The following is a 245,290-nucleotide window of genomic DNA, read 5'->3' on the forward strand; positions in this document are numbered from 1 at the left end:
ACTAATACGTCATCCCCTTTTTAAGTCTCTCATACTTACGTCTCCCATAAATCCCATTTCCAGTCTCACTGCCTTATCCTCTGGTCCAAGACCTTCTGCCCCTGAAGACCTGAACATGTGTCACTCCCTCTGCCTAGACAGGTTTTCACTACCCCTTTTCATTCTGCCAAACTCCGATCTCGCTCCAGGCCCATCTCAAATTTGAAGTTTTCTGTAGGCTCGGGGCGGCAGGGGGTGGGTGGGAGAGGTGTGTGTCTAACCGTCTTCTCTCTGCCTGTCACAGCACTCTGTCAATTCTCCAGTATAGCTCATAGGTCTTGAGAGGGAGCCTGTATAACTGAGGGGTCTTGAGCCTGAGCTTCATTAGGGCCACAGTAAATCTGTTTCTGATTAAGAGGAAAAGGGAAACAAAAATTGTATTTAATATGTTAAAAGCAAAATGTTAAGCAAAAAAAGAGGAGCTCTGGGGAATTTATTTAAGAGGCATATACCCTGTAAATTTTCCTCTGACGAGTGGGAATAATCATGGCATCTTCCTCCTTGGATTACTGTGATAATTACAAATCAAGATAATCCATATAGAGTGGTTGGCACCGCACCCCAAACTTAATAAGTGCTCAATAATATTAGTATTAACTACTCTCTTTATTAGCATTCAGCTAAAAGCTGTTGACATTTATTGAGCCTTTATATACCCCAGGTACTGTTTCGTGCTTTGTGTATAGTCACTTATTTAATCCTCATCTATCCTCTCAAGTAGATACTATTATTATCATCCCAACAGATGAGGCAACTGAGGCAGAGAGCAGTTAAGTGGCTTGCCCAAGGACAAACATTAAAAAACAGAGCTGAGATTCGAACCCCAGCAGCCTGACTTGTACATGAAACCACTGTGCTACATATTTTATTGATTCTAAGATGTGCATTTTGTTTCCACAGGATGGTCTTACAATCAATGATTGTCATAGTTTAACTGGCCACATTCTTTTTTGTAAGTGAGGGACATAAAATATGTCTTAAAATTGATGTCTTCTTGGATTCTATGAAATAGAGTGTATTGCTTCATTACAGAGTCAACGTGGAGAAGCTCTGGTTTCTACTGAAAGTCTCAAACAAAAGGCCCCTTCACGATCCAGAAGAGTAAGACCAATGATAGAGACCAGAGTATGGGAATTTGCAAGGCCTGAAAACTTTCTTTCGTTGTCAGGAGGAGGTCCGGGGTAGGAGACTCACCCTCCTGTTCAGCTGGGTAGCAGAGGAGAGCCTTGAGGGGTGGGGCTAGGTCAAGGTAGCCCCCCGAGGGCAGGGTGCCTTCCTCCTCACCTAGAAGGTGTGGGTTTGTGAGATTCCTGGAATGCATTCTCACCGATAAAGTTGAAAGACTGGCCAAAGTTCACAATAACAAAAGCCCAGAAGCAAATTAAGAGTAAGAGTCTGGTACGTCCCTCAGATGAAAACTCTCCTTAATTAGAGAACATCTCCTGGAAAAAGGACCAGGGCTTATCAAGGCTTCCTTATAACAATACTAATGTCTCTAATCAAGCTTGCACTTAAGCTAATAGATGGTTACGTTTAGTAAGAGATGTATAAGCAGAACTGTTGTTATTTGATGATAAGGAAATTATATGCAGCCTAAATTCATGATTTTTCCTTTTCTAGGAGTCCTGAAGACTGAGAGTAAAGTTTGGAACAGGCAACAGCCTAAGACTATAATTCAAGTCTAATATTCATAAACCTCACAGCCTCTCACAGACTTTTCTCCAGGTATTTGTGGACTGACTGTAAGAATGAATCAATGGAAGAATGAATCAATGAGATGAGACTAACAGCAATATTCTCAGAAATCCAGGGTGGGAGATGGTTTAGAGGAAACTGTTCAGAGTCAGGTGTTCTGAGATCATTGCTGGGCCCAGGAGCAGGGACATCTGGTTGACCTGAGGGTCTAGGAGCAGGGTCATGTTCACAACTGCAGCAGATTATATACTGGACCCAAGTGGTAAGTTCAAGATCTCCAGAATGTTCTCAGGCCCTAAAAACTCCAGGAAACCCCGAATATTTGGTCTATACACTTGGAATAGACTGAAAGATGGGGGAAAAAAAAAAAATTCTCGCTGGTTTGGGGCTAAGCTGTTCTGCAGGACTGGGAAGTAGTGCCAGGCATTTCTGGAAAGAATGCCCTTTGTAAAAGCTCGGAGTCAAACGCAGAGGTTGACTTTTCAGCTTACTTGGATGACTTGAAGAAGGAGCAGAGTCTTGATGCAGTGGTTGGGGCCGGCAGAGAGGAAGATAAGGGGGAAGAAAGCCTAAGAATGATAAAGACACTTTGATTTCCAGTTAAAAGGAAATGAGGGGCAACTGTCATGCTTCTAAGAAGGTAAATGGAAGGAAGGAAGGAAGGGAGAGAGGGAGCAAGGGAGGAACGAAGAAAAGAAGAAGGGAGGGAGGGAGGGAGAGAGGGAGGGATGGGAGGGGAGAGTTCCCCATAGAATGAAGAAGATTGTTCTAGAAGCCCAAGGTAGCAACTTACTAGGACTTTTGCTACCCAGGAACAAGCACCCTTCACCCCTTCACCCCTTCCCCAATCTCAACAGCCCAAGTTGCATATGTCTCATAGGAGAAAACGCTTCAAAAATAAAAAAGCCATTAGGTTTCAAACCTCAATCATCCAAAAGACTCCTTTAAATATTATCAAAATAGGCGTACACCGAGTCACTGAACAATAACTTGAGTTGTTTCTCTGGGGTTTTTCCCTAGGAAGCATTCTAGGTGCCACCGGGGAGGTGATATACTGATGCCTTATGAACAACTCCTTCTCAGTATGACTTGCTTGGGGGTGGGCTGGCGAGGAGGAGAGGATTCATCGTCTTACAGGCCGGATACAGTGGGCAGCCGGATCCCCACCAGAGCCAGGTTTGATGTGGTAATTGAGGGTGACTCCCAAGAGAAAGTCTGTAACGGTGAACTTGAGGGAAAAGGGCAAAATCCAGGAATAAGAAGAAAATGGTTAACAGCAAGCTGAAGGGCAAAGAGAAACTCAACGTTCAGAATCAGCTGAGGGCGAGCTAAGGCGCCGTGTAGAGGGGCTCAAGGTCTCCGTGCCTCTGAGCGCAAAACCGGAGTCTGCAAGAGACAGGGAAATGGGAGACTGCTAGACAGAAAAGTGTGTAGATTTATGAAAGCAGCCTTGAAAAACCGCACACTTTATCAGAAACTAATGAAACAGAAGAATCCTCCCCCTCTTCTGCCCTATTACCAACGCTAATCAAAAGAACTGACGAATAAAATGAAAGATCGTGAAATTCTGAAGGAGGGAAAAAAAAAAAGAAAGAAAAGACAGACAGGGAGGATTTGGTAAGGGGAGGAAGAGCATTCCACATTTGAAGACAGAATCCTACAGGTAAGACTGGGGGCGAGAGTTTCCAATAACAGGGAAGGGTGAAAATGGCAGAGAAGATATGAAATATCGTATTTGTGCTTGTTCTGTACTGCAAATGAGGATCTTCCTACCTCAAGGACAATTTTCACAGAAAGCGAGACGGACTGTGAGGGAGGACGGGGGCTCTTTCCGCGTGCACCCTGCAGCCCCCATTAGGCTGATCCGCTCCAGTCCACAGCGCCCACCAGGGGCCGCACCGCGCACTGCAGCCACGAAGAAGCCCGGCTCTGACCACCGTGGGTCCTTCACAGACTAAAACATTCACCCGGGACCCAACCACAGCTTGAACACACACACCCACGAAGGCGTCTCCTCTTTTGTCAGCAGCTAATATAGTCCTCTGATTTTTTTTCCCCCTGTTCACTCCAGTCCGTGCTACATTCTGATAAATCTGGAAAATTCAATCTTCTCTGCCCTTCCTATCACCCCAAGGAGGCCTCAGACTGCATCGCAGGCTGACTCTGAACTATTACACGTGATGTTAAACGACCCACCTTGGCAGCGCCCCCTCCCCCCCAAATTCTCTCAAACCCATGGCTCAGCTGCTCGGATCACATAGTCTGTGTCTCCTCTGCTCTGCCAGCTTGCTTCTCTCTACTTGTCCAAATACCTCATGTCTTTTAAGAGTCACCTCTTTTTTTTTTTTCCCCACAGCTTTATTGAGATATAGTTCACATACCATATAGTTCACTAGTTTAAAGTGTACAGGCATTTAGTACATTCGCAATGTTGGGCAACCACCACCAATATCTAATTCCAGAATATTTTTATCACCCCCAAAAGGAAACTCAAATCCATTAGTAGTTATTCTCTTCTCAGGACCACCCACACCATCCCCTGGCAGCCATAAATCTACTTTGATCTCTATGGATGATTCACCTATTCTGGACGTTTCACATAAATGGAATCATATGATATGTGATTTTTTGTGCCTGGCTTCTTTCACTTAGATTTCAAGGTTCACCCATGTTTTAGCGTGTATCAGTACTTCATTCTTTTCTATTACTGAATAATATTTCACTGTGTGGCTACACGACATTATGTTCATCCATTCATCAGCTGATGGACATTTGGGTTGTCTCCACTTTGGGGCTATTAAGAATAATGATACCCTGAATGTTTGTGTACAAGTTTGTGTGTATATATGTTTTCACTTCTCTTGGAGTGGAATAGCTAGGTCATATGGTAACTCTATGTTTAATATTTTGAAAACCTGCCAGACTGTTTTCCAGAGTGGCTGCACTATTTTACATTCCCACAAGCAATGCACGAGGGCTCCAATTTCTCCACATCCTTGACAACTCTTGTGATTTTTTAAGATTCACCTTTAACAAGAAACACACTTATATAGCCAATTTGTTGATCTCACTATGTGCCAGAGTCTGTGCTTAGTGACCTATATATGTTATCTTGTTTAATCTTTAAAACACCCTGAGAAACAAATATTTTCTTCTTTTCACAAATGAGGTGATCAAGGATTAGAATTTAGTGAGCAGACAAAAACTACTGGTAGTGGTTCCAGGACTCATTCCTATCTGCTGCCTCCAAAGCCCACTTTCAAATACTACCTTAGGGAGCCCCCCAAGATGCCTTTCCAAGCCAAACCCAGCCCCTAGGACCATTTCTTCTGAAACGAGAGCTAGTTGGTAACGGCTTGCATACCGCCTTGTATTGTTCTCTGGTTGTTTACTGTATAAAACATTATTTTCCCAACTAGACAGTAAACACTGTTGGCTGGAACTTCTTTCCCTCCATTTTGTACTGGGGAAATAAAATTTTTAATTAACACTTAATGAGTTGACAAAAACTTTTGAGAATTTTTTGTTTGCTTTCTTTATTCTGAAAGGTGAGGGATACGTTGAAGGCATACGATTTCCCTTTCAGCTTGTTTCCATGATGTTTGAGTGAAGCAAGAAGGAATAGACCGTGACGACGCTCATACTCAAACTCACATACCCCTAGAAACTGTGGAAATCTGTGTTTCAGAGAGTGTCACCTGTTTTTTAAAAAAAAAACAAAAAACAAAAAATCACAAGACTTTATAATGGAAAGCCTTGGCTTTTTCCCTTTGGAACCCAACACACACACACACACACACCCCACCCCATATATACACACACACTCCAGGCATACACATGTATATATATGTACATACACATGAGCATTTTTTGCACGTGTATTACTTACCAGGGACTTTATATATGTTATCTCTTATCCATCTAACACAACTGCAAGGTAGGTATTAATGACTCCCATTTTATACATAAGCAAACTGCTGTACACAAGTTCATTTGACCAAGGCTACACAGCTAGTCAGTGACAGAACCGACTTTGGCCACTAAGCTGATGTTCTTTTCACTACACCATATGCCTCTCTCAGATGTCCAAGAAGGAGGCATGTAGCTTGGTCTTGGAGCTTCACTAATTCGTCTCCTTATCTTCTTTCAGCACTTACCCCATGGCCGCCACAACCCGCCCCGCAAAGTCCAGCTCGGTGTAATCTAGTTCTGCGTTCCCATCACTGCACCCTCCACAATCAAACATCCTGATCAAACCCTGGAGATTTACATAAAAACATTCTGGGAAAAAAGTAGGTGCAGTTTGGATTTATGGGCCTGGGGCTTCCGGTTTTGAAATGATGCACTAGGACTAGACGTTGTTCAAGTAAACTCTTTTTATTTATTTATTTATTTATTTATTTTGCCACGCCGGGTGGCTTGCGGGATCTTCGTTCCCCGACCAGGGATCGAACCTGGGGCCCCGGCAGTGAGAGCACCGAGTCCTAACCACTGGAACACCTGGGAATTCCCCAAGTAAACTCTTAAAAACATGCGCAGCCTCAATGGATTCCAAAATGTTACCCAATAAACACTGTGGGAAGGGAAAATAATAAATTCCACAAGTTAAAATGGGGTCAACTTGACCACGTTCTCATTAGTTACGTCTCGTAGACAAATGGGAATGAGGACCATCGAAAGAACTTTCAACTAAATCTAGATAGCTTGGTTTTAATCCAGTGTGACATTAGTCACTAATTTCCCTGGGCTTCTGTTTCTTCTACTATTTAAAAAAAAAAAAAAAAGTTTGATTGAATTACATGATCCCGGAAGTCCCCTTTAAATATGAAATTATATGATTCTTTAATAATGAGCAAGGGCCTCTCTGGGGGGAAGAGGATCAAGAACAAGATAATTTACCTGGAGTCTACAGATGTGCTTCAAGGGGACAAGAACCCCCGCAGAGGAAATGCAGAAAATTTTGTGAGTTCTTATTGGAAGAGAGAGGATTCCTGGTTTCCTTGGATTCTCAACAGAATCAGTAACCTGCCAAATCTGCCAACTACTGGCTGCAGACTGGACTCAAAAGTGGTTGTGGAAAACTCTTTCCCCCAGAGGACTGAATTCATGTGGAGGGCAACTTCAAAGTCCTCTCCTTAACCGCTTACAAATACATAGTTCAAGACAAAATATTTAGACAATTCCCTGGTGGTCCAGTGGTTAGGACTCGGTGCTTTCACTGCTGTAGCCCAGGTTCAATCCCTGGTTGGGGAACTAAGATCCCGCAAGCCAAAGAACACGGACTTAGCTGAGCTCTCTAAATGTTCCTCCTCTAAGGCGGTGAGTTAGACCAGCAATGCTTGTGTGTGATGAAGAGTACATAAGTCACAGGGTAGGGACTTCCCTGGTGGTCCTGTGGTTAAGACTTCGCCTTCCAATGCAGGGGATGTGGGTTTGATCTCTGGTCCGGGAGCCAAGATCCCACATGCCTCACGGCCAGAAAACCAAAACATAAAACAGAAGCAATTTTGTAACAAAGTCAATAAAGACTTTAAAAAATAGTCCACGTCAAAAAAATCTTAAAAATAAAAAAATAAGTCACAGGGTATAATTAGGAAATATAGTCAACAATATTGGAACAACTTTGTATGGTGATCAGTCTTATTGCCGTGATCATTTCATAATGCATAAAAATATTGAATAACTATGTTGTACACCTGAAACAAATATAATATTGTCTGTTAATTATAACTAATATTTTAATGTCCTTACATGACAGTTTTGGACGCAGATTTTCACCATCACATGACAAATTTGCTGGGTGAGCCTTTTCAGGGCTGGGATCCTAGAAATCTACAGGGGATTTTTATCCATGTTGGAGAGGATCATTCTTCATTCGTTACAATGTTAGAGATTCATATACTAGCTATACTCCTTTGTGCATAATCCTAAGGAAAGTCTAGATTTGGTTTTAAACTCTGTCTTTTGGATTTTAGTTTATCTCTATAGATAAATAATAGATTGGATCTGAGAGGCAATTAAACTTACAAATTCAGAAGACGGAACGCTGAATCGGGTAAGAGTGAGACTTGACGTCAGCGGCTGGATGCAGAAATGGGCCAGTGTGTGAGAGAGAACAAATGCCTGAAGCAACAACATCAAGGGAGTTGTTGACAAGAAAATCCTAATAAAAGGAAGTGATAACATGAAGAAGAATAAATCCATTTTCTATTATTTCAGCCATGTGGCTGACAGGGTCTTGGTGCTCTGGCCAGGTGTCAGGCCAGAGCCTCTGAGGTGGGAGAGCTGAGTTCAGACATTGGATCACCAGAGACCTCCTGGCCCTACGTAATATCAATCGGCGAGAGCTCTCCCTAAGATCTCCGTTTCAACGCTAAGACCTCCAATCAACGACCAGCAAGCTCCAGTGCTGGACACCCTATGCCAAACAACTAGTAAAACAGGAACACAGCCCCACCCATTAGCAGAGAGGCTGCCTAAAATCATACTAAGTTCACAAACACCCCAAAACACACCACAAGATGCGGTCCTGCCCACCAGAAAGACAAGATCTGGCCTCATCCACCAGAACATAGGCACCAGTCCCCTCCACCAGAAAGCCTACACAACCCACTGAACCAACATTACCCACTGGGGCCAGACACCAAAAACAACAGGAACTACAAGCTTGCAGCCTGTGTAAAGGAGACCCCAACACAGTAAGTTAAGCAAAATGAGAAGACAGAAAAATATGCAGCAGATGAAGGAGCAAAGTAAAAACCCACCAGACCAAACAAATGAAGAGGAAATAGGCAGTCTACTTGAAAAAGAATTCAGAGTAATAATAGTAAAGATGATCCAGAATCTTGGAAATAGAATGAAGAGAATACAAGAAACGTTTAACATGGACCTAGAAGAACTAAAGAGCAAACAAACAATAATGAAAAACACAATAAATGAAATTAAAAACTCTCTAGAAGGAATCAATATCAGAATAACTGAGGCAGAAGAATGGATAAGTGACCTGGAAGATAAAATAGTGGCAATAACTACCACAGACCAGGATAAAGAAAAAAGAATGAAAAGAATTGAGGACAGTCTCAGAGAGCTCTGGGACAACATTAAACGCACCAACATTCGAATTAAAGGGTCCCAGAAGAAGAAGAGAAAAAGAAAGAGAATGAGAAAATATTTGAAGAGATTATAGTTAAAAACTTCCCTAATATGTGAAAGGAAATAGTCAATCAAGTCCAGGAAGCGCAGAGAGTCCCATACAGGATAAATCCAAGGAGAAATACACCAAGACACATATTAATCAAATGATCAAAAATTAAATACAAAGAAAAAATATTAAAAGCAGCAAGGGAAAAGCAACAAATAAAATTCAAGGGAATCCCCAAAAGGTTAACAGCTGATCTTTCAGCAGAAACTCTGAAAGCCAGAAAGGAGTGGCAGGACATATTTAAAGTGATGAAAGGGAAAAACCTACAACCAAGATTACTCTACCCAGCAAGGATCTCATTCAGATTCAACAGAGAAACTAAAACCTTTACAGACAAGCAAGAGCTAAGAGAATTCAGCACCACAAAACCAGCTTTACAACAAATGCTAAAGGAACTTCTCTAAGCAGGAAACACAAGAGAAGGAAAAGACCTACAAAAACAAACCCATAACAATTAAGAAAATGGTAATAGGAACATACATATCAATAATTACCTTAAAAGTAAATGGATTAAATGCTCCAACCAAAAGACATAGACTGGCTGAATGGATACAAAAAGAAGACCCGTATATATTGCTGTCTACAAGAGACCCACTTCAGACCTAGGGACACATACAGACTGAAAGTGAGGGGATGAAAAAAGATATTCCATGCAAATGGAAATCAAAAGAAAGCTGAAGTCGCAATTCTCACATCAGACAAAATAGACTTTAAAATAAAGACTATTACAAGAGACAAAAAGATGCAAAATCTGAAAGTGAAATTAAGGAAACATTCCCATTTACCACTGCAACAAAAAGAATAAAATACCTAGTAATAAACCTACCTAAGGAGACAAAAAACCTGTATGCAGAAAACTATAAGACACTGATGAAAGAAATTAAAGATGCTACAAAAAGATGGAGAGATATACCATGTTCTTGGATTGGAAGAATCAATATTATGAAAATGACCATACTACCCAAAGCAATCTACAGATTCAATGCAATCCCTATCAATCTACCACTGGCATTTTTCACAGAACTAGAACAAAAAATTTCACAATATGTATGGAAACACAAAAGACCCTGAATAGCCAAAGCAATCTTGAGAAAGAAAAATGGAACTGGAGGAATTAGGCTCCCTGACTTCAGACTATACTACAAAGCTACAGTAATCAAGACAGTATGGTACTGTCACAAAAACAGAAATATAGATCAACGGAACAGGATAGAAAGCCCAGAGATAAACCCACGCACATATGGTCACCTTATCTTTGATAAAGGAGGCAAGACTATACAATGGAGAAAAGACAGTCTCTTCAATAAGTGGTGCTGGGAAAACTGGACAGCTACATGTAAAAGAATGAATTTAGAACACTTCCTAACACCATACACAAAAATAAACTCAGAATGGATTAAAGACCTAAATGTAAGGCTAGACACTATAAAACTCTTAGAGGAAAACACAGGCAGAACACTCTATGACATAAATCACAGCAAGATCCTTTTTGACCCACCTCCTAGAGAAACGGAAATAAAAACAAAAATAAAGAAATGGGACCTAATGAAACTTAAAAGCTTTTGCACAGCAAAGGAAACCATAAACAAGACGAAAAGACAACCCTCAGAATGAGAGAAAATATTTGCAAAATATTTGACTACCAACCCACCAATGTATCAGAGCAGGTAAATTCCTCCCAGGAAGCAGCCTCTGTCCATAGAGAGATCACCACAGAATCTCAGGAGACCTTACAAGGGGGACGACAGCAGAGAAAGTACAAGAGTCAACGTCTTCATAGAAAAGAGACAGAGGAAGGAGGAGGGAGAGGAGGAAGAAGTCACTTTCCTGTTTCATCATTCAAACCAGGAGCTTAGCCTATGGATAAAGAAATTGGTTGACTTTTTTCTCTTGTTTTACTTGCTGAATATTGTGGCATAGAACGAATTATTTGAGAACCTCATTCACTATTTCAGTTTATATTTGTTTCCTACAAGAGCCTGTTTTGGGTCTAAGAAGCCAAAGATGAGTACAGAATAGACCAGATTGAGAGCAAAATGCCTGGTTATGAGTAAGACAAATGCGAGTTCTCATCTGGTGGAGAGAGCACTGGTCTTGGAGTCAGAAGACGGCTCTTCCTCTTGCTACATGACTGTCTCTTTCTTCATCTTCAATACAACTGGATAACACTCCCAGTTGAGAGGACCAAAGGAAGTAATGGAGGTGACAGTGTTTGGTTAATTGTACAAATATAACTTCTTTTTTTTTTTTTCAAATATAACTTCTTATTGTCTCAGTCTGAATGAGGAAAGTTAGAAAGAAAGGAAAGTCTTAAAGAGAAACCAACAGGCTTAGGGTGGAATAATGGCAGAGTTAGTTAAGGCTAAATTTATTGTAGATTGAAATATAGACTCAAATCTGAGAAGTAGGTTTATTCATGCTCCATCACCCAACCCCAATCCTGCTCCCATAAACCTGCAGAGATGTGGGCTGCTTGAGTTGGGTCCATCCCTTAATTTATTCATTATCAATTTAAAATTTTTTCTTACGTCTCTTCCATAAGGCTTAATTCTTTCTGGCCCAAACACGAGGAAGAACCTTCTATTCTGTTCAAGATTCTCCCTTTTGCTTCTGGGAAACTCATGATACAATTCTGGGAGGAAGAGTTGAATGTCTCAAAAAGACACTTCTCTAAATGTGATTGTGATAGGCCCTTCTCCCATCAGCACCAACATTCCTTACAGAGGAAACACAGGAAAGAGTAAAAGATGAAGATGAAGACAAGTTTTTAGGCTGAATAGTTTAAAAACTAGTGAGTGACACCGCTATATAAAGAAGGAAATGAAGAAAACAGGAAAAAGCTGTGTTCTTACTCTTTAAAATCTAAAGGTTTCTCTTGCAATTGTTTCCAGAAACAAAAAATTCATTTCTGGGAAATAGAAGGGCACCAATAAAACTATAACAAATTACTACGAGGCTAAAGGTAGTGGGTGTTTAAGCTGAATGGACAGATCCAAGCATCTTTGGATGCCACAAGGAAAGAAGCAAGAAAACTAAGGCTGTGGCATATGTGGTTTACCCAACCCCAAGAGAAATTAAAAAATAAAAACATGGATTTTTAGTTTCATGAATTCTAAAAACAAAACAAGGCATCCAGTTCTGATTCCCTCAAGTTCCGTTTCATCCATAACGCAAGGCAAAGGATTCCGTTTACTTAATTATTTCATTAATCTGCAAACTGTTTTAGATGTTGCATTTTCAAGGTGCAAGGTACAAGGCCATGTCTACAGAATGACAAACATATAGGGCACATCTAAAATACTGTCAAACAGCAGGCTGTTTTGCCTACATAATTCCAAGGATTCAGACACAGATGCTTTCTCTCTGATATTTCTCTTTACTACATAAAGATAAATTTTAAATTATGTATTTCTTGCAGGCCAAAGATTGAGGCTTTCCCATCTCCCCAAAAAATTTCTTTAAGTAGGATTTACCAAAGGGAAAAAACCTGGGAAAATGCAGCAATTTCCAGGGATTTGACCTGACTCAGAATATCCAAGTTTTCATAGCACAGTGAAGGAATCTTCAATGAATGTGGGCATTTTCACTGAGCTGGGTACAGAATGGTCAGGTGGTCTGAGCTCACACTTGAGTTGGTAAAGAGATATTTGTATAGTTTTTCTTTTTTGTTGAGGTAGTGGTGGTAAAATATAGATAAGTTACCATTTTAATCACTTTTAAGTATACAGTTCAGTAGCATTAAGTACATTTACGTTGTTGTGTAGCTCTCACTACTATCCATCTCCAGACCTTTTTCATTTTCCCAGACTGAAACTCTGTACCCATTAAACAATAACCACATTCCGTCCTGTTCCCCAGCTCCCGGTATCTACTGATCTACTTTCTGTCTCTATGAATTTAACCACTCTAGGTACCCCATGTAAGTGAAATCAGACAATATTTGTCCTTTGATCCCCATGGTATTTTGACATGACAGAGCATCAAAAAAATTAAAAATAGTAAACCCTAGGTGTAAGAAATAAAAAGAAAATGACAGATCTACTAATACTGACCATGTTCCAGGTTCTGAGTTAGATGCCTCTTCTTTCTTGTTATTTCTCATTCCCACATAAAGATAAGTTTTAAATCAGGTATTTGTTGCAGACCAAAGATTTCACCCCTCCCACTCCACCCCTAAAATTTCTCTCAGTAGGATTTTTACTGTAGGAGGAACACCTGGGGAAATTCTTGCCGCCCCCCCCAAACTTTGGGAAATGAGGAGTTACAAGATGATTAGAATGCTTTACTGATCAAAAATCTTCAGAAACAAGCAAATAACAGAAAAGACTGATGAGTTACTATCATTATCTTCTAAGCCCTTTCACAGAGCCTTTGTTTTGTTAGGGGCAACAATTGGGAAAAAAAGAGACACACAGGCTTTGTTTTCTCAGCAGGAGCTGCTGTACATTTGGTACAATGGATATGCGGTGTTTTTTTTTTTTTCCTTTTTAAAAAATTAAGATATCCATTATCTACAAAGCAACCTTAGAGGGACAGATTGAGGATTTTAGAATTTCATGTCTCTCATAGCCAGATGGTCTTTACACAATTGAAGTTCCCTCCCATCATTCATAATTGCTTCTTATCACTACTATCATTAATGTTATTATTAAGAATAATGTTGAAATCATTTAAACCCCCATGTTGATAGTCCTGTGGCTTTGCTCCCCACCTCTCCCAGTGCCCACTTTAACGGATCAGGCTTATCCTCAGTAGGACTCTAGAAACTGCTTTCTCTTTTGATAACTTTAAAGAAAGTACACAAATTCTTGCTTCCCGTGGCAATTTATTTATAGTGGCTCTTACCACATCTTGAAGAGTAATGTTTGTTTCTTGTTTAATTATTATTTTTTGACCAGATACTTTTTGATACTATTTTTTGACCACATACTTTTTATTGTTGTTCTTGGGTTTGCTTGTTTTCAACTAAAGCATATTCACGATTCTTTTTCTTTTAAATAAATGTTGTTTTTAATCATAGGATGATTCCATTGGATAAGTTTTATAGGGTCATTTTCAGGGGTGGAGCAGGGAAAGGTTTCTTAAAAATTGAAATATGACATCCATATCATTAGAGTTTTAAAGTTAGTAATGTGCTTAAGGCAGATTTTTTATGGTTAGCAAAGCTGAGATGTTCTGACACCCAAAGGATGCACAAAAAGATAACTTTACATAAATGTATACGGTGCCCCCGAGGGGCCTCAGTTGTATTATGGGTTTTCTCATGAACAGTCTTGGTTCAGACAGAAAAACAGTGAAGCAAAGCTAAGTGGCTCTGTACGGGATGGGCTGTGCATGAGACGTATCACACTGCAAATGGAGGAAACTTTCAATTCCAGCTAGTTTACTATGAGGCGCTGAAATATGACATGGAACAAAATATCTAATGAAATGTTTATCTTCTTTAAAATGTTTCCTTGAAAGAACCATTGCATAGCTTTAAAATGGATAGACTATGGAACAGTCTGAAAATGATTTGGTCTAAAGCTTGGGAAAGAAGAATATACCTAAATATACCTAAACTGGAGAATGTAGAATATTGGATAATACGATGTGATTGACTGATTGGGCCATTTCTTAAAGATGTGAATCAGCCCTGAAGTTCACCTCTTCTGATTTTCCAAACTGTATTTTCTTTTTTTTTTTTAATTTTGTTTATAAAGCACTTGCTTGTACTGATTCTGTAATTCCTGAAAGGCAAAAAGCAAATAATTATGAAGAAAGAGCTTCATGGCAGAATTCTAGTTGAGTCCCGTTTCCTACACAAGCAATTATACAAAATGCTTAATTAACTGTTGTCTATGCGTGAGACAGTCTTGTCAAAATCAAGGATCCTCAAAGGAACAAAAAGAGTCTTCCCTCGTGAGCGGCACCATTGATATAGGATCTTTCCTAGCTTATTTCCCTTGGAGAAAATCTCATTTCCCCCATTATTTTACACGAAAAAGTGAGGTGCCTGTGTGGTTTCTAGATGAAATAATAAAATGAAATTTATTAATCTTTAGGAAAGATCAGCCACAGCAATTTCAATAAATTAGATGTTTCCCATTGCGAAAATATCCTTCTTCCGTGCTACTAACGTAAACAGTAATACTTTGCTATGGAGTATGTCACTTATTCAACAACTTCTATAAACCACAATGGTCATAATTGCTATCATTTACTGAGAACTCACTGTACGCTGGGCACAATTCTAAATACTTTCCACATACTATCCCATTTAACCTCAAAATAAGGCTTCACGTGTGGAATGTTCATTCCTATTTTATGCCTACAGAAACAAAGGATCAGGCCACACTGAAAGTTGCAGAGCTACGATTGTAACTCTATTAGAGTCATAGCACCTACTTGCAATTATTTATTTGAAATATAGAATGTGACTGTCCAGCAAAGAATTTTGAAGGCCAATGATGGATATAGGTGCTTCCCAACTCTCTTCTTTACACATCGGCTTCCTTGCCAACGAATGCATTTCTCTATCAAATAAGACGAAGTGGCGGTCAGGGTATTCCACGACGCTTAAGTTTTATTTTTGCATTCACCTTCTGTGTTGCTTCATAATGTGAGATTCTAACCAGTGAATTTTGGTAAAAGACCAGACTGATTTAAGGGCCTCAGTACGAGGATTTGGTATCTGTTTCTATTCAGAATCATGGGTGAGATGAAATTGATGCCCGTCAGCAGATCCGCCACTGTTAGAAGATCTATCTTTTCGGAAACTGAGATATACAGACTCTTAATGAGGACAGTGATACAGAAAGCTAATCTGTTTCCAGAGGCTAATTATAAACAGGTGGTGGTTGGAGCCAAACCTCCAGGAATCACAAAGGCATTCTGTTTGAGCTTGTTAATGCTTCTATTCAACTCCAGGAAAATGTGCGGATTCCAGTGTTATGGGGAGTTTCAGGTTGGCTGATAAAAAACAGGTGATTTCCTCCAAAAAACTGACTCAAAGATAAAATAAAAGAACATAATTTGCTTCCTGTGTTAAAGGGCCTGTCGGTGTAGTTATAGGTGGATCCCTCTGGAGCAGTGATGGAAATATCATCGTTTAGTGACATAAAGGGAGAAAACTATGGTGATATCCATGCCTGCCCAGGCTGAACCCAAGCGCTGAGGCTCCTTTCTTCTTCCTAATGGAAAGTGCAATGGAATTTTTAACTTTGATCTGGGTGTTTGGCTGCTTCAGTGGAGGGCTCTTCAATTTCACATTTCATCTCAGAAACTAATGTCCACATCTTGTCAAATGGCCACCAAGACTGTCCCGCAGGGCTACCCCTGGACAAAGCCATGATTTCTGTGCAAACTTGTGATATGAGGGTTTGGTGAATACGAGCTGTCCCCACGTTAATATTCGAAGGGGCCGTCGCTCCCCTTAAAGAACATCTCGTTTTCTCTTCCTCAGAGGTCCTAGTACTAAACTTTTTTCCACCAAGCTCCTGGTTTCAATTCAAACTATCCTATCATTGTTTTTATGCCTTTAAAAACTGGTGGAACTCATTCTGAGAGCGAGACCCGGGAAGATGGAAACAGAGGCCTGTGTTTTCTTTTTGATTGTTTCCTTGCTGACAATTTCATTGCCACTGTCTTTCATGTGGCTGATGGTTTTTAGGCTGCTGGTCTCGCTTCAACTATTTATTGAAAAAGAAGGTTGGAAGGATTTTTAATATACTCTTTTTCCCAGTTTCTTAATGACTGGCCAAAAAAACAAAACACTGTAGAAATCACAGAATGCAGAAGTTCACTTGCACAGGTTTTATTAATTAGATAAAAAGTACTTTGGGTAATGTTATGATTGCAGGATTGATTGAGATAACATCAGTAAGTTCATATCCTATACTTGGCAAGATATGGACCCTGCTGTTCACATGCCATTTCATTAAAAATCTATTTTAAAATTTAAAATAAATTCTCATCATCCTTGATTTCAAGGTCGTGACGTTGGTTCACCTGTTTATATTGCACAGGACAAAATAACTTTTCACTCTGAATCCCTATAGTCTCAACTTTGAGTCTCCCTCAAAATACAAGAACATAAAGGTCCTCACCACAATAAAATAAGACCTTACTCTGCAGGCTATTTGCCTCTGGATTACCACAAATTCAGGCATCAACTGAATAGGGTGGATCACTTTAAAATGTCACTGACCTAATGCCCAAAAAGTGCATCTTTTGGTAAGTGATGTCATTCTGAAGCAAGAAAACATCTTAAAAACAAACATTTCAGACCTCAATTTGCTCAAATAAATATTATTCCTTTCCAAGTAGCTATCCTGGAAAACAAAGCCCCAGTAATTCTACTGCTTAAAACATTTTGAGAACTGTCTTTAATCCATTTAAGTGCTAATAAAAAAACTGGCCTCATTGTTTTTAGTCATATTTTCTTTTTTGACTCTAAATAGCATAAACTGTCTTCATCATTCATTTATTATTCCCCAGACCTGGTACTAATTTTTTTTTTTTTTTTTTTTTTTTTTGGTTGGGCAGGGGTGGGGGGAGAGGCATTGTTTCCCAAAGTTAAACATCAAAGGGCAAAGATTTGTTGACATCAGAGATATTAAAAAGAACAAGCTAATAGGCTTTTAGGACAATTCCAGGAAGGGAATTTCGAAAATATGGCTTAAGCCATGTCAGCAGAATTTGGAATGCTGTAAGGTTTCTCAAGGTGAGTGCCTTGGTCGGGGAAGGGAGAACACCATTCACCTTTCTTTTGTCCTGCCTCTTGTGGCCTCGTCTTGGCCCTGTCAGTGGCTGGCTTATGACCTTGGGCAAGCTGCTTTCCTCTCCTCATCTGTAAAATGATGCAAAGGACCAGATGCCCTCCCACAAAGGGTCTTCCCAGCTCTCACATTCCAGGATAATGATACACAGTTCTCCAGACTTGGGTTAAAAGTCACTTTAGGCTACACCTTTAATGTATTAAGTCATATCAATGAATTGAGAATGTTTCTTCCATGGTGTCTTTTCTTCTCATGTTCTCCTATATTAACATTTAGAGCCATTTGGGGGCAAGAACAAAGTTTTTACTCAATTGAATTTGGGGTTTTGTAGACATTAAAAAATTTTTATTGCAGATCAGAGACTATATCTACCTTGTGTGTGTCTGTGTGTGTGTGTGTGTGTGTGTTAGGGGGAGATGGGGAGATTGAAAGAGAATGTGCAAAGAACAGCATAATTTTGTTTTGGGTTGTTTTGTAAGCCACCCTTTTTTTCTTTTTATAGGGTATTGATATTCTCAAACCAGACTCCTATGTCATAGGAACTTGCTATGTTTTTTTTTTTTTTCAGTCTACCAATATCCCTGATTCTCCTGATGACATTAATCTCATGTCATGATAGAACTGATCTCATCAACTATATTTTTTAAAAGCTTGGCCCTTCCCTTTCCTGCTGGTATCGCAGGAGTTACTACCTTCAAGATAAAATGATGGCTAAAAAATACTTCCTGTGAAATCCTGCCAATTGCAGGTATTTGCAGAACATGTCTGGTTCTATTTAGGGTCCCCCCTCCATTTCTTTCTTTTTTTAGTATCCTTGGCCTTACAGCCTGGTCTTTTTCATAAGAAATGTCAGCAAAGTCTTTGAATTAATGAACTGTGAAGTGCTCAAAAAAAAATACCATTTCAAAAAGTATCCTGCGTGGATATAACACTAATGGGAGGTGATCCTTGAGTTAAAACCAAATATCCCACTCTAACTAAAAAGAATTAAGATAACGACTGGCTCGGGCACAATCTCTTTGAACAAAGACCCAGAGAGGAAGGAGAAGTGATGGGGAGTGGGGGAGGTCAGAACCAGGGTAGCAATCTGGGGAAATGTGTTTATGTTAGAGTCTCTTTAGCTCTGTTGAACAAATAATGGAATTATACAACCCCCCCCCCCCAATAAAAGATACCAGGTGGAAGGAAGCAAAGACAAGGGAGCAGGGGATGTATGTTTACAAGGTTGATCAAATAAACCTAAATGTAAGGTCCTTGGCTACACCTAATGTAGGTTTTGTTTTCTTTTAATTTTGCTATTTAAAAAAATGCAGTGTAACTCCTTCAATCTTTTTGCAATTCTGCATGGTTGAACATTTGAAATGAGTTTGTGTATCACCCCCAGGCGCTGATTCAGACTTGATTGGGGCAAAGCAGACTGCATGTGCTTATTTTTATCCACGTCATTTGGGACGTTATGTCGCCAGAGGAACCAAAAATGTGCTGCTCTATTGCCAAATTATCACCTATCCTTTGATCAGACAGGGCGGTGATCCTCATCAACAAGTTGCGCGACCTTAGTGTAACAGCAATGTCAGGTCAACTTGAGAAAGTGAAGAGAGAGCCCTAAACACAAACAAAAAGAAACAACCAACAATCCTTATAATTATCATCATCTGCTGCTTTTCCCTCTTTTGGCAAAGAAACACTCCATCCATTTGCAGAAATCGCCTGCGGAAACGTTACATCAAAACTAATCACAACGATTAAAATCAGCTTTTCTGTGCAAGAGGAGGGTAAAAAGGAAGTTGGAGGCTGGAATAAGACTGTTTTTCCACCAAAAAAAAAAAAAATCTGGAAAAAAATTTCCTATATGTATATTTATCTATACGTCTATGTAGAGCTTTATTTTTGAAGGAGATCAATTGTCTGCCCTGTGATCAGTTAATTTGATTTAAGTTTTATTTTGGAGATTGATTTAGACTGGAGGTAGAGGCATGAGCTAATTGTATCCTGATCCTTGCCTTGAGGGGTTTCAAAGCCCTGGAGCAACTCTTCTCTGTATTTTGTTCTGTCTACCTTAGCCAAGCTATTGCATTTCTCTCTGGTGTGGCGAGCCGAGCAGATCGCTGGGAGAGAAATCGGAAAAGGGGGGAGAGGAAAAGGAAAAGGGGACTTGGAGAGAGACTTTGTGCTTCAATGTTTCAGGTAAGATCTGACGGTTTGGGTTTGTTATTATTTGCTAAGGAGGGTATGGCTGGGACTTTGGGCGCAACTCGCTTTTACGCATGTGCCAGGCATGGGGCGAGAGCGCGGCACACTCGCGCACACACAGCACGCCGCGGCGGCTCGGGAGCCGCTCGGGCCGGCGGCGGGGCAGCGGCAGCCGCCTCCTCCGGGGCTGCTGCCGCTGCTCCTCGGCGTTCCTCCCCGAGAGGGAGCGGGCGCGAGCGGGGCGGAGCAGGCGGCAGGAGCGGCGCGGCCGCCGGAGCCGGGGCCGCGGCGGCCCGCGCGCCGGGGCCGAGCTTCCGGATTTTGGGGCCCGGTTCCGGCTCTCGGAGCGGAGTGGTCGCGGCTCTCGGAGCCTGTGCCAGCGCCGCCCGCCCGCCCGCCGCTCGCGCGCCAGCCTCCCCGGCGGCTGCTTTGCAGCCGCGCTCCCCCCCCCAGCCCTCCCTCCCCCGCCCTCCTCGCCCGAACCGCGCGCGTCCCTTTCTTCCCCGGCGCCGAGCTCCGCTCCCGCAAACCGGCCCCGCCGAGAGCCTCCCAGCGCCGCGGGCCCCCACCCGCCGCCGCCGGCCGGAGCGCCCCCAGCCGAGCGCTGGGCCCTTCGGGGCACGCGGGGGCGGCGGCGCCCGCGGCTCCGCTCCTGCCAGGGGACACCGCCGGCGCCTCCCCGCATCAGCCTCGGCGGCGCCCCCGGACGCCCCGTGAAAGACGCCATTGTGGCTGCCGAGTGGATTGGGTCCCGGGGCGGTTTTTTCTTCCCCTGGTGCCCGGGCCGGACCGCGCCGCTCCCCTTTGTGAGCGGCGCCGGGTGCCCAGCGCTGTCCGCCGTCCGTCTCCGGCCAGGCTGATCCGGATTCGCCGCCTCCGCCCACCCGGGTGCCTTTAAAGCCCCCTCCCATCACCCCCTCCCTTTTCCAGCCCCCCCCCCCCCCCCGCTTTGGGTGCAAACGTTTCATTTATTTTTTAAAAAGCTCTCATTCCTCTTCCTCCCCACCTCCTCCCCTGATAAAGGGCATGGCACGTGCTCCGGATTAGAAGTCTCCTTGGGAGGCGGGGACCGGGGAGGGGGCGCCGGGGTGGGGGAAGAATGTGAGCTCTGCAGGTAATGGCTGTGGCTTTGCTGCACTCGCCTCTGCTCCGCGGTGCCTGCAGCACAGAGTCCGGAGCACGCATCCTTCCCTCCCCTTCTGGCGGCCGAGGTTCCCTTAAGGGGACAGAGTTTCCTGGCCGCCTCCCCTCTCCGCCGTCTGAACCGGCGCTTGGGGCACGGAGGTGGGCGGGAGGGATGCAGTTTGGCTCCTTTCTGACCTCTTCCTACCCCCCGCCAGCCCCCCACCCCCACCCCGCCGCCCTTCTTTACTGAAATGTGAAGTGTGCTTCCTCTCCCACCCCCCAGAGGGACTTAACTGGAAAATAGAGTCCGCGCCTCCTGGAAAGTGAACGGGGTGGGGGGCGCGTTCTGGTGAATTCGCGTGAAAGTGAGGTCGAGCCCCCAAAACATCCAGGAAGAGGAGACGGGAGCCGTGGTGCAGGAATCCCTTACCTGGACGCGTGTTCCGCGCCGCCGCCCCGAGTACCGCAACTTCCTAGCTAGCGCGGGTCGACGGTGTCTGCCTTTGTGCTTTCGAACACTTGCACTGCCGTGGAAATGATTTTCTGGTATCAAAATGTTTTCACCGTTACTGTGCTTCGGGGGCCGGCTGGGCGGGAGCCAACTAAGTGAGCAAAGTTGGATGTCGGCTTTGTGCGTGGAGAAAAGCACGCAGGAACTGTCCAGTATCCCTATGCCATTGGCTTCCTCGCTCAGAGGTGCACCGCAGTGGGCAGAAGTAATTTGGTACAAACGCTGCATTACCTCTAAGATCATCGAATGGGCTGCTTTCAAGCAAATCCTTGACGGGTGTGTGTGTGTGTGTGTGTGTGTGTCCGTGGTGGAACTGGGAGAGACATAACAGTTTAACGTACTCATTCTTTAAGAAACGTTTGCCTTCTGTTTTCAATCAACTAAGCTGGCAGCTAGAGATACAAGTTTATTTGAGAATACCCTCTGGGTCCAAGCATGCTTGGATTGTTTAGCAAATTAAAAATGAGCAAAATGCTTTTACCTTCTCAGCAGTCGACTCCTTAAGAGACCTCTTGTTTTGTGTGTATGTGTGTGTTTTTTAGAGAAACATTTTCTATGTGTATCTCAAATGCGTTTTTAATGGGGAAAAGGAGAAAATAAAAGTTTTAAAGGCTGAGGCTGATGCCATCGAATGATTCATTAAATCTGATTTTACATCAAGGCATTTACCTGCATATATGGGAATCTGTGGAAACTAATCCCTAATCTACTTGGTGAATTTGAAATAGTGGTGGATCCATTAGTCTCCCGGATAATGGGCAATGTGCCGATCTATTCCTTGTGTTTATGTTTGTGTGGCAGTTGTCATACCATGAGGGGCTGGTGTTCAGAAGACTGCACACTGACTACAAGAATTTGGCTCAGGAGTCCTGCTGCTGCTTGAATGGAAAGAATTGTTAGCAATTGTTCTGATGACAGTAGGTTTCGTGTTTAGTAATTAGGTTGCAAAGGTGATCGTTGAATTTTAAAACTTTGCATCCCAGAGAAAACTTCATTGGTTTATGTTTATAAAAAGAAAATCACTCATTAGGCAAAAATATCATACATTTGCTGGGAAGAAATTTTGAAATGAATCGAGCGTGAATGATAGTTGGCAAAAAATCTCCCACCACAGTATTCAAAATGACTGCAGTGATTTTGCTGTGTTAATTATGCCTGAAGCCCAATATAAAGTTCTCTAACACACACTAGAGGTCTCTCTTCTAGCTGTAAGATTTTCATGTTTGTAATTCTTTGCCAGGGCATGCATCGTAGGGTGGGAAATGATAGCTTGCTTCAGACTTATTTATGTAATAGTGATTTACTGGTCATTTACATTACTCTGATGTGAGGTATTTATTTTGGAGAATATTCAGTAATTATTGTACAAATTATACCACCTAAGTACTAGGAAAGTTACTGTAATGAGAATTCTACTACATGATGACGAAAACAGCTTATTCAATTTGTTGAATAGCATTATGGACCTTTTGGCATACAATTATTTATCCAGAGCAATTTGGTTTTAAACGTAAAAGTAATTAGCAAAAGATGTATTATATTGGAGAACTTTCTGAAAATTAAACTTTCATTTACCTCTAGGTTTAGGAGTATGTTGCTTGCACAAATGCTTTTTTGTCTTGACATTTCTAAAATCAGAATGATTGTTTTCTAATCCTGAAATGTGTTGTTTTCTGCTAAGATATTTTCATTTACATTGCTTTGAGTCATTCAAAGGATGTTTGTTTGTGAACCATCAGTTCACCAAGGCTTTTATTTTTTTGTTTGTTTGTTTTGTTTTTTTGCTTTTTTTTTTTTTTTTTGGCCACACTATGTGACTCGTGGGATCTTAGTTCCCCAACCAGGGATCGAACCCTGGCCCTCGGCAATGAAAGCACGGAGCCCTAACCACTGGACCGCCAGGGAATTACCCTCACCAAGGCTTTTATTTAGTTGGATCTTAAACTGCATTTCTGAACCTTCTTTGGGACTGCAATTTATAATTTCCCAAGCAAGTGAAGCTTTTATTTTCTTTATCTTTAGGATGAACCATCTTGGGGGAAAAAATGAAATGTTTGGATGCAAGCATGTATGCTTATTTTAATAGCTCATGCAGAAGTGAGGAAAAGTTTTTAAAAATTAATGCAGAAGTGTGAAACAATTCAGTTTTCTTTGGCACTGTAATAGTGTTCTGGTTTTTCATTCATAAAAACGTACTAGATGTAAATCACAGTTACGCTTGTTGATGACTTTGGTTTGAGATAATCGTGCAGCGAATGAAACAGAGAGATTATCCTTTAAGAATAACAAGCCAGTATTCATCAAGTTCATTCATTCAACAAATATTTATTTGTGCCTTCTGTATGCAAGGCACTGTGCTAGATGCCAGAGAGACACGATGGTGAGAAAAAGTATGCAGAGTCCCCAGTCTCCTGGAATTTGTGATTCAGATAGAGAGACAGACGTTAATCAAACAGTTGAACAACAGACAGGGAATAGTGCTTCGAAGGAAAAGAAACTGACCAAAGAGGGGCAAAATTGCCAAGACGGGTCAGGATTCTGAAGGAAGTGTTACAGACTGAGATCTAAGTAAGTGATGAAGAAGCAGGACAGGAGAAGCAGAGAGAGAACAGGAAGTAAGTTCCAGGCAGAGGGAAGAGGGAACAGCATTTACCAAGCAGGGAGAGGCATGGCAAATGGAGAGGAACTCAAGGATTAACTAGCTTGAGCTGAGAGAGGGAAGAGGAAGTGATGAGAGAGCAAGTTGCAGGGAGAGACCTCTAGTCTTAACTCTAAGAGCAGAGTGAAGGGGCTTGGCCAGTATTGGCAGGAGGGCAACAGTGACATAATCAGACTTGTGTTTTGCAAGGATAATTCTGATGTCATTGTGGGCAGTGAATAGAGGAGCCCAGAGTGGATGAAGTATAGCCCTTGGAACAGTTGTCCAGGCAAGAGAAGATACAGCTGGGGTTAGGGCAGTGGCAGGGGAAACAGAGGGATGGGAGATCTATTTACGAGGTGAAATTGGCAGAATGTAGTAAAAGATTGGTGATGCGTAAACAAGGAGAGAGAAAGAGAGATGTCAATTGGACACCTAGGTTTCTGACACGTTAATAACTGAATGGACACTGGGATTCTGCAGACTGCATAGATTTTGTGTTTTTCACTTTATTTCTGGTAGAATGAGGAGCAATGACAAGCCTCATTCACATCCTGTGTAACTGAATTCACATGGGAATTTGATCACCAGTCGTGTATGGGGCACCTAGTGTGTCAGGCACTGATCTCTCTGCTCTTGTCCTGTTGTCCAAGATGCCTTTTCGTTTATGAACTGCACCGCAAAGTTTCATTTCTCCAATTCCAGCTAAGTTGGAAATTCATCATTTGAATAGCCTGTGTTTAAACTTCTGAAACAAAAATCAAGTCTGTACCTTATAGTGCAAATTAATTGTGCTTAAAAATATTATAAACATAAATTAAATGACTATAAAAATGAACTGCTCAATCATGCTTTCTAAAAGCCCATTTACATACAAATAACTGGCACAATTATTGTGAATCACTCATTGGAAAAAAAAACTTTTAAGGACCGTAACACAGTAAAGTTTGTTTGGTCTGACTTGAGTTTACTCAGCTCTGCTTTCTCCCAGTTAGTTAGATTTTAGTATGTTTGTCCTTCCCATGTCTCTAACTTTTTGTACTGATCCTTGGCTAATCTTGTCTCAATGCAACATTTTCATATTTTTCTTAAGTGGACATTGTTTTTGGTATTTCTCATATCTTGTCCATTCTTTCCATTTGTTCTTATTTTTCTAAAACTTTTCCCCTCGCATCTGGCTTCACAGACATGTATAACAATAGGGAAATAGTGTTTTGGTGATTATTCAACACCAAAAGAACACTAGTTGATGAATAATTGATTAATTTTATTTGTGTGGGGTTTTTTTGTGTTTTTTTTTTGCCTGTGTTGGGTCTGTTGCTGCGCACGGGTTTTCTCTAGTTACAGCAAGCGAGGGCTACTCTTCATTGCGGTGCGTGGGCTTCTCATTGCAGTGCCTTCTCTTGTTGGGGAGCACGGGCTCTAGGGGTGCGGGCTTCAGTAGCTGTGGCACGTGGTTTCTAGAGCACAGGCTCAGTAGTTGTGGCGCACAGGCCCAGCTGCTCCGCGGCATGTGGGATCTTCCTGGACCAGGGCTCGAACCCGTGTCCCCTGCATTGGCAGGCGGATTCTTAACCACTGCGCCACCAGGGAAACCCTGATTAATTTTAGAATAATCTAAAATGAGGCATTCAGTTTTTCTTTCAACATCAAAACTTATTAGAAAGAGGATTTCGGGGAAAAAAATCTTCCACGAATGCTTTATAATTGCTTTTCCCCTTTCTGGTTGTACTGCTTCTAGGAAATTCCAGGTGGGAGCTCCTTCCAAGAAATGTGTGTTTTAGTTATTTCCAGGAAACAATTTGAATATCACTCTCTGTATTGGCATTTGAGATACAATTGCAATTCCACAAGATACTTTTCTTGGTGGTTCTCCTATGGGTGGCCCTGAGGGCAGGCTCTGGTTGGAAAAACATCTTCATTTCAGCCAAGTCACCTGGGGATCCATTTCTTCTGTATATATGGGAATGATTAATATCTCTCCCAACCTGCCTTATAGGATTTTTGAGAGGAAAAATAAGAGTACATATGGCAAACTGATGTGCAAGTAAGTAGCATCAAGCAACCCTAAAGGGCAGTTTTTCTGAAGGACCTCCCCCCCTCCAAATTCTGGCCCCTTGCTACAAGTAACAGAGGCCAGCCTGAACTACCTCACTGAACCCCCAGGACAACCCTGTGCGGCAGCCCCATCTCACAGGTGAAAGAACTGAGGATTCGAAAGATCACGTGACCTGCCTGAGGTCAAAGTCTAGGCTAGTGGCAAAGAGCAGGGATTGTAGCCCAGCAGGCTGACGACAAGCCCCTAACCTGCCATTAGGCACTTTTTTGGCCCTCCACACTCCTGGTTCTTTCTGTCCAGTAGATAGCATCTTAGCACTTTCACAGGCGCTTTCTTCTCTGCCACCAGCTGCTATTCCTCCTCTCCTCTCTTCTTCCCTCCCTCACCCCGACACCCACCCTGGTGTCATCTCCCCACCAGCACCCTCCCTCTTACACCAAGAGTGAGAAAAAATAAAAAGCAGTTTGAGGTTGGTGCTGTCAGACATCTGAATTGCTCCCAAGTTCGTGCTGAGCAAATCCATCACTCTCACATCTCTGTCATGCTGACCAATATACAGATTTGTTTTTCATCCAATGAGAACTGACAAAAATGCAGGTCTTGCTATACTAATGCTGCTATTAAGAAGGAGAGGTATGAACTGAAAAGAATGTTAACTAGATAGATTTCAAATGCTTGCCAGAGGAAGGGATATTCTTCCTGATAAATCTTCCCAAAGCATCTACTCCTATCATCAGTACTGTTTTGTAGCACTTTCACTTTGCTGGAAATCTGCTTATAGAACAGAAAGTGTGTGTGAAACAGAAGATCCATACTCTCTGTGTGGAGGGGGGCGGGAGGCTACATGTTATCAACACTTCTCTCTTCTACGTACTACCTCTACCCCATGTTCAAATGCCACTCCCAACTCTTCCTAATTCTATTGTCTTGAATAAACTAATTAAATCTCTCTAAGCGTCAGTTTTCTGAACTGTAATTGAGATAGTAATAGTCACTATAAATGAGGTAATAATATGAGACAGTTATAAGTGAGATAATAATAGATTCTAGGGTTGTTCTGAGGATTGAATTAGATTTTATGGGAAGTACATGCCTGGCACATAATAAGCACTCAGAAAATATCCCTATAATATTATTAAGAGCAGGAACTATGTTTATTCATCTTTGCTTCCTCAGTTCCTGATACATTTCCTGGCACACAGGTTAAGTGCTCGATAAATAATTGTTGGGTACATGAACACAGAATTTCAGCGAAAGCAAGAATAAAACCAGCTGGTGATTTCACTTCCCTGTAAGTACTTTTTGCCTTTGACAGGAGGGTCCAGGTTCTGCCAGATGCCCTTGCCAAAGAGTTATGGGCTTTTCCTAACCAGTTAGGTCAACCATTTGGGAGCAGACCAAATCTGATCTGGAGAAGTATTAATGCTAACTAGGACATTGCTTCAAAGATGTCGTCAGTTTACCTTTTGATGACTCACATGAAGGTCCTTCTATGCGCAGTTGTCATGAGATTTCCAAAATATGCAGACATCTAGAACTGATGCTATGAAATGATGAAGCCACTAAGTTCTGAACCCACGATGGGAATCAGTGAATTTGTTTATTACGCAGCAAGGAAAACATCGGAAGTGGTCTGATACCCATTCCATCCAGCAGATGGCAGCGCTACACATTCACAAGCCAGTTCTCGGAATAGCCTCTGGTCTTTCTCTTAGTTTCTCACTACTGCCCCACCTTCAGTGGAAAAGGAAGTCCGAACCAACTTTAAAAACCTCCCTTGGCCCCTCCGCAGGAATAACTGGGCAGCTGGAAGAATCCGCACCTCGGAGTTACCCATTTCCCCCTGTGCTGTGAGAAAGCAGGTACCGGGGTATGTTAGAATCCACTCACTCCCACAGATAAGTACAGAGTCTGTTTTGTTTGCTTAAAGCAAATCAATAGAAGGAATGGAAGTGTGCAACTAAAGACCCACATGTAATGTGCAACTAAAGACCCACATGTAATCCTCTATGTAGGGTAGTGAAATGAGCTTTGGTTTTTGAGTCGCTTAGAACTGTGGACTCACTGTTAGCTGTGTGACCCTAAACCTTGGCTTTATTATCTGTACAAATAAGGATACTGACAACCACCTCAGAGGGTTGTTGTGAGAATTACATATGTAACACCCGTACAATGCTTCTACGTGCCAGGCTGTTTTCCAAGGACTTTACAATGTAGTATCTCATCGAATCCTCATCCATCATTCTAGAGGGCAGTATTCTTGGTATCCCTGTTTTTGAAATGAGGAAATCAAGGCAGGGAGAGATTAAGTATCTTGCCCAAGGTCACATAGTGGTGAGTGGGAGAACTAGGATTTGAATGATGCACTCAGGCTTCAGAGTCTGTGCTCTTAGCTCCCAGGCACTACCGTCTCTTATTAATAATGATTGTTACCAATAGCCAATAATTATTAAGTACTTTCCCTGTACTAGGAACTTCACATATGTTAATGCCTCTCAGCCACCCTAGAAGGTGGATGCTATTCTATTACTTTCCCCATCTTATCAAATGAAGAAAAAATGTGCCCCACTCTGTAAGAAACACAGGAAAACAAATTAATGGTGAGACTGTAATATGTTCAAGCACTAAATGGTGAGTCCCACTGTAATTGTCACAGTGATTTAGAGATAAGAGAAATTAACAATGAAAGTATATGGGGTTATGTTCCAACTGTATATGATAAGGCACGTGGAAAAATGTTAAATGTCTAATCCTTTAAATTTTCCATCAGGGCCCTTAGGTATTTATAGCCTCGGAATCCTTTTCAGAAATGGTGAGTGGCCAGCAAAGATTGGGGTTGTTCCCAGTCCTGTTTAGCACTGCTTTCCTCTCCTGGGAGTCACGGCTCATTATTTTATGAGGTAGGAAGATCCAGGTGCTTTGCTAAATGGCCATCGCCTTCCTCTCATACATGAGGGCCAGCTCTTAGCACAGTTCGTTTGCCTGTGAGTTCCAGGAACTCACAATGGTGAAAGAAATTCACCTGCAGCATGAACTCACTCAGCTTCTCCCTGATCAGAAACGCCATTCCAGTCTGGGACGGAAGAGAGGTTTTAGAGTCCAGAATATAATGACTTTGGACTCTACTTTCTGTAAGATGCTCAAATGAAGTTTGGGAGAACAGACAGCTCCTTTAGAATGAGGGCCAAATTTTTAGAATGAAGGCTTCCTCAGTGGCTGACAGTACTGTGTTTCAAAAATCCAAAATATCTGAGAAGTGGACCATTCTAAGGTTGCAAAAGTCAAACTAGCTATATAAGAACTGCAGGTTCTAGACCTACCTCCAGTGGCGATCATTCGTAGAAACAGCCACAGAGTTCACGATCCATGGTGTCACGGGGACCCTGCCAGTCATGTATATTGCTGGGTGGTGAGCCAGGGCTGAGTAAGTGAAAGATAGGATAGGAGTTCTACAAACTTCCACCTTAAGAAATCAGGGACATTTCTTATCACTTTTTTTCTTCCAAATAAGCCTTTGTGCTCATGCAAATCTTTGCATAATGTTATTCTTTCATTTCTGATTTGTCTTTATGTCTAAATGCATTAGAAACTAAGAATATTTCTAGCTAAAGCACTCAAAAGCTCAATCATTCAGCTCTGCATAATTGTTCAAGGGGTCTTCTTTGTTTCTTTTTCTCTCTTAAAGAAAATTGAGTCAAATGCATTTTTAGATGTAGACTTAGATTCAAATTTTTCTTTTGAAAAGATGCACCCAAATTCCTTTTATAGTCATAGTTTTTTTTTCATTGTACAGTTGAAGCATTCATATATCCGAGCTATTTTTTTTTTTTTTTTTTTTTTTTTTGGCTGTGTTGGGTCTTTGTTTCTGTGCGAGGGCTTTCTCTAGTTGTGGCAAGTGGGGGGCCACTCTTCATCGCGGTGCGCGGGCCTCTCACTATGGCGGCCTCTCGTTGTGGAGCACAGGCTCCAGACGCGCAGGCTCAGTAGTTGTGGCTCACGGGCCCAGTTGCTCCGCGGCATGTGGGATCTTCCCAGACCAGGGCTCGAACCCGTGTCCCCTGCATTGGCAGGCAGATTCTCAACTACTGTGCCACCAGGGAAGCCCTAAAATATGAGTTTATATAGCCACATATATAACACAGATACTTAGGCTCACTTTTGGGGTGATTCAATAGCTGATGACCCAGTTTCCATGTGATCTATCTTCTCTTCCTCTTTTCCATTGCTGTCTGTCTTTTGGCCTCGTAATTACTTTTTGGTACCCCTGTCAAAGGATGGAGAAGGGGGAAAAACCAGGAAATAAATTTCAAATTGGTTTCTCTTTCTTTCCCTCTCCCTCACACAACTTGACAAAGTATGTTGGTGAGGAATCAGCTCTTGATTCCTGCTAACGGAGAGACATAACAGAATGAATAATCCAAAGGAATCGGTGATCCAGAGTCATTTTTATTAATATTTTGATGTGACTTGTAACTAGGCTAGGATTAAATTTTGCAGTCTTAACGTGCACATTTTCTTCTCCATTTCAACTTCTGCCGTCTTGCTATATGATTTCAGCATTAGTGTGGGTGACCGAATGCAACCCTTAATGAGTAGTCTTTCCCAATTATGAACATGAATCAGTCTTTTCCAAAGTATTTTCTAGCTCAGTGGTTCTGGACTTCAGTTTGCAGCAGAAGCGCCTAGAGAACTTGTTAAAACACAGATTCCTGGCTCCACCCTGAGTTACTGATTAGACAGGTCGGGTGTGAGACCTGTGTAGTTGCATTTCTAACAGGTTCCCAAAGGCTGCTGATGCTGCCGTTCTAGGGACCGCAGCTTGAGAATCTCTGTTCTTGGAAACAGTAGACCCTAGAGATGCTCCCGGAGGGAAATAAAAAGGCTTCATCAGTTGCATAAATTTAGGAAACAACGTCCCTTCTCTTGAAGTCTTTTTAAGCATTGTAAAGATTTGTAGAAGTCTTGCAGTACGTGAATCAGTTTTTAACTCGTGTTTTCTAAACTTATTTGACCATAGAGCCCTTCCTTCTGTTGGTACCAATCAACTCAGAATGACTATTTCTGGAGCACGGTGGTGCCTCCCTGGTGCCTTGATGGCTACACTTCAGTACCTCCCACCTTCCACTTCCTGTTGGCAGCCACCTGCCGCGGACACAGATAGGACAGTTTCATCACTCGGCACCTCTCCAACTCGGCAGTCTCCCACTCAGCTTTCTCCTTTTGACCAGAGTATCTCATCCTCCTACTCACGCCCACTCAACCTGCTTTTGACGCTCCCACACTTCCTCTTTTCCCACCTCTCTGGTCCTCCCTGTCTTCCTCGTCATCTCTCCCTCCTTATCCAGCCCAGGCTCACTGGCACCCTTAATTTCTCCCTCATCTTGCCCTGTCTGTCATCCCCACCTTGCCAACACTTAGTCCTGGGAAACCTTCCTTTTGCCACGTTTTGGACCCTGGGAGCCCAGGTGACACTGGTAGAATGTCAAATAATTCTTCTCATTGGTGCCATTACAAAATCATTCAGCCAGCCGAGGTTTCTTTGGATTTTACTGTGCCAGGCACTACCCTAAGTTTTAGAAATACAGCCACAAGCAAGGCTGAAAGGTCTAAGGTCTCATGGAGTTTACATCCTATTGAGGATGAGTAAGAACTGAATCAGATATGATTAAGTGCTGTGCAGAAAATTAAAACAGGGTGGTCAAGCGAGACTTCCATAAAGAGGTGACACTGGAGCTATCGTGTTATCTCAGTGTGGCTGGCCCTTTGATATTGCATGGCAGTCCCCAGTCCACTTCTTTTTTTTTTTTAATTAATTAATTTATTTATTATTTTTGGCCGCATTAGGTCTTCGTTGCTGCGCGCGGGCTTTCTCTAGCTGCGGTGAGCAGGGGCTACTCTTCATTGTGGTGCGTGGGCTTCTCATTGCAGTGGCTTCTCTTGTTGTGGAGCACATGCTCTACGCACGCAGGCTCAGTAGTTGTGACGCACAGGCTTAGTTGCTCTGTGGCACGTGGGATCTTCCCGGACCAGGGCTCGAACCCGTGTCCCCTGCATTGGCAGGCGGATTCTTAACCACTGTGCCACCAGGGAAGTCCCCCCAGTTCACTTCTTATCTCATTGCCCCATGGAGGCTCTTCTGGGTCTTTTTACTCTTCTTAAATTACAAACCCATCCCCACTTATCAGGAAAACTGGCCTCATGATTTACTGAGAAGTCGTCCACTCCCTGACACCAAAACTTCCATCCGTGGCTCTATGAGGCATCTCTTCCATTCCCGCTGTCCCTTCCTCGGTGTCTGATTCTTGCTCTCTCCACTGGCCCCTTCCCCTTAGCTTTTAACCACTAAACAATCCATCTGTTTTTGTCCCCCCAAAATTCCCAGTTTCAAGCCCTAACTCCCAATGTGACTGTATTTGGAGGTTGGGCCATTATGGAAGTAATTAAGGGTAAAGGAAGTCGGAAGGTAGGTCCTGATCTGATAAGATTAGTTTCCTTATAAGAAGAGACACCAGAGAGCTCGCTCTTTCCTCTGGAGCACAAAGAAGTCATGTGAGCAACAGCTAGAAGGCAGCTGTCTACCATCCAGGAAGACAGCCCTCATCAGAAGCCAAATCAGTCAGCACCTTGATCTTGGGCTTCCAGCCTCTGGAACTGTGAGAAATAAATTTCTGCTGTTTAAGCTACCCTGTCTATATAGTATTTTGTTATAGCAGCCTGAGCTGACTAAGGCACCATCCTTCATCGTGAAACAGAAAACTCCCTGCTTCATGCTTCTGCTTCCCTTGCCTCCCCTCACCGCCAGCACACAGCCACTTCTGCACACACCCCACCTACCACAATCTGGCTACTCACACCTCCTTCCTTCCTCTCCTCCCTCGCAGGTTGTACTTTTCAAATCACCTTTTATTTTCGTGCATGCTCCTGTGTCTTTTCAAAATGGAACAGCGTTGCAAAGCCTAGGATGTTCTAGAAGGCTTTATTTTTAACTTCTCTTGGGATCAGAATGTCTGTAAGTCTTCCTGTGCTTCATGCCACTTAATTGTCCTTAAACACCAGATTTAATCTCTGCTTGTCCCCCAGACGCAATCATATTTCTCAGTGAAGTTCCCTTTTTTTTATTTCCTCACCTGAATGTTTTTGCAAACAATTTAAGGAAACAGGGAGTAGTTATTGCTCGATTTCGTATTTTTCTACATCAACACTTTGGTTTTCTGCCACTTTGGTTTTCTGCCACTTTCCAACTGAAATGGTAATAGCCCTAAGTAGGCCTGGAAGTTTGAAAGTCAAGATTGGGAAGACGGTTTCTTCTTTTTAAGGAAACTTTCCCTGAACTCTGTCTTCTCTTTTAAATTTAATTAGAATCCCATCACGCATTGCTTATTTAGTGGAATATCGTCACAGTCACATGCCCCACAGGCACTGGATCTCTGGGGGAAAGTCAAATGTCATTACTTCCTCAAGTCGACCTGTGGCTTCCAGACCCCAGTCACTCTCTCTGAGGGAAAGGTGATAAGAGGTAGAGCTGAGGCAGGATCAGGTTATCTCACTTCACTGCTGCCATGGATTTCCTCCAAAGCTTCCGTGCTGCTCGTGGAAAGTTCCTGGGTCTACTCCCATCACATCCGCAAAGGGAAAGCCAAAAATTCGTATCTAACATTGCAGTGATTTAAGAGCAACCCCAAGATTCCACAGGGCGTGAAAGAACAGCAGTCAGGGAAGGGGGGATTAAGTGAAACAATGTCTGTAAAGCACTTTGCATAATGCCTGGCATGTGGTAAGTGCTCAGAAAATAGTAGTTATTATTATCAACACCATTGTCATCCTAAGTATCTCTGTGGCTCATCATACACACATGCACACCTATAGACACATATATACATGATATGAGTGAGGATCCTCTCTGGCTTTACGTGGAACCTATGAGTCTTGAAGGACCTCAAGATGAAGTTGTGAAGCTCTTGGTGGAGATCTGTTACCTGCCACCCATTATAGTTGCCTAGAGGGCTGGTGAAATATCGCTGAGTTCTGTGCCAAAAGAAGGGGCATAGAGCAGACTAGTCCGTTCTTAACCTCACCAGAGTTACCTGGTTACAAAGAGTCAAATGGTTAGGCAAACATGGCACATGGGAAGGAATGCACCGCAGGCTCTAGGATGAGGCGATGACATAAATTGGGAGTGAGGATGATTGAGATGCGACTGTGATACAAAGCAGCAGGGAAGTGGGAAAAGGAAAGTGAACAGAAGTTGTCTCAGCTCCCGGGCTGCCTGTGAGCCTTCAAGTAGCAAAATGCCAAGCCAGCAGGGAAGAATCTGCCATGGGAAGAATCCACGGAGCTGGGACTGAGCTAAAAAGGGCAGAGGAGCTTCTGGTGCAGAGAAAGTGTATTTTCAAAAATCCAAGCTATACAAGTAAAATAATATGCTCTCTGCTGTGGGTTATGAACATCTAACTAATCAGCACCTTGGTGTCAGGCACTGTGGGCCTCCAAGGAAGGCAGAGCCTTGGCCCCAGATGCTTGGAATCTTGGGGGAAACAAGATCTATGATGGGGGGGCGCTTGTAGGGGGAGCATGTGAACAGAGAGCTGGAGGCTCGGTGGAGCCAGCTGGGAAGGCTTGCTGGAGGAGATGACAGTGTAAACAGGCCTTAGAGACGCAGAGGCACAGCACGACAGGCTGGGACAGTAAAGTGAACCAGAGATGAGTATGCAAAAATAATTTCGAAGGCTGCTGAGGGGTCAGCCCGAAACTGGGGTTTGGGGAGGAAAGCAGTGGCTCCAGTGGCCTCTTCCTGTTCTCATCCCATCCTGCTCTGTGCTCTCTGAGTGTTGACCACTCTGGAACCTAACCATCTGTCCTCTCTGCCCGTGTCCCCAAGCTTCCTCTGCAGATGCCTCCTTTTTATTCTGTCCTTTCTTCCCAGGGAACCTCACGTCCCTTGACTTCAGTACGAATGCGCAGTGACTCCCCTCTGCTTTGCCCCCTCTGCCTCTAACTGCCTGCAAACATACCCACCCGGCAGCCAGCACCCTCTCACGGGGTCTCAAGGGGAACTCATCACCTTCCTGGTCTCCCCAACACTTCTCCCTCCCACCCAGCCCAGGTGCTCAGTAAAGAGTCTTCATGATTTTCCTTCACGCCTTCCTTCCCCTCGACTCCCGCCTAGACACACGCAGACACACACGCTCTGAGTCATCAAGGTCTGTTATTTCTACCTCCTAAAGGTCCCCGTGTGCATCCTCTCCCCCGCGCCCACCCTTGCTGCATCACCCCCATTCGTCATCTTTCACGTGACCTTTGCAGCTCTGTCCAGCTGTCTCGCTGCCACCACACTTTCTGAACCACTCCCCACCTACACAGCTCCTTCAGGCTCTCACCAAAACTCTTTTTAAAACCCCAATCCAGAAAATTAGGGTGCCAAACTCTATTTTAAAGGAAACTTCACCTCTCTCTGTGCATGTGTGTGTGTTGACTGGGTAATCGCCGAGCAGCTTAGGGGTTCAGAACTCGGGGGCCGGAGCCCCATAATCTGGTCCAAAGTCCAACTCTGCCACGTACCGACCGCGAGACCCAGAGAAGCTTCTTAACGCTTCCTCACCTGTTAATAACTCTGTCTACAGCAAGGATTACATGAGGAAAGCTCTCCATGCAAGACTCATCACGCCTGGTACAGAGTTAGCCCGCGGTCACAGTAGCCACGATGAGAGAGAGAGAAAGAATAAGAAGTAAATACAATAATGTTATCCATGTTTATCTCTGGGCCATTAAATTTTTATTTTCTAATTTTTACTTTTCTGTATTTTTCCAACGCTCTGTGATAACCATGAAATCCTTTTATGACCATTAATCTGATCTTGTCTTTGGAAATTACACGATGTTACACCCTTGCTTAAGATTGTTCAGTATCCTCCCACCATCCACAGTCTACAACCCAAAGCCCCAGGCTGGCCTTGGGAGTCCTGCGCCGCCCGCCTCAGCTCCACTCCCACCGCCCCCCATCACCCCAGGCTTCAGCCTCTCCAGCCTTCTTTGTGTCCAAATGCTGTGTCCTGCCATCATCTCCTCTTTTTATTGTGTCCTTTCTTCCCAGGGGCTCTCATCTCCTATGACTCAGACACACCCAATAGCCCCCTGTTCACCGGCGGAGACACAGTTCAGACCTCAGCCCCCCTGGGGCCATCCGTTTCTAACTCTGGGCTACCCTGGGACTCTGGGCCAGCATCACACCCCACCCACTGGAGCGAGTGCTCCCCAAGTCTGAGGGCTGGGTCGCAGTCCTGTTGACATCTCCAGATGTCTGCAGGATCCCCAGATGTTTGAAGACAGGTGGAAGGAGGGAATTGTGAGGCTCTTCCAGGCAGAGCTCTCCACACAAGACTCGTCAGGAGGGCATTTTTGAAGATTTTTTGAGTCAAAGGACAACATGCTAAATGTCCCATTTTAGAAAGAGAAGAAATTGGCAAAATAGTATGCAAAGCGGAAAATGTGGGGAGGCCAGAAAGACGAGATGAGGCTTTGCTCTCAGGTGGACTGGCCATGCCGCTCCTGGTCCTGGGCGCCTGCTGAGGGCCCCCCTCTGCCGAGCCCTTCCCCGCTTGGGCCCAGGGACCCCCACCAGCCTCGGGCAGGTACTAATGTCAACCCACCTTACTGACAGGACTTCGTCACACGGCTGACTGCTAAGCAGGAGTGATATGATTCAAACTAGATACATCTGACCCCCAAACGAGGACTGCTATCTAAGCTTTTCACACCCTAAATGGCCCCCAAAACACCTTCAGAACAGAAACACCAGGGGTGTTAAAGAAAACGGGAAGGTGTACTCAGCCCTGGAGTATTCTTGCAGGTGTACTTTGAGAAAGTCTTAAGGTTACCCGAAAAACTGAAGTGAGAGATAAATAAAATGTTTAAAGAGGAAAAAGAAGATTTCAAGTGTCTAGGAAATGATGAAGGTTAGGAAGACAGTGAACTTGGACCCATTCGCCATTGAACTGTGAGAGTGGGAGCTTTTGGGAAGTGAAAGAAGCTTCTATTTTACATAGCAGGCTGCAGAGCTTTTAAACTTTATTACATGCAGGGATGATACAGGCTGGAAGTAGAAACTGGGTGCAAAAGGTTTGGACATATTGATGGATGATTGATTTGAAACTGTTTTTTCAAAACTGACTACACATACGTGGCAGGTATTCCCCCAACTTTTTTTTTTTTTAATTAATTAATTAATTTTTTTGGCTGTGTTGGGTCTTCGTTTCTGTGCGAGGGCTTTCTCCAGTTGCGGCAAGCGGGGGCCACTCCTCATCGCGGTGCGCGGGTCTCCCACTATCGCGGCCTCTCTTGTTGCGGGGCACGGGCTCCAGACGCGCAGGCTCAGTAGTTGTGGCTCACGGGACTAGTTGCTCCGCGGCATGTGGGATCTTCCCAGACCAGGGCTCGAACCCGTGTCCCCTGCATTGGCAGGCAGATTCTCAACCACTGCGCCACCACGGAAGCCCCCCCCCCAACTTTTTGAAGTGACACCAGGGAGAGCCAGCCCGTGATCTCAGACTGTCCTCCAGAAGACCACATAAGATAAAAAGAATAATAATAGTAGCTGCAGTGTCCCTTGTATCAGGCACTGTACAAGCATCATCTTATTCAATCCTCACAACAACTGTTTGAGGAAGGAATTATTATCCCCACTCTTCAGATGAGAAAACTGAGGCACAGAGGGTTTGTGTAACTTTCACAGGGTCGCACAGCTACTATACTGGCAAAGCTGGGATTCCAGCCCAGGTCAGTAGACGCCAAAGACAATGCTGTTTCCATTACAGACACTGCTTCTAAGGTAGACTCAACACTGGACTCACACAGAGGAGCCTTCCTAATAGTTTTGTGTTCTAGATTCTTCCAACAGCAGAAAACAAGCCTCATCCCACTGAAGCGACAGGGCTCCCTCTCTCTCCTGAAAGAACACGGAGCCTCTTAGTCATGGGCCACCTCCCCGCTGTTTCTAGCTCTTGCAACCGGCAGTGGGGAGGGTGACCACCCTAGATGGGTCGACCCCATAATAGAAGACTTAACACACCTCTCTTTCCTGCCCACACGCAGGCACCCCCTCCTCACAGCCAACCTCCGCACCACCCCCAGCCATCTGGAGAGTCCCCGTGCCATTCGAGAGAACATCCTGAGCTGTTCCCAGTCTCTGCTGTTCACAGGAAGCCCAGGTTAACTCTGTAGAGTGTTTCTATAGTCCTGTGACGAGCCTGGACTGGGGCTTAGAAGGCACAGATGGGGGTCCCTAACAGTATCAGTTCAAAGGACATGCAGTCAGGAAGAGAAAGGAGCAAAAGAGCAAAACGTGGAAGATGCAGGGAGATTTCCGAGTACCACGCAGAAAAAAAAAAAAAATTTTAAACCATTTAAGCGATTTGAAAAGCAGAAGCGGTGCTCTATTTGTTTATTTTTGTGTTTATTTTCATTACTCTCAGAGGGGGATCAAAAAAAGATCTTGCTGCGATTTATGTCAGAGAGTTTTCCTCTAAGAGTTTCATAGTATCCGGTCTTACATTTAAGTCTGTAATCCATTTGGAGTTTATTTTTGTGTGTGGTGTTAGAGAATGTTCTAATTTCATTCTTTTACATGTAGCTGTCCCGTTTTCCCAGCACCACTTATTGAAGAGGCTGTCTTTTCTCCACTGTATATTCTTGTCTCCTTTGTCATAGATTAGGTGGCCGTAGGTTCGTGGGAGTGTTCCACACGTCAGCACAGTCGCTGGGGCAGGACTCATCCGAGGCGCCCTGGCAGTTGGCGGGTGGGCGAGGGAGGGTGTGGGTTGGAGCACCCGCCCCAGGAGCAGATACTCCGGAGTCCGCATCCCTGCTGCACCACCACCACCAGCCGGAGAATCGCTGGGGAGTGGCTTAACCTCTGTGAACCTCAGTTTCTTCTTTGTAATAGGGGCGACAACGACTGAGACAGTGAAAAATGGCCCCAGGCAGCTGCTGGCTAGGCTGTGATGGGTGCAGCCCTTAGATGTGTGGAGCCCCAGGCAAATATATTTTGTGGGACCCCATCTATATAAGCAATTTGAGTGGAGTCCAAAAAACAAAGTCAAACTCAGAAACAGAGAGAAGTGGTTGCGGAGATGTGGCGGGCAGGGGATAGGGTGGGGGAAATGGGGAAAGTTTGGAAAAAGGGCACTAACTTTCAGCTATAAGATGAATAGGGTCTGAAGATCTAATGTATAACATGGTGACTATCGTTGAGAACGCTTATTTGTGTAATGAAATTTGCTGAGAGAGGAGAACTTAAATGTTCTCACAAAAAGAGAGAGAAATATGTGAGGTGATACATGTGTTAATTAAGTAGATGGGGGAATGCTTTCACAATGTCTGCATATATCAAATCATCACGATGTACATTTTAAATAGCTTCTAAGTTCATTTGTCAATCACACCTCAATAGAGCTGAAAAATTTTTAATTAAAATATGCATTAAAAATAAATAAAACACTACATGTAAAAAAAAAAAAAAAAAAAGGTTACTCCAAATCAGCAGCATTCTGGCAGCTCATTTTCACACAGTTCTGCAAAAGGAATGCTGTATCAGCCCATGGGAACTACCTGCTCACTAGGCTGCCCTCATGGGACAGGCGTCCACACACAGGCCACGGATGACCACGTGGGCATGAGTCCTCGAGCATCTCAGGGCATCAGGATGATCCCTGAGCAGGGCAGATTCACAGGGTGAATCTCTGAAGGGGAGAAACATGAGTACCAGGCCAGGCTCAGGGCGCCCGGGCGTGATGGCACTGCAGCCCTGGCCGGTCTCGGACACCAGCAGGGACTCAGAAAATCCCAAGGAAGTTACTCCCACGTGAAGGGGGCCCAGCTTGGGCAGGTCTGGACAGCACTGGCTGCAGTGTTCCTAAAGGAACATAAACATCGCTCACAGAATAAAAACAATAATCAGACAAGGTCACTCCATGACTATGTTGGAACAAACCAGCAACATGGTCACTCGTGACACAAAACAGAGATAAGGGCACTCTGCAGACACAAACAGAATTAATACCCCCCTCTTCTGACCAACTACTCCTCTGTAATGGCGGTTCTATCCACGCTAACCCTCTGTCTTCCTGGGTCAAAAAGAAAAAAGAAAAAAAATTACAAGGTGCTCAATCATCAAGTTGCCCTTGTGCCTGGAGGGCACCCAGGCCAGAACTGGCGCCCCAGCCCTTAACCCTCCTGAGATTCCCCCAGTGCAAGACCAAATCCCATAATAAACCCCTCCAACTCCCTCACACGGTCCCTGGGTGTGTGTTCAGCTTGCAGCAAGCTGAGTAAATCTTTGCGCAACTAGAGGTATGTTCGTGGTGGTCTTTGGCTGGTGGGTGTCAGCATAACAGAATCCACCTCACTGGGCTATCGTTAAGGATGAAAATGCTCACAATGATGCTGGTGGAGAGTGCGCTTTCATTATTTTGGTGCATTTTAGTCTTTCTGACCACTCACCACGTGCCCTGACCGACAGCTCCTTACAACACAAAACAAGTAAGATCCATGTACCAGTACCATGGGCATCAGCTGGGAGCTTGTTAGAAATGCAGCCTCTCATGCCCCATCCCAGACTGACCGAGGACCGAGTCCGAATGTGGTTTTGAACAAGTTTGAGAAGCACTGCTCTAACTTAAGAGGTACCTCCTTGTGCCGCGTATTCAGACGGGGGGGCAGCGTGACTGACGATGACACTTACCTCAGGCATAACATTTAAGGGGGCACCAAAAACATTTACAGCACCTGAAACTAACACAACATTGTAAGTCAACTATACCTCAATATAAAATAAAAACTAAATTAAAAATTAAAAAATTAAAAATATCAAATTAAAAATAAATAAATATCAAAACCCTCAATAATCAAGATAAATAATATTCCAATGCAATATTAATGTAATTAATCAAAATCAATGTAAACATATCTATGATGAACAAAGTATCAAATTTTTCAATAAAGACAAGGTCCAGTGGAGCTGGGATTAGGGTGAGGCAAGTGAAGCCAAGCCAGGCAAGTTCAGGGTGGGATCCTGTCTTTATTTAAAATTTTGATGTTTTTGTTCAACGTGGATTATTTTTCACATTTTTTTTCAAATATTATTTCTCCTGCTTTCTGAGTCTCTCAGCACCCCTTTAAATTGTTCCCCAAGATGAATGTCCCACTCACTTCTCCTAAACTCTCAGAAAGCATTTAACAAATACTGAGAGTTGTGCACGTGGCTTGTGGAGTTAGGCTGCCTGGGTTCAAATCCATGGTTTGCCACTTCCCAGCTGTGTTTGTTTGGGCAAGTCAATTAAGCTTTACAGCTTAGTTTCTTCTCTGTAAAATAGAGAGGGCTAAAGTTCAATTCAATGTACTTTACTTTCAAGTGACAATAAAGAAAGACTGATATGATGTAGTCCAAATACATAGCTCTAAAGTTCGAGTTTAATCCAATGATCAAATTTAAAATATGTGCAAGATGGACAGCATTTTCTTTGAGTAGTCCTCTGTAAATATAAATTTTAAATACACAAATGAACAAATGTAACCATATATACTGTTGTTTTTAGCTCATTCTTTTGTCTTTTAGCTTGATGCCCTTTCCTCCCTCTTTTCCTTCCATTCCCCACCCCTTGTAATTCATGTTAACATACCTAATACGTTATCTTCCGTATCTTCCTTTGTATTCCCGTAATGAGATACAGACACTACATCACAGGTATATACATGGATACACATTTAGATAGGGGGTGGAGTCATTGTTTTACGAATATGGGATTATATTGTTAATGCTTTTCTGCCCCTTGCTTATAAACAATACCTTGTAGAAACCCCTCCAAGCCAACTGGTACACATACCTCTATTCTTTTTCATTGTCTGTGTACTAGTCCTTGATGTGGATTACCATGATTCAATCAGTCATTCTGTATTAATGAGGATTCCGTTTCTTCCTAGTTTTTTTTACCACTCTGCATAGTGCTATGATGAAACACCTTGATACATATGTCCTAACACTGTAGATTCGTTTTTCCTGTTTTGGAAATTGGCAGAAATGGAATCATACAGTCTGGACCCTTTTGTGTCTGGATTATTTTGTTAGCATAATGGTTTTAAGATTGAACTATGTTGTTGCATGTAGAGTAGTTCCTTCCTTTTTATTGCTGAGTAGTATTCGACTGTATGCATAAACCACAGTTTGTTTACCTATTCTTTTGAGTATGTATATTTTAAATATTAATAGATAATGCTAGATTTCTTTCCCCAAATGCTGTAAAATTTACATTCCCACCAGTCACGTATTTTGTAGTTGTTTTTAATTTTGACTGGCTGATCATGACGTGATGTCTTATTATTACTTTCATTTGCATTTCTTCAACTATGGTAAATTCAAGCATCTTTTTGTATGTTTGTTGCCTATCAGGATTTGTGCTTCTATAAATTGCCTTTTCGTATTTTTTGATCATTTTTCTACTGGGTTGCCAATTTATAAAATCTTTCCATATTATATAAGCTAAATTAATCCCTATATTAATTTCTATGTAATTAATTTCCACATAATTTTCTATACTATATGAAGTAATATAAGTATTATATAAACCAAATACTTATTACAAGTATTTTTTTCACAAATCTATCATCTGAGTTTTGAATTTGTTTATGTCTTTTACCATACACATTTTTAATGTGGTCAGATACATCTTTTCTTTTACAGTCTCTGGGTTTTCCAATCTTGTTATGGTTTCCTTGTTCCTAGATTGTACACAAAGTCTCCTAGATATTGAGGCAATATTTTGTTCTGTTTTGTTGTTTACTACTAAGATTAATCTCTGGGGAATGTATTTTGGTATATGGTATAAAATAAGAATTTTGTTTTATTTCTGTTGGATAGCAGTTATACTGGTATCCTTTTAAAAATAATTTCTTATTTTCCCACTAAATTGAACTACCACATTTGATGTATAATATATATTAAATTCTCATATACAAGATTATTTCTGGATTCTCTTTTCTTTTCCACTGACCTATTTCTCATTCTCATACAAATACCATGTTTATTTCATAATGGCTTAATAATATACTCTGATGTCTGGTAAGGCAATTCCCCTGTTACTGTTCTTTTTTATACACTTGAACATTTATTCTTTCATATAAAGTTTAAAATCATTTATCCAGTCTCCTCTCTGACTCAAAAAAAAAAAAAAAAAAGAAAACCTGAGCAACTGTAATTATAATGGCATTATATTTATATATTTGGGGGGAGAATTAATAATTTTGTGATATTTCACATTCTCATCTAAGAAGGCAGTATATCTTTCCATTTGTTCAGACTTTGTTTTGTGACCCTTAATAAGATTAGTGCCTTTATTACTAACTGTACTCCTTGACATTTTTGCTCACTATTTTATGAATAAAATATTTTCCCTTTTCCATTTCTACATGTTTATTATTAGAATAAATAAAAGCTAATATTTTATGTGTATTTATCTTATATCCTCTGATTCTTAAATTCTCTTATTAATTCTAGTGCTTTAAGAAAACAGGATCGCTTGGAAATTCATATCATCAGCAAAAATACCTAGTATTCATTTCTTTTCAAGTATTTATTTCAGTTATTCATTTTTAAAAATTGCATTCACTAGATCTCCCCAGATGAAGTCAAATTGTCATAACAGGCTTTCCTGTCTAGATCTTGATTTTAAATGAAATGGTTTTAATGTTACCATTAAGATATTTGGGGGAGGGCTTTTTTGGAAATATTTTTATTATATTTAAGCAGTTTCCTTGTAGTCATATTTTAGTGAGTTTTATTAGGAATATCTGCTATGTTGAATCAAATACCTTTTAAGTCTCTATTGATAAAGTCATATTAAATTTTCCCTTAATTTGTTTAAGGAAAGATATGGTAACCAATTTTGTGATATTAAAATACTTTTTCCGTTCTTGGAGTAAACGCTAACTGGTTTATTGACATGGTGTTTGCTTCTATTCCAATTAGAATTTTTGTGTCTAAATTTATAAATGTAATACAGTTTTCCACAAAGGACATTTTAATAAATTTCCGTGGAAAAATTAGAGATTATATTGTCTGACAGCTACCTGGAATATTATCACCATCAATATTATCAGAAAGTATTTATAAGTATTGGGAAGATATCAAGATCACAGTAGCAGATAGGAAGGAGTCTTCCAAAATTCTAAAATTTTCACATGAAAGCTTGAGTTTTATCATTGGCAACAAGTACACGTGTCGGTTGCTTTCCTTAAAGTGATAGGCATCCTTCATTCAGTTTTAAGCAAATGGCTGCCAGCCCCCCACGTCTTAATAACCATGGTTTGCCTGCTAATTATTTTTTCAAGTGAAAACGGCGTTCCTTGAGAAAGTAGCGAGTGCATCTCACAACTCAGTCGCACAGATGCTTTGTCTTGAGACAACCTTCATACTTCGGGGCTCAGCAGAAGTGCTCTCTACATACTTTCCAGTTCTGAACACAGAATATTAAAAAGATTTGTACTCAAGGGTCAAGATTTAATAAAACTAATGATTTGTATTGCCTCATCAAGGACATTCTTAAGCAAACAGGCACTTTTTTAAACCGAGTGTGTGGCAGTGAAAAACTGAGTGCGGGGACTATTCGGTGTACTTTATTATTGTAAGGCACCAGCAATCTTACCCACCCTTGCTTTTGCACCATTCCTATAAATGTCAACACACACAAAAAAAGCAAATAGCAAATATCTCAGTGTTATTATGAACACAGTTTTGACCTTGCCGACTTCCTGACAGGGTCTCAGGGACCCTGTGGACCGCACTTTGGGAACCACAGCTCTAGACATCTTGGGCTCCTTTTTGGTTTCTTGGAAGGGCCTAGCTCTTTCCCACCTCAGGGACTTTGCCCACAATGTTCCCTCTGATTGGCATCTGATCCCACAGCACTTTGCCTCGTCAACTTTCCTCCTCATCTTTGAGATGCCACTTTATTTTATTTACTTATTTACTTATTTATTTATTTGGTTGCACTGGGTCTTAGTTGCAGCAGGCGGGCTCCTTAGTTGTGGCATGTGAACTCTTAGTTGCGGCATGCATGTGGGATCTAGTTCCCTGACCAGCGATCGAACCCGGGCCCCCTGCACTGGGAGTGCGGAGTCTTAACCACTGCACCACCAGGGACGTCCTGAGATGCCAGTTTAAATGGCTCTTTCGCAGGACAATTTTTCCTGGGCCCACTGCTCAGCTAGACTCAGTCCCCGCATTCTGTGCTCTCAGTAAACCTTGACATTTCTATCGTAGCTCTTATTAGTTCTTAGTTTTAATTAACATATTACCTGTATGTTTATCCATTAACGTCTGCTCCCCCAAGAATGTAAGCTTCTTGATCCTGTGCACCTTTTCTGCCTCAGTATCCCCTTCACCCAGCTCATTGCACTCAATCAAGATTACTGAGTGAATAAGAACCTACTGAATAGCACAGGGACCTCTACTCAATACTCTGTAATGACCTATATGGGAACAGAATCTAAAAAAGAGTGGATATATGTGTATGTATCACTGACTCACTTTGCTGTACAGCAGAAACTAACACAACGTTGTAAATCAACTATAAAAAAATAGTGTATTGAGATTTGTGAGTTGAGCTTAAATTCTTAAGGGAAACTGGGTCTTAAATATGTAATGTTAAGTAGATTTATTAAAAATTTACAACTTAAAAAAAAGATTATTGAATGAATGAATGAATGATTTGTTTTGCCTGTGACTGGTTAGCTCAGTGGGTTAACTTGAAAGGCTGAGGCTAATGTTGTGGGTTGGACCTACCTTATCCTTTTCCCCTTTACTACTCTAGTCATCAGCTTTTATTTCCCAAGCCCACACTGCAGATGAACTGGGATGAAGGATGCAGGTAAATAAGGGCAAATCCATCACCATTAGTAGGAAAAGAACTCAAAATGTCCTCCCTAATAATGTGTCGTGGATTTGTTGTCATCTGCAAAGCCAGAAAGGCAAGTACAGCACTTCCTGATCATCTTCGTGATCTCATCTCATCTGAGACCTACTTAAACTTCCTGAGACTGTGAAATCTTCCTTATTTATTCATTTGCTGCAAGTCCCATGGTCCCCCAGCAAATACACACGCCTCACAGAACCTTGGAATGTCATCGCAAACTCTCCAGCAGTTATGAACCATAGTTTAAAAACCTCTGAACTAACAAAATTGTCATTCCGTCCCAGATTTAAACTGAATTGTGGTGATTATAGCGTATACTCTGCAGTTCTGGTTGAGAGGGCAATTTAATTAGAAGCCTCTATCTTGAGGCTCTTATAACTCCACCCCATTCCCCCCCCAAAAGAAATAGTTCTTTAGAATGAAATTTCTAATGCTCTCTCTCAGCCTAAAGGTATGTTTTCTTGTAGAAATTTGAGTAAGATTCCATTTAGGCTATTTTTAAAACTCAAGAAAAAGGGCAGAAAGGGAGATTTCACCACTTAAGAAATCACTCAGATACTTTTTTACTATTTTTTTTTCCCAAATGCAAACTGCTTCCTTTAGAACTTTCTCGAGTTGTCCTTCTTAGTGCCTTCGGCATGTTTGAAGAAATTTGGTTGAGCTGTAATGAAGTTGTTCACAGAACATGTGTTGCTCATATGAAGATTTATTTCTACTCTTTAAAAGAAATTTGCAAGGAGATGCTACATGGGGAATTATGATCCAAATCAGGTCTATTAATAAAAGTGTGTGTGTGTGTGTGTGTGTGTGTGCACGCGTGCGTGTGTGTATCTACAAGAGGTGCGTTCACACCTTACCAATAAAAAGTTATTGGTCAACCAAATGGTATTTGCTAAAAACAAACTTCAAATCAATGTGTAATAAAGTTGGTCAAAATATATATATAAAGATTTATTTCCACTCTTTAAAAGAATCTTGCATGGAGATGTTACATAGGGAATTACAATCAAAATCAGGTCTCGAATTAAATATGAAAGGATGTAAGAGATAGGAAAGAAGTAAAAACAAAAGATTAACCAGATTTGATGACTGTTTAGATATAGATGATGAATAAGAGGATTAAATGAAAGATGACCTGCCTTGTCCCTGAGAACAAAACTGTCCCTAGTTGGCCCGGAGGGCCCCGTGTGCCTCTTGCACCTACATCTTGTCCCTATCTTGCTCACTCACTGCCCCATGTCATCCAGGCCTTCTTTCGACTCTAGATGCTCCTCGGGCATCCCCTCTCCAGCCCCAGGGCCCCTGCAAACATTTCACCCTCCCGTTTCTGCAGCCCTCATCCTCCTGTTTCAGGTCTCAGATTAAATGTCGCCTTCTCAGAGAAACCTTCTCTGGCCACCCAAATTAGGTCCCTGTCTTTCACAGGCGCACGTGCTCGCATTGTTTTCAATTGAGTCTTTTTTTTTTTTACCTTTATAGAACTTACGACCATTTATAATGGCCTACGTGTTTGCTAACCCCTTATTGTCCTCCCTCACCAGACTTTAGTTCTAGGGTCAGTGGCTGGGAAGGATGCCTGGGTTTAGGTCTAGGTGAGGAGGAGGGAATTTAGTGAGCTGTCACCAGGCGAGGATGCTGGGAAAGACAGACATTTATGGGGAGAAGATGGCGGCTTTGATGTGGGGCAAGCAGAGGCTCTGGCAGACATCTAAGTGAAAATATAAAGTAGGAAGTACTACAACGTCAGAATGTAGAGCTTGAAGAGACCTTAGCCCAGGGTTTTCCCGAAACGAGGCTCATCTTTCTCAGCCCAAGCCCACTCACCGCCTCTACTCTTCCCCCCTAGCTCATCATGACTTGGTTCCTCTTTGCTTTCCTCACCTCTTTCTTTTTCTTACTCCTGTGGTCTTTGGTAGAGAATTTAGATAGCTTGCACTCCATAGTTTTATTGGATTGAGAAATGTTGGCCCTAGTAAGTCCTTTAATTTTGCAAATAAGAAAAATATGTCCCGGGGATGCTAAATAACTTACTCAAATCCACACAGCTAGTTAGAGAGAAAACCTGGACTAGAATCTTTTTTTTTTTTTTTTTTTAATTACAGTTCACTGCCCTTTCATTACCCCATGCTCAGTACAGAAGTGTAGGTCAAGCCTTGGGAATTGACTGCCTGAAAAAAATCCATGGACTTCTTGGTTCCTTTCTGGAACCAATTTAATTCTCCTACAACGAGCCACAGAAAGCAAACGAGGACCCTCAAATGCTTATTTTGTTCCTATTTAACATGGACTAAATGTGCTTTCTGGAATGCACGATGACACTGTAAAAGAAAGATTTGGCTGTTCCAGTGCCTTTTAATAAAAGAAGGTGAATTTGCAACCAACTCTGTATTAACAGATATTATTAAAAAATAACATTACCAAGGATCAAAATATTCAACAAGGGGCTTCCCTGGTGGCACAGTGGTTAAGAGTCCACCTGCCAATGCAGGGGACACGGGTTCGATCCCTGGTCCCGGAAGATCCCACATGCCGCAGAGCAACTAAACCCGCGAGCCACAACTACTGAAGCCCGCGCACCTAGAGCCCATGCTGCGCAACAAGAGAATCCACCGCAATGAGAAGCCCATGTGCTGCGACAAGGAGTAGCCCCCGCTCGTCGCAACTAGAGAAAGCCCACGCGCAGCAACAAAGACCCAACGCAGCCAAAAATAAATAAATAAATAAATTTATTAAAAAAAAAAAAGTCAACAGGTTGGCCTTCACTGCCCATCCGAGCTGCCCCCTTGTGCCTATTTCATATTAGTGCATTTTGTTAGAACAGCTGACAGGGGATGGGGGGTGAAAGTGGGATTCTTCCTTTGCCTTCAGGTCCTCCTCTCCCCACACATCAACCCTCCTTCTCCCGTTTCTCCATCTATAGTCCAAATTACAGAATCAGTTCATGGACAACTTGGATTTTTGTGTGACCCTGAATTCCCCCCTCAGTTTTTAGCCATCATTCAACAAATTGTGGAGGAACTAGAAAGTGCTGAATTCAGGGGTTGAGGGCAAATGTGGTCTCTGACTTCACAGAGCTTGCAGTCAGTCTAACAGGGAAAGCATGTACAGAACAAGTGGTCACTGGCAAGATTGCTGTTCTGAGAAGAAAAGGACAAAGGGTGAGGGGAGCAGTTATTAGAGGGCCCATCCACATTCATCCAAACTAGTAAACCTTATATTTTTAAAAAATGAATTCTTAGACACAGCTTTGTGAAGAATTCTTTTTTCAGTGAGGCATGGGCATAAGGATGAGTGCTACCCAGCACACGAAGTCACACCACGACCTTTCTCTCTTCTTTTAATATTGCTTAATATTCAATTTTCAGTTTTGATCCTTATCATCACACAGTTTCAGGTTAACATGTTGTAGATTCTCCCTAAGATTTACCTTCAGCAAATGCAGGCCCAGTGTGACTTTGGTAAGCACAGCTTTCTATAGAACAGCTGAGGACTCTATATCCATGCTCAATAATTGTCACCTACTGTCGGGTGGCTTTTTGGTCATCAATTTCCTCATTCCACAAAATCTTAGTGCCTGCATTGTGCCAGATATTGTACTAGGGTCTGAGCATGAGGGCAAAAACAAATGAAACAAAACAAAACTCACAAAACAAAAAAACCAACGAAACCCCTAATCTCTGCACTCAAAGAGCTCAAAGTCCTGTGGGAAAGAAGCAAACCAATCATTCCAATTTTGCAGGATCTGCTTTTGAAGACTATTTTATGACAAGGAAAGTACACACAATATACTACTGAGAGAGTGAATGCATGGCGGGTTGGATGACTTTGGCTATAAGTAACAGAAGCACACCTAAAAGTGACTTAAACAAGGCAGCCACTTGTTATCTCACAAAACAGGAAGTCCAGAGATGTCATTCTGGAGCCCGTGAATTGGGTGGCTCATCAAGAAGGGAGGTGCCCTTCCTTCCTCCATTCTGCCATTCGCAGTGCTGACATTGTCTTCCCTGATGACCTGAAGATGCAGAGAGTGCCCCCGTCAGCGAAGAAGGGGCATTCCCTCCCATGCTTCCATTTTACAAGCCTCCACCCATCTGCAGCTGTCTCCTCTGGTCCCATCACCCAGGCCTTAAGGCAATCACTGGCCCAGCAACAGGAGGCTTGAGAGTGGCTCCAGCCAGCCCCCTTCAAGCACATAGCTTTGAAAAACGTGAACACAACCAAGTTCTAAAAGCAATGAAAATGGGGAGAAATGGCTGTCTTTAAAAAACCTGTAGTATCAACCACATCACATCTGTATCACCTCCACAAACAGGCAGACGGCATGCACCAAAGTGTTATCAGTCGTATTGCTGGGAAGTAATAGTATGGAAATTTTTCATTTTCTTCTCTTTACTTTTCTATTTCTAAATTTCCAAAAGTGAGCATGTAGTCTTTTTATAATCAGAAGTAAAATCTATTTTAAAAGTCAAGTAAAGAAATAAGCAATACTTCGGGACAATTGTTAAGGAAACCGTCTAACAGGACGAATGGAGTAGGAACACAAGTAGCATCTGATATATTTCTTATCTAAAAGGAGTTCAGTTCTTTGTAACAGCTAGAAGGTTCTGCACTCCACTCCAATGTGTGGGGCTTGGGGATTTCCCTACACCAACAAGCAACTCTCAGATACCAGCTGGGTGTCCTATAATTCAACTCAACTCTACTGGGAGATAGCATCATATCCCACAGGTGAAGGGCTCGGTCCTACAAGATTGCCCCCAACCTCCCCCCATTTCAGATGCAGTCACAATCCAGCTTGTCAACCTCCTCTTTGGGTTAGATTAATTTGCTAGAATGGCTCACAGAACTCAGAGAAACATTTTACTTACCAGGTCACCAGTTTATTATAAAAGGTTATAACTCAGAAACAAGCCAGATGGAAGAGACGCGTAGGGCAAGGTATGTGGGAAAAGGGCACAGAGCATCCATGTCTCTCCAGATGCACCACTCTGTCAGCATCTCCACATGTTCACCAACTCGGAAGCTCTCCGAATCCCATCCTTTTGGGTTTTTTGGAGGCTTCATTACATAAGCATAATTGAAGAAGTCATTAGCCACTGGTGACATATTCAACCTCCAGCCCCTCTCCCCTCCGAGAAAGTGTCACCCATCTAATCATATGGTTGGTTCTCGTGGCAACCAGCCCCCATCCTTAGGTGAGGCCCCAAAGTCACCTCATTGTCATAATAAAAGACGCCTTTATTGTTCTCATCACGAAATTCCAAGTGTTTTAGGCTAAGTGCCAGAAATGGGGATGAAGACCAAATATATATTTCTTATAAATCACAATATCACAACAGCAAAGGCAGATATTTATAACATATCTAGGCTAAATTTTTTCTAGTACTGAAAATTAGTATCAATTATGCTAATTATGGCAACTAGACAATAATTGTGCAAGAATCCAAAGAGAGCAGAGGATGTATAGAACGTCCATCTATGGCAAGAAGAAATAGGCACTGGCTTTTCATGGAGGATTGTAAAATACTGACCTTCATATTCTTAAAAAAAAATTGAAAAGTCAGCATCCAAACAAAAATGCACTTCTTCTATGTATAACTCCCCAAACGTCAATAGAAATGCAGCTATACTTTAATTCTAAATAATAACAATCCTGATTTGGAAAACAGTTGAAACACTAAATGGATTTGCAGCCCATCAAGTCCTGTATAGGACCTAACAGAATGGGTCCACAGGGTCATTCCTGAAACAATTTCTTAAGGTCCTTTTCCATTCACATTTATCTTTGTCAGAGGATCTGAGTGTCTGAGAAAGATGAAGATAGAGGCATTGTTTATTTGATAATGTGTTTCCTTGAGTCCTTGATTTGTGGTCCTTTAAAGATGGAGTTAGAGGTGGTAGGTGGAATACACTGAGTCCCTGGAGCATGAGGTCCAGTCTGCTGGGCAGGGTTGTCTGAAATCACGTAGACACTGTAATTTATCATAAAGGAGTACTGACCAGACGAAGTAGGCTGCTTCATCTCCCTAATGCATTCAGTTAACTTCCTTGAAGGTATATCTTCTGAACCTGTGAGAATCCCTCACACTTGTATAACACTTGAAAATTTCCAAGGGCACTCACCTAGTCTGCACAATCCCTTGTAAGATAGTTGTCCCACCTATTGTACCAATGAGAAAAAATACGTTTTAGAAAGAAAAAAACAATTTGCTCAAGGTCACATGGCTCTGAGTGGCAGAACCTATTTTTCTTAACTGAGGTTTTCTTGTTCATCCAAGTTCAGGGTTTGTTCCTTCATTAACACAGTCTTGATACACAGACTTAGGGAATCAGTCCACAGAGAAGCACTAGGTACTTGGACTGTGTGGAGGAGGGTTATATTTCAAAAGTTCACATAGGGCTTCCCTGGTAGCGCAATGGTTAAGAATCCACCTGCCAACGCAGGGACACGGGTTCGAGCCCTGGTCTGGGAAGATCCCACATGCCGTGGAGCAACTAAGCCCGTGCGCCACAACTACTGAAACCCGTGTGCCTACAGCGCATGCTCTGCAACAAGAGAGGCCACCGCAATGAGAAGCCTACGCACTGCAATAAAGAGTAGCCCCTGCTCGCCACAACTAGAGAAAGCCCACACGCAGCAACGAAGACCCAACGCAGCCAAAAATAAATAAATTAAAAAAAAATAAAATAAAAGTTCACATAGACTTTCCTTCTTCCTTTCTTACTTTTTTTTTCCTTTCTCTTCTCTTTTTTCTTCTCTCCCTCCCTCCTTGTTTGTCCCTCATTGTTTAACACCAAGCTCAGAGCTTCAGTGTTTGGGATAAAAACAAATACATTAAGCTAAGTTCTCTTTTCCACCCACACCCTATTATTGCCTCATCCAACTTTTGGTTCCATTACAACCAACATATGGGAGACTTGGACACCACATTCTAAAGGCCAAAACCATTCTCTGCCACACAGGAGACTGTGGCATCGTTTGAAAAATTAAATACATTAAAATTATATTGTTGGCTCCTTAAAATAGCTCTCATCATTTATAAAACATTATCCCCTTTGGTTTCTCATATTTTTAGCTTTGTAAGTATCCAGTGGACCAAAAGACACTTACTTATTTATCCTGACTTTCCCATATCACATTTCAAAAGCTAAATTGTTAGTTACCCTATTGCAAGACTTTCCTCCCTGGACAAAGCATGGGAGAGAATTATGTTGAGAAGCTTCAGCTATGATAGGCATCTTTGTACAATGGTTGACAGCATACATTCCTCTTGGCTGATATAACTAGCTCTGTGGGTTATTGCAATGCCTGTTCCTTGACCCTGAATTAACTGTACTCCAGACATAATCTATTTCTTGAGCAGTGTTTTTGAATGGACTCAGCCTGGAGAAATGACCTTGAAAGATTATCTTGGAATGTCCAGTTTGTTTACAACACATGGGTCCACCACTCAAAGGTGTTAAGTGAGCAAAGAAAGACAAACTCAGCAATTCCCACCTTCTTTCCCTTCCTTCCTGCACCAAGTCAAGGTCAGGCAGGGTATACATAACAGTCTAATAATAACAGGACAAGTTTTGCTTGTTCTCCACATTGGTGAAATACAAAGAATTGAATTTCTATAAAACCCTACTGGACTGGATTGAGTTCCCACCAGGCATTCTCTAGGTCATGACTGGGAGAATGGATAAGTAAGGCGTGGTGGAGTTCTAGGTTGCTCTAGAAGTAATGGATTAGACATAGACATAATATAATGGATGGGCCTTGAAGGAATAATACAGAGTGCAAAAAAGAAATAGGCATATAAAACAACAATCCATAATCCACATCTGGCAAGAAGGCGTACAACAAAGAAATACATCTTAAAACCCCTGAGGAAGGTGGTCTGTGGTGGGAGGAGTGATGGGGGGGGTGGATGGAGAGAAAACAGGCTCGACCAATGCACTGATCACCCAATGGAGAGAGGGCCTGGCACAGACCCACGATGGTGAGGCAAGAACTGAAGAGTACGACTAACTTCAACTCAGCACCTGAGGTCCAACTAGGAAAAGAAGAGGACAAAAGAAAGAAAAACAATTTTTTACATTATGGTCTTCCATGACAATTAAAAACATTGATGATTTCAATTTCTACTGCTGTAGGCTAGTGCTGCAATGTTTTCTTTTTTTTTTTTTCTTGCCACGCCGCATGGCTTGTGGGATCTTAGTTCCCCGATGACCAGGGATCGAACCCGGGCCCTCGGCAGTGAGAGCTTGGAGTCCTAACCACTGGACCGCCAGGGAGGTCCTCTGTAATGTTTTCTTTAGAGTCCAGGGCGTATCCCTGGAATTTCCTTTTGTTTCTATCCAACAAAAATACTCCCATTTAAAAATAGGAGGGTGAGTGTTCAGTTCCAGTCACAGTGGAGTAGGATACTCAATCTCAAACTTTTTAAGTGACCAGTACTTTAAGGGGACAGAGTAGTAAGCCTGGAAAAGCCTATCCAAAGCAGACATTTCCTTGACATCTCCTGATCCAGATTTAAAACCCAAGTAGATTTTGCACTCCTAATCAAATAGGTCCTCATCTGAACATTAAAATGCTCAATACTACTAATTTCTTAAATTATTTAACTCCTCTCTCTCCTGCTCCACTAACTGTCCCCTCCCCAAAACTCTGAGTAAAACCGACAGACTAGAAAAGTGATCACATCCATGCTGTGGATTTCAGTAGCTCTGACATAACCCACTTGAGCCACAGTGATGAGGGGAGAAAGAGTTCTGACCTGACTCAAGTTTGGTTCAGCTTCTGAGCAGCTGGGCACCACTGGCCCCACCATTCCACCTGGCTGAAGCTTAGGTTCTCACCTATAAAGTGGTGGGATTGGTTTGATCTGGATGGGGCTGGGAAGGGATGGGAAGTTATTTACAAAGCTCTGATAGTCTATACATTCTCCATCGGCTCATAATCTTTCCCCGCTTAGGTGGGGAGAATACTATGATTTATGTCCCCCTTCACTGTTCAGTCCTTCTTACATCGATTGCATGGACTTCATTGGGCACATGTAACCAGATCCAGAGGCTTCCTTGAGAAAATGCCAGATTCATTTTTATGCCAAAACATAAATGAAGATCCCATGTAAGGTAAGTTTATTATTAAAAAAAAAAAAAGTAAATAAATCAATGAGCAAATTGCCAATGAAAGCCCTTAATTACGCTTACAGTGGTGCCACACTTTCATGGTGTATCCTTGCTGAGAGAAAAGGTGTCAGTACATATGTGTAGGGGATCATGATAAGCATAGTCACCCCGTTAACGAGCTCAGGTTCAGTGATACGCTGATAAACACCCAGGTTTCCTGGATAGGAGATGGACGGACTAGCTGAAGATGGCTTTAAAATCCTACCTCACTTAATGCCTTTAAGATAAAATTCAAAAGCCTTTGCTGGCTTTCCATGATCAGGCCCCCAACCCTCCATTCTTGCCTCATCTCCTGCTACCTCTTCACAAACCGAAGGAAAACAGGCCTGCCACTGCCAGGACCCCAAATGCATAGGACTCACTCTGTGTCTTCAGGATGGACTCCCCAGCCCTGCCCTCTCTGCCCATCAAACTCCTATTGTTGAGGGTCATCTCAAAGCCATTCTGCCTCCTTCCTTTGTGCTTCCAAAATACATTATTTAATCCATCCTTCTGCTTTGTAGCATAGTCCTGGATTTTTGTACTTGTCTTCCTCCTGGAAGATGAAGTTTCCAAAAATAGGGATTGGGGTGATTCATACCATAGTCCCTCCAGGGCTTTTGCACAGAGTAGGAAAGCAGCAAATATTTGTTCATTCACTCAACAAATATTTATTGAATGCATACTGTGGGCCGGACACTGTTCTAGATGCTGAGACTATAGCAGAAAAAGTTTCTATTCTCATGGAGTCTACAGTCTAGCCAGGCAGGGGACAGACAATAAATAAATGCATATGTGTTGGATAAACATATATGTGTACTCATACATACTTTTTTCTGACTGTCAGATGGTGAGTGATAAATGTAAATGAAGAAAATAAAGCAGGGTAAGTGAAAAAAAAAGTCACATGGAGTAGGAGTGAGGGGCTGAAATGCTCTTTTGATAGAGTCATCAGGGAAGGCCTTGCTGAGAAGGTGACCTTTGAACATAGGCTTGAATGAAGTGGAGGAGTGAGCCTTGTAGATAGATAATCTGGGAGAAGAACAATCCAGAGGGAACAGTAAGTGTAAAGGCCCTGAGGGAGAGACCTGCTTGCTGATTCTTGAATAAATGTACAAAATTTTGTTATTAACACATTCTGTCAGCAGTCTGGTCATATAAAAGTGCCTCTTTGCTCTTTGTTGAAAGTGGGACAGAAATTCCTGCCTGCCTTGTAAATGTTATATTAAAGCCATGAATCTAAAGCTATGTAATTCAGTTTATACTTGGAAAATCTTAGACCAGTTTCTCGTGTATCTTTACCTCTCAGTGTACAACTTCCTTTAGCATTACAATAAAAAAAACTGAGTTTTTTAAAAAAATTTATTTAATTTATTTATTTTTGGCTGCGTTGGGTCTTCGTTGCTGTGTGCGGGCTTTCTCTAGTTGATGCGAGCGGGGGCTACTCTTTGTTGCGGTGCGAGGGCTTCTCACTGCGGTGGCCTCTCTTGTTGTAGAGCACAGGCTCTAGGTGCACGGGCTTCAGTAGTTGCAGCACGTGGGCTCAGTAGTTGTGGCTCACGGGCTCTAGAGCGCAGGCTCAGTAGTTGTGGCACATGGGCTTAGTTGCTCCGTGGCATGTGGGATCTTCTGGAACCAGGGCTCGAACCCGTGTCCCCTTCATTGGCAGGTGGATTCTTAACCGCTGCACCACCAAGGGAGCCCCGAAAGAACTGAGTTATTTTTGAATCTCCAGAAAGAAACCGAAAAATCTGATTCCCTGTTATTCCTTTCATGCCCTTGTCCAGGAAAGCCTGGGTACCAAATAGCATTCCATCCTTCTTTGAAAAGAGCTGAGAGAAAAACAGAAATGATAGACTGGAAATCCAGATGAGCAGTGACAGGCTGTTCATTTTACTTCACAGTCTGTGTGGTTTGGGCCCAAGAATTCCTTCCACAGCTCTGTGCTCTAATGTATGTGGCTGTTAGTTTTGAAAGGAAATAGTCGGAGTGTCACTTCTTTGAAAACAAGATGGGAACAAAAATATTTTCATTTTAGGCTATTTTTCACACACTAAAAGTAGCAAGTTGAGTAAGAAATTTCACATCCATTGATTTTCCATCATGAGTCAATCCTCAGTATGCTGAGTTCGAGGAACCAAAAATATGCTGGTCAACTCAGATGTGTGTTGCACTTTTGTTGTGTGTGGGGCACTAGCCCAGGCATTGTGGTCGGTACAAAGAAGTATTAGACGTGGCCTCTCATCTCAAGGGTTGTGATCCTATTGTCAAGGATATGATCACAAGAATATTAAAAAGTGATAGTGGGCACCACGCAATCAAGAATCAAATGAGGGTCTTCCCTGGTGGCGCAGTGGTTAAGGATCCACCGGCCAATGCAGGGGACACGGGTTCGATCTGTGGTCCGGGAAGATCCCACATGCCGCGGAGCAACTAAGCCCGTGTGCCACAGCTACTGAGCCTGCGCCGTAAAGCCCGCGAGACACAACTACTGAGCCCACGTGCCACAACTATTGAAGCCCGCGCACCTTAGAGCCCGTGCTTCGCAACAAGAGAAGCCACCGCAGTGAGAAGCATGCACACCTCAACGAAGAGTAGCCCCCGTTGGACGCAACTAGAGAAAGCCCGCACACAGCAACGAAGACCCAACGCAGCCAAAAATAAAGAAATAAAATAGGACTTCCCTGGTGGCGCAGTGGTTAAGAATCCGCCTGCCAACGCAGGGGACACGGGTTCGAGCCCTGGTCCGGGAAGATCCCACATGCCGTGGAGCAACTAAACCCGTGCGCCACAACTACTGAGGCTGCACGCCACAACTGCTGAAGCCCATGCGCCCGGAGCCTGTGCTCGGCAGCAAGAGACGCCACCGCAACGAGAAGCCCGCGCACCATGACGAAGAGTAGCCCCCGCCCACCGCAACTAGAGAAAGCCCACGCACAGCAACGAAGACCCAACGCAGCCCAAAATAAATAAATAAATTAATTAATTAAAAAAAAAAAAAGAAAGAAAATAAATAAATTAAAAAAAAGAAAAAAGAATCAAATGAATGAGGACTTCTGCTTCCACCTAAGAGGGGACCAGAGTTCCCCTTCCATTTGGAACAGCAACAAAAAATCAAAGACGCTGGTTTTTAAGACACTGGCTATCAGACAACAAAGGACTGTGACCCCTGAGAGATGGGAAACTTACCCTATGCTTGTTGCAGTGTCCTGCCTTGAAAGAGTTTCTAGAGCACAGTGCAAGGAGGAGGTATTACTTTCCTAGCACTGCCTTAGCGAAGTATCACAAACAGGTGGCTTCACTGACAGAAATGTATAGGTCACAGTTCTAAAGGCTAGAAAAGTCTGAAGTCGTGTGGGCAGGGTTGGTTCCTCCTGAGGGTCATGAGGAGCATCCAAGATGACTCCCTCACATGGCGGGAGGCTCAGCTAGGGCTGGCTACTGGGGTGCCTTCAGACGGTCTGGGCTTCTCAACGGCATGGCAGCTGGGTTCTGAGAGGGAGCATCTCAAGAACAAAAAAGTCAAGAAACCCAGGTGGAAACAGTAAGGCTTCTTGATCTAGCATCAGAAGTCCTGCGGTTTCTTCAGCAGCATACTTTTGCTCGAAGCAGGTCAGAGGCCCAGGCCAGATTCAAAGGGAGGGAAAACAGACCCCACCCCTTCCTGGGAGGAGTGCTAAAGAACGCTTCGTCATCTTTGATTACTATACTCCACTTTCCCTGACACCCTCCGATGTGCATTTATATTTACTTATCCATAGGGTTACAAGGTAAATACGGACGGGAACCACGCACATCTTATGTCATGCCTCATTCTCTTGGCTTCTCAGATTTTTAAATAAAGCACTTTTGAATGACTTGTTCAATGTTTAGCAGATAAAATACTCACAAGGTGGGCATAGTGCAAACATCCCCATTTTGCAGCTTACAGACCAAAATCAGCAAGTTGACTCATTATATGTATTTCAGAGGAGAAATTTAGCTCCCTCTTGGCAATACCATTTTAGAAGTTTATGTCATTGGAGCCTCTGGAACTTAAATGAACCATCCCAAATGAAAGGCAATTAGTTTTATGCTTGTAGAAGTCACATTTAGAAGGCTTTTTCTAGAACTTCAACCACTGAGAGAACAGAATATCCTGTTGGTGGTTAGATTGGCAGACATGTTAACAGTTTAAGCGTGGGAGTCGATCCAAACTACCCCATTTAGAGCTCAAAAGCAAGGCTTCCATACCATTCTGAGAAATAATCTTAATGGGAAGAAAATCAGTCCATGATTTAAAAAGTAAATTGTATCCCGAGTTTTAAAGAGCAAAGAACTTTATGTACAGGGAGGCATCCCTATCCTTCAACTGTTAGCGAGATCCCACTTTTAGATAAGGTGGTCCATCACCAGGAAATATGGCCCCATTAACCTCCTGAGGGCTGACCTTGGTACTTGAGCAAGAAGCCTTTTGCTTCAGTGCAGTTGGCTTGATCTGCCCAGCATGGTGGTGTACTGTACCAGGGATGCAGGAGCTGAATTCATTTTAAAATCACAGCCCTTTAGAGAGAATTAGGCCATGATGCGCTAGTGCCAGGCACTTGAGATGTTTCCTCTTTTCATTAAATTTTTTTCTTCTTAAATATTTAATGCTTAGAAATTTTTATTTAAATGTATCAGACAAAAATGCAACGGCTGATGTGGCAGGACTTTTTCATTGCATTATATGAGGTCTTGGTACTATTTAAACATTTATCCTATGAATCCAGAGAGGTCTAGTAGACAGGGCACAAGAGTCATCACCTCAATTTTGACATCATCTTCTCAGCCTTGGGCAAGTCACTCATCTCCTGTCTGTGTTTTAGTACCTATAAAACAAGCATCATAATTTACTGAGCCTCACCAGAATACAATGGAGTATAACTAATTAGTGTTTACAGTCTGGTTTGATGAAAGGCATTAAATGCTATTGTTGTATTTTTACGTAAATGATTGTTAACTTTGACATCAGAAACAATTGGCTTGTGACAGCAAAGCTTTCTGGCGAAATCAGATCTTACAAGAGGCACACAGAACACTTCTTGCCAGTAGAGTTCCTTCTTCAAAATAATTAAATATACTGTGTTCAATATAAAGTCAAAGAGGCATCCCTGCATAATAAGACATAGGATGAGATTAATTATATGTTCAGATGTTTGGGGACTGACACATAAAATACAGTCATGGGTAATGAAGGGGCAGTGGTTTGGGCCGGCAGCACAGAGGAAGAAGAACAGCCCACAAAAGTCCTTCTCGAATGTGGACTGGTATCTACTCCCAGACTCCTTCCAGGAATGCTACGGTGATTAGGATCATTTTCATGCCTTTGTTCAGGTCCATTCTGTCACAACTTTATCATTTTGCACTAAGGACTGACAACCCATGTCCAACTGGCATATAACAAATGAAGGAATGGGGTGAAACCTAAAGGATTGGAAACCACAGGTCACAAAATCCTACCTAGTTACCAATAAACCTGTGGTTAGAACAACTTACTCAACCATCACTACTCTCACTTAGAAAATTAGTGAGGCAAAACAGATGAGAAAGCAAACAGACAGGGTGACTTTTAATCACTTTTAAAGAAGCTCATGGTAGGACATTAAAAGCAAATGTGGGGGCTTCCCTGGTGGCGCAGTGGTTGAGAATCCGCCTGCCAATGCAGGGGACACAGGTTCAATCCCTGGTCCGGGAAGATCCCACATGCCGCGGAGCACCTAAGCCCGTGCACCACAACTACTGAGCCTGCGCTCTAGAGCCTGCGAGCCACAACAACTGAGCCCGCATGATAGAACTACTGAAGCCCGTGCGCCTAGAGCCCGTGCTCCACAACAAGAGAAGCCACTGCAATGAGAAGCCTGCACGCAAAGACTAAATAAATAAATTTATTAAAAAAGCAAATGTGTACATTTTTAGTCTATTTACGAGGGTGTGTGGTGAATGTGGTTGACAATTCAATTGAGCAATTGAGAAACTTTAAGGATTTGAAGTTTTCGGAGAGTATTTGTAAGTAACATGACTGTCCAATATGGGAAATCACCAATTGAGGAAAATATGGCACTGCATAGACTTAAAAGCCACCTGTGGAAAGGAAAAGAGGCATAAACGCATCAGCCGGCATGTGATAAATGACTGAAATTTGGGGGAAGCGTCACAGAAGGAAGGACCTAGGCAAAAAAAGAAAGCATATTTATAGTTTGAAAGAAATAGAAAAGAGAAAGAATTATATATGCTTAGCACTCTAGCATTTGTTTATTCAGCCATGCAACAAATTTTTTTGGTACACGTCATATGATGGGTCATCCTTGCCCTCACCTAGCTCAGCCTAAAGGAAAGATGGATGTGGGAACAAGCAACTATATCTTGCATGCTATAACAGAGGTGTGAAGCTCATTAAGAAAGTGGCTAGATCTGCCCAGATGGGGACAGGAAGCATTCCCACTTAATATTATATTTGATCTGCATCTTGTTAGATGAATTTAGATGATTACTGGACTCAAAAAATAGGCCTTTCAAGGCAAATGAATAGCACGAGCAGAGCACTGTATATTTGAGCTATTGCCACATGAACGTTACGGACAAGCCTTCCCAAAGCTTAGTGGCTTAAAGCAGAACCATCTCATGAGTCTACATGTCAGTGAGGCCATTCTGCTGATCTGAGTGTGGCTTGGCTGATCTTGGCTGGGCTGGCTTACTGGTCGAAGGTCAACTGGCAGGTTGACTGAGGGCTGGATGGCAGAAGCAGCCTTGGCTGGGATGACTCAGCACCACGCCACTTGGGCTCTCATCATCCACCAGGCTAGTCCAGGCTTGTTCTAATGGCAGAGACAGAGCCAAGAGGCAGCAGAAGTGCACAGGCAGCTCTATAGGCCTGGGCTCAGAACTGGCACGCAGTGATTTCAGATATATTCCACTGGCCAAAGCAAGTCACAAGGCCAGCCCAGATTCAAAGAGTGGGGAAATAGCCCCCATCTCTTGATGAGAAGAACTACAAAGTCACGTTGTAAGCAGAAAGGGTTAAAAAGTGTTGTAATCAATCTACCACAGTTACTAAGATGTAAAAGAATGTGGTATACTCAGGAGAAAGCCAGGATTTAGGTATGGCTTGAGCATGAAGTTCAAGTAGAGAATGAGATGAACAGAAGCTGAAGTTGTAAGCTGGAGCTAGATCCTAAAAGGACTTCATTCAGAAGTAAACCACATTTAGAAGATTGGACTTTTTTTATTTTCAAGGCAACTAGAAAGTTATCATGCAATTGACATGATTACATCTGTATTTTAGAAGAAATATAATACACAATTTTCTAGAGGAAAGAAAGACAGGAGTTGGAAAGACCAGTTAAGAAGCTACTGTGGGGGATTTCCCTGGTGGTGCAGTGGTTAAGAATCTGCCTTCCAGTGCAGGGGACACGGGTTCGATCCCTGGTCCGGGAAGATCCCACATGCCGCAGAGCAACGAAGCCCGTGCGCCACAACTACTGAGCCTGCAAACCACAACTACTGAGCCCGCATGCTACAACTACTGAAGCCCATGTGCCTAGAGCCTGTGCTCCGCAACAAGAGAAGCCACCGAAATGAGAAGCCCGTGCACCTCAACGAAGTGTAGCCCCCGCTCACTGCAGCTAGAGAAAGCCCACACGCCGCAATGAAGACCCAACACAACCAAAAATAAATGAATGAATTAATTAATTTTTAAAAAGAAGAAGAAGCTACTGTGGGATCACCCTGTGACATCTGCAAGCCTCACAATTCAGAGGCAGGCAGAGTTTCCAGTTACAGGTGAATGGAGCGCAAATCCCACGCTCCTCACGTTGCCACGGGAGGGAAGAACTTCCCTCCACCCTATGACTGGTGCTTCCCAGTGGCAGAGAAACGTCCTTGAGTCTCCTCACAGACTGTATATTGGTTGCAAAGGGAAAAATAGTAGTCATATGGTGGAGAAATCAGACAACCCCTTGATGGAGTGGGGTGATCACGATCAACACCACCAGGGAGGGGTAGATGAACTGGGTGGCTCCAGGAGGGACACCCTGAGCCAGTTACCATGTCACCTAGGTAACACTGAATTCCCTCCTGACCACGACCAAATGGCAGTGAGCACGAAATGAAGACAGCTTGTCTTCGTTTCTAAAGGTGGGGGAAATCTATTCTGCAAAACTGTCAATGTTACACCAGACAAAGGAAGGCTATGAAAGGTTTTCAGGTTAAGGAAGACAAGAGAGACCCAATAACTAGATGGAAAACGTGGCACTAGCCTGCACCCCACCCTGGAGGAAAGAATCAAGGACATTATTGTTGGGTTAATTGTCGACATTGAAATACAGACAGTACCTTAAATAGAAGTACCTAATCCAAGCTAACTTGACCAAAGTTGATCAATACTCTGGTTCTGTAAGAGAATATTCTCATTCCTAGCAAATATGCACTGGAGTATTCTAGGGTAAAGGGCCACAATGTAGGCATTGTGTTTCAGAAAAAGAATTTTAAACATCTTAATAGCAAGTGAATCTCAGTGAAATGTGCTGTCCTCATTTTTATAACTTTTCTGTAAATTTGGAATTATTTTCAAATAAAAAGTTTAAAAAACAACAACAACAAAAAAGAAGCTACTGTGGTAATTTGGATGAGAATTGACTAGGATTTAATACAAGGGAAGGAGGAATGAAGAAGAAAACGGGGGGACAAATTTGGAAAATTGTTGGGGACAGAATTGACAGATTGAATATGTGGTAGGAACTACTTGTTATCTCTCCTCTTTTCCCACAATAGTAAACCTCCTAATTTTCGTGATCCCATGTCAACTCAGAATAAAGACCACATTTCCCAGCTTCCCTTGCAGCTAAAGGAGACCATGTGAATATATTCTAGTCAGTGAGATGTAAACAGGTGTGTCATGGGAATCCCCTGGCAGTCCAGTGGTTGGGACTCCAAACTTTCACTGTTGAGGGCCCGGGTTCAATCCCTGGTCGGGACACTAAGATCCTGCAAGCTGTGTGACATGGCCAAAAAAAATTAAAAGCAAACAAACAAACAAAACAACACGTGTGTCATATAGCAGTTTCCTGGAACCTTTACTAAAAGACACTTGAGGCTTGCCCTTTACCTACTTTTTTTTCCTTCCCTTATTGCCTGGAATGCAAACATCCATTTTAGATAAGGGGTGAGGGCTGCACCTGGGAATGGCAGAATAGTGGGCTAGAAGGAACCTGAGTATCTAAAGAGTTAATTGAATGAAGCCACCATACTATCCCTGGGCTGCCTGCCCACTTTCTGACTTTTAAATGAAAAACAAATAAACCACTATCACATTTAGGCTTCTATATATTATTTAGCGTCTCTGTTATTCACAGCTGAGCCTAATATGAACTGATACAGATGTGGAAAGGAGAATTTAAAGTTTGAATTGTGAGGTTATTAGGCCAGGAGGAGGGAAGTTCATGAGTTCTATCATGTAGCTGATAAGTTTATAATGCCTAGGGATGAAACGATAAAGGTCTTTATTCTCTGGGAAGAGGAATTGTGTGATGAAAACCTGAAAAGATTTATCTGATACTAAAAACATTTTGGTATCTTTGATATGTATTTTGTAGCATTTGCTTGTTTTACCTAAGCATAAATAAATATCAAGTGTCACAAACACTTCCAAAAAATAAAAGAGAACGCTTCCCAGCTCATTCTATGAAGCCAGTATTACTCTGATACCAAACCTAGATAAAGACACCAGAAGAAAACTACATCAATATTCCTAATAAACATAAATGCAAAACTCCACAACAAAATGGTAGCAAAACAAATCCAGAAACATATAAAACCACAATAAAGTGGGATTTAACCCAAGAACGCAAGCTTGGTGTAACATATAAAAGTCAGTTGTATAATACACCATATTAATGGAATAAAAGACAAAAGTCACATGATCATCTCAACCAACACAGACAAATCATTTGACAAAATTCAACACCATTTCATGATAAAAACACTAAACAACTTCTTCAACTTGATACATAAAATTTTTATGGCTACATCCATAAAAAGCCCACAGTTTAACATCATATTTACTGGTGAAAGACCGGATGTTTTCTGCCTAAAATCAGTAACAAAACAAGAATGTCTGCCCTCACCACTTCTCTTAAACATTATACTGGAGGTTCTAGCAAGGGCAGTTAGACAAGAAAATAAATTTAAAACATCTGGACTGGAAAGGAAGAAGTAAAATGCTCTCTATTCTCAGATGACATGATCTTGTATATAGAAAATACTAAGGAACTCACCAAGAACTATCAAAATAAATGAGTTCTGCAAGGTTGCAAGATACAAGATCAATATACAAAAATCAATTGTATGCACTAACGATGAACAATCTGAAAATGAAATTAGGAAAAATAATCCATTTACAATAGCCTCAAAAAGAATAAAATACCTAGAAATAAATTTAACATATGAAGCATAAGACTTGTACATGGAAACAAGTCTGCACAGCAAAATTGGAAATTTTCTTTCCAGTGGAAAGATCCCATGTTCATGGATTGGAAGACTTAATTTTGTGAAATTGCAATTTTCCCCCAATTGATCTGCAGATTCAATGCAATCTCTGTCAAAATCACAGCTGGTTGTATTGCAGAAACTGACAAGCTCATCCTGAAATTCATGTGAAAATGCAAAGGATCCAGAATAGCCAAAACAGTCTTGGGAAAAAAGAGTAAAGTTGGAAGATTCACACTTCTTGATTTTAAAAGTTAGTACAAGCCTCCAGTAATCAAGATAGTTTGTTACTGGCATAAGGATAAGATATAGATCAATGAAATAAAACTAGGAGTCCACAAATAAGCCTTACATTTATGGTCAATTGAATTTCATTGATTGCCAAGACAATTCAATGGGAAGGGATTGTCTTTTCAACAAATGTTGCTGGGACAACTGGATATCCACATGCAAAAGAATGTTACAAGAAAATTAAACAAAAGGTATCCTTCCTCATACCATACACAAAATTATACACATACCATATGCAGGATACCATATATACAAGTTAACTCTTACACCTAAATGTAAGAAATAAAACAGTAAAAGTTGTAGAAGAAAACATAGAACTAAATTTTTGTGACCTCGGATTTGGCTATGGTTTCTTGATATGACACCAAAAGCATAAGAAACAAAGGAAAAAATAGGTAAATTGGATTGGATCAAAATTAAAAATGTTTTTGCTTCAAAGGAGACTGTCAAGAAAGTGAAAAGACAAACACACGAAATAGGAGAAAATATTTATAAATCATAATCTGATAAGTGACTTGTACCCAGAATATATAAAGAACACTTACAATTCAACAATTAAAAGATTAAGAAAACAATAAAAAGATAAATAAACCAATCAAAAAATGGACAAAGGATTTGAATAGACATTTCTTCAAAGAAGATACACAAATGGCCAATAAGCACATGAAAAGATGTTCAACATTAGTTATTAAGGAAATGCAATTCAAAGCTATAATGAGACATCACTTCACACCTAATAGAATAGCTATAATCAAAAACACAGGCAATCACAAGTGTTGGTGAGGATGTGGAGATTTTGGAAGTCTCAGATACTGCTGGTGGGAACATAAAATGATGCAGCTGCTTTGGAAAACAGTTTGGCAGTTTCTCAAAAAGATATAATATTACCATATGACCTCACAATTTTATATGCCCGAGAGAATTGAAAACACATGTCCACACAAAAACCTGTACACAAATGTTCATACCAGCATTATTCATAATAGAAAACAGTGGACACAATCCAGATGTCTGTCCATCAGCTAATGAATGGATAAACAAAATACGGATTATCCATACAATGGAATATTATTCCACCATGAAAACAGATGAAATTCTGATACATGCTGCGACATGGATGAAACTTGTAAACGTTTTGTTAAGGGAAAGAAGCCACACACAAAAGGCCACATGTTGTTTAATTCCACTTATGTGAAAAGTCCAGAATAGGCAAATTCACAGAGACAGAAAGCAAGTTATTGATTGCCAGGAGCTGGAAGGCTCAGAGAATGGGGAGTGACTATTAATGGGTACAGTGTCTTGTAATCAGCCATTTCTCCAAGGAGTCCTGGTTTCTTGCACTTGAGAATAGTATTTAGAAGCCAAGATCTCAGTGCTAGGTATGCTCATAACTACTGAAATGGTGTTGCTCCCAGACAGGCTCAATAGAAAGAGGGAACTCATGTATGTACACACACACACACATAATTTGCATCTATATTTATTTCTATATCTACCTATGTTGAAAAACTTGAGATTATACAGGTACCTTCAATCCCAATCCCTCATCTCAGGACTTCCCTGGTGGTGCAGTGGTTAAGAATCCGCCTGCCAGTGCAGGGGACACAGGTTCAATCCCTGGCCCGGGAAGATCCCACATGCCGCGGAGCAACTAAGCCTGAGTGCCACAACTACTGAAGCCCGCTCGCCTAGAGTCCATGCTCCACAACAAGAGAAGCCACCGCAATGAGAAGCCCGCGCACCACAACGAAGAGTAGCCCCCGCTCACCGCAACTAGAGAAAGCCCGCGCACAGCAACGAAGACCCAACGCAGCCAAAAAAATTAATTAATTTTTTAAAAAGTGTGTAGCCAATCCCTCATCTCAGGGTAGTTTTCTCCCTTCCCATATTTGTTAACTCCCTTCTCTGATGGTGAGAATCAACTCCCATTATCCTTAATGCATTTACTTATGTGATCAATCCCTTATGTGCAATCAATATCCAATCACCACTACTGCCCAACCCTGCATAGATACGCTCCTCTCAGTTTTCAGCACTTCAAGGCAGTCTACTCTTCCCACACCGATATCCTTGTCACCTTGCTCAGGTTCTGACAACCTACACCAGGCCACTCCTTTGCAGAGCTGCCCTCCTGCCCCAACTCCAGGCTCTAGCTTCCATCTCAGGCTTCCTCTCTCTGGATGTGTCCTCCTCAACCCTGCTTGGGCTCCAACAACGTGCGCCAATCTGCCTCTCCCTCTATCTGACCACCTCATCCAGCTGGGGCTCTACTTCCTGAGAGTGAGGGTGCGAGAGATGGGAGATCGAGGCTTGAAGAGAGAAGAATGTTTAAAACAACCATTATGGAGAATAATAACAGTAGTAAAAACAATAGCAATGGCTACCTGTTATCTATTAAACCATTCCTATGTGCTGGGCACTTCGATTTAATTTAGTCTTCACAACAACCTTGTGAGTTGGATATTAATTATTATCTCCAATTTGCAGAAGAAGAACCTGATGCTTAAAAAGGTAAAGCAACTTGGTCAAGGTCACTCAACTCTCAGAGACAAAATGGAATCCAAATGTAGATCTACCTGAATTCAAAGCATGAGCTGTTTAATCGCTAAACTCTCTTGCTAGAAATCCCTTACCAGGTACAGTAGTTAGGATTAGGTTACACTGCATCTTTAATATTAAAGGTGTCTCTTCTTAAACATAAACCTTGGGGAATTCCCTGGCAGTCCAGTGGTTAGGACTCCATGTTTGCACTGCAGGGGGCACGGGTTTGATCCCTGGTCCGGGAACTAAGATCCCGCAAGTCCCGTGCCACAGCCAAAAAAAACCCCAAAAAAACATAAACCTTGGAACTAAGAGGGTCTAATTAAAAGTAGACGGAAGCCCAAGGTGTCCAGTGGTGTTGAGCTTAAGGTAGGTGATGTTGCCACAGTGCTGGACACCCAGGCTTCTTCTGTGTGATTGCTCCCCTGTGCACGGCTTGATTGTCCCAGTCACCCCATGGAGATTGAGCCATCACATCTGCATTCTGCCAAAAAGAAGGAGGAAGGAAGACAGCGCCCGCAAGCTGCACAGACCACTTCCTCTCACACCCCATTGGCCAGAACATAGTAACAAGGCAACTCAGACCTGCAAGGGACACTCGGAAAAGTAGTCTTTATTCTAGATGGCCGTGTTCACCTAAAAAGTACGGATTCTGTTTCTACTGAAGAATGGAGAAAGGTTATTGGCAGTACACTAGCAGCTTTTGCCACACCAGAGAATGAGGAATCCTAAAGAAACTGAGGGCTGAACTGAAGCCGGAAATGAGAAATGTACAGATGCTCGGAGCCTATCACGGGAATAGGGAAGCGGGGAAGGGGAAGACCCTGTGCCAGGCCTGACATCATCATGAAGAGCCCCAAATTTAGACTTTATGTCTAGTTATACACAGGGTCTGTATTAATCAGGGTTCTCCAGAGAAATAGAGCCAATTTGATGGAGAAAGAGAGAAAGAGAGAGGGAGAAAGAGATTCTAAGAAATTGGCTCATGTGATTGTGAGGGGCTGGTGGGTAGGCTGGAAACTTCAACAGGAGTTGATATTGCAGTCTTGAGTCCAAAGGCTGTCTGGAGGCAGAATTCCTCCGTCTAGTCTTTACATTTAAGGAACTAATTGAATAAGACCCACCCATATTATGGAGGATAATCTGCTTTACTGAAAGTTCACTGATTTAAATGTTAATCACATCTAAAAAATACCTTCCCAGCATCTTGACTAGTGTTTGACCAAACAGCTGAGTACCACAGCCCAGCCAAGTGGACACGACAATGAACTATCCCAGTAACGTGAGGTTACACTGACAGGATTGAAATACTCACCCAACAGCGTTTGTGCTGCAGTCTTCCAGATCTTGCTACCTAGAGAACCTAGAGTACACTGCGATTTTTTTTTTTTAACTTTATTTACTTATTCACTTATTTATTTTGGCTGCGTTGGGTCTTTGTTGCTGTCCGCAGGCTTTCTCTAGTTGCGGTGAGCGGGGGCTATTCTTCATTGCTGTGCGTGGGCTTCTCATTGCAGTGGCTTCCCTTGTTGTAGAGCACGGGCTCTAGGCGCACAGGCTTCAGTAGTTGTGGCACATGGGTTCACTAGTTGTGGCTCACAGGCTCTAGAGCCCAGGCTCAGTAGTTGTGGCACACGGGCTTAGTTGCTCCACGGCACGTGGGATCTTCCCAGACCAGGGATCGAACCTGTGTCCCCTGCGTTAGCAGGCAGATTCTTAACCACTGTGCCACCAGGGAAGTCCTACACTGCGATTTTTGTTTCAGTTTATCTAGAATATGGATAGCACGATCATAATGCAAGATATGTGTATATATTTGGGGGGGTGCCAGTGTTTTTTTCTCTTCCAGTTTTATTGAGATATAATTGACATACAGCATTGTATAAGTGACTTACATACATCATGAAATGATTCCCACAGTAAGTTTAGTGAACATCCACCATCTCATATAGATACAAAAGAAAAAGAAAAAAAATGTTTTCCTTGTGATGAGAACTCAGGATTTACTCTCTTAATGATATGTAACTTATAACGTACAGCAGTGTTCATTATATTAATCACGTTGTACATTACATCCCTAGTACTTGTTTATTGTGTAACTGGAAGGCTGTACATTTTGACCACCTTCATCCAATTCCCCCATCCCCTTTTCTGTGAGTTTGTTTGTTCTGAAGTATAACTGACCTACAACGCTATGTTAGTTCCTAGTGCACAGCATAGTGATTCGATATTTCTGTACATTACAAAATGATCACCACATAATGCGCTATGTCTTTAACATTAAAAATCTAATTTGTGGGACTTCCCTAGTAGCACAGTGGTTAAGAGTCCGCCTGCCAATGCAGGGGACACAAGTTCGAGCCCTGGTCCGGGAAGATCCCACGTGCCGCGGAGCAACTAAGCCCGTGCGCCACAACTACTGAGCCTGCGTTCTAGAGCCCGCGAGCCACAACTACTGAGCCCACGTGCTGCAACTACGGAAGCCCGAGTGCCTAGAGACCATGCTCCGCAACAAGAGAAGCCACTGTAATGAGAAGCACGAGCACCGCAGCGAAGAGTAGCCCCCGCTCACCGCAACTAGAGAAAGCTCCCCACGCAGCAACGAAGACCCAACGCAGCCATAAATAAATAAATAAACAATAAATTTTTTAAAAAATCTAATTTGTTAAATACAAACTTTAGGATTTTTAAGGGAACCTAGAAGTCTTCACCTGACTACTAAGCATCAATTAAGAAACAAGAGTCAGCATTTGGATGCTAAAATTATACCTTTACTGCTGAATACACTTCTGTCGGGGAAAGCAGCATACAGCCACAGGTGAATGAGCTTCCTGATGTCTTTTAGGCAAATTTACCCACGCTGTCACTGGCAGCACTTGACCTAGGCCTTCCCCAGTTGGAGTGGGTGGAAGCAACCCCTTTAAGGTGGTGGTTTGAAGGAGCACAGGGAAATGCCTGGAGGACAGAAAAGGAGGAACTGCTTCCAAACTCTCCTAGTTGATAATTGGCCACTTGTTATGTTAATGGGGTTTCTGGACCAGGGAGGGAGTATTTTCCCAAAACGTAAACATTTAAATAGTCCACAGTCTTTGGACTTTTCTGTCTCCTATTCCTATTCCTCTCTGTACCCTTTCCTCTCCTCCTCCCCTCCCGCCTCGTCCTCCCTCTCCCCCTCCCTTTCTCCCTCTCTCTCCCCCTCCCCCTCTCCGTTAATAAATATATGAGAAGCTTCAAAAAACAGAAATGCCTAGGACCTCCTGGCCTAGCTGAATGCCCTCGGCAGCCAGGGAGCAAGAGTGAGCCATGGAAGTGTGGCATCTTCCCAGGGGTAAGTGCTAACCAGGACCAGGTGGTGAGACATCAGAGGAGGGAGTGAATAAAATGACTGACTTTGAAGCCCACGAAGGGATGGGAGACTGGAAGGGTCCCAGGACCTGCCTTGTCTCTGAGATCTAAGAATAAAGTTGTAGTGTGAGCACTGCAGAGAGTGAAGGGGAGGGGAGAAACCAACTTTACTGAGCATCAACTAAGTGTCTTGCTTGGTGCTTTCAGTCCCAGGATTGTAACCCACATCACAATGCTGCAAAATCGGATTTTTCTCTTTCGCACATAAAGAATGTGAGGCTCAGAAATATAAAGTCATTCGCCTGAGGCTACACAGCTAGCAAGTGGTAGATCCAATATTTAAACCCTCTTCTCTCTGGTTCCCAAACCCGTGTTTTATTTGCCCGTTATATCAGCTGCCTCCAGGGACATGAGAAAACTAGAGAATAGGAAGTTGCAGAGAAAAGAGGATTATAATGTTTAAGCTTTCAGAGCTGGAGCAGTTTCCAGTGAAGACAAACTCAAGGGTATGGCCTTGGGGTGGTTTGCTGAAGTGGAGTGGAGGTCAAGGTCAAGCTCTTTGGAGTAGAGAAGGTCACCAGGATGGCTTATGTTGAATGGACTGTGGTGAATCAGCCTAGGAGGCTTGTCCAAGTAGAGACAGAGTAACATGTCAGGTAGAAACCCCAAACGTATGTTGAGGAGGGAATTAGAGGTTGATAAGCACGGAATGATGGGCACAAAACCCTTACAGCTTGGTGATATGGTAGCCATGGAAATATTGTAAATGAACACTCCCGAGGTAACCATGGAATTCCGAGATTTTATCCTTTTCATGTTTTTCTCTGAAAAGGACATGTTTCAATCTCACAGGACCACAGGCATCTTCATTTACTTCATTGCAGGAGAACTAAACGTGTTCTGCAATGAAGAACTAAACAGTTTTGAAGAATTATTTAAATCATTTTTCCAGCCAAGGCAGCGGGTGCGAGGGGGGACCCTGTTTCTAAGTTTTTGTAATATAAGAGATTTTTTTAAAGGATGGGTTTTAAGAATGAAGATAATTCCACTCTTAATAGAAACTGAGAGCTTAATCCTTTGTTACTGGAGTAACAAAGTAACCAGTAGTCATGGTTACTGTGTAAGTGTGTGATTTTTAGGCTCTAATGTTAAAAATAATTCATTGTCCCAGGATCTTTATTTAATTGCTTTTGATAGATAGGATGTAAGGGTAACTAGAGAATTAGTACAGCTGATTACTGGGTATGGAGATTATGAAGTTTTTTTCTTCTACCCTCTCCTTCTGTGTACCTTTTGAACAGTTTGCTACTTATTATAATTTCTGTAGACAGGAGACCATGGTGAAGGCAAGGGGGTAATTCTAGCATGCTGGATGGAGTTTGGGGTGCATCTGGGCTCTGCAGTCAGGTGAACCTGGAGTTCAGTCCCAGTTCAGGGCCTCTCCTTTACCAGCTGGGAGGCCTTGGGCAATATGCTTTAGTTTTCATCTTCAGGTACATTTGCTGAAAGAAGATAAAATAAGCCTTTAAAGACATGTAAAGGAGGTTGCAAGATAATTTAGTTTTTCAAAATATTTTGATATACTTTAATCAGAACCATTGATCTTTATATTCCCCTTAGTGTGGATATCAACAGTTAGCTTTCCTGGTCTGTCAAATAAACCAGCAATGACTTGGAGTTTACCATCAGGACTGTTGGACGTGGAAAAAAAATTTTTTTAATTAGATTGTTTTCTTTTAAAATTGGTCCCTGTAAAAGGGAAAACATGGGATCTGGCCAAAATCTATTGCACACATGACAAAATGGATATAATAGATCCAGATTTCTGGAGTGAGAACTACCAAAAATGCATAAAGGCAATTTTCACTTGTTAAGGAACATAAATAGTAACTAAATAACTGAATATCTGCAGCTGCATCATGTAACCTTTTAACATTGCTCTGCAAATATCTATTCATTTTTCAGCAGGTACAAGGGTACCAGATAAGCAGAAAAGAAAGCCTGACTGAGTTTATATTTTCTAAGAGAAACCTTGCTAAAACAAAAGGAATGTATATTTTTAAGGTATTGCTTGATCAGCTACCTTTCTAAATACATAGGGCAATACATTATAAGTAATCATGTCATTTAGGATGCTTTGGGCTACAAATAATGGAAGACTCAAAAATGATCTAATACATTTCTAAATAAGAAGAATGTATTGTCACTTAAGAAGGACAGAGGTTGGGTGGTTCCAGGGTTTGCTAATTCAGCAACTCAACAACAAAAGCTTTGCCTCCTTTCAGTTCTGCCTTCTCAGATCAGCTCCCCTCGTGGTCACAAGAAGGCTGCCACAGATCCGGGTATCACATGTAGAATGACTACATGAAGTGGGAAAAGGGGCTGTTTCTTCCCATGTAACTATTTATCAGCAGGAGCGTATAACATTCCCCCAGGAAACATCTCATCATATCTCACTGTCCAGAATTGCCTTGTGTGCCTGTATCTGAACTGTCAAGGGGATGGAATCACCCTGCTGGGCTTAAACCAGTCAAGATTGGTCCTTTAGGGTCAGGGAGGGGCCCAACCTCCCTTGATATCTGATGGCCACCAGATATCAGAATAAAATTGGGGTTCTGTTAGCAAGAAAGAAGGGGAATGGCCAAAGGGTAGCCCATTAATAGTAACTACTAGAATGACCAAGGTATTTTGAAAGCATTGTTGCCATGTCTTTGATAACTTTATTCAAGTTTATTTAAAGTCTGAAAGACTTTACCTGACTTATTTTCCTTGAAGATTTCAGAAACTTGGTGCTAATAATATATGAATATTGATTTTTTTTAAAGAATATAATTTAAAATACCAGGACAACACTTAAATGGCTTTTCTAGGGCTTTCCTTAATCACTTATCACTTCAGAATTTTTTTTAATCACAATCTTTTTTTTTCAGCTTTATTGAGGTATAAATGACAAATAAAATTGTTATATATTTATAGTGTGATTTAATGTGACGATTTGATATTTTGTTACACATATACATTATGAAAGAATCCCCACCATCAAGCTAATTTACACATCTATCACCTCACATATTTACCTTTTGTTTGTTTGTTTTTTTGGTGAGAACATTTTTCTCTCTCAGCAAATTTCAATTATACAATACAGTGTTATCGATAACTATATCATCATGTTCTATATTAGATGCTCAGACCTTATTCATCTTAGAGCTGAAAGTTTGTCCTCTTTTACCAACCTCTCCCTATTTTCCCAGTGCCCTGGCACCTGGCAACCACTTTTCTACTCTTTGTTTCTATGAATTTGACTTTTTTTAAGATTCCACATATAAATGATACCATGCAGTATTTGTCATACAATCATCTTCTGTTGTCTTGGCTATGGCCTAACTACATTTCCAAAGCTGTGTCTCCAGCTCAGACTCTATCCTGCTCTCAGTTTTCTGACTCAGGGCACCTCCAATTAGATGTCCTATAAACACTAAAGATTATATGTTGAAAACTAAGCTCCCTGAGGGCAGGGACCATGCTCACTGCTCTGTCTCCTGTGAGGTACTTAGTGGGCGCTTCACAGATATTTGTTGAATGGATGGTTGGAGGAATGGTAGAAACAGCAGGCTCACCACCATCCTTCCTAAACCAGGACGACTCAGTGCTTAAGAACAAGGGCTCTGGGATCACATTACTGAGTTCAAAGCGTGGCTCCATTGCTCACACCCGTGCGCCTTTGCTCCAGTTATTTAATTCCTTCAAGCTTCAGTTTCTGTAAAATGTAGATGGTAATGAAACCACATAGAGGTTTTGTGAGGGTTAAACAAGATCATCCTTGAAAAGTGCTTAACAGGGTGCCTGGCATATAGTAAAGTTCTCAGTGCTAACTGTTATTAACCCTTCACTCTTCACAATGTCCTCACGCGGCCAATTGGCTGGCGCAGCGTGCAAGACTCAAAAGCTGAGCCCCAGGTCTGAGCCCCATCTCTCTGTTGCCATCCTATCCTCTCCCAGCTCCGGTCCCGCAGCCAGGGGTCTAGTCGGAGCCTTTAATTGTGATGTAGCCTCCCATAGATGTGCCTCCCTTCCAAGCCTTCCTTTCCCTGTCTATCTCCCCCCGACACGGGCTCAGGGGAAGGGAGCCTTGGACCAGACACTCAAGAGTATTTACCGGTTCTGCTGATGGTTTGCAGTTAGATCAGAAGCCTCAATTGTGTTGAGTATATAACCCACCTCCTCACCCCACGCCTTACATGCTTCAGAGGAAGGCAATCCTAGCCCACATTTCAAGTTTAAGTCCTGATTAATTTAAAACAATCAGAGTAGGGTTGTTCCCTTTGTCAGTGATTGGCTTGGGGCTTGACATGTGACTCTCTTCTGGCTAATGAGATGAGAGGGCAGGTGGGCTGGGGTTAGAAGTTGTTTTTGTATTTTTTTAAAAATAAATTTATTTATTTATTTTTGGCTGCGTTGGGTCTTCGTTGCTGTGCACGGGCTTTCTCTAGTTGCAGTGAGTGGGGGCTACTCTTCGTTGCAGGCTTCCCACTGCGGTGGCTTCTCTTGCCGCGGAGCACAGGCTCTAGGCATGCGGGCTTCAGTAGTTGTGGTGTGCGGGCTCAGTAGTTGTGGCGCACAGACTTAGTTGCTCCACGGCATGTGGGATCCCGGACAAGGGCTCGATCCCATGTCCCCTGCTTTGGCAGGCGGATTCTTAATCACTGCGCCACCGGGGAAGTCCTGGGTTGGATGTTCTGAGAAAGCTTTCATTCAAACTCCTAAAGGGGCATTGGAAAAGACAGAATCCCTGGATTTGATGTTTCTTGGATGTGATGCCTGGAATAAGTGCATCATCTTGTGACCCGAAATGACAAGGTGGAGGGACTGAAGAACCAGAGCCCATGATGACATGATTGAGCCACTGGATTCACTAGTCTCGAAGTTACCCTCCCTCCCTCCAGACTTAGCAGGTTGGAAAGCAGGTTCCTATATTGTCCTAAGCATTTTGAGTCAGGGTGGTATTTCCAGATGAAGACATCAAAACTGACCTCATCATGTAGCTGAGAAGTGGCAAACCCAGATTTCATCCCAGGTCTGGCTCTGAAGCCCGTGTTCTTTCCACTTTATTCTACTATTTTTCAGAATGTGAAATTGTTTAAAACAAGGGCTAGAAACTTCTGAGTGCTGTGGGGAACGAAACAATGGCCATTGTTCTAAACCACTCAACTGTCTACTCTAGCACATTCTTCATACATTTGACAATAGATTTAGCCACTGCACAGGTAGATGTGCAGTAAGTACAACATAATGCTTAAGTATATTTTGTATTTTCTTCTGTACTGTCCTTATCTTTCCATATGAATCATAAGTTCTCTGAGGGCAGCACCCATGTCTTGTTTTTCCATAAATCTGTATTTGTCAGTTTTCTTTTCATTGCAAGTGATAGAAACACATAGTGAATTAACTCTAAAGGTGAAAAGTGAAGCTCTGGCTCCTGTAACCAAACCACAAGAATGGTGAAGCTGACCTCATGCATGAATGGGCCCAGGACTGGCTTGTGACTCATATACAGTCAGGCCTCTCTGCAACTCACAAGACTTTCCATTGAACTTTATGCCTTCACTTTTCCCTGCTTGGCTGGGCACATGACTGCTGGCCACTTCCAAGTCACAAATGCACAGCTGCTAACAAGTGAGAAGTGATAAGGGTTTCTTCAGCTTCTACAGAAACCTCCTGGAGAAGCCTCCTGATTGGTTGGACTTGGGTCACATGACCATCCCCGGACCAGTCACTGTGGCGAGTGTACCATGATTGGCCCATCCTGGGCTCTGTGTCTGCTCCTGTGTTCACAGGGTTGAGTATGTTAAAGAAAAGTATTCTGGGCAGATAAGGAAAGGGGATACCCTCCCCTCCCCCAGGGCTTCTTTTCAAACTACTAGCTGAGTGGTGAGTAAATAGTGGTCATTCTGCAAATACCGAGAGAGCTTATGAAGACAAACTAGTCTCTCACTGGTCATTAATGAACACACACACACACACACACACACACACAGTGCACCCTCACTAAGCTCTTTCCCAACTTCAGAACTCCACGCAGACACCATGGGTGCTGGGGCTCTTTTTTTGGCCTTAAGTCCTCATGTGTATTTTATACTTACAGCACATCTCAGTCTATGCTAGCCATATTTCAAAGCTAGTGGCTACTTTATTGGACAACGTAGGTAGATCCACTCCAAGAAATTTCTGTCCTAGGATATTTCCAGGATACTGATGGCCCATTATAGCTCTCCCTCCAATCCCAATATTGCTTCAGAATCCTGGTCTTCCAGACCAGGAATGATCTCAACCTTCTGGGCTGGCACCAGACCCATCTGGCATCTGGAAAATACAGAGAGGCCACTGTATAGGACTTGCCCTTTGACCTTTGGACTCATGTCAACTCGAGGATGTAAAAAACAAGCTAAACTCAAAACTGAGGAAAGCCTGACGTTCATTTGGAGGGAAACTGGGCAGTGTGCTGTCCTGTACAGTGAGAAAGTAGATACCATTATGGAGATTATCATAATCTTCCCCCCAGGATCCTTATGAGCTGATTTTGTATTTTGTTAGACTGAGAAGTCCAACAACTTTTCTTAAACAGAAAGGATATTTCTAAATTTCCTAAAACAACTGTTAAGAAAATGTCATGTAATCAAAATAATAGCTGACGTGACTGACTGGTGACCTCACTGTATCTTTGTTGTGCCAAAAAAGATTGAGACATAACAGGATCAGATGAAAGAAATTTTATCCATTTTAATTCAATTTATCAACGGCCAAGTGCTTGTGAATTCCTATAAGGTAAAGCAGAATGCGTTAGATAGTACCCACTTGCATAGAATAAAGTCACATGGAGCCAAATTACATATTTTAGATGATATGTAAATCATATTCAGAGTATATGAATATACTCTGAATATGATTTACATATTTATGATTTAGTACTTGAATAAATAGAAGCTCATGCTCACTTTTGCTGTCTTATATCTTCATTATGACTTATTTTTTAAATTACTATCCACTGTTACTATCTATCCACTATTAAACATTATAGAAATATATAATTCAAAAGTGAAAGTTCCCTATAATGTTAATTGTATACATTCTTTCAGATTTTCCTATGTATATTTGCTATTTTTTTCAAAATTAAATTCATACAATTCATATTTCAATGTTAATTACATTTATTAAATATGATATAAAAGGATCAAAAGGTATGAAGTAAAAGTGAGGCTTCCTTCCTCCCTGTTCCCCAGCCAAACAGTTCCCCTTTCCAAAGGCAACCACTGTTACCACTTCTGTATTTTTCTAAAGATAGTCTATGCAAGGAACTCCATATAAATCCTTTTATTTTCTTTTTTTTTAAACAACTGGTATCATTCTATACATGTTCTTTATATCTTTCCCCTTAATATAACTTAGAGATCCTTCCATATCTGTACATGAAAAGCTGCCTCATTCTTTTCTAGGGCTGCCTGGTATTTTTTAGCCTGAACATTCATTTATTTCTCCTATTGATGGGTTATTTCCAATATTTGGGGATTGCAAACAATGCTGCAATTTAAAAAAATGTGTAATTGTATCATTTCAAATGTGACTGTTTCTACAGGATGACTTCCTAGAATTAGAGTCAATAGGTCAAAGGGGATATGCACTTTAAATTTTGGTTAGATATGGTCAAATTGAACTCCCTAGAAAGCTTTGCCAGTTTACAATTCCACTACTACAATGTTAATCAGCTGAGAGATAAGATGGAAATTTTTAGTTAAATTTGTTTTTCTCTGATAAGTAGCTTGATCATCGATTTGCTGTTTCCTTTTCTGGGAATTGCCTGTTAATATTCTTCATCAACTTTTCTATTGGGTTGTTGATATTCTTATGGATTTGTAGGAGTTCATTAAGGAATAGACTCGGTGCTTTTTTTGAGGTTTACCAGTAGTCTGTTGACTGCTCATGGTGGTCTCACCACGCAAAAAATATATTTCTTATTTTTTAAGTTTTTATGTAGCCAAAGTTATAAATCTTTTCTTTTGTAGCTCCGTAGATGTTGCATTATATTCATTCATTTATTCATTCAACAAATATTTACTGGGAGTGTTCCATGGATCACAAGGTTCTAGGTACTGAGGATACAACAGTGAACAAAACAGACCAAGGACTACTGGAGAACCCAAATGTATTGCACTCAAATTGTTTCGGTCTGTTTTACTTAACATATCACAGACATCTTCCTGTGGCAATAGATAGAGATTTATCTCATTCCTTTTCATGGTTATAGTGTTCTTTTTTTTAGCATATACCATAAACGTTATAGTCAGTTCCTTGCTGAGCCCATACTCCTAACCAGAGGTCAGCAGACTTTCTTATAGGGCCAAATCACAAAGACTTTAGGCTTGGTGATACAGTCTCATCACAATGTTCAGTTCTACTGTTGTAGCATAAAAGCAGACATGGACAATACCTAAAAAATGAGCATGGCTATGTTCCAATAAAACTTTATTTATGACTGCTGAAATTTGCATTTCACATTATTTTCACATCACAAAATATATTTTTTAAATTTGTCCCAGGCATTTAAAAATGTAAAAAAAAACAAAACAAAAAACTTAGCCCATGGCCATATAAAACAGACATAAAAACAGACAGTGGGCTGGATTTGGCACGTGGGCTATATAGTTAGCTGATCTCTGCTCTAAGCCAGCAGTGGTAAGAACAATCGTTGTAGTAATAACTATAGTAATAAATCACATCCTCAACTGCAGAAAACAAAGGCCTGTTCCCAGCCACTGTTTGTCCTGCAGTGTTGGTTATCATAGTGTGCCTTGTCCTTACTAAAATGTAGATCTGATTAAATGATTAAGGTGCCAGGTTCATTCCGGAATCACTGCTCATTGAGACCTGCGGCCACGGGGCACCCCAGGCTCCTTCCTTTCCAGCAGCAATCCCCTCCCACCCCTAGCGGTTTCCCCTCATCTCTATCCACCAACCTTGCTTTGTTTTTGCTTGTTGCACTGAATACAATTGACACCTGACAGTACATTATATATTCATGTGTTTCTTGTTCATCTCCCCCACCAGAAAGAGGGCAGAACTCTGCCTGCCCTACTCGCTGTTGATTCCCAGAACCTAGAACCAGGCTTGGCATATGGTGGGTGCTCAGTACTAATTGCGAGGAGAGGTGAATGAATCACCTCTCCTCGCAAGTCACCCACTTGGCATTGGCCAGGTGGAGCCGGAACTCTCATAAACATAGAAAGTCTTGCTACAAATGGAACTTATCTGCTTCAGAGAGAATCAGTGAGGACCAAGTTACTGTTGGCCAGCATCTCCAGACAGCCGGAGAGAGGAGGAGAGGGAAAAAAGGGGGCAGCTCACATTTTCTTCATCGTTCTACACTTCCTCCGTGACTCAAAGGATAAATAACGCTCCTCCCCTTGTCCAGAGACCTAAGCACCAATGATGAAATAGTTCAGAAATGGCCAAACTAGAGCCTGAGAACAATAGGTAGGCAACTAAGTGCTTTGTTTTGACTCAAGCTGGAAGGAGAAAACCAAAGCAATTTCTCTGGTTGGGCCCCTGCTTAGCTTTTCTCCTTTCAGCTTAATAGTGAAAAACAAAGCACTTAGGTGCCTACCTATTGTTCTCAGGCCCTGGTTTGGCCATTTCTGGACTATTTCATCATTACTGAATGTTCTCGCATGATAATAAAGAACGGGAATATGAAATTTCTTTTGTCTTGCTCACCTTTTTTTTAAAATGAAGTATAGTTGATTTACAATGTTGTGTTAGTTTCAGGTGTACAGCAAAGTGATTCAGTATATATATATACACACACACACGTTATATTCAGTATATAATATATATATTCATTTTTCAGATTCTTTTCCATTACAGGTTATTACAAGATATTAGAGTTCCCTGTGCTATACAGTAGGTCCTTGTTGTTTATCTGTTTAATATATAGTAGCATGTATATGTTAATCCTAAACTCCTAATTTATCCTTCTCCCCCCTAGTCTCCTTTGGTAACCATAAGTTTGTTTTCTATGTCCATGAGTTTGTTTCTGTTTTGTAAATAAGTTCATTTGTATCATTGGGAATATGAAATTTTGATGATGAGAAATAACTTCTGGTTTTTGCATGTAATTTATGGGAAAATCTCTTTTCCAAAATATTTCTATATAATATTTATATCTTAAGTAGAACACAACTAAATTTGAAGAAGAAAATTAAGCTTCCTAGAGGAAGCAGTACAGAAAACCCTAAGTAAACTTTATGTAAATCAGGTTGGACACTCCAGACAACAGTTATTGAAGACAAATGTACAGTTTGGTTTTCTCTATAGTCATTTGCAAAACAGCTGTCCAATTTAATTAGTTCCTAAGTTCATGCCAAAAAAAATAAAACAATTACCTATCACCAAATAGCTTGTGATTGCCAAGTGTGTAAGACATTTTTGGAGACTAACTGGGAGTAAATATAGGTGAGGTCCAGGACAGATACAAGAGTAATGTTTGATGATGTCTTTGCCTACAGGGTGACTATAGCCAAGTGGAGATTGTAGAGCATAAACCTAGGAAAGGGGCTTTTTGGCCTTGTAGTCACATTGTCACACTGAGCCTTATCCATACCCGCTGTGAAATTTGGTTGGGGGGGCAGTAGATTGTTAATCATTAAAGTAATTTCCAACTCTAGGGACTTCCCTGGTGGCACAGTGGTTAAGAATCTGCCTGCCAATGCAGAGGACACGGGTTCGAGCCCTGGTCCGGGAAGATCCCACATGCCGCGGAGGAACTAAGCCCGTGCCCCGCAGCTACTGAGCCTGCACTCTAGAGCCCGCGATCCACAACTACCAAGCCCGCATGCCTGGAGCCTGTGCTCCGCAACAAAGAGAAGCCACCGCAATGAGAAGCCCGCACATCGCAACAAGGAGTAGCCCCCGCTCGCCGCAACTGGAGAAAGCCTGCGCACAGCAACGAAGACCCAACGCAGCCAAAAAATAAAATAAATTTATATTTTAAAAAAAAGTAATTTCCAACTCTAAAACTTTTTATAAATTTAAATGCCACCCTAGCATATTCAGGCCTTTGGATGCTTTTTTTTTTTTTTTTTTTTTTTTGATGGCAAGAAAAAGCTCACACTGTAAAAAAATTAACTTCCTTTCTACTATATTTCTACTATAGGTATTTAAAATATCCAATAGTACATTTAGAGCACCTACAGCGTGCACAGCTGGGTGCTGGAGGTACAATGGAATAAGACAAATAACGAGTTTGCGGTCTAGTATGTTTCTTATTTCCTATTTCTTTGTCTTCCATATGTATTCAGTATTTGGTGGAGAAAAAAAAAACAAAAAACCAAGTAAGAACAGATCCTGTGGGAGCTATAGGGGACACATAAAATAAGCCTGGCTTTGTTGAAAAGCATTCTTATTTCCTATGCAATTGGCATGTGGTAATTATATTTGCTTTCTAATTCCTAATGAGCACTTCTTGAGTAATTGGCACCCTGTTCATGCTCCCCAGAACTAAGACTTACACTGGATAACCCCCACGGAAGTGGTGTGTGTGTAATTTGAGGAACTGGAAGGGTAAAGCATCCACTGTAATTGAAATCAGTTTCCCTGTTGCATTTAATATTGGCATACCAAGAAGGGGAAGAGAAGTCATGTATAATGATGATTAAAAGGGAATTTGTCAGGCATTTCAAGGGCTCCTTCATACAGTGACCTAAGGAAGAAATGGGTGAAGTCTTGCTATTTGCATGGCATAGAGACCAGAAGTCTGCAGTGGAGAATCTACTGAATCGGTTCAGTTAAGTTCAACAAACCTAGTTGAACACCAAATACATGGCATGCACTTTGCTAGGTTCAAATTAAAAAAAAAAAAAATTGGGAATTCCCTGGCAGTCCAGTGGTTAGGACTTTCACTGCTGGGGCCCAGGTTCGATCCCTGGCCGGGGAACTAAGATCCCACAAGCTGCATGGTGCAGCCCCCTCCCCCAAAATTAATAAGATGCAGCTTCAGAAGTTCTTCATAGGGGTGGGGGAAGGGATAAATTAGGAAGTTGGGATTAACATATACACACTACTATATATAAAATAGATAACCAAAAAGGACCTACTGTATAGCACAGGGAACTATACTCAATATTTTGTAATAACTTATGAGGGAAAAGAATCTGAAAAGAAATACACACACACACACACCCACACACACACACACACATATGTATAACTGAATCACTGTGCTGTACACCTGAAACTAACACAATAGTAAATCAACTATACTTCAATAAAAAAATAAAATAAAATAATAAAAATGAAGCAACAACCAACAAAAAAAGTTCTTTGTGATTCTTCAAAGAGTCTACTATCTACTTGGGAAGACAGGACATAAGAACAAATGGTGACAATAGTTTGTGATACAAACCATTTCAATTCCTTGGTAGAGTTTTTGTTTTGTTTCGTTTTTGTTTGTTTGTTTTGTTTTCTGTTTTTTGGCTGCACTATGCCAGATCTTAGTTCCCCAACCAGGGATCTAATCTGTACCCCACGCAGTGGAAGCCTGGAGTCCTAACCACAGGACCACCAGGGAATTCTCAATAGAGTTTTAATTTTAGTGTAACTATGCTTTCATTAAAGCCAGTTCAGGTCTTTTATAAACAACATGATGCTACCAAAGTTTGTCCAAGTGATTTATGGAAGAGGAAAAATGCATCATTATTTATAGAAGAACTTTGCTGTTATTGCTTATTAGGAAGCAAAGTAGAGATAAATAGGAAAAGCTGTGGTGAGTACAGTGATGGCATGGAAATAATAATCTTGACTGACATCTTTCCAAATCCTTAAATTCTTTCTAACACAATTCAAATCACATACACAATTGTACTTACGGGCAATTAGAGTTAAGAGGTGCTAATGAATTTATCTGAAAGAAACAATTGCATTAAAAGAAGCAAAAGAGCCCAGTTCAAGATGGCCAAGTATTTATCTCTGCTACCTCCCCAAGCCCCATCAAATAATAAAAAAGATATCCTAAAAAGAATTGGTTTTTAACAACTCTAACAACAAGATAGGTGTTATTAACAGACAAAAAATCTCATCTAATTTCTGGATGCCAAAAGCAGAGTACAGGAGAAATGGAAACCATTAAAGCCCAGATATGAACATCATAGACCTTGACAGCAATGGTGTAGATGAGAGAAATTTGAAGGAGTGGAGGGGTAGGAAAGTACAGATGTTCTAACATCTGCCAAGCACCAGCAGAATACCAGTACTTGCTGTCTAAGGTTCAAGCAGCAAGACAGAATTTTAAGGAGTTTATATAAGGTAATCAATATAACCACTAAAATAACTAAACACAAGGACAGAAAGAAAATCAGGAGGTGGAAGGCGGAATGAGATGGAGTGAAAGCACTAAATTCCTCAACTTTCTTATCAAGGAGTTGATAGATACTATCTAATGTTGAGAAATCATGAAGTAATTTGGAGTTGTTGGGATAACCACCAAAAGTAGTAAAACTAAGCACGATTACAAGTGTTTGCCTCTGAGGTATGGAATGGCCAAAAGGATGAAGACAGTTTTACTTTACATTTTATGCCTTCTGGACTGTTTGACTTTTCAAGCAAGTATACTGAACATTTTTATAATGAACAAATAAGAAGATAAATACCTGAACAAAGAAATATTCTGAGTTTAAAAATAAACAAGAATGAGATATTTTATATATTAGGTAGAAAAAAAGCAATACACAGAACAATACCTGAAATATAACCCTGTTGTGTTTCTTAAAATATTTTTGTTGTTATATTAAATATATGTTTATAAATGCAAAGAAAAATCTTTAACAGTGGTTTTCACTGGAGGAATGGAGTGGGATCGATGAGAAGAGATGAAAGGAAAATCATTTTTTCCTCTTAATATACTTTTGAATTATTTGAAATGGTTACCAGGGGCCTCTGTAACTCTTGAAAGCTCAAAAACAATTTATTAAAATGAATACATTAATCAAGAAAATGGCAAAAATACATTAAAATCTTAATATAGGTCTACACACGTATGTATCCATTCGTCCAATCGTATACTGAATTCCTACCGTGGGCTATGCATTGTACTAACCACAGGTGAAAGGGCAATGAACAATACAATCTCTTGCCTTCAAGGAATTCATTGTCAAATGGCTCAAAGGATAACAAACACACAATTACAATATGGCGATAAGTGCTTTGATGTAGGCAGAATGCTCAAGAAGTGTATAAAAGGGATATCTACCTTAAAGATAGATGGGGGGAGAGGGGGGAGGGGCAGTGTTAGTAAGCCTTCCTGAAAGTGAGGATGTCCAAAGGGAGGACAGGTGTATGAGAGTCAAGGCACACATGGAGTGTGCACTTCTGTAGGTATTTTATGCATTAGTATTTGTATGAAGTAAAAGCAAGCAAGCCATGCCAACAGCAGGGTGATTCCATATATTACCATGGCTGACATTAGAGCCTCAACCCTTGGCTCTGTTTTGGGAGCTGCAATGACCCCAAAATAGGTGTGTTCAGTGAGGCTTTGGGGAGGGTCTAAGGGAGAGAAGATAAATTCTCAAATTTCCAAGTGCTCCAAACTCCATGAGAAATTTGGGGCCCACGATGAGGTATGACCAGCACAGCCTAAAAAACGAACAAATATTTTCTTAATGGTTGAGTCTTCCCTTTGAAGATCCTAAAGCACTTTTGCAAATAAAGACTCTCCTCTTACAGATGGTGAGCCTGAGGCTAAAAAAGCCATTTCCCCAAGTCACAACAGACAGGCACTTGGAGAAACAAAACAGACCACACCATTTCTGGCTTCCCTCTGGTGTTGAGATCAGGCCCCTCCCACCGCCACTGAAGACACGGAGAGGAAAGTTACAAGTGGTCCTGCTCAGGGGGGTGGTCACAGAATTTGGTGTTAACAAGTGTTTCTTGAGCCCTGATCGCACGCACACCTAGTTCTTCAGGACACGCCGCGTGTGGTTTCCGAGGAAGGCAGGCCTTGGCAAAGCACTTAGTGTTTCAAGTCTGCACGCGCATCCAAGTTGCCACAATCGGCAAGGCTTTTCCGGCAGGTTAGTTATGCCCTGCAGTACTTTCGGTTGGCTTCTCTGATCTTTAAAGCCACCAAGAAAGTCATTGGGCCTGGAATTCAAAGTTCTGAAATATTTGACTCTGTTGCTGAGATTTCAGTGTTCAAACCTGTTTCTTTTTGCAACAGGAGTCTCAGTGTTTAAGACAAGATAAACATGATAAGACAATGGCAGAGGAAATTGTGGGTTTATGTCTCCAGGTGGGCTAATTTCCAAATTACACTAGGGAAAATTGCTCAGGTTAATTTCACAGGTTTCCTCCATGGCTCGCGGTGGCAGGATTGTTGCACCTGCAAAATTTAATTACAGGTTTATTTATTTTTTTCCACAGCAAAGATATCACTATAATTGGGAGTTGCTTGCCTTAGCCAAACTTGTTTCTTGTAGGGCCCAGGAGAAATAGTTTTATCCTGGGAATGAATAAGTGATGACGTGAGGCTATCTGGCATAATTAATCTGCAGCTTTCAGGTTAGTTCATTTTATCTGCAGTGAAATCACTGGAAGAATACCTGCATGAAGAGTTTTGATCTTCATCACAACTGACTCATGTTTGTCTTCACTGATTGTAAGATGATGATGTATTTGAAAGTGAATCGTACATTAAAGTTCCATCTATCTGGAGGAATTGAAGCTAGGGTGTTTTGATTAATTTAATATTGGTAGTGACTATAAATATCTTACATGGGCAAATTCTAATCATTTTCATAAATATTTATTGAGTGCTTTCTGGGTTCAAGGCTACATGGGAGGCACTGTGAGAAACAAGAAAATGCAGAAGGCCTGACTTCAGGGCATTTGCATTCTTGAGAATTACAATTTTTTTTTTTTTTAAGTGAAGAAACAACAGTAAAAGTTTGTGTTAACTCAGACCCATTTTGAATTTGAGTTAATCTTCCTTAAATGACTGGAGGTACTTCAGGTCACTGCACTTGCCCAAAGGCCAGTGGTGAGGAGTCCCTTGGCAACGTGCACCAAGAATTAATTTTTAGAACCAGTATCTGATATTGGCTTGTTGGTCACCTTTTACAAAAGTAGAAAGGAGAGTGTTTATTTACGATTCTCTATTATTTGGTTTTCAGCTAATTGGGCAATGCTCTTAAAAGCCATTTTATTACTTATGATCGATAAGAGAAAAGAGAATTATGAGCTCCAAGAAGGAGGAAATCATAGTGGAATGAGAAATCTTGAGACAACATCACTGAGAGTGTGACTGGGTCTGGGGCACAAAGGATGGTCAGCATTTGTCAGTGGCTGTCCAGAGGAGGCATGATGAAATTTGGGGGGACTTCTGGTTGTCACAATGACTGTGGGGCACTACTGGTATTTGGTGAACAGGGGCCAGGGATGGGAGATGTCCTGCAGTTCTAGGAACAGTCTCAAACCACAAAGACTTATCCTGCGTCCTTCACAACCCAATATGTAAGTGAAAAATCTGCTCATAATTATCTAAGGATCCAACTCGTTTTACATATAAACACAATGTATCTTTGCATGATTCTAAGTATGCTGAATTTACCCAAAATGCAATTCCCACATACATCGAGAGAAAATTGTGCTTTGTTTTGTGAACTTCCTGAGAGTCCTTCACCACTTGGTAAATGCCATCCTCAGCGTCACTGCTCTGGAAACGCACATATCAGACCGAATCTGTACCACTCACATCATGATGATTCCATGGATAGCCAGCTTCTAACCAACTCCCTATGTTTTCTAACATAGGTGTGGCCAGGCATTAACTTTTTGTTATTTGTATTATTTCAAAATAAATTACTTTCCCTTTATTTCTCTTGTACATTACAAGTAGGTCAACATAATGATTTTTTTTTAATTGTGGTAAACTACATTTACCATCTTAGCTACGTTTAAGTATACAGTTCAGTGATATTAAATACACTCACATTATTGTGTAACCATCACCATCATCCATCCATGAAACTCCTTTCATTTGCAAAACTGAAACTCTATACCCATTAAATAACTCTCCTTTCCCTCCTTCCCCTACCCCTCTGGCAACTACCATTCTACTTTCTGACTCTGTGAATTTGACTACTCTAGTACTCACAGTATAATTTTTCAGAGTCTGTGTGTAGATAGGTTATAGTATCTATGACTTGTGTTGCAGCAGGACAGTAAGGAGGAGTTACAAGATATTTGTTACAAAAAGGAGGCATTGAGTCTGATAGGGTTAGAACTACCAGTATCTATGAATCAGCTAACAGTACATTTGCATGGTCCGTATCTTAGAAAATCAACCTTTAACTTAGTAACATGTTTAAGATAAAATAAAATCATTTCCTCCAAACCTAAGCTGTTTTGAGGAGGGCCTTTGTTTACTTGAGCTTTTCCAGTATTGTTTCAATTCCTACACTAGCTTGATCTGATCTGAAATGACACCCATCTTGAAATTGAATTTAATCAACAAAAATGGGAGCTCCTTGCCTAGACTGTGGTCTACTTTGTTTAGTACCTCGGGGTTCTCCAGCATACTGAGGCATTCCTGAATAAACAATTGCAGTGTGGTTGACTGAAAGACATCTTAAAGAGAAGAAAACTGGAGTGTTTGGCAGCCCTAACCCAAAAGGCTCATCAGTATCAATCCGTACCCCACTTCACAGTTCCTGCCTTCCTTGTGTTGTGACCCCGCACACTGATCAGTTTGTTTTTTTTTTTTTTTTTTGGCCGCGCCTTGCAGCATGCGGTTCCCAGACCAGGGATCGAACCCACGCCCCTTGCAATGGGAGTGCTGAGTCTTAACCACTGGACCTCCAGGGAAGTCCCCTGATCAGTTTTAATAGGAGCACTGTACTGCCACAGTCATCCTGATGTGACATCCCTTAGGCCCTCTGATAACTCTGGCTCTAATAAATTACCACCCAGAACCAATAAAAAGAACTTGGTATAATCTGACTCATGCACTGGTTTGTACCATGCCTGTGACTTCACTCTCTTTGAATTACCTGAGATGATTTTCTCACATAGAGAGAAATCTCATTTGTCATTCTTTAATGGCGCCAGCTAAGAATAAAAAACCTTACCACTAGCATGAGGTTCGATTTTTTAAAATGGTTGCAGAATTAAGTACCATCTACTATTTTGCATTCAGTGTAAACTCACTCAGTGAGTTAATTTGTTCTTCTTGGCTACTACATCAAACATTTCATGCCCTTTTTTTAAAAAAAAAAAAAAAAAAGACAATATGGAACATTATATATGTAGGTACGTTTTAGCAAAGCTTACATTTGCTATCCTGTGATTTTTTCTGGGTTATATTATGACTGCCAGTTAATACGCATGATCACCATAAATGATTCCAGAATACCAATATATATAACGTTAACTTTTTCATTCAGATGTGGGCATTTTTAAAAACTGCAACATGGAGTGTTCTTGATTGTGTCTCCTCTTTTTGTTAAGGCTATGCCGGTTTTCCCAAAGTTTGGAATATCGGATCTCTGTCACTCATTTATTTATTCCTCCCTTCAACAACATTCATTCCTGTTAATGCACAAATGAATGGGACTCAGTCCCTGCCCACCAACCAATGAGAGAAAGAATTTTTTTTTTTCATATTCAGTGGTTACTTGAAAATTTCCTGTTGAGCCCTTACATTCTGTAAAGGAAAGCCAGGGAATTTTAGATGCAACGGATATTCAACAGTAAAAATAGTTTATGATTAGTAGCAATAGAAGCAAAGAATTTGGAAATTTCATATGGCAAAAATATCCTTTGAACTACGGTAGTGCCTGGAGCCCACTCAGAACGTAATGGACTTATACCCAGAGGATGACTGGACATCTTCGCAGGTAATGGAGTTACTCAGAGGATGATTAAGACATCCTGACAGAGTAAGGAGCTACCAATGACTGGGTCATCCCCACAGAGTAATGGAGTGATATGCTCAGAGCCTACAGGGTATCCTCAGAACGTAATAGAGAGTTATAATCTTAGTAAGACTAGAACATTCTTAGACAGAATGGAGTTATACAGTCCCCTTGATGAGAAGCTTGTTTTCGAATTTCCTCATTTCAGTCAAGTGAGGCACCATTTTCCCTGTCTGCAAGGTGTGAATCACCAGAATCATAGAATTCTTTCATGTTAGAGAAAGAAGGCAACTTGTCATTTTCAGATGAACTCCAGAAAGGCTTGATTATTTGCCCGAAGTCAGAGGCCACACCATAAATAGGGAGAAGCACTCATGCTACAGCCCAGCTCCCCTGACGAAGATGTCCTCACTGGATTCCTTCTAATCAATCGTCTGTTCTAGAAGCTGCTCCTTGCAATGTTCCTCAGATTTTGCCCTTCCTCATCTCTGCTTCTCCTAAGCATCTTTCTCCTCCAAATTTCTCTGCACATTCCTACAAAATTAATACTCCTGGAACACAGCTTTCTTTGTGTCACTCCCTAGTATGAGATCTACAATGACCTTAGCAAACACTTCCTGGAAGGGTAACACAAAGCCCTCCCCGCCTCCATGAAGCCCTCCCGGGTTATTCAAAAGTGTATTTAGTTCACCCTATTTGGAACTGAGTTGCTTTACTACCTAGCATGTGAGTACAGACTGATTGGTATTGTGGGTCAGTGATTTTACTAATACGTCTTTTCTCAGTATTGTTGTCAAGGATCTTTGGTTTTGGAGAAGTTAAATTCTCACTGCACAGGGACTTTCCTGGTGGTCCAGTGGTTAAGACTTCACCTTCCAATGCAGGGGGCGCGGGTTCAATCCCTGGTTGGGGAGCTAAGATCCCACATGCCTTGTGGCCAAAAACCAAAACATAAAACAGAAGCAATATTGTAACAAATTCAATAAAGACTTTTAAAAAATGGTCCACATCAAAAAAAATCTTGAAAAAAAATTTCTTGCTGCACATGGATTGTCTGTTCTGACTCATGGGCCCTTGGCTTCTCCCATAATTTTAACTTGCATGTGACTTTGGTTGGCCTTGGTGCCAAATCTCCATGATCTTTTCCTTAACTGACTGCTAATATCAAATGAATTTAGTTTCTCAATGTATTACTCAGTTATTTGTGAGTGGATAACTTTATAAGCTATGTGTCTTTCTGTCCAAAACTAAGTTCCAATCGGTGATTTCAGGTCTGAGCCAGGAGAGGGTTGAGATCCAGTTAGAGGAATTATTTCATAACCAGAGGTGAGTCGGGAATTTTCTGTTCTTTGTGAATAATCTGTGTCCTTACTTCCCCCTCAACAATGAATGCAAGTTTAGTTGCCATTGCCATGGGGATCAAGGCAAAGTGCCCTCTCCTCCCTGATTGGAGTCCCAAATGCTTTGCAAGAAGAATCTGACAGCCTGAATTGAAGAGTGTTGTTGGGGGCGGGAGAAAGGCGAGAGGGGTAGGAAGTGTTCCTTTTCCCTGACATTTGAGCTGTGAATTGTCAAGAAGAGAGAGATCTTGAGTGGGTTTTATCACTGAGTGAAGCTCTGCTCAAAGCACTAAGCTTGTTTCTCAGAGCCCACGCGATGCTGTAATTTTTTTAGGTGGTAGCTGTAGTAGTGCAGGAATACAGGATTTGGGATCGAAGTACTGGGGCCACTGCATCTTAATACCTGGGTTAAATAATTTGGGGGCAAACTATTTAAATGCTCTCTGCCTCCGTTTCCTTCTGTGTCAAGTGGGGAATAACAATAGCACTCCTTGGGATTTCCCTGGCGGTGACTGGAACTCTGTGCTTCCACTGCAGGGGGCACGGGTTTGATCCCTGGTCAGGAAACTAAGATCCCGCATGCCCCGGGGCATGGCCCCCCGAAAACCCAAAAAACCAAAAAACTAAAAAAAAAAAAAAAAGCACTCCATTCTTTGTTGTGAAGTTGAGATGAGAAAAAACATATGAAAATGCTTTGTAAACTCTAACACATCAGACAAAGATCAATGACACATTATTAAAGGTGCCTCAGCTCTCTCTAGTCCGTATGATAAAATGCTGTTTATGCAATGGAGGTGGGATCAATGAACAGGCTAACTGCCTCTTTTAAATGTTAAACAGTAATTCCTCTCCCTTCCCCCCAACCCAAAGCAAATTTTTATGTCTAAAAGAAAAATAACACTGGTATTTTCACAAAGAAGATACATTTGGAATGCAACTTTTGGTTTTTCAACAGTACCAACAAAGGCCCCTTTAGCACAAGAAGGTATCAGGGCCGTTTGCTGGGCTCCCAGGGTTCAGCTTCCATGCTATTGAGCTCAGTCTCAAAAGTATATCAGTAGCAGCAAATTAGTTACAAATTAATAGGGAGCAAACCCAGTGTTGGCCTTGGTTAAACTCTCAATGGATCCTGTTAATTACTCTTTTTTTTACTTGTATTATTCTACGGTGTAATGGTTTTAGATGGAATGATTATACAAATGGACTGCCCTTACACCCTACCTACCTACCTCTTTTTTTTTTTTTTTTTTTACTTTGAAGGAAAAAAATCATTTAAAAACGCATGAGCTGGTTCATTTATATTGTTAACTTCTCTACTCTTTCCCCCTTGATAATTCTACTTATATTACTTCTGCTGTATTTGGGGTTTCATTTAGCACCGCCTTTTGGAATCTGTTAATCATGCCTTATTAAGTAGAGAGGAAACAGGTACGGAATGAATTTTCAAGTGGTCAGAGAAGAAAACAATCTAAAATATTCTAACTTAAAATTCTACAAATGTTTAAGAAAGTAAGGCCTTGGTTATCTTGATTTTGATTTCATAAACAATATTTTTCTGAAAAGATATCACTTCATTGTTGGTTTTCTTCTCATGGGGTCATAACACACACACGCACACACACACACAGACAACTGCTTTTTTACATAGATTAGACGAAATCTTAATCATCATCTTCAAAGTGTGTATTCAATTCCTATTTGCTATGGATTTTTAAAAAAAATTATAATTGACACACAATATTATATTAGTTTCAGGTGTACGATATAGTGATTTGGTATTTTCATACATTACAGAATGATCACAAGAAGTCTAGTTACCATCTGTCACCATACAAAGTTATGACAACATTATTGTCTCTATATTCCTTATGCTGTACATTACATCCCCATGACTTATTTATTTTATAACTGGAAGTTTGCACCCCTTCCCCTATGTTGCCCGATATGATGGGTATTTTAAACGGAGAAGTACTAGATCTGTGTCTCTAAAACAACAGCAGTTCCCTCTCATCACCCCTAAGACAAGTCTTTCTTTGGCATTATAACAATGCCTCTACCCCCTTACTCTCAAGACAAAGTGAGAGAGTGGCATGGACATATATACACTACCAAACGTAAAATAGATAGCTAGTGGGAAGCAGCCCCATAGCACAGGGAGATCAGCTCGGTGCTTTGTGACCACCTAGAGGGGTGGGATAGGGAGCGTGGGAGGGAGGGAGACGCAAGAGGGAAGAGATATGGGAACATATGTATATGTATAACTGATTCACTTTGTTATAAAGCAGAAACTAACACACCATTGTAAAGCAATTATACTCCAATAAAGATGTTAAAAAAAAGAAAGAAAGCAGGTTGGAATTGCAAATAGATTCCAGGGTGGTAGTTATGTAACTAACTTGTATGTAAACAAACTTCCAATTTCCACATTTTAGAATTAGTAACTCATTTCTTGAAACAATGAGAAATGCCTGGACATTTCTTATCCTTACACAGAGATTAGCAGAAACCATCCAATTCTAGAGACACTGATGTTTGGATACATCTTTTGTAAAAATAGTTTGTGGACTACTAGGCAACTAGTGTCAAGGGAAACCTCAACAGAATTTGAACTTCACTGGGAGACAGTAGGTTTGCAGGAGACCCTCTGAGTCATTCCCCTTCTTCCCTGGCTCCCAGAAGGCCTCCTGCAGCAGGGAAAACGTTCCCTTGATCTTTTGCCTCAGGAAGTGGCCCTCTGTGGCACCAACCTCTAAGCTGTTGCCTGACCAGCCCGAGGACACGGGGGCACAGATTCCTGGGCGGAAAGGAACAGATGGCTTCATCACAACCCTACCATCTCCCCTTCAAGATCTGGCTTCCAAAACAGCACTTGGGGATTATTGTCTAAGATTCTGCAAGCCACCACGGGAAATGGCAGCTGTGCGGGCTGTGACTTTGGAAGCAGACCACAGAGCCTGTAGATTCCAGGTGAACCTCCAGGTGCCAGCCTTGTGGATTTCGGCACAGAGGCTGCTCCAGCAGAATGTTCCTGCAGACGCTCCACGAACAAGCTCCCTCCCCCAAATGCAAATTCAGACCTCCCCAGCAGATTCGTCAAGTTGGAAATCTCTACATATACCCACTGTCACCCTCTGTAGGCAGGAGCAATTTCAGAGCTGTCTTTCTCAGTGAATTGTTAACCAACTCAGAGTCCGGCAGTGCGCCCGCAGTGGCAAGCTTTTGTTGGTTTGTTTTAGAACAGCCAGGAGCTCGGTGGAACTGGTCTGGTGCCTCTGTAGTGCAGGTGTGGACCTGGGTGGGCGGGGAGGGGGATTGGAAGTGCAGCCAGGGAGAAAACTCAGGGCAGGAGACTGGGCAGATGCAGCTGTCCTAGTGGAATCCGGCTTCCTACTTCCCTACCCAGGCCACAGATATAGCGCTGGGATCCTTGGACAGACTATGCAAGCTTGAAAATTGGAATTTCAGGAAGAAAAATGGTTTAAAATGCCAAACTTCTGAGTTGACTTAATGGAAGAGGAAACAACATTTAATTACAGCTATTTGATCACATTTCAAAATGGCAAGTCATTCAGATTCAATTCAGTTCAACCAGTGGTTTTAGGTCCCTACTATGTGCTTGGTTTTATGTTAGGCACTGGGTAGGAAATGAAGAAACAGACAGACTATATCCCATAGGGTTCATACACTACTAAGATAAAAAGCTATTTTGGGTACAAAATGCAAAGAATACTTGTGAAAGAAACATATTTTTCCTAAATAGGACTTAAGATGTCAGAAATCCGGAGATAAAATTATTCAGTAATAAAATACTCTTTAAATGGCAAATTCCCACAATAATAACAAAAACAGCAATGACATGTATACTTAGTGCAGATCTAATTTTGCCTTTCATCTAATGATTTCAAAGGGTTTAGCCACCACTGCTGAGTTAATCCTCAGTGCTAAACCTGACTCTTCCATTTTCTTTTGAAAAAAAAAAAAAAATTGGCACTAACACTTAACATCCCACAGGGAAGAAGTTCTGGAAACAAAGAATGCTCACCCCCACAAAAGCATCAAGCAGCGAATTAAAGATAGTCTAATTTATTCAAAAAAGTAAGCTGGGACTCAGAAGAATCAAACCAATGCCCACAAAATGAAAGTCACTGGAAAAAGGAGTGCAAACTGTTCTTGCAGATGGAAATGACCAACTTTAATGTACTTTTAGACATTCTTGTTGGGCTTTCTGTATTTCTCAGGGACCTAAGGTCCTGAGTATATTCTGAGAAGTTTTGTTCCATATTCAGAGAGGGAACTGCTTCCTCCTGTTTTAAAAACAGAATGAAAGATAAAGATTTCATTTCCATAACATAATATATAGAGGCAACCTGATTCAGCTGATCTCCAAGCCCTTTGATGGGTCCCCTTAGAACCATGTTCATATGAAAGGAAAGGTTATGAATGAAAGAGTTCAATTGTCTGCAGAAATAAAGTGAGAGTCTGCCAGAGAGGGAGGTGATCTGGAACAGATCTGATGGCTAATTACATAGTAAACTGATACTTAGCACCCTCACCTGGCAGTCTTCATCTTCAAAGGATCGGACCAATACTAATGAATTCTTCACCTCCTTTCCTCTTATCTACTCCCAAAATAGCTACTCTTTCAAGAAAATTGGTCTAACTTTTAAGCATACCTGACTCTCATTAGCATATCATTCTAGGATACAGTTACAAGTATCTCTTTTTCCTTTTGATGTTCTGTGATGTTGCCTTTTGGCTTGTTTTGAATAGATATTCTATAGTCTATGACCCTGTTAAGACTGTTCTTATAAAATACACACACATATAGGCACACTGGAGCCTCTCTGTGGAGATATTATTCTGACAATAAAATAATATGCAAGTATTAGCATAGGACAGAGATCAGAGATGGCTTCATGAAAGCCTCTAAGACATGAGTTGGATCAGATAAGTACAGATCAGTGGGAACGTGTCAAGTATGAGGGAAAGGCATCCTAGGCAGAGTGGATTTGCACAGACAAAGGCCCAGAGCTAGGCACAATGCACTGAGCTAGAGCCCAGGCTGTGGATGTGGGTAATGTTAATTGGAATGAGACTGGAAAAGTGAGTTGTTCAAGGTTACACAGCTCGGAAGTGACGCAGCCATGACTTAAAGTGGGCTGTCTAGCTCTGAGTCCACGCTCACTCTAACCCATGCCTCACCGCTCCTCCTTATTCAAAGAGTAAAATGGGTGCAGGGAGCTCACAGACTAATGGGTGATGCAGGCGAGTAAATTCATATTAAATTAAATTCATTATAATACATGCAACAGACATCTATTGAATATCTTCTATGTGCCATAACTATGCCAAGCAAAGTGAGTTAAAAATAAAAGAATCAGGGGTTCCCTGGTGGCGCAGTGGTTGGGAGTCTGCCTGCCAGTGCGGGGGACGCGGGTGCGAGCCCTGGTCTGGGAGGATCCCACGTGCCGCGGAGCAACTGGGCCCGTGTGCCACAACTGCTGAGCCTGCACATCTGGAGCCTGTGCTCCGCAACAAGAGAGGCCGCGATAGTGAGAGGCCCGCGCACCGCGATGAAGAGTGGCCCCCGCTTGCCACAACTGGAGAGGGCCCTCTCACGGAAACGAAGACCCAACACAGCCATAAATAAATAAAAATTAATAATAAATTGCCATATCTTTAAAAAAAATAATTAATTAAAAAAAATAAAAGAATCAAGCTCCTTTCTTTTAATGAAGGCAAGGAGTCTGATTAAGGAGAGAACAGCAATTATAATACATGCAACTGCTAAACGACAGGTCTGTCCAAAATACCAGGAAGCGTAGGGAGTCAGAGACGGTGCCTGGGAGGACTTGAGTTGGGAATGGAAGGCTCGCCATTCAGCAGACGGGGCCATAGGTCCTGCGCAGGGTCACCATCAACGCTCACATTTATTAAGCACTTACAGTGTACCAGCCACTGTTCTGAGCACTTTGCCCATATAAACTCAGTTAATTGTCACAACAACCCTCCATTCTGCAAACAAAGACACAGGCATAGAACGGTGAAGAATTTTGCCCAATATCACATAACAGGTAAGCAGCAGAGCCAGAATCTGATCTGAGTTGTTTGGCACCAGAGCCCAAGCACTTCACACCCACACTACACTCTCTTGATACAGAGAAAGAAAACCCAAGCCTGCTGAGTCAGGGCAGGCTTCCAAGAGGGAGCAACATGCGAAATCATTCCCAAAAGATCTCTGGGAGTTCAGCCACTGGGGGAGGGGATGAAAGAGATGTGAGGCCAAGGGAGTAGGAGCTAAGGTACGCGGGAGGAGAGACAAGCGTTTGTTCAAAAAATTCCTTCCTGGTAGGTGGGAGGTGGAGGCAGGTATTGGGGAATGGGGGGCCACTCACATTTGTTGGTTTTCAAGGAAGAGAAGCTTACACAAATAAGCCAAGTTAAAGGATCTAAAGGTATCCCGTGGACATCTCAGGACAAGGCAGTAATCCCAGCCTGGACCCCAGTGGAGGCTGCTCCCTCCTCCGTGGTTGGCACTGCCTCAGTCTTGGCTTCTACTCTGTTCCCTAAATCACAGAACTGTGGAGGAGATGCCTGGATTAGGATGAAAGCATTGGAACTGCAGAGCACGGGCTGAATGAGACGGATAGCACGAGGGAACAGTGAGGGTGACCGCTGGGTTCCTAGCTTGGGTGCACTGCAGAGACAAGAAATATAAGGAAGAGCAGGTGTGGAAGGTATTACGGACTGAATTGTGTGCCCCCAAAGCCATATGTGGAAGCCCTGATTCCCAGTGTGGCTGTATTTGGAGATAGGGGCTTTAAGGAGGTAATTAAGTTAAATGAGGTCATAAGGGTGGAGCCCTAATCCAATAGGACTGATGTCCCTATAAGAACAGGGAGAGAGACACCAGAGATTTCCATCTCTCTCTCTCTCCACACATGCACAGAGAAGCAGCCAGCTGAGGATGCAGCGAGAAGGCGGCAGTCTACAAGCCTGGAGGAGAGGTCTCACCAGAAACCAACCCTGATGGCACCTTGATCTTGGACTTCTAGCCTCCAGGACTGTGAGAAAATAAATTTCTGTTGTTTAATCCACACTCGGTCTGTGGTATTTTGTTATGGCAGCCTGAACTGACTGATATAGAGGGAAAGACAATGAATCCACACTTGGATGAAGATGGATTTAAAGCAAATGGTGACTTAGAATTAGCAGGTCTTGGTGCTTCGCTGGAAGTGGAGGGTGAGAAAGAGCACAAAGGAGGAAGAAGGGGAAGGGATGTGGTCTAGGTTGCAATCTTGGATAGAGGATGAATTGTGGGGACTTTCTGAGTCTGAGGCTTGGGAGCTGGACCTGGGCGGAGGGTGAAGGTGTAGATAGGATTTCGTGGTTGTAAGCACGAGAAATTAAGTCAGGGGTGATGAACCGTAGGGATGTAGTGTGCTTGTCATGGAAATGGAAGTTCATTGAAACCCAAGGTCAGGATTCCAGTAGGGTCACCCCCCTGGAGTCTGGAGACAGAGCAGCTCCGGGGCTCTCAGCAGATGCTCACTCCACGAGCAGGACTGGGCTGCCTCAATGGTCTGTCTTCTCCCTGCTGGCTGACTTACTCTCATCATAATTCCTAGAGAGATAGAGAGATAGTTTGGCTCAGGAGTTTCAATGCTGGCTTCTAGATAGCTTAGGGATTGGTTGTATAGGGACCTCTCCTTGATCCAATCTGCTAAGGCTGTTGGTCACGTGACAGAATGAATACTTGGCTTGACAAATCTGTCCCTTCATCAGTGGCTGGGAGCAAAGCAGCATCTTTTAGAAAGGTCTGGGGTATGCCAAGCAGTGTCACTGAAACATCTAGAATGGGGGGGGGTGTAGTAAGAAGATCATTATTTTGGTTTTAGGCTTGTTAGGTACATTCGTAAAATGTGCATATATCATTTTAGTTCAGTTTTTGCAACAAATGAACTCATACTTTACATTAATGTTCTTTACTCGTTTAATAAAACGTCTTGGAGATCCTTCCACTCAGCACCTACAAATCTATGTTATTCATTATATCTGCAGCTAGTATTCTGTTGAATAGATGAGACATAAATTTTTTTATTCACCATCCACCTCTAGAGTTAGATTGTATCTGATGAGTCTTTATTACAAACAATGCTTCAAGAACATCCTTGTACATTTTTCTTTGTGTGCAGCCTAGATTCCTAGAAATGAATTGCTGGGTTGAAAGGGATGTGCATTTTGCATGCTGATAGCTACTGCCAAATTGTCCTCAAAAGACACTGTATCAGTTTATACTTCTAGCAACAGAGCATGCGTGTGCTTATTTCTCCACATCCATATGAATGTTTCTTCAACTATTTTGAATCATAAACCCCTTTAGATTCTGCTGAAAGCTATGAATCCTTGTTGTAGGAAAATACACAGATGTACATATACAGAACATTTTGCATACAATTTCTATGAGTTCACAGACCACCTGAAGACCACCCAGGAATCCCAAGACTTCATATTAAGGGCCTCCGAATAGACATGTATGAATGGGTCTCCCAGTCTAGGTCAGTGGGTCTCAATCTTAGCTGCACATTTGAATCACTTGGAAAGCTTTGAAAATTCCCCATGCCCAGGCCACTTCCCAGACCAAGTCAATCAGATTCTGTAGAAGAAGATCTAGGTATTAGTAAATTTTTTGCCAGTTTTCTAGATGATTCTAACACACGCTCAATGGCAAGAACCACCTCAGTTTAGGAGAGGCCTAAAGAAGGATAAAAAGAAGTCATTTGAAGACAGAAAACCAGAGTCTACAAGGGGCTCTAGGGACCTCAGACCTGACTGCAGGTGTTTTTATTTTCATGGGTCGGTGTGGGGGTCAGGAGGGACGAGGACCTGGCATTGATACATATGTTTTCACTGAGAAAATGTTCCACATACACAAAAGTAGAGAACCTGAACACCCACATGACCTAAACTGAACACTTATTAGAATTTTGCACATTTGCTCTGTTCTTGGGAGGGCGGCGGTGGGTGAGGGCTGACCCTTCTCCCTCAAATAATTCGGTGGTGTTGTTACTTTTTAAAAGCTGCCCCTGGTGATTCTAAGGTGTAGCCAACGTTGATAATCACTGTGCGTTGTGAAGCCTCCTAAAGAGAAGAAACCCCAAGAAACGAGAGTAGAAGGAAGAAAAGCTAAATGCAGCCCTGAGAACTTGCGACTCAGAACCAACAAGCAGAGCAATACCCCTGTGGGTGGCACAGACAAAAGGGCTCAGCCAGGAGGGTCAAAAGCAGGGACAGTTGGCTTCAAGCTGCAAGGGTGAAAGAAGGCTTCATGGGGAAGGAGGATTTGGAGCTGGCCCTTAAAGAATCCAGACAATTTAGATCAGCAGAGGGGATGAGAAGAGGAGTTTCCCAGTCGGAAAGGAAGCTGGTAATTAGGGCTGGTTCAAGCCTCCTAACTGTTTCTCCCATTATAGGCTCAATCATAGGAGTCATATGAGAGGTTCCCTCCCCCCTGATCCTGCCCAATCAGCTTAGGGATGCTCACCAGGTTCCACGCCTTCAACCTCTAACCCCATCTTTCCTCCCTTCCTGCGCTGATTCTTCTCTTTAGAAATGTTGATCTACCTTCTCCTAGGACGGTGGTTCTCAAAGTGGGGTCCAGGAACCAGCGCATCCGCGCACCTGGGAGCGTGCACATTCCTGGGTCCCAGCCTCGACGTGCTCCCTTAGACACACGGGAAGGATGGGGGGCGGGGTCCGACATCTGTCTTGACGAGCCCTCCGGGGGATTCGGATGCACACTCACCTTTGAGGATCGATGTCGTGGGGACTCCCAGCCACAACTCCAGCACTGTTCTCTCTGGAGTCCTTCCCCACAGAGGGCTGGACTCGCCGTAGGGAGACGCAAGGAAGAACGTTAGGAAATTAGCCTGGGGCAAGACTATGGGGCGTTTGGACTTGAAACTAACGTAAGAAAGGAGCCATGAAGACTTTTGACCAGGGGAGGAAAAGTACTCAGACGGTGCTGGAGACCACGCAACAGCGTTTTCAGAATGCAGGTGGCCCCCAATCCCACCCCAGCCCCCCGAAACGGTAGGCAGAATTCAGTGTGAATGTGCATCTTCTGAGGAAGAGGTTTCATAACTTCCATTCAATTTTCAAATGAATTATGGCCCCCAAATGATTTAGTAATCATTGCTATAGAGAGGAAATTATTTTATTGCTTGCTAAATTATATTAGCTTTTGAGGCCGTGTTTCTCAAAGCATGGTCAGATTAGTTTCAGAATTATCTGAGCTGTGTGTTAAAAATATACCTTCTTGGGCTGTACCCTGGACCTACTAAATCAGAATCTCTGCAGTTGGCACCAAGAATCTGTGTTTTAAGAAATGTTCCCTAGGTGATTCTGGCTGATTCTGATGCATTCTGAGGTTCATGAACTGCTTCAGGCTTTAAATTCAAAAGCCAAATAATTCTAGGAAAGCTAAATTAATAATGAGTTTGGAAAGCATGTGAGCCATTAAAGCATAGTGCTAAGGCACAAAAAGTCTTACGATGCCCGTAATCCCACAGAACTGGGAACAGTAGCCAGAGCAAAGATTTTCCTGCGCTGTTCAGTGATCATTTAAAGCTAGGTTCTATTGGGAGTTTGGGAATGACATATACCCACTACTATATTTAAAATAGATAACCAACAAGGACCTACTGTATAGCACAGGGAACTCTGCTCAATATTCTGTAATAACCTAAATGAGAAAAGAATTTGAAAAAGAATAGTTACATGTATATGTATAACTGAATCACTTTGCTGTACACCTGAAACTAACACAACATGGTTAATCAACTATACCCCAATATAAAATAAAAATTTAAAAATAAATAAATTTGAAATAAAAAATACATTAAAATAAAATAAAATAAAGCTAGGTTCTATGTGTATTACTATATGGATGGCAAAAAAAGATCTGAAGTGAGATTCATCCTCAAATTCTGAGTCCAACTCAACTTCCCACTGTTGGATAAAGAATAAGTTAACGTGTTTTAGGGACTTCCCTGGTGGCACAGTGGTTAAGAATCCGCCTGCCAATGCAGGGGACACGGGTTTGAGCCCTGGTCCGGGAAGATCCCACATGCCGCGGAGCAACTAAGCCCGTGCGCCACAACTACTGAAGCCCGCGTGCCTAGAGCCTGTGCTCCGCAACAAGAGAAGCCACCGCAATGAGAAGCCCACGCACCACAATGAAGAGCAGCCCCCGCTCGCCACAACTAGAGAAAGCCCGCGCGCAGCAACGAAGACCCAACGCAGCCAAAAATGAAAGGAAAGAAAGAAGTTAACGTGTTTCTTCTGTGGCAGATAGAAATAAGGCAGAAGGAAAACTCTTGACCACCTGGACCTACTGAAGGTTCACGCCTCCCTGCAGTCAGGCCAGACATGTTCCTGGAGAGAATCTTCTGCTTATCCTGCCTCGTAGCATATACTTGGCAGTTTGCCAAAAATCCACTGATTACATATTTTGAATTACAGATTTTGAAATATGTAGTACTTAAACAGAAAACCACATAAGATCAAATTCATGGAAATATACTCGAGTAAAAAGAGTGTTTTTTTCTGGGCAATGGAAAACAGAACTGAAGGACCTGGGCTGGTGGATTAAGAAAGTGTGTGTGCTCAAGTCTGACCCTCATTAGCTGTGTGATGTTGGGCAAGTTATTGAAACTCTCTGGGTTTCTCCTCATCTGGAAATTGGGAACAATGCTCACACATATTCATGAGAATGACTTGAGAGTGTTAATATAAAAAACCAGACCTGCAGCGAGCACTCTCTAAACCTTAACAAGAACGAAATAGGGTGCATATACATTTTTCCAGATTTCTAGACTTTCTGAACCTGAAGACCCACTGCTTTTACAATCGGGAAAGAATGATAAACCACAGTTTTGCTGTGCTGTTGTTGTTTACTTGAAAGTAACAACGAGCCGTAAAGAGAGAAAGGATAGTGAAACAAACAGATGCCATCACAGTCAGATGAGTCAGTTTTTATTTGGAGTAGTGACAACATGTAACCCCCAGGGTATCCTAATCTAAGCACAGATTGTAGGAAGAGTAAACACCAAGAATGATGAGTTCTATACTGGTATCTCCCATGCCCTGGCTCTACAAATTTAGATCCCAAAATGGAGGGGTTAGGTCACAATGTTTCCTGCTTCCCCACCCCTCTCCAAGGCAGTCTTCTTCCATCAGGTTCAAAGCCTGGATTTCCAGCATCAAATTAAAGAACTAGAACAAACCCATCCCAGGGCTTCTTTAAATATTCAGATAAACCCATGTGCCCCTATCGGTTAAATTAAGCTTTCCTAAGAAAAAGTAAGTCAATTAGTTCAAAATGTGGGTTAGTGCTTCTGGGTATTTAAAAGGGGATTTTTTTTTTTTTTTTTCTTTTTTAGTTCATTTAGAAACAGCCACGGGGCAGGTACATACCTACTCCTCAGCACGTCCTGTGAATTGCCATGACATACCTAGATACTAATTTCTGATATCTAGAGCTTTAAAATCTGGTCCTTAAACTTTCTCCAAGTCATGAAGATATTGAAATATGAGCTTTAAAATGTATCTTGCTTTGCCCTTTTAGTTCATATACTTTATCTTCACCTTCATTACTGTTATTTGTCAAAGGATGCTTGGCATTGCTATATAGAACATGAGGAGACAGGATTCTACCCTAATTGAACTTCTTCCTTCCTTCATTCAACAAATATTCTGTTGAATATTTGTTGTTCATTCAACAAATATTCTAAATGTCTATAAACAAAGGTCAGTGTCCAAGACACAATGAAATGTAGTTCTAGAGCACACTTTATGACATATACTGCAAAACTCATTTGTCCGAGTGGTCCAGATGCAATAAACCAAACTTTACCAAAACACAGTTACATATTTCTTAAGAAGATGAATTTCCAGAAGCAATTTCTGGGTCACAGAATATGAACGTTTTTGTGGCTTTTGAGAGGTTGCCTACTTGCTTTCTTAAAAGGCTATCTTAATTGATAGTGACAATAAAAATATATAAGAATAACATTTTCATACCAACATTTGGGGATAGAGTGATGTTTGACATTTTTGTTGTTTGTTTTGTTTTGCTTCTACTAATTTAATAGGTTACTTTTTTGACATGTAGCTAATAGTTTCAGGAATATTTTATCTTCTGAGACAACTGTAAATAGCTCTTCCATTATGTAAAATACATGTATTAGTTACATGACATTAACACATATCTTTATCTCCTTTTCCACCTTAATTAGTACTGTAATGGCATTGAAATAAGTGTTATTTAATACTAGGACTAACATCCACTTCAATCCTACATGCTCTTTAAATATATATGACTAGAAGATAAAGAAAGAAATGACTATCATTATTAATTTTATGTTTGACTTATCTTTGACAGGCTTTACGTTTGACTTCTTTATTAGCCAAGAGGAGTTTCATTGTCAGAATATTATAACAAAGAGAAATAACAACACACTTTAAAGCTCTACAAAAACACGATTCTCTTATGGAAAACTACATTCCTCTCATATATTATTCATTTTACAAACAGCGTAGGAGACTGGTAGGTGATTATTAGGTGGAAAGATCAAGAATTATAGTTACCAGGTGGCAATTAGAAACTAAAAATTCTACTCCTGCCAATCTGTGTGGTAAGTTCACTCTGACCTGTTTTCTGACAAAACATCAAAGATAAAAATAGGTAAAGCCCTCCTTACCCCCAGGAGATTTATGCAGGACAGCCCAGGGTGTTTCAACAGAAAACACCTAATTCTAGTCTGATTGAGTTTGTGGGTGTTCCTTTTGCCTCTAAAATCTTCACCATCATTTCTTCTAAGACACAAATGGGTCTCTACTTCCAATAGCCCAGGAAAATAATCCCAGTTTTTTAGGTGCCAAATGACAAAGGTGACAGCTTCTCAGGCTATTTCTGCTGTGCTCACTGTCCGAGGACTTGGCTTGGTACTGTTCTAGCTTTCCAAGCTTCCCAAATCAAATGACACAGAGAAGTATTTTAATGGTAGGAAACTGCTCCCCTGAAGATTTTTATTTTTATTTTTTTCATCCTTTGGTTTCTAGAAACTGAATGTGGCCCGCTAAGCTTGGGCTACAGAGCCAAACTTCCCTGCCCTAAGGAGGCCTGGGAGACCTTGGGCAAGTGGCTTAATTTTTGTGAGCCTTTCTGGCCTTGGTTTTCTTGTTTACAATCAAGCCTGGAAAATACTAGAGTCTTAATAACTAAGAGCTAACAGTTGAATGTTTACGATGTTCCAGACACTGTATTATGTTTATTCCTATTAACCCATTTAATTCTCACAACAACCCTGTGAGTTAGGGGTCATTATTATTATCATCCAAGATAATAAAATAATGAGGGCAGCTGGTAAGGCCAAATTAGGATTCAAACTCAAAGATGCAATTTTTAAGCACGCTGCTCCATGACCTTTTGTGGTGGTTAGCTCTCTCCCCACACATAAATATTTGTATGTTTATTGAGTGTCTACTATGTACCTGCCACTCTGCTAAAATATGTGAAGGAACTGTACTGGAAATGAACCAGAGTTGAAGTGATAAATAAGACACAGTTTCTGCTCTTATGGAGTTTTCTTCCACCTCATAGAGTTAGATTACATGGGTTCTATTTTCATCTGAGTTCAAAAAAACATTACTCAAGACGATCTTCGATTAAATTCAACAGAATTTAGTAGTAATACTCTGAAACAAAGACATGTCAAAACAGCTTCAATTTGAATTCATATTTAACCTCCAAAGTTCTTTATGAATCTTTTGGTAATCAAATCAAGAAAGCATGACTTAAAAGTGACGAACTAAAAACAGTGATGAACTAAAACATGACTTAGACGATGAACTAAATGCTTTTTCTGGCCTCTGCCCTCAAGAGCCCATAAGATTTCTTGAATTTATCCATCTAAATCCTCCCCAACTCACATCTCTTGATACATAGCTACCTCCCTTCCCTGGTCCCTTGCTCCTCCAATAACTTCCTATAATGTGGTCCTCTAGAGAGGGAACTAATGGCAGGAAAATATTAAACCAAAGCAGGCATTACATTCATTTTAACTTGTAAACATTATTGCAAACAGTAATGTTGCCTTATAGTTACTTTTCATCCTACGAAATTTTTTTAATATAGAAGTTCAGATGCATGATATTTCTGATTTTTCCCCCACATGTTTCTTCCTTAAAATAGGGGTTAACTAACCACAGATCCTGTTCATGCATTCATTCATGAAAAACAACTGGAGTGTTCACCGCGTCCCCGGCACCAGCGTAAACTACACAGGTATATCGGTTTAGGAGAGGAAACATCAAAAGCAACTACATCAATTACATAACAGATGAGGTCAGAAGGCTGCAATCAAAGAGGAGGAAGAGGTGAATCTGTTTCTTTATGGTGTAACCTTTCATAAAGTGTGAACTGAATGGGAGTAAGTAGGGGGGTTATAAAATGAGGAAAAAACATTTGCAGTTTTTCCTTCCAAAATAACCATGTCACTACTTTCAAGTAATCTTAGAAATGGAGAAGCACGGATGGTACTTTATAATGATAATGAAAGAGACAAAAAATGTGGAGCATCTTGTTGAAGTTGCAAACCTCTTAGGGTCGCTTACAGTAAAGAGTTCTCTGACAGTTACATCATTGCAATCAGTGTGCCACACAGTACTGGGATCGTTTTTATATAAAGAAGATATGTGTTTTATATGTGCAGAAGCTGTTCTACACAAGAAATAACTGTCCTTGCAAAGGAGTGAGGGACAGCTGTCAGTTTCAAGTGGTGAGCTAAAGGGACTTCATGATAGGGCAAAATCAAAGTGGAGGAATCGAGGCTGGGCTGATAGGCAGAAGATAACCAATATTGCCTGTCTACCAAAATAATTAGAAGAAAGCTCTTTTGATTCTGTCAGTTTGGAATTGTGTGGAACCACAGGATGTTTTTAAGGAACCATTTATTAAAGCTGGAATTGAACTCCTGTATGAACTCAACTGTAATTCTGTGTTATTGGGTTTTAAAAATTAAGCAACATTTGGGTGGGGAGTGTTGGTGTGTGTGTGTGTTTGGGAGGGGGGTGAACAGGTTTATAATTGCTTGGTTTCCCTGGGTGTTCTTCCTGGTAAATATTGTAGGTACTAACTTGAAGAGGTCTTTTCCAATATTTGATGAAGTATCATTACGGGGAAAGAATTCTGGTAGCGTTTCAGGAGCTGGTGCCACGAAGCAGATTCACAGTCGCCTGATAATCAGTCAAGGCGTACTTTCCAAGGTGCGTTTTTTCGTATCTAATATTAGCGGGGGTCCTGCCCGTTGTTTGCAAAATATCCAGGCAGCATCTAAAGCTGCTGTTTTTCCAACTCCGTTAAAAAGTTATTTGTGCTTGGGGTTTTTTGGTTCTGCTTTTCCCCAACCCCGCCCCCTGGCTTTTGCCAGTAGAGACCTGCCCTGAGGGGGAAGGGGGGGAGGTTTGTCCTGGGAGCACAAAACCATTTTCTTTCCTGGAAATAAGTTGACGTCAACTGGGAGCTGTTTTTGGTTGCTTTGTTTCCCGGAGCGTCCAACCCAGCACACTGCCTTCGGCAAATTGCAAGCAATTCAAAGCAGCTCACCCAGCAGGGAGGGGAACCGGGGAGGAGGGAGCGGGGGACCCCCGCCGCCCGCAGAAGTGGGGAGACCTGGGAAGCGGCTCCGCTCCTGGACTGGAATGTGGGTCCGAGTCCCCAGGCCGAGCCGGGAGCGCAGCCCCGAGCCATCGCGGCCCCTAGGTTCACTGCGTTGGCGATGAGGGCCGCCGGGGAGCAGCCCCTGGTAGGGAACTTGCCGGGCGCCCACCTGAATTCTCAGAACCGCTGAAATGCCCCGCCGGACAGTTCCGGCGGCCCCAAAACCTGGGAACATCCCCGCACAAAGAGGCTTCCGGAAGTAGCCGGTGCTACTGGTGTGTGCCAACTCGTGTGCGCGGGCCCGCGTGTGCGACTAACTTAGCTGCCTACTGCCTTGGGCTCCTTTCTACACATTTCCGGGGGACAATGTATTTTGAACAAAGCGGGCCGCACCTCCGGGACGATTCCCGAGGAATGCCACCTCCGGATTCCTCGCGTCCCGAGACGGTTCTCTGCGGAGAGGAGGACGGATGAGAGCCTGTGTGTGTGTGTGTGTGTGTGTGTGTGTGTGTGTGTGTGTGTGTGTGTGTGTGTGTGTGTGTGTGTGTGTGTGTGTGTGTGTGTGTTTCCCCGAAGAGCGGGAGAGGGCCCGCGATGCAGGGACTTGCTCTAACTTGTTCACACCTGGCGCGGTTTCCCCAAAGCTCGGCAGCGTCCAGGGCCGAGGAGGAACACGGAGAGCGAGGACTCATCGCTGGGGAGACAGTCAACTCCCACTTAGACGCCCATGCGGCCCAGAGACCTAGTCTTCTTCCCTTCCTTCCTCCCTTCCTTTCTCCCTCCCTCCCTCCCGCCCTTCCTTCCTTCCTTCCTACAAATGGACAGATGGGTTACTTTTGATGTGCAAAATTATAAACTGCCCTGAAAGCAAGACAGAGGGCCCCGGGGAGAGGGGGTCCTCGGGGGACCGGCAATTGACAAGACTCTCACAGCGGAACTGCTGAGAATTCAGACTCGGAAGGAAATCCGAGGACGCCCTCGAGGAGCTGGCGAGGCAGCCTCACAGGCTGGCCGGCTTGGGCCGCGCGCTGCTGGTACCTGACTCCGTAGGTTCCCCTAGCCCCTGGGACTCGGAGTTGACTAGCGCGCCGGGGGGACACTCAGGCTGCCCGAGGAGGAGAAAGTTAGAATATAGGGCGAAATCCGTAGGTGGCCGTGGCTGTGCGTCCAAAGAAATCAGTCGAGGCCTCCGGAGGCTCTGGGGGCGCTGCCCCCGGGCCTGGAGACCTGGAGGCGGTGACGAAGACGTGCCCGGAGCCTGGGCGCGCCGGGGGCGGGCCTTTGGCTGGAAGTGGGACAGTGTCTCCGATGGGAAAGCGGGACCCGGGCGAACTCTTTGGCCGCCTTTCCAGTTTCGGAGGTGCCCGCCCCCGCGCGCCGAAGGCAGCGCAGCCCTGAGGGCAAACGAACGGCAGTTGGCAAACTTGGAACTAGAGCACGCTCCGGATCCCAATTGCCGGAATTGTGGCGGCGGCGGGGGCGGCCGAGACCCAAGTTCACTTTTTCCGCCCTCCTGCCCGACGGATCTTAGGGACCGGCATTGCTCGCTCCAACTAGGTGGAGCGCCTCGCCGGAGGGAGTTGTGTCAGTTTGCTCCGAGGCAGGAGGGCGGTGGCCTGGGCGGGTGGGGAGGGGTCCCTGGGGTCCCCAGCGCCTCTTGCCGCGTCTCCCCTCCCACCCGCCCCTCCCAGTCTTTCTTCCTCGCTCCTTCCCCAGGCTGGCTGGACCGGCGCGGACTTGCCCCAGACCTACGGGGAGCGCCCCCGGTCTTTAATGACAGCTTAAAAGTGGCTGTTGGAAAAGTCGAAAGGGATGAGGCTGACGTGGGGCGTGTTTTGCTCCTTTGCAAGAGTCGGAAAGGGAGCTGGGAGCCTTGCGGCTGGCCGCAGGCCCCCGCGCCTCGCCCCCAGCAAGTAGGTGGGGGAGTCGCCGCTGCCGGCAGCCCCATCCCGCTCCCAAGCCTCGCCCGCTGCGCCCTGGCCGCGGGCGCAGAGAGGGTGCGGGGCCCCGCCGTGCCTCCTCCACCCTACTCATTAACCTGCCTGCTCCGCTCCGCTCCGGGCGGCGCCAGACACGGGCTTCTCGAAGTAGCATCCGCGGCCCACCGGGTGCTGCCGCCTCCCGGAACCCCCGGCTCCGGGGGGCAATGAGGGGGCGGTGGAAGGGGCACTGCTCCTCGGGCATTACTTAGAGAAGCGAGACCGCCCCTCCCTCCCGCCGGCCCTCCCTCTCTCTCTCGCCCGGGCCCGCGCGCCACTCCGCCAGAGGGTAAGTTGGGAGTGTTTCACCCCCACCGACAGCTCTCCCTCCCCTTCCTTTTTTTCCCTTCAAAGTTTTCTTCGGAGTGGGGAGAGAGGTGGGGGAGGAAGAGGGTCCAGCCAGCCTCGGTCCTTACGCTCTCCCTGTCTAATTTACCCCCGCCTCCCTACCCCTCCATCCCCTGCGCGCCGGTGCCCCTCCGGAGCAGCGCTCCGAACTGACAATTGGAGCGCGGCTCCTTTAAGAGCCCGGCTTTGCCTCCCGGTAGCTGAAGGTCATTAAACACAAAAGCTCTCAGCGCTGCGGTCCAATATAGCGCATGCGCCCTGCCCGAGGACTGGCAGAGAGACGGCAATATGGCGAGAATGCCTGGCAGCGGGGACTGTAACACCAGCGCGGGCGGCAGCGCCAGCGCCGCCGCCGCCGCCGCCGAGAACAATGGGGAGCGGGGCGAGGGCGAGCGCGGTGCGGGGGGCCGAGGCCGCCGCCACGGCCGCCCGCACTACTGCAGCGCGGGCGAGGAGGAGGAGGAAGAGGAGGAGGAGGACGAGATCCAGGAGGTGCAGATAACGGGGGACGAGGAGGAGGACGGAGGTGGGGGGCTGGAGGAGGAGGAGGAGGAAGAGGAGGAGGAAGAGATGGGTCTGGACTGGGACGAGCCCCTGGAGCCCGAGGACTCGGCCGGGGAGGAGCTGGAGCCGGAGCCGGTCCATATGATCAATATGGACCAGAGCGCCGCGCTGGAGCCCGAGGCGCCGCCGCGGCTGCTGGCGCCCCGGGCCCGCGGCGGGCCGCCTGGGGACGGCGCCGAGCTGGACCCCGACGTGCTGCAGCGCCCCGAGCGGGCCCGGCTGAGCGAGAACACCCGGCTGGCCACCCGCTACGCCGTGCGCATCTTCCGGGAGTACCTGAGCGAGAAGGCGCAGAGCCCGGACTTCGAGACCATGGACAAGGGGGCGCTGTGCCGCGTGCTGCGCTCCTTCTACGCCGAGGCCCGCTCCAAGAGCGGCCAGCTCTACAGCAAGTCGTCGCTCATCAGCATCCGCAGCTCCCTCAACCGCTACCTCAACGAGCCCCCGTACTGCCGCACGCTCGACCTCACCAAGGACCCGGAGCTGCGCAGCGCTAACCTGACGCTGGCCGCGGTCATCCGCAAGCTCGAGGAGCAGGGCGCCGGGCCGGTGGTGCAGAAGCAAGCCATCACGCGCGCCGACCTGCGCAAGCTCTACACCTCCAGCGTCTTCAGCACCAACACGCCCTTCGGGCTACTCAACAAGGTCTGGTTCGAGACGTGCATGTACTTCTGCACGCGCGGCCGCGAGAACCAGCGCGAGCTGGAGGAGGACTCCTTCGGGCTGGCCATGGACGAGGACGGCCGCAAGTTCGTCTACTTCAAGTCCCTCGGGCCCTACCACAAGTCGCGCTCGTCGTCGTGGAGCAAGAAGCGCGCCGAGAGCAGCGACGAGGAGAACTTGCCGCGCATGTACGAGACGGGCACCGAGTTCTGCCCCTACGCCAGCTTCGTCAAGTACCTGTCGAAGCGCAACCCCCTCTGCAAGGCGTTCTTCCAGCGGCCCCGGGACCACTGCAGCGAGGGCGATGTGACCTGGTACGAGAACAAAGCCATCGGCAAGAACTTGCTGGGCACCAGGATGCAGATGCTCTCCAAGGCAGCCAAGCTCTCCAAGACCTACACCAACCACTGCATCGGCGCCGTCTCCATCGCCACGCTCAACAGCATCGCGGGCATCGGCACCAAACTGGGCTCGCCCGCCCCGCAGGGCTGCTACGCCGAGGCTCTGAACGGGGCGGCTCGCCACCACTCCCCCCATCCCCCCACCCATCCCTCTCACCACCACCGCCCCCAGCCGCCCTCGCTGGGGAACACCTATATCCTCCCCAGAGACAGCCAGGTCGGGCCCGACGTGAAATCGGAGGCTGCGCCCAAGCGCGCCCTGTACGAGTCCGTGTTCGGGTCGGGGGAAATCTGCGGTCCCTCTTCCCCTAAAAGACTTTGTATCCGCCCCTCTTCGGAGCCTGTGGATGCGGTGGTGGTGGTTTCCGTGAAACACGACCCCCTGCCTCTTCTTCCAGAAGCCAATGGGCACAGAAGCACCAATTCTCCCACAGTAGTTTCACCTGCTATTGTTTCCCCCACCCAGGTAACCAAACCAAACTCTATGCATGAAATGTTTCTCTGGTACCACTTCGAGACTAACTTGTGCTAACGCAGGTCTGGGTTGGGGGGAAGTTTTTCAAAGTAGCAAATATGCTGAGTCGGATTTGATTTCACCCTTAGAAGGATGAAACTCTCTTGATGCTTTTCAGGACAGTTTACACCTAACCTTAAAGGCTGTAAGAGGGCAAGCTACCTAACAATCCCTGCTGCGCAGTAACGCTGAAAACGTCAAAGTTCGCAGAACAAAAGGGTCAGCTCAACCCTCGCAGCCTCTCTCCACCGAATGCCTGCGTTTATAAGGCAAAGAGTGCAGGAATACTGTGCATATAAATGAAGCAGTTACTTAAAATATCTTTGAATAAAGTAACCATTAAAATACTGTATTACATATACGCCCTAACTTATGAAGGTAGAAAAAGTTATAAATTATTAAAAAAGAAAACATGCCAATCCTACTTAATGTAAAGGGGCGGGTTTTGGAGAGACTGGCAGTTGAGTGCCAGTTTATACCGTAAGGTGCAGTTGAATGTAAAGCAACGTTTGGGATGTAGTTTTCATAAACTAAAGTCACTTGTTAAAGTTATGGAAAGGTAGTATCTCCACTGCCAGCCAGGCTCCCAACTGGAGCGTGCCCCATGGTGACCAGCAGAGTGGGCACTGAAACATTGCTGTCTTTCCTAGCACCATGGAGCTCTCTGTCTAGGGGGCAGATAAGTGGCGGGAAGACAGACTGCTGAGATAACAACACAGTAGAGTGGAAAGAACACCAAAGTAAGAGTGCTAGCCCAGAAGCTGAGCCACCTTGGGCAAGTCAGTTCACCTCTCTGGACTTCAATATCCTCAACAAAGATAAGGAAACTGTTTTTACACAAAAATTATTTATTTCTAAGCACTTAGAATTCTGGGTAGAGATTGGGGATTCAATTGGATGCTTGTCGTATTATTTTTCCTGGAGGAATATATTCATATTATTAAAACTAGATTCATCTTTTGGGTACTGTGCTGTAGCAGCCAGAAAGCAGAGGTCCTTGGGGGCTCTGCTGTATTCTCCAGGCAGGAGTAGCCACTGGGGGTTTTACAGCTTTGCCCTCCCTGCCATCAAGCAGAAGTAGGAATTTCAGCTCTAAGTTTGGAGGTGTAGTGCAGGCCTTTCAATGAACAGATGTCAGGTACCTCTGTGCTTTTTCCAAAGTGGAAATTCCAGTTCTGGACACACTGACCCTTTCAAACGTCTACATGCTAATCAGCAAGCCTCAAGGCCAACCGAGAAAGGGGCTGTGAAAGGTACTATAAACACCAAAGTTCTCTAAAATACACGAGACCCGGAGGCTATGTGTCTTTCTGTACTTGTAGTGTGCACAGTAATTTCTGACAGACCAGGAGGTGGTTGTAGGGAGCTGTAAGGATGGAGAGGAGAGTTCTTTCTCCTCTTTGGAGAATTTGGGTTTGCTTTTTCTTTGAAAGCAGAAATAAATGATCACATTCTTCTGTTAAAGTAAAAACCCTTAAAAATGCCCTGGTTTCAAGTAGCAACTGATTAATTAAGAGTTAAAAGCCTAAGAGAGTTTATTAAAGTATCTATCTGCTTGAATTTAACAATGAAGCAGTTTGTCCCCTGGCATTTGTCTACTGGTTTCTTGACACCAGTGTCACATAGAATAATGACTTAAGATCCACGAAAGATTAGGGGGGTTTGTTTAGTTGGTTTGGTTTTGTTCTAAGAATTGCAGTCACTCTGTCACAGTCTTTCATTTTAACTGAGTGAGATCAATCATTTCTGTCAACCTGAACACTGATTCTTTTATTCTTGAGTGATTGTCAGGTAACTCCCAGGTTAAATGGAGATTTGAGGGTCCATATGTTGGTTATGTTATCATTATGCCTCTCAAACAGTATCTTAGCTAAGTCTCTTGCAGTTAAAACACTGCAAAAAGTTGCTCTCTTTGCTTTCACTAATGTTAGAGTGAACAATTTTTTTATCAGCGTTAAGAAGTTTAAGGGAACTCTTTAGTAACTCCTGTAGAACTCACTTTATGAAGTCTGAGTATTCTAAGTATGAAACAGGTGTTTAGTTTAAGTACAAAGCTGATATTAAACTTTTTCCTTCTGTATTTACTAAAATCACTGTTGAGGTTCAGGGCATTTCCTGGGGATTAATGACTGGCTGGGGTTACTGGCCGGGAGGCTTTGCTTTAGGTCGGCAACTCCTTTGGCTGGTCATTAATCCCCAGGAAATGCCCTGTGTACCTCGAACTTTGGTCATTAGCACTTAATTATAAACATAGGCTGTCTAACCTTAATACAGGCTAGACCCTCGTCAAGTGGAGTGGCACAGAATTCCACTAAGGACCACTTGATGCCACAGTCCCACCCTGATGTTTGATTCTTTTCTAACATTGCAAGTTTCTCAAAAAAATGAAGAGCCTATTACTATCAATGCATTTACTGTTTTTACTTCTTGAGGGTGTTCATAAGTGTATCACTTATGGGACTGGTTGAAAAATGAATGCGCTCAAGGATTAATGAAGATTATGGAATTTGTGATTTTTTTACTCATGTGAAGTGCCTGGTGTTAGTTGGTTTTGGAGTGGGTGGAGGGCTTGGTGGTTGTGATGGTGACCTTAACTGGTTCACTCATGAATTCTCTGGAAGGTCTGTATTCAAAGTAAAGGATGGTTTTAGTTCCCTCCCCTCCCCACCCAAGGCTGTTGTGATTTAAGATGATCCAGTTACTAGTACAACATCTAGCTCCCAGGTGGAGACAACGTGGTTCATATGTAAAGGCTTAGCACATCCCACATCCTACCTCTTCATAGCTGTTCTCTTTGCATGAAAATGCAGCATTTTTCCTGCCTCAGTCAACAGTACTTCAGCCTAGATGGGATGATAGAGATCTGTAACTTTAGTCTTTATCATTTACAGAAAAAAGAATCCTAGTAGGAGTTTAGATTCTAAATATCATAGTTTTGTTGCTAAAGTTTTTATGGACTGTACCTTTCTCGGTACCAAACAAAAATGTGAAAATTAGCTCCCTAAAATATACTTGGCAGCATTCGTAAGCTTGTGACAAAGGTGCCTTCAGTTGGAGCTACTTGACCCTAACCCAGATTACTTCCAGAAATACTTTTAAGGAATTCTGTAAGTAGGAAATCTATTAGTGGAGAGATTCTGGGGTTGGTGGTGCACGTCCAGTGTTTCTGTTTCATTGACTTCACTAGGGGCCAGAGTCTGTCCTTAGAGTCTCCAGGCTGGAAATTAGAGCAGCTTCCCTGTGAGGCACACCCAGTGGTTCATGACCTTGCCTTTGAAGAAGCCAGATACTGATAGCACTTGGGAAACCAGTCTTCATTCAGGTGCTGTCATGTGGGAAGGGAGAAGGAATATTCATTCTATCTACTTACTAGAAAAAACATGCATTTTATGTATTATTGAAATTATCACCAAAATCTTATTTTGAATTTGGAGACTAGGCGGGAGGGATACACTTTTTTTTTTTTCTTAAAGATGGAATCAAACTTCTGTAAACGTGACAGGAGAGTGTGTTTAACAGCTATGGCAATTATAGGTTATCTGGAGCAATTAGGATTAACCACCTTGTTTAAAATGGGTATTTTCCTGATTTTTAATAATATTTTGTGGCTGTATTATTTTTTCTGATGCAGGAATGTTTGCTCTCCTTTACAGAAAGTTCAAATTGGTGAAGAAACTAAATGGCATTAACATAAGTGTGGAACTTTTTTCATTCATTCAGGAAACAATTACTGAGCACCTACTATTTTGGCTTTGGTACCAGGAATCTTTATAAACTAATCATTTTCCACTTGGCAAGTGGTCTCATTGGCAAGATTTTGGCCTCATTAAATATTAAAATGAGATTAAAATAAAGAAGGTTAAAAGGTGACGCACTCAGTGCAACAGTCACTTGGGAAAGAAATCTGTAGTTTTACTCTTGCATATTCATATTGCAGTGAGTACTCAGGTGTATTATTTTAAATTGATATGAACCTACATATATGTCAGCTCACTATCTATCATATCTGATCCAGGAAATAGAAAAAGAAGTATTTGCCACCAAAGGAGAAAGTGGATGCCATTCATCTCGAACGTAAACCCTGATTTAAAATCTGGTTCCCCTAACAAATGTCACCTAAAAGGCCATCCTCTCGTCATTGTAGATGGATTTCAAGCAAGAAGAGCCCCTTCTTCAAATAGGACTGTGAGTTGTATGTGAGACCTCTCAGGTTTTCACCTTGATTTAGGCCAAAGCTCCACTTCAGTGATTTAATAAAAAGTTCACTTTCAAGTTATCTTTTGGTATCTCCACTGCCATTTCAAAAGCAGAATCGATATAGGAGTTGCTTTGTGGTTACGTATGTTGAAAATCTTAAGACCAAACATAAACTAGTAATCTAGAACTTTTATTTCTAGAACCTATTTTACTTCTCTTGATTGATCATTCACTGCATTGTACCAATTAGTCAGGATGCCATTTGAAAGACTTCTCTGGAGAATTTAGATAGGGGATAGGTAGTGGGAATTAATTGGTCCAAAAGGGAGATTGATTGACTTTGATAAATGAAAATGAAAGTAAACGGAACTTTAGAATTTGAAACCTTGTGCTGATAAACATTTTTATTTAACACTAGTGATATTCTAAAGAAGCTGAATTCAACTCAACCATTGTTTTTTGTTGTTTTTCTTGGCCACACTGCAGGGCATGCAGGATCTTAGTTCCCTGACCAGGGATCGAACCATGCCCCCTGTAGTGGGAGCAAGGAGTCTTAACCACTGGACTGCCAGGGAAGTCCCTCAGCTCAACCATTGTTACCTGAACCTCTTGCTACCTGCTAAGTACTGCCAAGAGAAGCAGGATTCAGTTTTCGCCCTCGGTCAGGGTTTGCAGAGGAAGGGCTTCCAAGCTGAAGTGATTCTCTGCTTGATGCATGAACATCACAAGGGAAACAGATGAACTTGTGAAGTTTTAGGCCCTTTGGGTTTCCAGATATGTGAAAGTTTCTCTTTGCCTTCTCTTCTCTTTCAAGAGAGGATGGTCTCTGGATGGTGTCGAGTCTATAACAGAGACTGAGCTTCTATATGGTCTAGAAATAAATGGGCATTTAAGCCATTCAAGATATCTCGCTAATATCAGCTATGGGCTGAGATTGAACCTGCATGTGAGGGGATATTACCTAGCGCCCATGGCTGTGAACTAGACACCGGACCCCAGCGCATCCTGTCAGACTACAGGAGGCCCAACCTAATTAGACGTGTTTTAGGTTTTCAGTAATTCCGTTCAGCACTTTTTTTTTTTTACTGTCAGACTTTCTTCCTTTCAGCTTATGCTATAACAATCTGACGGAGCCTTTTTTTCCTTAAAAAAAAGATCCATTTATATCTGACAGCAAACTTTCCTTAGTGACTGATTTTTTTTTTAATTCATATCATATCCTAAATTTGTCCGCGTCTTGGGTCACAGCATTTTCAAAACAAATGGAAGTGGGAACCATCTTCCAGTATTGGAAGGCCAGAGTGTCTGAGCTTTAATTGTAGTTTTCGTCACAGCAGTTTGCTCTTGGGCAGCTTTGCAAACCCCAGTGGGAACTTCCTTTTTCTGGAAACCCACTACTTTCTGAGATTTGTGATTTGTGTTTAGCAACTGGAAACAGTTCAGCTCTTGTGGGCCCTCCAGGTAGTTAGTTCGGTTGTTTTTAATATGGGGCAGCGGGGGGAGGGGAGCGGGTGGGAGGGGGCGGGGGAAGCGGGGGGGGGGGGGGGAGTACAGGGAAGTCCCACAGGCGTGAAGGAGCGGGGATGGGGGGCCGTAAGGGTCTCCTATGTCGAGTCCATTTCTGGAACCCTGGGAAACTGCGGGAACCTGGGGAGGCCTTGGAGGGAAGCCCCGGGCACCATTCAGGGCCACTCAGTTCTTCCCCCATCACCAGCCCCATCTCCACCCGAGTATAGACATTTGAAACTCATCTTTGTAATGCAAGCCTTTCCTGGGAGTGTCTAGACTCCTTCACACCCTGAATTACTGCTTTCCCCTGATCACCTGGCAGTGAACCCTGGCAGATGGGCGGTTTGATCCGGTCTGTAAGGAAGGAGGCAAAAATGTGCTACCTACAAAGCGCTGACAGATTTAAGAGATCGTTAGGCTGTAGGCTTCTGGGAAGAAAGAGGAATTCGGAAAGGAATGCCGGAGAATGACAGAGATAAGTGTTGCTTCCTTTGTGATAATTGGGTTACCGAATGTCAAGACTAGTTTGGAAGCTTGTAATTATCAATTTCTAGTTTTAACTGCATGTCCCCAGTCCAGGGTAACTCACCCGGTTCAGTCCACAGTCTCACCACTCAGTTCCCATCCTTCCTCTCTTAACACAAGACAAAGGGAACTGTTATTTTTAGCACCGGGTCCCATTAGAGCTCTTTCCACCACGTTTCTTAAGCTTGTGGATTAGTTTTGATACCTAAACTTGCTGTGGCTTTTGCCATGTAGTTTTTGGTTTTGGGGTTTTTTTGGCTGTGGCGCGGCAGGCAGGATCTTAGTTCCCCAACCAGGGATCGAACCCGCGCCCCCTGCATTGGAAGCGTGGTCTTAACCACTGGACCGCCAGGGAAGACCCTGCCATGTGGTTTTTAAGGAACTTAACACAGGTGAACCGTTTCACCATCCTGGCTTCTTCGCTGTTCTGGGTCAGGGAATGGACATTTGGACCAGATCCACGCAGGAGTGAAGGGAGGGAGTGTGCGGCCCCGAGGCTGCCATTTCACTGGGCTGCAGTGCAGAGACAAACGTGATTCCCTCCTTGAAGAGTCTGACGTCAACTGTCCCAGCCTCTAACTAACTCTGTAGTTAGGAAGTGGAATGTCATCATGAATAATAGCCAAGACGAACAAAGGGCTTTAAAGTGGTCCCCCGACCGGCAGACTCTGCATCGCTCCGCAGTGGGCTACGTGGTCTCCTTTAATCCTCACACAGTCCTTCAAGGAGTTATGGTTATTATTTCCATTTTACAAAGGAAGAGTCTGTGAATAGATGTTGACTTAATTTACTGAAGGTCCAGCAACTGGTTAGTGACTATGCTGGGACTTGAGTCCAGAACTGTCAGATTTCAGAGTCTGCTTTTAAATCCATGGTCTGTTGATTCCAAAATTCTTAACTGTTCAAATAAAAGAATCCATTAAAGAGAAGATGATATGACATTAGATTCATATCACTGCCTGAGGTGCTTTCCTGGAGCAACTTAAGAAGAGCGAACTTGTTAAAATACAGCAAAAAAAAAAAAAAAAAAATTGGGAACAGAAGAATATTTCCAGTACTTAACATGCTTCCATTTTGCTGTGTGTGGTCCCAGCCTCTGACGAGTCTGGGGACAGTATCAGCCTCTTTTGAGAAGCCCCATCACATACAACATGTTAAGAGTAAACTCCAGGGCCAAAGCTCAGCTCTGCCCAGAACCAACCTGGTCTTCAGTTTCCTCCTGGGTCAGATGGGGTCAGTGGTCATACTCACCTCCTAGGGTCGTCAGCGTTAAATGAATTACTGTTTAAAAAGTGCTTAAAACAGGAGTGCTCGATGAACATTTTCTATCATTTTATTATCTTAGCACAGAATGTTTGACATATGAAAAACGGCTGATCTTGCTGATAAAGTCCCAGTCTCAGTCTTCAGTGTTTCTCTTGTGAATAGGTCGTCCAGGTGCTGCGCAGGGGCCTTTCTGCCGCGTCTCCTCTGGGGTGTCTGTTGCCTTGGGCCAGTAGCACCCCCTCTGGTCTCCTAGGAGACGGGCAATCTCAGGAGGCCTCTGGCACTGTGGCTCACCCAGGCCCCCTCCCTCTCACTGTCACGTCAGACAGCCCATCCAGGTGGATGCTTTATACCAAAGCTGGTTTTTCTCCCCTCTGCTTTTCTTTGAGATTTAACTCCACAGCTTCTTCTAAGTTTGTTCTGCAGACCCTTCCCATTGCTAGAGGGGGGAGGAGGCACTCTCTGAGGGGCATAATTGCCGCCCAAACTCCAGGGGATTCACAAAAGTTGGCTTAGAAGGTGACTGACAGCTTTTCACAAGAGTAAATTTTATTTGGAATGGTTTGGGATTAGGGGAGCAGTCATAATACTGGGGTTCTTAAAACATTATGAAGGTCGTTATGGCAATGACTTTCATAAATTTTTTTGGGGGGTGTAATTCAGATTTTATTGCTTATTATGTCATTCCATACAACTTTAAGTAAACAGACGTTGAGAAAATATACTGGAAGTATTAAACAGATGATGACAATATTGGTGAGAATGTTCAAGTGTTTTACATAAGGTCGTAAGAGGCACCGCTGCCACCATCACCCCCCCCTCCAAAATTTGTACATTTCGTATAAAAAGAGTAAAAATAGTTCACTGGCATTTAACTAGCATTATTCTTCGTAATGACTTTCGTAAATTTTAATTCCAGTATTCTAGAAGTAGGGCCTGTATTTGGCTAGATCTTCTGTTATATTGTTTGCATTTCCCTAATGCATAATTGGATTATAATTTTCTAATTCTTTTTAATTTTCTAATTCTTGACTTCTGTCTTGGAGACTATATAAAATCAATAGAAGTTTTACTTGAAGTTGATGTGTACTAATATATGCTTTGAATAGGCTGCAGAATCAGGGTGATGGGTTGGTATTCTGATGCAGCATTGCTGACCAGTAAATGACCTCTTCTGACTTGTTCTTAGTTTGACAAAGCGAGCACTCTTATAAAGAAACGATTGCTGTGATGATGCAGGGATCTGTCACCTCTAATTTAGTTTGCTTTTCAAATAATCACAGTATTCAGCCACCATATTCCCAGTAGTATAAGTTTGTGGGTTTGAGAATTATATTAATTAAATTAATTAATTATTAATAGCTTTAATTAATAATTCTATTAATTTCATTAAGCCAGCTCATCTGGAATGTTGGTTTCTATTTTGTGACTTTTTTTCTGACAAAATTATATATAAATAGATTTTAGATATTTTCTTTCCATCTTGAACAAATATCTCATTGTTTTTTACTCCAGAAAAAAAAAAGACTGGCAGAATATTTATTTTACAGTGGAAAGCATGTTGCTGCAGAAACACACAGACCTAAATAAAAGTGTAACAAGAATATTAGAAAACGGATTATGCTAGCTTCATTCTCTTTTCTTCTCAATGTGGTGTTCATTCACACGTTGAATTTTTATAATTAACAGTAGGATATTCATAGTGCTGGTGATTTCACTATTTTCAGGATTATTTTACGGGTGGGGTGGTAAAGTTCAAGGTATGTTTCTCAAGTTTATGTTTTTAAACTTATGAAGAGGATCATGGAATCCTAGATCCTATTCATAGCATTTAACTACTATCTCAAGTGATGTATTTTGGAACCACCTCTTGGGATGTGAGTGATGATCTGAGAACAGTCAAGATGAAGGAGACTGCTATACAGAAAAGCTCTGAAAATAGGATTCATTTATTGAGCACTTACTGTGCGCAAGGGCAGGAATTTGGAGGTAAAGAATAACTTAGAAATAGTTAAGATGCTGGAGAAACGACAGTGGGAATACCTGGGGCAAGTCAGAAGGAGGACCCAATGGAGAGGACGAGGGTCTTGTACCATCTAATTACTGTTCACAAGTAAAGCTTGGGTAGTAAACAGTGTGTATTACTTTCTAAGAAATGGGACCGAAGGTGGCCCAACCAAACTGAAAGACTAAATATTTAAGCCTTAAAAGTGTGTGAGGAGAAAATGTAAAAACTCAGAAGAAATAAAATCTTGCCTTGTCAAAATGTAAGCCTTTTCGTTGCTGTGACATTGATCTCTCTTGGGAAGGCCTTAGTATACTACTCTTTCAGATGTCCCAGCACGAAGTAGGCTGCCACATCTCTCTCCATATCAGCCCCTCTAAATGTTCACCCTGTGTTAATCCACGTGTTTTAAGACTGAGTATTTATGCAGTAACCCAAAGAAATTCAGAACTGGTACTGTGTCCTAGTTTACATTTCAGTTCCAGCTCTTTGAATTACGAAAGCCTGGCTCCTTTGGTACCCAGCAGTATTTCTTTCACATCTCCAGTCTGGGACCGTACAACGAGTAATCAATTACTAAGGTACATGAGAATAGTGCTTAACGATTTGCAAACGGCTTTCTTGTCTGTGACTTCATTCTAAGGAAGCTTTGCAGGGCCCTTTGTAGTATCAGATACTGGGTTAGATAGATGGTGCGGACACGGATAAATTCCTTGTCCTTGGAGGACTCAGTCTCGTGGAGGGGGCAGACAAGTAACCTGAAAGAGAAACCCCAATGTGTGATAACTCCTGTGATACTCTGTACACACAGTATAAGCAAGCTGAAGGGGGAGGGGAGGAACTGTGATTATACCCATCCTACAGATGAGAAAAACTGACCCTCAGAGAGGTTAGGCAGTTTCTCAAGTTCACCTCACCACTGAGGAGTGAAGTTCCAAGTCCAGGTCAAGGCCTCTTATACAGTGCTACTTTGGGGGCCGTCATTTATAGCTGAAGTTTTGTTTTGTTGGTTTTTTTGGCTGCACTGTTTGGCTTGTGGGATCCTAGTTCCCCGACCAGGGATTGAACCCGCACCCTCGGCAGTGAGGGCACAGAGCCCTAACCACTGGACCGCCAGGGAATTCCCTAGCTGAAGTTATAAAAGCAGTGCAGTTAGGCATTAAAGAAAGAAAGAACAAAAAAGGACCCTGAAACACAAGCATGTGGATGGATGTGTCTTTTAAAAACTGAAAGAGGCTTAATGTGATTTTCATGCTTTTGGTGTTTCAGGACAATCCAAGGGAACATTCTGGATTAGGGTGAAATAGAATGGCCCAGCACAGGCTCCAGACGTCAGTGGCTGACAGCTCTAGCCAGACTGACTGGGGGATCTTTCCTTACAGTGAAGCCAAGCTCCTGGAACCCTTTCTGCAGTGGTTGAGGGCTGACCCCAACGGGGAGCTGCATAGTTCTGTCTGACCCCTGACTGGTTGGCAGTTGAAGACCAGCTCCCCAAGGCCTTCAGTCTTTCCCACTTCAGCCAGAGCACTTAATTGAAACAAAAAGTGAACACAGCTCTGAGGCAGGTATGGCTAGTAAAAAGAACCAATAAAAATGACAGTGGAGTGCCCACCAAATGGAAGATGTTAATGATACTAAGGCACTTCATGGGGCAAGTCTGTACCTCTTGGCACAGGACGACAGGCTGCCCACGGAGGCTCTTCCTCGCAGCGGCCCTTGGCCACCAGCTCCCGCCCAGACTACATGGGCGAGCTGCCCGGGCTCTGCCGACCTGGGGCCACCCAACTTCTCCCTGCAGGAACATCGCTGGGAAGTGACCACCACCGACATGTAGCCCTTTTCGCTGGTGACAGCAGATAACACAAGGTTTCAAGGATACTTTGGTGACACGGGAGCAAAAAGGAGACAGGGAAAAGGCACAGGAGCAGAAAAGTAAAGGGGAGGGAAGTAGCCAAGGTACCTCCAAGCTTACTGGACATTTGGAGCAAACCCAGCATTCTCCATCAGTTCTAATTGGACTTACCAAAGGGTAGACCAAGTTAAAGCTAAGAGAATAATAACTCTGAATTACCCTTGGGCAAGTTACTTAGTTTCCCATCTGTTAGATGGGAAGAATGGGAATCCAGTTGTTCCTTGGTATCCTCGGAGAATTGGTTCCAGGACCCCTGCAGATGCTCAAGTCCCGTATGTAAAATGGTGTAGTATTTGCATATAACCTGCACACACCCTCCCTTATACATTAAATCATCTCTGGGTTACTTATCATAATACCACGTAAATGCCATGTAAGTAGTTGTAAATACAATGTATTGTTATAGTTATAAACACAAATACTATTATAAATACAATGTAAATGTTACGTAAATAATTGCTGGTGCATGGCAAATTCAAGTTTTGCCTTTTGGAAGTTTCTGGAATGATTTTTCCAATATTTTCGATCTGCGGTTTGTTGAAACTGTGGATGTGGAACCCATGGATATGGAGGGCTGACTGCACTCCAGTTGTGAGTGGTAAAAGCCCATAGTAAGTGCTCAATAACTGATAGCTTTAAAAAATTTCAATTGGTTAGAGATTGCTGACAGGCTAGAGGAAAAGCAGAGGGATTGTATACAATTTCCAGCTGATCCTCAATATTCTCTTTTAAAGCTAAGACAGTGGATCCAAAAAAAAAAAAAACCCCACAAAATATTTATAAACACAGGTGAAAGAATGGAAATATGCAAAGAAACCAGCTGGAGGACCCACATCTATGGTAAGAACAAAATAACGATAACCAAAAGGCAAATAATAAAAGAGAAAAATGCGTATTAAATTCTAGGTATCCCTGTTTGAGCCAGTGTATAACTCACTGAAGTATAAAAATAAAATTAAATCTGCAAGCTTTTATTCTCTCCTTTATACCATGAAGAGAATAATTTAAATATATATAAAATGTTTAACGGATTAATTTTGGACTACCTTTTAAGTAGATCTTAGAAAAAAGTTGAAATGACTTACAAGTATTGACAATATGTCTTCAGTGTTCAATAAAATTATCCATCTCATTAAAAAATACACAATTTGATTTCTTTTAATTATAAGCAATAAATTTATAGAAATTGATCTCTTTTTATTTATAATTTTCATTAGAGTGTCGTGATTCCGGTAAAGTATATTCTAAATTGATTTGAATAAACAAAATATCTTAATTGTATAGAATATGGAACTGAGAGCTTTTAAACTTTTATCATTAAAAACAATACATGTGACCAGATGATAAATTGCAGGTTTTGTTTTTTGGGTTTTTTTAATAATAGTTTTAAAAACATTCTCGTGGCCACTTTACAACCAGAGAAGATCTCATGCAGATACAATAAAGAATATGAAACTTTTTGGCAATGTATTAAATAGAACAGTGGCACTCTTTGTGTCAAAGTGCTAATTTGAGAGAGATTATGTCATGCTTTACTCTCTTTTCCGATGTGGCAATAAAGTACTTGCTCAACTGACATAAATCATCAAATATTTCACATTTTAGTCTTAATTTAGTTTATACCAACATGTTTAGAAATGAAGTCAGTAAATATTATTTGCATCATGAAGTACGAATTATAATTAGATTATTAGCCTTCAATGCATTGCCTTTACCAAAGATATACATCTCATTCCTGAAGAATTCGTCCCCGTGATCCATCCAGTAGCTAACACATAGGTGTGGAACTTGTTACCGTACATACTCAGCATACATGATTCGATCCAATCGCATAACAATCTTGTACCCTAGAAAGATTAAGTAGCCTGCCCCAGGAAGTTCAGTTAGTAAATGGCAAACTCAGGGCGTATCCCAGGGCTCTCACTTGACCATTTATTCAACAAATATTAATTTTTTTTTTTTTTTGACTGTGCCACGCAGCTTGTGGGATCTTAGTTCCCCGACCAGGGATTGAACCTGGGCCCTCAGCAGCGAAAGCGCAGAATCCTAACCACTGGACTGCCAGGGGATTCCCATTAACAAATATTGAGTACCTACTATGTGCCAGTCACAGACAACCCAGTAAAGAACAAGACAGAAGGTCTCATTTCTCATAGACTTGACATTCCAGTGGGAGAGACAGACATTAAAACCAACAAAACTATCATTGAAATAGACTGAAGTGACTGGGGGGCTACTCCCTCTCCATCAGTTGGGTCCCACCCACAGAGGAGTGGGCCACACCCACTGAGCACAGGGGCCCTGCTAACCACAGAGGAGACTCCGCATGAGCCCAGGGCAGATGGACCCGTGACTGGTCTTTTCCACTCCTCCAGGTATAGGTGGGCACTTTTAAATCAGACTTATAGTTTCCCTAACTAAAATATTGGGTTGGCCAAAACGTGCGTTCGGGTTTTTCCCGAACGCACGTTTTGGCCAACCCGATGTTAGGGGAAGGACGGTAACCTGTACAGAACAGCTCTTAGTATCGTTTCTTAAGAGCTCAGGGTGGACAGCACATCTGAGCATCTCAGCTCGTTAGGCAGGGAGAGGATACGGAAGTCCAGAGAGATCGGTAGTAGAATCCGATCCAGAGTCAGGAAGTGCTCCTTATTCATAGGCTCAGAATCTCCTTCCTGGTCAACCAAGCCCCCTCTTCTCACTTGCTAGGTTTTGTGTAACCCTTACGATGTGATAGTTTCAGACTTTATTCAGTTGATTCCCATCCCGGGCAAGGTCCTCCCATGCCTTCAAAGGACTGGGGTCTTTCTCTCCGGGACACACTTCCCCACACTGCCTCACTGAGGGTATCTGTGAGAAAATCTGTGCTTTTCTCCCCACTCCTATACTAGAAAGCAGCCAACGTATTATTGATGGAATCAAAAGAAAATATCAACATGGGTGGGCACTTGTTAGTCCATATTTGTGATGCTGAAGGATCGTGGGATTAGCATTTGAGAGTGAGATCACCTGGCATGGCTGCTGGTTACTGCCCTCACCTCACTGGGTGTTAGTCTGACTTACCTAAACCAATTTATGAGAAGTCCTTCTTGATGAGACAGGCATTACCGGAATACCTGGTCAGGTGATCTTGAGAATCCCTTCTGCCCTAAGAACCTATGATTCCATCCTGGCAAAAATGTCTGCAAATCAAAATTTTACAAATCAAATGTTTGTAAATTAGATCGCAGCTGAAAGACACTGAGTGAATTCTCTTTTGGAGCCCTCATTTGTCCTCGATGTGAATTCCGTTATTGGTCAGGCTGTTTAAAGTTAACCATACCTTGGTATACTTTCTAGTGTCTGTTGCCATTCCTGGTTGGGATTTATGTTTCAAGGATGTATGTCTTTTTCTACAATATTCAACTTAATGTGATGTATAAAGTAGTGTATCTGATTTAATGTATCTCAACCTGCGGTTGAAATTTTCTTACTGGTTTAGGGTTGTTTTCTCTTTTATTTGCTGTATGCAGAGTAGCCTCTTAAAAACTAATGGTTGACTATTTTTAAAAGTGAGAGTTAATATTTTCATGATTTTTATTCATTGGACCCTTTGCATAAGGACCATTCCTGGGACGTTGCTTCCTTTTCTCACTGCTCTATTCTCAGTGCCTGGCACAGTGGTTGGCACATTTTAGGTGCTCAAAAGTATTTGTAGAAATGAATAAAAATATTTTGTAATAACAATAAAGGTGAATTTATAATCTTTGCCCTCCTAGCCTTGAGCAGAACAGGTCTAAATATTTTACTCTCATTTGAAAAAATGAAAACTAGTTCTTCAGCTGTGAAGGTTAGAAATAAAAAGCTCCTCCAATGGCACATAAGGAAAAAAAGTTTCCTTAAATATGTGTGGCACACCTACTGTGAGCCTGGCACTGTGCTCTGCTCTGAAGGTCAGATGATTAAGACAGTGCCCTGAAGATTAAATTGAGTTCTGTCCTGCATATGTTGCAGAAGCAGTTTGTTCTCTTCTGTTGATTTCTTAGCACACGACAGGGATCACATACAGCCAAATAAATCAGCAGCTAAGTTAAATGCGGTGGTGGTAGCGGTGCTGTCCTAGTAGAGGTGCAGGTCTGGTTGGTGAGTTGTGCCCTCTGGGGATGACGGTGGGGCGAGACGAAGATGGACTTGCCCCAAGGTCACCACGCCTGGACTTCAGCCCATTCTGTGCTTTAGGTCTGGACTAGTGTTCACCTCTCCACCTCAGGCCTACTCAGGTTTTCTTTTCTTTCTTTTTTTTTTCCCCCAGAGCCCTCATTTCTCCTCTGCCTTTCCCTGGCTCAACCTCCAACCCCATAACAACTAAGAGAAACCCTTTTACAAAGGAATCCGTTTGATTTCGTAGAATCATCCAATATGTAGTATTTGCTCAAATTATAGAGTTGACAGTGCACAACTGCGAAATTCTTAGGGAGGGGACTCCAACTTTAGGGGGTCAGTGTTATAATTTGGATTTAGGGAAAAGAGTTCCTTTTGCTTGTCTGTCTGTCCAGTTGTCTACATTGGGCTTTTGTGGTTATTCTGCCTCTTCTTGCTCTCCTATGTTAATTCTATCAATATTAGGATGTATCATATACTGTATTAGGAAATATCAATGACTATTGTCACTAATACCATTTTTCTTTTTTTTTTTAATTTTATTTATTTTTGGCTGCGTTGGGTCTTCATTGCCGTGTGCGGGCTTCTCATTGCAGTGGCTTCTCTTGTTGCAGAGCACGGGATCTAGAGTGCACAGGCTTCAGTAGTTGCAGCGCGTGTGCTCAGTAGTTGCAGCACATGGGCCCTAGAGCGCAGGGGCTTCAGTAGTTGCGGCACGTGGGCTCAGTAGTTGTGGTGTGTCGGCTCAGTAGTTATGGCACATGGGCCCTAGAGCACAGGGATTTCAGTAGTTGCGGCGCGTGGGCTCAGTAATTGCGGCACGCGGGCCCTAGGGCATGCGGGCTTCAGTAGTTGTGGTGCATGGGCTCAATAGTTGTGGCTCGAGGGCTCTAGAGCGCAGGCTCAGTAGTTGAGGCACACGGGCTTAGTTGCTCCGTGGCGTGTGGGATCTTCCTGGACCAGGGATCGAACCTGTGTCCCCTGGATTGGCAGGCAGGTTCTTAACCACTATGCCACCAGGGAAGTCCCATTTTATCTTTTATGAGATTTGATCATGGACTCCAGACGCCTTTTGATTGATCACAGATACAGAAAATAAAAGCAGTGCCCTCACAGTTATTTAATTCCGTTTGAGAACTTATATCTGTTCTGGCTTAGGCACAATCTCCTTGGGTTACGTTTTCTTTTAAACTTAAAGAATACTGTCTGAGAGGGCAAAGTACAGTTAATAAAGGGATATAAACCAAACTGTCTGTTTTTCCTTCTTGGTGATTTTTTTCAACTTACCTATTTCTCTTGGTTCTTATTCTCCGTTGGGCTTTACTCTTAGTTTTCACTTCAAGGGGATGTAGAGAGAACAGAGAAGGGAAGAAGGAGTTTGATCTGAGCGACGTGGTAGACACAGGGAGGTGTGTGAGCAAACACCCGTGATGGGAAAGAGCATGGTTCATTCCAGAATATTCCAGAACAGAAAGGAAGTCTGTGGGCTTTGTGCACAGAGTGATGGGGAAGGGGTGAAAGAGAAAGCTGAAGGGTTCGGCTCCAGCGCTGTGGCATCTAGACCGTGTTAAAGCTTTCAAACCTCATCTGTGGTCTGGGCAGTTGTGGAAGGGCTGTAAGCAGTTGTGGAAGGGCTGTAAGCAGGACAGGGTTCAACTTATTTGCCTTGTTTTGTTTTGTTAACAAGTTCTCTTTGGTTGAGAGATGTGGACCTTGGATTGCAGAGGAACTAGAGCAAGGGAGAGGTGACGGTGTCTAGGGACTAAGATAGCAGTAGCGGGAGGGGGGAGAAGTAGTAGATGGTTCCCAGAAATATATGGGTGGTGTACTCCACAGGACATGGACGTCGGTGTCGGGGGGACAGGAGTTCAGGTGATGGACAGGTGAATGGTGGTGCTACATATTGAAACAGGGGCCCCTGCCGGGGGGAGCCCTGGGGGTAGATGGTGAGTTCTGCTCGGGAGATGTTGGATTTGAGAGGCTCTGGGACACCCGAGGGGAATGTTGGCTAAGCAGGTAGATAAACAGGTCTGGCAAAAGTCGTCTGGAGGATAATATTTGGAAGTTCACCAGTTTGTGGATGATAATTGAAGCCACTTGGGGTGGATTATTTTGCTTTAGAAAGAAATCCTAGCTGGAGAATAAAAGAGAGCCCTAAGAAACTTGAATATTGGGTAGAAGGGTAGAGAAGGGGGTTGCTGGCATAAAGACAGGGGGGCGGAGGGCACTGGTAGGTTGTAGTGTATTGGGACCAGAGGGAGTAGTGGGCTTTGTTAATGCGGCTGAGATTTCCGGTAAGATGAGACCATGGTGTACATCCTCTGGCTTCTCTGCAGAGCAGTTCTGTGGGGTGGTGGGCAGTGGGCAGAGGCCATATGGAGGGACCCGAGGGAGGGAAGAGAGGCGAGGAAAGGGGAACAGCTGGGCTGCTTTCAGGTTTGACTGTCCAGGAGAGGGGTCAGGAGAGCGGGAGCTGGAGGGAGCTGGGGCTGGAGACGAGTTTGTGGGGGATTTTATATATTTTTAACATGAGAGACACAGGAGCATGTTTACATGCTGATGGGGAGGAGTCGACAGCAGGAAGGAGGGGGGCGGGGGGTCCCCGAGGACAGATGAGGTGGCTGGTTTGGGGTGGTCTTGTTAATATTTTATGTACTTTTCTAAAATCACAGAAGGAAAACACTGACCCAGGTTAGACGCAGATGACACTGCGACCTCAGCTCCCCTGCCAGCCCTCAGAGCCCCTCCTCTTCCATCTGGCCCACCGTGCTCCCCAGGGAGTCTGGGTTCCTGGTCCTAAAAGATCCTGGCTCCCACTTCAAGGGCGTTCCTTATTCAACCGGAGAACATCCTTTGTGTTTTAATTGAGTCAGTGACAAAGTGGAGGATCTCATTCAAGGTAGGGGCCCATTTTGTCGAAAGGAAAGCTAGATAAAATAGGAACACTGTGCGAAAATGTTTCTCAGCCAGGGAGGGAATGAACAAGTTGCACGGGAATGAATGTGCTGGGTCTCAAGTTTCATAGCATGAAGATGGGCGCTTTTTTGGCATCACTTGAACTGATGTCGAGTATTGTGCATGTGCAGAGAGAGTTTCTAGATTTCAGGCTTCTATTCGCTGGCTTTTTTCTGGAGGAAAAATTACTGTGACTTGCAACAAGTGTAATTTTTTAAATTTGTTTTTTTTTAATTGATAAACTTTATTTTTTAGAGCAGTTTTAGATGCCCAAGGAAACAGAGCAGAAAATTCAGAGAGTGCCCACGGATACCATGTCCCACACAGTACAGCCTGCCCCACTATTGATGGTACGTTGTTATAATTGGTAACCCTCCACTGACACCTCCTGAGCACCCAAACTCCATAGTGTACATTAGGGCTTATTCCTGGTGTTGTACATTTTATGGGTTTTGACAAATGTCCAATGACATGCATCCACCATGTAGGATCATACTGAGTAGTTTCACTGCCCTAAAAATCCTCTGCTCTGCCTGTTCATCCCACCCTCCTCTCTATTTATTTCTATGTGTGTTTGTTGGCTTGTTTGCAGCCATCTTCTTCCATGTAAGCATAGCAATTAGATTTTCAGTCTCTCCTTCTGAAGATCTTGATAGAACCTTAATAACAGCTTTGTTTGGGTTTTGAGTACTTTTGTACCTAAAAGAAAAATTCAGTCCCTGACCTGGAATTATGATTTTAAAGCAATGACATCTAATTCCGGCTTTATTCTCCTCTCTGCAAGTATTCCCTGCCCTACTTTTTAAGCTCTCTGTAGTTAACATTTCAAGGAAAGTTTTTTTCCCTGTTTCTTTGCGGGGTGGCCAGGAGAGCAGAGAGATTCGCCCTTGACTCTCCCAAACCACCACAGGGCAGCCAGCTGAGGAAGTGTTCTGGGCCTCTCCTGAGTCTTGCAGAGTAGATTTCTGTTCCTAAAGGGCCGGAGGAGAAGCAGAGAAGTAGCGCTTCTCAAAGGTACTGGCAACAATGTTGGCAGCAGGGGCCTTAAGAGATGGAGAAAGGTAGTTTGGGGATTAAGGGGTTAAAGTATTAGCGTTCAGGGCTCTGCTTTTTACTCATTGCTACTTTGTGCAGAAAATATGTTGCTTTAAAGCCTAGGGAAACTGGTCATTGTAAATTACGCGGTTTGAAAACTGTTGGGAAAAAATCCCAAAATGTGCAGGGAGAATTGGACTGAAAATACCAGTGCTTCAGAGAAGAGGCCCCTGGGCGTTAAGCTTCTTGATCCTCGCATTGTGTTTCCATTACCAAGGCTTTACCCAGGTCATCTCGGTTTCCAACATCCCTCTGGATGCCTTGGAGGAGACGGGGTGGGGCTGTAAAGTGGGGACCGCTTCTCCGACGTCGCAATGCAAGGACGTCGTGACTTTTGATGTTTCTCGTTTCGCCAGTGTTCATGTTTACCTGGCATTTTTCCTGACTATTTCCACTCATCCCAAGTGACAGTAGCCACGAAATCACAGGTTTGATGTGCTAGCTGTATATTCTAATACTCACTAAAACATCCAGAACTATTTCGAAGCAAGAAGATGCACGGTGCCCTGTTTGGGAACACCGGTGTCGACCACAGCCTCATAGAGCTGGAAGGTCCCCCCCCCCCGAATTTCCTGAAGCCCATGAATCGAGGCCCCCCCTGGAGGTTCATCGTGCACGTGAGGCACGGTGCCCCTTGTCCAGTCGCTCCCCGGTGCCCAGAAGTGTCAAGGAAGGGCTGCTTCCTTGCTGGTCTCTCCTCACATTTGGCTAACTCACAATTTTGTGCATTCTTGGATTTTTTTTTTTTCTTCCCACGCAGAGGAAAATGCTCTCAAAGACTGGTCTCCAGCGTCCAGGATTGTGTAAACGGAGGGCCCCGCCCTGGGGGGGTGGAGCTTAGAGATACCTAAATCATTTGCCTATTTCTCAACTACTCTTAAACACCTACCCGCAGGTGCTGCGTGGGCCCTGGAAAGGACAACTGTCCGTCAGACTGCCGAGGACGCTGCCTCTCCTGAGCTTATATAGTCTAGGGGGTGAGACAGACGGAAAGGGGAAATAGGTAACAGCAAGAAAATGAGATATAGTAGCAATATAGTAGCATATAGTCGGATATGTTCTACAGAACATGAAACCCTGGGGACATGACAGGTGGTTATGGGCACGCGGGGCCACTTAGATGGGGCACGAAGAGACCCACCCTGGGAAGAGTGTTTCAGGCAGAGGGAACAGCGTGTGCAAAAGTTTTGGAAAATCTTTGGGAAATGCAGGTTAGTTTAGTTTAATTCTGGGTTGCCAAGAAGAGAATGAGGTAGACAGTAGGTTAGACCTTACTGGAGGCAGTGGGGAGATAGGGACACCGGCTTACACAGGGTAATCATGTCCCAGAATTTAGCACGGGACGAAGCAGATCGCAAAGCGGACCAGCGCACGCGCGTTGGTGCAGTGTCTGCGGCCTGAAGCAGGTTATTGACCTCTAAACTGCACGTGGTCTGTCCTGGATGCTTACTAGCAACGCTGCCTCATGCAGGGGTGTCTGTACCCCGCTTGGCACAAGGCCTGGCACACTGAAGCACCCAGCTGCAAAGGTTTTGCTAGCCGAATCTTCCTCTTAACCCCGGAGGCCTTGTGGAAAGTCCTTATGGGTAGAAAGAGATGCATGGTGAGAAATAAGCCAAGATTTAAAAGTTGTTTGGGTAATTCTGCTCCTTGCCAGCCTCATCAAAGGAAGGCTCTGGAGAAGAGTGCCTGGTATTGGCTGGGTTTTATAGGAGAGGGATTTTTTTTTAGGGAAGTGAACTCTTTTGATATTCAGCATTCTTTCCAGAGGGCCTTTCTGGGCAGAGTTTATCCAGGCAGTACATATAAACAGTGAGATCAAGGCATTTTGTTTGGGGAAGAGTAAAAGTCATGGCTCTAACAAATAAGTCTGGAAGGGCATATGTGGTTTTGTGTCTTTAGATTCTTTTCTTAATTTAAAGAATGTTTTACAATTTAACACATGCGCATATTAAATTTTTTAAATATGCCATGAAAAATGGCCTTGCCTCCTACTCCTGACTTCTGGTTCCCCACTTTCCTCCCTAGAGACGGCCACTGTTACATTTTCTTACAAATTCTTATGATTCAGCCATTTAATACGCATATTCAAATATATTGCATGCATCCCATATGTGTTTTGAAAGGTAGTGCTTTCTTAAACGTTTGGGTGTATGGCAGCTACTCAAAGGTTTGGGTAAAAATCAGACGACATAGAAAGAAGATGGAATAATGGGATATTATTATTGGGATATTGATTCCTGAGCATGAGTGAATTTGGGGGTTCACATAAGTAATACAAATCATTGCTAAGGGAAAAAATTAAAATCATATGTACAGTACAATGGAGCTCATTCTATCTGTAGAGACACATTGTTTTGGAAATAAAACAGAACCTTGAATATTCTGGTTATGTATACTCTTGGGGAATCTTTTGGAGTCTTTTCTTCTCTCTCTCACCAAAACCTGAAAGTGTTTGAGGTGCTTGTGAGTGCCTTCATCTTGGCCCCTACAGCAGGCAAATGTGGTCCACGAGAAAGTGGAGATGTGGGCCTGGGAGCCGTCCTCAGGCCCCCGCTGGAAAGCAGGCAGTTTGTGCAGGTGAGGACCAGCATCCTCATACAGATGTTAGGGTGAGCGCCTCACCTCCTGGTAGTCCCTAGGGGATCCTCCTGAACAGGGCAGCAGCGAGATGCTCCAGCTGGGGATCTCAGGGCATTTGCATTAGAAGCCACCAAGGTAACAGCTGGGAAGCTCGTGAGTTAATACCTCCCTGCCCCCCAGCGTTATGTCCAGTGCAGCTCCTGAAACCCTCAAATCCTGTTCGGCCGAGGTGTTCCAGGACTGCAGCGTCCAGTCTGTTCCCTGCTTGGAACCACCCTGCTACAGCTGGGTTCCAGTGAGAGTGAGCAGACCCCGGAGCCCGGGAGTGGTTCTGAATGGCGCCAGCCACAGTTCCATCACCTAAACCTTTATCCTTCTTCCACAAATGGCCTTTGCCAGTCTGCTAGCAACTTTTCTTAAATTAGCAAAAAAGAATCAGCAGTAGGTAAAGGGAGATCTCCCCACCACGATTCTTCCAAACTCAAAAACTGGGTTAAATACAGGTAAGTAAGATTTTTCACAAAACCACTCAAGGCTTGCCTTAAGTTTATGATTTTTCAGATTTTAATGTCCTTTCATGTATATTATATAATTTGACCCCGACAACAACCCGTCGTGACCGTAAAACATTATTATCCTCCTTTGATAGATGCAAAAATCGAGTCTTGTAATAGCCAAATCCCATAGCAAGTTCGAACAGAAAGTAAGACATTGTACACAGTGGACTTTCCCCAGAGGAAATAAAGGGAAACACTGGTTCCACAATAGGTGCCTAAAAAGTAAGGTTTCCAGGTCAGGTGCGTTTGGGGGAACATTGCCATCATCTTGAAACCCTATGTAAGGAAACCTATTTAATTCAGTGTTTTCCAGATTTATTTGAATTAACTCGTCATCTTCCCCCACCTGGGATAACTAGCACTACTACTTTTCATAACATTTTGGGAAACACAAGTCTACATCACCAGGGAAAATGTAATTTTTTTGCAACTTTAAAAAAATGCATCTCTGTAAATTTATTTGTACTATTTAAAATAATTTTAACTTTAATAATTTAGAAACTGCAAAAGATACCCACATGGCTATCAGCCACCACTAGTATTTTCTGATTCAAGGAGCAGTGGACAAGCTGTGGGAGATGCTTGAAATCTCCTTTAGTTCTCAGCCACTTACTGGCTTTGTGACTTGGCCAAATTACTTAACTTGTCTAAACCTCAGTTTCTCTGTCTGAAAATGGTATTATATGAATTCTTACTTTAGGGTCATTGCAGAGATTCAGTGAGTTGACTCACGTAAAGCACGTGGCACATAGTAAGTGCTCAGAAAACACTAACCTTTATTATTCCTGAGATCCACGCGGATTGCTGTTCAGCAGAGTCTGGTAGACTCTCGTCTGGGGGATAGATGCCATCAAGATTTGATTAAACTTGAGAAAATTACAGTTGAGTTTCCTAGGGCTGCCACAGCAAAGTACCATAAACTAAATGACTTAAACAGCCGAAATATATTATCTCACAGTTCTGGAGGCCAGAAGTCCGAGATAAGGTGGGTATCGGCAGGTCTGGTTCCTTCTGAGGGCTATGGGAGAATCTGTTGCATCCTGCCTTCTGGCTTCTGGTGGTTTGCTGGCAATCTTTGGTGTTCCTTGGCTTTATAGTCACGTCACCCCGATCTCTGCTTTCGTGTTCACATGGGGTTCTCCCTGTGTGCTTGCCTGTGTCCAAGTTTCCCCTTTTTCTAAGGATACAAGTCATACTGGATTAGGGCCCACCCTACTGCAGTTTGACCTCATCTAAACTCATTATACCTTCAATGACCCTATTTCCAAATAAGGTCACCTGCTGAGGCACCATTCTGAAGTTAGGGCTTCAACATATGAATATTTGGGAGACACAGTTCAACCCACAACACCAACATAGTAGGTCAGTCCCACTGAGAACGTGCAAGAGGAAAGATATCTGGTTAAATATTTGGTCGTGAAATTTTGTACTTGCTTTTTTTTTTCTTGGAACTACTTTTTTTCAATCACCTTCTTTTTTTTTTTTTTTTTTGTCTTTATTGAATTTGTTACAATATTTCTTCTATTTTTTGTTTTGGTTTTTTGGCCACGAGGCATGTGGGATCTTAGCTCCCCAACCAGGGATGGAACCTGCACCCTCTGCTTTGGAAGGCGAAGTCTTAACCACTGGACCACCAGGGAAGTCCCTCAATCACCTTTATTAAGGTGGGATTACATACAACAAAATGCATCCAGTTTAAGTGTAAGTTCAGTGAGTTTTGACAAGCGTATACACCTGTGTAACCACCACCCCAGTCAAGATATAGATCATTTCCAACATCCTAGAAAGTTTCCTCTGGTCCCTCCCCAGTCAGCCCCCTGCCATAGCCCAGCCCCTAGGCAATTGATCCCTGGCCTGCTTCCTGCCACAGTGGATTAGTTACAGTTGTATCTTTTCTAGTCTTTCACATAAATGAAATTTTACAGTATATATATTCTTCTGTGCTGGCTTTTCTGCTTGTGTCTGCTTTTGAAGTGAACCATTAATCCACAGGAATCTAGTGTAGAAGTTTTTAATAACTATAAATCCAGCCCTTAGAATTCTGTAGCTAGATGGAGCACAATTTTGATAGATCTTTTTAAAAAAACATTATTTCCTTACTATGCCTGTGGTTCTTTATTAGAGACCTTATACCCTCATTAAATCCTTAGATCAGCCTTGTGAGGTAAGTATTCCTTTCTGCATTTATAAAAGAGGCAGTTTCTTGGTGCTTTTTTTTTTTGTCTTTGATTACTGCTACCTGGAAAATGTGTTTAGTTGAGGGAGGTCGAACGTCAGAATATTGGAATATGGCTGTAATGGCATTTTTAGTGAAATGTCACAAGGTCATTATAAAGATTAAGTGAGATCGTACGTGTTGCGTGTTGGGTATAGTGCTTGGCACACAGTGAGGGCCCCCAAGTGCCTCTTGTCGCGACGGTTATTAGTGGGTTCAGGGGCTGTCACGGCTGGAGCCCCTCTATGATAATCCAGGCCCAAGCTTTTCACCCTTCAAGACCCAGGGAGGGGTGGGCCTGGTGGACAGAAGGTGGTCCTGTCCCCCTCCCTCTCCCCCCTCCCCCAGCAGCAGTGCCTTTTTTCTGCTTTTCAACTGCAACTCAAGTGTAAGCTCTCTTCTGAAAAGTAAAGGTTCCACATGAACAAATGTGGGCGCTCCCCTGAAGTTCAGCCTCCTCATTTTATGGCAGGAGAAGGTTTATTGACTTCAGGCAGCAGGAGCACTTGAGCTCAGCTCTTCAAACTTCCAGCCTTTAGGAAATTAAAACAGGGGCAATGCCAACCCAACATTGAGACTGTAACATTGTGCCAGTTCAAAACGAGGACTGTTCTTACCCATCTCAGCATTTCCCGAGCCAGCCAGGCTGGAGTAAACGTTGATAGGCATACATATTGAAGTTACTCACCTTACGGTTTCTTGTGTGGGACGTATTAAACATTTTAGAGCTAAAATATGGAACTGGCTGACACCATCTTTTTAGCAGTCATTTTCATTTTGTTTTTTTAGTTCTAATTTGTCATATTTTCCTCATCCCTTACCCTTCATATCACTTTTGAAATACGTGTGAATTAAGGTCAATTAGCGTGTGTGTTGACACCTACCTCCAACTAAATCTCCAAATTATCTTCAGATCCACCTTGAAGAGGTGGTAATTTCAGCTTAAGTGGCAATTAAAAAGCAAAGAATTACACTTAATAACCTCCGCGGGGGTACCTGAGGTCTTCTGTTGTGGCGTCTCAACAAATGCTATTGGTCATCAATAATTTAGGCGGGATAGCCTGTGACTTCCATGTAGTTTTACAAGGTTACCAAGGGCGCCACTTCTCTCTGGGGAGATGGCAGAGAGAAAAGAGCCGTGTTGAAGCCCTGCTCACCGGATGCTTCTTAGCTGTGGGCCTGGAGCAAGTCTCCAAGTGTCCCTGAGCCTCAGTTTCCCTTTTTGGGGAAAACAATCACATACCAACTCTTTTCCAGCCCTGAGGTCATTTGCTATTTATTATCAAAGTAGTAATGTACAAATTCTGTTTTAGAGCTGCTACCTCAAATATGATGCCATGTTACTGGATTAACAGTAATTTAGTTAAGCGTATTGTCAGAGTTGACAGTGAGGATATAGTCATGCTGATTAGAATAGGTACAGTGAATAGGATCTTGCTAGAGCTGTCTCATTAAGACTGAATTGAATTGATTTTGATGCTTTTTTACAGATTTTTTTTTTTTTTTTTTTTTTTAAAGGTAGGGGAAACATTGCAACAAAGGATAGGCAGATGGCCAGAAGAGAGGGTTTTTTTTTTGTTTTTTTTTTTTTTTTTATTTAATTATTTACGGCTGTGTTGGGTCTTCGTTTCTGCGTGAGGGCTTTCTCTAGTTGCGGCAAGTGGGGGCCACTCTTCATCGCGGTGCGCAGGCCTCTCACTATCGCGGCCTCTCGTTGCGGAGCACAGGCTCCAGATGCGCAGGCTCAGTAGTTGTGGCTCACAGGCCCAGCCGCTCTGCGGCATGTGGGATCTTCCCAGACCAGGGCTCGAACCCGTGTCCCCTGCATTGGCAGGCAGATTCTCAACCACTGCGCCACCAGGGAAGCCCTTTTTTACAGATTTTTAAATTAACAGTAACAAATGGCAGCAATTGGCTCCAAGTATATAGACTTTTATCTAGAACAGCCATAGTCCCTCTCCACGATGGTTATTTTTTTTACATTTCAAGGATGCTAATTTCTTACCTCCTATCTCCTTTTTTATCATCCAACTAAATTTATTAGTGCAACCGAATATAGCTTTGGAGGGAGACGTGGTAATCACTGCTTAATTTAACGTTTTAATTTCCGTAGTCCAACTACATGCAACAGAATATATCGAGTACATTATAAGCAGATAAAATAATTCCACTGATGAAATTTATTTTGAGTCTTATTTTATATAAATGGTTGAGTGAATATTAATACTGAGATCATCTTCCCCATTATTACTAACTTCCTTTGATTACCTTTTAGTTTGGGATATCCATTAGAAGGCCAGCACGTCTTTAAATGTAAAGATTTAGAATATTTATTTGTTTCAACATAACGCTTTCCCGTACAATACTGGACTGACTTACAAACAAGTAATTACTATTTTAGCATCACTCTCATACCAGACTCTCATCTTTCGCTTATTTGTCATACAGACAAGCTGCAGAAGGAGGCATGTTATCTATGTTTGAGGGCACTTAATTCACATGGGAATTCTTTAGGTGGCAGCTAACTAAGCCCCTCATCAGAGTGAGAAGTTTCTGAAGACACGTGAAAAGCAATCTTGTGGGATTTATTTTTTATTTATTATTTTATTTTATTTTATTTTTATTTATTTATTTATTTTTGGCTGTGTTGGGTCTTCGTTTCTGTGCGAGGGCTTTCTCTAGTTGCGGCAAGCGGGGGCCACTCTTCATCGCGGTGCGCGGGCCTCTCACTATCGCGGCCTCTCCTGTTGCGGAGCACAGGCTCCAGACGCGCAGGCTCAGTAGTTGTGGCTCACGGGCCTAGTTGCTCCACGGCATGTGGGATCTTCCCAGACCAGGGCTCGAACCCGTGTCCCCCGCATTGGCAGGCAGACTCTCAACCACCGCGCCAGCAGGGAAGCCCCAATCTTGTGGGATTTAAATAACATAATTGTGAAAGTCGGGCAAGTTTTCATTAACCAAGTGTCTTCGTTGAGCTAGAAGTTGTACTTAAACAGATTTGAGAATAAAGTAATAAAAGTAATAAAGTAATGAAAAATAAACTAAAAGCAGGAAAAAAATGAATTTACTGCTTACTATTCTTGGCAGTTAATAATATCAGAAGTTCATCAATATACACTATGTGTATCAGTTAGAGTATATTCTCTTTTCTTAGCAGAAAAGATAATTCTTGTAAAGTTTAAGTTTCTGGGTATTTGGATAGTACTGCATACTATGCAGTATAATGTAAGCTGGGACCTCACAGCAAGTTCAGAACCACTAAACAGAGGAAATGAGAAATGTTGTATGAGCGACATATGTGTAGACAGGTATTTTGTAAGTATCTCTTAAAATAATCATTAAATCCTTTAGAAATAACATCATTTGTAAAATCTTTAAAACCATCATTAAAAATAATAGCTTACTTGTGGACTTCCCTGGCGGTCCAGTGGTTAGGACTCCACACTTCCACTGCAGGGGACACAGGTTTGAACCCTGGTCAGGGAACTAAGATCCCACAAGCTGCGAGGTGCTGCCACAAAAAGAAAAAAAAAAATAGCTTACTTTTGTTAAAGGTTATTTTCCAGGCACTAGGTAAGTGCTTTTCATAACTGTCTACTCTTATACATGAATTATTGATTTTTCACAATAATCACAAAAAGCATTATTATTACCTTGTTAAAGATGGGGAAACTGAGGCAGAGAGTGGTTAAATCGCACAGCAGGCACGTGATAGAACTAGGATGGAAGCCCAGCGCTCTGGCCCTGGAGCCCTCCATTCCATTCTGCCTCTGTGCACCATTGCTGATGTGTTAGTAATATTTTTCTAAATAGAATTTAGAAAGAATAGCTGTCAATTCATAAGATTATACCGTAAAATATTTTACTTCATTTGAAAGTGTTATTCTATTACCGAATAAACGTTCACCTAAGTTATTCGTAACATTTCTCATAGCGTCTGTGTTTAAATAATGTGCGGCTCTATGTTGCTCTATTATGTTGCTTGAAGCGTTCTGCCTGTTCCAGCCCCAGGTTCATTTTTTGTTTCCCCTCTGCTTCTATTCTCTGTACTAAAGTGGTTTCCAGTCCCTTCAGTGGTTAGCGCAGCCATGGTGCTCCCACCTTTCCCAGCCCCTCCTGGAATTCAGTATTAAATTATTCATCAAATGGTTATTAGTGCCTGGTAAATGCCAGGCTGTGTGCTGGAGACTGTCAACAAAACACTGTTCCGGTCCCCGCGGAACCTGCAGCCTGGTTGATTTCCAGGGGTGACTTTGAGTACATCTCATTTGTGAAACGCTTCACCCCGGACTGGGACTTGGTGGCGTTTGACTCTCTACTCTTGTCCAGCCTTACCCCACCGACCCTGAGTCTGTACGTCGGAGCTGCAGGAACCCAGAATCAGCCCCAAAGAGCTGGCCACCTTGTCATTTTATGTAAACCTCAGCAATACCAAGACTCCTCATGCCCTGCTTCTCCGAATGTGGACTGCTAACCCCCGAGGTTCCTCCCAGCGCCGGTGTTTTTATTGCGCTGTATGGCAGCATCGAGCTTCTGTCTTGGGAAGTATGCGTTTACTTTATTTCCACAAAATCCCTATCGCCTCGTTAGTGTTTAATTTTTCCTTAATTGACATTTATGCTTATTAACACCATGGGATGGTGGGTTTTGTCTTTTCTTTTTTTTTTTTTTTTTGATGGATGGGATGGGTAAATAACAAATCCAAAAGTGTTTGGGGCCACGGCCCAAAGGGAGAAATCACTGAGGTCATTTACTGGAAGGCGAGCAGAGCCCTCAGTGATGGAGCCTTATAGACTTGCTTTATCATCATCAGTACTGTTTATTCATTTTCTACTGTGTGCAAAAATAAAAAAGTGTTTCATTAAGTACTGCGGGGAGTTGGTAGGAAAAGTAACTGGGCACGGCTTACCCCCCTCATTTCACTCTGATTGTGGCTGTAAGCTTTCATTTGATGCCTGTGATCTTCCATCCTGTGGGCTGGAGCCGTTGATCGGCAAGCTCATATATGGGGCCAGCTTTCCATCCATCAGGGTCAAGGATCTATCTACTTGGTTCTCTAAAAATTAGGCTTCATCTCCACAATCTTCAGAAGGAAGCACTACATAGTGGGATCATTCAGACTGGTTATGAAGGAGACCAATGCAAACTGTAGGACCTAGAGAACGCTTCAAACCCTCCCCGCAAACCTCTCTCGCTGCTCCCCACTTAGAGGGATCAAGTAAGATCTACTGTGGAATAAACAAAAGGACCTGTGGGCCAGCAGCTGGGCGTTAGAAACTGACCTCCTGAATAGAAAAGTGGATAGGTGGTTGGGAAATGAGGAGATGAAACTCGTCTGATTCACCCCACTCTCCAAACACACACACTTTTCTTCCTGTCTCTTTCTTCCTGTCTCTCCGGCATTTCCCTTTTCATCAATTTCTCTTCCCGTCTCCCTCCCACATCACTGGCCTTTTCTCCCTTCCTGCCCCTCCTCCATCCTTGTCTCCTCATTTCTTCTTGGCCTCTGCTCTTGGGCTATTTTCTGTTCTTTTCCTGCTGCCCTAATGGCAACCGCTTTTCCCCTTAGACCACATTTCGTTACCCACCTCCTCACTCCGCCACCCCCTCCGTTGCCGTGGCATTATATAGTGTCTTGTGGTTAAATAACCATCTAATATACAAAATTGAGCCAGGGCTTTTAAGACTACCAAAGGCGTTCTGCTGCACGTTGCACTTCCTTAAGTGGAAATGCTCCAGTGCAGTGCTGTCTGCTGCTTGCAGGCAAACCAGAGGGCAAGAAAGGATGGAAGAGGGGCAGGAAGGGAGAAAAGGCCAGTGATGTGGGATCGGGAGACGGGAAGAGAAATCGATGAAAAGGGAAATGCCAGAGAGACAGGAAGAAAAGTGTGTGTGTTTGGAGAGTGGGGTGATTCGGACTAGTTTCATCTCCTCATTTCCCAACCACCTGAGTCTGACCCAAGTCCTAGTGGGTCAGGCGCTACCAGATTGCCCCAGACCGAGGCAGCACATTTGAGAGGGGAAAATGCAAGCTTAGATCCTGGAATATTTTGCTTCTGACTTTTTAATCAACTAACTCTTTATGACCTCGGGCAACGATTGGGCCATCTGAATATTCCTGCTTCAGTTTCTCTTCTTTGCAAAAGACAGTATCGGCCTTCCTTCCTTCCTTCCTCTCTGGACCTTTTGGAAGGCTTATGGGTTGTGATTGTTCATAAGGTCTTTGGAGTTCTGGGATCTCATAAGTTAACTGCTTCATAGACATAAGGCACTATGTAAATTCCAGGTATGATTTTTTTTTTCTAGTGCATTTCCGTTTTTGTACCATACTTTTCTTGCCAATCAGGTTGATCTTTAAAAAGTTAGTTTGTTTTATTACTCTTGTTGGTATTTATTTTAAGATACTTCTCCAAGAACACAGACGTCTCCTTCTTTATCGCGTGAAAACTGTAAGGAATAGCTTGTTGCAGTAAAATCCGGAGGAAGGTGTCTGCCTTGCTGCTGCCTTTACTGCTCATTCACTTTCTTCTTAATCCGTGCTTTCGGTGCTGTCTCCTCACCCATCTGCTCCTAAGCAGGAGGTTTCATCAATCAATGTCCCCTCTAAAATTTCCCAAGAAACAACTCTCATACCAGGACCAGCCGTTCACCTGCAGGCACTGCTGCGCCTCCCAGGGTCACTGGCCACCGCTGGCTGCTGCCAGATCCGCCTTCAACCACGTCATCAGGGGCAGAGCCAGAGCAATCCATAGAGTCACCTCCACTCTTACTTCACACCAGTTCCCACTAGCAGCTCCGATGGGACTCACGGAACTCAGAGTCAGGATGACCCAAACAGCCAGAATCCATCTCCATCTTCTGAGGACAGATATTCCACCTGGCACGAGATGTCACCTGGGAGAAGCATTTTTGGCACGCCACTCGCCCTCTGGCATGCCTGTCAACATGACATGCCACCCATTGGTTCTAGTGTGGAAACATCGAGACTGTTACTCTCAATTGCCCCGATTTTTTTTTATGACTCAATATGTCTTTTTGAAAAGATGACATTGATTCTGCTTATAAGAGATTCTTACTTTATTAAAAAGCATTTGTTTTCTATCACTCAAATAACTGTTTTCTATTCTGTAAGGGAATCTCAGATAAGCTGCTTTCAGACCACTCTAGTATTTTAGAACAGTATTGTTTATAAATATATAAATAATACTGCAGTAAAATATTGCACCGAGGAAAGAATATCTCTGAAGTAGGCATTCTGCTCATTAAGCACCATATTTCATTGGTCATTTCCTCCTGTCAGTGAAGGCAAATAAAAAGCAGTAGTGATTAAAATTTAATCTTCCTAATCAGCTAGAGAAAATTCTATGTTTGTTAAGAAATCTCTCTGCGTTGGCTTCTTCTTCTTCTTCTTCTTCTTTTTTTTTTTTTTTGCCCTCATAGTTTTGGAATGCCTTTCATTTCATGACCAGTTCTTCTTTCTTTCAAAAGAATTTTGAATTCCAATTCTGACCTCCTAAAATGCTAACTTTCTTAAAACATTTGAATCTCTATGGTTTATATTTTTAAAAATCATAGAATTATTTTTTAAAAATCAGGATTGAAAAAAGCACTATAGACCAGCTGGTTCAATTGCATCTATTACAAATGGGAAAACTGAAGTGAGAAATGAAATAATTTGCCAAGGCCACATAACTCATCAGTAACACAGCTCAGACTAAAACTTGGGCCTCCACTCTGTCACATCCTCTGGAAAACATCTCTGAGTTTAGAAACTTCAGTCAATGTCAACACTGTTAGAAACACTGCAACTGGTTTCCTTTTTAAAAGGTAATTGGGTCGAAAATTAGGAGTATGATCCTTGTAATGTGGAATTACTAAATACAGGTATGTCTTATTTAAAAATAATGTACTCTGGACTCATAAAACCAAGAGTGATTCATTCCTTACTGTACCAAAGTAGTGTTTGCCCTCCAAATGATTTGCTTAAGTAGTTCTCGGGACATTTAAAATATAATTTGATTTTTTTTTTACATGGGGCTCTCTTGTCATCAGGAATTCCTTGTGTATATGGTTTATTCCTAAATCAGACTCTCACTCCCTGAATTGTTCACTTCCACAGTACCCTAGCCCGGCACCAAACAAATTAGTGAGCCAACATTTTCTCAGCGAATGAACAAGTGAGCAAATGAACTTTTTGAACACACCTAGTATGTAAATGAGAGTAAGTCAGCATACTTACAAATTTGTGTATCTTAATTTTTTATTTTTTAATGCATAAAGGTCGTGCAGGGCTTCCCTGGTGGTCCAATGGTTAAGACTCCGCGCTTCTAATGCAGGAGGCACGGGCTCCATCCCTGGTCAAGGAAGTTCTGCATGCCACGAGGCACGGCCAAAAAAAAAAAAAGTGTTACTCATAAAGGTCAAGCAAATAGGCACCTTAAGAGGAGATTTCTAAGGACTCGGTTAAGGTTAGAAGTCACCCATTTAGCTTTTGACACTCTACCGGACAAGGAATTTTTATGACCACATCGAACAAAACAGTAAGTCAAGCTTATTGTTTATTTAGAGGCAGATGTGTCCTGTAGGTAACATCTAGGACTAGCAGTTAGAGCAATCAATGAAATGCCAATTCTCTGTGCCGGGGAAACAGAGTCAGGGGCTCTGGGGAAGGTGTCCGCTTCCTAGACCAGCTGGCTCCTGACTTGTGCCTGACCACTAACCATCCATCCTTCAAACTCTCCAGACAGTTTTCTTCATCCCAAAACAGACCGGGTGGAAGAATGTGGATGGGGCAACACAAATCTCTCCCTTCTCTTGTGAAAACCAGGGCATGGATCGCCTAGTAGTAGAGAGTGGCAAACTTATCCTGGTACACAATGGCTAGCGTGTAAAATATCACAGTAAATTCATTACTAGGTAATTATAGGCTAAGCCACTTGACCTCAGAGTCAACTTCCTTCTCTGTGAAATGGTGATAATACTTAACATTGTGCAGAGGTTTCTGGTTTCAGACTAGGCCCTCTCTGAGTGTCAGGTACTGTTTCACTGTCAACCTTTGCTGCCATCTGCATCTTCCTTCCAAGAAAGCAGGTGCAGAACCGACTTCTGGAAACACAGGAGGTGTGCGTGTGCAGCTTTTATCATCTTGCTGGGTTTTAGATCTGGGAATGGAGAGGACCTGGGGGAGGGGACTGATGACCAGATAGTTCCCAAGAGTGTAAAAATCATAGGCCCCTGCCCCTTTCTTTCAGGATCAAACTAAATAGACTTGTGTCAGCTAAATATGAGCTTACCGTGACCTGAGGCCCATTTAATTTTCTGTTCTGCACATTTCCTCCCTGGCAAGAAAATAAAGGGAAAGGAAGCATTACCCCTAAGTTCTGTTCCATTTCTGTATTTCTTCATTCAGTCCTTCATTTAAAAATGTCCAAGAAATGCTGATTATGAAAGTAAGATATAACAGTGTGCCAAGAGTATGTACTAATTGATTCGATTGAGCAAAATAGTGCTGTTTTTCTCCTTTTTTTAAATAATATATTTTTTTAATTTTGAAAGTAATAAATGTTCAACACCATAAAGCACAAGAGAAAAAAACAAAAACAAAATTTGCCTGTAACATCATCACCCAGTCCTGCCCCCTACTAATATTTTGGTGCATTTAATTTCAATTTTTTTCATGGTACATACACATATTTTTGCAAAAAATGGCCTTTCCCTATAGAACTGTGACAGAACCTGCTTTCGCTTTAATGCTATGTTTTAATTTTTAAAAACCAGTAATATCCATAGTTGAGCTACAATGTCTATTTTAAAATACTCTGTGATGTTTTAAGTACATTTAAAAATATCCAAGAAATCTAATTTAAAAATTAATCCAGCTATAATAAACACAGCAAAACTCTATCAAAGTGTTCTCCTTTTACAAATTCACTTTGCTTTTGGGGAAACAAAGCAGAGAAATCTTGGCAAATAGTTGTTCTTTTCATGGTCTCAGCTTGATAATCTAATACAGGAACTTCTTGGATATGTATTTCATTACTGGAGGGGAAAAAGGCACATTGAGGGCACTCACTCCATATCTGGCAAAGATTGTGCGTTAAAATAGATAAACAACAGTAACCCCTACTCCTGGCCCAAGGCAAGAAGAGTAACATTTTGCTATTTCAGATTAGGAAGTAATTGCAGATTAATTTAACACAGTTGCTAGTCATTTTGAAACAACTTTGAAGTCTCCTATTTTTGATTTCCGTTTTTTTTTAATCTGTGAAATTAAGATTTGATCTGAAAAAAATATTAATACAGCTCAAGTGCCATTTCATTTATGAACCTACTGTGATGATCTCATTCTCTACTTCCTTTTATAGGCTTTGTCCAAAGCACGTAACTCACATGTTGTTATGCTCTGTCCTATTTTGTTTTTATTTATCTGTATCCCACTACGTAGTACTTTATCAGTGTAAAACGCTGTCTTTCTCACCCATGGGTCTTACCTCCTCAACTGCTTTAAAACTTCTCTATACTTCTCACTGGATCCATAGACATCTTCTCTGTACATCGGGTGTACTGGTGTATTAAATTTCATTTTTCACGTGCAGAAGGAAAGAAACTTCCTTTGTCTTTCTCTATGCCATGCACTGTATTGTATGCCTTCACAAACATCTCACCCACTGCCAGCTTTATCTCTCTGTGGGGTGGGAAGATTCATCCTGTCTTACAGATGAGGAAACTAGAGTTGCATAGGTTTGGTAACTTCTCCAAGATGACACAAAGGCTGAACCTGAACTCAAACCAGGTCTTCAGATTCCCAAAACCAGGGCTCTTTCTCCTGTACACTTGAGGTGTTCTGTGTAGGTGATTTTTTTCCCAGCTATATAAAGTTTTGAAAGTTGTCTTACCTTTAAAAAATTTTTTCTTTATCATATTTGGGCAGAAAATTTTCTTCAATATATTATATACTTTCCAATCTAAGTTAGTCTGGGGTTTGATCTGGGGATGACTTAATTTTGGATGATTCTTGTATAGGCTAGAAAACCAATGACCACACTTGTTATGCGTCTCTGAGTTAAGAGTAAGCAGGTTCTATGAGTTTGAAGGGAGTTCCTGTGAATAAAGTGAATGGAAGATTTGATATCAAATTTGGATGTTCAGAAGACTTTTCAGCCTAATTCTCTGCTGACTTCAGAGATTGACAGAAACAATCTTCAATTTTGAAATAATGCTAGGGCTTGGTTGTTTTTTTTTTAAACCTATATGAAATTATAAGAAAAGATTTTTTTTTTCTCTCTCTCTCCAGGGTCATTCTGCTATTTAAAGTCAGAAGAGACCATAAAGTTTGACACATAGTAGGAGCCCAATCAATACTACTTGAATGAAGAAACAATGAGGGCCCTTACAAAATATGTTGGCATTATGGTTGAGAGTCTTACTACCCGATTGAGTAACTATGGTCGGTGAAGGGATGTTTCTCTCTAAAAAACCTTTACTGTGAGTCCAACAGGATTGTGTCAGCTCTAAACTAACCCTCCCAAGGTAACCACAGATTTCCATCCTAGGAATCAGGATCCTGGTCTAAGACACTTTGATTACAGGCTCATGGCCTAAATGGTTGGCCAACTATCAGAAAACAGAATCAATCAGAACACTCCATTCTCCATGCATTCCATATAATTTAGAAGCTACTTGAGTATGTGTGTAAGAGTGTGTGTGATATAAATACATGTATTTTAAACCCAGGCTGAAATATGTGGAAAAGTTATGATTTGTGTTGAATTCCTTCACTGCTCTATTGAATGTTATGAATTATAATATCAAATAATATAGATAAATATTTTACCATAGACATGCTTTTCTGGAAGTATCCCTAAGAAACCTGTTTCTTTTCCCAGTGATAGAGGTAATATAGTCCTACTTGATAGTGAAACGTGACATGAGACAGGGGCATACATTCTTAACAAATAAAGTCATTAAAACTTTCAGTTTAAACTTTAGCTCATTTGTTCTAGGCGGTGCCCCTGGGGCTCCTGTTTGAACAGCACACAGCAAGGTTAGATTTAGGAGGCAAAGTTTTCATTAGCTTCTTTTGAAAGATGCCTGAAGTCAAATCCCTTGAAGGGCTATCCTCCCCCAAAATCATTGCCGCTCTGTTGGATAGGTGAGATGGATGATTAAGCTACAAGGAAGCCGCAGACTGAAAGCAGCTGGGAAATGGAAATCTTAAAGATAAACTGATCAACATGCCTGGAAAATCTCTACAGGATAGAAATGAGGGAAAGAAGAATTAGAAATAGAATTTCAGGTGCTGTTTCGTGTCAGGGTATTAGAGTCAGATTTGGTGAATCCTACGAGAGGGAATAATAAACGTCTTTTTGGCTTTTAAAAGAAGACTGTATTTCACAGAATTTTAAATGAGTATCTGAACAGGAAAGTGTTTTGATTGGAGGAGTTTCTTCCAAGATTATTTTTGGTTTATTTTCTTTTTAAGTATAATGTAAGAGTCAAGTGAATAGGGGACTTCCCTGGTGGTCCAGTGGTTAAGACTTCGCCTTCCAATGCAGGGGGTACGGGTTCGATCCCTGGTCAGGAAGCTAAGATCCCACATGCCTCCTGGCCAAAAAACCAAAAACATAAAACAGAAGCAATATTGTAACAAACTCAATAAAGACTTTAAAAATGGTCCACATCAAAAAAAAAAAGAGTTAAATGAATAAATCTTAGGCATACATACGTATACAACTGTTTAACCTCCCGGATTAAGATTCAGGACTTTTCTAGCTCTCCAGAAGGCTTGTTCTTATACCCTCCCAGCCAGCTACCCCCCGCCCCCCAGAAAAGGTGGCCAGTGTTCTGAGCTTTGTCATCACAGCTTCCTTTTGCTGTCTGTCACCTCGGGGGAAGGGAGTCATTCGGGATGTGCTTTTGTGTCTCAGGGCTGGCTCTCTGAGATCCAGAGATGTGTGTGCAGCAGCCCCACTGTGTGGTTACTAATCTCTTTTATTTTCATAAAATCAGTAAAAAAGGGAGAAATACTGTTAGAAGGGGAGAGGGAAATGCATGTGTTGGGTGGGGGGCAGTCCTAGACCATTTGTACTCACTTTAAAATGTCCCTGCTTCTCCCTGAGTGATAAGTTCAAGTTTATCATGATTTGGGCGTCCAGAGATTAAGAAAAATTCAAGCAAGGTTTACTCTGCTGTCCCATATGACAGCCACGAGCCACACTTGGCCTACCTACCTTAAAATTTAAATTGATTAAAATAAATTAAAATTACAAATTTAGTTCCTCAGTCGCCCTAGCCCCACTTCAGGGGCTCAAATAGCCACATGGGGTTCGTGGCCACCCTACTAAATGGTGCAGATATGGAACATTGTTTCCGTTCTTACAGAAGGTTCTGTTGGACAGCGCTGTTTAGAAAGCTGGCTATGAACTTCCTTCCTCTTCCTCTTCCCCTTTTCCCTTCATAAGGATGTTACGGTGGGTTTACTTATGTTTTCATTGTAAGTTACCATTTAATTCTGTGGTCCTCAGACCATCGTCTTACAAGCTTCTGTTTCCTGCACTTTCCCTCCATACTTGGGAAGAAAACAAGTGGAAGAATTCTCACAGTGTACTGAAATTTTAATTTCTAGAATGTACCGTGTGCTCTCCTTCCTGCATCCCACTGTGAGTTGACTTCTCATCCATCAGATCTCAGCTTAGACTGTCTCCAGGGAGCCTTCCACATCCCACCTTCCAGCCCCCAAGACTGGGTTATGTATCCCTGCAGTTAAGCTGCCACAGTAAGCTGCTGGCCTTCCCCTGCCTGTTTCCTGGCTTCTCTCTCCCATTGAACAGGAGCAGCCTGTCCTGTTCGCTGGTGTATGTCCATCCCTGGGGACACTGCCTGGGACTGTGGAGGGAAGGAACAGTGGGCTGCACAAGGAAGGGGCAATAGCCAAGTAACTTAATGTTAGAGTGGGGTTCCTTCCCCCAGCCCACCACCCGGATGAGGAATTCCAGAAGGGGGATTATCAGAAACACATTTCTGTCTGGCCACCCTTCCGAATACACCTCGGTGCTCTGAGCTGTTTCTCCGGCAGTGATGATGGCACATCCAAGACGCTTGCCCTCTCTCTGGTTAAAGTTCATGGTTTTCGTCTCATCAGAAGTGAGAGGCTAAAAGACATATACAAACTGAGATGGTGCTGGACGAGCAATTAAAAATGGGCAAGTGTAGTTGAAGAATGGTGATAATATGATAGAAAATTCTGCCGCATCTGGCAGCAGGCAGCTGTTCTTGGCATCACAGGCCAAGTCTCGCCAAGCCGAATGACCTCTTGGGGAGGCGGCTGTATCCAGGAAGGGTAGGAATCAGGATCGGTAGCAGAAATCCCAACTCAGACCAGCTTTAAAGATGAACTTATTTTCCCAAGTATCAGGAAATCAAGAGATTGGAGGCTCAGAGTTGGTTGATTTGGTGTCTCAGCAGTGCCAGGGAGGACCCAGATCAGCCATCCTGGGCATTGGCTTCATCCTTAGGCTGGTAGGGAAGTGGCTTCTGTAGGCTCAGGCATCCCATCCGGGACCTCAGCATCTATAGATAAAAAAGAGAAGGTGTCAGTTCCGGTCACTGGTGAGGGGAGGAGGTGGCCAGAGTTGTGTCGCTGAAGCATCTGGAGTTGATGCAATAGATCCGAGGGTCTCCTACAAGCGCCAAGACCACCCGGCCCAAATATGCTCCCCCACCCCAGCCTATGCATTCTTTCAGCCTGCATCAGTGCAGAAAATACTGAGTGGAAACCCTTAACTCCATTAGCTAATAGCAGTTAATGCTTTAGAAATGATCTAACTAACGGGACAAATACGGAACACAGAAAGCTCCCAGGATGGGAAGAGAGAGCCTCGAAGAAGAGGTAGGAAGGCTCACCAAGGACCAATTATAACACGTCAAGTCTTACTAGAACCAACAAGGACCTACTGTATAGCACAGGGAACTATACTTAATAGTTTGTAATAACCTATAAGGGAAAAGAGTCTGAAAAAGTGTGTGTGTGTGTGTATACATATAAATAACTGAATCACTTTGCTGTACACCTGAAACTAGCACAACAATCAACTATACTTCAATTTTTAAAAAAAGTCTTACTAGTCTGCCTGAGCCAAGCCATTAGGAAACTTCCTCCTTGCCCTTAAGGGTTAATCCCCCCACTACCCCTCACCCCCCAACTGAGGAAACACTGGTTTAATTTTAAATTTAGCAATATCTATACATACATGATTTTCAGCGTACATGGTATATATTCTGAGAAATCTGGAATCCTTCAACCTATCAGTTATGCTTTCACTTTTTCCTCCTTCTCCGTAGACCTCACAGAATTAGAGCTGTGCTGAGTGAGGTCACAGTCTAACTACAGTATTAACCCTGCAAAACTGTTCATTTTCTCCCGAGCACCCAGAGGCAGGATATAGAATGTGTCCAACTGAAAAACTATTACAGATGATGCAGTGCTGTGATGGACTGAATTGTAACCAAGACGGGGATGTGTGTGTGTGTGTGTGTGTGTGTGTGTGTGTGTGTGTGTGTCTTTAGCCAAGAAATCATTTTCTAAAAGGAAGTCAGGTAGTACGTAGCTCTTAAAAGTCGAGGTTATATGATTGTATTTTTAAAGGAAAAATGCATTTTCTGACACCCAAATTTTAAAATGCTACTTTGAATATTTCCCAGCCTTAACTGTTTTATATTTCCTACCAACTGTGTCCTTGTTTTTTAGTTTTTTCCCCTATCCAGTACCTCTTTCACTTTTCTCTCTGTGTTACAAACATCCCTTGTGTTTTTTAATATCTATTTTGCATTGTTAAAAATATACAGGAATGTATAAAGAATAACACAGTGAACATCCACGAACCCACCACCCAATTTAAGAAATGAAACATTAGCTCTTTTTTCTATGACTGTTCCTGAGCTCTGTTTAATTCAGCCTGGAGAAAAGCACCACACAGATGGTCAACATTTTGTGTAAAGGCCCAGTCACCACCCCGTTCACAGTAGATGCGGAGTTTCAGAAAGCACGTGCATTCCCAGTCTTGCCTGGACATGTGGTTAATGCTAACTAGTCTAACAGTTGTGCCCCAGGTAACTCCTAAAGCTGTTTCGGATCATAAAATCTAGGATGTTTTGCAAATTTATATTTCATCATGCTGGGCTTTATGCACAAAAACTAGATGACTTCCCATTTGTAATCTCCATCAAAGGCATTTCTCAAAATCCCTTTATTATGCCTTATCACTGGCACTACCACACATTGATTGCACGTTTGCAAACAATCTCTGGCTAAATTATAAATCTGCAAGTATCCTTGTGGCGTTCGCCTCGCAGAATTCAGACATAAGTGCTATTTTAGCTTATTCCTCAATCGTAGATTCTAGATATTTGACCCCCTTCATTGAGTGCCAGAGACCTGACTTGACTTGTCTGTGGTTTGGGCTCTAATTTAAAAGCAATCAACCATGTCTGAATAGTGTTTGAAATATTTATATTGTATCCATGGAAAGGATGTCATATTTTATTTTCTCAAGAGTACGGTTTCTTCAGCACGCTCTCGCTGCCGTCACGTGATGCCGTTTGCTCCCGTGGTACCTTTGCCTGTGGGGCAGCACATTGTACACGGACATCTGCCTCAGCCCAACCTTGGGAACTTGATCTCTTCCAGGAGCCCAGCATGCAGAAGAGCGGCTTGCTCATGGCTCCCAAGCACATACTTAATCACTGGAGGGGACATTCTTTTCAAAGTGTCCCCAGCTCCATAGTCTTATAGGGAGAGAAGCAGGAACCAGATGGGTAGAGTGTGGGTTGATTTTTTTTTTTTTTCATCTGTTGACTGATGAACTTCTGGTGCCTAGTTTTTTTTTTTAAAAAAAGAATTTCACTTATTTATTTATTTATTGGCTATGTTGGGTCTTCGTTTCTGTGCGAGGGCTTTCTCTAGTTGCGTCAAGCGGGGGCCACTCTTCATTGCAGTGCGTGGGCCTCTCTTGTCGCGGAGCACAGACTCCAGACGCGCAGGCTCAGTAGTTGTGGCACACGGGCTTAGTTGCTCCGTGGCATGTGGGATCTTCCCAGACCAGGGCTCGAACCCGTGTCCCCTGCATTGGCAGGCAGATTCTCAACCACTGCGCCACCAGGGAAGCCCCTCTGGTGCCTATTTGCAAGGTTGCTTTGAGTATGTGAGCTGGTGGCTAGACCAGTCATGTCCTCTTTTTCCTGATTTGGAAGATAGAAATTGAAGAAAACATTCTGCAGAACCCAAGTGCCAAAGGTCTGAATTTGTCCCGAGCCCACAGCAATAAGGACGTTTTCCAAGAGAAGGATAAAGCATATGTATTTTATTTAGAGTGGACTGTTTTAAGTGTTATCTTTTCGTTTGGAATGAATAGTAGTTCTCCACATGCCATTAACCAGTTGTTAAATGCGAGAATTCATTAGTAAAATAAGCCATCACAGTGTGTGGGATGATGTGAGATGAACATTAGCTCAGCTCCTTGATTCTGAGCATGGGAAGTTTTCCTTTTCTTTGTTACAGATTTGGGGGGCTTTTTGATATTCATTACAACAAAAGCGAGAGCTTGCCGATATTCCAGGTTTTATTGCCAAACGAATATCCAACACTAGTCACTGGCTTCTTCTGTAGGATGTATGGGTTTCCTTTCCACAAAAGAAGACATGTCTAAACTTGCTTATCTCTCTATAGGACAGTCGGCCCAATATGTCAAGACCTCTGATCACTAGATCTCCTGCATCTCCACTGAACAACCAAGGCATTCCTACTCCAGCACAGCTCACAAAATCCAACGCACCCGTCCACATCGACGTGGGCGGCCACATGTACACCAGCAGCCTGGCCACCCTCACCAAATATCCCGAATCAAGGTAATCCGAAAAGCCACAAAGTCACGCTCCAAAGTGCATGTATTTGATGATCTAACTGTTTTTCCTTTGACCAGCTTAGCAGTGCAGCCTCGCCAGGGCTGGGGGTAGGACATGAAAGCATCATGTGGGCCACCTGTTATGGAGGCGGCTCTGGGACATGACCGTAAATCTCCTACGAGTCAGGGGTTGATCCAGAGCTTAGCCGAGTACGTGTGAAAGTGTCACTGAGAATGGAGTTCTGTGATATTTCACTCCTCTGAGAGCTTCACATTTCTCAGCGTAGTAAACAAAGGATGATGATTTCTACCCCTGACCTTTCTTCTGTCCTCTTCTTCTAAAACACACTTTCTTATCAAGTCTTAGAATTTTATAGTTGGCCCAACTTGTGAACTGGAGAAAAAAAAAAATGAGAGACTCTTATCAGTAGGGCAGTATATTTAGAACAGTTGGCAGAAGTCCAGAAAGATAGCCTTGTTTGAAAAAAAAATGAAGGGCAGTGGAAGTTATGAACGCTCAAGGCAGATAAGCAAATAGGAAAAGGGTATGAAGGGGGAGAGTGGTTTATAAATGGGCGTGTACACCACGCTGATGAGAACTTCCCTCCCACGCCCCACTCACCCATTTCTTTTTCTTTTTTAAAAATTTTATTTATTTATTTGGTTGGGCTGGGTCTTAGCTGCAGCAGGTGGGCTCCTTAGTTGTGGCAGGTGGGTTCCTTAGTTGCGGCAGGTGGGTTCCTTAGTTGCGGCATATGAACTCTTAGTGGCGGCACGCATGTGGGATCTAGTTCCCTGACCAGGGATCGAACCCCGGGCCCCCTGCACTGGGAACGTGGAGCCTTAACCGCTGCGCCACCAGGGAAGTCCCGCCACCCAGCCGTTTCTAAAGGAGTTTCCAAGGAAACAATTTACTTTGCGCCCCAGGACACCCCTCCTGGCTCCACCTAGATCTGGGAGCTGAGGCAGATCCTATTAGGGAATTTATCTTCGGGCCACTCGGCTGGTGGGTAGAGGAAGAGGCATGAGCTCACGTGGGCTGCTGTCAGGAGAAAGGGTGTTTCTCTGCTTGTTTCTGCTCAAATGGAATGGAAACACAGCACTTGGCCTTCAGAAAAGCACTCATTGCATTTCTGAGAACCTCCTACAGTATGACAGGTATCAGGTAACTTACAGCCTAAGAAGAGAGCACTGACATACAAATCACTGTCATAACTGCACAAAGACTGCTTTTTTGGTTTTTGTTAGTCTCACTTCACTATCTGATATTTTATGAAGGAATGTGAAGGTTGAGAAAAGATGAAATATTTTCCCTCTCAATTTCCAGATTTAATTTCTACAATAGACATGAAATGATTTTTTAAAAGTAGATGTTATAAATTCAGTTACCCAAAACACCTGTATATTGGGAATTCCCTGGCGTTCCAATGGTTAGGGCTCCATGCTCCCACTGCAGGGGGCATGGGTTCTATCCCTGGTCAGGGAACTAAGATCCTGCAAGCTGTGCAGCATGGCCAAAAAAATAAAAATTAAAAAAAACTGTATATTTTAAAATGAAATGATCATATCAGTCAGTTGTTAGTATTACTGAGTCTCCACCCTCCCTAAATGCATTGTTATTGGATGCTACAAAACTGTTACATGATGGTTATATTTCTTAAGAGTATCATTATATAAGGAGGTTCTTTTTTAAAAAAAAAGTCTATTTCCATTCCTTCTAACCTTCTAATACCAACATCGACAATAGAAAATCACTGTGCCTCTTCAGATGAACACTTAATTCTAGGGGGCAAGTCACCAAACAAACATGAGTCAAAAAGCAAGTTTCGACAATAGCAGAATGCACTGGTCTGATCTGGTGGCCTTTTGCTTCAGTCTGATTATTAGACTGTGATACAGGAGGGAAGTTAGTCATTACACTATTTGCATGTGACGTAAATGGTAGGTTTTCTCGTGCTCATTGCAGCTGGGTGGGTCTCTTCCCACTGACTAAGGCCCACCAGGGTTTTGGCTTTCATGAAGCTCACTGGTGTCACTTGGTGTATTGGCAGTGGTATAAGATAGACAGTGAGGGACTCTGTATATTCAGTTCCTCTCTCTCAAATCATTTGCCATTTCAATCGTTTCGATGCTTGGCAGTAGTAAAGACCTCTGATAGTGTCTCATTTGGAAAGCCTTCCTCAGGCCAACTTTGCATGGGTATTTCTAAGAGTCCCCTTTTTGTCCCTTGTTATTTTCCCCCGGAGACGTGCATCACGTTTCATGGATCTCAGTACGGGTTCAGCACTCTCAGTATCTGTACTGTCTCATATGGGAACCACTAGCCACTTGCAGCTTTGAGCACTTGACGTGTGGCTGGTCCAAACTGAAATGTCCTTTAAGTGTAAAATATACACTGGATTCTAAAGACTTAGTGCCCCCCAAATGTGAAATATCTCAAAAATTTGATATCGATTTCATGTTGGAGTGATACTATGATAATATATTGAGTCGTATAAATAATAATAGAGTTAAATAAAATATATTAAAATTAATTTCACCTGTTTCTTTTTACTCTTTTAATGTGGCTACCAGAAAACACAAAATTACAGACGTGTCTCGCTCTTTATTGCTGTTGGACAGCACGGAACTATATATATGCACAGATTTTTTTTAAAAATCTCATTAAACCTCCCCCTCCCCAAACCTGATACTTACATACATCATAAATTGAATTTCTCTTTCACCAACTTAATTAGAAAAGATAAAATTGTTCATCTTTCTTTCTCGATCTTTCTCTATGCTTCGCTGTCACCTCTATGCTCCCAGTGTCCTGGGAGCAACATCAAAAATAATATGTGGTTCATTAGTCCCAGGTTTGAATGCTGACGCTCCCATTTAATGGTTGTTTGGCCATGGATAGGTCCAATTTCTAACTGCCTGTCTTCTGTCTTGTAAAATAGACACAAATACATCTTCTTCCAAGGTTATTGGGAGGATTAAATGTGATTATGGAAAGCACGACATGGCCCTGTGCCCAACACGTAGTATTGCCTTTATACTTAATCTTCTGCCAAACCCAGCAATTGTTTCTTTTCAAACTGCCTTCCAAATTCCAAATATATCCCATTCCTTCATTTCCTAGACCACAGAAACAGCCTCACTTCTGGATACTTGCCTGGATCCGTAAAGGCTCAAGGGCCTCCTTGCCTGCACCTTCTGGTCCTTTATCTTTAATGTCCGCACCTGTCTCGGAACTGCCGAGCTATTCCAAGATCATCTTTTTTGTTAGGAGATATTTTTAAGCCTATGTCCAAACTTTTGGGAACAAGCCCTACAAGTAATTTCTGTTTCTGTTGCTTACACCTAAAGCAGACGACACTGGTTGGAAAACAATGCTGTGGATGTTGAATGGACCACTGTGTGTTGCTTTGCTTCCTCTTGGATTTGGGAGGGGGTGGAGGGGGTGCTTGGAAAGAAATTAAATGTTCATTTCAAAGCAGCAGTCAGTTTAATGGGACCCGTCCACAACTTTTAGTAGTCAAAGATATAGGGAAGAAATAGCTCTGCATGCTTTTTCCGCAGATGTCAGATGCTCCGTCCAACTTCTGGGAAAATCTCTCACATATATCAACCTTTTGGGGATAAATTGTAGGACATTAGGTTGCCCCTGACCATAAAATTACAAATAATTCCAAGTCGAGTTCTCTAGATTCTGGGTGTCTTGAACACGTCTCACCCTACTGGACCATTCCCTGCCCCCTCTCCCTCTTAGAGCACCCTGGTTCCTCTCTCACCCACACTTTCCTTGGTGTAGCCCAGAGGGGAAAAGGGCTTTTTCCTCGGTTTTCTTTTCTAGGATTTCAGGGGGAAACTTGCAGTGTAAAAGTACTAAGTTGTTTGTAACAAGTGATCCTAAAAGATGTAGTGTCCTTCTATAATTTCAAAGGTTCTACAAAGGGCCTTTACTCCATTTTGAAATATTGTGGGTGATTTTTTATTCTATTTCTATTTGTTGTCCTCTGGGCTAAAGACTACCTTTAGAACATTGTCCCCAGAAAGTGGTACATTGGACCACACAGCTAAACATTAGAAGCACCTGCAAAGCATCAAAAGGCCATGAGAGGCCACGCCCCAGACCAGTGAACCGGGAATCTCTGCGATTTTCCTAAGAGATCCTGATTTTAACCATATGGCTTTGCATGGTCCCTCCAAGTGAACACAGGCCTCTTACTTAATGAATCTCCCATGCTATATCATAATGGCCATTCCACCAAAGAAAATACATTTTGATCTTCATTTCTTTAATTAGCAAGGTTACCTGGTTCCACTGTCTGTGCACCCACATGCCCTATTTTTTTTTTTTTTTTTTGGCTTGTAAACCCTGAGTACGGATTCAATATGCAAGTTGACTTTTATATTTTACAACAAGGTTAATTACTTATGTTGTTATTCACTTCCATTATTGGGTGGTTTGTTTTTTTTTTAATAAATTTATTTATTTCACTTATTTTTTTGGCTGCGTTGGGTGTTCGTTGCTGCACGCGGGCTTGCTCTAGTTGCGGCGAGCGGGGGCTACTCTTCGTTGTGGTGCGCGGGCTTCTCATTGCGGTGGCTTCTCTTGCTGCGGAGCATGGACCCTAGGCGAGCGGGCTTCAGTAGTTGCAGCACGCGGGCTCAGTAGTTGTGGCGCACGGGCTTAGTTGCTCCACGGCATGTGGGATCTTCCCAGACCAGGGCTCGAACCCGTGTCCCCTGCCTTGGCAGGCGGACTCTTAACCACTGCGCCACCAGGGAAGCCTACTGAGTGGTTTTTTGCTAACAGGACTGGACATAAAGGCTTCAAATTAACTGAAGTACTGCATACATCCGTGGTGTGGTCTGACTTTACCAACATTTCGTGTGAGATGCCAAACAGTTCTTTGGAGGTGTTTACGAGACAGAGGCTGATCCACACCACCTCAGTGAAAAACACTGTTCCCTTTCAGGGGAGCCTACAAGTCTCCAATTCTGGTTGCTATTTTGAATTGCAGTCACCAAGTAAAACACCCAGTTCAGATCTGCAGTAATTTTACATCAAATAAGTAAAACCAAAAATATATATATATATATTTTAAATAGATATACAAAGAAGATAGAACATATTTAGCAATTTGTTACCCTGATTTCTAAGTTGTAAATACCTAGACATATGGGAGGTGGACCTCACTTGTACTCTTGCCCTGAGCCCCCCAAATTTTAAGGACAGACCTGATTATATCTGACTCAGAAATCCAAGGTACCCACTAACATCATTGGTAACAAAACATCTAGGTATCTAATTTGTCATAAGTAAGTAATATTGGTACCAAATTACATGGCCTCTTTAAAATCTCCTACTGTTGACAGTGAAATATCTTCTTAGCCACACGTGTGTGTGATATTAAAGAAACGTTCTATGCTTTAAAAGAAGACGTAAGTCTGAGTTCAAAGTTAGGTCTGTTTCATCATTTACTGTCACCTCGAACAAAAACAATATTAACAGCAGTTATGTTGATGGTTATTCAGATGTGGACTTTTTAAAACCAAGAAGTGGGCAGATACTGCTGATTAACCACACCTATTGGGTGGCAGTGAGGCAGGGGTCTTTTAGCTAAAAGAGCTACTAACCTAGAGGTGAAAGACACAATCTCCTGTTACAATCCCCTGAGCCATCCCATCTGCTTGCTTGACAGAGCTTTTGTATATTTTAAACCAAGTATATGAGTTAACTCCGACATAAGGAGATTATGCTGAATTGGTCTCTCCTAAATAGCAGCACAGTTACTAAGCACACTGGCATATGTAGGTAATTGCAAAACTCAAGAGACTCAGCTTTCAACGTTGCAGTCGACACCCATGGCCACCCAAGGGGTGTGTGTATCTGGAGCTTTAGGATGGCGATGCCAGGCATGTGTGCCTTGCCAGTAGAGATCTGGTTTTGGCAGGCTTCACCCCCGATGTGCTGGCCTTTCCAGGGTGGTTACGTGGAGCTGCACTGAAGGAAAAGTGGGGCACTTGAAACGTTAAGGGGCTGGTCCGCACTCTCAGGACAATTGAATTCTAATGTCTGGATTTCCGGGTAACTGCTGTGCACCAGCCCCGGGGGTTTTCTGTAATCCCGTGTCAGGGCTGGGGGTTCTGTGCTCTGACTTTGACTTCACAGTTCCAGTTCACGCTCTGGTCCCTAGACACACATGGTGCGTCCCACGTTGTCATCACACAGGCTCACGCTTCAGGATCTCAGTAAAAATGCCCCCAAATTAATGCATCCTGTTTGTTTGCCAAACAGTTCCCTGAACTTTCTTTCAGAATGATCGCATGGCACTGAGTACAGAGCTTTTTATTAGGACCTGTTCTTTAGATCAGCATGATTTATAATTCAATATCTATCTCAAGCTTTTTTAAAAATCACAGAATAGGTTATTGGGGGGGTTTAGATGAGTGGACATCAACCTGGCATATATAGTCTCAGCACAAATGGAAAAAGAGAACGTATCCCTGCTGCTGGGAAAACGCCTGTGGAAATGCATACAATGAGGACAGTCTAATGGTGAGCAGTTCTGACTGGTTGATCTTAAAAAAAAAGAAAATTAGTTTACGGAGGGATGTAAAAGGAGGAAAAGCACTTGGCCAATGAAAAATGGAAAGTTTCTCCAGGATCACAGGGACAAGTTTTCCTCTGCTCTGTTTCTTCTTTTCATCTTACAATAATGCTTTTCCAAAACTGCTCCTCGCTTATATAGGCAAAGAGTAAATAAAACCAGCTTCAAAAAACTTTTTTGTTTTTTCAAAACGATGAAACTGCATTTTCTGTTTAGTGCTGAAAATCCAGCTTCAGTAACTTAGGCTGCACTGCTGGCAGATTCAGCAAACTTTCTTTGCCACTTGGGCACAACATAGGCCTAGCTTTTAAAGTAATCTAGCTCATCAAGTCTTTTTTTTTTTTTTTTTTTTTTACAATTTAGAACACAAACTGAGTTTCTAATTTTTTTTTTTTTTTTTTTTTTTTTACTTATGTCTGTGTTGGGTCTTCGTTTCTGTGCGAGGGCTTTCTCTAGTTGCGGCAAGGGGGGGGCCACTCTTCATCGCGGTGCGCGGGCCTCTCACCATCGCGGCCTCTCTTGTTGCGGAGCACAGGCTCCAGACGCGCAGGCTCAGTAATTGTGGCTCACGGGCGCAGTTGCTCTGCGGCACGTGGGATCTTCCCAGACCAGGGCCCAGACCCATTGGCAGGCAGATTCTCAACCACTGCACCACCAGGGAAGCCCATCGTCAAGTCTTATCTTAGACAATCATTTAAAGAAAAATGCAGCCATATTACAGGTACTGGCCTGTAGTTTTCCCTGTCATGTTCTTTTTTTCATTCTACAGATTTATTCTGTGTTCCCTGTCAACGAGGGCATACACTGGCCAACCAAAGTCCTTGCTCTCTTGTCGTTTACTTGGGGGCAGGAGAGGACAGACAATAAACAAGTAAACAATCAATTAACAATATTTGAGTTGGTAGTAAGTAAAGTAGGAAGAAAAATAAAACAGGATGAATAGCCTTGGGATGTAGTTTGCTTCCTATGTTAAGTCTAAAGATAATTTTATTCTATGGTTTGTTTCTTCAGGATACATCTTTATTAGTTCGTCTACATTTTCAAGACAAAATCTAGTTTACATTTTAGAGTCGATGTAGAAGCAGATTGTTATTGCTTCAGTATCACAAGTCACACCTTATCGATGATCAACGGCCTCTTCTGAATTCTGTGATTCACCTCCTGTTATCTGATGTGTGGCAAATACATATGTTCACCCTTCATCTCAGCAGGAGGGAAGTACAGGGTGAAGTCTACTGTCTGGGCTATGGGTGCGGAACAGCTCCAGCCCAGACCATCATCTTCAGATCACCTTGCTAGTTACATTAACCATGTTTTTTTTTTCATATTAACTCAGTTCAAATGTCACTTCTTTTTATTTTATTTATTTATTTATTTGGCTGCATTGGGTCTTCGTTGCTGCAAGCAGGGGCTACTCTTAGTTGCGGTGCGCGGGCTTCTCATTGCAGTGGCTTCTCTTGTTGTGGAGCACGGGCTCTAAGCCCGCGGGCTTCAGTAGTTGCAGCACGCGGGCTCGGTAGTTGTGGCTCGTGGGCTTAGTTGCTCCGCGGCATGTGGGATCTTCCCGGACCAGGGATCGAGCCCGTGTCCCCTGCATTGGCAGGCGGATTCTTAGCCATTGCGCCACCAGGGAAGTCCCAGCCATGATATTGTTTCTGGTACATTTTCTGTAATTTTGCAGTTGGTGGTGATTGAAGTTAGATTTGGTGTTGACCAAAGTAGAGAGTTATCAGATGTTACAATAAATGTGGGCAGAAGGCCCTGGGAGGTAAACAGTAACAAGGCCGGCGGATCCCTTAGCCTGATCCTTAGACCAGGAAGAAGGTGAGGGCCGCCTTGCCCCCACGGATGGTGCTGGTGCCTTTGATGGCAGAGCAGTAACGGTGGGTGGGGAGTAACACTGGGTATTCAGCGTGGAACAGCTCAGGACAGGACTGTAGGTCACGTTCTCGATTCTTATTAACTTCTCACTTGCCGAGAACTCAGCCTCAGCTTAGCTAGAAACCCTCTTCCTGAAAAACTCTTTCTTACTTAGTTCTCATCCTTGTGTTCTTGGTACCTAGTATCGGGCCTGCCACAGGGGACATTCACAAGTTTGCTTGATATATGGATTAATTACTGGGTGAGATACTGTACCCAGAGGCCAGATCCTCAAAACAATGAAGGTCAAATAATCGAATAAAGCTATTCAAAATAGAAAGTTACGTTTAAAGCTGGGCTGGGTTCGTTACCTATATCATTCAGTGTGCCGCCATAAGCTTATAGGAGGGCCTGTTACTGACCCCAGTTAGCAGATAAGAACGCGCAGCTCTACGAGGCTCAGCAACGTGTTCAGTCTTATTCGGCAAATGGGGAAGAGCCAGGATTCCAACTCCCACTCTGACTCCAGGACCTTGGTTTTTTAATTCTTTTATAGCCATGCTTCTCAACCCTGGGGGCATGTTAGAATCAACTGGGATTCAAAAAAAAACCTGGTCCTTCCCACAGAGATTCTGATTTCATTGGTCTGGACCCGGGCACGGGATTTGCTAACGCTTCCCGTGTTCAGCTATGCAGTCCATCTTCCCACCTTCTGGAACTGTGTTCTAAAGGTGAGCTTTAGCCAAGGGGGCAGCTCATCTACAATATCTCAAGCTATTTTATTCTCAAGGTGGCCTTCACCTAATTCTGGGTCAGCGCTGGGGCGTGTGTGAGCCCTGCCGCCCCCGTGGTGCCGGAGCTCCCGGCCTGGTCTCCTGCCATGAGCAGCCTTCTCCTGCTGCCCAGTGTCATACAAATACAGTGCTATCATTTTCTATGTGTGTCATGACTTTAAAAAGTCTGCAAAGCACCGCCTTAGACTGGGCAATGGGATAAATGAATCTTGTTCTTATTTGCCTGTGGGTTTCAGGAAGCTCTTTTTTTCATGCCCCCATGTCCAGTGCACACAGTCGTCCCACAGCAAGGGACAAAGTTGGCCTTGGACCAGTGATCTTGCCACCTGCTGATGGCCACTGGGTTGACCTGTGAAGAGAAAATCATTAGCACAACATTCAGTGACCAGCTTTGGCCCCAGCACGCTGTGCCCACGGGAAGGAATGGTCTACCAGATGCCAGGATAGGTAGGGCTGCTAATCAGGTTAGGGGCGTCTAGGTCCACTGATGTGTTAGTCACCGCCTCTCTGCTGGGCTCCTCCCTTTCCTGTTGCTACTGGAGCAGTGGACCCGAGTGCCCCGTGATGCAGCAAACTATCTCAGATTCACACCACTGCACAAAACACACGTGCCTGCACCAATCAGAAAAATTGTTTTAAAAAAATTATTTCTAAAACATGCCCTCTAAGCTTACGCTTTAAGTTTTAAAACAAATAATAGATCTACCAGTAGTCTTCAGTGCTTTGAACTGTGCCTGGCAATGCTTGATAAATATTTGTCAAATGTTGAATGAGTTTTGCTTAGTTGAGTTGAATGAGTTTTGCTCTGACCTGGAGCAGCTCAGCCATCACAGGGCTGCTGCAGTGTGAAGGTCAAACATTTTGAATCATCAGGTGCTAACAGTGATGTCAGATCGTAACGGCAAGCCTACTCCAATCTGGGCAGCAAAGATTAACATCCTTTTTCCTTCAAGGCAGAGACCGGAAAGGGATTTTCTAGCCTAATTACACTGAAGGGAAAAGGTAAGGAGAAGGGAATAAATCAGTCCGGTCACAACCCAGAGACCAATGAGCCAGATTAACAGAAGGGTGACACCTGCCTTCAGAATGTTTTCCTCCAACTGATAATCTCCTCCCTGAGCCCCTCGGATCATCTCCAGATGCTTGAAAGAATGCAGATTCCTTGTCTCCGGCCACCATCTGTATCCCAGGATGTGAGGGAAATGAGCAGTTTTCATTGGCATCCAGGTAATCCACCTGCATCTCCGAGTTTGGGCCACAGATCTGCAGAGAAGGGCAGTGAAACATCAATGCATCCCCCTGCAGCATGGTGGGGACAGCGGTGGTGTGGCTAGAGACACAGTGTTAGAGCGAGGCTTTTCTTAGTGCTTCTGGCCTGATTCTCAGCACTTGGGACAATAATACAGACTGTGCTCATTTTGATCTGTCGTGATAAATGGTGTCATTGGGCAACGCCAGCGTTGTTTTTGCCCCGTGTTTGTTATCGTACTTTCATGTTTCCTGCCTCATCATACAAGAAATACTTTGATAATAAACTATATGTTCTATTTACTTGTTTGAAAAAGTTAATTCATAGGTGTTTCGTAGAAGATTCTGGTAATTTCGTACAAGGTTAATATGTGAAAAATATGCTCCACTTTACTGTGTTCTTGAGAACAGTTCCATCAGAAGGGCTTAAAATTGACAATGTTATTTTCCACAACCCAGCTCACAAATCTCCTATGACTTTGGTTCCTTAAATCCTGTAGTTTCTGTTGGTCACATAACTCTGATTCTGGTTGAGTGCTTCGTTTGAGAGCTTTTTTATGGCAAATGAGAACCAACATTAATTTTAGGTGAATTTCCAAAAGACAAACTGCATTTTGGCTACGTAGGGAGCTTTGTGGGCAGAATATCACACCCCAGAGCTTGTGTCTACCATATACCTCTTAATTCTGTCTTCCCAGACCACTATGGTCTACTTTGCAGAGAGATGAAATCTCTCCGTATTTCTCTGTGCAGGATACAGCGAGGTGTCTATGCTGCGTGTATTCTTGCCTGGAATAAAACAATGCACAAGTTATTCTAAAGTTGGGGGAGCCTTTTTTATTAAGCCAATGCAGAAAATAAACTTCCCCTCCCTTAATTTCTGAAGAGAAGCATTTATTCAAAACAAAATCACATGATGTTATAATTTGCCTGTAAACTCTGAGGACTTAAAACAAAACTCTGAAAGTCACACTGAAGGATCCCTTATGGGTCCACTGAACACCCAGATGCCCTCTGCTGAAACTTGAGCTGTGGTCTTAGAAGAGTCCATTTCACTGCATCTGCCATGTCTGGCAGTTTGTTCTATTATCAGCATATAAATAACCCATTAAAATGCCATTTCTTTTCATTAGAAATGCAGGATTTATTGACTCAAGTTGATGAATTATCAATATTATACTCTGAATGATTACTCTCAAGGTGCCTGGAGATAGAAAGTAGCAACAATTTGTCTCCAAAATAGCAAGCTGAAGTGGGTGCATAATGCTTTACGTGTGGCTTCTGAATGTGCCCAGGGTGGTCCTGGTGGGAGGATGAGGGATGTGAGAGGTGGTGAGGGATGAGAAGTCAGTTGTGCTCTTACAAGGCATATGCATTTCATGTGGTCATACTCCAAAGGCAGACACCCAGAAGTTACAATTGGGTGGCAATTCCATTTGCAAAAAAAAAACTTTCTTCAGTCCCACAGTTATAACAGTTTTTTGCTGGACTGTCTGAATCTAATCAAGATGCAGTGTCAGTAGAAATGACACAGTCACTTGGATAATGGCTTCCTGCTGCCACATAAACGCCATGTGTCGGTTTGCTTAGTAATGACCTTGCTGTTTATCTTTTTTGGTGGTAATGATTATTTTTACTCCTGTGCAGCTTTTCTTATTGTGCTCCCCATATTCAGAAGATAAATTACAACTGTGCGTAACAGCTAACCACCACTTTCAAACAGTGGCGGACCTCACCAGGCTCAGAGGGCTTCGTAACCAAGAGGTGAATCTGAACTCACCCAGACCTGTTTCCATGATTTGAGCTGAACATGCTCCAGAACTCCCACCCAGCCTCATTAGGGCTTGGTTAGGTGCCTGCCACCCCTCCAAAAATTGATTTTTTTTTTTTTTTTAAAACAGCTTTAGAAGGCCCTGAGGGCTTCAGAGCTTACCTAAAAAAGGAAAACCCTTCTAGTCTCAAAGCGGTGCAAAAGAGTTAATGTCAAAGAAAAAAAGAAGGCTCTTTTAAGTGTATCCTGCTGATCCGTAATCTTAGTGGTACGTAAGGTACTTCATCACAACATCACCATTTTGATGATACGTTACAGAAGGAACAAGGTGGCATGAAGGGTGGAATTCAGAGAAAATTGTTGGACACGTTAAAATGGGCTGGAATAAAGGTTATAACAGTGAAGCAAACCTGGGGAGCCATGGTCAGTGTGAATGAAGCTCTGGTCTCCACTCTGGCAGACATCTGTGACGATCACAAAAACCCAACAGTGACGACACAGTTTGTATTTCCAAATACACGTCCTGACGGGCTCTTGAAGAACCCATTTGTAATCCTTTATGTGGATTTAAAAACTTCGAGAAAGTAGTTATTTGTAAAAGAAGATTTGGCTTTAGTGCACTTTCACTCAGGACTTGCAAATGAAAAGTGATGTGAACAAAAGATAGGGGAAGCAAATGGTTATCAAATGACTCCTGCAGTCTGTCCAGTTCTATATATGATCACAGAAAGGAAGAAGAAACATGAGAAATTCTTGTCATTAGCTGGGATACTTTTGTTTCTTTAAACGTTTTGCAGGTCAGGGCTTGGTTCTGGTTTTTGTTGGAAGGGACAGGGAGAAACATCGATAGATACACCTACCGCCCAGCGAGTCTATGGACCGGCTTGATGCCTTTGGGTAAATTCTTAAACTGTGATAAACCAAGCCTGAGCCCCAGAAGGGCGTGGACGATTACACAAGACGCTCAACTATGACAGCACATTGTTGACCGTGGTACAGCCAAAGGCAGGTGCTGTCAACAGCCACTTTCCTTATTTCTCAACCCCACACACCCGAGAATGTTGTCTTTGAATCATGAGCTGATACAAACTTCATATTTTTCACATGTCATTTTTGATTTGGTGACTATGTAAATAACCTTGCGACATAAATTCAAAATCTTAAGCTTCTCAGAGTACAAAGCCAACCAGGTACATCATCCATCGTGGTTTGAAGAGGCAATTAGACGGTGTTTTCAACAAAAGGGTAGGGTGGACATTTTATGTATTCTTTAAAATGTTTAGATACTTCTGAAGCTCTGTAAATATGACTCTTGTCCAATTAGCAGCTTTCTTTCCTTCTTCTAAGGAGGTATAACTCACAGTCCTGGGGCTAAATCTCCTCCCTTTGTCTTTGTCATCTCAAACTCAAAAGCCTAGTTTCTGAAAGTGTTTTTAAGCCTCCTAGTCACTCTGAAATCATACAGTGACAGAATAATTCATTTTCATTCATCCAACCACCTTTCAATACTCCTGAGTATTTGAATGATACTCTAAGACTCTTGAACGGTGTCGGTAATGACGTGTGTGTGTGTGTGTTTGTGTGTGTGTGTAGCAGGATAGGTGTACAAAGGAGACAGTATAGATTCACTTACTTTCTTCCATACATCTTCTGTTAGGTTTTCAAAAAGCATTTACCTCGCCTTTAACTAAATTATATTTTTCTTGTTCTTTCTTTTTATATTAAACACTGTGTGAAGCCTCTGGTTTTTTCACTTTTAGGTACTAAGCAAAATATGTAAATACTTCACTGTAAACTGCTGTTTTGCTGGCTCCATTACAAGTAGGAAAAAATTGTTAAATTGAAAATAGAAACAGCTGGCTTCTCCCTAGCCCTCTCCTAGTGTCATATAATTAATAGGATGCTTTTATTTGAAAGGACTGCTGTGACGTACTGTAAGCCAGTTACAACAGCCTGGGATAGTAAGATACCAGAGGAAATAGGGACGGGCTCCATTCCACATCCTGTTTTTACTGATAGCCTCAAAGTATGGTGGAGAGAGTGGGGCCACTGGGAGAGCACAGCCACACGGGGATGGGCTGAGTTCATGCCGTTTATGAGGGAGATTGAGGGCACAAATGGAAGAGTCAGGAATGTTTCATCATATAGGAAGGCACTCCTTCAACAGTTGGGGCTGCTAACACTCAGAATCCCAGGAATAAGAACAGCCCTCAAAAATAAGTTAAATTCAACGGGAACACATGCAAAAGGGTTTGCTTATGTAACAAGAAAACTGGAGTGGCGCTGCAAGATGCAGAAAGGTTGGCAGGAGGTGTCTGAGTGGGAAAGGAGCAGGAGTTCTGGGACAGACGGACACTGAGAGTCGGAGACAGTGTCGAGGCTGGGCTGGCCCTCCCTCTTCCAGGACGGGAGGCTGCATAGTTCAGCAGTGACCTGGTGGCTCTGTGCCTCAGTTTCTCCATCACTAACATCGAAGTATCACCTATAAATACTCTACCGTTGCTGTGAGGATTAAAGCAGATAATCCAGAGAGTTTTTAGCAGAGTGCCTAACACAAACTCAAAAAATGTTTTATAACATTTTTTCTCTGAATAGTAATTATCACTGTAAAATGGAAAACATATTCTAGAGTTTTAAGTCAAGAGAAAAAAGGAGTGTGTCACAAATACCTCCAAATATAGAACAGCCCGTTGGGAGCAGTGGGGGTGACCTGGGGGGCCGACTCGTGCACACGTGCGGGCTCGCCTGCCCACAGAGAAAGCAAGAGGAAGCCTAACCGGAAACCGCTGGAGCCGAAAATACCAAAGTGGGCTCCCACGGGACACCATGATGCTCTGATCCAGGACTGACCTTAAAAAGTAGCCCTTTGCCCTAGAAATCATTTTAAAACAGACACTTGCTCAAACCAAAGAGCAGGACCAGGTGATGTAAAAAGTTGTCTTCCGGGACTTCCCTGGTGGTCCAGTGGCTAAGACTCCGCGCTCCCAATGCAGGGGGCCCGGGTTCCATCCCCGGTCAGGGAACTAGATCCCACAAGCCTTAACTAAGAGTTCAAATGCCGCAAGGTAAAGATCCCGCGTGCCGCAGCGAAGATCCCACGTACCGCAACAAAGACCTGGCGCAGCCAAATAAATAAATTTTTTTTTTTTTAGAAAAAAAGGACAAAAAATAAACTACAAGTAGTCTTCTGGGACTCACCTGGTGGCCCAGTGGTTAAGACTCCGTGCTTCCACCGCAGGGGGCGCAAGTTGGATCCCTGGTCTGGGAACTAAGATCCCGAATGCCCTGGGGCACAGCCAAAAAAATTAAAAGTCTTCCGATTCAAGATGCACAACAGGATTTTATATACCATCGGATTCTGTTTGGGCATTGCACGTCGTCTCCAAAGGATGAAAATCTGTCAACATTTACGGAGCCCAGGCTTAACCAAGGGGCAGAGCGACCACTGGGCAGTAAGGGAGTGGCTCCAAGCTGGGCTCTGCAGTCCCACTGCCTCAGCGCTGGCGGACAGGCTGCAGTGTCTTCACCTGTAAGACGAGGGTGATGGTGTCTACCTAGCAGAGTCGTTGTGAAGGCTCAGTACCGTGCCCTGCATGTAGTGGACACTCGGTAAATGTAGCTCGTATTAGACATCCATTTATGCCTCATAAGAATTCTTTGGACAGGATATTATCCCATTCCTCAGATGAAGAAATCAAAACTCAAACCAATTTGGTCCTGAAGATGGTAAAGCCAGGATTCCAACCCAGGCCTGTGAGTCAGAGCTGAACATCCAGGGGCTTCCGAGATATTACTGAAGGCACCGCGGCCAAGCTCTTGTGCCCTCACATGCTCTGCTCAGGGTGACCCTTTGAGAGAGATGCTCCTCACTTGTTGGTGCTGCCCACCTCACCCATCAGGCTCTTTCTTGCCTGAAATCCCTTCTCCAAGCCCCTGTGCCCTTCCCCTTACACCTGGTGATCCTGAAGACCCAGCACAGTGTTGCCTCCTGCAGGAAGCCTTCCCTCCCTGCCCTGGGCTGGCTAGGTCCCTGTCCTCTGTCCTTCCATAGCACCCAGCAGGACCACATCATGTTCATTTGAAGAGGCCTGGCAGAGCACCAGGAACATGGTAGGCATTCAATAAATGTAAGAATAAAAAGGCTACTTTTGTAAATTCTGTTGTTTTTTTTTAAAAATCAAGTTAATTATAACACATTTTTCATAGTAAGCAGTTAATGTAATTTCTCCTAATTTAAACAACTTTCCCCATGAGTCAGGGGAGGACCCATGAGATTCTTGGAGGATCTGCAGCCCCCCGAGTGGCTCTGGGCTCCCTCTGAGCCATCAGTATTGCCGTCAGCGATCAATTCTCCAAAACGCCGAGTTCCGCGATTGTTGGCGCTCTCACACATTTTCTTATATTTTAAACTTGTCTTTCCTTTCTCCCCTACTTTCTTCAGCTCTATGTATCATTAAAGAAAATGATGCTGCCACGGGGAACAGGTACTGGAAACGCTACTTCCCCATAAGTAGATACAATTTGTTCTGTTTGCTTTTACTTAGAAGGTATTTTCTTCCTTCTCTTAAATTACTTCCATCCATTTCTATAACAAGCTCTGAATTCATTTTTATCTGTGTTCATGAGATATAGATGAAACTTCCCAAGTCTGGAAACTATAAAGAACTATTTCTAGAATTTTGTTAACAGTTATAAGTGAATTAAATGCTGTGTGATAAGTAAGGTTTCAACAACAGTAAGTTAACTGGTGATTTTTTTTAACATTATAATAATGCCCAGCTTAGCAATCTCCCCCTTTTTTTAAGAAAAACTTTTTATTATGGACATTTAAAAATATATGCTTGGACTTCCCTGGTGGCACAGTGGTTAGGAATCCGCCTGCCAATGCAGCAGACACGGGTTCGATCCCTGGTCCGGGAAGATCCCACATGCCACGGAGCAACTAAGCCCGTGCGCCACGACTACTGAGCCTGCGTGCTGCAACTATGCGGCATGCACCTAGAGCGTGCGCGCCTAGAGCCCGTGCTCCGCAACAAGAGAAGCCCCTGCTCGCCGCAAATAGAGAAAGGCCCGCGCGCAGCAACGAAGACCCAACGCAGCCAAAAATATAAATAAATCTAAATATATATATATATGCAAAAACAGAGAATACGATATTGAACCTTCACATTTCAAAAAGTTTGAGATATCAACTTAGCACTTCTCTTCCCTTCCACCCATTTTGTTTCCTTCCTCTCCCATCTCAGCAGAAAGGAGGGAAGGGAACCCACTGGTTGCAATGCTGACTTTTCTGTCCCCATCTCCTTCCTTCCCTGCTGTTCCGTGTCCAGGTTCCACTGCAGTGACAGCTGCCCACACACCTCTCGTTTGTGTACCCACACCTACAAACACAGACCTCACACACACACACCCCCACACACGCAACTGCACAACACAAACACACACACCTTCACCCAGCCCTCTACCTCATTCACCATCTTCCTTAGGTATAAGATATTAGGACAGAAACTTGGTTGGCAATCTACTAACTTGAGTTAGTAGACATGAAAAAGTATAAAGCCACAAGTGCTTCTGAAAACAAAATTATTCAATAGAAAAATACTCTGTAAATCAGATTTTTAAAAAAAGTAACATCCTACTGTTTGGTGGACTCGTGGGAGGGTGTCCCCCATGGGCTTCAATGTGACCGTCCTCTGCCCATCCCCCCAGGGGCAGCATGGAGGGTTTACAGCCAGCTCTCTGTCTAGCCAGCTGTGCATCCTTGAGCATTACATTTCTCCATTTGTAAAACGGGACGTTGATCTAGGCCATCCTGGAGATTGTCACCTCTAAAAGTGTGGTTGGCTATTTAAGAAAAAGTGCTGTGACAGTTCAGAGTGACAGAATGACTAACTGAGAGCATCTCAAGTCGGCGACGTTGACTTGCTCCTCTTTAGTCTCTCTGCTCATCCGCCTTTGCACTGGTTCTCAACTCAGCTGTTCATTAGACTTCCTTGGGGAGCTTTTTAAGAGATGCAGATGCTTGGGTCCCAAGCCCGACCAATAATTACATCAGAATATGTGGCACTGGGCATCTGTATTTTTTAAAAGGTCCCCAGGTGATTCCATTGTGCAGCCAGGGTTAAGAAGCACTGCTCTATACAAATGACACAGTCAAAAGCAAAGCAAAGGAGGCAGGACTTGGATAAGTTACAAGCTGCATCTGTGAGGAGATGTGATTTCAGATAAAGTGTTTTGATTGTCTCACTTCTACAGGAGCTCTTGTCCTTAACATCGCTGAGAGCATAGCCTGACATCAGTCCCCATCGCCCTCAGAACCAAATCCAAACTCCTTGACCTGGCTTACACAGCTCTTTGTGATCTGACTTTTGCTGATTTCTGCTGCCCCAGACTCATTTTTCAGTTGGCCCCAGTGGAGAGTAATCACATGTCTGGTTTTTTCCAGCTTCAAGCCTTTGTATCTTCCCTACCCCTCTCCTTTCTTATCTAACCTTACCTCCCACCCCTGTACTTGGCCAACTTCTGCATATCATTCAGGTTCTCCAGTGGACTTTCTTTTTCTTCCCTGGGTACTCCCATAGCCCACTCTGCATACCCACTGGCACACTCAATCACACTGCACTTGATCTGCATTCCCAGCCCCACAGACTGTTGAATTCCACAAAAGTCAAGAGTGTGGCTTATTCTCCACTGTGTCCCCTGTATTTCACATGGCCAGGTTGAGTGAATATTGGTGGAAAGAATGAATGAATAACTGAATGACTACACAATAAAAAAGGAAAGAGAAATTCTTAAGGAACTGAGTCACGGTAAATTAGAGAAACCAGGTCCTCTAAATGAATGACTACGCAAGAAAAAATTCTTAATGATTGATTCACACTAAACCAGGTAAGTCAGGTCCTATCCCTATATTCTCTTTTATTTAAGACCATTCTTTAATGTCAGGGAGAGGGGGAGCCACAGTGAGGAAGCAGACTAACTTTCCACCAAAAGGAGCTTAATTTCCTTGGAGATTTGGGCTGCATTATTTCCTCCATAAACAAAAGTAGTCAACAGAGTTAATACTAAAAAGCAAAAAAGAGGAATGTATTTTAATATCTGTTAGTGCATTTTTTTAGTGAACCTTTATAATTCTTTTAATTAATGAAATATTTGCAGATAAAAATGATAGTATGTTTGCAATTTACTTAAAAACTCCAGAGGGGGGACTTCCCTGGTGGCGCAGTGGATAAGACTCTGCGCTCCCAATGCAGGGGACCGGGTTCGTTCCCTGGTCAGGGAACTAGATCCCACATGCATGCCACAACTAAGGAGCCCGCAAGCCGCAACTAAGGAGCCCACGTGCTGCAACTAAGGAGCCGGCAAGCCACAACTAAGGAGCCTGCCTGCCGCAACTAAGACCCGACAAAACCAAATAAATAAAAATAAATGTTTTAAAACAAAAACAAAAAAAACTCCAGAGGGGGAGAGGGAGGCATAGAGGTACAGGTGAAACAAGACTGGACAAGAATTGATAGCTTTAGAAGCTGGGTGGACACATGGGGGTTCATTATATTATTTTCTCTGCTTTGGCATAAAGTTTGAAACTGTCCAAAGTAGAATGTTAAAAAATAAATGTCAAAAAAATAAACTTGTGGAAGGAAGTTTTTCCCTGCATTGCCACTTGGTTCAATGAGTGTTAAAAAAAAAAAAAAAAAAAAAAAAAGGCAGCCATACATCATCCGGAGCCAGCTTGGTCTTGGTCAGTTGAAAAACAGGAATGTTCTCCAAGGTTAGTAAACTGTAATCAGTTCCACATAGTTTTCAGGCACCAGAGTTTACAAGTTACTGCAGTTGATTTGTAACTCCATTCATATGTCCACAAGAAATACAGCCTGTGTCGATGCTCCCCTCTATTTGCTTAGCCAAACAATGCTTTTCCACAGCACATTCAATCTCGAAACCGACCCAGGACCCCATTTTACGATCACTGGCACCACCCTGTCTTTCCGCATTGTTTTCACAAATTCAAAACCTCCTCTTTTTAAAGTTAGCAAAAATCTGCAGCAGTGCCTCTTTTTATTACTTTTAACATTTGTTGACCCAAACGCAGGGACTCTTTCTTCTCCCAGGGGCCTTTCACCGCAGCCAGGAACGTGCATCCATGTGGCCACGGGTTCTTCCTTCCCGATCCCGCCGTCCTCCTCAGCTGCAGCTGCTTCCGCCCCGCGCAGAAGGCGGGAGGGTTTTCCCACCGATTTCAGGCCACGCCCTTCCCACCTTCTGGTCCGCAGAGCGCGCCCTCCCCAGCCTGGCGCAAGCTCGGAGCGAAGGTTCCGGGCCAACGCAGGTTCCGGGGCTTCGGAGGGTTTCTCATCTAACGCGGGGAGTCCAGTCCTTCCTCCCAGCTTCTCACCCCCTTTCGTCTTGAATGATTCCACCTACAGACTCCATTTTTCCCACTGCCTCGCCCAGAGGTCGCAGTCACCTCCCTGACCCCGCCCCCTCTCCCCCGCGCTGGGTCTTCTTTCAGATTTCCCTCCTCTTTCCTTTGCCTCTTTTCCTATTTCATCCAAGTCAGATCTGAAGGCGCTTCTGATTGCAACTATGTGCAATTTCCCGTGTCTGCTGGAGGTGGGTTTTGTTTGTTTTGTTTTGATGGTATCCTAAAAACCACTTACAAGACACGTTTCTCCTGTCTTGGAAAGGTCTGTATCAGTACACTTAAGCCAAGATTGTTCCTTTTACTCCTTCAATCCTGTACCCTACTGTGCCCGCAGGCTTCTAAGAACTGTTTTCGTAGACATAGTAGTTTCGTAGTTTTCGTTTGCTACTTTGGGGTACCTTCTTTTTTTATTTTATTTTATTTATTTATTTATTTATTTATTTATTTATGGCTGTGTTGGGTCTTCGTTGCTGCACGCGGGCTTTCTCTAGTTGCAGTGAGTGGGGGCTACTCTTCATTGCAGTGCGTGGGCTTCTCATTGTGGTAGCTTCTCTTTGTTGCAGAGCACTGACTCTAGGCACGTGGGCTTCAGTAGTTGTGGCACGTGACCTCAGTAGTTGTGGCTCACGGGCTCTGGAGTACAGGCTCAGTAGTTGTGGCGCCCGGGCTTAGTTGCTCCGCGGCATGTGGGATCTTCCCAGAGCCCACCAGGGCTCAAACCCGTGTCCCCTGCATTGGTAGGCAGATTCTTAACCACTGCGCCACCAGGGAAGTCCTGGGGTACCTTCTTTTGCTGTGTTCTTTTTGAGCGTGCCATGACTCCTTTTGTATTTTTCATCAACCCTGAGAAAAAGGGTACTTTTATAAAAGAAATGGAGACGCAGAGAAGTTGGTTCACCCAGATTACAGCTAGTGACTGGCGGAGCCCCATTCCCCTCCTCACTCAGTCACTGCTTTACCCATTCACTCCGTGAAGATTTATTTAATCACTCATTCTGTGCTGGCGATCTTCCAAGTCTAGATTTTGAAATTGAGTATTTAAAAATTAAAAGCCTGGGATTTATTTAAGAATAAAATATTTACTTTTCATCTCATTAGTGAAGTGACTTGTAATCTTTGATATTAATTTATTTCAGGCCACAAAAATCATCAGTGTACATGCTTGGATTTCATTATAAAACTTTTGCTGAACAAATGTAAGGTAGAAATGAAAACCCTAGACCGAAAGCTTTCATTCAGTAGTGGTAATTCTTTTCATTCCAATCATTGTAGGGAGGCCCCTTTAAGATCAAATAGACTGTGCCCAAATCCCCCAATGCTACTTAACTAGTTGGGCAAGTTACTCATCATTTTGAGCCTATTTCTTCATCTTTAAAAGGAGGATAATGGATTTGTTGCATACATAAAGTGCTTAGGCGAGTGTAAGTTATCTGGAAAGCACTTAATAAATATAGTTCCCTTTTCTTCCCCTGTCAACTGTAAATTTATCATTAACAGTGAAGTGTAGAATGTTTTCATAATAGGCAAACAAGTCTTATTCTTTCCCATCCTGCACCAAACTGTCCTGGAAACAGTATAAATACGTGACAAAATGTGTTTTAGTTTCACTGCCTCTTCTTTCTATAGTCTACCATTTGATTGATGTGTTTATGAGAAATGAATGACAAGGTAGCATGCGGTGGAAGAATCCCAGGATGGTTGTAATCTACACCCTGGATGATCACCCTCAATTCGTGGAAAGTTGGATGAAAATAGTAGTTGAGAAAAATATACTGAGTTTTAAAAATATGATCTGACTAATTAGTTGCTTTCTTCTTTGCGCTTACTACCTTCAGGTAGGACATGAGTTTCCTAATTATCTTTAAAAGATTTTTACTGAAACAAATTCACAAGTCTTTCTTTTTGGGGAGGGAGGGGAGCAGCTTTCCTATTTGTTGGTTGGTTTGTTGTATTTTAAGAGCGATGGAATTGTCGATTTACCATTACATCTGTCCCATTTCAACAATAAGATTAGAAAATGTATGATTTCAAAATCATCTTCAAATCAAAATCATCATCAAAACAATAAAGTGGTGTTCCAGATCAGAGAGAGACTTGTTATGAGTTCTACAAAATCTTTTCTTAAAAAATGGAACCATTTTCCTGCCTACACTGCTAATGAAGATCAAATGCACCTCTTGGCAAAGGAAGAGATTTCAAGTGTGTAAATTCTATTTTCTGATACAGGATATTTATTTGTCATTAGCCAGCACTCTACCTGTTCATACTATAGATGTGACTGCTTTCTATTAACTGAGTATATACTAAAGTGTATAGATTCAGCCTTCCTTAAAGAGATAAATGATAATGGATACAAAATGCTTTAACTGTAGTACACTTTTCAAATGTTAACTGTAAAAAGGAAAAACATATTATAGATTCCTGTTTTTAAAAATTACCCATAGCCACTTATGTTCCAGAACTAGGTCATATTTTTTGGGTGGTCAAATGTTTATATTTTATAATGATTCCTGGCTGTTACAAATGATTTTTGCTGAAACCTAGGAAACTAGACTGCATATTGTTAATGGAAAACATATTCTCTTAGGTGAGTGATATTCTCAATTATTGTTTTTTATAATTAAATGTAGATGTTAGCATATAGGCATTGCTTTATTTTTAGAAAATTTGGGATTCATGGGTAGGGAAAGCTCAGAAAACAGATTTCTCAAAAACAAAATTGCTTTTTTTGTAGAATCTGTTTAAAAGACACTTTGGAGCAATAATATATATATATATATATATATATATATATATTTTTTTTTTTTTTTTTAATGGCAGAGAGGGTTGTTTTAAGTAACACAGAGGGAAAGACATGATCTTCCATTACAGTGACAGCACTTAGCCATAATCACCATGTCAGAACATCTTCTTTACAGGTAAAAGACATTGAATAATAGAATTTACTTGAGAAAGGCTGAGACTATTTTGAATTGTCTGGTCTTGAGATATTTATCAAGCAGGGGCCAGTACTTCTCAGAGAACCATAACTACTTAGTGGGTGATTTTCCCGGACTGCCATCTTCAAAAGTGCTACCTTTGACAGTGACACAAAACAGTAGCTCTCAGTCTTAGCGGCTGAACAATTGATTCTAATTGTCTTCACTGTTCCCTCTTTCCTATCGCAGAATCGGAAGACTTTTTGATGGTACAGAGCCCATTGTTTTGGACAGTCTCAAACAGCACTATTTCATTGACAGAGATGGACAGATGTTCAGATATATCTTGAATTTTCTACGAACATCAAAACTCCTCATTCCTGATGATTTCAAGGTGAGGGATTCATATTAAATTACCAACAGCATAAATATGTGCTTTGTTTTGATATGCTCCAAAAAATATTTCCAATTCTACGTTTTTAACATACACCAACTCTAATGGCATCAGAGGTTTCTGACATGGTTATACTGTCTTAATGAAATAGAGTATATGGTCATTAAAGTTTTACATGGCCAAAAGAGGACAGCTTTTATGTGATGAATAGAATTACAACTCATTTGAATACATTGAAAATAAGTTGGTTAAATTCAAAGCTTATTTCTGACAAGTCTTAGGTAGAGAATAAAAGGAAACCTCCCTACCTTAATAAAGACTTTCTCTCCCAGAAATTTAAAGGAAGAATTATACTTATCAGTAAAATTTTAGAAGTGTTCCCTTTTAAAGTTACTAACAAGTGTTAAAGTTAGTCCTACATGGTGCTGGCAACTCCAGGCAATGAAATTAGACAAGAACAAATAGAAAGTGTTAATATTAGAAGGGTGTATACAAAAATGTTATCTTTGCAACCGTTAATACTTCTCTAAATAGAAGATTCTAAGGGATCAATTAAATACTATTACAACTAATAAAGAACTCATTAAAGCATCCACATTCAGGGTCAATATATTACAATCAATAGCTTACCAATAGAAGAGCAAAAGCCAATTATAACATGTAATGGGAAAATGTACCACTAACAGTAACAATGAAAATTATAACACCCAGGAATAAACTTAAGAAATATGCAAAGCCTGATTAAGAAAACTGCAAATCTCTACATACAAGTTTAAAACAAGAATTGAATAGATGAAGAGACATCCTCTGTTCCTGGTTGGGAAGCTTCAATATTGTAAAGATGTCAGCTATGCCCAAATTAACTTATACATTCAGTGCAAACCCATTTAAGTCACAAATTTTTTAAATGAAATATGACCCATTTATAAAGTTTGTGTAGAAGAAAAGAATGCTTAAGAAGAGCTAAAAAATATTCGGTGGTGATAGTAATGGTGGGCAATAGTGGATGTGTCCTACCAGACATCACAACATACTATAGCGCTACAGTGATTAGAAAGTGTGATCCTGACAGGGCTAAATTGTACACATAGATCAATGGAGAAAACAGGGTTTGGAGACAGATGTGTGTGTATGTAGGAATTTGATATATTATAAAGGTGGTATTTCAAATCTGTGGGAAAAGAAAGGAATAGTCAGTAATTGGCAGTGAGACAATTGGCACTAAGACCTTTGGAAAAAATGTAAAGCCAGAGCCCTATCTCTGTCATAAGGTCACCAAAATTCCAGGAATAAACATAAAAATTAAAGCTATAAAAGTATTGGAAGAAAATACAAAGGAATTTCCAAAAGTATAATTTTCAGGCAGTGAGGGCCTACTTAAGCAAGACTTACTACCCAGAAGCCATCCTTAAAAAAAGAAAAAAATTGTTGAACTAAAGACACCATATACAAATAAAAGACAAGTGTCAGACTAGTTGAAATATTTGCAACAAAAAATTAATATCCATCATAAAAGAGCGCCTAAAAATCTATAGGAAACATGCAAACAATCCAATGGAAAACATTTAAAAATGTAAACAAAAGTTTCTCAAAGAAAAGAATAGAAATTGCCAATAAACATTTGAAAAGATATTCAATCTCTCTAGTATCAAAGAAATAAAACTTAAATGAGATACCCCCTTTTATCCATCAGATTGGCAAAGATTAAAAAATTGGTAATATATAGTATTGGGGAACATACAGTGTGGTTGGGAGTGAAAACTATTAAACATTTTTGGAGGACAATTTAGTGGTAGTTTTAATTTAGTTTTGATTTAGCAATTCCATGTCTATTAATTTATCTTCTAGAAGTAACACATAAATATGCAAAAATATATGTACATAGAATGTTTATTATAATTATATTTGTAATAGTAAAAATTGGACACCATTAACAAATGTTCAACAATGGCAGATGGTTACAAATATTACACACTATTCATACTATGGATTAGTTGATGTATGGGGGAAAAAATCACCAAGATTTTATTCAGTGAAAGCATTAAGTTGCAGAATATGTATAGTATGTTTCTATTTATGTAAAAAATTATGGGTATGTATGTGTCAATAGATAGAAAAAGATCTGGAAGAATAGATCCCAAATTAATAGGGGTTCGGGGGGCTCTCATCCCTCCTCTCCTTCAGGACTTTGACCTGTGGGGTAAGGGCCAAGGGTGACTAGCCATATGGAAAAGAGAGTGTAGAAGGGTCATATCATGTACACATTTCTCTTACATGAAAACAATATACATTTGGCAGAAAAATAAGAGAATCATAACTGCAACGAGTGTGTGCAGTTCCCCGCAGCCCTGGAATGAATCGGAGGAACTCTTGTGCCCCTGCTGCTCCCCAGCCAGTTGGGGGTTCCCGGGGGCCTCTCACGGTGCTGAGCAGGATTCCAGGGTTTACAGACATTGGAAGTTGGTTTGTGCAACGTGGCTCCTAAATGCAAAAGTCGGCAACTTTACCAAGGATGGTCTCCTCCAACTCAGGAAGGAAAACGTATTGCGAGTCTCTAATACGGCTCCTTCCTAGACGGTGTTCAAGGATGCTCTTCAACGTATACGCTCTTCTCTCCACTTGCCCTTTCCTGCCTTCCCCTCGTGCCACGTCATTCATCTGCGAGCATCTTCCGCAGTGGCCGCAGGGGACTCTCCGGGCTCCAGCCCTCAGTCTAGAGCTGGGGACCCACCTGCTTAGACACGAGGGCAGAGCGAGCCGGCGGGTTTAGACAGCGGGCCCCTCGCTGCAAGGACCCCCAGCCGCAGAGTTGACAGCCGGCCGCTTCGCACACCAGCTGCAGCGGATCGGGAGCTCCGAGGGAAGTCTTCTAGAAAGCAGGCAGAGGCCCTACGTGGAGATGCGAAGCGGGGCTGAGTCCTGCACTGGGCACCGAAGGGAAGGAAGGAGTGGGGGAGGGGGAGAGGCCTGCTGCGCGTGGGCAGGGGCTTCGGCAGGGACCCCAGCCTCTCATCAGACCCGGCGCCCCGGGGGGCAGGCGTTCGCTCCCGGGTTAGGGCTGGGAGAGCAAGTCCGGCGAGTAGAGAAAGGGCTGAAAGAATGAGAGCCAAGGTTTCCTTCCTCTCTGTTGTTTTCCTAGAAGGAAGGCACTAGGAGTGGGAAAGGGGGTGGAGGAGAGAAATTTCACCTTTAGCTCTATTTGAAGGTGATTGCATTTCCAGACGCCCACTCAGAACATTGACCTGGATAGTTCACTGGCTCCATAAACGAGCTGCCCACCCAGGAGCGGCGGGGCCCACCACCTCCTCCTCCCCGCCGCCAGCACCGTGAAACCCGCGCCTCTCCCCTTGCGTCCTGTCCATCTCAGTGAAAATGCCAGAATCCACCGTCCTGCTCCAGGCCCCACCCTCCCACATCCATCCATCGGTGGCTCTACCTAGAGCACCCTCCGGATACTTCTCGAATCAATTCACCCCTCTCATCCCCCCTCCCTAGTCCAAGGCCCGGCAACTCTCTGGATGACTCAGGGTCGCTTCATAATTGGTGTCCCGTCTCCCACCCTTACCCCTTCTCATCCACTCTCCATGTTGAAACCAGGAGACACTTCTTTCCATTAAACTTTTTATTTTGAGATCATGGTCGATTCTCGTGCAGCTGTAAGAAATAATGGAGAGATCCTTTGTTACCCAGTTCCCTCCAGTGTAACATCTTGCAAAATTATACTACAACCTCACAACTGGGATGTCAGCATTGTCACCGTCAAGGTACAGAACATTTCCATCATGGCCAGGATCCCTCCTGTTGCCCTTTTATAGCTATGCCCTCCTCCCTCTCCCCCTCCTCCATCTCCCACCCCATCCCTCACCAAGGGACGCTTTTAAAAAACATCGTGTATAGTGACTTGCTCTTGCTTCAAACTCTGCAGGAGTTTCCCATTCCTTGTTCATGGAGCAAAGCAGCACATCCCTGTCAGAGCCCACGAGGCCCCTGCCCACCTCACCCGGCTCTTAACCTACACATGTGCCACACCATCTTCTTGTTCCCCTTCAGAGCAGCCCGCTCTGTCTGTCTGATGCTCTTTCCCTGGCCTTTATTTGTCACTTAGGGCTCATCATATTCATCACTAAGCCATCGTGTGCCTAGTCTAGCTTAGATTTGCCTGTATCCCCTCTTCTCCATGGTCACACACAGTGTATTTGTAATTATTTGTCTCTGTTGTTTAGCACTATGTACCCAGCTGTATGTTAGCAAATGCTTTCAGCTACAAGTGTTGACATAGCCAATCAACAGCACCTTAAACTAATGGAGATTTTTTTTTCTCACATAAGAAATCAGAGGTCCATGGCTGTTGGCAGTGGTATCTGCTCAGTGATGGTATCAAGGACAGGACTCTCTCTTTTTGTTTTGTCACCCTCAGTGTTGACGTTCTGGCCTCATGCTTGTCACCTCAGGGTCTTAAGGTGACTGCCACAGCTCCAGGCATCACATCCTCATTCAAGGCAGGAAAAGGGGACAGAAAGCTTATAACTCACAAGACTTCGTCCTTGTCAGAAGATTCCCAGGTTCTCTTTATATCTCATTGGCTAGAACTGAGCCTCCCCTAGCTGCAAAGGAAGCTGAAAAGTGAATTTTTTTCTTTTTCAGCCTCTACAGTGAGAGAAATGGGCAAAGGCTAAGGGGTTGGGAATAGCTATTGGGGAAGCTAGCCAGCAGTGTCTGTCACACTAGCGCAGCCCTGCACGTAGTAACATGTAAATATCTGTGGCATAAGTGAATGAATACACGGATGGATGAGTAAATGAATGAAGTGAGTCTCACATTCAAACCAGATTCTCATTCATACCTGGTCGTATACTTCCTTATATTTGAACTTTGGATATTTTGTATGTGTATCCTGACTATTTAACTACTTTGTAAGAGTCTCACAAACAGGATCATTTTTATGTTTTTCTAGAGGACGTTGTGTGCTGGACACGTAATAATTACTAAGTATTAATTAATTTAAACACAGCCGAAAAAGGTCAAAAGAGTCATAGGAGACCAGAAGCTAACTATAAGTAGGCACTACACTTCCATTTAAAATCATATAGGACTAAATGGAAAATATAAAACATGTATGTATGTAATATCATCATCCTAAGCTACTTGTCAGGGTAATATATTAATTTATAATTTCCATGATTAAAAGAGATGCAGACTCCAGGGAATATAAAACAATTTATGGGGAATTACAGTCAGAAAATGATAATAACCATTTGTTTTTAGTTGCAGTATGTTCCAGAAACAGAGCTAGGTGTTTTAAACACATTTAAATGTGGCAGGCATTATTTTTCCTCCAAGAATATTCAGGTTAGATGCTGGGGAGAGAAACACTGCATGGGAGATAAGCTGTGGCCCATTCCAGAGGACAGTCCCTTGAGGACTCACCCAGTCACCACCCCCAGCCCCCCACCCCTGGCTAGGATTGGGATGGGTGCTTCTCTGTACCTTTGGTGCTCCCTTGGGATTCCAGAGCTCTGAAAGACCTGCTGTTCATCAATTCTAAGCACAGAACACACCCTTTAATTGCCTAAGGTTTCAACTGTAGCCCACACTTGGGGAAAAAGACAAAAAGCATGTCAGATGAAACTCACGTATCCCAGGGCCCTGAAATGTTTCCCACAGAACCTCTGGGTGACAGGCTGTAAATTACAGGGAGTCTGGAACCTGGCAGAGCAGCCAAAGAACAGGTGACGATGGAAGTGCATCCACCGCAGTCTGTGCGAATCACAAACGTGGGCGCACACAGATGGGCTCAGTCCGCCCGTCCCTGAGCAGTACTATAGTGCTTTCTTCCTTGGCAGAGTTTATCTCCTGACCTTGGAAAAGGGACACGGCATTTGGCTTGTGGAGAGAATCTCTCTTACTGGGTTTGCAGGGAGAGCATTCCTTGATGACCTGCTCCCCTCTCCAGCTATTTAACGCTGGGTTGAGCAAATGCATGAAATCTTGAAATCACAGCATCCTACGACCCTGAAAATCTCGTTCTGCAAATGTGCCGTCTGAGCTAGATACCCATTTAACAATTTAGATAATTTCATACTTCAGAACACCACTTAAGTGGCAGCTGCTTGTGCGCTATTCCCACTGAAAGGCGTTGGAATCTGTTCTCTAGATTAAAGTGATTGTAGAACTTCTCTGCCGTGTTTTATTACGGATAATAATAAAACTTCCCTTCATTTCCCCTCACCCCTAATTATACTGATTTGTTCACTGTTGCTCTATCTTCTGCTCACTCCCAGGCATGCATGGGCGTGTGTGGGTGCACACACCCATATACACACGCATGCACACAGTTGGAATTCCCAGCACATCAGGAGTCCAGAGCTTTGGTTCCTTTTGTGATGGGGAACCACAAAATTACCCCTCTCTAGGCTTCTATTCTGAACCCCTTTGGTAAGTGCCCCCACGTTGCTAACATCTTTTGTGGTCTCTGGATAGATGTCTCCCCTTCTTAGATAAAGAAAAATTTGCTAACAGACAGCCTCCAGCTTACCTCTCCCTGGCTTAAGTTCAAAAGTCTATTAGTTATTTCTAATAACCTTTAAATATTGCAGAAGAAGTATATGTACATTGTAGGAAATCTGGAAAAATAGACAAGCAAAAAGAAAAGTTTCAACAGTATATTCCCACCACTCAGAGATTGCCGATGTTAAAACTTTAGTGCATAGGCGTCTGGGTCTTTTGCTATGCTTATTTCAGACAATATCTCTACCTTTCCATTTTAATAAAATTTGATTTCCTCTAATACCGCAGCCATATTCAGATTTCCCTGGTTGACCCCCAGAACGTCCTTTCTATGTGGGTTTTTTTTTTTTTTTTTTTGATCCAGGGATTCTTTATTTTTTATTTTATTTTTGGCTGCGTTGGGTCTTTGTTGCTGCGTGCGGACTTTCTCTAGTGGTGAGCGGGGGCTACTCTTCGTTGCAGTGCGTGGGCTTCTCATTGTGGTGGCTTCTCTTGTTGAGCACAGGCTCTAGGCGCGTGGGCTGCAGTAGTTGTGACACGCGGGCTCAGTAGTTGCGGCTCGCGGGCTCTAGAGCACATGCTCCGTAGTTGCGGCGCACGGGCTTAGTTGCTCTGCGGCATGGGGGTTCTTCCCGGACCAGGGACTGAACCCCTGTGCCCTGCGTTGGCAGGCAGATTCTTATCCACTGAGCCACCAGGGAAGTCCCTTCTGTGTGGTTTTTCCAAGCTGGTATCTGATCTGAGACCTCGATGAAACTAGTTATGTCCCTTCCTTTTATTATCTAGCATAGTCCCTTTTTATATGATGCTGACTTGCTGAAGAGACCGGGCCAGTTGCCCTACACAATGTCCCACCATCTGGATTTGTCTGGTTGCTTTGTCATGTGAGCTCATTACTCTAACCTCTCATTTCCTGTAAACTGCAACTTGTATCTAAAGACTTGATAGGTTTAAGTTAAGTATTTTGGTGAGACTACATCTCCAGTGATGTTGGGTACTTCATATTACGTCACATTAGCAAACACATGTGGTTGAATCACCATTAATGATGCTAAGAGTGACCATTCAATCAGGGTGCGTTCTGTGCTCCTGTAGTTGCAACAAAAATGATTCCTGTCTAGCTCAGAGTTTCTCAGCTCACAGTATTAACATTTTGAGCCACATGATTGTTGTGGTAGGGCTGTCCCGTGCATTGTCGGATGTTGAGTAGCATCCCCGGCCTCTACCCACTACATGCCAGTAGCACCCAACCCCTCCCAGTTATAGAACCAACAATGTCTCCAGACACTGCAAAATGTCCTAGCTTAAGGAAAAGAGGAAGGAAGGATTTATGGGAAGGATTCTCGTTTACCTCACAGAATTAGTGGGAACATTCTCTCGGGTGGAAACACCAGGGCAGCTCTGACGACCTCGGTTGTGGGAGTCTGTGGGCTTCTAGAATGCTGCCCTTAACCTGGCTCTGCCCCAGCAATGCCCAGGGTCTCTCTCCCCTTTTTTGGTTCCACAGAGAGACCATCTGATTGGCTCCAGTTGGCTCCGATGCTGGTGCTTTAGCCAATCAGCTGCAGCAACACAGACATGGCTTCTAGGTACTCATTCCTGAGGAACGAACTTTCTCAGAGGAGACAGAGTGCTGAGCTGGGGAGACCCACCCCCCCAGCCGGAAGTTTCTTCTTCCCTCGCACCTGAGAGAGTGCCCACTCAGGATGTCGGCCCCCGCCCACGGTCTCAGCTCTGCCACCTAGAGTTTGCGTCCCTGCTGCAGAGACCGTTGCTCCTGGTACGCCTGCCGAGGCCCACTTCTCTCCCTCTCCCCAGGACACTCCCTCCGAGGCAGGACAAGCTGCAGTAACCAGAGGTAGCAGCCAGCGCCAGTGCCCTGTCAGATAGCATCCCAGCCCTGGCCACACGCCCGGGTGTGGCTTCCAGATGCACATGGATCTGCCTTGGGCTCTGCCATCGGCGCCCTGTCAGATAGCATCCCAGCCCTGGCCCTCGCCACACCTGCACATGAGCCCTAACTCCTGCAGCCTCGTGACCCGGTGACTTGCCGCGCCAGGGTGTGGCTTCCAGATGCACATGCATCTGCCATCAGCACCCTGTCATTGTCACTTGTGGACACCTTAGCTTTTCTCTGGGAGAGTCAGAGAGTGGGGGGTGGAGACAGTGGCCGGGTAGAGAAGGGACCTTGCCACCTCTCGCGTTACCTTCAGTAGCCATCAGGGCTGGGCATCCTTGGCCCAGGAAAAGGAGTGGTCGGGAGGAGCTGGCAGATGGTGTTCAGATGGTGCTGAACAGGGAAGAAGCCTCCTGGCCAGAAGTACCAAGTGGTAGCAGGGCAAAAGGAGTGAGTGGGCCAGTCCTCCTGGGCTTTGAAGAAAAGGAAGGGGTTTGGGGGCGGGGAGAGCAGACAAGGCGGAGCACAGAGGAGTTTTAGGGCAGTGAAACTACCTTGTATGATATCATAATGGTGGATACATGTCATCAGACAGTTGTCCAAACTCACACAATGTTCAACAGCGAGAGCGAACCCTAACGTGAGGACTTCGGTTACGATGTGTCAGTGTAAGTTCATAGATTGTAACAAATGGACCAGTCTGGTGGAGGCTCTGGGTAGCCGGGGAGGCTGTGCATGGGTGGGGGGAGGGGGTATATGGGAAGCCTCTCTACCTTCTGCTCAGTTTTGCTGTGAACAAAACTGCTCTAAAAAAAGAAAATTGAAAGGAAGGAAGGGAGGGAGGAAAGGAGGGTTACAGAGCCAGGGAAATAAGAACCTTAGAGGTCCCAAACCTCAAACACTGAAAAACCTGTGATGGCCCACCTCCCCCTAAAAAACAAATGTTTTTAAAGCAAAGTTTTATAAGGATCTGTTTTTGTTTCTGATTACTACATGGATGCTACCGCTGAAATGTAAAATATAAAATCCTTTCATTTCCCCTCATTGTCTTGGCGCCTCCTCTTTGCAGGTGCCCAGATACATACACACCCTGCCTTCTGGGGAACCAAGCACGGCCCGGGAGACCCCGGAGCAGGATCCCCTGTCCCGAGCGTGGGTAGGAGAAGAGCTTCTAGAGCTCCGGGGAGGAGTTGGATGCATTCCTCGTAGAAAAACCCTCTTTGTGCCCACGGTACCTAGCATGGCTGCTGCACATAAACAGGTCTTAAAATGAATGAGTGGCTGAGTTGCCTTTTGAGTGGAAGGACCTGTGAAACTTCAAGTACATTAGGCGTGAAATAAGACTTTCAACGGTTTTGTGGAACTAGAAGCCGTGTGTGGTAGGCTGAGTAATGGCCCCGAAAGGTGTCCACATCCTAATCCCCAGAACCTGTGAATGTCACCTTACGTGGCAAAAGGGACCTTGCAGATGTGATGAAGTTTAAGGGTTTGGAGATGGGGAGATGATCCAGGATAACCCAGGTGGACCCAGTAGAACCACGGGAGTCCTTAGAAGTGAAAGAGGAAGGCTGGAGGGTCAGAGTCAGAGAAGATATCAGGAAGGAAGTGGTGTGATGGTTAGCCACGAGCCAAGGAATGTGTGGGCAGCCCCTGGAAGCTGGAAAACACGAGGAACCTGATTCTGCCCTAGAACCTCCAGAAAAAAAGGCAGCCCTGCCAATACCCCGTCTTTGTTCTGTGAGACCCGTTTCAGACTTCTGACCTCCAGAACTGCAAGAGAATAAATTTGTGCTGTTTTACACCGCCAAATTTGTGGTAATTTCTGACAGCAGCAGTAGGAAACCAATACACTGTGTATATCACTTTCCTCCCTGTATGGAAAATGTCTTCTGAATTCAAATATTTAATCAAGAAATAAGCTTTTGAAAAATGGCCCATCTGCCTTTTGGAGTCCACCCACATTTACTTTCCTGTTCCGTGTACTTCTCTCCAAGGTCTCAGGGAAGCCCAGTGTATTCACCTGTAAAATGAGATCTTGATCTTTCTGCCTCTCAGAATTATTGCAAATCTCAAAAAAAAATTTTTTTTATTTTAAAAATATGTATTCTAGGATTTTAAATTATTTAAACAGGATAATAGGTCTGTGAATAACCTATCTTTTACTAAATATGAGGCTAAGCAAGAGATATGGTTGATGCTGTCTTAACGAGAGAAGGTAAAATCAGCGTGGGAGCAGAGAAGAGTAATGGCCACTAGAACATTCTGGACTTGCTTTGCTGAAAGCAGACACGGATGCTTTTGATTCACTTCCTTCAAAAGAAGAACTGGGGCCAAACCTGCTGCAGCCCCATAAACGCCTGCCCATTTCCACCTCGTCCCTTGGGAACAAGAGGCTGAGTCGTCTAGAGTTTGTAAAAGCCAATGAAAGGAAGGCGGGCATCATCAGATAGGAACTGAGTCTTCAGGGAAAAAGACTTCAAAAGATTGAGATACCAGAAGAGATGAGCGCAAGGCCAGAACATCTAAAAGGAAACAGGATAAACCCTAAACAACGTGAAATGTAGACAGTAAAATTATATGATCCTGATGGAGGAAGGAAAGGAGGACGAGACTTCTGGAGAGAGTGGCCGTGGAGACTGAATCTGTTCTGCAGGGAGTTCTCGGATGAGACGGGAGGCGGGCGTCAGGAAGCAGAGAAGGAAGGATGTAAAGGAGCCTGCCATGAAAAGAACAGCCAGCGTGAGCTTAGCTGTGCAGAAGATGGTTACAGGGTGACGTTTCTGGTGCTCGGGCTGGTGGAGGACGATGCTGGGAGGCGAGTCAGAGTGGGGAGCCAATGGCCACGCCAAGCGCACGTGCTCAGCTGTTCTCCAGCCTTCGCTCCCTAGCGCAGAGGGCGGCCCTTCCTGCAGACCAGATGGCGCAGCGGTAAAGGAAGAAATGGAGCCAAGATAGTCAAGAGACAGTAAAAGAACACCTGGCAGCTTGAGGTAGTTCAAGGCTTGGCCTGTGAGATGACGTCCCAGGTGCAGGATGACCTTCGGGGGAGCCCTTTTAATCCTTCACTTTAACGACCGCTAACTAGCAGGGTCCTTGAGACGTCGCTGAGCAGGGCCAAAAGGCTGATAAGGGCCAGTGTTTCCCTAATTTTCCAAGAGCAGCTAATGATAACTGTGAGCAACATTCTGTAGGGAGGGGCTGTCAGTCCATGGGCGGAATTCAAAGTGGATTATTACACACTTGGTTTGTGAACTCAGAGGAAAAAAGGAGGAGGTCAGAGTCAGTGTAGGGGGGACTTGTAACCCAGGCCCTGTGAGTCTCATTACTTTGGGGTTATGGTAGACAAACTGGTAGATCAGGGCATTGGCACAGACACAGGCCCATATAGTAGCAGGGCTGGAAGCAACTTGAATGCAATTGAGTCCACTCGTTTGACAGGTAAGTAGACTGGAGCCCTAAACAGTTAAGGGGACTATCTGGCAATATGGCGACTTGGAGCCCCTCCCAGACCTCCAGCCTTTCCCCTGGAGTCCCACCCAAACACACAGTATTTCAACAAGAATCTAACAAATGCCACAGTTATGGGCTGGATTACAGATTGTATAACCACTTGGCAGCCAGAATCCAGAGACTTAGTTTATTACCTGACTGTCAGCCTGAACAAAAGCCTGTACGTAGCCCTGTCCTCTCAGGACTTTTAGAAATGATTCACACATAGAGACAGGACACCCAGTTCAAAATGACACAAAAACGAGAGGGAGACCGAGAACATTGGGTGAAAGAATTTGAATTTTTCTCCATACCTTGGAACAAACTCAGAACCTACAGTATGTCATTTAAAGAGGGATAAATAATGGAGGACTTAAAATTTTTCACAAACGCTGAATGAGGAAGACCTAGCTCCATAGCAGCTTGGTGAAAAAGGTGTAGGGATTTCACCATAAGCCGAATAAGCAGAATGTGAATAGAGTAATGGGACTGTGGGGATGCCAGGAAAGCTAATGTGACCTTATGCCGTGTGGTGGGCAGAATGATGCCCCCCAAAGACGTCCATGTCCTAATTCCTGAAAGCTATCACTATGTCACCTCACACAGCAAAAGGGATTTTGCAGACGTGGCTAGATGAAGGATCTTGAGATGGGGGGATTATCCTGGATAATCCAGGTGGACCCAACATACTCAAAGGATCCTTACACGTGAAAGAAGGAGGGGAAAGGGTCAGAGTAAGAGGAGGAGATGTGCCAACGGTAGCAGAGCGGGGAGTGATGCAGGACCAGAGGCCAAGTGGTGCAGGCAGCCTCTGGAAGCTGGAAAAGGCAAGGAAATGGATTCTCCCCTAGAGCTTGCAGAATAAACACAGCCTCAGTGACTCATCTTGGACTTCTGATTCCCAGAACTATAGGAGAATAAGTTCATGTTGTTTTAAGCTACTAAACCTGTGATCATTATTACAGCAGCAACAGAGAACTAATACAGACTGCATTCATAGCAGTTACAGTGTCCAGCCAAGCAAAGGTGGTGCAGTGCGCTCATGAGATCACATCTGAAATGTTAGGTTCCATTCTGGTTTGGGTTTTAGGCAGCATGTTGACAAATTCAAGTACAGTTGACCCACGAACAATGCAAGGATTGGGGGGCCAACCCTCCTCGCAGATGAAAATCTGCATATGATTTAGTCGTCCCTCTGTGTCTGCAGTTACACATCCGCGGATTCAACCAACTGCAGATCATGTTGCACTGTGGTACCTATTTACTGAAAAAAGTCCACATGTTAGTGGGCCCGTGTAGTTCAAACCCGTGTTGTTCAAGGGTCAGCTGTATGTACTAGATGTTGAAGAAGTTCGAAGTCATAACAAATGAAAAGGAGCTGAAACGATTGGGTATTTTCAGCCTGAATAATATTTAGACGTAACAGTTGTCTTCAAATGTTTGAAGGGTTAACATGTCAAAGATTAAGATCACTGAAACCCCAGAGGGCGGAATTAAGAACAAATAAGTTGAAGTTACAGGAAATTCAGGTCATTCTAACAAAGACATTTACAACAATCACAGCTTCAAACAAAGTAAATACTGTGCCTTGTTAAGTAGTAAGCTTCCCATCTCTGGAAGCATTCAGTCAGAGGCTGAATGATCACTACTCAGTGATATTAGAAAGGATTCCTCCATAGGGTCAAGGTTGGTCAAGAAGACTGCTGTGAGCACTTTTAAGATCTGAAGACTTGATGGCATGTTTTTCACCAGAGTCCAGATTCTTTTTCACGCTAAACTTTGTAATTAAACCTCACAGGAAAATAAAAAGCAGTAGCAGAAGTTCTCACTTCTATTGCTTGTGTAACTCTCAATACTGTTTAACTCTCCTTGAGAGCTGTCATCTTGATGAGTAAGTAAGATATTAAGGTCAGTATGTCACAGTTGGTGGACTTCAAAGACGGCCAGGGCACGGTAGTGGGGTCCCCAGGTTGACCAGGAGGAACCTGCAGTTTCCTCACTCCTACCCTCAGGCTGGGCTGGTCTGGAGGGCTCGGTTCTGCCCTCAGAGGGACCACACCTCAACTTGGCTCTCAACACCTCAAATCGAGCAGTATCTCCTGTGAGACAGGAGGCGAAGCAGGTGAAATGAGATGATGGGAGCAGTGGGCTGCTCTCCTGCAGGGAGCCAGGCTCCTGTAGTGATGGGGTTGCTAGGAGACGACAGAGTAAAGCAGCAGCCCCTTCTGCTGACCAGCATCCAGGTCATGTCTTCCACCTGGCCCGAGTTTCTCAGCACGGAAGGTAGACAATCCAGCTAGGGGCCCATTCGTACTTTCTTGCCCCTCCACACTGTTTTTGTGGAAGCCTTGAATAATGCTCCAGCTGTTGATTTGCAAGAAAAAGCAAAGTGCCAAATAAAGCAGCTCTCCTGAAGTCATGACCTCCTATGCTCCGTCCTGAGGCCTCTGGCGGCCCTCGAGCCCTGGGCTCAGGCATTGGCTCTCCTGCAGGCACCAGGCACTGCCTGCCAGCTCCAGCCCATGGAAGGAAGGCGAAATGCGTGTCAGTTGATTAAAATGTTCTCAACCAGCGTGTCTGGACAAGTGTCCACGTACCTCACAGCCAGAGATGATTGTGGCCATAGCTACGTTTAGACATAATATTGACCTGCTTGATAACATTCTCCCTAAGCTGCTGCCTCCCCGTCATCCTCTTTTGTCCTCCCATTCAGTGGCTTGTGTGTGTTTTAATAGATTTTTTTTAAGACAAGAGAAAAAGAAACCACGCCCGAAGACTGGGTGACTGCGTTTTCAGAAGTGGACTAGCTTCCTTTCCTGCACATCTGTCTTTTGGGAGCCCAGGCCTGAGGCTCTCTCACTTTGTTTGCCTCTCTCACTTTGTGATGGGGGCACCGAGGGCTGGTGGAGGGCAGTGCGTCCTCCATCAGCCTCCCCCAAACCATCACCCATCCCGCAAGTTTAGGTAAAAACAGCATGCGTGCCCTCCAGGTGCCCATCCACACGCTCTCCAGCCCCACCTCCACCATGGCCCTGCCCCACCCCCTCCTGTGAGAAGTTCTGGAGCTGCCACTGAAGGTGACAAGGAGCATAGGCTCCTGGTGAATGGTGCACAGCTATGCCTCGCTCGCCTCGACCCATATAGGCGTTCCATCCAGCGGCCATAAAGTGGATTCTCATGGACACAAACTGTAAACACCCAAAGGCATTTTTCTACAAAAAGAGAAAAGTCTTGGTGAATCCTTTCACATCCTAGTTTATTCATCTGCAAAATGGGAATAAAAATGGTTCCCAAGTCACTGGGCAATTATGGGGATTTCATGAAAGCACTTAGAAGGGTCCCACCTGCCCCTTAATACCCTTAGCTCCTATCATAATCACTGAATGAATGAATGAATGAATGAATGCAAATGGAGTCTGTATGAAAGTGTTATAAGTGAAAAATTTACACCCAGATTTGATTATTGAAATAACAGGGGTGAAAAATTCACCTCTCATATGTGGACATTTTTGGCACCTTATGTTTGCATTTTACACTGTGAAATACCTTTTTTTTTTTTTTTCAGGACTACACTTTGTTATATGAAGAGGCAAAATATTTTCAGCTTCAGCCCATGTTGTTGGAGATGGAAAGATGGAAACAGGACAGAGAAACCGGTCGCTTTTCAAGGCCCTGTGAGTGCCTCGTGGTACGTGTTGCCCCAGACCTCGGAGAAAGGATCACGCTCAGCGGTGACAAATCCTTGATAGAAGAAGTGTTTCCAGAGATCGGCGACGTGATGTGTAACTCCGTCAATGCAGGCTGGAATCACGACTCAACACACGTCATCAGATTTCCACTGAATGGCTACTGTCACCTCAACTCAGTCCAGGTATAACGTCGTCACACACTGTGTGTTATGCTGTTATCTTGCCTTCATGTGGTACCTTTCCTCCAGAGAGCTGGAGAACCCTCTCATGGTTGGGGGGCGTAAACTGTTCACCCCTCTACAGCAGTCATTCAGTCATTCCACAAACATTTATTGAACATCTACTGTGTGCCGGGTGCTGGTATGAGCACTGGAGATACAGAAGGGAAGAAAACAGACAACAGCCCTCTTTTCATGGAACTTACATTACGGGAATGGGGGTGGGGGGGTGCAAACAATACCCAACCTAAATGATGGGCAGGTAGTGAGAAGAGGATGCCTAGGGCAGGGTATCCTGGCAGGGGGAGCAGCGAGTTCTGAAGCCCCCAGGGTAGGAGCACGTGCTTGACATCCTGAGGAGTATCAGGAAAGCCAGCGTGGCTTGAAGCGAGTAAAGGTGGGGTGGGTAGTGCAGAGCCCCCCCAGGGGCAGATGGTGGAGTGCCCCACAGAGGGTGGGAAGAGCTCTGGGATTCTTTGTTTTGGTTTCTTTGGGGTTTGGTTCCCTTGCTTGTATGAGTCAAATGGAAAGCCATTTGAGGATTTTGAGCAAGAGAGTGACACGTTGTAACTCGTATTTGAAAGTGAATATTCCAGCAACAGGTGGAAACCAGGGGGAGCAAGGGGACCAGTTAGAAAGCTGGTCCAAGCGATAACTGAGAAGTTTCCGACTCTGAATATCTTTTTTTGCGGGGGGGGGGTGCTGCGCTGCACGGCATGCGGAATTTTAGTTCCCCGACCAGGGATTGAACCCGTGTCCCCTGCAGTGGAAGCACGGAGTCTTAACCACTGGGCTGGCAGGGAAGTCCCAAAGTAATCTTGTTTGTTTGTTTTTTGTTTTGGAGGCGCCGCACAGCTTGGGGGACCTTAGTTCCCTGTCCAGGGGTTGAACCCAGGCCCTCGGCAGTGAGAGCACGGTGTCCTAACCACTGGACCGCCCTGAATATCTTGAATGTAGAGCTGACAAGGTTTTCTGACAATGGCTCTGGGTGGTAGGACAGAAGCCAAAGATGACTAATAAGATTTTTGATGGAGGAACTGGGTGAATGGAATTAGTATTTTCTGAGATAGAGAAGTTTATGGGAGAAGAAGACTTAAGGGCAGAATTCAGAAGTTTGGTTGACAAGGTGTAAGGGGCCACGTGCCTTAGACGATGGTGATTGTGGTCACCGTCGTAACTGACGCGTGCCAGCCCTGGGCCAAGCGTTGTCCGTGCTTGTCTTCTTATACCAACCCTGACAGGTAAGCACTGTTAATTCCCTGTCTTGCTGATGAGAAAACGGAAGCACACCTGGGTCTTGACTCCAGGTCTGTGTGATTCAAAATGATTTGAAGTCAATGGAGTGAGGGTTTGGGGGCTTTTCTGTCTTTTTTTTTTTTTTAATTTTATTTATTTATTTATTTATTTATTTATTTATTTATGGCTGTGTTGGATCTTCGTTTCTGTGCGAGGGCTTTCTCTAGTTGCGGCAAGCGGGGGCCACTCTTCATCGCGGTGCGCAGGCCTCTCACCGTCGCGGCCCCTCCTGTTGCGGAGCACAGGCTCCAGACGCGCAGGCTCAGTAATTGTGGCTCACGGGCCCATTTGCTCCGCGGCATGTGGGATCCTCCCGGACCAGGGCCCGAACCCGCGTCCCCTGCATTGGCAGGCAGACTCTCAACCACTGCGCCACCAGGGAAGCCCCTCTGTCTTTTTAATTGGAATGGGTCCATGGCTTTATTCAATATTGAACCAACAAAACCTCTCCCCAAACTCCAAGACTAGAAGCACCCACTCCACCATTCTGCCTCTTGAGGATGGTTTCACAACTATTTATCATTTTAACGTTTTGTGATCAGGTGTCTGAGAGCAGAGCAGCAGGAAACTGGCAGACAGTGAGCCCTGGGCATGCCAGAGGAAGGCACACACCCCAGCAGACAGCGGGTGGCCCCTGGGCTGTGCAGGCCCGGAGTCACACCCTGAGCTGCCCTGTGCAGTTCCTGAGCGGGGCCTCAGCTATTTAGAAAAGCCTCTAGAGCCCTGAAAGCCTTTGCCCTCCTCCCCGTGCCCTGCCCCGCCCCCCTCCCCCAGCTCTCTCTAGACAGCATTTCGTTGCTTCTCTAGGGCCCCACCCCTCGGGCCACTGAATAACTATCAGAAATTCACAAGCCTGACATGTTTCACAGTCATTCGAGTCTGATCAGATGTGGCTTTTCATCTGGATTAGTTTCGTCCTATGACATGGCCATACGGGCTCCTGCTCCATCTAGAGGACAGGCACCATCCTCTAGGCATTCAGAGGCTTTGGGAGAAGGCACAGGAGCCCTGACAGCTACCCAAGTGATTTTAATATTCCCAAATGATCACTAACTTTAAGGAACTTTGCTATTAACAAGTTGTGGCTTAAAAAGGAACAGTCAAGAAGCATAAGCTATCTGCACTACACTGGAATAAGCTTTACCATCTTCAGGGTAACATTGGATCATATTGAATAATTATCATATGCATATTAGACCCTCTGGGGAGGGAGCTTAGGGACTTCCTTATATTAGCAATTTAGCGACCTAGCAACACTGAAAGACAAACGATATCAGAGTTAAGTTCTTTATTGTTCAGCTTCCTCTACCTTTGTAATTTCTCTCCTGATCAAGGCAAAAAATCCTTTCCAGGGCGGTGGTTTGGCCAAGCAGACTGGGGTGTTTCTTGCTGACAAGCTACATTCCTGCCTCTACTGGGGAAATCTCCTGAGAGCGAGCTGTTCACCTTTTTATTCACCTGCCGCCAAAGCACATCTTAATGTGCTTGATTTTGAACTTAGAGATTGTTTTCTTCATAGTGTCCTTTTGCTGCCTGGTGTGCATATGCATTGTGAATTTATGTACAGAAGTAGACACTGCAGGGAAAAGTGTTCATTTTGTTCCCATAAGGACTTGTTGTTGTTTTTTTTAATTTACCACCATTTGAAGTTTTAATTTTTAGAATGCATACTCTTGCTTTCCCATCCCATCTAGTTAACTATTTTGCAAAATAGCAGATTATATTCCATGCAAAAGTAGCCAACCAAAAAATAATAATTCAAAACAAGACATAGTAAGGATTCACTGTACATTACATTTTGAGAGTTATTTGGTAACATTTCACTTTGTTCCAAAAATTTTAAAAATTTGAGCCAGGCATTTTTTTCTAAAGTTATGATTGAGTCATCTTGCCTTTAGAGTGGTGTAGATATAATTTAATTGTATCCAGAATCCTGGCAGGGAACATTTGCAAGTCTAATATTTGTTGGATTCCTAAAGAAACAGCATGCTCTAGATCAGTTTCCTGTATTTCTGCGTATCTAAGAGTTGCAGGAAATGTTTCCTGCATTCAAGAGTGTCAGACAAGTAGTGACAAACCCAGGGATCTTTCTGGCATTAGGTATTTGATTTCAAAATCAGAGATTATATGGGTTATGTTTGTATGAGAAGTTTAGAACATCTTTATTTTTGGATATATTTTCTAATACAGATCATATACAACCATTGCATTTATTCTTGCCTCCCTGGATGCACACAAGGCATAGAACTATTTCAAAAGCCACAAACTTGAAAAGCTGTAGATAAACCTCGACTGTCTTTAATAGTCCATTTCTTCTGCTGTTGAAATTACATCAGTCTTTCAAGCTGAAATATATTAACTCAGTATCAGGAAATTTGAACAATGGCCCAGTCAAGAGTGAATGAGTTGAGGCTGAATCTCCGATGGAGTAAATTCAGATAATATCACTGTCTCTCCATAGTCTTTATCATCTCATCGAATATATGTTAGTGGTAAATGAGCTTTGAAGTGTGAACCCTCTCTTTCTGTAGAGAAGGTGGAGTTGCACATTGCAAAAAACATGGGATTTGAGGCCAAAGAGACCTGAGTTGGAAACCCAATTCTATCACTTACTAGGAGTGAGCCTCAGTTTTCTCATCTGTCAAATGGACTAACTCCACCCATTATGCAAGGTGGTTGTAATGAGTAAATGAACTTGGCATGTGTAAAGCTAGCGTGTGAAGGAACATTTTAGGTGTTAAAAACGTTTGCTCGCTCCCTCCTGCCCTGTAATCCGGAGCTTTGTTTGAAAGCAGAAAAACAGAGAGATTTAAGGGTTGGATAAGATGAACCAGAGCTGCGCATGATCTCAAACTTTGGGACAGTCTTTGGGCTGTTTATGTGGCCAAAGCACCTAGCTCACCCCTAACTGCATGCTTGTCTCGGCCCCTCGCAGGTCCTCGAGAGGTTGCAGCAAAGAGGATTTGAAATCGTGGGCTCCTGTGGGGGAGGAGTGGACTCATCTCAGTTCAGCGAATACGTCCTGCGGCGGGAACTGAGGCGGACGCCCCGTGGACCCTCTGTCATCCGGATAAAGCAAGAGCCTCTGGACTAAGTGGACATATTTCTTATGCAAAAAGGAGAAAACATACACAACAAATAATGCAAACAAGAAAGGGACATTTATGTGCAGTTGGGACAGCAAACCAAGTCCTGGACCTAAAATTGAATAAAAGACACATTTATATCCAATAGAGACCACACCTGTATTCATATGGGAACAATTGGAATAGTGATATCCTCAAGGTGTAAAAAATATATAAATATATATATATATATGTCAAAAGGTAGGAAATGCAAAAAAAGAAAAAAAGGTGGTAGCTACAGTTGGTGCTGTGATGGCCGTGAAGTGTCCTGGGCCTCCCAAGGCCTCTGACCAATAAACAAGCCATGAGCAGTGAGGACGCATCTCCTTACAGTTTCCATTGCCAACAGCCATCCATTCTTTCTTTTTCCTTTGTCCTTCTTTTTCCTTTTTTAAAAAAACAAGAACACTTAGAATCGCATTTCTTTGCATATGGAAGTTTCATGTCTCTCTTTAGACGGGGGACTAGGCAGGACTTCAAAATCAACTCTCACGAGCACACTGCATTCGAAAGACGTTAGACATGAAATTTTAAATGTAGTTTGTACAGAAGCCACACTTTTTTGTCCGCCTCACAGATGTGAACATGACTTTGTTTTTAAACCGATCAGTTTTGCAAAGGGGCCAGAATTATTACTATGTTAGAGTTGCTCCAGTTTGAGTCTGCTGCTTTCCTACAATTTTTCAAATTTTATAATGTATTAAATACAATAAACTCTGTTTAAAAAATAAGGTCTGTGTGAAACACACGTGTTGGGGTGAGGCGGTATTAAAACGGAATTTTTCTATTTTAAAATTTTCTGTGTCGAACATTAAAAAGAGGCCTCAAAGCTGAGGCCAGTGTTGAGATCCAAACCCACTAAAGGATAAAGGATGTCGACCCTCATTCTGAACAGTTCTGTTCCTGCTCTGTCAGTGTTAGCTCGAGTGCTTTGTTATGCTGCATTGGTTAGCAACATAAACCTTCCTTCCTGTGAGTTTACAAATTTCAGTTCTCTCTGGCTGCAGAGCGAACCACGCCCAAACTTAGCCGCTTACAACATTTTCTTCTGTCTCTGGATTCTGTGATCCTCTTGGGTGGATTGGCCTGCGTGTGATGTCATCTGGGGTGTGACCGGGGCGCCAGTCCCCACTGGCCATGGGCCTCTTCATGTGGTTTGGGCATCTCCCAGCGTGGGAGCTAGGTTCCAAGAGGGAGGAAGGAAGCCATGGTCCCCCGGAAGGCCAGGCCTGGAGCTACTCAATGCACTTATGCAGGAATCTGTTAGTTCAGCAGATACAGAGCCAGCCCAGATTCAAGGAGGGGCAGGGGATAAAAACGCACCTCCTGTGGGGGAGAGTGCCAAAGAAGTTGTAGCCAAATTGAATCTACCATAACACCTGTCCAAAAAAAATCCAAAAATTAAGGCATTAATGGCTTTGGAAGAAGTAGGGAAAAATCTCAGGGCCAGAATGATCACTTTCTTATTAGCCGGAGAGGCGAGAAACCGGAGATGTCAGTACCACTTTGGAATTAGGCCCTCAGCTTTTCTAGGGTATTAGTGATTCTGAAGGCTCCTCTGTCAGTGCTGCCACCACCTTTCTTCCTTACTTCCTCTTCCTCATTCCAGACACTCAAAATAAACCTGGCATGATGATAAGATTGACAGGTAAACTATAATGCGTTTCTGAGGCAGAGATGTTCCTGTGGTGATGCACTATTTCCATCCTGAACTTTCTTTTTTTAAATTAAAAAGTCTATGCCTGAGGACACTAGTAATAAAAATATTTGGGGCTTCTGAAACTAAAGGTAAGCTGTTAATGGCTCCAATCACCCCGCTGAAACACAGAGGCAGCCCAAACACTGAATTACTCTAATGACTGCCAGCCAGGCTTTCACGTGGTTGTTTAATTTCCCCTTATTGGCGACTAATACACACCACTGTATCAGATGGAGACAGCCAGGGCTGCTTCCACTGGCTGCTTGGTCATCCGCGTCTGCTGAAAGGAAAACAAAATTGCTCTATGATTTTACTGGTAATCCATTCTCAGTGGGTAAAATTTCCTAAAAGCAATAAAGCAAGGGCCCCACTTTGGAACTTTCTGCTGGTTGTTGTCATCAGTGAACATTTACCCAGCACTCTCTCTGGGCAGTTAGTATTGTCCCAATCAAACACTCCACAGAATTATGTGTACTGTGTTCTTTTCTGAGCTCTTATGCCCATTTATACAACTACAACCCAGTTGTGCATTCTTTCTACAGAAACTCCAATCAACAGAGCAAACACGTCAGATGTTATGTTCAACAGAGCAAACACGTCAGATGTTATGTTCATGTTTTTAGGTCTTACAACAAATAGATTCCCAGACACCAAAGTACTTCAGGAAAGAGCTGGTCAATCAAAATATAATTGAGTTACAATCTTATTTTTTTCCCCTACGTATACGTATTTTCCCTATCCAGTATATAGGGTTATCCATACTTTACCAGTTGTCCAAATAAGGATCTTTATAGCTGTGCTTATTTTCCCCACAGAGGATGGGATCAAGGCTCAGCACTGCATTGATTATTAATGTCTTTAGACCCTAATTTAGAAAGGTTTTTCCTTTTTTTTTTTTCTTTTTCTTTCTTTCCTTCTTTTCCTGTGTTCCATGACATTGGTCTATTTGAAAAGCAAGAGTCAGTTGTTCTGGGGTTTGTTGCACAATCTAGATTTATGTGCTTGGTAGAGTCAATTTTTTTTGCAAGAATACTACATAGGGATGTTATTTCCTCATTACATCACATCACAAGGGTCTGTTTGGCCCGTAATGGTGATGATAATTTTATTTATATTTTTTGTTTTTATTTTTTGTTATTGTAGATCTTATTGCATGTCAGTTGTGGTTTTTCTTTGGTGGCGGTAATTCTGACCCCTCAGTTGAGGTGACAGTCACCAAATTTCTCCAATGTAAAAACAGTTCATCCCTTTGTAATTAATAACTAATCTATGGGATGAAATTGTGAGATTGTGAATACCCTGTACCTCAACACACTTTCACCTGACGGTTTTAACATTCATTGGTAATCTCTTCCTGAATCAGTCATTACCTTGGTGGTTATACAAGTGTACTCTTAAAAAAGCTACTATTGCCTGAACCTTTGGTATTTGAAATAACCTTTTTTTTTTTTTTTGAGCGAAATACATTTCTTTAGTCTAAGTCACACAAACTATCATCTTTGACCTACTCTTTACTAAGAAGTATTTTTAGAAAAAGTAGAATGAAGCAAAGCCAGTTCTGAACTGGTTTCTAAATATTAGGTGAGTTTTCACATAGTAATAATCATCGCCACGCACTTGATGTTTGCTCTGCCCAAGGCACTGTGCCAAGTACTTCACCTGCACATAACTCCCTGAATCCTTATGACCGCACTAGAGGTTGTATTATCCTCGTTTCTCAGTTAAAGAAACTATTAAGCCATCAAGTAAATGATATGATAAAGGCTAATGTTCAGTTAAGCTTTCTAAGGAGGGCCCAAAACAAAATATTTGAGAAAAAGTAAGTTTTCACGTTGCAGTAGGATGAGGAAGAAAGTAGATTATGAGCTAACAGCATTTTCTCCTTAGGATGGAGATGTATTCCTATATTTAAATATTTTGATCATCCCTCACAATATATTGGGCTCTTGGTTTTGGTGATACTCTGAGAATCGTGACATAGTTTCTGCCATGGGGCACTGGGGGAGGGGGTGTTCCCACACATCAAGCAGCAGAATTAGGGCCCGTACCCAGCTAACCACAGGACAAGGCACTACGGATGTGCGTCCCATTTACAAACCAACGATTATAGAAATGCCAGATGATACGGTTCACATCTGGCTGGGGAAATTAGAAAAGCATCACAGGGGAGGTGGCACCTGAAAGACGGGTAGGCTTTCACAAGGAACGGGTATAGAGTGAGGGCGGAGGCTCCACGCTGGGAAAGCAGGAAGCAGGTTCAGAGAACGCTGTGGATGCAGCTGGCTTAACTGGGGTGTGAAACATGGCAGAAAAGGACAGTGGACTTGGGGTTATCTTGAGTGCCAGGCTGGGGGGTGGACTTGATTCAGCAGCTTTTGGAGGATCATAGGAGGCAGGCACTGTGGATATTCACCTGCGGGGTCTGCGGACCGGAGTGGCTGGGACAGTGTCGGCGTGAGGGGCAGTTGAGTGGCTGTTTTTCCAGTTTATCCATTTATGACTACTAACCAGGTTAAGAGCTGAGAATTCAAAGATGTATGAGAAAATAAGACATCACCTTGGGTGTCAGGGTGACAAACTCAGATGCTACAAGGGCCAGGTGAGTCGCAGAAATTAGGAAGCAGACAAGCAGGAGCACGTGCGCCCCATTCAGAGGGGCAGCCCCTCCTCCACTCCAGCAGGTACTCCAGCAGGAGAACAAGAAGCCTGTATCCTTCAACTTCTCATTTTTCTAGAAAACCTGGAAATCTAGATTTTTGTGTGAAATCTCTAGCTGTGAATGTTAGAACAAACTCATTTTTTTTTCCAAGTGTACAGACCAAGCAAGACATCTTCAGAGTTTGTAGCTCTGAAAGTTATGAAAATAATAAAAACAGTTTTAGACATTCTAGAAAAATTCCATTTGGGTGGAATCATAAACGATGGCACCAGAACTAAATTGTGTGAGAACATGACTTTTATAAAATACGGAAATTTAAGGCAAGATTTCAGTCATATATCATTTGATCATAAAGATTTAAATCCTGGTGTATAAATGACAATAGTGATTATAAGCTACCTTCATTCCATGCTTTCTACATGCCAGGCACTGTGCTCAGGGTTTTACAGATGTTCTTCAGTCCTCATACAAACTCAAGGAAGTCGGCGTTATTATCCCAATTTTACAGATGAGAACGTTGGTATGTTAAAAAAAAAAATGTGCCAAACTCCACAAGACACTTGGAACAACATGTTCACACACACACACACACACGTTTGATGAATACCTTGGACTCAACTCTTTCTGGTTTTCTAATTCATGCAAAAAATGATTTTTCTCTGTCATTGGCAACTTCAGTAAGTTCATCATAAAGGCACTAGACAAAAGTGTCACTGCAGTAACTTACTGGCTCTAGGGTAGGAATTACTAAGCCCTGAGGAGAAGTGTTGTCTCTGACTTTGTAACCATCAAGCAACTCTTCTCAATAAAAGTTTACATTGGTTATGTCCGGGCTCCCCCAACTTGCTGGCTCTTAAGACACACAAAAGGCACTTGTTAAAGTTACAGTTTCCAGTCCCTCTCCCTAGCCCCTGATCTTCCCCCCAGTGTCTTGAATCTCAGTCTCCAAGTGAAGAATCCGGGAAGCTATGTTCTAACAATGCCCATCACAGGTGACATTTCCATCAGGCAAGGTTGGAAATTACTGGGTGATATCACTGTGTCCCTCAACCTAGACTAAGAATAGTAGATGAGAACCTTCTGCGGGTGCTTTTGTGACTTGCCTTTTTATGACTTCGTTGATGTTGGTTAAACAATAGTTGGCCTCTTCCATTGATTTGAAGGCCAGATTGAATACTTCCAATGGAGTTAGTGGGAGTGGGGAAGTACTTAACTGAAATTTAACCTGAGGGCCCTCATCCTTTCCTAATTAGGGAGAGAACTACCTGATCCTGTGGAAATAGTCTATCAGCTACAGAATCCTTTCACCTCCTCTTAACAAGCTACCAGAGGTTTGAATGAACAGAAACCTTACAGGAGAGAATTACCGCAGCATCTGCCACGTGTAAAAATAGCTGACTACAGGTGTGCAGGAATCCGACGTTTCCCGTATATTTTAATTTGTGTGAGTTTCTTTGAAATTTAAATGATGATTTTTCAACCTTCAGAATTTGAAGAGGTATGTAAATCTATAACCCTAACCAGTTTAACACAAAAGTCCTTTGCATATGCTTTAAAAATGCTAGATTCAGAGAGCTCAGTCTCACTGTATTTCACATGACTCCAAGTTCATTCTCTCTCTCCCCACCCCCTCAGCTTCCTCCTTCTCCCTCACTCTCAGGGTGAAACCCAGTGTTTCATCACTCCTCACAATCTATCAGATCGTGCTTGTCAGAATTCGGAACAGACAGTACAGGTATTAAATTATACTGTTGACTAACAGGACTAAAAAAGCCAGAGCAACGCTTGCTGTGCATTCCACTCAAACTCTGGAACTTGACTCAGAAAGCCTGTTCCGGAAGCTGAAAACCAAATCTTTGTCACAGAAGCCTCACCTTAGTTGGAAAAGAAGCAAGATCAGTAGGGACAGTTGATTAAATCAACTGAGGAGGCCCAAAAGGATCATTTAAAGATCGGCAGCTTGAGCCATCTATTTGATGCCACTGGTTCTTTTGGCCGCACTGAGTGGCTTGCGGGATCTTGGTTCCCTGACCAGTGACTGAACCCCCTGCCCTTGGCAGTGAAAGCACAGAGTCCTAACCACTGGACCGCCAGGGAATTCCCTCCACTGGTTTTCCTATTAGTCAGCAATAATGGACAACTGGATTGGCAAGAGAAAATGAAGGGAGATGGATTGCTGGTGGGCCTTAACGTTTCAGTTTTGCATCCATTATTGCTCTGTATTTGAAATGGTATTGTGTTATTTAAAATATTGTTGTCCTACAGTCTTATTCTCACATATGTGGTCTCTTAATATATATAAATACCAGAAAATTCAGAGTTCTGTTAAGTAGGTTGCATATTCATGAAAACAATTCAGTTATAGCTCTTACTTTAAGCAGGGTAGACGTATTTCTACAACAGAACACTGACCTATATAACCTTTTCCCTACTGCCATCATAATTGCAAAATCAGAGTTATTTCTCATAGCTCCAGAGTCAAGGGAACTACATACACATCCCCACATCCTTCCTTCCTGTAGCTTTTTGCCTCTGTCCAGTCTGCATTAACCATCCTTCATCCCCCTGCCCACTCCTTGGATATTTTCTTCCAAGCAGATATAGTCAAGTGATGGATCAAAATATGTCTGTACAATCACTAAAAGCTTTTGTGTTAATATTTAAAATATACAAAGGAAATGACTTATCTAAACCAAAAACACTGACAAAGCAGGTGGTATTTCATGGGGTCCATGGGAAAGCCCCATGGCAATGTGAAGCCAGGTCACTCATTTCTCAAATTCTCACCCCAAGGTGTGAACATCTTTTTCTGTGTGTCACTGCTCTTCTTGGGCTCCTCTCTCTCCCTGGGTGATCTCATCCATTGATGTCTTCCCCATCACCTATGCTTCAGGCCCAACTTATTCCAGAGCTTCAGGCAGGGTAGGCAGCTGCAAGGACACAATGACAAGTAAGCTATGGTCCTGCCATTCGACTTTCGTTAGGCAAGTGAGTAAGAGGTAATCAGATCACTTCAACATATTCTGTCATAGCAATGACAGATGTAGGGTCTGTACAGTGTTTCCCTTTGACTATCCAGAACTGAACTTATTTTAGCCCCAGCCCTGTCCTTTCTCCTTTTAAATTCCCTATCTCAGTTCAAGATGCCCTCTTCCATCCAAACCAGGCATCCATTTCCTGCCCTCTCCATTCTAGTTGGTCACCAAGTTCTACAGAAAGTATCTCCTAAACATTTCTCAAATCAGTCTCTTCCTCTCCATCCCTACTACCACTTCTCAATGTCATATTATCAACTCCTCTTCTGTGGACTATTTCCATAAGATCTTAATTGGTTTTTCTGCCAGGAATTGGGTGTGTCATCCCGCAAATGCTTCTTCCACTTTGCAGCATCTCACTCCCCTGTTAAAAGCCCAGCGATGTTTCCTCATTGCTTTCAGAATCATCTTGTTTCCTTAGTATGGCATCCAAGGCTCTCCTCGACCTAACTCTCAGCCTCATCTCCTGCATAAGTACAGGAGCTTTTAGCTCCCCCATGTGTCTTATTGTTTTAAGTCTTCCTGCTTTGAAATATATTTATCATCTGATTTGCTTAATCACCTTCCCCTCATCCTTGAAGATTCCCTTTACCTATTGCCACATTCCCATGGGCCCTTCAGCTGGGCAACCCTTCTTTATGGTCCTAAAGCATCCTATTTGTACTTTTATTATGGCACTGATCACATAATACTGAAATATTTATTTACATGTCTACATCGAATGGCCAAACTTAAGATCGTCAATGGGAGAAATCTGACTTATTTCTGTCACACCTAGTGGGTGCTAAAGAAATTATTTGTTGTGACAGATGAAATAAACAAATGAAGTCTATTATTCCTAGAAAAGGCAGAGTCTGTGTTTTCATGTTACTAACCCCATCACTTGGAGAGATTATTTATCCACATAAGCACTAGATTAAATGTAAATTATTTGTAAAGGAACAGGCATACAATAGGGAATCCATTACTAGTAATATTAAATCCCTCAAGCACTATAGGTTTTTAAATGTGTACTTTGGATTTTGCCTAATTAGAAGTTACGGTGGACTTCCACATTTGACCAGTATGGAATAACAGATTTACTCTACCACATGAAACAACTAAAAAACTGGACCAAATATATGAAACAGTGGTTTTCAAGACACTGGATATCAGGCAACAGAGGACAGTGATGTCTGAGAGGTGGATAACACACAGCGTGATCAGACTTCCCTGGTGGTGCAGTGGTTAAGAATCTGCCTGCCAGTGCGGAGGATGCAGGTTCGAGCCCTGGTCTGGGAAGGTCCCACATGCTGCAGAGCAACTAAACCCGTGCGCCACACTACTGAGCCTGCACTCTAGAGCCTGTGAGCCACAACTACTGAGCCTGCGTGCCACAACTACTGAAGCCCGCATGCCTAGACCCCGTGCCCCACAACAAGAGAAACCACCACAATGAGAAGCCCGCTCACCACAACGAAGAGTAGCCCCTGCTTGCTGCAACTAGAGAAAGCCCACATGCAGCAACGAAGACCCAATGCAGCCAAAAATATAAATAAATAAATAAATAAATAAATTTATTTTTAAAAAAACGAACAAAAAAAACCAGGGTGATCCCTAGATTTGCCTGGGCATGGTACAGGGAAAGGTAACTCAGGCAGAAGCCAGTGGTCTCCTTGAGTTGGAGAGACAGAGCTGGCAGTCCAGGGAAGCCAAGACATCTAGAGTTTATAGAACAGAGTAATGGGGAGGCGAGACCTGCACACAGAGAGAGAAGGCCAAAGAACTGAAGAGGGTCTTCCTGGAGTCTTCAGCTGAGTACTGATCAGTGCATGTGGCTGAGGAAACTGCTCAAGGTTAGGCAAAGAACTATGTAGAAGGATTAGAAAAACTATTGCTCACACAGGGCCAGCGATAGTTCCTATTTCCACCAGAGTGGAAAACTTCATAATTAATGGGGCATTGTCTAGAATACTCAGAATGTCTTAGTGGTAGGAAAAAATTAGCCATAAATTAAACACAGCTCTGATCTCACCTAACAAAGCTTAAAAGCAAATCCCAAAGGGATCAAACTATTTCCAAGTAACTCAACCTCATGCTAAAACAAAGTTCAAGAATATTTATAGGAATACAAATATATCCAGCAGCCAACAAGGTAAAATTCACAATATCTGGCATCTAATAAAAATTACCAGGTGTGCAAAAGAGCAGGAAAATTCAACCCATAGTAAGAAGAAATATCAATCTATCTAAATCAACCTAGAAATGATAAAGATGATAGAATCAGTGGACAAAGACATTAAAACAGCTATTAAACTATATTCCACATGTCCAAGGAGCTAAAGGGAAGAAGGAACATGTTAACTGGTGACACGGGAAATATAAAAAAGAACAGAGTCAAATTTCTAGAAATAAAAATTCCAGTGCCTGGAAAATACACCTGATAGAATTAATAGCAGATTATACATTAGAGAAGAAAAAATTAGTGAACTTGAAGATATAGTAATAGAAACTATCTAAAATGAAACACAGATTTCTGAAACAAAATGAACAGATCATTGCTGAGCTGTGGGGCAACTTCAATCAGCCTAATATACATGTAATTGGAGTCTCTCTCAAGGAGTGAGGGGAAAGAAACAGAAAAATATTTGAAGAAACAATGGTTGAATATTTTCCAAATTTGAAGATGACTATCAACCCACAGATCCAAGGAGCTCAATGAACTCTGAGGAAAAGAAATATGAGGAAAAACACACCAAGGTACATCATAACCAAATTGCTTAAAAACAGTGATAAAAAAAAAAATCTTAAAAGCAGCCATGAGGGGAGAATGAAGATACATTATAAACAGAAGTAGAAAGATAGGATGACAGCAAATTTCTTGTCAGAAACAATGCAAGCCAGAAGACATTGGAGTAACATCTTTAAAGTACTGAAAGACATAATCTGTCATCCTAGATTTCTATACCTAGTAAAACTATCTTTCAAAAACAATGGCAAACTAAAGACTTTTCCACACATACAAAGGCTAAAAGAATTCATCACCAGCAGACCTCTCTACAAAAAATGTTGAAGGAAGTCCTTCAGGCAGAAGGGAAATGATACCAGAGGGAAACCTGCATTTATACAAAAAAATGAAGAACACTGGAAATGACAACTACCTGGGTAAACATAAAAGGCTTTATTTTTTATTGCTTAAATATTTTAAAAAGATAATCGACCATTTAAAGGAAAAATAACAACACTGCATTGTAAATTTATAGCATATGTAGAAGTAAAATGTATGACAATAGCACAAGGAAGAGAGAAGTACAAGGTTCTCATGTCACTTCACTACTTGTCAAGTGATATCATATCACATGAAGGCAGACTGTGATATCTGAAAGATGATACTATATATAAACACTAAAACAGCCACTGAATAAATGAAACAGAGTTACAGCTGATAAGACAACAGGGGTGAAATAAAATCATTAAAAACACTCACTTTATCCAAAATAAGTCAGAAAAAAGAAGAAAAGCAAACAAAGTGCAATGGAATAAGTAAAAAGGAGCACCCAACTAGAATTAAGCCATATCAAGAATCACATTAAATATAAATGGTCTAACACCTCAATTAAGAGACAAATGTTGTCAGATTGGATGAAAATACAACACCCACCTATATGGTGCCTACAGGAAACCCCACTTTCAATAAAAAATAGGTTAAAAGTAAAAGGATGGGAAAAAAATATACCACACTAACACCAATCAAAAGAAAGCTAGAGTTACTGTATTAATATCAGGCAAACAAGATTTCAGAGCAGAGAATATTACCAGGGATAAAAAGGTCATTTCATAATTGTAAAGAGGTCAAGAGGACATACTTCTAGCCTTTTTTTTTTTTTTTTTGGCACATAATAACAGAGCATTAGAGTAGAATAGAATAGGAACTAAAAAATGATAGAATTGCTGAGAGATCTAGGCAAATTATACTTACTGCAAAAGATTTCAACACAAATCTTTTAAGAACTGATAGAGAAAGTAGAATATTAGTAACAATGGAGACAACTTGAACAACCCTAACAACATAAATCAGAAATGAGTTAAGTCATACTAAGGATGTTCTCTAACCATAATGGAATTAAATTACAAATCAATAACAGAAAGATCTCTAGAAAATTCCCAAATATTTGAAAACTAAATAATACATTTCTAAACAACCCATGAGTCAAAGAAGAAACCAAAAGGACAATTAGAAAGTATTTGAACTGAATGAAAATGAAAATACAACATATCAAAAAGTGTGGGATTCTGCTAATGCAGAATACTCAGGGGGAAAATTATATCACTAAACATCTATATGAGAAAAGAAGAAAGGTTTCCAGTGAATGACCCAAGCTTCTACCTTAAGAAACTAGGAAATGAAGAGCAAATGAAATCCAAAGTAAGCAGAAGAGCAAAAATAATAAAGATCAGAATAAAAATCAACAAAAAAAAAAAAAGAAAGAAAGAAAAAACAATAGAGAAAAACAATGAAATCAAAAGTTTTCTTTGAGAAAATCAATAACATTGATAAACCCAGCCAGCTCAATCAGGGACAAAAAGCAAGAGGACACTTATAGTCAATATCAGGGATAAGGCAAAGAGTAAATCAATGAAGGAGCCCAGATTCCAGCCAGGTCTGACCACCTGTCACACCCAGGTTCCATGGACTCTTCAGGGTTCTGAGAGGCACACTAGATTGGCAAACAGGTTGGGCGAGGCTTGTGTAGAATTTTTTCTGGGCCCATAAAAGTATCTCTAACAAGTTTAATAACCCTCCAAATTACACATTTGCAACCCAAACACTTCACAGCAATACTTTTATGTTAAAAAATTTATATTTTGTAAAAAAATTTTTTAAAACATTTTTTTTTTTGGCAATTCATCAGACTTTCAAAATTAATTTTTTAAAATAGATTCTTAAATTCTGTACATCTTTCAAACTAAGAGTATTTTCCGGAAAAACAAAAATAATTATGGCTTGTATTTCAAAGACGCTTTACGTATGGCAACATGCTGGAACTCTGGCTATACTGGTTTGAGGTAGGGCTGTCTCTTCTTCTTATAAGCATCAGAAAGTAACTATAGGGTTAATCAGAGTGATGGAATAGCGGTGGAGAAAAGAGACAAAGAGTCTGATCTTTCCCTCTGCCTCTCCAGTCTGAATGAGCTGATAAATGAGTTCATCTACCACACAAAACAGCCTTTGTTTTATCCTGTAGTTTACTGGCTTTACACTGCTAAGAAAAGAAAAGAGGTAACATGGTTTGCCCCAACTTGCCTACTTACCACCGGAGCTTTTCGTTTTTAGGCTTACAACACAGTAAAAATTTGCCTTAATTTCAATGTTAATCCACCCTTGCCTGAGCTTTCACTTGAAAATATTCAAACCTACAGAAAAGTTGAAACAATAGTACAAATAATACCCTCCACTTAGATTCATCAGTTGTTAACATTTTACCATGTTTGCTCTTCCCACTGGTCTCATTGTGTGTATGGTTTCTGATGAACCATTTGAAGATAAATTGCAACCATCACGACAATCTAACCCTAAGTACTTCAGCATGAAATCTCCTAAGGAAAAGAACATATTCCTACATAACTCTCAAGAAATTTACCATTGATGCGATAATATCTCATATGCACACACCCTCGTGTGCAGGGTCAATATTCAAATTCCCCCAGTTGTCCCAATAATTTATTTTAGAACTGTTTTGTTTGGTTTGCAATTCTGGAACCAATCAAGGCTCACACGTTACATGTAGTTGTCATACTGCCAAGCACTTTCTAACCCACACTAAGTGTGTCTGTCTGATTTGCCGCTCCCACCAATTAGGAAGTCTCAGATAAATGAAAGCTTGATTTTGCAGTTAATTTGGAAGTAATAACACTTGAAGTAAAGCCCTAATACCAGACCCACGATTCCAAAAGGCAGAAGGAGCTATTTCATTAAATCATGCTTTTGAATAAGTGACGTAACTCATTGGAAAATGATGCAAGGCAGCGAACATCGAGCATTCCGCTCACAGCCATGCTGGTGTTTGCCGGGTGGCTGGTGGGGGACATAAGAGCGTCAGTCGCTTGTATCCTGTCATCATCTGCACAGTGATGAACACAGTTGGCAGAAGAGTCTGATGTCCAGCATGGGGCGTCCTGGCGATCACAGACACTCAGAGCCAGGGCTCGGAAGGACTCACCTCCGCGGCACCCCTGCCATGATCTTCCAGCTTCTCCTTCAACACCTTGATCATGGGAAACTCAGGGAGTCCATCAGACTGGGAACCAGAACACCTGGCTTCCAGTCTTAGCTCTGCCACTTGTGAGCTGTGTGACCTTGGGCCGGTCGCTTAAATGCTCTCTCTTTAGCTGTGCCGTTTCTTTGGCTGCAACGAGAGCACATCATCCTCTGTCTCAACTCTACCCAAAGGCTGTGTGGGGAACAAATCAGAAAGAGAATGTGGAACAGCGAAGCCCCGGACGAGCGTAAGCGGCCGCAGTTACAGGGAGCTCGCCACGGTCAGATGCCACATGCTCTTGTCACCTGGACCACCTTTACCTTGGTCCACTGGCCTCCGCTGTTTGAAGAAAGGCATTGAATCCACCCTTCATACTTTCTTCACCAGATCCAGCGCCCTATTTTCATGTGAACACTACCCCCAGCTTAGTGCAGCCCAAGAAACAGACACCACCCTGAGCTTGACTTCCATCAGGCCACGTATCCCACATCCCTTGAGCAGTTGATCATTTGTAACCAAATGAAGAACTTGGCATTAGTCCCAGTGAACTTTCACGGAACTGGTGTCTGTCCTTCATCCCCGCCTCTCAGGTCCCGTGGGAATCTTGCCTCTGTCCTCCAGGAAGCTCTTGACTCTCCGTCCAGTCTGAGTTGTCTGAGAATTCTGTGATCCTGGCCTGTTTCTCCCCAAGCCACGGATATACTTGTCCAACTGAAGCACCATCCAAGTTCTCTCTCCAGCATGAGGTCAGCCCATTAGTCAGTATTCTGTGGGTCAGCCGTCTTTCCTGACAGCTTTTCTTTTTCTAGACGTCACCCTCAGTAGGACTCGAACCCCACTGCTGCCGCTGCCTTCACCAGGCTGGGAGACCGCACCCCCCGGTCCCCACCACCTCCCCGGCCACAGAAGGCAGTGCCCTGCTGGCTAAGGAAATAAATGTTACCGCCCAGCAACGAGGGAAACCATCTCAGTGGGGCTTTTCAGGCTGGAAGTTCTTTACAGTGACATGGGCAGGGGAGGGGTGTTCTCTCACGATACCCAAATCAAACAGCCTTGGTAGGTGGCAGAGTTGAGAAGCTGCCCCTCCTCAATCTCTCCTTAATTTTCTGCTACTGAAAAAAAAAGAAAGAAGTGAAATAAAATTTACCAAAGTAGACTCGGAGAAACTGGAGGTCCTAACCAAAGCAACACTTACAAACTCACATTGGGTTTTTCCTAACTATTAGCACTGCCATCTAACAAGCAGTGCTCGAAGTAGGAAAGGGGAAGGAGGAAGGGAGGTTCATTCTTTCACTCGTTGGCCAAGCCAGAAGGCGGGCTGATGTGCCAGGCACTGTGCTAGGCACCAAGGACACAGGCAGAAGGAGACGGCGTCCTGCCTTTGAGGAAGATGCATCCAGCAAGAGAGGCAGGTGGCCTGCACATATAGCAGCAGGGTTGATAGATGCCCTGATGGGGGTGTGCAGACTGCCCTGGGGACACGGAGGAGGGGACAACTCATTCATCCCAGGGAAGCCAGAGGAGGCTTCACGGAAGCCTGTAGGTTGAGCCCACCAGGAAAACAAGGGAGGGGGAATGGGAAGCAGAGGGTGTTCCAGGCAGAGACAACAGCCCGAGCAGAGCAGAGAGGCTGCAAAGCACAGAGACTTGAACAAGCAAGATGCCAGTGTACTAAGAATAGCACATTCCCTGTGGGGCAGGAGCAGGTGCAGGGAAGACAGCTTCCAGACCCGCCCGGGGAAGTTAGGAAAGGAGCTCCTTTTTACTGCAGGTATCCAGGCCTCACCTAATGACTCAGAATTCCTGGGGTGGGCCCCCAGGAATCTATCTGCAGGTGACCCTGAGGCCAGGCACCCTGTGTGGGAACCAGCCATAGGCAACAAGGAATCAGTGACGTTTTAAAGCCCAAGAGTGATGCAACTACATTTGTTTTTAAGAAATACTATTTTTTGGTGGCAGAATGGAGAAGGAAGTGGAGCAGACAGAGACTGAGAAATAAATTGGGAGATTATTCCAGCTGTCTCGTGGAGCTATGATAAATGAAAGCAATCGGAAGGTAGAAGAGGGGGTGAATTCATGAGATATTTCCAAGGTAGAAACAACAGAACTTGATGAGCAATTAGATGTGGCTGGTGAAGGAGAGAAAAGAATCAAGAATGATTCCAAAGTTTCTACCTCAGGCTCTTAAGGGTTGGGGAGCCCTTAAGAGGAAGAGGCAATGGAGGCCAGGCAGAAGCTTGCATTTGTAGGGCAGGTAAAGAGGACGCTCAGTCGGGTTTGGTTTTGAGCATGTGGCGGGGAGGTGTCTGTGGGCAACCAGATGTTCAGACTCGGGGCAGGAGGGGTGGGCTCTGGGGGGAGGAGCTGAGCTTAAGCACGTGGCTTTGGCATGGTGACTGCCAAGAAAGTGCCCGCAACGCCCAGGGAGAGCGTAGAGAGGGGGCGTGGTCCCCACATGGAGAGGCCACCAACACCTAGAAGTGGTTGGGGACGCAGAAGGAACAGTCAAGAGGGAAAATGAAAACCAGTGTACGATGGGGTGGGAAATTGGGGTGGAGGAAGAATTTCAAAGAAAGAATGAGCGTGTCCAGTGCCGGAGCGAGGTCCAGCAGCTATGGCAACTGCAAGGCCATTGCTGACCCTAGAGAAAGCCATTGCGGAGTGCTGGGATCCAGAACCAGACCACGGCAGGCTGAGGAGGGAATCAGAGGAGAGGAAGTAAAGACAGTGATCGTCCATTATTCTTTTTAAGAACTTGTGAAGGAAAATAGAGCCAGGGCAGCAGCCAGAAGGAAAAGGCAGAGTGAAATACGCAGATCCTCTTCTTTTTCGAACTTTTTACTTTATTAAAATGGCATGCCTTAACACGAGTCAGTTGATATAATTATTGTTTTCTACATTCGGTAGACCAAGAATTATGAGAAATATTTTCTACACCAGCAATTCCTAATGATGTATTTGCAAAGGGTACAGGCTCAGCGAGTTGGGGTGTTACTATTTTTTCAGCTGGAATATTTGAGAACCATATCTATGCATGTCATCTCATATTCTTGCAGTGAAAAAAAATTAATGCCAGGGTTACAAGTGAGCTTACATCTTACATGATATTTATGAGAAGGGATGTAAGTGATAAGAATGAGGCTCAAAATAGCAAACATTTATATGGTGTTTATTATATTCCAGGCAGTATCCTAAGTGTTTCAGTATATAAACCTAATAATTATAACTTGGGTATATATTCATATGAATATATGAAATATGTTTTTCCTGGTTTTTACTGTTTTGGTGATACGAATTGAAAGAAGAAATATTACTACCACAAAGGGAGAACCCCAACCAAAGAAATCTGAAATATATAGTAAATGCTTTTTTCCCTTTTTTCTTCATTTTAGATGCTGGTACTAATCTTCCAAGTATCATGATTTTAAAATAAATTTTATGCCCTTCTTATTTATTTCTAGGATGAGGGGAGGATAACATTTTTTCTTTTCTTATGTGACTTTCTTTGAAAATGTGCAGTATGAAGTTCCTCAAAAGTAAAATTTTTACCCTTGAAAGGAAAAAAAATACCCAGAACAATTTTATGAAAAAGATACTATTGCCCGAAACAATACCTGAAAAAAAATCTTATAAAAAAGATACTATTATTATCCCATTTTACAGATAAGGAAGGAAACTGTAGCTCAGAGAACCTAAGTAACCTGCTCAAGGTCACATAGTAAGTGGGAGTGAATTTTTTTAAATGATTGTATTATATTTAGGAATTAAGGGGAAACAGCTAAATGTAAAAGAAGTTAAAAACACAAAAAGTCCAAAACCAGAAACAATCCAAATGTCTTCTAATGAGAGAGTTGGTAAACAAATTGTGATTTATTCAAACACCAAAATATAGTAGTCAAAAAGAATGAACTACGGGTACATGCAACAATGCAAATGAATCTCAGAAAAAGTTATGTTGAATGAAAAATTGAGCAACCAAAGGAATACATACTGTATGGTTCCATGTATGTGAAGTTCCAGAACTGGCAAAACTAGTTTCCAGTGATAAAAGTTAGAATAGTGGTTACCTCTAGGGTGGAGGCAAGGGAATGAGGGCTGGTGGCTAGAAAGGGGCTCGAAGGAACACTCTGGGGTAATGAAAATGTTTCCTATGAGGGTGGTCATCCCAAATCTAGTCATATCTAAATACATTTTAGAAAATAGGAAAAGGTCCAGAGCTAATTGATGGAGCAAAGCTGGGGAGCAGGCTGAGGGGCTGGGTTCACAACCAGAGATGCAGGCTTAGCTCCAGACAAGCCACTAAGGCCTGAGAAGGAGGACGAGTCAGCCCAGGGTCTGGGCAGGGGCCAGCTGGGGGATTGGCAACCGAGGTTCTTGGGGTTAAGGACGTTAAGGCTGGAAGGGAATCCTCTCTTTATAGATAAGGACCCAGTGTTAGTGACTTATTCATGGTTCCACAGCTAATTAGCCACAGAGCTGGGATTAGCATTTAGTTCTTTAAGCATCAATAGGATAAGTCAGTTGGGGGAGTGTAGGGCTTACCTCACCTCCACTGCTAATGAGGGCTCTGACCCTGGCTTACACACAGCAAGGAAGGACTTCCAGTCATTTCTTTCATTTAATAAACATTCATTAATCACCTCCCATTGGCCAGGTGCTCTTAGGTGCTGAAAATCCAAAAATAAAAAGCCACTGCCCCTGTCCTCAGGTAACGCAAGTTTGGTTAGGGGAGGCCCACGGGAATAGACAACGTACTGTAGTATGAAAAGCATTAAGAGGAGAGGGGATAATATTTACTGGACAAGCAATTCTGCTAAGGTGCTGGGTTGCAAAGCCTTCATAGAGAAGATATTTAAGCTTCTGAGAGGATGAGACAGGCTGAGGTTAGGGGAAATGAGGGAGGAGTTGAAGAATAAAATAACTGCATTGAAAGCACAGGGAAGCCCATGTGCAAAGACATGGGACCCTGCCCTCCCCCCTTCCTACCCAAGACCCCAGGACCCAAAGGCAGCCCTTAGCCAAGTGCACCAGCCAAATGGACCCATCACATCAATCAACTCCAAAAGTGCCCACGAACAGACTGACATATACACCCCTGAAAATAAATGCAACAGAAGCTGGACCTTATTTTATAGATAGAATGTCCACGATAGAGTTAGGACTGAGTTTTGCTGAGTGGAAACCTGGTATTTTTAAGCACGTTTTAACCAACATAATGGTCTTAGAACAGTCACCTAAACCGGTTCCACAGGCAGTAATCCTGGCAGGAACCTGCTGGTTTTATCAACCACTATCTCCTGAATCCAAGAAACATGCACACTGGCTGAAATGCAGGCTAGGGCTCCACCAGTGATGGATAGCAAAACAAAGGCAGCACTAATGAAAAATTAATGAAAACAGTTACTTCCATAAGAAAAATGATCTGTTCTCTCCCACCTTTGTATTGATTTTTGACCAGCCCTGTAATTGGAAATGTATGATTTTATCCTAAGGTAAAGGCAGGCAGAGGGGCAGAGTATGGGAGGCTTTCAGCCACCCAGCCGAGCTTCACCCTGGGAAGATAGCCCGCATCCCTCTCCCGGTCTCTCTCCTGGAAACCTGACCCTCCCAAGCCCTGAAGCCTGAGTCATTTGAAGGTTACTGATAATAAATGACACCTGAATGTTCCCATGTCCACCAGCCTTTTGGGATTACCTTTCCTGTGTTATTCAATTAAGATAAATACAAGCCTCAACCTACATAACGCAGGAAGCCCCACCTCTCCCCCAATTTTTTAGGAATTCCTTGGGAAGGTATTTCTCCTTTATCAGGTGGTCAACTGTCATATCTCACTCAATTCCAGCCTCACCACTCCCACCCCTTCTTAGCTCACCTGCCCTGTCTACCACACTGGGCCACAAGCTTGGATACAGCCCACCTTCTGGCTTTGCCAAAGACACTGATCTAAAGCAGTACCAGGTTAGGTTAGTTAAAACAGACTTTATTGGAGGTTGGAGGGCGGACACCTCATTTGCTTTGCTCACCACTGAATCCCACGTGCCAAACTACCTGTTGAGTCATCATAGGAGCTTAAAAATAATTATTGACCTAGGGTCATCAAATTTATGGAGGCAGAAAGTAGAATGGTGGGTACCAGGGCCCCGGGGGGATGGGGAGTTATATTTAATGGGTATGGAGTTTCAGTTTGGGGAGATGAAAAGGTTCTAGAGATGGATGGTGGTGATGGTCGCACACGGTGTGAATGTGTTTAATGCCACTGGACTATACACTTACAAAGGTTAAGGATGGTACATTTTGTGTTATGTATATTTTGCCACAATTTTTTTAAAAAGTTGAATGAAGTACTGATATTATAAGAGAGGGCTGCAACTCAGAATAAATATAACCTAAAACTTGACCTCAGGATTTCTAAATTTCCCAGCTTATAGGGTGGCTGGTCCAGAATTCTCCAAAGTGAATGCTCCAAATCTATTCCTAATATAATTCAACTGGGGAGAGGAAAAAAAATACTAGAACTTCTATGTATATATTTGAATTCATTCTTTAAATTTTTCTATTTGGGGATAGATTTAAATACACATAATATAGAATAGTATAAATGCACATGTATATAATTTATAAATAAATAAACTTACAGAGGAGGAACAGTATCGAAAACTTTGTACTCCTGGGTTGCATGGTCAACAAACTCTGAAGACCACCATTGGGGTGACTTTATAGTGTCTGGCTTACCCACTGGGCTGTGAGCTCCATGGGGGCAGGGGTCTTTATGTTTTGTTCAGACATATATCCCATACCCTGGAACAGTGCCTGGCACATGATAGGTTCTCATTTAGTAGTTGTTGGATGGAGGAGCCATGGCTGCTGTTACTGGCGCTCTCCCCATATGCAGGTGCTCTCAGCCCATGACAGCCATATTGCTGGGGGCCCTGGCTTCCCTGGACCATCTCCTTTTCCTCCTTCTGCTCCCCTTCCTTTTTTGCCACTCCATCTCCCAGTTTTTAAATCTGTAAAATGAGGACATTGGACCAGATGCTTCCAAAGTTCTTAACCTTCTATAATGCCAAGTTCCTTGCACAAATGCCAACTGCCAGGTAGAAGTCATTCCAAGTGACAACATGATTCTGTGTCAGGGATGGAGGCAGCTCACCCCTACTGCCCCAGCTTCAAGGTGACTTTTGGAACTTGGTCTGACTTTCACTGACAAACTGCCAATACTTCCTTTAGGACACCAAAAGCCACATACCCTATCTAAGATCACTAATCAGGGCCCTTCCACTGTTCAAAGTAGGTATCACGAAAGCTGGCCCTTTTGGGGGTAGAAAAACAAATCTACATCAAGTCTCCATTAAGGTCTTGTTCCTATAGAGTCTGGGTCTAGTGGGAAATCTGTGTGTTTGAGGACTTGGCCCAGTGCTGGCTTTGCAGCCAGGCAGTCCTGGACATAAGTCTCCTGTCCCCCACGCATTCTCTGGGTGACTCCAAGCAAGCTGCCTAACTGTCCTGAGTCTCAAGTTCCTTTTCTGATAATTTCAGAAAATAGCACCTGTCTTGTGGGGCCATTGGGAAAATAAAAAGATGAGTACACAGTAAGACTCAATAAAATATAACCATGATGACTACTATTATATTTATTGATAGTTTCCCCATATGTGAAACAAGAGATTAAATCAGTAGTTTTCAGAGGAATTCTAGAATTTTGAAGGGCTACCAGAACTATTAGAGGATGGGGCTCGAGGTAGCTCACCCTCCAAGATGCTTCTCTTTTTCAGCTCTGCTTTTCTCAGATTTATGAATTTTTATTTATTTTGGGAAAAAAAGAATTCTAAAACTTTTTTAAAGTGCTTGAAAAATTCTGGACTAGATAATCAGATAATTTTCAACCTTACGAATCTAATTAAAAGATAGTAAGACATTGGAACTCCAATCGGGGGGGCGGGATCTCACCTGGCAGGGAGAGTGTGACAGCCTGGCCCCAGAATTCCAGACCCCAAACTTCCTAAGTTTCCTTCACTGGGCTTTGTAAGGACTAGTTCCCTGTTAGAGTAATCTCCAGGATCAGTCACTCCTCTGCTGAACAAATGGTGGTTAAACCCCTCCTCGGTGAAATATCTCATACTGTCGTCTCTGCCTACGACTGCTTATTCCCCCAAACTCTCGCATTCATGAAACGGAGGAGGGGAGAGGTAGTTATTAGGAAATACTTCTGGGTACTTCTGTCTCTCACATCTTTTCAATCTAATTTCAGCCCTGGGCATGGATTTAAAACGAAGCTATTCTGGAGGTGGTCTTCAAATGCTTGATGATCAAGGCTCACGCTGTCCTTTGAGGCCATGGGCTGTCTTGTGCACTATTCCCCATGGCTGCTGCTAATCTGGGCTCAGGGTATGGTGGAAATAGCCTGGCCTAGAAGTCTGGAGCAGACCCAGCTCCTTCATTTGTTGGCTTAAAAACCTTGGGCAAATAATGTGCATTCTTAAGCCTCGGTTTCCACATCTGAAAAATGAAGGTAAATAATATCTGCCTTGCCCACCCCACAAGACCTTTTTAAAGATCTCATGAAAGAATGGATACAAGAAGCCCACAGAACTACACAGAAGGGAGGCCCCAAGGTTACAGAGACCCTCGGAGCTGCCCCTCCTTGAAAAGGTCCAGCTTGGCAGAGAGGGGCCTTGCTCTGGACACGCACGTGGGTCCCTGGGTGTGGGGTGATCTGGAGAAGGCTGGGCCATGGGGGCTGCAGGTTACCACATGATCCCTCCTCACATCTGATCAGAGCAGCTCACATTCACGGCTTGCCCAATGCCAGGCAGGTTAGGATGAAAGTGTCCTGGCTGAGATTCCATCCAGATACCACTGGTTCTTCCATGATTAAACAGATAGTGGATCTTACTCCCCTCAGCTTCTCCAAGGCAGAGCTGGCCTTTGGCTCACTGGGGCCCAAGGCAAGAATGGCTGGGGCCCCTCCTCCACCCGACGCTCCCATCCAGCCCCTAAGGAAGGTGGGTGTGAGTGATCCACAGGCGTAGCCACTTATTTGGGGAACATCAGGATGTGGAAAGCCAGAGAAAGCCAAGAGAAGAGGGCTAATGACATGGACCAGGAAACACGTGTGGCTGAACTGAAGTGGAAGTAAATGATGTAGGGAAGTGAAACAAGATGAATGCGAAGTTCAGTGCAAAGTACATTTGGAGGCTTACCCCGTGCTCCTAGACTCGGACTCCGGAAACCTGGCTCTGCTGCCTACTCTGGGGGCCTTGGACAAGTCATGTCTCCTCCTCAGGCTTCTATAAATCTGTAAACTGATGGGGTTGGACCAGAATCTCACTTCTCAAATGGGTGCACTTAACCCCAGCTTACTCACTGGTGAAAAGCTACAAGTTTCTTATCTTCCCGGAATGCCAACTTTACATGAAGATGGTGAGGGACAATTTTTTATTTTTTTAAGAGCTTTATGTGATATAATTCATATCACATACAATCCAACTATTTAAAGCATACAATTCAGTGGCCTTTAGTATATTCATGGATTGTGCAACCATCACACAATCAATTTTAGATCATTTCCATCACCCCAAAAAGAAACCCTGTACCCTTCAGCCATTTCCTCCCATGTCCCCCAGCCCTGGCAGCCCTAGGCAACCCCTACGCCACTTACTGTCCCCACAGATTTGCCTATTCTGGACATTTCATGTAAGTGGAATCATATAACATGTGGTCTTGGGAGGGTAATTTTTATATGAAACCAAACAGCTATGTTATGAAAAGCAAGCAAAAAATTACATTCATTTTTAAGTCACAAAAGATATTTCAAAAAAATTTCTCTTAAATCTGGCAGCTTCACGGTAAGTTTGTCTCCTTCAGGGAGAGTGATTCATGGTGCTCTGCCCCTAGGGCCACTTGGTAGAAATTCTGGGGAGCACTGAACTTAATGATCTTTTATCCCCATCCTAACTCCAATCTTTAGAAGACACCAAGGCCCAGCCTGATAAACCTACAGAGAGATTTTTCCAGGAGAAACTGCTAGTGACCTTCTGTTACCAGTTCTTCCTTCATCTCCTTATCTGTCCATCTCATCTCTACCCAGAGGTCTGCATTTAGAATAACTGAAAAAATAATCAGATTACTGCAATACTGCAGCTTTCTCTATAAAAGAATGACAGGTTGGGTTGTCCTCCCTGCCCACTCACCCTATACATTCCCCCAGATCTTGGGAGGAGCTTCTTGATCTGTTTTATTCACTGAAGTCTCTCCAGTGCCCGGTGCAGTGACTTGCAACATCATAGGGACTCAATAACTATTTGTTGGAAGAAAGAAATGAAAGAAAGGGTGAAGGAATTAAAGGAGGGAAGGATAGAGGGAAGGAAGGAGGAAAAGAGGGAAGGAAGGCAAGAGGCAGGGCGGGCCTTGGTTAGTGTCATCATACAGGAAGTTAGGCTATGAGAGGCACTCAGCATCAGTGCCAGGAAAGTTTGTCTGTCTTCCAGGTTTGACACTCTGAAGGAACTGGTTCTGCCCCTTCAGTTCCATCCAATGGGAAAGAAAAAAAGTAACCATGAGCAAACAAAAGAAACAGGAAGATGAAACAGAGAAGGGACTCAGGGTGCCCTCTGAGAGGGGGCGCAGGAAAGTAGACAGGTAGTTGCATCTTCTGCACCCAGTTCAGGACTCTCTAATAGGGAGTTTCTTTCCAAAGTAAAGTCCTGACCCAACACGAATGCCCAATAACCCCAGGATCCCTCCTTACACTCATGGGCAGGGAAGCAGCTCAGGGCAATTTTGACACAAAGAACCAACCACTCACCAGAAATAGTGGCAAAGAAACATTGAAGCCTGGGACCCAAGGGCCACCAAGGCCATAGAGAAGCGGGTAGTGAACTTCTGTGGATTTGGCCTGTTCTGGTTGCCTGGACCCCTGGCTGCCTGGACTCCAAGGCTCTAAAGACAAGAAATGAATGAAATAAGTTGTTGAGTTACATAAAATCTATTAATTTAGTCAACAAGGATTACTGTTCTTATCACCAAACTGATGAAACAAAGAAACAGAAGAGTAAAGGCCACTTCTTTCCTTTTGTATCACTCAGCTTTTTCTAGGTTAGGCTGCATAACAAATGTCCCCCCAAAATCTGTGTCATACGACAACAGGTTTCTTGCTCACATTTCACACCTTCTACAAGTCAATTGCAGGTTTTCTTCCATTCTAGCACCAAGGCTGAGGGTGCAGCCCTCTCTGGAACAAGCTGGTCTCGTGGCAGAGAAAAAAGATCCAGAGGACTGGTGGAGACAGGCAATGACTCACAAGTGGCAAATGCCACTTTCACTCACATCTCATTGGCCAGTGGAAGCCATCCACCCAAGCCAATGTCAATGATGTAGAGAAAAACAAAACTCTCACAAGAAGGACAGCAAATAATTGCAAAAAACTGTATGGTCTACCACAGTCCAAATGTTGTCAGAAAGACTAGGCTGAATCTCTTGTAGGGCAGAACTGAGACTTTTTTCCTTTGCCCCAGTGTCTGGCAGAGCCTGGTTATAGTAGAGTGTTCAAGAATGAAAGGATGGTGCCCACATTTAAAGGTGGAAAATAAGGACAATGACATTGCCAAGATTAGAAATCAGACATCCTGATATCAGCCTTCTCTCTTCCCGTCATCACACCATCCTGAAATGCAGCCACCTAAAGAGCTTTGACCTTGCACATGGCAGTAACTTTGCTTTTCAGAAATCGTTCCTGCCCCAGATCAGGACAACAGAACCAACTGTTGACTAAAGAATTCGAAGATGAAGAGGGGTGAGTGAGTTGGGGGTGGTGGTATTAAGCCAGGAAGCATAGCACTTTTAACTTATAAAGTGCTTTTGCATATGTTAACTCATTTGACCTTCCCAGAAACCTGGTGAGAAAGCAAAGTTTATTTAGGCTGTTTTTGATGAAGAAACAGTGCTTAAGTAGAAAACAGTGGTTTAGCACACAGGTTCTAGAACCACTCAGCCTGGCTTAAGTCCTGGCTCAGCCCCTTGCTAGCTGTGTGACCTTGGGAACACTGCTTTACCTTGGTTGTGCTAATGGACATAGGCAACAGCACTGGTCATTGGGGCAGAGGCTGGAACACACAGGGAGAAGGGGCAGCCAGTGCTTGGGTGCTGTATTCTCCCGGTATGGTGCCCCTCTGGAGACAGGGAGCAAGTCAAGACTGTGCACAGCCCTCCCACCTTGGTCCCAGAGACCCTGTTGCCAGGCAACTTGAGGGTCATCCATTGAACAATTCATCTGACATTACATCTGACATTTGGAGTGGGAAGGGCTGGGCGCAGTGGCCTCCTGGAGGGGCTCACGGGGTGGAGGGGGCAGACACGCAGGATGTGAGTGTAACACAGTGGGTGTGGTGGATGACTGCACAGAGATGTGAGCGCTCGAGCTGGACCAGTGGCAGGCAGGAGGGATGCTCGACGAGGGAAGAGGCAGGAGCGGACACCTGAGGAGGTGAGGGAGGCCTCCCAGGTCAGGGTCAGCCCAGCAAAGTGAGAGCCAGTGCGGGGAGCGCTGAGGGGCCTGAGGCTGGGAAGAGCCACCCTGACCTCCGAGCAGAGAACAGGTGGAGGCCTGGGAGGGGTGCGGGCCTGGGCCTGGGAGCTTATAGGCGCACACCTCATTCTGTATGGATGAGGAGCCAGTGAGGCAGGCCCGGCCACATAATTAGGGGCCGAGTGCAAAATGAAGATGCGGGGCCCCCTTGGTTAAAGAGTGTTCGCAATTTCAAGACAGCAGTAAAAGAGCATTATACCAAGTCCAGGGTCCTGAGTGCAGGCCCCGTGTGACCGCCCAGGCTGCAGCCCTGGGAAGCTGGCTGTGGGTGTGGCTTAGGGAATGAATCCAGACCCAACAGCTGGCAGTTCCCAGTCTCGGCCAGGAAAAGCCTTGTACTTGTCTGTCTTTGCAATACTACTATTTTACAGGCACACCTTCATTTTATTAGGTTTCACTTTATTGTACTTCACAGGTATTTTTTTTTACAAATTGAAGGTTTGTGGCAACCCTGTGTTGTCAGATGATAGTCAGCACTTTTTAGCAATAAAGTATTTTTAAATTAAGATATGTACATTTTTTAGACACAATGCTATTGCACACTTAATAGACTACAGTGTAGTATAATCATAACTTTTTATGCACTGGGAAACCAAAAATATTGTGTGACTTGCTTTATTGCAATATTTGCATTATTGTGGTGGTGTGGAACCAAACCCGTAATATCTCCAAGGTGTGCCTGTAGTTTTTCTTCAAATAGAAAATTTTAAAATATATTTTTTAATCTTTTATGAGATATTGACAATTTTTAAAATGTTATATGCCATTAAATACACAAATTATTCAACTAATAGAAACATTTCAGAGACAATTTTTTGAGAATCTCTCTTCTCCAGAGAGGGACAGCTGGAGTAAATCATCAGGGTTGCCCCTGTGGCCGGCATGCAACTTGCTGCTGGGGTCAGGAGCCAGCAGTGCCTCGAAAACAGGGCAACGACACCTAAGGTTTAAGTTCTGGCAACAGTGGTCTGTCTCCTTCCACATATTTTACATCAAAGCCAGCCAAATTTCTCTGAGAGTCCCTAAGAATTTCTCTCACTATATCCCTAGGAGAAGGTAGAGTTGGAGAGAAGAAATCGTGTTTTTAAAGGGCCAGTGAGGACCCTGTTTTGGGGAGCCTCACAGCCCTTTGCCCCCGAGCCCTGAGCTCGTCCAGCAAGGCGGGGCCCCAAGGGATCTTGAATCTTGTCCAGGTTCACGGTCAGATTCCATGTCCCACAGGAGGGAGCCCTATGGAGAGAAAGCTCTACCTGCGCACTCCCTGCTGAGAAGAGACCCAGACCCTCTCCAAGTGGACGGCACATGAGGCAGCAAACTTTCAAATATAGATGTGATTTTTTTAGGTTCTTATTTCTCTGGTCCTTGAATTTCTGCCTGGAATGTGAGGAGGTTTCCAAGAAGACTCCAAGCTGTACCCTGAAGTGGAACATGCAGAGTGGGAGCCTGGGCTTCCTACCCAGCTTCACAGAGGGTGTGACCCGGCCCTGCTAAGCCTCACTTTCCTCATCTGTAAAATGGGCATAAAAATACTCTGCTGCCACAAGTCCCAGTGGTGCCACGAGTATGAAGTGGGGAGATGGACACGTCCGCACACAGTGAGAGTCTAATAAATGTTGACTGTTGTGATTTCTGCCCAACAGAAGTTTGCTTTAGTTACCTAAAGCAAATATCCTCAATCTGGAGGGTTGAGAATAGTCAAGCTGTTAGAAACGGTCTGGATGGAAGGCTGATTTTTCATAAAATTACTGTCTTCACTGTCCTCGTAATAACCCCTGTGGGATGCCCACCCAGAGGCACAAGTTTCCCCCTGTGAACCCACTGCCCTGGTTTTTATCTGTGGCCTTTGACCTCTGGTAATGGCCATGGGTGGGACTCCCAGTGATGCTCCTGAGCTTAGCCCCACCCCTGCTGCCCCATGCTCAGTGCACACCAACCGATGGCTTTAGTCGCCATAACAACGCAAGCTGCTCCCCAGAACGCAGCTTCAAGTTTCTCCATCCCTAAACCGTACTTTATGTGTTTAAACTAACAACAGAGTATCCATCAGCACAGAAAAGTGGATTTCCTCCTTCTATCAGAGAGAGGAGTGAATGGGGAAGCAAATCATTTAAAGGGGTTTCAGAAATGAACAACCAGGAGCTCTTGGTTGTGAGCAGGTTGGAAGGAGACTCTGCCCTCTCTTCCACAGGGTGCCCGCCAGCTCGCCAGGGAGCAACCACCAAAAACCACGGACAAGGTGGAAATCTCCAGAGAGGTGAGAGCTTCTGTAACTCCTACAGAGCATGACTTGGGCCCTGGGAACACTCCAAGAACTGTCACCTGGCCCTGAAGGCTATTCGCTAAAGAAGAGTTAATTCCAACTGCTGGTGGTCACTGAACCTCCAGAAGGAGAGAATAACATGCATCCTTTCCAAAACAGAACTCACCACAAAACGCTTTTATTCGCGGAGTTCTGAGGGAATGGCTCCCTCAAGCCATTGCTCTAGGGACGTGAGCAAAGGGAGAAGACACAGCTCCCGGACACAGGAGGGGACAAGCAAGTTGAGGCCACGCTGCCGCCATGTTGAAGAAACCAGACACACGACCCCAGGCAGCCAAGCCAAGGGACGTTGTCGTGGAGTGAAGGGCCTTCCCCTTCCTTTGCTCTCCCTTCTTTCTGAGTACACGCTCCTGGGTGTTTTCCTGGCTCCACCATAGCATCCATCACAGAGGCTCGGGGGGTGGGGGGGGGTAGCCAGGGTGGGGAGATCCAGCCCTTCACATGGCCTGGACACCTGACCCAAGTCCCAGCCAGGCCTGAGACAGAGGTGGGGATGCTGAGTTTTGTCTTTGTGTTTTATATGACTGTACTTTCCACCATCAAATGGACTTTTTCAAAGCAGTCCTTCTCATTGTTTTAAAGGATGAAATTTATGGTTTGAAAGTAATGGCTGCCAACCTCATAAAATGAGCTTTAATATCACCACAGACATTCTCACAATTGGCCAAATCCCCAGGACCCCTATAAAGAGTGAATCGCCCTAGGCAGAAAAGGATTAAATTCACTGAACATCATAAAAATACACAATGAGCTCCATATCCTTTCTCATTTTCCAGTGACAGTTGTGCTGGGGAGGGGTCCTTTGGTCATGATCTCCTCTTCCCTCACTGTGCCCTCCTCCCAGTGTCCATGTGCTGGCCTCCACACTAACCCCACACAGCCTGGTCTTCTACCCCTGGTCTCGGCCCCTGACATCAGTGTGGACCTGCTCCAGCCCGATCACAGTCAGTGTCTTCTCTTGGATCCTGAAGAACCAGATGAGTCCAGAATTTGTTTCTAGATGTTGGGAATATGGACTCATTAATATAAGGCAATTAAAGGCTAATATTCACCTTGACCTGTGAGATGTGTGAAAATCTCTTTATAGGTAGGCTATGCTCTGCTTTATAAACTGTGACCTTGAGAAAGTTACTTAACTGCTCTGAAACTGCTTATTCATCTGTTAAAAAAAATTTTTTTAATATGGAAGGTAACTTTATTATATCGTCTCCCTTAATACTCACTAAAATCCAACTTTCACAGCAGTTGAGGAAACTGACATTCCCCAGCCAGTATGAGTGGAGTTGGGGTTCAGATTCTGGTTTGTCTGATTCCAAAGTTCACACTCTTTTTCGAGAGCCCTCCATCATATCCTGGGGTGGGGGGGATGGGCGGGAATTTCTGGAATAGTAGGCAAGATGGCTGAGAAAGGAAAGAGGTCAATAGCAGAGCCTGGCACACTGGTCCAGAGTGAGAGATCCTAAACCAGAGTAACAGCAACTGGAGGGGACAGAGATGCTGTGAAGGCTGAACCAACTTGATTAGGAGCCAAGGGGGAGAAGAGTAAGAAAGTGGGAGGGACCATACTAAATTGAAATTTTTGAACCTAAATGACCCAGGAGGTGATGGAAGAGATGAATGTAAAAAATTTAGAAAAGAGAGGCATCTTGAGCATCAGGACAGTAAATGAAATGTCTGGAAGGAATTTAGGGATACAAGGATTTTAGATTTAGAAGAGATTAGATGCAGAATCAAGAGCAGCCCCATTAATTAAGGCTAAAGTCACGAAGGCAGGGGGCCCCCCAGTACAGAGAGGAAGGCTGCGGGCTGAGAGAGGCTTGGGTGGAGTGGTCACAGGTCACGGGGCAGAGGGAGCACCCCAGGGAAGGGATACTTTCCCTGCAGGAGTGCTCAGAATCGGTACACAAAGCTGAGGGAAGGATGTGGTGATAGAAGGAAAGCTTTCCTTTTTAAGAGCATAATCTCAGTAAATAGGTAAGGGTGGAGGTCAGATTATAGTTGGTTAAAAAAAGACTCAGGGCAAAGAAAGAAGACAGAAGTCATAGACCACATGTTTAAGATACTTGGAAGGGAAAAGATAAAAAAGGGGACACAGGACCAAGGGAAGAGATTTTTCTTTCCCCTCCAAGTCAAATACTGGAGTGTGTCTGACTAGAGAAGGGAGGAATCTAGTGAAGATGGAGAGTGAGTAAGGAAAAGAGATCATTGGAAAAGCTGATTTCTAGAGAAGGCAAGAAGGGATTCATTTGTTAAGTGACAATGAGCCACTATATGCAAAGTATTGTGTTCAGGACAGTAAGAAATAATAAGGATAAAATGAAAAACAGTGCTTTCTCTAAGGAGCCCACAGTTTAGTAGGAGAGATGACAGTTAAACAAATAGTAATATTGCATGGCAGTGTGAGCCCTGTGTTCATTTAGCAATATAGTGTTATTTGAGGTTCAGAGAGGAAATTTGGGATGAAAAGGAAAGGGACACCTCAAAAGGCATCACAGAAGAGAAAGTACCATATTCAGCCTCAGAAGATGAGCAATAACATGACTGACAAAGATGCAGAGGAAGTGTGTGAGAAAGGAGGAATTCCAGATGCAAAGATGGTATTCAGCACAAGGATAGAGGAGGTAGCCCTGGAAGGAGGAAAAATTCTCTAAATGGGACTTAAGGAAAGAATAAGTAGGGAGGAAAAATAGGATAAAGAGGCATTGGAAAGCAGAAAGGAGGGAGTACAAGAGAACTCATACCTGATGGTCTCACTGTACTTTGTAAGGTTGGCAAGCAGAGGAGCCTCTGAAAGCAGAGGGTCAGGGGTCAAGGTCAAGAAGAAACGGGTGCATCTGAAAGAGATGGAGACACAGACTGCAAAGCAGCCAGGTGGGCTTCTTCTACTGAAGTTAGAAGCTCCCAAAACTTTGTCTAACAAAAGTCAGCACTCTGGGAATAGGAACTGGAATAGTAACTGTTGGGAGGACTTTTACTTCTGGAAGCATGGAAGAGATACGCTGGCCTACCCTCCTATGGAAAACGATTAACGATGCTGATCTATAAAAAGCATTGTTGAGTTTGGCCAGAAAAATGGCAAGAGACTGAAAATTAAGTGAAAGTGAAAAACCAGAGAGATGTGTAGACTTCTAAAGCCAGCTTTTACCTTGATGACATTTGCTGCAACAGTGAACTTGAATTTTGTTTTTCACAGCCTTGCTGGGTGAAGGAAATAGGGCCCAATCAAGGTGAGGACTCTAATAGAACACCCTCTACGTAAAGTTAGAGACTCACTGGGTTATATCTTTCATGTAAGAGTGAACTGAGATATAGACTCATCTGTTCCCTCCTCCAAGGGGGTGCAAGGAGTTTGCCTCTGTGAACCTAGAACTCAGGAAGAAGGAAAAACTTCAAGTTGAATATTTAGTTTAAAGATATTTATGACAGGAGGTGCCCCAGATGCCTGAAAGAGGCAAACACAAATCTTCCCAAGAGAAACTCATCAACCGAACCTCAAATAATTCCCACAGGTATCAGCTCACAGTCAAGAATCACAAAATACATAAGGAAACAAAGCATGAGTGGGTACAAGCAGGATTAAAAAAAAAAAAGATGAAGAAGAATCAGACCCATGGAATTATCAGATAAAGAATATATGTTTTAAAAGATAAAATAAGGAATTTTAAATATGAGTAAAGACAAGAGACTATATGAAAAAGAACCAAAAAACCCAAGAAATGAAAATGCTAATTATAACATGAAACTCAGTAGTTGAGTTTAACAGCACATTGGATACAATTGAAGAGAGAATTAGTGGATCAAAATACAAAATGTTATAGCATATAATCTGAGATTAGAGGAGGGGTTTTTTGATAGGAGTTAAACTATCCCTCAAATCATGTATTGTTCAGAAAAAATACTGATTAACTTTGATGTTAGAATTTCTAGAATAGTAAGAAAAAATGGGAAAAAATTATATAATTTTTAAGCTAGTAAGGGGGAAAAGGAGATAAGAAAAATAATTTTTACTCTAAAAAAAGAAAGAAATGGGTGGGCCTTACTGGATCCAATTCAAGCAAACCAATACAACAGTAAAAAAAAAAAAATTTTGTGTATGTGAGACAATTAGGAAAATTTGAACACTAACTGGATATTTAATGATATTAAAGAGTTACTATTTTTTAAGATGTAATAATGGTAATGTGGTTTTGTTTTATAAAAGACCTCTTAAATATTATAGATACACACTGAAGAATGTATGAATGAAATTATATGATGGCTTTGTTTTGCTTAAAAACAATCCAACGTTGGGTTGTGGGGAAAATATAGAGGATAGAAAAAATTTATTTGGTGAAGCTGAGAGATGGTTTTTCCATTTTTGTATGTGTTTCAAACTTTCTGTAATAAAAAGTTAAAATAAGAAAATAAATATTAAAAAGATAAAAGAAGGTAAGTAAGGAGAGAAAAAGAAACAAAGAAGGCAAGACAAATAGAAAGCTTTTGATAAAATGGCAAATATATCAGTAATCACATCAATACAAATTGACAAAGTTTCAGTTAAATAAATCTGTCTATATGCTATTTATAGGTAACACATAGAAACATAAAAGGTGAAAGTAAAAAGGACTAAAAATGATATTCCAGGCAAATGCTAATCAAAAAGCTGGTGTACCTAAATTTAGAGTAGAGAAAATAGACATGAAGGTAAGAAGCTCCACTAGAAATAAATAGAATCATTATACAGTGATACAAGTTTCAGTTTACTGGGAAAATAGAGCAACTTTAAACATGTGTAACCCAAAAATATAGCTTCTAAATATATAAAAGAAAAAATACACACAATTACAAGGGGAAATAAGTAAATCCACTCTTATGGTAGGAAAATTTATTATACCTGTCCCAGTAATTGAAATATCAAGAATACAAAGCAAAACAAAACAACAACAAAAACTAAAACACAAAAGCAAAAAACACATACAAATATAGAAGATTGGAACAGCACCATAAGATTGATCTAACATATATTTATAGAGAACTATACCAAACAACTATAGAATATAAGTTATTTTCAGTGATAACACACTGAGTCAAAAAATGTCTCTATAGATTTTAGAGTATTGATATCACACGGACCACATTCTCTGATTACAATGCAGTTAAATGAGAAAGCAATAACAAAAAGATAACTTCCTAATGGTTGGAAATTTTCAAATATGCTTATAACCAGTGATTCAAAGAAACTAAGGCAAACAATTTATAATAGAATTAATGAGCTAAGCATACAACTTAAGAAGATAGAAAAAGATAGAATGAAACCAAAGAAAGATGAAGAAAATAAAGATGAGAAATTAATGAAATAGAAGACAAAAATATAGAGAGAATCAACAGAGCCAAAAGTTGTTTTTGGACAAAACTAATAAAATTGATACATTTCTGGCAGGATTAATCAAGAAAAGGAGCAGTCACAGATAACAATATCAGAAATTAAAAATGAGACATAATTATAGATGCTGCAGACATTACAACGATTTAAGAGGTTAATATAAACAACTTCATACCAATAAACTTGGAAATGTACATGAAATGGACAAATTACTAGGTAAGTATAATTTTATATGACTGACTCAAGAAAAAATAGAAAACTCAAATAGTCCTTTAAACATTAAATAAATTGAAATAATAGTTGAAAATCTTTCAAAAAGGAAACACCAGGCTCAGATGATTTTACCAGCAAGTTCTAACAACATTCAAGAAATGAAACTAGTTTCAAATTATGTTAAGATAGAGAAAAGTAGGTACGGCTCACCATTTCATTTTGATGAGGCTGGCAGAACTTTGGTATCAAAAGCAGACAAGGACAGTAGCAGAAAGTTACAATCTCACTTATGAAATATAGATGTAAAAATAGTAAACGGCTAGCTAACGATGGCAGATTAAAGATGACTGCACTTTTTTTTGCGACTTCTCCCATTCAGAGGTAGAGTCTAATTCCTTGCCTTTTCTTCTAGAAAAGTGCTTCATCAATAGAATGTGGTAGATGTGCCACTGCATGACCTCCTTCTGCCTTAGTCTCTTAGAAACTTCCTCTAGGAAGCCCTGAGCAGCCATGTAAGGAGTAAGACTACCGTGAGAACGCCAGGTGGAGAGGCAACATGAGAGCACTGTGATTGACAGTCCCAGATGAGTCCAGTTTTTCAGCCATTTCTGTCAAAGCACCAGACGCCTGAATGAGGTTGTTTTGGACCCGCCAGACCAGCCCATCTGCCAGCTTAAATCCACCAAATGACCTCAAGGAGTCCATATGAAGCAGGAAAATCCCTGAGCTGAGTCCCGTCCAAATTTCTGATCTGCAAAATTGTGAATAAAATAAAATGAATATTGTTTTAATCAACTAAGTTTTGAAGTAGTTTGTTATGCAACAAGAGATAACCAGAAACACTAACAAATTCCAGTACTGTATAAAATCATTTATGACCTAGTTGGTCATAAATATTAGAAAATCAGTTAATATAATTTACTCCATTAACAGATTAAAGGAGAAAAGTCATCTTATCTTCTCAAAGTAAAAAGAAAGGTAGTTGTTAAATTACTACTCATGATTTAAAAAAAACAAAAAACTCTTAGTAATCTAAGTACATAAAGGAACTTCTTCAGCCTAGACATCACTTTACAGACATCATCATATGGTAAAACATCGTCTGTATTTCTTTTAATATCGGGTACAAGACAAATGTGTCCGCTCTCACTACTTCTAATCCATTTTGTACTGGAGATTCAACCCAATAGAGGAGGGCAAGAAAAAGAAGTAAGAATTGTAAAGACTGCAAAGGAAAAAGCAAATCTGTCGTTATTTGCAGATGATACAATTGTCTTCAAAAACAACCCTAAAAAATCTATCAGAAAGAGTATAAGTATTGATGAAATTTTATCAAAGGTGCTGGATGGATATAAAATCAACATACAAAGGTCAATTTCATTTTCATCTATCAACAAAAAATGCTAGAAAGTTTGTTTTAAAAACACAGTTTAGAGTAGTATCAAAATCTTTTAATCAACAAAGATACCAATTGTTCACAAATTCATCTACAGACTTAGTTCGTATCCAGTCAAATACCAATAGAGTTTTTGTGGACCTTGATGAGCTGATTCTAAAAGTTACATGGACAAGACAGCATAGCAGGCAAGACACTGCTGAAGAAGAATGGGGGAGGAGGAGTGTGGAACTGACATCACAAGGTATCAATATTTATTCAAAGCCATAGTGCATAAAACAGTGTGGTATCGGAGAGAGACAAATGGATCCACAGAATTGAGAGCCTCAAAGAGACCAGTATTGATATGAATTTGGCACATTATAGATCAATGGAAAGGATGGACTATTCAATAAATTGGTGGAATAATGGCGTATCCATATGGAGGGAAAATTTTAATTGGACCCTGAACTCACACCATTAAAAAAAAAAAAAGAATTTCAGGTGGACTAAAGCGCTAAATGCAAAAGATAAAACTACAAAACTTTTAAAAGACAACTTAGGAGACTATCCTTATGAACTTGTATGTGGTTGAAAAGGATTCCTAAAACCAGACACAATTATGCAAATTCTAAAGGGAAAGATTAAAGAACTTAACTACGTTAAAATGAATAACTTCTGTTCATCAAAAGGCACCACAAAGACAGTGAAATGATAAGCCAAAACTGGGAGTATATATTTGCACAACACATAACTGACTGAGGATTGACATCCAAAACATATAAAGAACACCTGTAAATCCATTAAGAAAAATAGGCAAAATATTTCAATAGGTGCTTCACAATGGCTAATTGGCATAATTAGAAGACACCCATCCTCATTAACCAACAGGGGAATTCAAATTGAAACCACGGTGAGGCGTCATTTTCTGCTCACTGGACTGGCAAAGATAAAAAACAATATCAAGTGTTGGTAAGGAAACAAACGGTACACTTACTACACTGCAGCAGAATGGAAACTGACCTAGCCACTTTGGAAAACTGAAGATGTACACATTCTAGAACCAGTCATTTTACTTCCAGAGCAAGTCTCGAATGAGGTGACATATCTAGAATGTACATAGCACAGCAGGAAAGTCTGAAATAGTGAAAACAACCTAAACGTCCTTCAGAATCAATATCACCATACGATGGGACTCAGTGAGCGGCGACACTGAACAATGTCACAGCCGCAGCCAAAAGGATGCTTCTTGGGAGCCTGATGTTGCCGGAAAGAAGCTGCAGAAGAATATTATTCTATCCTGTAAAGTCCGGAAACATGCAAACTGAATATTCTAGTTAGAGATACTCAATATACATGAAAACGTAAAGAAAAGCAAGGGAGTGGTGAACACACAACTCAGGACGATCGATCACTTCTGGGGGAGAGAGAAGGAGATGGATCAAAGAGAGCCCACAGGACACACCACGGGCAAGAGCAACGGCCTTTTATGTAGAGTGAGGGTTGGGCACATGGGTGTTCCCTAAATCATGAGTCTTTTTATTCTATTCCGTCTCATTAAAAACAGCGAGGGTCCCCCAGGATTGGAGATTGGTGGCCAGAGGCGCCACTACAGGACAGAGATCCCTGTTTAGCCCTAGCTTCCAGACAGTTGGGCTTAAGAGGAAGGTGTTGTAATTCTCTTCGGTCACCCCTCAAAAATAAGAAAATGCCTTTTTAAAAAAGCAAAAGCCCAGGTTTTCCACCTGAGCTAGCTTCAGGGAAATCTCTGACTCTGACGGATTAAGGATTATGCACGTGTGAATGCGTAGGTGGCCGGGGAGGGGTTGAAGAAGGATGAGGGAAAGTGAGAAAAGAGTGTGATGGTGGTGGTTCGGGCCCCAAAGACAGGCACCCAATGGGAGAGGTTATGGGAAAGCTTCCTGTAGTCCCCAAAGAAAGTGAGGATTAACGCTGAATGCACCAATTAACGCACGTAGCGTCTACACTCAGAGTCTGATGAAACCAGTTTGATTCTGGCCAACAGCCAAGGGGAAAAAAACCCACTGGATCTGATTTCATAGTGCCCTTGAGGATGTACCCAGTAAACGGACACCTTGGAAAGAGGAAGAAAGGGTTGTGTCAGTTCCTGCCAACGTCTTATCCTTGCAAAGTCCTTCCATCAGTTAAAAATGCCTCTGTCCTGTTGGGCCTGTCTGCCAGGGCACAGGGGAGGTACGATGGCCTTGCTTAATACCAGGGATTGCTCTGCCTTAGTTTTTCCTGAAGCAAAACTTGGCGCTGGCCTCCAGCGTGGCAGAAAGACAAGCCCGTCCCTCCCAGGCCCAGGCCATTCATTCCTCGCCTGGACTTGGGGCGGGAAGGTTGGTGATGCATGAAGCGCCTCTGGGAAGGGGCCACCGTGCTGGCCTGGCTTCCCAGGCACAGGGTTTGAATCAAAGGCAGAGGGGGAGCCGCTGGCTCCAGTTGGGCTGTGCTCAGAGCTCCAGCTGTTGGGTCTTTGGTTTTTATTACATTAGTCTTAAAAAAAAAAGTTTTTAATCAGCAAGAATCAGTGAAGCAGGCTTTATGGTGCAATAATTCTGCATGTTTTGTTATAAATATCCCCAGGCAAAGTTAAGGTTATTTCATACGACTATCAAAGTAACACGCCCGCTTCGGTTGCAACAAGGAATCTGTGAGGACTAGCAAGCAGGAAGCATACCATCTGCATTTAAGAGGCTTTTGTTTTAATAAAACGGGTACATATTTATCTATAAAAGAGATTGACCGGCTTGGTAAAGCCAGAGCCTGTAATAAGTAAAGATACAGAGAGAAGCCATGTTATTTGCTGAATTAAAAAAAAAAAAAAATCATCCATCCACTCACTTTCCAGAAACAGCACTCAACTGTGGGTTTTGGCCACACTGATGTTTACAATAAACTCTCGGAGCCCAAAGGCTCCAGGTCCAGTACCCGAGGCCTTGGCTCTACAGGAGATGCTGACGTCTGATTTTTTATTAAGAGTTAAGACCCTTCCCCACCCCTCCCCTGAAAAAACATCAGATGAAAGTTTGAAATTGTTCAGTCCAGGATGAAAAGACACTCCCATGGTTCTGCTTCATATATCGCGCTCGATCTCGCTTATTTCGACCCTGAAGAGGTTTGGCAGTAGACACGGGAAGCTTGCAGAGGGGCAGCGCAGAGGCGACAACCCCCCCATGCAGTTCTTTCTGAACCGCACACACTTTCTGATCGCGGTGCAAAGACACATTTCCAAACTCCATGCTTCCTGCCAGGGAGGATGTCACAAATTCTTTTCCGTCAAACTTCCCGAAAGCTTCAATTCTTGATGCTGAGGCTGTCCTGGGTCAGAAGGAAATACCTACAGGGTGTCAGATTTAGTAGGAAGTCTGCTTGTTCGCTTACCTTTTCATTTACTAGGCGTCCCACACATCCCAGGCTGGCCCTGGGCATCTGCATATTGAGACATCCAATGACCCTGCAAGGTAGGCATCTCCCCTGGCACAGATGGACCCGCAGAGGCCGGAGAGGGCAGGAAGGTGTCCAGGAGCACAGGCTGCTTGGTCACTGAGGGCTTGGGAGGCAGATCTGCCTGCTGCCCTGTTCTTCCCCTTTCCCACCATAAATAACCCATTTCGGCTCTCCTCCCTCTGACCCCTCCGCCATCCAGGTGGGTGAGTTGTGAGAAACATGGGCAGCCAGGAAATGCAGCACGAACTTGACCTGGAGGCAGACCCTGTGCGGACGCTCAGGTTTTCACACCGTGGAGACAGCAGCTGCAGGAACTCCGTGTCAAACCACCCATCCCAATTTTGAGTAGGAGACATGGCACTGACTGTCACAGTGACCCTCCTTCTGCCCTTTGACTGGATGCTCTACTTGGAGACCCTCCCAAGAGTGCGTCCCAGGGACACTGCCAGCCTCCTGTCCCACACTGAGGTGCAGAACAAGCATCTTTACCCTCCTGACCTCCGTGCTTCTGAGCCGTGTGGAGCCGCGGCCTCTGACACGGGGTCTGTGAGCCCGTCCGCCAGGCATCCACCCAGCATCCACCCCCCAGGTAACATCCCCTGGCCCTGCTGTAGCTCAGGGCTTCCCTCCCACCTGGATGGTGACGGCCACACCAGCGGGGCTGCCCGAGTCTCAGGATAATCATCTCCCTTGCCCCTCATACCCATAAATGCACACCTGACGCCACGTAACCCCCTTGGGGCTCAATCAGCAGCCTACATGGTATTTGGAAGGGATTTCTTCTCTCAGAGCCCTTCCTGCAATGGACAGACTAGGCTTCTAGGCAGTAAACTAGTCCTCCCACCCCACAAAAAATAAAATGACCAGGGAGCCCATGGTTGGTTAACAGGCCTTCAGTTGGTGCCCGAGTGGGAAACCCAGGGCTCTGGCTAGGGATAGAAGGGTCTGGAAGTAAGACAGGTCGGCCCATCTTGATTGTGCAGCCAGAGGCTTCGCTCCCAGGACAACAGAGTGATGATAAGGGAAAACAATGACCTCCTCTTCTAGGTTTTCCAGCTTGAGAGACGGCGTCCAACCCTGTGGGGGAGAAATGGCTGGGACACCACACGACCACCGACCAGAGGAGGAGAAGGGGCGACAGCAGGAGAGGAGCCGCAGCCGGGCTTTCTATTACAGAACACGCTTGAAAGTGCTTAACCAGAGTCCATGATTTACACGGCACAAGCTACCTGCCGGCTGCGGCTTCCAGGAGATCACTTACGAGGGTTCTGCACCCAGAGGACCCACCTAAGCCTTCTCAGGAAGAGCCCCGGGACCGTGCCTGTGACTCAAAGGTGGCCTGTGCTGCCATCAACAGTCAGGAGAACCACTGCCCGGCCCTGCCCAGCCAGTCTGGCTCCTGCTGACTTCCAGAATTTCCATTCCAAAGGAGCTAAAAACAGACAATAAAATCCCTAATTATGGCTTCCATAGGCACTCCCTCCCCCAGGCTCAGGCTACCTGGCAGGCAGCTAAGCAGCTCCCGGGTGCCAGTGCCTGGGGAGGGGACCCCTGCTGGTGCTGGGCCCGCCCAGTCCCAACAGGGCCCACAGGTCTTCCCTCAACCTTCAGACCTCTAACCAGACCCGGGGTTTTCCAGAACCGAGGTTGCCGTGAAGGGGCACCTCTTCTGCTTGTTACCACAACACAAGTCACGTGGCGCCTCAGTGGACCAGCCCCACATGAGGCCGTCTGCAGACAGCCTGGACCTGTGTCCTAACCCACTCCCACCAATCCCACCACGGAGAAGGACAGGGTGGGAGTGGGCCGAGGAGCCCCCAGAAAGACGCTCCAGGGTCCGACCAGGCAGGGGCTCAGGCAGCTGGGCAGCAAGCCACCCCCTGGCTGTTCTCTCGGTAATGGTGCCTGGCAGGCAGGCAGGGCCGCCATGAGATGCTTCATCATCAGTCCTGCCATGTGTGAAAGACCAAAGCCCAAGGATGGAGGTGGCTGGTGTGTGGGTGTGAATGGTGAGCAAAAGGGAGACTATGTGAAAGCTGAGGCCCTCTCGTGCTTAAATTCAAGCAGGCCTTACCTCTCAGGAAGCCTGTGTGTGTTCCATCAATGTATTATCATTTAAAGGGCTCCAGAGTCAGGGGAGTCTGGGATGTGTGTCCTGTGCCCCTATTGGAGGGTTGACTCCTGTACTCCTGAGCTGGCTTACAGAAGCTGTCATTCTGCACAAGCTCCAGCCTCAGTAAACAAACAAGTCCCCAGATATAGACACGTCATGGACCTCTGCCTTTTGCCTGGACAATCTTCTTCCGAGGAGTCTAGGCAACTCCTATTTATTCTTCAAGTCTCAGTGTAAACTTTCCCAACTCCCTCCCAGAGAAGGCCCTCCTCCTGTGTACCCCGAGGGGCCTTGCACGCCCCCCGTCCCAGCACTTAGCACACCCCATGTAGCTATTTGGTGACAAGTGTGTCACCTGTCACCGACACAGTTCACCTCTGTGTACCCATCACAGTGCTTGGGTACAATGGACGTGTGATAAAATAAAACCAGGTATTACTATCCTTAAGCTATTTGATATTGATTCATTTTCAGGAAGGAAGAGAAACTGAAAGAAAAGGCAGAAAGTGAAAGAAATAGAGTTGATGCAAACAAGAATGAAAACCCTCCCGCTGCACTTGGTTCATCTTTCACCCTCACCACACTGTGTTCCGTCCACCTGCCTCCCAGATATCTTGTTTACTCTATGCAGGGAGCTCCCAGGGCAGGGAGTGTGTCTTCTTCATCCTGGAATCCCACTGCATGAGATGCAGTGCCTGGTACACAGTAGGCACCAAATATATGTCTGTTGGATGCATGGCAAAACCGATGATTGCAAGAACTCCATAGACAAGGGCAGCAGTACTACACGTTGAGGGAAAATGGTTGAATGCATTGGAGTACATCCAACTCACAACCAAGACACCTGTATACCTGGAAGCAAGAACCACAGCTCAGACCTGTCGCTGGGGAACAGGGCTAAGTATTTTGCCAGGCGGCCCAAGCAAATGCCCAAATATCAGGCTCTCAGGCTCCCAAGACCAAGCTCACAGCCACACGGGACACCCTACCGATCTGTTGGATGATTCAAACCTCTGTCCCCCTGGACGCCAGTTTCTGCTTTGCCACTGACCATTTATGGACATTATTCTCCTCACCTGTAAAACGAGGTGCCAGTTCCAGGCTCTCTTAACATTCCTTTGAGTGTTCATGTATATAATTCCACCCCCTCAAAAGCTCTGCAAAGGGGATATTCTGTAGCTAAATATTGAATGAGCAGTGACCACTACAAAACCTAAGAAGAGTATTTTAAACTATAAGATCAATCTATGGATCAAATGGAAAATTCATCAGGGAAAACCTTCAAGATTGCAGTGGCACATTTTTTTAGATATCAGTGTGACATACATAGCTCATTCATACAGATCTAAAATGCTGTACTAATTATTATTGCTACCAGTGCCACTACTGCAAGTGCTTTTATTATCATGGTGTCTGTTTAGATGAAAAATGTGTGTGGGCCAAAGGCATTCTGATGTGAATCAATATGGAAATTTAAAATATAAAAGGTGTGGGAGAATTTGCTTAGAAATGGGATAGACTTTAATAATCTCTCCTAAGAGGGTAAGACCAGATAGAGTAATTCTCCAAGCCAAGTGTTGGCCCCTGTAACTGGAAGCACGGTGGTGTTTCTCTTTGGCAGACAATCCTTCCAACTTCTCTTCTACCCTCCACGGCACTAACCCCTCAGTGCAGTTCATGTATGTAGCCAGCTAATTCGTCCATTGCTTTAATAAGTTTAGGCCCAGTTCTTACGTTTATCTGGCTCAGAAACTGACTCAGTATTGCTGGGTTGCATAAGAAAATAATTTTTTTTTTATATTACCAGTGTTCCTACACAATTGTGCATAATTAAATGCATTCTAGTGCTGTGCTCTTAGGCAAACTAATCTCTCTGGTCTTCAACTTCTCATCCTGAAATCTGACTGCGTGGCTAAGGCTCAGCACAGCTTTAAAACTCCTAGGATCTGATCTGATCTGACCCACACGGGTATGCAGTTTTAAGCAAGCCTAATATTCAGAAAAGTTCAAATTTACCAAAAATCAGTGGGGGCAGGGCTTGGTAGAGCAGTTCTTCTCAAACTTATAACACACATACAAATCCCCTGGGCATCCTGTTAGAATGCAAATTCTGGTTGAGCAGCGCTGGGGTGGAGTCAAGGTTCTTCATCTAACAAGCTCCTGGTGATGCCCATGTTGCTGGTCCATGGACCACACTTTGAGTAGCAAGGGCATGCCCCCTATGCTAAAGTCTTCCAGTGAACAACACTGCCAAGGGCATTTCCTTGCATGGGATCTTGTCTTGCTTTACACCTGTGACATTGTACCCAGGGACTAGCACCTGACCCCAGAGCAACTATCTATAGGCCAGCCAGTCAGTCACCTGTGAGATAGTTTAGCACAAAATCATTATCCAAAATGTATGAATATCCAAAAGGAAGAACATTTAGTCTATCTAAGCACTTCCTCTCTCTTGGGAGGTTTGAATGTGACACACAGAGATTTGTGCCCACATGTAAAAATGTGCAGGGAGAAAGCACTCAACAGAGAACAAAAGCAGTAGCAGAAAAGTTAGCAGGAGAAGCAGGGATTGAGCAGCTGAGGCACTAACGTCGGAAGCACTAGAGTCAAGAGAAAGGGATTCTGACGTCGAGGGGACAAGACGACAGGGCTGCTGGGGTTTGTGCTGTATGGTGATGACTTTTTCATTCTCCCAGAAGCTTCACCTCAGGGGTGTTGTATTCTGGGGTTCCCAGTAAGCTTTGATTAAAGCCCATGAATGCAGACACCTTGAACATTCCTCCGTACCTTGTGACCCTAGAAGTGATCTTGCCCTTTGAGTCAATCCTTTACTTCACCCAGGACGTTACTGGAGCAAACAGCCCTGAGGCGTTTTAAAGGTAGCATCCTTTATGCCCACGTTTCTCACACACACAGAAAGGTACCACCTCAGATCATCTTACCAGAGCCGGATGATCAATTCTACCAAGAAGCAGTGGCAGAAGAGGGGAGGGGATGGGATGGTAGATTGCTCAAGGCTGCCGTAACAAAGAACCACAAACTGGGGGGCTTAGACAACAGAATATTTTCTCATGATTCTGGAGCCCAGAGATCAAGGTGTTGGCAGGGTTGGGGTCTTCTGAGGCCTCTCTCCTTGGCTTGCAGGTGGCTGCCTACCTGCTGCGTCCTCACATGGTCTTCCCTCTGTACCTGTGCCTGTGTCCCAATCTCCCCTTCTTATAAGGACACCAGTCACATTGGATTAGGGCCACCCGAATGAGCTCATTGTAACTACCTCTTGCAAGACCCTATCTCTAAATACAGCCACATTCTGCAGTGCTGGGGGTTAGGAAGCTGCTAGCAGGTGAAGACCTTCCAAACCATCATCATGTTCTTTGAGGTGGCTGCCAGGCCGGTCCAGCACGCGCTGGATGGTGCACGTGAGGGAGCAAGTTCGCCGGAGCTGCTCGTGAAGACTCTGGGGGCCCTGCAGCAGCACTGTCCGTCAGATACGACCCCGGGCGGCCAGAGCAGTGTCAGTGCTGATTAACAGACTGATGGTGGAGACAGAAACGTGCTTCGTTATTTCCTAGCAGCCCTGTCTTGTTCAACACGTTCACGTGCAAACTGAATGAACACAGAAGGCATGCT

General features: G+C 43.2%; 1 protein-coding gene across 5 annotated transcripts; it reads left to right on the top strand.

The window, feature by feature from the left end:
* The first annotated feature begins 19,789 nt into the window (after window positions 1-19,789).
* Window positions 19,790-201,319, top strand: KCTD1 (potassium channel tetramerization domain containing 1). 5 transcript variants are annotated; one of them, XM_061168859.1, is made up of 5 exons: window positions 19,790-19,881; window positions 156,181-156,359; window positions 180,223-180,367; window positions 195,826-196,131; window positions 200,399-201,319. In XM_061168859.1, exons 1-5 carry the CDS (start codon window positions 19,873-19,875, stop codon window positions 200,555-200,557), a joined length of 798 nt encoding a protein of 265 aa, XP_061024842.1. In that variant the 5' UTR covers window positions 19,790-19,872; the 3' UTR covers window positions 200,558-201,319. The 5 variants fall into 5 exon arrangements, with proteins under 5 accessions (XP_061024842.1, XP_061024845.1, XP_061024841.1 ...); XM_061168862.1 differs by lacking the exon at window positions 19,790-19,881 and adding an exon at window positions 111,133-111,298; XM_061168858.1 differs by lacking the exon at window positions 19,790-19,881 and adding an exon at window positions 111,305-113,451.
* The last annotated feature ends 43,971 nt before the right edge of the window (window positions 201,320-245,290 follow it).

The sequence above is a fragment of the Eubalaena glacialis genome, chromosome 15 (genome assembly GCF_028564815.1).
Source record: "Eubalaena glacialis isolate mEubGla1 chromosome 15, mEubGla1.1.hap2.+ XY, whole genome shotgun sequence".
Classification (NCBI taxonomy): domain Eukaryota; kingdom Metazoa; phylum Chordata; class Mammalia; order Artiodactyla; family Balaenidae; genus Eubalaena; species Eubalaena glacialis.

Bases quoted from the DNA above. Each gene is read 5' to 3' on its own strand.
- KCTD1 (XM_061168858.1), top strand. From the start codon at position 111,646: ATGGCGAGAATGCCTGGCAGCGGGGACTGTAACACCAGCGCGGGCGGC. The intron at 113,452-156,180 runs GTAACCAAACCA...ATCTCTCTATAG, and splicing joins CTATTGTTTCCCCCACCCAG to GACAGTCGGCCCAATATGTC. The intron at 196,132-200,398 runs GTATAACGTCGT...GGCCCCTCGCAG, and splicing joins GTCACCTCAACTCAGTCCAG to GTCCTCGAGAGGTTGCAGCA.